At 43.8% G+C, this 288358-nt stretch overlaps 1 protein-coding gene across 1 annotated transcript; it reads right to left on the reverse strand.

Annotated features, from left to right (window-relative positions):
- Window positions 1–21729: 21729 nt before the first annotated feature.
- On the reverse strand, window positions 21730–208972 carry EBF2 (EBF transcription factor 2). The gene is made up of 16 exons (XM_080796779.1): window positions 208308–208972; window positions 205652–205808; window positions 204570–204633; window positions 204216–204271; window positions 203640–203713; window positions 197475–197543; window positions 76054–76135; window positions 61375–61492; window positions 59737–59867; window positions 58701–58827; window positions 39206–39294; window positions 37784–37849; window positions 37525–37702; window positions 35768–35953; window positions 27227–27394; window positions 21730–22313 (listed from the first exon to the last, which is right to left on the reverse strand). The coding sequence occupies exons 1-16, from the start codon at window positions 208436–208438 to the stop codon at window positions 22282–22284; spliced, it is 1728 nt and encodes a 575-aa protein (XP_080652905.1). The 5' UTR covers window positions 208439–208972; the 3' UTR covers window positions 21730–22281.
- Window positions 208973–288358: the final 79386 nt, after the last annotated feature.

Genomic DNA, 288358 nt, shown 5'->3' on the forward strand with positions numbered 1-288358 from the left:
GAGGAGGATCAGAAAGCATCTATTATGGGCTCGAGGTTCGCTCTCCCACAAAGCCTCGAATGATATTGAAAAATCTCTTCCTGGTCTTCCTGGTGGCTTAGCCACGTCGCTGGAATCCTCTGGGTGTTGGTGGGACTTGCCATGGGTGGGGAAGTCATTTTAGCCTGCAAAGTCATGTTGGACTTAGCCTTTTGATACAGGCAGAGTGAGAGGTATTGAGAGTGAGGCTTTTCAGACTGTGTGTTACATGGAGAGGTTGCCTCGAGGACGACGGGTCTACAATCTGCTCATTCAAAACTCTGGCCCTTGAACATTCTTTTCGAGGTCTGCAATGAAAGAGGCTTTGCCTCCTTTGGTCGTGTGTTCGAGTGTCTCACATCCACTTCAGGGGGAAAAGGCAAAATTATTTTTCGGACACCTCCTAGAACTTTCCCTCTTGTTCTGACACTATGAAGCATAAACCCTCCTCCATCGCCACTCCCCTCTGATTCCTTTATGCACAATTCTTGGAGGCTGTAATGAAGTCCCTCCCCTCAGCCTTTCCTTTTGCAGACCAGAATGATCAGGAGATCAACCAGGATACTCGCATTCCCAGTGGGGACCCTCAGTGGGAGAGGCGGAGGCCGGCCACTGAGCAAAGTTATAGGACACCGTTCCTGGCCTCTTTGGAACCGACCATTTAGTGAACAAATTCTTTAATTTTTCCCTGTCAGGCAGTGTTTTCTTGCCTCTCCCCCGAGCTCTTGTTCATTTTGGCCTTGTCCTTCCCAAGCCTTTCCAAGTTCTCCAGATTCCTTCTTCTTGTCAGACGTCCAGCTTGAAACTCGTACAGGAAAACAATAATCTTATTTTAAAACATTTCTAAATTCAAAAAACTATAACATCTTGCTTACATTATTTTAAAATTCAAATGGGAAATCAGGGGGATTTGAAGCCGGGTTGAGTTCTGGCTCTGCCACTGCCCGGCTGCTCAAGGTCAGGTGAGGCCCCTGACCTTTCTAAGCCTCAGTTAGGCCACCTCTGAACCTTGGCTAACCAGTCATTACAGGCTTGCCTGGAGTACTAGAGATGAAGTAGTGAAAGCTCACTGCACCGACTTTTTTCCTTTTAGTGAAAAATTTAAAATGCTAAAAATTACTACTGCCTTCTCGTGGATTAAAATAAAACAGGCTCAGGGTGCCTGGGTGGCTCAGGTCATGATCCTGGGGTCCTGGGATGGAGCCCAGCATGGGGATCCCTGCTCAGTGGGGTCTGCTTCTCCCTCTCCCTCTGCCTGCTGCTCTGGCTCCTTGTGATCTCTCTCTGTGTGTCAAATAAATAAATAAAATCTTTAAAAAAAATAAATAAAACAGGCGCATGTTTCGCAAAGGCAACAGCAGTGTCCCCAGTACCTCCTCTGGGATAACTTTCCTAGGGCTGGATTTGCACAGCCAGCCCCCACGGCCGTGGTTCAGGGGTGTCCTGTTCACAGGGTGTCCTGGAACTGTGTGTCTATAAACCAGCCCCTCCCTCGGGTAATGAAGCCCCCGGGGCAATGCGGCACATCTTCCCCCACCCCCGGGGGTCCCCAGCACTTCCACACTCATCCCCCAGCTTATAAAGCACTTCCTCGTGTACAAACATACGATCTCATTTAATCTTTCCAACACTCACATGAGCCTGTTCCTTGGGCCCCATGTTACAGAGAATAAAATGCGCTCGGAAAAAGCAAGTAATTTTTCCGTATCAGAAAGCTCATGAACAAGGTGACTTGAACATGCACCTGGGCCGTCGGATTGTAAAGGTTGTGTTTCTGTGACCTCTCTGTCCCACGGGCCCGGGGCTCTCTGCTCCTGCTTCCCAGGCTATCCCTTTCACACAGTCAACACCCTCCTCTGCGGCCTGGAGCTGAACCCCACCACCCCCCGACCCCCGCACCCAGATAGACTGAAGGCTCAAGCAGTCCCTGGTGTGTGAAATCCAGGAACATGGTTCAAGTCCCCGGGTCCCCACAATGCACCGAAGCCCACACACTTGCTTGGCAGCCCTGTTTCCTCTGAGCACCAGAATCCTGCCTGAAAGGGCTCTGTAGGATCCACAAAAGCATCATGAGTAGTTTTAAACTCCAGACAAGAAAGGGGTCCCTGGGACTATCAGGAGACACACTGTTGCGTTAGACTCAGAGTCATGGGCTATAAACAACTTCGGGTGGCTTCTGACATGAAGTCTGATTAAGCTTTACTGCCTCATCACCAAAATGCTTAGCAAGTACAGGGAAGGGGATCTCTGTGCTGAGCATGACCGGATTTCTTTTCCCTAGTTAGAGCATGCCACAGTTCCTTCCCATTATGGATCCCGGGACACCCCCAGGTGATTTTCCTCAACCTCTGCCAAGTTCCTTGCTCAAGGCTCTGTCTGAGCGGAAGTGTGGCCAGTCCCTATGTGCTCCACAAAATGCTTGTCGCTTCCTCCTCTTGGTGAGAGGGAAAAGGCTCTTATTGTTTCCTTAACCCCTAGTCTTACATCCCTACTGATTCTGGAAACTCTATGTTCTCTGCCTGGCTGCGCGTGTGTGGCAGGGAGGGAACAGGGGCTGTCTTCCACTCCTTTCGGACAGAACCTGGGTTCCGAGATAACAATGGATTCCTTGGTGGACAGAAGCTTTCGTCTTCATCGCCAGTCTATCTGATTATAGCAGCCTGCTCTGGAACACTTTTTCTACTCATTTCCACTTGTGGGTGGGTTGGCGCTGTGTGCAGGGACCAGACCTTTGCTAATATCTTCACCTGAATGAGAAGGGAACTGCCATGCCTCCAGCATCCTTGAGTGCGGGAGAGACGTGCTCCTTTTCATCCCCTGTGTTCTGCATACAGCCCAAGGACAGCAAAGTGGGGAGCAGGATAAAGGGGGAATGAAATAGGCAGCATAGCCCTGGCTGCTGTAAGGCTTAGCTACTTTTTCCCTTGGATTTATTGTTCTGTGTCTTTTTTTCTTTCTCACCTTTAAACCATCATATGAAGGTATGATTGACATATAATAAACTGTACATATATAAAGTGTGCTCTTTGATAAGTTTTCACGTATGCAAACCCTCATGTACGGGTCACCACAGGCAAGCTAGTGAATATCTCTATCACCCTGTCAAGCTTCCCCATGCCCATTTATAACCTTCTCCTCTACCCCAGCCACCACTGATCTGCCTCCTCTCACCATAGATTAGTTTACCATTTCTAGAATTTTATAAAAAATGGAATCCCAGGGTGCCTGGGTGGCTCAGTGGGTTAAAGCCTCTGCCTTCGGCTCAGGTCATGATCCTGGGGTCCTGGGATCAAGCCCCACATAGGCTCTCTGCTCACCAGGGAGCCTGCTTCCTCCTCTCTCTCTGCCTGCCTCTCTGCCTACTTGTGATCTTAAAAATAAATAAAATCTTAAAAAAAAAAAAGAAAATACTTTATTAAAAAAAAAAAAGGAATCCCAGGGGGTGCCTGGGTGGTTCAGTCGTTAAGCTCAGGTCATGATCCCGGGATCCTGTGATAGAGTCCTGCATGACTCAGCAGGAAGCCTGCTTCTCCCTCTTCCACTCCCCCTGCTTGTGTTCCCTTTCTCGCCGTGTCTCTCTCTGTCAAATAAATGAAATCTTAAAAAAAAAAAAAAAAAAAGGAATCCCATAGTGCATAATTAAAAATAAGCAGTTTATTGAGATGTAATTCATATACAACACAAGGTACTTGTTTTAAGTGTAACATCCATCAGGGTTCTCTGGAGAAACATAGCTAATATATATATGGGAAGAGAGAGAGAGCGAGAGAGTGATTTTAAGGAATTGACTCATACAATCGTGGGGGCTGGCAAGTCTGAATTTCTAGAGTAGGCCAGGAGGCTAGGAAGAAACAGAAGTTGATGTTACAATTGTGAGGCAGAATTTCTTTTCCTGAACACTTCAGTTTTTGCTCTTATTAAGGCCTTTTCACTGATTTCACAAGGCCCATCCACACTATCAAAAGGAAATCCCCTTTTTAAAAATTTTTTTTATTTTTTATTTATTTTAATAAACATATAATGTATTTTTATCCCCAGGGGTACAGGTCTGTGAATCGCCAGGTTTACACATTTCACAGAACTCATCATAGCACATACCCTCCCCAATGTCCATATCCCCACCACCCTCTCCCGTCCCCTCTCCCCCCAGCAACCCTCAGTCTGTTTTTTTGAGATTGAGTCTTTTATGGTTTGTCTCCCTCCCAATCCCATCTTTTCATTTTTTCTTTTCCTACCTCCCCCCAGCCCCCCCACATTGCATCTCCACGTCCTCATATCAAAGAGATCATATGATAGTTGTCTTTCTCCGATTGACTTATTTCGCTAAGCATAATACCCTCTAGTTCCATCCATGTCGTCGCAAATGGCAAGATTTCATTTCTTTTGATGGCTGCATAGTATTCCATTGTATATATATACCACCTCTTCTTTATCCATTCATCTGTTGATGGACATCTAGGCTCTTTCCACAGTTTGGCTATTGTGGACATTGCTGCTATAAACATTCGGGTGCACGTGCCCCTTCGGAGTACCACATATGTATCTTTAGGATATATACCCAGTAGTGCAATTGCTGGGTCATAGGGTAGCTCTATTTTCAGTTTTTTGAGGAACCTCCACACTGTTTTCCAGAGTGGTTGCACCAGCTTGCATTCCCACCAGCAGTGTAGGAGGGTTCCCCTCTCTCCGCATCCTCGCCAGCATCTGTCATTTCTTGACTTGTTAATTTTAGCCATTCTGACTGGTGTGAGGTGGTATCTCATTGTGGTTTTGATTTGTATTTCCCTGATGCCGAGTGATGTGGAGCACTTTTTCATGTGTCTGTTGGCCATCTGGATGTCTTCTTTGCAGAAATGTTTGTTCATGTCCTCTGCCCATTTCTTGATTGGATTATTTGTTCTTTGGGTGTTGAGTTTGCTAAGCTCTTTATAGATTTTGGATACTAGCCCTTTATCTGATATGCTGTTTGCAAATATCTTCTCCCATTCTGTCAGTTGTCTTTTGGTTTTGTTAACTGTTTCCTTTGCTGTGCAAAAGCTTTTGATCTTGATGAAATCCCAATAGTTCATTTTTTCCCTTGCTTCTGTTGCCTTTGGCGATGTTCCTAGGAAGAAGTTGCTTCGGTTGAGGTCAAAGAGGTTGCTGCCTGCATTGTCCTCAAGGATTTTGATAGATTCCTTTCTCACATTGAGGTCCTTCATCCATTTTGAGTCTATTTTCGTGTGTGGTGTAAGGAAGTGGTCCAATTTCATTTTTCTGCATGTGGTTGTCCAATTTTCCCAGCATCATTTGTTGAAGAGTCTGTCTTTTTTCCATTGGATATTCCTTCCTGCTTTGTCGAAGATTAGTTGACCATAGAGTTGAGGGTCTATTTCTGGGCTCTCTATTCTGTTCCATTGATCTATATGTCTGTTTTTGTGCCAGTACCATACTGTCTTGATGATGACAGCTTTGTAATGGAGCTTGAAGTCTGGAATTGTGATGCCACCGACTTTGGCTTTCTTTTTCAATATTCCTTTGGCTATTCGAGGTCTTTTCTGGTTCCATATAAATTTTAGGAATATTTGTTCTATTTCTTTAAAAAAAATGGATGGGATTTTGATAGGGGTTGCATTAAATGTGTAGATTGCTTTAGGTAGAAGAGACATTTTCACAATATTTGTTCTTCCAATCCATGAGCATGGAATATTTTTCCATTTCTTTGTGTCTTCCTCAATTTCTTTCATGAGTACTTTATAGTTTTCTGAGTATAGATTCTTTGCCTCTTTGGTTAGATTTATTCCTAGCTATCTTATGGTTTTGGGTGGATTGTAAATGGGACTGACTCCTCAATTTCTCTTTCTTCTGTCTTGTTGTTAGTGTAAAGAAATGCGACTGATTTCTGTGCATTGACTTTATATCCTGACACTTTACTGAATTCCTGTACAAGTTCTAGCAGTTTTGGAGTGGAGCCTTTTGGGTTTTCCACATATAATATCCTATCATCTGCAGAGAGTGATAGTTTGACTTCTTCTTTGCCAATTTGGATGCCTTTACTTTCTTTTTGTTGTCTGATTGCTGAGGCTAGGACTTCTAGTACTATGTTGAACAGCAGTGGTGATAACGGACATCCATGCCGTGTTCCTGACCTTAGCGGAAAAGCTTTCAGTTTTTCTCCATTGAAAATGATATCTGCAGTGGGTTTTTCATAGATGGCTTTCATAATATTGAGGTATGTGCCTTCTATCCCTATACTTTGAAGAGTTTTAATCAGGAAGGGATGCTGCACTTTGTCAAATGCTTTTTCAGCATCTATTGAGAGAATCATATGGTTCTTATTCTTTCTTTTATTAATGTATTGTATCACACTGATGGATTTGTGGATGTTGAACCAACCTTGCAGCCCTGGAATAAATCCCACTTGGTCGTGGTGAATAATCCTTTTAATGTACTGTTGGATCCTGTTGGCCAGTATTTTGGTGAGAATTTTCACATCTGTGTTCATCAAGGATATTGGTCTGTAATTCTCTTTTTTGGTGGGATCCTTGTCTGGTTTTGGGATCAAGGTGATGCTGGCCTCATAAAATGAGTTTGGAAGTTTTCCTTCCATTTCTATTTTTTGGAACAGTTTCAGGAGAATAGAAATTAATTCTTCTTTAAATGTTTGGTAGAATTCCCCTGGGAAGCCGTCTGGTCCTGGACTTTTGTTTGTTTGGAGATTTTTGATGACTGTTTCAATCTCCTTACTGGTTATGGGTCTGTTCAGGTTATCTATTTCTTCCTGGTTCAGTTGTGGTAGTTTATACGTCTCTAGAAATGTATCCATTTCTTCCAGGTTGTCAAATTTTTTGGCGTAGAGTTGCTCATAGTATGTTCTTATAATTGTTTGTATTTCTTTGGTGTTGGTTGTGATCTCTCCTCTTTCATTCATGATTTTATTTATTTGGGTCCTTTCTCTTTTCTTTTTGATAAATCTGGCTAGGGGTTTGTCAATCTTATTAATTCTTTCAGAGAACCAGCTCCTAGTTTTGTTGATTTGTTCTATTGTTTTTTTTAGTTTCCATTTCATTGATTTCTGCTCTGATCTTTATGATTTCTCTTCTCCTGCTGGGTTTAGGCTTTCTTTGTTGTTCTCTCTCCAGCTCCTTTAGGTGTAGGGTTAGGTTGTGTATTTGAGACCTTTCTTGTTTCTTGAGAAAGACTTGTACTGCTATATATTTTCCTCTCAGAACTGCCTTTGTTGTGTCCCACAGATTTTGAACCGTTGTGTTTTCATTATCATTTGTTTCCATGAATTTTTTCAATTCTTCTTTAATTTCCTGGTTGACCCATTCATTTTTTAGAGGGATGCTGTTTAGTCTCCATGTATTTGCGTTCTTTCCAAATTTCATCTTGTGATTGAGTTCTAGCTTCAGAGCATTGTGGTCTGTAAATATGCAGGGAAGGATCTCAATCTTTTGATACCAGTTGAGACCTGATTTATGACCTAGGATGCGGTCTATTCTGGAGAATATTCCATGTGCACTAGAGAAGAATGTATATTCTGTTGCCTTTGGGTTGGAATGTTCTGAATATATCTGTGATGTCCATCTGGTCCAGTGTATCATTTAAGGCCTTTATTTCCTTGTTGATCTTTTGCTTAGATGATCTGTCCATTTCAGTGAGGGGAGTGTTAAAGTCCCCTGCTATTATTGTATTACTGTTGATGTATTTCTTTGATTTTGTTATTAATTGGTTTATATAGTTGGCTGCTCCCATTTTGGGGTATAGATATTTAAGATTTGTAGGTCTTCTTGTTGGACAGACCCTTTGAGTATGATATAGTGTCCTTCCTCATCTCTTATTATAGTCTTTGGCTTAAAATCTAATTGATCTGATAGAAGGATTGCCACCCCAGCTTTCTTCTGATGTCCATTAGCATGGTACATTGTTTTCCACCCCCTCACTTTAAATCTGGAGGTGTCTTTGGGTCTAAAATGAGTTTCTTGTAGGCAGCATATTGATAGTTTTTTTTTTTTTTTTTATCCATTCTGATACCCTGTGTCTTTTGATTGGGGCATTTAGCCTGTTAACATTCAGGGTAACTATTGAGAGATATGAATTTAGTGCCATTGTATTGCCTGTAAGGTGACTGTTACTGTATATTGTCTCTGTTCCTTTCTGATCTACTACTTTTGGGGTCTCTCTTTGCTTAGAGGACCCCTTTCAATATTTCCTGTAGAGCTGGTTTGGTGTTTGCAAATTCTTTCAGGTTTGTTTGTCCTGGAAGCTCTTTATCTCTCCTTCTATTTTCAATGACAGCCTAGCCGGATATAGTATTCTTGGCTGCATGTTTTTCTCGTTTAGTGCTCTGAATATATCATGCCAGTTCTTTCTGGTCTGCCAGGTCTCTGTGGATAGGTCCGCTGCCAATCTAATGTTTTTACCCTTGTATGTTACAGACTTCTTTTCCTGGGCTGCTTTCAGGATTTTCTCTTTGTCGCTAAGACTTGTAAGTTTTACTATCAGGTGATGAGGTGTGGACCTATTTTTATTGATTTTGAGGGGCGTTCTTAGCATCTCCTGGATTTTGATGTTTGTTCCCTTTGCCATAGTAGGGAAATTCTCTCCAATAATTGTCTCCAATATACCTTCTGCTCCCCTCTCTCTTTCTTCTTCTTCTGGAATCCCAATTATTCTAATGTTGTGTTGTCTTATGGTGTCACTTATCTCTCGAATTCTCTCCTCGTGGTCCAGTATTTGTTTGTCTCTCTTTTGCTCAGCTTCTTTATTCTCTGTCATTTGGTCTTCTATGTCACTAATTCTTTCTTCTGCCTCATTTATCCTAGCAGTGAGAGCTTCCATTTTTGGTTGCACCTCATTAATAGCTTTTTTTATTTCAACTTGGTTAGATTTTAGTTCTTTTATTTCTCCAGAAAGGGCTTTTATCTCTCTGGAGAGGGTTTCTCTAATATCTTCTATGCCTTTTTCGAGCCCGGCTAGAACCTTGAGAATCGTCATTCTGAACTCTAGATCTGTCATATTACCAAAGTCCGTATTGATTAGGTCCCCAGCCTTTGGTACTGCCTCTTGTTCTTTTTTTTGTGGTGAGTTTTTCCACCTTGTCATTTTGTCCAGATAAGATTTGCTTTCTCGTCCTCTAGAATTCCGCTGTTCTTGGTGAGTGAAGTTGGTCTTGGCTGGGTTTCTTGTTGATCTTCTGGGGGAGGGGCCTGTTGTAGTGATTCTAAAGTGTCTTTGCCGCAGGTGGAATTGCACCGCCCTTGCCAGGGGCCAGGCTAAGTAATCTGCTCGGGTTCGCTTTCGGGATCTTTTGTTCCCTGAGCGCTTTCCGTAGAGTTCCAGAGGACGGGAATGAAGATGGCAGCTTCCCAATCTCTTGGCCCGGAGGAGCCGAGAGCCTGGGGTTCCACTCCTCAGTGCGCCCTCTGAGAAAAGTGCCCAACTGCCCCGCCTCCCTGGCCTGCGGTCGAGCCTGGAGGAAAGCAGTCAATTGCTGGCACTTGGAGAAAAGCGCCTGGTCGCTTCCATCTCCGTGGCTTCTGGCCACGCTCTGAGCCCACCCAGCCTGCAACCAGCACAAGGTAACACCGGGCTGAGAGCTCACTCCTCAGCTTTGTTGCTGTAGCTGGCTTCCCTGCTCTAATACCTGCGAGCTCTGTGGCACTCAGACACCCCCGGTCCTTCTGTGACCCTGCAGGACCTGGGGTTACGCTGACCCTGCGTGGGCTTCCCCCTGGTTTAGCCTCTGGAGCGATGTCCCTCCGTGCAGCAGACTTTTAAAAGTCCCGATTTTGTGCTCCATCGCTCCGCCGCTTGCCGGGAGCCGGCCTCTCCCCCTGAGGTCTGTCTTCCCGTCGCTTTGGATTCACTTCTCCGCAGGTCCTACCTTTCAGAAAGTGATCGATTTTCTGTTTCTGGAATTGTTGTTCTTCCTCTCTTCAATTTCCCGTTGGATTTTTAGGTGTTCAAAATGGTTAGATAAGCTATCTAGCTGATCTCCTGCTACCCCATGTCTTTTCAGCCTGCTACTTCTCCGCCATCTTGAGTCCTCCCCCAGGAAATCCCTTTTACTTAAAGTCAACTGATGGTAGATATTAACTGTATCCATAAAATACCTTCACCGCCATACCTAGAGAAGTGCTTAATGAAATGAATAGGTACTATAGCCCAGCCAAAGTGACATAAAACTAACCAACAGGTGCACAACTCTATAATTTTCATCTCTTCATTTACTAGAGTGTGTCACTATCATCTACAACCTAATTTTATTTTATTTAGATTTTATTTCTTTACTTGACAGACAGAGATCACCAGTAGGCAGAGAAGCAGGCAGAGAGAGAGAGGAAGGGAAGCAGGCTCCCTGCTGAGCAGAGAGCCTGACGTGGGGCTTGGTCCCAGGACCCTGAGATCATGACCTGAGCCGAAAGCAGAGGGTTTAACCCACTGAGCCACCCAGATGCCCCACCTACAACCTGATTTTAGAACAGTTTCATCACCCCAAGGTCTTGAACACGTTTTCATTAGAGTTTATCTATGTCTTTTTTTTTTTTTTTTTTGCCATCTAGGTTATGAGATAGAGAAGGACCAAAGCTACCTCTAGTCTAATTCTTTAGATCTTCTAATCGATCTTTAGCAAGGCTTTTCTGTAATTGCTTACTGAATGATCTATTACTTATCAATATACCAGAACTGAAAAAGTTAGTCTCTAACATGGGCCGTTTTCTTTTTTTGTTGTTAGTTTTTTGTTTTGGGGGATTATTTTGAGAGAGAGAGAGTGTGTGTGTGTGAGAAAGGGGTTGAGGGCAGAGGGAGAGAGAGAATCTTCAGCAGGCTCCCTGCTCAGCTTAGAGCCCTGCCCAGGCCTTGATCTCACCACCCTGAGATCATGGCCTGAACCAAAATCAACAGTTGAGTGCTTAATTGACTCAGACACCCAGGCGCCACAAGGGCCGATTTCTTTTTTTTTTTTTAATTTTTTTTTAGATTTTATTCATTTATTTGACAGACAGAGATCACAAGTAGGCAGAGAGACAGGTAGAGAGAGAGAAGGAAGTGGGCTCCCCGCGGAGCAGAGAGCCTGATGTGGGACTTGATCCCAGGACCCTGGGATCATGACCTGAGCCGAATGCAGAGGCTTTAACCCACTGAGCCACCCAGGCGCCTCAAGGGCCGATTTCTTGATTCACATTTAAGAGCACTGAAGTCTCCTGGTAGGTGTTGAGTTCTGCTCTCTGCCAGGTATGTTCACAGGAGTCATCCCATTTGATTCTTACTACAACCTCACAAAGAAAGGAGGAGTCAGCCCATTTTGCAGAACACAGGAGAGTCCCAGAGAGGCCAAGAACAGACACATTCAATTAACAGATAAACTGGGATTTGAAAAGAGCCCTTCTGATCGTAAGTCTTTCTGTTGCAGCCCAGACGCCGACTTTAGAAGTCACATGTTGTATGTACTTTCAAGAGCTTGACAGCGTGTCCTGCGCACGTGATTAAACCTTGCAGGGTTGAAGACAAGCCTTATGAAGGTCCTGAATGCAGGAAGCTTGACGGGGATTTGAGAATTCCCAGGCTTGAGAAAGGACGCCGCCAAAGGGCACTGGCATAATTATGTAGATTTCCTTGTTACAATTGTTGAAGTCCTTGGCTTTTAGAAAGCTAAGTTAGAGCATGTTGGGAAAAGCACCCTTCCCAGATTTATTCCCTCTTGTCTCTCTCTTACCAACACAGTGCTCTGTTAGGCAGAAAGAGCCCAGCGCCTTGTGAGGGACCTGGAGCATTTTGCCTAAGGCTTTGTGTCTCCTTTGCTCCTTCCCCACTTCCTGCACCTGCTGCCTTTGCCATGGGCTCCTTCTCCTCTGCCATTCTGATGAATGTCAAGGTGAGGCTCCACATTCTGCTGTCATTTCTGAGGAATGGATGCTATCAATCATGTCTCCTGTGCTCCCACGAAGGAACAGACCCCTCTTTACTCCCCGCATCAAAATGTGTCCTATAGGACAGAACCTTGGTATCACTTCTACGTGTGCCTAAGGCCTCCGAGAATTTACTTAACTGAACTTCTCTTCAGCACGAAACTCTGTTCCATGCCAGCATAACCTGCCATGCTAGAAAATTGCTTCTGTTCTTGTTTTAAGATCAAATACACATTGTATCACATATCTGAACGTTGCTAAGAGAGTAGATCTTAAAAGTTTTCATCACAAGAAAAAAATATTTTTTAAGATTTATTTATTTAGAGAAAGAGAAAGAGAGATTGCAAGTAGGCAGAGAGGCAGGCAGAGAGAGGGGGAAGCAGGCTCCCCACTGAGCAGAGAGCCCGATGCGGGGCTCAATCCCAGGACCCTGAGACCATGACCCGAGACGAAGGCAGAGGCTTTAACCCACTGAGCCACCCAGGCGCCCCCCCCCAAAAGTTTTTGTAACTATGTGTGGTGACAGATATTAACTAGACTTAACTACGGTGATCATTTTGTAATACATACAAATATCGAATCGTAATGTTGTACACCTGCCACTAATAAAACATTGAATGTCAACTGTAACTCAATTTAAAAACATCAAGTACATACCAGGCTTTCTTTTCGTTTTCCCTCTTCTTCCACTCTGACATTCCTACTTACCAAAAATTAAGGGAAGAGAGTAGTGGCTGGGATGAAACTATATGCTATGCAAATTAGCATATGTTTACAAACTTGAAAGGCTTTGGCCGGTACAATATGATTCAACATGGAAGAAAGGTTTACCCCGATGCACAAGCATTTCCCTGAGCTTCTGAACATACCACCTTCTCTACCATCAATATGCCAACCCTGCTAAGCCTGAAGAAAGGGCCGATTTTTAGAAGACTTATTATACAGGAAGAGATTTCTTTTTGGTTTCCTTGCAAAGTCAGGGTAAGTTTCCCAGAAGAGCTGGTTTGATTTCTGTTTTCACCTCTTGCCCATTCAGTGAACTTAGGGAAGTGATAGATTCTGGGGCCTCAGCCCACACATATGTAAGGATGGTGAAGACAAGAACTGGTTGTTTTAATAAGTTCTCAAAAATAAGAAAACGAAGGCACCAGTGCATCACTTAGTGGGTGATTTTGTGGCTTATGCCATGGAACTTCTGAATTTTCCAGGACAAATCCAGTGTCAGATACAGCTCTACTTGTCAAGTCCCAAGTTCTGATTCTTGGCTTACAAAATATGATCACCTTCGGGACGCCCGGGTGGCTCAGTTGGTCAAGCCGCTGCCTTCGGCTCAGGTCATGATCCCAGAGTCCTGGGATCGAGTCCCGCATCGGGCTCCTTGCTCGTCAGGGAACCTGCTTCTCTCGCTGCCTCGGCCTGCTGGTGTGTTCTCTCTCTCTCTCTCTCTCTCTCTGGCAAATAAATAAAATCTTTAAAAAAAAAAAAAATATGATCACCTTGGTTATAGGTGAGCCCGTGTTAGCTGAGGTCATTTTGGTAACTAATTTTTCTTGGATGGTGTCAAAGATGACTCTGAGCTTTACCAAACTGTACAAATGAGTCATATTATTGAGATGATACAGTGCAGTTACCAGGTGGTTCTGCTAATAATTAGAAACACATTTCCATATTTCATAGAACCAAGGCAAGGAAAACATGACCAGGAAAATGTTACATGTGGGGACAATTATTCAATAGGTCCTTGGCTGAGATTTGTGGATATGAACATAATTCAGAGGCAAAAATGAAATACTGGAATAATACATGGAGATTTCTTTTATTGATGCTGCATTACAGAACACAGGAATTAACATTCAGCCAAGTCTTGATTATTCAAGGACTGATGACCCAATCTGTAGATTACCAAACCTTTTCCTCCCTTTTCTCATTGCCATAGTCTAGGGCTTCTCAAATTTGAGTAATGTGTTCAGGGAAAAAAAAATCCCTAAAAGGCCAGAGTATTTCTTAAATTATTTATACTAAAACTGTAAAATTTGCATAGAATTACACTTTAAGATTGAATGCTTATGCTTTCATAAATAAAAATAATTCATAAAGTAAAAAAATCAAAATCACAAAATCAATCGAGCATTCACAACATTAATTTATACTGGCAGCTGATGTTGTTTTGCTGAAACAACATGGGACAGACATGGCAGTCTCTCCATGTGACCAGAGCAGAGGAGAAGGAAATATTAGAGACCACAGTGAGAGATCCACAAGGCCCAAATCCTCCCATAGGACAGAATGCCCCTCCCCAGGGATTTAGGAACCTTGGCTTGAGAAATACTGCTTTTATCCATTTAGAACTGATGACCTGTCTCTCTAGTTCAAGATATGCAAAGGCAAGGAGAAAATGTGAAACCCAAATGGGTCTCTGTCCTTCTTGTTGGTAAAGCTGTCACTAAAGGGAACTTAGGGTGATTTGCAGATTTCAATCAGATCAACTTTTGACCTCCTTTTATTGGTTTCTCATTGGCCTGGCTATTAGAGGATTATCTAAAATATCGCATCTCCAGAATTGCAGGCCTCCTGCTCAGAATGGTCTGTAGCACAGCATGTAGACACATAGCTTTCCCAGAAACTCTCACATTGATTTTTGAAAGACTGGAGCACATCTATCAGAACTCCCTTACATTGTAAGCAGATCCCCTTGAATGAGCAGCCAACTCATGTATTGTAATGTAAATGATGTTGTTCCACACCCAGCACTTTCATCTTCCAAGAGTTTCACAAACACTGACTAATTAATAAGCCTCTTCTCAGGGTTGGCAGGGAGGAGTTGTAAGGAAAGAGTGATGGGTGGTTTTCCAGAAAAACACATGTTCGTTTGTATCTAAGGCTAAGGAGAAAGAAACCAAAACGTATAGAGCCGAACACTTACTGTGTTTGCCACTTTCACATTCTTTATTTTATTGAAACCTTTCAACAGTCTTGGCAGGGAAAGATCTTGGCATAAAGGTCTTCCTGTCACCAGTTTTACAGCTGGGGAAATTACAGCTCCTAAAGATACTTTTCCGATAGTTATACAGTTATGAGTGGAGGCTGGAGGTGGAATTTGAACTCAGGTCTGCTAATTTCCAGGGCTCACACTCTGTTATTCCATCATACACAGGCTAGAAGCTTAGCATTTTCACTGTATTGGTCATTATCATTGTTATTGTTAGCAGCAAGTGTTATTAATATTCGATGACCATAATCTTTCAAAATTATTTAGTCATGATCTTTGAGGCACTTAGAGTTCTACACAGCTATTCTGCTCTTGCTCACTTCAGAAATGGCAAATATTTGGATTTGATATTAGAAGTCACTTTGGTCTCATTTCTGTCTTACAAGCAATTTTTCATGGGTTCAAACTCTTGGAACTCGCAAAAATCTGGAATCGAAAACAATGCTTGCTCTGTCCTCAGAAATTATGTTCAAGACACACCAGATGTTCTGGTCTGTGATTAAAAACAAAACAAAACAAAACACCCAACTCTTCTTCATTTCGAATGGAAGAAAACATAGACTGGTGTTAAGGACACATCTTTCACTCCTATTATCCTTTACAAAGAACTGGGACTGTGGCTTCTCCTGAGCGTGTCACTCCTGGGTATGCAGAGTGCTAGAGAACTTCCTGGCATGGGGCTGGTTCCTCCACCTTGAAATTTACCATTGGTTCAAAGCGCATCATGACCGAATAATGGTCCCAGTGCCGTTCACTCTTTCATCCACAAAAGAGACAGTGCTCTGACTCCTTCCCTTCTGAGCACCTGGCTGAGAGGCAGCTGAGACCCTGAGGGAGATATGAACTGATCTCAAGGCAGGAACAGGTGCTGTCGTTCTGCTCTTTCAAAGATGATAAACTAGAGTCTGTTGGGTTTCAGTGCTCACTCAGTCCTCACACTCGCCATTGGGAGACCTGGGTTGCAAACCCGAGTCTGGGGGACTCAGTAGAGCCTGCTGGAGTTGCTGTTGTTGAATTTAAGGGATTTTACACACTGTAAAGTAATGCTGGGATTTTACATATTAATTCAATTGTTATTTTTTGTTAAGTGCCTCCCCTGTGCCAAGTACTCTTCTAGGTGTTGGGAAGAAAGTGGTGAAGACCAAAAACAAAAATTCTGCACTCACGGAGCTTTTGTTCTTTAATGTACATAGGTGTTTTTATTCAATCATCATAATAATGATACACATATACATGTATGTGTATATGTCTGTATACATATATGTGTATATATGTACGTGCATTTTTAGTCATATGCTGGTACAGCTTATGAAAGGGTGAAGGAAAAAATAGAAGCATCTGGAAAACTAAGGCCACATTTGAGGGAATACAGAGGAGGACAAGCATGTGAATAGTCATCTACGGGCGCATTAAGAGTCCATGGTGGCTAAAGAGACCGTGATAGGCATGAATGATGGACACTGGAGATCCAGCATACGAACAACTGGAGTCTCCAGCAAGAAGGACCGGAATGAAGGAACAGAGAAAGTATTTTAAGTTACAATTAAAGTAAAGTTTCCAAAAATGAAAGAAGCCTTGAAGCTACACATGGAGAGGGAATGCTGCATCCCAATGGGAAAAGAAGTACACAGAACATCAACACTAAGACAAATCACAGGACTTCATCTACAAAGAAAGGTCGTTCATGCAGGCAGATAAAAATATCAAGGGTGAACAACGGCCAGTTTGCATGTTTTCCAGGCATCATTATTTACTGGGCCCCCTTGCATGCTCAGAAGTGTCATGACTTACATGACAAATGACAGATTTTCTCGCTTATATATGGGGAATAAAAGAGAGGAATGAGAAGGAGAGACATGACTTGGGACATCCTCATGGCAACATTCAATCTTGGGAGCTTGCTTTACAAAATACCTCTCCTATGAAGTTCTCAGAGAAAGAAAGCATAACCCCAGACATTTTATACCCAACCAAACAGACATTCAAAGAGAAAGAGAGCCATCATTTAAAAAAAATATATATATATGTATATATATATATCCATCCACTAAAGAGTATAACTCTCCGGAGTCCTTAAATAAACAGTAGAAAACAATCTTCAGTTAACCAAGAAAGAAAAAAAGGAACAGAGCAGTTATGCCCCAATTTATAATCATTATATCTCTCCATTCCCCACACTACGTTCCTCTTTATTCCCTACTTCAGTTAATGTTAGCACAGAATCCAATTGTCTAGCTAGCAGACTGGGACTTATATTAGTCCTGTCTTCTCCCTCATTCCCACATCTAATCAGTCAGTAAAGGCCTGTCAAACTGCAAGGCTTTCTTTCAAATCTTTCCACTACTTTCCATCTCTACTGGCAATCCTCAGGTCAGGTATGAGTCACTTTTATCGGGATTATTATAATGAACTGCAGGGTCATTTAAAAGCACTTACTGGCTGGCATGGCGCAGGTACTGACCAGTCAAAATAGGTGTCTGTTGTAGGCACTGGTACAGCACATTGGTGCATATCAGCTGCCTTTTGTCCCTCATCTGCTTGGTCTCCTTGCCTCTGATATCCACTTGCTTCAATCCAGAATCCATATTATAGCTACTGTGATTTTTCTACAGCATACAGTGTATCATCTCACTCCTTGACAGGTTCCTGGAAGTTTCCCGTTACCTGCTGCATGGTCCTGGAGATGCAGCCTAAACTCTCTGGCATAAAGATCCTTCAGGACCTTGCTTCCACCTCATCCGTAAAGTCTCACATTCACGCTCTCTTATTCACTGCCCTACAACCGCTGTGAACTTGCAGTTTGGTGAAGGCACTATAAGCTCTTTGCAATTCAAGTGTGTGGTCAACAAGTCAAGCGTCATATCTGGATCGGGAATGGAATGCACATTTTCCTAAAAGGCCCTGGTTCTGGTTCTGGAATTACATCTGAGCATCATGAAAGTCCATATGGGATAAGTTCCAGGGCCAAGGGGCAAAGCAACTGACCCAAAAGGCTACCAGCCAGAGGCTTCTGCTTCCTCACTTCCTCCTGTTTTGAGATTTCTATGTTTATTAAGCAACCAGCCACTTCACATTATAGACACATTCATCACTTTTTTTGATTAGTTGACTGACAAGATACTCCCTAAGGAGTGGACTCTCCAAGTGATGCTATTTCCTCTCATTTGTGACAGATTGGCTACCTCTCCCACATGACAAGGCAGAGCTGCCTCTTGGGCTCAGAATCTAATGTGCTCATTCACTAATTTAACAGGTATCTGTTAGGCACCTCCGGCACTGAACTTGGTGCTCCACAGGAAGTACTGAGAGTTATAAGGCCCTTGTACTCGTGAGCCTTCAGTCTAAAGTACACTATGAGTGAATACAAATTGTGATGAGGACACAAGCAGAGCTCAGTTAAAGAGAGTCACTGGGAAGCTTGCATGGTCAGAGGTCAGCCAAGACCTCTATGAGTACAAGATACTTGAACCAGGCCTGAAGGATGAGAGGATGCCGAGCTGCAAAGAGCACCTTTCCCCATGAGAAGATCAAGGGTGAGCTCTGTCCAGGCAGACAGCTTGTCTTCACAGAGAAAAGCAAAACTGCAGTGGGGGCTTTCTCAGAGTAGTGCTCAGAAAGAGCATCTCATCCACTCATGCAAGGGACACAATTTATGTTTTCAAGATAATTTGTGTTTTCAAGAACACTATACCCTTGTAGAGAGAAATGAGATAATCCAATCATGTGTATGCTTGTGAACAGTCTGCTAGAAAATGACATTTAGAATCACATTCACCTAAATGTGCTTTGTGAACTTCCCTTTACAGGTCTTGGTTTGCGATGGCCTTCCCATCTGCAGTGCTCCCTACCAACCTCTGCAAACAAAATTCCTACCATTCTTGGAAGGCTCATCCAGCCCTACCTCCCCCATGGAACCCTCTCTGACCGTTCCAACCCTCTATGATTGCTGTCTTCTCTGAGCTCCTGCAGCCTTTCTATCTTCCTGTATGAACCATTGCCTATGGATCATTCCCATCCAGGGGTATACACCTTGCTCTCTTCTAAGAAGAGATCTAAGATTAGCCTCAAGCCCTTGTGTCCAGCCTCTAGTTCTTCACTGTCTGATGAATCAGTTTTAACATTTATTCAACATGCAGTTTCAAACCTAAGTAGACCACCTACTTACCTACCTCAAGAATTCCATACAACCAAAGACCAACTTAGGCGGTAGGATCCTTTTGATTATTTATGAAGGAATTCGACCAAATGGATATATAGGTGAATACATAGCGAAAAATGACCTAAAGTCATACATATTCTCTCTTCCAAGTGAACAGCTCAGAAAACTTTCCATGTAAGCAAAAGCTGTAGTAAGATTTCCTCAACCAGAGCTCAGGGACTAGCAGTTACGAGAAAATCCCCAAACTGAAGAACAAATCCCAAACTAATTTTTTTCACTTCAGGAAAAAAAAAGGCAAAGTGCCAATCATTTTTACAGTACAAAAATTTTATTTTTCGTTAGGATAATTTAAAGTTTAAAACTGAAGTAGACATATTCATTTTACAAACAAGATATTCTTTAATAAGTAAGACCATTAAAAACAGTAAACAAAAAAGCTGTCTTTACAAAAAGCTCTGTGCATAGCAACTTTATACTGTATATAACTGACAAAGCAAAATGATAAAATGAAACTATACAGTTTGAAAATGAGACCTTACTATACAAAAGGTAGAGAAGATAATGGTTTTTAAACCATGCATATTGAAATGTGCAAAGAAAAACTGGAAAAAATATGACGCTATAACAAAAAATGAGATAATGAAGTAAATTGTCCCCTTAAATGGAAAATTTTACACAGCTCCTCTTACAAAGATAGGATAGAATTTGTAGTTACCTATAGAAATACTCGTATTCCAAGTGGCACAAAAATAACCTGGGACTGGAATGATTCAACAGCAAGACTGAAGAGGACAGAGTAGCTTTGTTTTTAATTTATTAGTACACTAAAAATAATCCTTACACACATTTGTACAATTAAATAGATCTGTTGCTGCCAAGGTTCTAGCTGAATGGTCAAGGATGCCTGGTATTTAGTTACACACATTTTTCGGTGTAAAGCTACCAACAAATTCTACAATCAATTTGAAGACAGTACTGCATCATCTTCATGCAAGAGCAAAATTCACAGATTCTAAAAGCAATGCTACTTAAAAAAACATTTCCTTATGTTGGATTGGCTCGAATCCAGGTTGAAACATGCTTAGTTTTGTTCCGCCTTCACTTTGGGACGGTCATGTTTGTATTCTGCACACCCTTCCCCTTTGATCAGATTTCTCATGGGAGAACTTTCTCTCGTGTGTTCCCTGTGTCTCGGTGCCATAAGCCCTGACCATGAAGGACCGTCAGCAGTAATTCTAAGCATGCCAGGTTTCCAAAACTTTGGATTCTCATGTGCATAGAAATAATATTTGGGTCATATTGAGTAATTCCAGAATAGTTGAAGACAAATGAGACTGGTGGGGGCTGAATAGCTGTGAACAGGTATCAATGGGACAAACAGAAGGGAGGTGGAATTTGTGAGGTCCTCTAAAACTGGCTCAGATGCACTAAAGATGTTCTTCCATGAGAGGTGCCACAACTTTCACTGTTAGAACCCCAAACCAAAATCTGTATATGGATTGTGTTATAGTACCAATGAGTCAGCAAGGAGAACCCTTACTGGACATCCAACTAGGAAAAAATGGCATCCTTATTGGAAATCCAAATAAGTCCAGATACATCTTCAGGATCAGACTTTCAAAACTCAGCCACTGTTAGCAGGTCCTGCAACATTTCTTGGCCTAAGAGCTAGTTCCAGAAATATGGAGAGCCCACTGCAGCCCTGGGTCTTTGTGCTGCTTGGAACACAGAAACCCCTAATCTCTAATCCTGCTAAGACTCTGGGTTTCCATCTTTTAGGACATTAGGAGAGGGGTTACGGCTTTTAACATTCCTCTTCCACACACCATCCCTTTCTTGCCTGGAAACTGTGTTAGGTAAGATACATATCTTTTTCAAGTGAGTTGAATGCCATGAGAGGGGAAATCTGCAGAGAGAAGAAAGGACGTGGACATTCTAAGATTCATGCTTAAGAGTCCAAGAAACAGGATCATCTTCCTTAAATCCTGCCTCTGAAGTTCTGTGGGGCTCACACCTCTGTGCTCAACCAGGTAACCAAAGAGGAGGGGATGTGTGGCTCTGTCGAGGGAGAATTCCAAAGGGGCCACTTGGTTGGGAAAGTCACATGGCTTTGGCTCTTTTAGGTGAGACACGTGTCTCTGCTCGGGAGACAAAGCCTGGGATGCACTACCACATGGGAATTCTCTGCACTGCTCAGAGGAGAAGGTTGAAAGCTAATATAAATTTTTTAAAAATTCACAAAGAGTGAATACTAAAAGGGACATGTAGACTATTTAGAAAGTGGATGGAGCTGGGAATGAACTGATGAGTTTGAGTATTTGTGTACACACATGGACTGAATCACTGTTTCTGCATCAGGCTGTTCTGTAGGAATCTATATAATGTACATGTTCTTGCCCATGGGTCAATCAAATGATGGAAAAAGAGGGGGATGCAGGATGGGGGATAAAAGTCTAGTAAGTAACTGCAGTAATAATCACACACCTTTTAAACTTGTTACTACTGGTTTGCATCATTTCATTTTACAACAGGAAGAGAAATTCCTCTCTCTTCCAAAAAGGTCTTAATTTCTACCTCTACTTACAATAAGTTACACGTTTATTTATTTAAATAATTGTAAAACATTTTAAAATTTTTCCCTTTTTTTGTTTTTTTTTTGTTTGTTTTTTAAAGAGATTAAACTATAAGCAAACACACATACAACAACATTTCATCATTCAATTCAGGTTTTGTTTAAGAAAGTCTTCCATGCTGGTACCCTGTTTTGTTCAATTTTTTTTTCTGCATAAACTAAATTGGTATCTGAAAGGCTTCATAGAAAATAGAAACTTTCAACTTTTTTTTTCCTACAAAGAAAAACAAATAGTATCCAAAATATTAAGCATGAATTGTTTGCCAATTTTTTTTCTTAAATATTTTACAAACATAGGAAGGTGGTTCTCATAATGTTCATAACAAAGAGTTGCATTTCTGCTCTTAGCACTGACTACGTCAATGACATCTTTTGTCCTTGTCCCCAGGAGGGTCAGTTTGTGTAGCCACCATGAGAGCTAGATGAGAAACATGAGACCAGGTAAGATGCAGGTCCTTGCATACCCAAATCTGTCCATCATGTTCATTCTGGGGCACAACTCTCCCCGAAGAGCTCCTAGTGCTTTCTTTATTATTGGTCCATCAGAGTAAGTAGTTTTGTGCTATCAGAAAGCAGTTCTTCCTCTTCTTTACATTGGGGGCACGACAAGCCCGGTCATGGCTGCAAGGAAAGAGAGGGATGGGAATGAGACTCAGAGATGCTTACGCTTGGGTTTCTAACCCAGAGAGATGGGCAGGGGTGGGGACTGACAGAGTCTGGTACAACGCAGGGAGATGGTGCACTCCACCGATGTGGGAATCCATTTTCTCCGGGTTTGGTCTAACACTCAGCATATCAGCAGCACGGAAGCCTTATTACCGAATCACTGCTATATAAACAGGCTCGTTGAAATTTTGCGGGGAGGCCAAGAGCTAGGTTTTGCCTTGTGTTATATTAATGGTTTGTATACTTGACATGATAGACACATACATACAAAAAACTATGTTTTAATGTATTTGCAATGTATTTATTTTTCATCATTAGACTATCATAATTTCTAGATTATATCTAGATTACATATTCTAGAACTATCTAGAAAACTCCAGGTGCCAAGCCTATCAAGTAACTTTCCAGGCCTCATTTATAACATCATATATAACATTTATAACAAACAGGGCTTTCTATGATCCTAGGTTTCTATTCACTCTGGCTGAAATGTGGTGAGCTCCCCCACACCCCCCAAGCTCATCTGCCTTTAGCGCTTGCTGCTGGTATGTGATGCTTGTTCACTGATGAATACTGATCCACCGGAATAGAAGACTTAATTTAGTTCCTAATTTGGGAGTCACCCAATCTCCACTCTTCACCCCTTCTATCCCCTAGTAGTGCCCAATGTTTTCTTCAGCTAGTGAAGACACAGATAGTACTTGTGCAGGGTACTGGGTCCAAGGTTTCCCCTTGATGTGGGAAACAAAGCAGCATCAGCACAATGGGGAAAAATCACACAGCAAAATGCACCTCTCTGACCTTGGCTTTCAGGTGATGAACCCATAGAATTTTCACATTCTTGGAAATCACCAGAGTAGTTGCCTTGTGTCAAAACTTCAAGCCATATCTAGTATTTGATCCTTTGAGTTTTATTGTCTCTGGCTCATCTAGAGCTTATTAGTGATCATAGAAGTATTTTGCTGAGTGATGCTTACTAAACTGATAAGCAATGGCCAAAATTCTTCCAGCTTGCCCCCAATACCACCCCTCTCCCCACCCTACCCTCTTCCTTCCCTCTGCCCCTTCTCTCCATGCCAGCTAGTCTTCTCAGGCAAAGCTGTCAGCTGTCTATTTCCCTGCCCATACAGCCTTTATTGAATGTTTGTGAGATCTGGATTAAGGTCTTACACAGCTAGCAAAGCCTTAATTATTTTTGCCTGTATTACTATATATTGAATCGATGTAACTTTTCAATAAAGGCAGTTCAATTCTGGACACTCCCTGATGATTTGGAGACATAGCAACCCTGGTAATTATCCCAGAGTGTAGGAGGGTTTTTTTTTTTTTTTTTTTCTTTTCTTGGAGGGAGCTGGAAAATGAATCAGGCACATAGTGCATAATATTATCTTGACAATCTATACTCATCACTGCAAATGCCTGATAAATGAGGTAGAAGGTGGGACAGTGAACACTGCACGTAAGCTCTCCGGCAGTAGGATTCTGGCTCACGCTTTCAACTTGAACTTGTCTATTACACTTAAAATTCATCAGCCACTTCTTTTTTCTGGGTCCTCAGAGAGTTACCAAAGGAGCTCATTAAAAGGGCAGAATGCTCAAAGAAGAAGATCCAGTGCCATCTCTGCTATGTGGTGACCCTGACTTTCTGCTTGTAGAAACCATAGCCAATAGACAGAAAGCAGAAGTTAATTGGAAAAAAAGTAAGCCTGCGTACTGCGGTGGGGGGTGGGAAGTATGCGGACTTGCACTTTGTACAATTTCTTTCCGGCCTTTGGCATTTCATGAGAAGGCAATAATCCCTCTTTGGTCCAGGTGGAAAGCAGGTATGGGTGAAGGGTGAGGAGAGGAACTGCACTATTCTTGTCCGTGGTGAGACAGTGGGCTGTCATAGCACAGGCCCTGGAGTCGAAATGTCTGAAGTCATTTTACTGTGTGGCCTTGGGAAAACTACTTCACTAAAGATGATGATGATGGTATGACCTCCCCCTTCCGGTCACATGTGAGGCTTGAGCAAGATAATTCGTGTAAAGCGCTTGGTTCAGGGTCTTGCTGAAAACCAGCCAGTCTCAGAGAGGGCTGGTTGTACGTGGCCTGTGCAGATGACTGAGACCATCTCACCTTACAAGTTGAGAGCAGAACCTTTCCATCAGCCTGTGATCACTCAAGCACCTCAGAACACACTTTGACTCTTCTACTGTCTGTCTCTAAAAAGGTGAAGCTTTGTGTTTATCATCCCTAGAATCCCAGGATTCCTTCACTCAGTGACCATGGCTAGAGCATTTCAAGTCAGCTCATTTTCTCCCTCTATGCATCCGTGGCACACTCTGTAGCATCGGACCAGGAGCTTCTAGCCACCTGATGCAAAATGAGGAAGCATGGGAGTCTGTATGCTGTTCTCCCCTTCCTCCTCACCCTCCTTCTCCGGTCTTCCTTCTTCTTCTTAAGGTTCAGATCACCAGAGAAATTGAGAGGGAATTGTAGGATCTAAAACAGGCTTGGGGGGGGGGGGGGCGGGGGCGCCTGGGTGGCTCAGTGGGTTAAGCCTCTGCCTTCAGCTCACGTCATGATTTCAGGGTTCTGGGATTGAGTCCTGCATCAGGCTCTCTGCTCCACAGGGAGCCTGCTTCCTCCTCTTTCTCTCTCTGCCTGTCTCTCTGCCTACTTGTGATCTCTCTCTGTCAAATGAATAAATAAAATCTTAATAAATAAATAAATAAATAAATAAATAAAGCAGGCTTGGGACTTCTCAGTGTTCTATAGAAATGAGACTAGATCCCAGAGCCTACGTGTAACTGATGACATTGTCACTCCCACAGACAAAGAACCGGTGGCTCAGCCACTTCCTCGGTCTAACTATTCTGACCTGTGCTGACCAGGAGCTCACATGTCTAAGGACCCTAGAGAGATCCTTATTTTGGCTATTTCAGCTACTTCTACCCCCAAAGAGAAACCTCACTATGACCACACAGATACTTCCAGCTCTTTGAGCCAACTCAGCCCTGAGCAGGTAATACCATAACAAGACTTGGGCATGCAGCAACAGGCAGGGTAGGGATTCCAGGCCATGGGAGCCAGTGAAAAATTGATCTTGGCCTACTTGGGGGGGCCAAAGCCAAGCAAGCCCTATACGTGAGTCTCTCTGGACAGTACAGATCCAGAAGATCTGGGACAACCAGCTCAACTTCCCCAATGTGCGAGAGAGGAGGTAAGGGAGGGGCGGTAAGTGGAAGTCAAATTATACTTTTTCTCCTCAAAGTGAAGTTGAAAATGTTGGCCAGGGCTATCTGGAACAAGGAAAGGGCTGCATCCCTCCTGACTTCCACCTACACCTCCACTCCCTCTTAGCCTTTTGTGGGGCTCCCACTCTGCATTTCCCCAATGAGACCTGTGGGGCCCCCACTTGGTTAAGGAATGGACTAAAACCACAGAACTTAGAAAGTGGAGACATTGTCACTGAAGTAGGCGTGCAGAAGGGAAAGATAAAGCAAAAATGTAACAATTACAAACAGTCTGGAGATGAAGCCATTCATAGAAAAAGTTCCGAGCATATCCCCAAAGGGTGAGATGGAAACCACTGGCCCTTGAGGAGAGGCAGGGCAGGTGGGCAACACAGCTACAGGCTGAACCTGTTTCCCTAGGGATCCGACATCTAGATGAAAATGAAATATATATATACTTATTTTTCCCTCTCAAATAGACAGATGCTTCCGGCTACTCACACACTGGGTGGCATGTTACCCAGCTGCTTTGTCTAGATGGAAGTAAAAGACTTTTCAGGGATTCTTCTGCGTGCTGGGTTTCAGTTCCTATTTCATAGTTTCTCTGTCAAGTCACTTGATTTTGTGGAGACACCCCGTCTCTTATGGTAGAATGAGACGGGAACCTACCATACCTCCCAGAGCTCTGCTCAGCCACAACTGGTGGATGAACCCTGCCATGTGACCCAGAGGATCAGGAATCTATGCACAATCGTAAAGCTACTAGACAGATGCCGTCCCAGGGATCACACAGCTCATGCAAGGCTCTGCTGTCCTCAGAGGCTTTGAGTGGCAAGGGGTTAACCAACTTCTGCCCTGCTTGGTTTTATCCAACACTTGCTTGTCATGAATGTTTTCAGGTCAAGACATGAAGAAGAGCCTAAAAATAATGTGGGTCGTCAGGATCCACAGTCTTCAACAGGTTCCAATTTGCTCTTTTGTCTTCAGCTGCCTCCCATTCACAGTGAGATGATTAGATTCTCATGTATTCATCACACTTCTGTTATGTTACGTCATACTATATTTTCAGACATTGCTCAAAAATTGGTTTGATGGGTGATATTAATTTTTGTTCTTAGACAGTGTATGTCTTTTTTTTTCTTTCTTTCCTGCTCCACCCCTGATCTGACACCTGCTATCAATCTGACTGGCATGTAACCAGAATTCTCACAATGTGCTGGTTGCTCCTGTCCATGATACCATGGGAATAGGTATGCACTGTAGATGGGCAAGCCTATTAGGTAAGTAGCAGTCACCATGTGGTCTGCTGTGATCTGATGTGACCAGGCACCCTCGAGGAAATCGTGACATGGGCCTACGGAAAGCAAAGGTCTGGGAATTCCAGACAGTCCTGGAAGATATATATGGCTCTATCATACTTAATTCTGGACCTTGAAGAGCTGTCCGACTTCTCAGTTTTCCCCCTTCTTGTTCTTGGGTGGTGTAGTGGCTCAGTTGTACAAGTCTTCTGTGTCCCACGATGGAAACACCAAAGCATCTCTTTGTAGGTAAATGGCTAGAGCTAGGGACTGATGCTGTGCTGTTTGCTCTTACTTTGTTGGCCCTGTGGCCCATTTATTATGGTGGTACCAAAGTGATATCTTTGCTTACCTCTGAATCCATTTCCATTGCCACTGGAGCAGGCAGGTGAAGGGGAGCCTTGTGGCCTGATGACAGGGGCAAAGGCACTCTTCTGTTTGACAGCAGGAAAAACTGAAGAGGAAAATGGGAGGATGGAGGACGTGCTAGAAGATCCAACAGTGGGACTTGATGACATGACTGGAAAGCAAAGGCACAATCCTCTTAGGAAAGGACACACCTAGGAGTTAAATTCTGTCTTCAGGACACATAACCTGTATACATTCATTGAGAAATTACTCATTCACTCCAGGCACTATCCCAGATTCTAGGGATTATAACAAGTTGAATGTGACAACATCCCTGCCCTGCCCTGTGGGGGGAACATACAAACAAAACAATGACTAGGGAACAACCCTACTGGAGGAATGTACACAATGCTGGGGAGACTCAGCAGGCAGACAGTTCTTCTGCCAGGGAATCAGGAAAGCAGCAGCAGGAGGTAATACTCTGATAGGTCTTTGTTCATGAATAGAAGCTTGACAGGAGAACATGTAGATCAACATCTGAAAAATCATCAAATCTACTCAAGAATGGAAACTTTTTTCACCCTAAAAAGAAGTTCTGTCTAGGAGCTCTGTGCTTCCCTGGCAATTCTCAGGGCTCCAGAGGTTTGATCTATGGGGTTAACATCTCTGAGAGTGCCATCTCTATGGGCCACTGCCTCATTAAATGTAAACGTTTATTAACATCTAGATTACCTCCCTCTCTCTCTACTTTCAGAGCTCCTGGGAAATGAAGCTGCAAGTCAGACCCTCTGATGTAATGCACAGAAAAAACACCAATATTAACAATAAAATTACTTAAAGGAAGCCAAAAGCTAAGTGTTGTAATTTCCAAGAAAAATAAAGGCGATTTCCACAATGAAATGCCCTACCTCTTAATGTCAGATACTCTACCAAGTTACATCATACAAGAAGATAATTTTATCTTCTGTGTTCAACTAGCTCAAGTAAGGGGTAAACTAGAGTTCACAAGGGTAAAATTGTCAGATACAGCATCTTGTGGAATAAGGTCAAGTTCCAGGGACTTATTTTAGCACAATCTCCAGATTTCTGAGCTGTCACATGAGTTGGTACAATAATTACTGGAACCTAATGGTCAAAGCCAGGAATGGAAACTTCTGGTTCATATCTCCAGTGACCCAGCTACTCCACAAAGTAAATTTTGAAAGTGAGGACATGAGGGTGACCTACGGTTCAAAGGCCAAGTACAAGGTGAATTGAAGGTCAGCTGTTCTGATGACCTGTGTAAGATTTGGTCCCCATTTCTCCCCTCTCACTACAAAGATATATTTTGTGCTAGGTCACAGAATTGCATATATAAAGCAATCATACAGCATACCTCCAATATGATGTCTTATACAGACAAACCAAAGACTTCAAAAAAAGAGCTTTATCTAAAAACTGTTCATCCTGGGCGCCTGGGTGGCTCAGTTGGTTAAGCAACTGCCTTCAGCTCAGGTCATGATCCCGGAGTCCCGGGATCGAGTCCCGCATGTGGCTCCCATCTCCACAGGGAGTCTGCTTCTCCCTCTGACCTTCTCGCCTTTCATGCTCTCTCTCACTGTCTCTCTCTCTCTCAAATAAATAAAATCTTTAAAAAAAAAATTAAACAACAACAATAACAACAACAAAAAACTGTTCATCCTTACATAGTCCTGATTTAAAGAGCTATGCAGAAGGAAGCATCCGAGCACATCTCTTTCTTTCCTCAAGTAACATGAATCAAAAGAATTGGAAAGGAGGATAAAGTCTTGGAAGAATCTCACATAATACTTGAAGATGACAAAGAAGAAAAAAATGGGCTAATTCACTATTATAGAATAGGATACAGGGTTAAACATTGAGAATGGATTATAGTCACACTCTCAAGCAAAATCTCCTCTTTTCACATTGGCTTCAGCATCAATGAAATGGGGTCAGGGACCTTTCCTCTTTGTGTAAGGCACAGAATTAGAGGCCAAAGAAAAGCTGAGACTCAGGAGGCCCTGATTCTGACCGCAGTCCAATCTCTGCTGCCATGCTCTGAACCATGAAAGCATCAAGATGGCGCCTTGGTTTCTATGTCTGCAATAACACCACCTGCCCCCCTACACTGTTACAGAGGAGGGTTTTTATAAGGTGAATTAAGCCTACATATACACACCTGATTCTGTTTATATTCAGTGCAGGACTCATTTTTACAAATATTTCTTTTCTAAATAACAGTCCTCAACCTAAAGTAGATTCATTAGGTCAAATGTGGCTGCCTCAGCGGAAGAGTCACCTCAAACTTTACCAAGTGACATAAGACAACTGTTGCAGGGTTGAATAAGCACAGAGCTATAAAATGCCCATTTAAAATAGGGGTGTATTTTTTTCAGGATTTTATTCATTTATTTTATTTATTTTTTTATTATTTTATTTTTTCAGTGTTCCAAGATTCATTGTTTATGCACTACACCCAGTGCTCCGTGCAATACGTGCCCTCCATAATACCCACCACCAGGCTCGCCAACCCCCCACCCTCTCCCCTCCACAACCCTCAGTTTGTTTCTCAGAGTCCACAGTCTCTCATGGTTCATCCCCCCTCGGTTTTCCCCCAATTCACTTATCCTTTCCTTCTCCTAATGTCCCCCGTGCTATTCCTTATGCTCCACAAGTAAGTAAACCCATATGATAATTGAAAGAGCCAAGATGACCTTCAACAGATGAATGGATAAAGAAGATACGGTCTGTATATACAATAGAATATTATGCCTCCTTCAGAAAGGATGAATACCATTTAAAATAGTTTTTATGAAATTTTTGTAAAATGCTAAATTAACATCCAAATTAATTTAAAATTTAATGCCACTATATTCAAAATCCCAAAAGGAATTTTAATTTGTGTATTTCAACAAACACATCTCTATGTTTGTCTGTTTAAAAAGTGACAACACTGTAAGACCCAGAAAGTTTTGTGAATACTTCATAAGTACTAAGGAGGCATTTATCTTAACAGATATTAAAACTTAACGAAAAATTTACATCAGTGAAGTCAGTGTTATACTAACACAGAAACAGGCAGACAAATCCTTGGAGAAAAAAGAGGCCAGAAACAGACCTGGATATATATGAGAACTGAAACTTAATAAAGGCGACATTTCAAATTAATGGGGACGTAAATGCATGGGAACAATATGCAAGTCCCCCGGAGACAGAAATTTAAAGCGATTCCTCATGTTAAACACTAAGGTAAATGTAAGTGGACTAATCAGTTATTTGCTAAAACAAAATTATGAAGGCACTAGTAGAAAAATTAGGAAGGTTAAATAATTTACATAATTCTTTCAACCTCAAAGCCTAAGGAGAACATCACAAGACTGGTCACGTGACAAAAAAAACTTCCATAACAGAGAAAAGGCAAATGACAAATTAGAAAAAAATCTTCCTGATAATTATTTAGCTATGTTCATATCCTTGATAACTGATAGGTTTCTTACAAATTAATTAGAAAAAAGAAAACATCCCAATTAGAAAAGTGGGCAAAGGAAAGGAAAAGGCAAAGTCACCAAAGGAGACAGGAAGGAAAATGACCAAAAGGTCTTTACAGACCTGAAAACCTTCAAACTGCTAAGTAATCAAATGCAAATTAAAACAGTAACAAGAGGATACTTACCACTTTACGAAATTGACAAAGATTAAGGAGAAATGAACAGGCCAGGGAAACAGATACTCTTCCTTTTCTAAGGGGAGTATTCATCTCTCTGGGGGGGACTTTGGCAATGTGTATTTAAAACCAAAGTGTTTTAAAATGTGCATATTTTTTAACCTAGTAATTTAATTTTGAGAAATTAATCCCAAGGAGATAATCATAAATTTGCAAAAAAAAAATAGATTCAAGGACATTTTTATAATTGTGAGAAATTGGAAAAAAAAAAACAGAAGTGACTAAGCAACAGGGTAAAGTATATTCACTCTATAAAATAGAATGCTATGCAAATTTTAAAGCTAATGTTGGAGAAGAATATTTGATGACTCAGAAAGATATGCCTCCTCAGATGAATAACGCAAATTATGTCATAACATGTACATCAAACCCAGGCTTATTTTTAAAGAAAATATACAAAGTAAAAGTTTAGAAGGATGCGATACAATCCAAACTTTTAACAATGTTCTCTCTGGTCAATGGATTATGAATGCTCTTGAATTTACTCCTTTCACTTGTCCCTATTTTCAAAGTTTTCTGCAATGAATATGCATTACTTTTGATGTAGCAGAAACCAAAGCTGTTAAAATAAATAAGTGGAAAATCTCCATTTGGGGGGGTGTAAAAAAAATAATATAACCCTTAACAATAGGCATAACAGATTTCCTGTGTGTTAATGTTCCTCTTCGATTTAAGGCTTTACTACCTGCAAACCAGGTTGCCTTTTAACCTTTCTGCTACAAAAAAAAAAAAAAAAAAAAAAAAGCAGAGACTAATAAATTCTCAAATTCCTGGGAAAAACTTCCTGATTGCCGTGAACTTCACAAAGCAAACATCACTTCTCATCTCTGTTCCTCAGTCTTAGGATACAAGTCTGTATCACTGACAGATTTTATGGAGCCTAGCTTCATATCTGTGACTTTGATAATTCTGCCACTTTTCTTCCACTCCCTCTTTCATTTATCTCATGGCAGAATCCCATTAGCTGTGCATCAGAGTAGACATTACAATTTCCAAAATGTATCCTTCTATGGCTGGAAGGCCATACTTTAAAAGTTAACAATGGTCATGCCTGCAAAGAAATAAAGTGTGTCATTTTTCTTTCCTTTTTTACGTATACATGCTTCTTAAATTGTGCATAATGAGAATGTTACTATCGTAACAGGATTCTTTTCTTTCCTGGAGAAAAAGACAATAGCAATATGTCAAGATGTTAACAAGGTTGTTTTTTATGGTGGGAGTAGGCTTTCTTTTTGAAACTATTTCCATATGTTCTAAATTTTCTATAATCATCATTTAATACTCTACAATAGAAAATGTCTTGATATTTATTTTTGAAAATATAAAAATATTGAGCCCCAGGGCATAGTCTAAGACGATGTCAATGAAGTAGGACTCCCTGAACGTAGGTTGGATTTCTGTATAGATTCTGTCCCAAACTTTGGAACTGCTTGGTGGCGATTCTGCTTTGGAAGAAGTGGGCCCATGGGTGTTGCAAGCTTGTCGAGTAGACCATCTGTGGGGACACCAGAGCGCACCATTTTAGGAAAGCTGATCACAACTGAGAATTTCTCTGGACATCTCTCTCTCTCTCTCTATGGACAGAGGCCAAAGAAAAGGCGAGGACGTCTGGCCCCCAAATCTCTGTGAACATGGGGAGTTAAGGAAAAACCACTTTTCTTCTTATAAGGATTGACTGGCTTGCCGAGTCCCAGCTGGAACTCACCGGCCACCATATCCTCCTTTGCACTGAGCCATTGCATTTGTTGGCGCTAAGGGGTCTGTCAGCATTTCATTATAACCCCCTATTGTCAGGGGTTTAGAATTCAGCCATAAAAACTTGCACTGAGCTGGAACTTGGCACACACTGCTACCGCCAGGAAGTGAAGTTTGTATGTGAAATTGAAAAAACATCTGTTTGGCCATTTTTGAAGTCGTGTGAGAGCAAGAGCAGTAAAGATGCAGGTTTCTGATACTCTGCATTGGCTGCATCGCGAATCAACTTGACCGAGAGGCTTGGCTTTATTTCTTCTGAACGACTCTGGCAAACGATTGACTGCTCCATGCCCTGGTCTGGCCGCATCAGACTCGTTTAAAAAAGACAACGAAAAATCGCAGACTGGTGTTTTTTAGACACAGGCAACAGAATTGACAAACTGGTTTCCCCTGGGCTGTTTTTTAGTATTTCCCAGAGAAGTTAAGACTTAGCTGGCTAGAAATACAGGTCAGATGTTATTGTAATGAACTCCATGGGGTATTCGGTATTTTTGCAGTAGGGGATTTTATCGTAATGCAGGCACTGTTTGGAATCCATTCCCAGTTTGCGACTTCTTCAGACCCTCCTTCAGAAAATAAAAGGTGCAGGAGATCAGAGGGACCCAGTAGGCACAAGGAGTGGGTTTGCTGTTGCGTTTCCCCCTCCCCTTGGGCAAGGGGGCCTCTTTCTATTCTGCATACACTGTCTTGTTTTAATGGGTGATTTAATGGGTGCTATCATTTTCCTTGTGGCAATGGGACTAGATGATCTAGAAAGGCTAGTGGAAGGAAGTTGTCACTTGCTGGAGTGGGAAGGTCCCTTTCCTACTAAAGGAATTACCTCGTAAGAAACATCAAGCAATTACCCAGTGGATGTATTCATTTATCTCTTCATCCTCCCTCTGTGTCTGTCTGTCTCTATCTCTCAACCCTACTCACCTAACCCCTCCCTGTCTTTCTTTTGCTCTCTCTCCCTCATCACCACACTATCCTAATATATATATATATATATATATATATATATATATATCACACTATATTATTATATTGGCCATTTTTGAGCTAGAAAAAATGATGATTTATGTGGTTCAGCCTCATACACAGATGCTTGTTCATAAATGTACATTGAACATGTAAAATTACCATTTGGAGAAACAAAACAAGTAATTCTATAGGGGTCAGCTTAATTGTATATTATAAATACATGAAATATTTCTTATATTATTGAATGATTTTAGAACATGGTCTTCTGAATCTGACCACCTATTTCTATTCCTATTTTTACTATTTATGAATCGTTAAGTCATGCTTATTCTTCATATCTTATAAGGGAAAATGATAGTAATAATTATGATTATAGCATGGCATAAGGTTGTTCTGAGGAGGCAATTGGACTCTATATGTGAACACGCTTTCTAGGCTGCGAAGTGGAATGCAGTTGTGGGTTACTCTTATTATTGTCACCATCATTTTATCATATCCTTTCATAGTGGCTCCCCTGCCCTTGTGTCACTTGTTGAAGATGTGGTCCCTTCTGCACATGGGGTACCCTCTCTACAGTGATTCATGGGACAAGTCTCTCCAAGGTCTCAGCAACAGAAAAATCATGTTTCTCCTGTGCTACCCTACCCCCCACCCCGGTAAAACTGTGTGGACATAAAATCTGATAACAAAGAGTGTTTCTCTCTTTGCTTTCCCATCTTATAAGCCTCCAAACCAAGTTAATGGCTCCCTTGAATAGACTGAATAACATCCCCACTAGACCTTGGATTCATCTGATTTTCCTATCCATATTTTTTTCTTTTATCTCAGTTTCTTATAGCTGTTATTTTATACTTTCATAACACTCATCTCACTATTAGTATCTCCCAAAACGTTTTGGAACAAGAGAAGGTAAAAATAAGTAAAGAAATAAATCGAGCCAGCACGAGTTTATTCATCGAGACCACTCGGATCTAATTGATCTAGGCCATCCAACATGACACAACATAGAACTCATGTCTTGGCAGCAACAAAATTTTAGTTTTAGTAGAAGAACCAGCCTCTATTACCTCTGCTGTTTGGTCACTATGTCCTTAACACACTGAGTAAACTCTCAAGGCTAATGAAGTGAATAGATAACCCAGAAGTAACCCATGGTTGTGTGTCCCCAGGGAACCAACAAAGTTGTGGAAGGCAGCCTCCAGACCCTTGGCATGTCACTCCCTGAGCTGCGGTGGAAATGGTTGTGTGGTGTCCTTGACTCGTGCTTGTTCCTGGCATAGAGGAACAACTACTCTGGGTGAAGACAGGGTCTGCTCTAGAGCCTTGCAACAGGAACCAGCATTTCAAGAACATTCCACTCACTCACACAGACCCTCCATGGTGGTTTCTCTCCTGGCCTGAAGTATTCCCTAGGTAGGTTTGAGGACACATATTCTCTCAGGCTTCTTAGTCCTCAAAGCACCCCAAATGAATTTTTACAAACCCCTAGGACATCTTGCTAGCCCAGATTAGGATTGAGAAGTCCATCTCAGATCACTCTTTCATGAGCAGCTAAATTCCATCTCTCAGAAGGTACACAAGGAAGGGAGGGCCATGTAACAAAGTGACCCAAGAGTGTGGTATGACACACAAAATGACCAAGCCATCAAATGATGGCTCTGCACTATCCTACTGGTGTGATCTTGGATGAGTAAACTGCTGTGCACCTCATCCCCCTCACCCACAACAATGAGAAAGTTCTCACGAGGATTAAAGAAAAACCTCTGAAAGTGCCTAATGAAGAGCATGCATAATAGTAACTGAAATGGAAACTTCATTCCTTGTTCCCATCCATACAAGCCACATACATCTACCCTCTCTTTGTGTAAAGCAAATAGCTTCACTCCTTTTCTTCCCTTCAGAAGGTTTGGAGCAACTAAGTGCACCAAAGTCTAGCTAAGGGAAAAGAACAAAAGGCACAAAAGACATTTCCTTGGAAAATTGGGCTACTCCTCAAGAAGTCAGTAAGATATCGGTAGAGGTGTAACTCTCCCTCAAAAGGCTAAAGAGTAAAACCCAGGGACAGAGACACAGGAGAGCCAGGAAGATGGAAAAGCCACTTACTTCCATAAGGGGAGCCTGTGGGGGAGCCGTTTAGAAATCCTGGTGACCCTGGGACGCCCAGATTGGCCATGGGGACGTTGCTGTAGCCATTCATACTGTTACTGGAGGTGCTGTAGTTAGACTGCTGGGGGGTAGAGCTGGAAGAGTAGCCCCGCGGAGAGATGCTGCTTGTGTTGCGGATGTACCCTGGACAGCAAGGAAAAAGCCCAGATAAATGAAATGGCAGAGACCAAATATGGTGGCATGGGCCCATGTGGTCCCCCTGACTATAGAGCGCTCCAAGCCACCCGTGGGCAGGGGCAGAAGGTCTGCAGTCTGTCTTCAGCATTTATATCCTCCTCTCCCTTCCCCATCCTACATAAGGTCATGTCTCTGATGGTCCCTCCTTCCTCTTTGTTCCCATTTGCCATCAACATCTCCAGCTCACACGAAGGAGTGATGACTAATCTTCCTAACACATGAGAGCCCTATGAGATCTTAATGACTATCACTGAGGCAAGCATTTTGTGATCAAGTAAAGCCTGGCAGATATTGTGTGCTATAGCCATTCCTTGAAGATTCGCTTACGTGGGTCCCAGAGAATAAATAAACCAGTTTAACTTTGCTAACCTAGTGTTTCCCAAATTTAGCACACCACAGTATCTTTTTGGGGAATGGTGAGCAAAAGGCATCCTAATAACATCTCAAGGGCCACTCATAATCTGCAGATCATACCTTTAGAAAAGTTAGTTCAAGGCTATTACCATGCCCGAGTGGAGGTGGGGAACATCTTTATTTAAAAATTGTTGCCAAGTTCATCTAAATGTGCTATTCTTTGACCAAAGACGTGGAAGCATCAGCAATTGAGTACAGGGAGATCTGGTCTGTGGGAGGAATGGGGAAGGAACAAGTCCTCCCCATACTCCCAAAACCCTGGCACGGAGAGACCACCTAACCTATCCTGAAATAACCTGCTTCAGGTAATAGTCCCTAAAGCTATTTTTAAAATGAGCTCAATTTGAAGGAAAAAAAAAAAAGGCAATCATATGTCGGCACCCACCCTGCTGTAAGAAAAACTCACCCTGGTCATGAGAATGAGGAATTCCCTTCCAGTGGATGAATGAAACTGGAAATACAACTATCCCAAGGTTAGGGACATCCTTAGAAAATTTATGATTTAATTTTAAAAAATGATAAAAAATGATTTGTGATCAACTTAGCCCCTTAGTAAAATCAACCTCAGTGACAAGAATCTTTATGCAATATACTTCACGTGTGAAAAGCACAGATAACTGTAAAGTGTGCTGCTCTGCATTTGCAAATGAGACGATACACAAACAGAAGTCACTAAAGGAAACCGAACCACTCTGCCTCTGCTGCTGGGAAGAGAGGGTCATGCATAACAAATGACAATGGCAATGACTCATCTTCCTTCCACTGTTGAAGATGATAATCACAACAGCAGAACTGCACATTTTAGTCAAACTACACCTGTAAGTCTAGTTTCAGGAAGTCAAAACCCTTTGAAGTTAATCACAGTTCATCTTAACCTTAAATATTTGCAATTAAAGGGTCCCAACTGGGCCCCAAATAGCCCCCCAATCTCACAAAACACCACCTATCATGTTGAGATAATCCAATATAGGATGGTACTGCTTATCTGGGGACATGCTTCTTTGATGGTATATGAATCAAGCTTTACCTCCCTCTGCTTAAGCAAAACCAACCTTGTAAATTGATAGGATGTTTGGAATTTTGACTCGGAGAAAGGGTAGTACCTTGATTATTTCCCTGTGTTGACTCTGAGATGCTGACCCCAAGCTGGCTGCCATATGAATTGATGCCCATCATGCCACTGTGAGCCGGGGAGCTGGAGAGAGCTGGGATCTGGCTGGGATTCCTGGGGACGCTGTACAGGGCTTCCGCAATGTCTGCGGCTCGCTTCAGAATGATGTCCTGAAAAATGGCAGGTGGAAGTGAACATTTTTATGCAGCGCGAAGAGTCATACTCAACAGTGTAAGATGGGAGCATCTAACCTGGTTATTGTGTGGGGTGCCATAGAGGGCCTCCACTAGATCTGCAGCTCTTTTCAATAGCATCTCCTAGAAAAAAAAGCAGAAGGGGTGAGGAAGAAGCAAAGGTGAAACTCGCAAATGGCCAACTCAAAGGAAAATTATGTATAAAAACAAAAAGTCCAGACATCCTCCCTAAAATATAAATAACTGGCTACGAGGTCCTATATTTGGTTTGACAGGCAGAATTTAACTGTACATATAAATCCCTCTCTAAATACATATGTACACAGAATCCATCTAGACAAAACGGTTCCTTCCGTGATTGCGCCACCAAAATAAAAAATGACCAGATGAAAGATGGAGTTGGTTGAAATTTCTAAGTCATGGAAGTGCCATTAAAAACTTTCAGACCATTCCATTAAAGAATCTGGTACTCTAATTAACCAAAAATTCTTAGAATGATTGACTGACCTGAGTTTAGCTGCTTGCCAAGGAGTTGTTCGTAATACTGAAATTATCTTGGCAGTGCCTTCTGCAAAATTTTATTCTAATAAAGATGAATTCTTTCAATAATATTTCCCCCTGTTCACTTTAACCAGAGAGAATTAGTAATCAGTAATCCCTTTCGTCTCATTTTGTCTTTTCCACCTCCTGTTTTTAACAGCCTTTTAAATTGCTATTAACCTACTTTCCAGATATCATCTAATTTAATGGTGGGGCTGGGGATTTTTCCAAGAGGAAAATGAAGGTGTGATGCAGAAGCGAATGTGGTACTTGAATTTTACTCACAGTACAGAAAAGAGAACATGGCATATGATAATGTGTGTGCTGAAAATGCAAATGTAGATGTTAAAATTTAATAACATCTCATTAATTGAATAGCTAATAAATTAATGTATTTTTCAATGACAAAAGCTAGAATAATGGGCCAGATTTATGATATGATTGTCATAAGCAAGTTCACTTAAAAGCAAAACATTTCATAGACACTTTCTATGGAGGCATTTTTTGCTTAATTTAATATCTATATACAGGGTAGTCCCTCGATGAATACATGACTGTAGATTAACGTGTCCCTGCAATTATGGATGAATAAAATTATATTCAAATACAAAGGAGTGGGAACTTACATTTTTAAGCCATTATGCAATTATTTATTTTCATAAAGTTGCCAATGTTTCATAAGCTGGATACTTGTAGTGTATCTATTTCATAGGACCCAATTTTCAGATTTCCTATTCCCTTGGATATTAATCACACTATACCTCGGAGTTAGAAGATATTTTATGTGTACCTAAAGCTTAGCCAAATTTCAGGACCTAATGTAATTTTAAAGGGACTTAACTTGCTGGATTTATCTAAGTTTGCTGAAATCCCACAATGTTTTTACCTGTCAATTTCCCAAAGGTTTTTTTGTTTGTTTGTTTGTTTTTGTTTTTTTACCTTAGCTAATCTCTCTGGGTCTCCAGGATGCCTTGGGATGACCTTCTGGAGTCTCTGAAAACCATAGTCTATGGTGGGTTCATTTAATGCTGAAAAAGAAAAGTCCTCCTTTTGAGTATGTTTCATGGCCATAAACAAAGCCTCTAATTAAGTCTCCCACTGGCAATAGAAAGGTGCTGGTATTATCTGAGAATTGACACATAAAGGATACAATTAGTTAGGGATAAAGGTGACATTAGTTAATTCACATTTATACGTCTGGAATGCATAGTAGTTTAATGTCTTTGCACTAGAATGATATTTCAAAACGTCAGGATGATTACACTTATTTTATTATTTCTTCCCAAAGTGCACACAACTTAAAATTTTCTGCTCACTCTCAAATAATCAGAAATATTACACAATCAACCATATCCCAGTTTTTTATGAAGATAATAAACTACCCTTACATATGTTTTCCTCATCCCCCTTCTCTTTCCCAAGTATACCTTTATCATCTATTCATTCTCCTAATTATCACTTTTTCTTATTCTCTCAAATATTTACATACATACATATACAAACCTTCTGCGAGTTTATTCTCATAAAGCCCTGTTCTTACGCATAGTACACTTTCAGAATTTGCAATTATCGTTTGCTACGTGTACATTCATTTGACGTCAGGCTCTACCTTAGGCTGAAAGTGTCACAGAATCGGGACGCATACTTGCCTTGTGTTGCAGAAGACAGTGCCCGGCACATAGGAGGTGCTTAGTGCTTAGCGTCAGCGATCGTAAAATGAGGGAGGGAAGGCACGAAGGAACGACTTAACTCAGTATATCTACCGTGCGGAAGAGTTTTTGGAGTTGAGCCCCTTCTCCTTTCACCTTCCTCTCTTCCTCGACTTCTTTTTTTTTTTTTTTTTAAGATTTTATTTATTTTTATTCGAGACAGAGATAGTGAGAGAGAGCGCACGAGCAGCCGGGAGAGGGAGAAGCAGGTTCCCCACTGAGCAGGGAGCCCGACTCGGGGCTGGATCCCAGGACTCTGGGATCTGAAGGCCGTCCCCCAACTGACTGAGCCACCCAGGTGCCCCTCTTCCTCGACTTCTTAAAAGTCTGTTGTTCAAATTTTATAGTTTCAAAGTTAATGCATAATCAAAGTAAGGAAAAAAGATGCAAAAGATAAAATAATAACCACCTGCGCTCCCATTAGGCAGCAGTAAACACAGGAGGGTGTACTTCCTTTTTAATCTTCCTTTTTGCACATATGTTTTGTGAATATTTGTTGCTGTTATTCTAAGTATCAAAGCAACACCTTTTGTTTTAAAAGAATTATAAAAAAATTTAAATGTGGAAGTAAAAATACAATCATCCATAACCTCACCATTTCAGAGATGATCTGGGTTAACATTTTTGCTTATATCTTTTCAGATTTAAACACATGCACATACTTAAAATTATTCAGAGACATCCTATTCACACCATTACATAACCTACTTTTTATCAATTTAACAATATATCAAATTTTCCCCAGGTTATTAATTATTCTTTTATAACGTTATTTAAAATTCCTGAATATTTTTCCATGACATGGTCTATAATTTATTTAAATGGCTTCTTAATGTTTGGCATTTAACGTGATCCTTAATTTCTCACTATTATAAAAATCAGAGCAATAATTATCCACCATGTATAGCCTTAATGATTTCAGTTGGAAAACTCCAAGAATCAGAATTACTGGACCAAAAACTGTATTTAAGGACTAACACACATCGTGTTGAACACTTCTCAGAAGAATGTACAAAGTCATACTCCCTCCAGCAATGCATGTGGTCACTTCTATTTGGTTATTAATCAGTGAGATTGAAGAGCTTCTTATACTAGCTGATCATTTTAATTTTTTCTTTTATGAACTGCTCGTTGATACTTTCTGCATTCTTCTACTGGGGATTAGTCATTTTCTTTTTTTTTTGTAAAAACACTTTATGTATTCGTATTTTTAATGCTCTGGCACCATGTTACAATTTTGTAAAAACACTTTACATATTCATATTTTTAATTCATATTTTAATGTTACAATATCATATCCTAACATGTCCTTAGGTATTATATGTAGAAAGACCATCCCAATTCCACAATAAGTATGCATGCTTGTGCGTGCGCACACACACACACAATATGTGTGTGTATTTGTATATACATATACCAACAGATATGAATTCCTCTCCTTTAGCTCTACCAGTAAAATGTGTACTGCTTATCGTCTAGGTAATAAGTTTTTTATTTTTCATTTTTGTTTTTTGTTATGTTTTTATCATCTTCATGTTTTATCATCTTTCTTGTAAATATGATTACTCCCTCCTCACATTTTCTAAAAGTTTTACTAGTGCCTTGAAACCCTTTTGGTTTTTATATGTCTGTTCAGGCAGCTTGTGAGGGGAGAGGGTGGCTGAATATGGCAGAGTCATTAAGAGAGTCAGTTTTAGAGTCAAATAGAGCTTGGGTTTGAATTCCAGCTCCACTATTAACTTCTCTAAGCTTATGTTTAAGATCCATTTCATGGGTCTGCTGTAAAAATTAAAAGGAACCACTTATAGAATGCCCCCAACATAGTTCTTGGCACAGAAAAGTTCTTAACCAATGGTAGCTATCTGTTATTTTGTAACCCCCTGACAGATGTCATTAATTATTTCTGTTCATTCTTAGGATCATACGTTCACAGCATCTATGTATTTCATCTGTATATTAATTCCAATTAGTTCTTCAATCCCACTCTTGCGTTGGCTAAAATGTCCCCCACTGTCTAAAAATGAGGATGATGGTGGATATCCTTGCTCGTTTTTCTCTGAATGGGAATGACGCTAACATTTCATCATCATTATCTCTTGGCTAAAAGTTTGAAAGAACCCTGTGAAATTTCTCTTGTCAAAGTCACCAAAAACATTTTAGTCAAACCAAGAGGAAATTTTCCATTCTTTTTTTTTTTTTTTAAAGATTTATTTATTTGAGGCAGGGGGAATAGCGAAGAGCAGAGGGAGAGGGAGAGAGACAATCCCAAGCAGACTCTCCACTGAGTGTGGAGCCTGACTTGGGGCTCAATCCCATGACCCTGAGCTGAAATCAAGAGTCAGTCGCTTATCCAATGGAATCACCCAGGTGCCCCAGAATTTTTCCATTCTTATCGTAAATGCGAGTTATGACACTGGAAATACTCTCCGGCTGGAAATTTATCCACCCATCACCTTTCCTAAATGTGCACTGCCCTGTTTCACGCCTACCTCCCCAGCGACGCATCTCAGCCCACACTGAGGGCCACTCTTCCTCCATCTTACAAACACTGCTGCTCCTCACACCTATTTGCCAAGACGCTCTTCTGTCTGGTTATATGTTCTCCCTCATCAACCTCATCAGTGCCCCTATGATTTCCATGTCAAACTACATGCTAACTGTCACAAATCTTTGTCTCTAGTCCAGATAGCTTGCCCGAGATTCTGCTTTATCTTTCCAAGTATTGGCTGGAAATTTCCCCTGGGATGGCCCATAGACTCCTCCCACCCAAGATACCCTGAACTCACCTGACTTTGAGTGAATAGCCATCATCCACCACATTGCCAATCAGAAACCTTAGGTTCATTCCTTATTTCTTAGTATCATTTGTACTTTTCTAGAAAACTCACGCACTTCATCAATATTTTAAATGTTCTAGCACAGATTCTACAGAGATATCGAAAATTTCTAATCTATTTGTGGTTTTCCCCCTCCAAACCCTGTTTTATTGCAACTTTCTAAGTAATCATATTTCTAATTTCATCTTCCTTTTGTTCCGAAAAGAATATCCTAAAAGTTTGAGATGCCTGGGTATTAGTTAGTTAGTTATTCTAGTTCATTGCATTGGATTCAAAAAGGTGTCCTTCAGAATATTTTTTTTTAAAGACTTTATTTATTTATTTGACAGAGAGAGAGATCACAAGTAGCTAGAGAGGCAGGCAGAGAGAGAGGAGGAAGCAGGCTCCCTGCCAAGCAGAGAGCCCGATGCGGGGCTCGATCCCAGGACCCTGAGATCATGACCTGAGCCGAAGGCAGAGGTTTAACCCACTGAGCCACCCAGGCGCCCCCAGAATATGTTTTTTGGAATTTATGTTTTTTATGTATTAGTACCAATGAATTTTTTCTGTGTTCCATGGGTAATGCTTTAAATGCATTATGTAATGTATCTCTTTGACCCTATTATTTAACATATTGTTATTGCTACTCTAAATTAACCCTTCCACATTCTCTTTGTATCTTTGTATCTTTCTGATAGTTTTTTACTGAATATATTTTTCTCTAGTAATGAGAAAGATACACATCCTATTTTAATTGAAAGTAGTACTTTCAGATTTTTCTTAAAATACTTCTAATTGTTTGAGCCTGATAAGCCCCTCCACATATAAGGAATTCTGCCCACCTTTCATTTCTGTACCTCACACTTTCCACTTTTACACTTTAGTCAGTCACTTTCTTCAGCTAATGTTACTATCTTTAGATCTTCTATGATCTGTATCTTTTAGACTGATTCTCACATTTACATTAAGCTTTGCCATTACGTTAACAATAATTGAGATATCTAATTTAACTACTTTTTCTCCTGGCCAGGAGTCCTGTGATACCATAACTTTCCCATTCTTGGGTTCTTCCCTGGTTCAGTCCTCCAGCAATCAGTTTCCATTGGTAAGAATAAGAGTTGAATCCCATCCATGCCCTTGAAATAAGAGAGTATCTTTGTCTTCCTCCCATGTAAATGACAGTGTCACTGCATGCAGCATTGTTAGGAATACTCTCTCTATTCAAAATCAAATTTCTGCCTGTGTTCTTGTTCTTACCCTGGGAGGTGGGGACAGAGGAGGCCTAGAGTGGAATAAGAGTCCAGCTTTCACACATGCTCTGACGCAACTCTGCCAGCACGACAGCACAGAATTTCTGGAATATTGATGACACCAGCCTAGCTTCAACCATGAATACTAGATTTCCCTTTTTTGTTGTTCTTTTGTTTTCTTGAAAATATCCTCTGATACATTCTGGGACTGGGGGCAGATTAAACACTTGGACTCAAATTACCATTTTACCCAGGAACACATGTAAAAATAGCTGTGTGTATAATTGGAATCATTCTGTAAACTTTTTTTTCCCCACTTAGCATTAGAACATCAGCAGGTCCTGAAGTTGTTTTTTTTTTTTTTTTAATAACAGTATTTTCCACGGCTATAATATTCACTAATGAAAATCGTTATTGCTGCTGTTAGAATTTACCAAAGACTTGCTATAGTACAGGCACTATGCTAAGCCTTTTACATATGTTAGCTCCTTTAACCCTCGTTAAAATCCCACAATTTGGGTTTTATCTCCATTTTCAATGCAGTTGCAGGCAGTAAAGGTGGAATTTGTACCCTGGTTTCTCTAACTTCAAGGCCTGTGCTTTAACTTTTTTCTGCTGAATTAGAGGTGTTGTTCCAAGCCCTATCCACATATGCCAACGGCTGCCTGGGCCAAAGGCTACCCCTCTGCTCTGAGCTGGTGAGGAGCAGAGAAGAGTGTTGAAAAGTGGCCATGCCATCTTCTCCTCCCACCCACCCCCCTGCAGCTGCCCTTCCACCCCTCCCCATGCTTCCTCTTCAGCTTCTAGCTAAGAGCTGCAGATCTGGAAAGTTCAGCCCTGCCGGGTTGCCTGACTTCTCAATCACTGAGTGTGGGAGAAGAGCCCCATTTGGCATCAATCAGCAAGCACAAACAGCTGCCCAGTGCTGCATGGCGAACAGACCTAGTGACAAAACTCTCTAAATCAATCATTGCCTCGTCTTTTTTCAAATAGGCACTATTTCGTTACCTAGGGTACCGATTTTCTTACATGGAGAAAATGGAAATGATAGATATGGGTGTGCTCACCATGTGTTGGCTATAAGGTAAGGGACTATCCCCTGAGGCAGACTATCTAACCCCTCCAAGGCCCCTGTGGTCTCCACTACTGTCCTTGTCCTTTTTTCCCATTTGCACAACTACTCCCCCAAGCAAGCTCTCACTCCCTTTCGCTAGAGCTCCAGGGGTCTCCCCATGACCACCACTAATCTCATTATCCCTTGTCCTTCCTGCTGCTTGCAGATGAATTCTCTAAAGCCAGGCTTTAATCAGCACAGGGAGGTGGGATGTAGATGGTGCTTTCTCTTTCACAGAATTGATCCCACATTTGTACCCACTGTTGTTCCCATTAAATAGAAAACTGTTGGGACACATGGGTAACGCCTGGTTTATCTTGCCTGCCCTCCGGTTCTCAGTCCCAACCCAAATCCGAAATAGCAGACTACCTTGACCACACTGGGTTAGCAACTCATGTTTTAAAATGAGTAAGTAGACTAGGCATACTCATCTATTTCTGATGTTGAGTGTTTTTTGGCAGGACCCCGCCAGACTTCATAGCACAAACGGTGGGATGGGCGGTGTACCCCAGATGAGAGGACAATGGTAAAAACACGCTGTCGTCTATACGGACAGGAAAAAAAAAATCTCATGCGTGTGCACACACCATTTCATTTAATCACGTGCACTCTTGAAGTACAAACCGTGAAGTCGAAACCATTTAGTCAGTACCAAACCGTAAGAAGGAAAGTCAGTCAATTCTTACAGTTTTCAGCCTTCAAAACATGGAGGTGAGGTTGGACAACTTTGAATTTGGTTCCAAACTGACTTCCCAATCAGCCAGTTGCTTTTTGCATCCTACATATTCAGCCTCATGTTGAATCCCAGTTTCATTCCATCCACCACCACCCCCCCCCAACCTCCCTGGGTGTTCTCTGATATTTCAGGCCTGGTGTGAGCCAAGCAAACCTCAATTAGTTAATGAGGTGCCCAAGACCAGCACCAAGACTGCCTCTAAGGGCCAACCAGATCATTAACCGCCATCATCAGTGTGAATTTACAACCTCTCCTACCACATGGGCGGGGGTGGGGGGTGCTGTGAAGTGCTGCCAAGCCCCTGGCTGACAGGGACACAGAGAAGTGCTAGCAAGGCAAAAACAGAGTAAATTAAAAATATGCTTCGATCTATAGGCTCTATTTATCTATGTCTTTCTTTAGTAACATAACATTAAGGTAAAAGGTCATATCCCCACTGAAATATAATTTATATTTACCTTTTATTAAATAATTATGGCATGGCATGAAGTTAAATATTACAGAAGCTAATCAAGGGGGAATTCAATAGAGAAAACTCAGACATGAGAATTTCGTCTTTGCTATACATAGAATGTCTTAATCCTCCACTGGGAGTCATTCGGGTTTGCTTAAGGAGTTTAATAATACACATTTCAACTGCCACAGAATCTAAATCCCATTTGGATCAGCCTTGGAAAAACTTTCATCAATACCTTGAGATTTCATAATATTTCTCCTGAGAGCCTGGATCTTATGTGTCATTTCTCATTTTGATTGCGGGTATAATATATGAGGTTACTTACATATCTTGGACCCAGCAAATAGATATAAAGTTTAAGTAATGTGTAAAGGTTTTATTTTATAAGTAAATAGTATTTAACTAAAAATATCTACTGGGAACTACTCATTAAAAAAAAAACTGGCTGGTGTTCAATATTAATTTTCCCAAGAAGCTGGTGAGATGTATAAATTCTATATGATTTTTTTTTTCCTTAAGAGGAGGCACAGAGACCAGATAATGCTTACTCTAGCTAACACCTCTACTTCTGTTTCCCAAAAATATAGGGGACACGGGCTAATAAGGAAAGGGGACTCTTTGTTAGAGTTCTGGTCAACCCGGAACAAAGACAGCATTGACATTGCAGGCAGGAGGTCATTTATGCCCTGACCAATAGGAGTACTCATCACAAAAATGGCAGCATCAAAGGCTGAACAAATTCCTTTGCAAAAATTTGAGATGAAACAAATAAGGTGATGGAGTGAGGGAACATCTGAGTGATCAGTTGGGTGGTTGCTCTGGGATTTTGGCCTGGGTTTCAGCTTTCCTCACGAGTAAGTCTCTAGTTGGGGCCTAAGATCATCATGGAGTATATGGACGGCCATCAAGAGGCCAAGAAAATTCCAGAAGTTGGAGCCTAGTTGTATGTTTGCACATATGGGCATTCATCTGCAGCAAAGGATCTTCACTCTCATCAGGTATGCACAAAGCCCATGGTCCCCTGAGGACCATGTGGGTCTAGCCCACAGAACCAGAGGCTCTCTCCAGTCCTAACTTGAAGTCTTATCCTTCTCCAATAATAAAGAAAACAATGGAAAACGATCCTGCCTAAGAAACCTAAAATCTATATAATGTGACTGCCAGACAAACACCAGATCAGAAGAAGGACTTTGATAAACAAGCAAAGGAGAAACCATGCATCAGGAATGCCTCTCTGTGTGGCTCTGGTCAAAGACAGTTACTCTGGTGGTGGGCCAGGAAGGTGTAGAGCAATCTAGCATTGGGAAGAATTCAGATATACAGACTCCAGCTCTTGCCTTCATGTTACTTCTGGGACTTCTCTATTCTGCTCTCCCCCCAGGATCCGTGTCTTCAAAGAGCCTTGAGTCTCCACATTGATTCCTGTGAGATCTGCCTTCTTTGTGCTTTGATTAAGTTCCTCTGTCTCTCCCATCACTTCCTCCCAATTTCATTGTCCGATTGTCTACCTTCTTCCCTACTGCTCATGGGTCCAACATGCAGAGCCTATGTTCAATTAGCATTTTAATGCTCTCAAGTTATATTTTTTCACAGCATCTGATAGTCAAAGGAGATAAAACTGGTCTGGCCTGGGATCTGCTTTACATCCCACCCCTGACTGACCATTCATCACCTTCAAGGCCCGGTGGACTTTGGTTTATCTCTCTGCAGAGACAAACAGTTGGGCTAAATGGCCTCTAAGATCCCTTGTGAGCTCTTGCATGATATGATTCTAAGACAATTACCTACTTGGCATAGTGAACTTCTTCGAGAAGTGGAGATGGGTGGGGTTGAAACCATAGGCTGTTGAATTATGTTGTTGTTAACCTTTGCTACATTGAAATCTTTCCCTACCTCCATTTATTTCAATGCAGCAAAAGTTCAGTGTCACCAATTAAAAAAAAAAGGACAAAGATAATATAGGAACACATTATTAAGAGGCGGCACCTGCCTTTGTGGATACAGGAACAAGAACACGAGGTGAGAACCAGCAGTGCACAAGTGAAAGATTAGACTGAAGCTTTTGATATTTAATTTAAAATGAAATATTAATTTAATATTTAATTACGCTTTGGTTTCAAGAAAAACTGCAGCAGGAAGACGGATTGTTTGAAGAAGGGAGTAATATACATGGTTAAGGAGACAACTGTAAAAATTAAAGATAAATTTCAAGGGTAAATCTAAATGCCACAATGGAGCAGTTATGAATATGCTCATGCTCTCTGTAATGTGTATTTAGAATATTATAGCCGAGAGCACCAGGCCATTAAGGGGCTGGGATGTCTCCGGTGAAACACCAGCCCCCTATACTGGGGCTTCCAACGGAGACATCATTCTTCAGACTCAGCCGGAGGATGGATCTGGATTTCACAAGAGGTGAGGGTAGAAGCGACCTCAGTAAAACTACAGGCTACCAGGAGGGCTGTTGAGTCAACCTGTTTCCAGTGTGAATGGGGAACAATTGTACTCAGGCCAGTTTTTGATGTTTGAATGGGGTATTTTTAACTCAAAATCAGATTCATTTCTTAAATGGGATTTTTTTTCAATCAGGGTAATGCTATAAGAAAAAAAGAAAGGAATGTGAAGTGGCTGAGCTATTAACATTTGCAGTCCTGCATGCACATCTGTGCACAGCAGCTTTATACAAAGAAGACCCCACACCCCACACCGAGCCTCGGGAATAAGACTGTTCAGGGTATGTTCCAGTGGTTTGTGGAAAAATCTAGGCCTCCCATTTCTCCTCCAAATAGCTGCCTGTTCCTGGTCATTTTCTTATGAACCCTTTCTCCCAAATAATAAACAGGGGTGTGTAATCAAATGCATTCGCTTGTGCTAGAGTAAAAGATAAGAAGTCCTCTGGGGGAGGAGTTAGTTGACATGGATTCCTTGGTTTCTCAGTGTCTCCACTAGTTCTCATTAGCCAGCTTCTAAGGTCCACCACACACCTTGACAAGCAGCTCTTCCGTGCGCACCTGGGCTCACCTGGCCAAGTCAGCATCTCTTGTTCCTGTCACCCTCCACTGAAAACCTGCTCTCCCTTCACTTCACCTACAGATCCATGTTCTCAGGCTGCCCTGGCATTCTTCATCACCGACAAAATCCTCATTTCTAACTAGATCCAGATATTAAGGGCACAGTGTGGTAGGTCTTTCGAGAAGCCTCTTACAGAAGGGGAGGCATGCAAAAACATCCACACTCCATCCAACAGTGATGAGGGCAAAGCCACCTAGAACTCATCCCAGGAACTGTATGCCTCTGCCAAACGCTGACAGTAGTGAACTAGACTTGTATTTTTTAATTTCTGTCCATAATGCACTTGCGTATCTATCATTTCATTTTCCCTGTAAGAGAAATACCTCCCTGTTTGTTTACTCAGAAAACCGACGTGCAGAATGGTTAAGTGACTTGCAGGAATGTTTGGGCTCAAACCAAGGCCTCTAGTCTTGGTCATGGTCTTCCACCCTGGGGCTGAGTTCTCTGTTACTAACAGAGTGGAGCTGGTACTCCTTTGCCTTCCGCAGGTTCCGTTACTCATGGACAGGAGAGTTTCTATGACTTCCAGGGAACTTGAGGCACTTCAGAAGTTCCCAGCCTATCACATAATAGAAACATCCCCCTTTGCAATGTGGAGCACCAGGCCAGGCATCCTCTGAACCCCCTCCAGGATCACTGGCCAGGCCTGTTTCCTGTGCATTTCCTCAGAAGAACAACCAGAGAGCCAAGGCCATTGGCATTTGCAGGTAAAACTACTGGGTGAAGTCAAACAGACAGGCCTTGTTTAATTTCTCCTATGAAGCTACACGGGATTGCTAAGTAGCACAGATCAGGGGTGGAGAGAGCAGCTTTGGAAGTAGACCACTAGGATTGCACCTAACTTGCTGACCTCAGGCCACAGAATTCCTATCTCTAAAGTTGAGATACTAAAAGAACCATCGCAGTGAGAAAAGGCAGTGATGACATGAGCTCATGAGACAGGGCCTGGCCCTAGCTCCTCAAACAATGACAGGTGGGACTACTGAATTACTATCATCATTTTTTTTTTCTTACTAGTTCCACCTGATGACAGAACTTACAGGAGAGTTCTTAACCAACAATCAAATGTTTAGACCAGATTCTGCAAAGAGCCATAGGAATAATACTGAAAAGCTGTGCTCATCTACCCCCGCACGCTCAGTGACCTGCCATGGCCACATACATCCTGGCTTTACTCTGGTCTCGGGGTCGGGGGGGTGCAGTGTGCAGATTTTATCATTATATACAATGGCCATTCCACCCCAAATGCATGCTCCAGACATTCTCTTCCTGCATCCTCAAAATAGCCAAGAAAGCCTGCACAGCCAAAACCATGAACCCACTGGGTGCCCCACCAGGATTATTTTTCTGCCCTGCCGGTTCTCTGTGGAGAAGTGTTCGAGGAAAGTAGAGGACCCTCTCTCCTTGGCGCCCAGGCTGGCATACCTACCACCTCTAGGTCTCTAAGCAGACCTTTCCCAAGGTGCTATATTCTCACGTGGATCTCTCAGTGCTGAAGCAGCAAGCTGCACTTTAGCAAACCATGGTTGGAGGAAAACAGACCTGCAAAGTCACATGTGTGAAGAAAATGTGTTGTTTTTCAGAGCCCTGATGTTGTTTATGCTGTACTTGGCAGCAACAGCCATGGGGACTGATTACTGCGTTTTGGCTAATTATACAGGTAAGTTACATTTAATAAGCTTGGGTTTATTGTGGTGGTGTATCCTTGGATACAGGAACAATCAATGGTTGGACCTTGGAGCCTCCTTTCCCACCTCTTGCTTTTTGAATCTCCTTCTAGAAAGTTCCACTTAAGAAGAAATACTGTGCTCACCATGTGATGACTCAGTCTCTTAGGAACTGCCCCACATGCAGAGTGCTTTACCAGCCAGAACATCTCCACAATGGCCCGATGAGCAGGACTCAGGTTTCTCAAACTCCTTTCTTTGTTTAAAATACAGATTCTTAGACCCTCCCAAAAGAATATGATTTGGTATGTCTGGAATGGAGCCAAGCATGATTCTCATACTCGGCCAAACTGGGGAAACACCTATGGGTAATAGTATAATTAGTACCAGAGCTTTACAGATGAAGAAAATGAGGCTCAGCAAGGTTAGGTGACTTGTCAAAAGGACAAACAAGTCACTGATGGCCCTGCTGTCATCTGAAAGCAGGTTTTCTGGCTGAGTCTGGTGAATCCTCCTCTCAGATGCCACCCTCCCGCTGGTGCTCACTCTGTGCTCACTAAAGCTTTCAAGACTTCTCAAGGTTTTCTTTTCCTCTGGAATCAAGATGATATTTTCCACCTGACCATACTCTGGAGCAGAGTATTTTGTCCAGGCCTATGGTGGTTACTGATACACTATCCTACAGTTGAGCACATTACGAGGCTCAGAATGTGTGGCTCAGGCAGGCTGGACCCCCATAAGCTCTCTGCCCATCACCCTCACCCCACCCCCCACAAAAGAGAAGGCCGAGATTCTCCAGGCTCACGAAAGGTAGGCCTCAGCTCTAAGAAAAGCCCCACCTCCAGTCACCTAGGGAAGCCACTGCCTTTCTAGCTATTGGACTAAGATTCCCAATGGGTTGTAAAGTGGCTTTCCATGCTGGTTGCTTCTCCTTGAGTGGGCCAGACTAGAGATCACCAATCCATTTCCTCTAGTGCCTGGGCCCCTCCCTGAGTAATATTAGCCAGGTGTCTCTACCAACTTGAGTTGTATTTGGCTCAGTAGCCTCAGGTGGAAGTTTCTAGAGGGAGTGACCAGCCTGCCAAGCCATTGTGGACAGTGTTTGTTTTTATTTTCTTCTCTGCTTGTGAAAGAATGTATAACTTATCCCCACCCTCCTCACCCTTAACTGCCTCCCATGATCCTTCCTTCTCCAAAGCAGTCTTCAGGAAGAAGCTTCACTGCTTCCTTGGCTGGAAATACTCTCTCTGTACCTAAAGAATCAAGTTTACCAATGTATGCTGTTTCAGTATTTCAGTATGTGGGACACTAATTTTTTACACCACATTTTCTTTCATTATTAATTAATTTTTTCAGGAAATAATACATATAAGTAAGCAAAATTTAAACCATTAATAATACTACCAACATCTAGAAGCCACCATTGGTAATGCCTTCATATGCAGGCTTCTATATCTTACTTGGGTTTTTTACACTATTCTTTTTTCATATATATACGAATTGGACAATACTGTGCATATAGTTTTTTAAAAACCTCTATCACAGACATCTTTCATGCAACTAAATATCCATTCACAGCACTACTTTTAATGTCCAAAAAGTGTTTCAGTATAAGGATTGTCCACTGTTTATTTAACGAGTCCCCTCATGGACACTAAGGATATTTTCAATTCTTCACTACCACAAACACTGCTCCAATGAACAGCCTTCAGGCAAACTCAGTTATTTCCTAAGTATACGTTCCAAAAAAGTAGAATTGTTGGGTCAAAGAGTATATACATTTTTCTGAATGGTAATTTTAATTTTATTACATTGATATAAACAAGAATCATTTTTAAAGCTAGTACCATTGAGATACTCTCCTAGAGCTTTCCACCCTCCTACAGGAATATGTTAGAAAGTCCCCACTTTCTACTATTTTGCCAATTTGGAGATTGTCATTTGTTAAAAAAGAAAATCTTTGCCAACTTAATGGGGGGAAAATGTCATCCTGTAGTTGTCTTAATTTGCATATATTTGTTTATTAATGTGATTGGGATTTTAAAAAATGTTTACTGTTAAATTCCTTACTGAATTAACTCCTGGTATTCCTTGCTAGCTTTTAATTTACATATCTTTTTTTCTTCTTAATTTGTGAGATATCTAACATTCACCTCTTTATCCACAATGCACAACTTAGTTGTTGACAAATATAGGCATAAAATAAGTTTTTGCTGAACAAATGAGTGAATCTCTTTATGCGTAAGACAATATGTCACACGTATTGAAGATGTTCCGTTTGTCCTTTCCCTTTTGATTTAATGACCATCACCTCAACATGCGAAATTTTTCTTTTTACATAATCGTAGATTTATGCTTGATGGTTTCCTTGGGGTCAAGATTAGCAAGGCTCCAGATTGTAATAACAATAGTTTGCAAATGTGTACATTTTTAATTAAAAGACTTAATTCAAATGTTTTAGTTTATAATATAAAATTGCTATCTAACTTTTTTTTTTTTGGATACTTAACTAGTTGATCTAATACCATTTGTTAAACATTCCATCTTTTCCACGTTGACTGGGATGGCTTCTCACCTATACACATGTTTAGGTATTTATACCATTAATGTGTATGAGACCTGTTTATTTTTAAATGTTCTCTTCCATTGCATAACATTTCTACATGTACCTCTAAAGCCCCATATTCTTCTAATTACTCAAAATAGTTTTAAGTCTGGTAGGGCATGGCCTTCTCATTTTTCAGAATGAGGGGTCCTATTTTAACACCTTTATTTTTCCAGGTGAACTCTTGTAAATTTTCCCCAAACATTTTGTTGGTACTTTGATTGGCATTGTGTTAAATTTATGCATTAATTGACATCTTTACAATATTAAATCTTCCCACCTCTCCACCAGCTGGAAGTATTTTGTCCTTCCTCTGAACTCCCTTAGCAATTTATACCTTTTTAAAAATCACTTTCTACACTATACCCACCCAATTTTTCAAACCTGAAACCTGAGAGGCATCTCCTCCCCTTCCTCCCCCAAACTTCACCCCATCCAATCAATCATCAAGTGCTGCCAATGCGACCTCCTAGATTCCATCCCCTTCTGCCTGTCCCCACTACCAGTATTCTAGTCCAAGATGCCATCATTTCTGGCTGAGGACACCGTACTGGCCTCTGACTGACCTCCTTGAATCCACCCTGGCTTCCAAGGCCATTCTCTACAATTAAACCAGAATGATCTTTTAAAAGGCAAATCTGATCATTGCACTCCCCAGCTTTAAAATATTCCAATAGCCCCCCATGGCTCTTAGGGTAGAGCCAAACAAGCAGGTCCCGACCCTCCCTTCCAGCTTGAGACCAACTGTTCTTTAACTAGTTTTTTCTGCCCTATTCATAATAGCCATCATATATATCCAAGGGCCTTTGCAGATTCTGTCTCTTTTGTTTGCACTATTCTTAGCCTTCCCCATTACCTTAGTTTAAGAAGGTTCGATTTCCCAAGTGTATATTCCCAGCATCTTGTACAACTGCATTTTAGTACTCATCACATTTGTAATTACTTGTTCAAGTTTCCATGGTAATAACCCTAATAGTAGAAGTTTCCATGCTGGTTATCCTGATAGTAATCACAAGAATATTATTAATAATAAATACTCTTGAATAGTAAGATACAGTCATTGTCTATCCCAAGTACTTACATGAAGAGGTGCTCTAGACCTGCCTTCTGCCAGCTTGTGACAGCAGGATGTTAATAGTTAAGAAATTTTGTGAGCCAGCTCATGTCCTACTGGTAGCTTGAAATCAGCCATAGTCAGAGTATTTGCACCATGGAAATCAGCAAATACCACCAATCCTCCCAATCCCTCCCCACCACTTTTCCCTGGAGAGCCAAACACCACTGTTGGTATGCACAATATTATTTAGTCTCACCACAGTTCTGTGAGATAGATGGCCCATTTTATAGATGGGGAAACTAAGAAGTTAAGTCACTTACACGAGATTTAAGAACTAGAGGCATCCAAGAAGCCCAAACCTAGAGCCGAAGTAGTTCATCTTCATATCACTATACCAAAATGAAGAAAGGATCCTGCTGGTCTGACTCATCTACAGTGTTTCCAGCACACAACACAGAGCTGAGCATGGTGAGTGGACTCAGCTGACATTTGCTTCATGAATAAGTCAATAAAATTTCAGCACATCAGGAAAACAGAGCTATTTGCTAACAACAGTTGCTAAATAAAAGATGCCAGGCAGGATGGCCAAAGACCTGAGTCCTTGTTCTAATTCCACCTTGACTTCACTGGACAATTGTGAACAAGTTGCTTCTGCCTGGGTCTTAGTTCTCCCATCTGCAAAAGAGGGAGTTTGATCAGGTGATCTCCAATGTCTCACCATCTCTATATTTCTTTGAATTTACAAGTAGCATAATATCTATTATTTTCATGGTTATGTGGGCTCCCCTTTTAGCAGACACTTTGTTTCTACAAACTGTGGATCATGGCCTCCTCTGTTCTGTCTGGCAAATTCACACTTTGCTTTAGAAATGTCACTCTTTTGTCACCTCCTCCAGAAAGCCTTCACTGAGTCCCTAAAGTCAGCCACTCCTTGCTCAGTCCTTCTTGCATTTATAACTCTTACAGGACTTAATCCAATTATCATAATCTCCAGGTGTGTATCTCCCCTTCTAGAACTGTAAGCTGCTAGAGGAATACTGAACTTACTGATTTTGTGCCTTGAGCATAATTTAGAACTGATGTTTGTTCAATGAATAGATCAAGTACACTGATATGTGGGTCCTGCCCTCAGAGATTCAGAGCTGCTTGGTCTGGGGCCCAGGTGTTGGTGATTTAAAATGCAGCCAAGGGTGAGGACCTCTGCTTCAGAGAGAGTTTTCACATGTATACACACATGTGCGTGCACGTGCACACACCACCAGGCTCCACACGTCCACAGCCTCACTGAGTATCTTTCATTACTTTAGAAGAGAGTTGAGGATTGGTTGCAACCTGGTTTGTCCTACCTGTCTCCTCACAGGCCAGATGGTCATCCATATACAGTGGGTAGATAAAACAGAGAAGCCAGAGCCCTAGAAGTGGAAGTTATCCCAAAGTGAGACCCATTCCTCACCTAACCTCAGGGACAGCCCACACTCCTGCTTTCCTCCTACCCCACCAGCCACTTCTTCTCAGTCACCTTCATTGGCTCCTCCTGTCACCCTGAGCCCTATATCCTGGTGCTCCTGAGGTGCCATCTTGAGACTTCTTTCCTGTAGTGCCACTCTCTTCTGAGGTCATCTCCTCCAGCCCTGTGGCTTCAAATCTTGTCTGGATGCGGATTGATCCCTTATTCAACATCCTCAGTGTCTTCCCATCCAAACCCCTTGCCCTACCTGCCTTTCCTACCTCATCTCCCACTGATCTCCTCCCCACCAGCACCACTCTGGCCAGAGGTATTCATGCTCTTTCCTGATGATGCTGGGCTTATTCCCACCTCTCAGGCTATAATCAGTTCTCTGCCTGGGACACTCAGCCCCAATTCACTGACAGTCAGTCTATTCTAGAGAACACTGGTGAACCAAAGAGAAACACAACCCTGGAGAGTTGCAGGCACAGAAGGAAGACAACGTGAATGCAGAGGAGAAAAGGTCAGAAAGATATGGAGGCAGGGGGACAGATTTCCACGCCTGTAATATGGGTCTCCATTCAGTGTCCCTTCCTCAGAGACCCTCCCTGACCACTGAACCCAAAGCCCTCCCTCATTCTCTATCCCTTACTTATTACTGTTGAAATTATATCATCTATTTTCTGTGTTGTCTGTCTTCCCCTCTAGAAAATAAGTTTTATCAAGACGAGGGATTTTATCTTGCCCATTTCTATACCTCAGAGCCTAAAGTTGTGCCAGCCCATGGTACTAGGAATGTCATAAATACTCATTTAAATGAGTGAATAAACTATTTCCCTTTGGGGGCTAGAGTAGTAAATATTTTACTGTGATTACAATGGCATCTTCCATAGAAACACACACACTATAACCCAACCAGGATGTATCTATCTCAAGAGAGAAAGTTCAAAGATGAAATTTTAAATAAATATACCTGAAAATTACCCTCCTCCATCTACCCTCAGTGATATCTAACCAGGCATTTACACATAAACAAGAAGGGGAGGCTGGAGCCAAACGAGAGAAGACACTATGAAATATTATTAGAATTTCATAATGTCCCTGATACATTTTCTAAGTTTATATATTTCTTTGTCCATAGCCCTCATTTTCTCCTTCAAATAACAATGTCCTAGTTGATCCTCCTGTCTTCACTCATTCTCCTGACTAACTCAATCTTTATATCAATAGCATTTGTATTTGTTACGAGAACCCTTTTGAGTTACTCTCCAATGCGTGGAATCTTACGAATCAAGTCTCATTCCCATACTAGGCTTTGTGGTGTTTTTATTTTTTTTCCATTTTTTAAAACTGTGGCAAAACACACATGACAATATTTACCATCCAAAGCCATTTCTAAGTGTATAGTTTAGTTAGTACCTTCACACTGTGCAACCAATCTCCAGAACTTCTCATCTCACAAAACTGAAACTGTTCCCATTAAAAATCACTCCCATTCTCCTCCCCCCCAACACCTGAGCACCACTATTTGATGTACCATCTCTGAATTTGACCATTTAGGTACCCTACAGGGCTTTTAGGCTGTTTTATGTTTTCCTTCCCTCCCATTCCTCGCTCATGTGGGCTGAGTTGTGGTCTAAGTTCTACCCAAGTACATTGCCACAGCTGTAAACCAGCCCTCTCTCCTTCAGACACATGCTCACCTTACCCACTGTGCTCTAGCACATGAGATTTCCCATAGTTGGGACATTCTTCCTTCTTCTCCAACTATTCGAATCCTCCCCACCCTTAGAAATAATTTTTGATTTCCATCTCCTCTTTGAAAACCCTTCTGTCTACCCTAGTCCACACTAAACTCTGTCTTTCTGTAACTCATATTTCATTCATTGGAAACACGAAACATTTTGAATATTCTAATTCCCCAGCTGTTCTGTGCAATATACCATTGCCTCCTCTAAAAATTTCTACATTTCCAAATAGGGACCGTGTCTCACAAGTCATTAAACCTTCCACCTAGAAAAAGTAGATATTCAACAAATTTTAAACAAATAATCAACAAATTTCAACAAAAATTGAAATCATAGATAATTCCTACTTTCATAAAATTTTAAAGCAATTTGAATCACTCTGCAGCACCACTAGGCAATTTTTACGGATCCTTTTCAAGAAAATTCAGTAATAGCTGGCAACTTGGTCTAATTTTTTTATCTGATCGCTTAGATAAAAGTCTGTTCTAGCATGGTTCTAGCCGAGCCAAATTTATAAAGATGCACTCATGAAATGAGCTCCCATGATCTTCTCCCAGACTATTCAGAAATTGATTGCATAAAATAAAATTTAAAACCGAGTCTACACTTCTCCCATTCAATGCCTATCATTCAGTCCATTCTTCCCACACTAGTAAAAAGACCTAGAAAGGTAAAATCATTATAAAGCAGAGACAGTGGGAAGTAGAGCAAAGGTGAACCAGGAGCCTGTCTCCCTTGGATCATTTTCTCACCCACCTGTGTAAATGAACCTCCCTGGAGCTCCTTTGCAGAACTGTTTGGATTTATAAGATAATGTCACTTCCACTACTCCAGGGATGTGCCGAGGAGGGGTCTGCACTCTGATGGCATGAGGAGTTATTAGCTGAGGAATGAACAGGCAGAGAAATAAAACACCTCTTATACAAGTTATCACCGAGGCTACAGAGGACAGGAGCATCTCTAACGACAATCCCCCCCCCTTCCCCCGGGGGACAAACTGGCTGTACTCATGACGCCAAAGGCCCTGTCCCTCTATCTCACATTACTCCCTCCCACCCTGGAATTTCCTCGCAACTTAACCTGTCTAGATCCTTGCCTTCCCAACAGCCCAGCTCAAGACTCCCCCCACCTCCAGGGCCCATCCCTATATTCACTCCCTCCCTGTTTCCTACACTGCTACTCTCTCATGTTAGTGACTTGGCAATTCCCACATTCAACCTAGCACTGTTACTTTTCTTTTTGTAATGTCTTGTTGGGTTTCTCATTATGAAACTAGAACATATGCACCTTACAAAATTAGGAAATTATAGGAAAATATGAAGAAAAATATTAGCCTTGTGTAACCCAGAGATGGCCATTGTTAATTATTGTGTGTTTCCAAGACTTTTCTGTGGATGGCTGTTATATAATTAGATTTTATATCTGTAGACACCATTGTCCTGATTTTTTTTTTCACTTAGCACGATAGCATAAATATATTCTCCTGCGCCATTAGAACTTTTTCAAAACCAAATTTTTAATGGTGGAATTGGACCATTCTCCTATTATTCAATATTTAGGCTGTTTCTAATTTTTCACAATTATAAACAATGGTGCAATAAATATTTATCTTTTTAAGGGATCCATGCCTACAATAAAGTGTAGTTTACGTGTCTTAATTCTTGGTACCTTGCTCATAGTAGGTACTCAGTAATGTGCATTCATGTCACTGATGCTCCAGGAATTACATTTCCCCAAATCAAAACCATCTTTGGGCCAAAGAAAATCAGGGAAGCAAGTAGCCTTTGCCTACCTCACTCCATACAAGCATGGTCCCAAACACCACTTGGAGGCCATCAAAGAAGTTGTCTCCAATGATGATGACCATGGCTCCTCCTGTGGTCCAGCCTTCACTTGGGCTAATGGCTTTGATGCAGGGGGTAGCTAAGAAGATAGAAAAGAAAAAGTCAAGGCTATCCTTTGATGGTTGAAATCTGAAGTTTTGGGGATTGGCTGCTCTTGAAAGCTGTTGGTTATTCCAGGTTCAAGTCGAGCTTTGCTGACTTGCCATCATTCCCTAATTGGTTGTTGGTTTTCACCAGGTCATTAAAGCCTAATGAGTTGACCACTATGTATGAAAACGTGGAACACTTAACTAATTGTGCAAGGAGTGTTTTTAAAACCGTGTTGTTTTCCCCCATATTTTTATAAGTTGATTACACTGGAAATGTGTAAATCCCTTTTCTCTCCCCACCTCCTCTGCCCCAAGATGTTAAGATTTACAAGGCCTGCTAATGTGCTAGAGAGAAGGAGAAAGTAAAATCTATCATAGTTGGGGTTTTTTTCAACTCTATCAAGAGACAATTTCTAATCACTTTCCTAACTTTGTAGGACGGATTTCACCCCCCTCCTTCTTCCATATGTTCAAGGCCTCTGGACTTTGCATCCCAACAGGAACCCAATATGGTTTTCAGGCCATAACTAAAGTCAATCCATCACTCCATTTCCAAAGTTGACAGGGTCAAAGGTGGAGGAGAACTTTGGCAGGACTCCAAAAACATGAGCCCCCTTTGAACAGCCAGTCAATCACATCCAATCAGTCAAAAGAAACTGGATGGGTTCCTAGTTCTGAACCCTGGGATTTTCTTCTCCCCTTTCAGTGCCCACTGTGGGAGAATTAACACCACTCCAAATTCTTTACTGATTCAATCATTTTCTTTCAGTTCATTAATTCCTATTTAAATTGATACAAGACACATTTTAAGGGCCAAGCCGAGCTGGGAGCTGGTGGGCAGTATACAGCAAAACATCACACTAAAATAGTAGCCTAGGTTAGCCATTCACCCTATATTATAAAGCCTTACTACGCCAGTGAGTTGGGGAGTGTAAAAGATGGAATTTACTCAGGTATTTGTCAGTTATCTTCCTTGATATGCTTTAATTTTTTGGACAACTTGAAGTTGAACAGTTACCAGTATTTCTGACGACTTTAATGCACATGGAAAAGTACCCAGAGCAGATCATGATTTCTTCTTGTCCAAGCAAACAAAAATCAATTAGTGTCAATTTCATTCTGCACATTGTTTTGTTCTGGCCACAATCTGTTTAAGGGCACATCTGACACTTATTCATACACGTCTGCACTGTAATGTTCCTGTTTAACTAAGATGTCATAGGCCTAGCTTTGCCTCAATGCCCGTCTAGCAAAAAGAAAAACATAGGACTGGATGGCAGAGGCAGGGATGCACGGAGGCCAGAGTGCCGGCTGGGAGGCATGCAGGGTTGCAACAGAACAGGCAGGAGTCAGTGTTTATAACTTCACTTAAAACCTACATGATCTTGTGTACTTTCTCCATGCCCGCCCAGAGAGAAATTTAAAATTCAAACCAAGACAATGGCAGAGACCTTGATTTGTTGGCCCATTCACAGCCCGGATGACAGGCAGCCTTACCTTCTGATGGGTCCAGCCTTCTTGCTCGCCGGCCATGCTTGGAGTTGTTATGAACAAACATGTTGTCGGAAACAGCCAGCACGTGTCCATCCACGTTCACCGTTGTTGACAACACCACCTGCATATTTAAAGTAAAAAATTGGCGGGGGGTGGGGGGGAGTTAGCTGTACATAAAGTAGGAAAAGTCATAGTCTACTGTCTTGCCAGACTTCTCTATAGCTAATAAGAGATGGAACAGAATCTTGGGCCAGGGCCATGCCCTCGGCATCTCAACAGGTCATCCCCCCCACCCCCGTGATTATGGCCGAACTTCCTGGAAAAAGAGGCCACCCTTCACCCGGACGCTATTACTTATTTGCGTTCAAAGCATGCCCCGGTGATGGAGTGGGGCAACTGGCCATCTGCCTGCTGGTTCTAAAAACCTCATTCTCTCTTACAGGACCTGGACAATCCATTCCCAGCTGACCCTGGAGCTGTGGTCCTGCCAAGGAGCCAACTGTGTGCACTCGGGAAGGGAAGACCTCAACACCAGCTGGGAGGACATGTCTCCCAGCTTGGGAATGGGTTCTCGCACTTCTAATGCCTGCTGAAGTAATGCTGGGCACAGAGATGGGTCTGAGAAGCCGTTTGTGGGTTGTCCCCACCCACTAGAGAGCAGTGGCAGAGAAGCTCCGATTTCTGGTGAGGAGATGAATTTGCTGGAATTCGGTGTTAAAAATGTAGGACATTTAGTGATCTAGGCAGAGGAAAGGGAAGAGATGGGTGTGGGGCAGTGGAAGAACATGGACTGGGAGTCAGAGAGAACTAAAAACACCACAACTGCTGTTTTGCCACCCGGTAACCTGAGACAAATTACCTCACCTTTTCTAATCTCCATTTTTTGCATCTGTAAAACGTAATCAACAATGACTATCTCCAGGGCTCAATAAATAAACTAAGGATAAAATAGGATATTACATGTAAAGCCCTAGGTGCAGGGCCTGGCGCATGTCACATGGAGATGAGTTCCCCCCTAATTGCCTCCCCTCTGTCTTGTTTGGCCTGTCACTAGGACAGGCGACATTACTCATTGAGCCCCTTCCATAGTGTAAGCTCTGAGGGAGGCTCTAGAAAGGCAGACACACAGGCTGGATACCAGAAGTTACAAGGCTGGGCCCCTATCCTCAGAGAGCTCACTTTTGGGCTGGAGAAACATGGCTGACACATGAAACGAGCACACAAAAGGAGATCAAGTTGAGTTCGATATGTGTGCTGTAGTTCCAAGAGGCAGAGGTCAGGGAAGGCCAGAGCAGTTGGGAAAGTGTAGAAGAGGTGGGTGGACTTGAGTGCACCCACTACCTACTTGACCCAGGAGGATGGGTTGTCTTAGGCACGAGTCTGTGTGTCTGTTATGCATGTAATTTTTTTGGAGAAAATAACTTGTTTCATACATTTTCATACACACACACACACACACACACCCCTCTGGAGGAAAGGCATTGAATAGGTACATAATGAGGAGCTGTATTTAAAAATGACTCTTCCTATCTACTCCCAAATTAAATTTGCTGATATTCTACTTACAATTTTTCTGCCACCCCTTCCTTCCTCATTAAATGAAGGTGGGGGGAATCTCTACTCTACCTTATCTCTAACGTGAAGTAAGATTCATTAGATGGCATTTAAAATTTTCTACTGTGAGTAATTTCAAGCAAACAAAGTGAATGGGGTAGTATAATAAATCCATCCTTTTTTTTTTTTTTTTAGGTGAAGTTTACATACATTGAAATGCACAAATCTTAGCTGCACAGTTTTGACAGATACATCCAGGTAAGACAGACATCAGGGTACAGAACATTTCCATCTTCCCAGAAAGTTATCCTGTGTCCCTTTTCAGTCAATCCTCCCCACTACCTAACCCCCACCCCAAGGAAACCCTTCTGAATTTTTTATTTTTTACCTTCAATGGAGTTTTAGATGGTAGCTTTTAATTTTTTAAAATATATATTTTAATATATTAGAGGTTCAGGGGAATCCTTAAAAGCATGAGTCCCCAAAATATTTCACCTAACCTTGGTCCCATGGGCATGACAGTAGCATACAGGAATTTTCCACAGACATAAGTGGGTTTCAATCATTCATCCCAAAAGCATTCACTGAACTCCCGCTACATGTTGGGTATTACATCAGGCCCTGGAGATTCAGAGATGACAGAACGTGTTCCCTGTCAGCTGTGTGTCTCTCCCATACTTCAGTTCCTCACCTGTGAACACACTACAGGTATGGTGTCCCCGCCTCTCTGTGACATCAAAAGGAACTTAACGGAATCTCTGTTGTTGTTCAGAAAATGATTGTCAATAGCTCATAATTCGGGGATGCACCCTATCTAGCTCTGGATCTGTTTTCAATTGTCCCATGTCAACATGTTCAGAGTCTGGGGAAAATGCTTTCAGAAATTTCCTATCGTAGGGTGGTCACCGTAAGATGTAGCCGTCCGTCGCTGTCCACGAGTGCTTGGAGGCACAAGTCCTTGTCAGGGCAAGCACAAGATGGCATCATAGTCAAAGGAAGAGAGGAGCCAAGGCTCCTGGCATGGGATTAAGGGGAATATGAGGGTTGAAAGCATTCACCTCTGCATATGCTTACCCTCTGAAAATAACAGGAGAAGGTGGAGAAGCCATAGGAATCAGGTAACTTTTATAAATTGTGTGTGTGAACGGATTGACCTCGCTGCCATCTCTGGCAAGCCTAGAAACAAGAGGGCGCTTCAGGCTTTAATTGCTAATGAGCTGTGCTAGGCACAGGGAGGGGAACCCCAGGCTGTCTGAAGATTATGGGGAGAGAGAGAGCATTCTCTCTGAGACCATTTTAATTCATTCCACAAGCTTCTTGTCATACTGTACTTTCGTGCTCCTCATGCATTCCTGCCACAAAATATGGGGCTTTCTCGAGCCAGCTGATTTCATCATTGTCCATTTGGGTGGAGTGAGATTCGGTTCCAAAGTGAACATTTCCCGAATGACATACCCTGATGGTTCAGATACACTTCATTATTTTCTATTAACAATGGAAATAAATTTTAATCTCTTGCTGGCTAGTGCTGGCCTCTCATGACAGCAAGGGAATTAACCTGAATTATTTCAGTGTCTGCAAAATTTATTACAAGGTTTTAAATTATGTCCAAATGTATGTGCGTGTGTGTGTATATATATAGATACGAGGAAAGTTCCCATTTTTAATATTTCAAATATCTTGGGCTGTGGGATATCTAGAAGAGTCTGTCAAATAAAGGGAATTGGGAAAGCGTACAGAATTTAATCCTCCAACTTCAGCATGCAAAACAGGATGTGTTTGCTCATTGTTTTTATACACACACACACACACACACACACACACACAAATACTGATTTTTACATACATCCACTCTCCTTCTGAAAGAAAGTGAACTACATTATGGAGGTGAAGATACATTTGGTCCATTCAAAGCTTTGAATTTAACTTCCTTCCCTGTTTTCTGATGAATGATGACAACACTGATATTATTCTATTCAGACAAGTTAAAGTTTCTGAATGTTTGGGGACTAAAGGAAGTGGAATGTGCATTCCAGCGTCGTCTCACTCCCAGGCCTTCCCTTTCCACAAGCCAACTTCTTTCCCCTAGTGAGTATTTCCTGGGTCATGAAGGCTGACCTTTTCCATCTGGAATCAATCAGTCAACCCCTGACAACTTCCTGAAACACCTCACTCCATTTCCTGTTCTCCCCCCTTCTCTCTTTTCCCCTGGTTTGCTTCACTCTTCAAAACTGCAGGCCACAGCAGCTTAATGTTAGAGGGTCAGACACAGTTAGACTCCAAAACACTACACAAGGACACCTTTGACCTTCAAAAATCTTTACATCTTAGCTAAACAAATCAAGGTCAACATTTCTTACCATTACCTTGTTAACTATTTGTATGCATCTCTGCCAACGATCTTCTGATCATATAACCATCAGTACCACTTGCTCGCCTGAGCTCATGAGCTGATCTGTTTTCAAGGTAGCAAATTTAGTCTTGACAAAGGGTGCCGTTTTGGAGGTAGCCGAAACTAGAAGTCATGGGCCTTATAACAAACATATGGAGAATATTGCCGACAAAGGAACTTCTATGTCTCATCAGTGTCTCCTATCACCTAAACCTGATACCTGGTCTTTTCTAAAGCTGTCAGCCTCTCTTGGCACTGCCATTCTGCTGGCATGGCCCAAAAGAATGCCAATTAGGAATACAGATGTCTATAATTTGTGCGGGACGGACCCCCGGTTTTTGCTGCTGACACTGTGACAGCTTTCATTTGTTTCTCATAGTTGGTGTATCTGTATTTTAGCTCAAAGCTCCAAAGGGAAAGCCTGCAGGTCAGAAACCCAAGCTACCATAGATTACAGCTCTCCTCAACTGAGACATTTCAACACAAAAGCAATAACCCATGATACTCATGCAAATATTTTTTATGACATGGCACTTTAAAAAGACAAAATTCCAAGAGAGAGAAGTAGGGATCCTTTGAAATTGCTTGCATTTTTTTAAGCAGAAGTAGTTTTTCCAATTTTTGCGATTCCTTATTTTGCTTCGTGTGATCTCGAATTTTTAGTGAGTTTTCACACAGAGCAACTGGAGAGTGGCAGTGTAGGTTCCGTTCTGAATCATCCAATTAAAGGGCAGTTTTAGCCACATGAAGAAAAAGTCAGTAGCTCCCCTTGAAAAATACAAGACAGTTTTGAGACCAAAATCTACAACTGTGTTAGCAATCTGCTGAAAGTACTCGAGAAAACGGATTGGCTTTCTCAGATTGTTTTTTTTTCTTCTCATTATCTAAAAGTACTCCCATGTCCCTCACTCTAATAATTTACACGAAGCAGGAGCTGAGTTGTAAAGCGCTCTTTCCTGCCCATACAAGGCCACGGTGGGAGTTACTCTTTAGGTGGGCGCATCCGTTAATCTGTACAATCAGGTTTCCAATGGAGGAACGGCTCCTTTGGTATTGGAATGATAGCAGGCAACATGGGAACCCTTACCAACCTGACTTACTTACATAAAAATGCCCACCCACGGGGCATTTTTATGTCTCACTCTAAAATGTCTTCGGCTTTGTTGGAACATCACACTTTCAATTTTTTTTTTTTAAACATCTCTCTTTCTCCAAGCTATAACTGTATGATTCGGTTGAGTTACACAAGTCAGAGGAATGACCAGCTTGGAGTCTACCCCCAGCCAGCCTTTCTCAGCTCATGCCCAGGTGTTCCTACAAAGGCCTTACGTCTCACATAGAAGGATAAAGGAAAAAGAGAAGTCGGAATGAAAAATGTGTGGAATGACTACATGATCTGCTCTTTGAAACAGATGAGAATCCTAGCGTCTGTACCCACAGGAGAATAATTACACTGGGTTAGAAACCTTCCCATACAGATCAGAGTCCTTGCTTTGAAAACACACCCGATTCTACCATTTGGCGGACACATTTCCCCTCCGTTTCAATGAGGGTCATGTACCTTCCAGCTGAACGTGGGATCTTTGGTAGTTTAATCTCAGTAAAGCCCGGATGTGTAGCATTTAGAGCACACCTGAGGTGCAAGGCTTTCTGATACCTACCCACAAACACGCATCCACCAAGCTAAATAAAATGGTCTCGAAAATTCCTGTTATTTTGCCAAGTATGGAAAAAAATTCTTTATGACATTTTACATCTGGAAATGGAATTAAATTCATGATGTGCTTTTCCCTTATAACTGTTCAGTTGCTATATATGTTATTTCAGCTTTCCCAAAGCGTAACTATTATGTGGGATTTTATTTTCCACCTGTGGTAGGAGGAAAGAGACATAGAGACCATTAAAGGGACAGAGAAAAGCAAGACAGACTTCTGGTTGTGCTGGGCAACCAAGTCTGGAGTCTACACCATGAGGAAAAAATACTCCATTGGTGTTTTTATACACTGGCTAATTTTCGCATTCGGCAAGGGGACTCTGATGAAACGATTTTGTCTAAGCCTCCATTAATCCAACCCAGGCTAACAACAAACAATTGGCTACTGCAAATTGTTTCTCCCCACCACTTTATTCTTGGCACACATCGTATTTTCAAACCAGATTTAAAGCCTAGATTCTTCTTTGTTACTGGACTCCAGGGTCTCCAAAATTACCTTTAAACACCTACCCCACAAGTATGGATTTTTTCATCTTTTATTTTTTTTAAAGGAATTCCCAGAATTCTTAGCAATCACTGTTGTTTCATATTCCCTAAGGCTAAATTTTCTGTTCGTTTAAGGATCAAGTGCCAAACGAGAGAACACAAAGTTGATTGCTGTCGAGACAGATGTGGGGTGTGGGGGGGCTGCTCACACCAAGGGAGGGGGGACCGTGGCATTAATGATATAGCTCCTGAGAAGACACTTTCTTTAGTAAGAAGATAGCCCTATGTTTCAATCAGTCAGAGGTGGTTTTTGACACTCCCGGTGATGTTCCCAGTGACACGGTACTGCTGCGTGCAATGGAGACTCACAGAAAACATTGTCACGACTTCAAGGAGCTTACCAGGGAGTTGATGAAACATAACACTACACATAATCAGAAGAGATGACTAGATAGCAGTGCATAACTGAGGACTAAATTGTGTGGCCACCGTATACTCCAGGAGCCCAGAGGTGAGAAAAATGAACCTATAATGAAGGCGATGACCACCATTTTCATCAAGGAAATGAGATTTGAGAGAGGCCTTGAAGAGTTGAAAAAGTTTTGTTACACAACTCGAGGTCACTGAAATCATTCTTTTGGCACTTAAAAAATAAAATCTAATTGGCATAAGCGCAGTAGTTTACTGAAGACCATTTCCACTGGCACAATTTGCAAATTTGGCTTAGGATAGCCATCTTTTAAGAGTTTGCTTTTTAAAAACCAGTTAGAATGTGTACAAAAATCAAGTGGCAATTTTTTTCAACCAGCCTCTCATGTCATCAGGAAGCCTGCTTTACTACTAAATTTCCCCCATCTCAAAGGTCATACATAGACACTGGCTACATCTACCCTACCTCATTTTATTCCATTGAACCCATTGCTTTCCCCATCTAAAACTTATGCCAAGTGGGATGGTTATGGTCAAGGGCAGTATTTTACTAGCAAACATTTTGAGAGGCACAGGGGAGCCTTAACATATTTGATGTAGTTCTTGACTCGCTGGGCCATTCTCTTCCACCAAACCCTGCCCCACAGGGACCTCATGAATCACCTCTTGTTCATCAAAAACCAGGAGCATGTAGTCCCCTTAAGCAGCTACAAACCGATGTACTCCTATTGCAAAACTAAGAAAGCTTTGCTTTCCAGGAAGTTCTGCATCTGATTGTTCTGGAATGTGTTTGGTGTTAGGTTTTAGCACCCAAATTTGAGTCTCCTAAAATGTTTCAGCCTTTAAGCTTTGTTTCCACCTGCCTGAAATCTGACAAGCCCTTTCCCAAGAGTTACAGGCAGGCAGCTACTTTCCATTGCTTCTCTACCTTTTCTCCCATGAATAACTCAAAACACATTCCCTATGTGGGTTGGTTAAAATTTTTATCACCCTGATTCTTGTCCCCATTTGAGATACAAAAAGGCATGGGGTAGGGATGGCAGAAGGGTATCCTATGATAAGACAAAAGCTTGAAGTAACCCACAGAAAGCCTTCCCCAAGCTTAAAGCACTGGACTAAGGGAAATATCCTCAGACCCTCAGAGGGTTTTTTTTTTTTTTTCTGACTCCAAGTAGATAATTATTATTTCTCAGACTATCTGGTTTGTTTTACCGCCAGATAATGGACTCACCTGTTGATTAGAGAGGCCATAAGTCAAGTGATTTTCATTATGAGCTTTAAAACTGCTGCTCGGTAGCACAGCAACCTTCAAATGGTGCATGAGATCACAGAGCAGCTGGAGTAGCTCTTGAATTGAAAGATCTGAACTGAAGAGACCTGCAGGCAGCTGGAGCTGTATTAAATTTTTACCATTTGGAGTTAATTTAAACTCTCGTTTCCCTCTTCAATGGGTGTGAGAGAAACATTCAACATTTTTTATTTAAGGAAAATAGATGGTGGTGCCATTAAAAAGTTTTATATAAGAACTGGGGGTTTAAGAAATCATAAGGGTTTGTTGGATGGCTCTTGGCCCTGTTCCAAGACATGAGTAGCCGTGCCCTTTGCTCCTGTGTCGTTCAGTCAAACAGACTAGTGGCTAACGCCCCGCTGTGTGGACTGGGTGTCTTTGTCATCCACATTAATTTCCCCATTGTTTCCGTGCAGTGGCTGCATCCAGGCCCAAGGCCTCTCACAGTATCCCGCTACCCCACTGATGCCAGTTGGTGCTCACATGGCCTCACTTCCTTTCTTCATCCTGATAGAGATCTTTGAGTCTTCCATTCCCCTCTCCCCACCACCATGCACTGCTCTCTCTTCCTCAGACGTCTGACAGACCTGTTAGCTGTGTCCCCCAGCGGCACAACTCTTTCCCTCACCCCCTCCAAGGACCCTCAAAATCCCCTTTTGGCAGGCCCATCCTGGAGGCATGTGCAGAGCCCCCATAAACAAAAATCAGCTCAGCCCTGGTGTCCTTCCCTAGTCTGGCTCCCAAGATAACTTTTCTTTCATTGCAAATGTATGCATGTGCTCCCCATCTATCTTGACCTTTTATGTCTTGAGGCAACAGATGGCAAGACCTGCCAGAATATATTTCTCAGTCTTCTCCCTAGAAAAAGTGTATAAAAAATGACAATTTTGGTAGACCTAAACTAAAAATGGAATAATTTAGGGGTGAAGCTGAGACACACACGAGTCACTCAGAAAAGTTCAGCAAATGATGGTAAGAATCTTATCCTAACTACATGAAAGCTATAAGTTTGTAAATAAAGGAGTTTATTTAAAATTATTCTAGGGTTAGAGACATACCCAGGTGCATGCTCCTAATTCCAGAATGACTAATGGGCAAGTTGTTGCTTAGCTGTGTGGTGGAAAATACCCCAGGCCTCTACTGTGATCATGCCTGTTCAAAACAGTCTTGTTGGGGTGCCTGGGTGGCTCAGTGGGTTAAAGCTTCTGCCTTTGGCTCAGGGCAGGAAAATAACTGGCACCCAGGTCTTGAATGTTCTCAATACCCACTAAGTTAGTGATCTGCTGATATTAGTGTTGTGTTATAGCTGATACCACAGAAAACTTAGAAAACCACTGGGAAGAGCATCCACACTTACTATTATTATAATGGCAGGCATCCCTTAGATTCTACCTCAGCTGCCCATGACCACAGCACTGAGTTTCAGCACTCAGCACCAAGCCAACTGGCATCATGCCAGGCCCCGTGCTTCCAGACAGGTCACTTGAAGACCACAGAGAAGCGTAGCTAAGCTATGTAATTCGCTCATTTGTCGTATTCTCCTTATCTCCCCACTGGGAGGTAAGTCCCTCAAGGGCGGCGAATTAGATCTGTTTTGCTTGTTGATGTATCTCTAGCACCTAGGATAGTTCCTGGCACACACAGTGTCCTCAGTGATATCGAGTGGGTGGCTGGATACATGAAAGAGTGCATCAGTGTTTTCACCATGACTGGGAGTAGACCCAGTCGGCCTATCTCTGAAAATGAGTTGGCAACAATTGCCCAAATGTTACCAACTTCTGTGTTTTAAAACCTGAATGTGGGAAGTGACAATATGTTTGACTTCTCCTTGTTGGTTTGATTTTCTTCGGGATTTTCCAACCGTCTGCCCTCTATCCACAATGCAGAGAAATAAAGAATGGGGTTCATTATGTCTTAACAGGACCGTCAGCTTCAACCAGACGTAAATTTCTTTCTTTTCCTTCACTGAGCTGTTAATCTGGGTGTTTCCCCCAATTGTTCCATTTCAAAAAGGGCAGAAATGATTTTCTGCATGTATGGCCCATGGATTTTGATACTTTGGGGACCACAGAAATCTTTTCTTTTTTCCCTTTCTTCCTTCCTTTTTCCCCCTTCTCTCTCTTAAAAAAATTCATTTAGAAACAATTTATTGAGCTCTTCACAGTGGCAGGTATTATGCTAGGCATTGGGGAGAAATACAAAAATTAAAAAAAAAATATGTTACCCTCAAGCAGCACAGTCTCTTAGATGAACAATAATTGCAAGACAATGTGATTGATGGTGTGGGAGCAACATGTAGAGAATGGAACAACAGCCCAGAAGAAGGAGCCAACGAATCTGTCAGGGAGAGTCAGAAAATGCCCTGAAAAGTAGAATGCCATTCACGTATAGTCTTGAAGCATGAGTAAAAGTCACAAATTAGAGGGGGCGAAGGGATCTCAGGCAGAGGGGCAAATGTGTGGAAAGGTTCAAGTAATAGTCCACGTAACAGAAATCAGTGAGGTGTGCCACGTAACAGAAATCAGTGAGGGGTGGGTATACGGAAACAACAGGGGATGTGCCGGGTATGAAGATACTAATCAGCCATGCCTTTCCAAATCTGAGCTTTAGGACTGGACAAGGAAGAAGTAGAAGCAGGGACCTCCTTGTGTTCAGGAGAAGAGATAGACTTAGCATATACTTAGGAGGAGGAAGTGACACTTCACCAATAAATGAGGAAGGCATGGATCCAGAAAGCAAGTATTGAATTCTGCTATGAACATGTGCTCATTAGTAACCCAAGGGAAGATGCCTAGGAAGAAGGTAGAGTGGGATTTCTGCAGCTCCAGAGAAGGCTGAGGTCTAAGGATATGGATCCAGGAGTCACCTGGAACAGATGGCATTTATAAGAAGGTGGGAAGATTATCAAGTGAACTCCCAAGGGGACAGGTCCCCTTTGTAAGAGTTAAGTTATATGGAGGATGCCCATTTGGTAGATGAATTTCATTTCCTTAGGTCAGGGGACCGTGGAACCCTAAGAGATGTGGGAACACCTGACATTTTAAGCAAAGCTTGGCTTAAATGCAGCTTTTTATGGCAACAGAATCTATAGCTTTTACCAAATTTTCAAAAAGATCTGAGCTGAAAAAGGATTAAAACCTATTGTGTTTTGATAAATAGGTATATATATATATTTATATCTGAGATACTTGGACTTGGACTGAATTAAAGAGAGGTTTGTTTCAGGCTTGAAAAAAAAATTAATGTAATGATTTTGTTCTCATTTGGTCATTATGGGGAAAAGAATACAAGTTCCACAACTGTTTTGGGACAGGGGAAAGAAGAGAGGTGGGAGAGAAGAGGGAGTTTGTTTGGATTCATGATTTGGTAAGAAAAATTTCCTATTTCTATTTTGTTCTTAACAAATCTCTACAAAAGAATGCTTCAGATTAAATATATTTGATCAGCCTATGCCGTAGCTTAGCTGGTCAAAGCTCCTATCTAGGAAATATATTTGATCAATCATATAACAAAATGGAGGAACAAAGTAACTGTCTATATGGTTTTAAAGTATTATCTTTGTCATTCTGAATAAGATATGTATTTATGAATTTCCTAAGTTACTATTCCTTCAGATCCTCTCCCCATGATTACCTACAATGTTGGGTTTGGTTTCGTATTTTGAACTTGATCCAAGTCTCTCACTTGACCATTACAACACATACTCAAGACTTTCTTCATAGTAGCCTTCTCCACATAAAGAGTGTCCATTGAAGGTTATACTCTTAATAGAATCTGAGCACAGTATAAAAATTATCAATTATTTTGTACATCAAAGGGCACTATCAAGAAGGTGAGAAGACAGTCATGGAATAGGAAAGAAAATACTTGCAAATCACTTATTTGATAAGGAAGGGCCTGGTATCCCAAATATATATAAAAAAACTCTTACTCCTCAACAATAAAAAGATACATAACCCAATTTAACAATGAATAAAGGATTTGAACAAACATTTCTCCAAAGAAGATATACAAATAAAGGGCCAATAAGCACACGAAAAAAATGCTCACATCTTTAGGGAAAGACAAATCAAAACCACAATGAGATACCACTTCATACTCATAGGATGGCTAGAAATTAAAACAAAAACAAAAACAAAAACAAAAAAACAACCCCTAGAAAATAACAAGTGTTGGCAAAGATATGGGGAAATTGGAACCTTCATACATTACTGGTGGGAATATAAAATGATGCAGCCACTGTGGAAAACAGTTTGGCAGTTCCTCAAAAAGCTAAAGATAGAGTTAACATATGACTCAGAAATTCTACTCTTAGATATATTCTCAAGAGAATTGAAAACATATGTTCACACACCAAAAAGCTTGTACACAAATGTTCATAGCAGCATTATTTATAAAAGCCTAAAAGTAGAAACAACCCAAGTGTCCATCAACTGATGTAGAGATAAACAAAATGTGCTAATTTTTACAATGGAATATTATTCAGCCATAAAAAGGAATGAACTACTCATACCTGCTACAAGGATGAACCTGAAAACATGATGCTAAGAGAAAGAAACCAGACACGAAAATTGTATGTATTGTTGTATGATTTGTTGTATTGTTGACATGTATTATTGAATGATTCCAATTATATGAAATGTCCCAAATAGAAAAATCCATAGACACAGAAAGTGGATTCATGGTTGTCAGTGGGTGGGGAGAAAGGGGAATTGGGAAGGATGGGGTTTCATCTGGAGATGTTAAAAATGTTCTGGAATTGTATGGTGGTGATGGTTGCACAACATTGTGAATATACTAAAGGCCACTGAATTGCACAATTTAAAATGGTTAAAATGATGAATATGTTATATGAATTTTATCTCAATAAAAAAAAACCCAAAAGTTGCCAATTAATTTTAGTTCTATCCCCAAAATAAGACAATTAGGATCTACAAACTTAAAAAAAAATTCTTTCCCTTTCTTTGTAGAAGTCAAATATTTTCACATCGGATGAGAATCTCCCATCATTTTGAGATCAGTAGTATTTGTTCTAACGCTCTTAAAAGCTTGGGCACACTGAAACCTGAAACCGTTACTTAGTAAATAATGGAAGAAGTGTAGAAAATACAAGCATGTATGTGCTTAGTTTGTACATTTCCCAAATTTGAGAAAAATAAAATGACAAGACATTCTGTTAAAAGCCTCTTGAAATTGATGGGAGCATTCTCAAATTTAAAAGTCTTTGGAAGTGATGGTAGAGAATAGGGGGATAGGAATCCAAACTGCCAACCCCTCTTCCTACTTCTGTTTCTTCAGGAAGTGAAAGCCAAGCTTTGGCCATCAAGGTGCTCTGGAATCTTTTTGAATCTTGTACTTTTTTTGGACTAATATTATTTACATTTGCATTTGGAACACAAAACACCATCAACCTCCTCCCCGCACAATGCTCCCGTGTGGTCCCCAAGAAAGCTCATTTTATTTCTGCCTGTCCTTACACCGAGCAAAAGGGGAAAATTTGTACGACGGAGAGGAGGGGTTTGACTTTTTTAAGAGAGGCTGGTAATCATGTTAAATAAGTAACCAAAAATGTCCCAGTGTCAGCAAGGCTGCTTGATGACCATGACATGGGTGGGGAGGAAAAAAAAAATGACATGACTTTTTTTTTTTTTTTGACTAAGTCGTTTTCTCACCTTGTGTGTGCCCATCTCCCCCATGAACTCCTGAAGGACTCTGTTCCTAAGCCCCAGAAGCTCTCCGGGTGGCAGGCAGGAGCAGCCCCATGACTCGCGCAATCCTGTGCCAAATGAGTGTGTGTGACCCCTGGCTCAGAAATTATGAAGAATTTCAAAAAGCCAACAACAAGGCATCCACTTAGCAGCTGCCAATGGTGCAAACTCGTGGTCTGGTGGAAGGGGTTTGACCAGATAGACCCTCCTGGTTCCTGGTTCCACTGCACCCTGTGATTCGAGGCGAGTTACTAAACCCTCAGAACCTCACTGTTCTCACCAAAAATGTGAGTCTAATATCCCCATCCCTCCTGTGGCTGCCAGACTTTTTTTTTTCTTTGAAGTCTCAAGCTTGGATGCTATTGTTTAATGTGTTTTCCATGTTTCTACGGGGAAGGGCGCTCTCTATATTTCGATGGGGTGTACAAATGGCAGGAAAGCCTTTTGGCGGATTAAATAAGGGTCCTTCAAAGATTAAGGAAGGGGGCCGAGGGGGACTGCACTTCCTCTCATCTCCAACCTGACACACTTTGCCTCTCTCTGTGTTTTTATTAGCGCGTATCCTCGGTACATCAGTGGCAAGGGTGATGAAACCGGTGGCAGATTTAACTGCCAGGCAGCTGGGTCACTGTCCCGTGGGTCTTGTTGTCATGCTGCGATCTTAAAGTGACCACGGCTGTTCGGGCTGCTGCTTTCCCGAAGACTCCGAGAGAGACCACTGAATAGTTAATCGGTGGGAGAGGAAGGGAAGAGGCTGTTGCTTGCAGAGAGCACAGAGAAGCTGCTTTGAAAAATCCCAAAGTGGCTGAATATCAAGAACACGGGTCCTGCTGTGGGCAGCTGTGTGCGCGAAGGGCAGCCCGAGGGCTGGAAATCAAATCTCCAGCCTGGGTTGGTGCCCTTCCCCTGGGGCCTGGGCAACAGAGGCAAAAGGCCTAAACACTACAAAATGCAGAAACCCTCAACACAATCAGAGTTATCTGTATTGTTAGCAGCCTCCGTGAATAATGTTTTCTAAGGGGGGAAAAAAAAAGAAAGAAAGGAAAGAAAGTACTAAAGAGAGAGAAAACAGGACGACTTCTTTAACAGGGAGGAACAGCAGGCCCCTTACCTGAAACCTTCTCATGTCCCTTGGGTTTCCTGCTGTTTTCAAACAATTCTGATTGCACTTGAGGAAAAATTTTAGAAAGAATCTGTGAAGAGAAAGCAATGTGTTACATGGTGGAGTAAACATTTTTTAAGAGAAAATAGATCTGCATTATATTAGATTTGATGTGAAAGGGATTGTATTTCATGTCTGGGGAGTTTCAGCCGGCCCTGCCCGGGAGGGAACACCGCTGACCTTCTGCAATTTGCAAATTTGGATGTTTGCGATCACACGCCGGCTCCGGCACCGCTGAGGACTGCGAAGCGGTTCACAAGCTGGGCTCTGGTTTATATACCTGCCCCCCGAGTTGCAAGGGCACTCCGTCTCCCACAAATAAGGCTTCCAAAGCAGCAGTGACTCCTGCCGTGCAAAAATGTCTTGCTCCGGGGGGAAAAATGGCATGACTTCCCCCAGAATCCCAGGGTTTCTCACGCATGTGGCTTTCCGCCGACCACACGCACCTCCGCACTCACATATCTCACACGTATACCCCCCCACACAAAGGGCTCCTGGTCTTTTTAACCAATGTACACAAAATCAGAAAACAGTAACGTGCCATCCAAAGGCGGGTCAGTCCGTGCAGGTACACACTGGGGTTTTTAGGACTCATAACAAGTGTGAATGTCCTCTCAGACCTTCTGCAGATTACCGGGAAAAATACAAAGTCACCGAATCACAGTCTGAGGTTATCACTCGTCGTGAGGCATATTGGTAAGCCAACCGTCTCTGAAATAAACTATTTGTGCAATTTCTAAATTGGGCATCTTTAATCAGACAACTACATCGAACCAGAAAAATGGTAGAGGTGACCTTTTCAGCCATTTACCTATTTAATGTTTGGGATTTTTTGTTTCAAAACACAATAAGTTTTTCATTTATCTCACTTGCAGAGTCCTTTTCCTTAAAAAAAAAAAAAAAGAAAGAAAGAAAGAAAAGAAAAGAAAAAAATCCAGCTTTTGCAGTGTTAAAGTCCCAGGTGAGCTAGGCCTATTTCCCTTTCTGTTACTATGACAACGAAATTTTACCGCAGTCCCAAAGTCCCTCCAGAACTCTCACATCCATGCCTTGAATTAGAACTTTAAAGGAAAAGATATACATTTTTTCCCCAGGATTTACTAACAAAAATAAGTAGAAATCAACAATGCTTCCAAAAATTCTATTTTAAAGCAACGGCTGGTGAGATGTTCTCTGGGTGACCTTCTGTTTATTTTTTATTTTTTAAAGAATCACACAAAAGAATTGGACAGTGCTCCAGTTAATTGTATCTAGCACTTAAAGAAAAAAATATCTGATGGAAAGATAAACAGTAAATGATCAAGGAGGAGAGAATGGGAACTGTGTTCTTCAAAATGGTTTCTGTATATGAGGATGTTTTACTCTAGATTTGCTAAAAATATTTGGCCAACTGCTCCTGACCCTTAGCTACAAATAAAGGTGGGGTAGGAATTTGGAAATAACAGCAAAGATTTTGTTCATGATATTATAACATCTGCTTTTCCCTTCTCTCTGTTCATCTTGGCTGGGCCGGGAGGTTAGGCATGACTTCCTGTGCCATGAAGGTATCCGGGTCTTCACCCGAGCTACCTCTGGAGTGACAGGGCAGAGGACTGCTCCACGCTGCTTTATTGTTTGTTTGTTTGTTTGTTTGTTTCCTCTTGCTCCGCACTGCTTTATGCAGTGTTCAAATTCACAACCTGCTTTCGCTTCCTAAAGTGCTGTGAAACGTCTTCCAGTAGCACTCAGAGGTTGATCACAATGCAAACATTTTATTTTTCTAAAGGGAAACGTCCTTGCACTTGTGCATTTACAGAAGAGGCGGCTAGAGTCACTCACAACCCACGGAGATGCTCTTACGATATGCTTAAAACTTGCTTTATTCTCACTCAGGTCTCCCTCCGAACAACAGCCCCCACTCCCACACCACATCTATCCTCCAACACCACCAAGTGTGATTTACACCTCTTCCCTTCCTAAAGCCAAATCGAGTGCCTTTTCTTACTGAGTCCTTGATTTGGGGAAAGTTTTGCTTCGACTGAGCTCATTATAATGCACTGCCCGTGTTTGATACATTCCCTTACCTACCCGACCCTTTCTCTAAAACATATCTGGCGAAAACATTACTGTTCGTGAAGACATTATTAGATGCATGGTGTGGAAGGTGGAAAAGTGCAAAAGAAATACATGTTTACATGAAATCAAATTGATTTAGGGAAAGAAGGGGCCTGCTGAAAGGCTCGATTCAGTTTCAATTAGGACCCTTATCAGTTCTTCGGGTGGAAAATTTTGACTCTTTTGCTGGCCTGGAGTCTAAGTCTGTAACCTGCCCAGCCCCTGCACACTAAGGATATAACCTTCTGTTCATAAAGGGGAAGAGAGCGGCAGAGGAAGGAGGGATATGTAGGGAGAGAGAGAGGGAGAGAAAATTCTCTTACACTGTATACTGCTTCCTAAAAGAAGACATAGCTGCTTCTAAATGGCTAGTCCAGAAATTATGACCTGGATATTTTATATGTGAGCCTAAAAATTAATTTAAAGGAGTCCTGGGGGTTTACTGCTCTCTCCAATTTTTTCTCTTCTTTTTACTGCTAGCTTCCACCTCCCTCCCTTCCACCCACCCCTCCGCCCACATGCTCAGGGGCTCGATACAGAACCCTTTACTAACTATACCATCCATTAACCACAGGGTGACTTGCAGGGAACAAATCCCCTGGGCCTGGATCCCTCCGAAGCCAGAGCTGCCTGGGAAATGTCAGCGCTTTGCGCTCAGAAACGGGAAACCCAAATGAACTGCAAGATTCAGACCAAATGTGCAGATTCTCATCAGGCTGGAAGTTGTTATTTCCACTTTCTCCAAACAATGTTGACTACATAAATATCATAACCACTTAGCACAGTACACTTTGCAAAGCTTCTGATCTCATTCCTTAGGAGTGGACACACCAACAACGACAGGTTTATCCTTGGTCTCTAGATACACAGGAGTAGAGAGGTGGGATCAAAATGTGAACTCAAGCAGCACATTGCAACCTGGTTCCTAGGTCAGCTGGGGTGATGCAATGAACCAAAGGGCATTTCTTCACTCCACAGATATGTATGACATGCCGCGCGGTAGTCTAGTCTTGACCTGAGACAACTGTGTAACCAAATTAGCTCACTTCTCTGGGCCTCAGCTTGTTCAACTGGGTCTAACTGGCTTATTGCTAGGGTTCTTCTAACATTAATATTCTGTGATGGCAAAGAAAAGTGTGTAGAGTTGAGAGCCTCCAGAAATGACTACACTGAGGGAAGAAATCACTGAAGACAAAAAGACCATGATTTGCTGCAGTCCAAGGGGGTGTGTGTGCAGGGTTTTCTGAAAGGTAGGTCAAACCCACTGATCTAAAGTGGTATGGAAAAAAGTAAGCAGGGACAGCTGATCGGTGGGCAGTGGGGCATTTTGAGTGACACCTTGGTCAGAGCAGGCAGTCCCTTGGGGCTTGACAGGCAAACTGTTGAGTGACCATCGTCTTAGGCTCCCTTCTACATGCTTCTGAGGCAGGAGAAGGTGGCTCAGGAACATCACCGATCAGAGCCATCTGTGTCCCTGCTCACCATCCTGTGTGGGTCCAGCAGCTGAAGGGTCCAGGGATCACAGAGGAGATCCTTCAAAAGTTTGTCAATCATCTACTCTGTGCCATACCCTGAGGCTAGGTGGAAGTACCTCATATACAATGCGCCATTTTTTTCTTACAACAACTTTATGACTGATGAATCATTTCACAGCTAGGAAAAACAAAGTCACCAAAAATTTAAGAAATTTGCCCAAGATCATACAGCTTGTCAGTAGCAGAAACACGGATTTGAACCTGGGTCTTTCTCACAGCAAGCTCCATCTGGCAGTCTGTTTCCTGAACCAATTAGATTGTGGTGACAGTTGCACAACTCTGTGAATACATTAAAAGCCATTGAACTGTACACTTTAAATAAGTGAACTTTATAGTGTGTAAATTATATCTCGATATAGCTGGTTTTAGAAATTCAGAAAACGGTCTAAAAGAAAGAAGAAAGGAAAAAGGAAGGAAGGAAGAAAAGAAGGAAGGAAGGAAAATCACGAAAAGGAGAGGGATGGAGGGTGAGAAGGAGAGAGGAAGGGAGAGAGGGAGAGAGGGAGGAAAGAAGAAGAACAACGTGAAGGATTCTGGCTTCTTGAAGAGTGAGAAGACTATAGCATCCCAAGAAGAAAACACTAGGTCAAATATAGTTGCATGGAAGTAAATGCCTACTACTGAAAATCCTTGCTGAATTAATTGATTTAACCATTTGAGCAATTATGAAGTGTATAGTATGTTCCATGAAGGTTCAGACACCATGGCATATAAGATGGACCCAATCTTTGCCGTCATGGAGCCCACTAAAAAGCTATTCAAAATATGCTTCTTCAGATTCTGAGAGGAATCTGGAGACCCCTGAATATGGGTCTAAGATTTCAGGGGACTGCCCAGCCACCCAGAAATTCTTTCTCTCGCAATCTCTGGAATATTAGAACACATAGCACTGTTCGAGAGTAGAATGAAAGTTCCTAGATGGGTCTAGACGTGTCCTGGGCCCTTCCCAAACAGACACTAAGATTCAATCTAGTTGCACAAATAAGGTGAAAAGTCAAGGTCCAGAGGTGGGGTAAGAGAAGGAGGTACTGTGTCTAAATCAAAGGAAGGGCAAATACTTAGTATTCATGCCAGATTCCAGAATTATAACCAATGATCTGATGGATACAAAACCTAGCCTGATTTTGCCCAGATTTGTGGTAGAGGTCATTCAATTCATCTCCCATTAGAAAGCCAAGATATAGCGCCTTCTAAAAAATTGCAATACAAAAAACGTTAAGGAAAGCACTGTGGGAAGGCATGAAAGCTTCTTTTGAGAAAAAGATTAGACAGCGATGTGTATCAAAAGAATGTGAACTTAGCACTAGTAACAGCTACCATTAAGCAGAACCTTACTCTATGCAAAATAATATGTAGAATACCTTTCACTTTGAAACTTATTCCCTTAAAGAAATCTAATTCTGCCTACCCTAGGGATAACTCCTACAATGCCATGGTCACATGTTACACACCATGAGGACAAGAGCACCCCCATACTCTCCAAAAGCCAAGACGAGGGAGTGCTATATCTGGTTTTCTCTCTCTCTCTCTGCTGTGATGGCCACATAGGCAGGCTGGCTCACTGAAGTCCGAACTGTACATAGACTTGAATCAGCCTCACAAACCAATTAGGTGTTTAAAAGCCTAAGGCCATTGATTTTTGAGGAAGACACATTTTATCTGGATTAACTGCTAACCCTCATTTTCTAGAGTCCAATAAATTAAAATTCAATTGGCTTCCACTGTTTGTGTGTGTAACTTCTTTCCTTTAAAACACTCATACCTTTCTAAGAACTGTCAAATAATCATTTCTAAAAACTACCTGGGATAGCCTGGATGATAAAATCATATTTGAAAGAAATGGGCAGCCCTCTCCCAGGGCCCTGTCAAGCTTACATCCTTAGGGGGACTAGGCAGAGTCAGGGGTCTCGTGCAGGATGGATATACCCCTGGGGCCATTTTCTCACTCGGGATGGCCAACATGGCAGCTCACTCTGCTTTATAAGGTAGGAAAACCCCTAAGTGTTAGGTTTCCACTAGAGACCAGTAAAAAACACAATGATAATGTTCCAGCTTTAATCTAGGTCTTAACTGTGATATCCTCTTTGAACCTTCCTACCACAGAAAGAATACATTTTCCTCTCCCAAAAGCCTCCAGCAGAATCCAAATCCAGGCAGTCAAAGTAAGGTGAAGGGCAGCAGTAGGCCCCATGCTTGGCTTGAAAATGACATGCCCTATTGATTGTTTAGGCGTCAGCCCAATTGAGAAAGGGCCCTGAAGCTTTAGGGCTTTGTGAAGACTCTCACTGAAGTCCACAAAAATTAAGACACTCTGGGAGGTCAAATTCCCCATTGGCTCTTGCTACACCTTAAAAACTTGACAGTGGGGCATCTGGGAATGCTTCGTACTTGGAATCTGCTTGGTAAGATGATGGCAGGCACAAAGTTCAAGAAGATCCGTGGAAAGGGGAGAAATTTTAAAATTTTGACTGACTGTCTTCCTTAGGCTTCAATCAAATACTCATTTTTATAAGCCTATTTTCTATCTATTCCATTTATTTAAACAATCCCTTAATATGTAAATATAAATACAGGAACAGAGTAGGCACAGAAACTTTAATCTCCACAGACATTCCTATGGAAGAGTTTAGTGACCATTAATTCACTCAGGCTATGTCAGTGAAAGGCCATCTCAGATTCGAAAAATGTAAGTCTACAAAAAACTCTGAAGCACTAAATTTTCTTTCTTACAGCTACACTTGATGTCTCTAACTCCCAAAGGCTAAAAGACTAATCATGATGATGATTATAATAACAACAAAGAAATGCCCCACCTTCATTGACCCCATATTATGTGCCATGTGTGATTTTGTTTAATCCACCCACCTCTGAGAGTAGGAGAATGAACGACTCCATTTTATGGAGGAAATAAGCAAGACTCAGACAGGTTAGCTTCCTCGTCCAAGGTCAAAGAGCTAATAAGTAGAAGAGCTAGGAGGGGAACTCTGCTTTGTCCGGCTCTTAGAAGAACATCGCTCTAGTGGGAGTCTGGCCACTCTCCTGGAGGAAAAGGTAGGACACACTGCAAGCAGCTCTTTGTTTTGGGAACTACGGCTACATTGATCCACATGGGGGATCATGTCACGTCCATCATCTTACTCTCTGGAAATGAGAGTGAAATCGTTCTTCATGTCACAAAACAAAACAAGCAAACAAACAAAAATGTCTATCGTCCCTATCAGGACCCACATTCTCTGAAAATTTGGTGGCTATTTTGGAGTGTGCGGAAGAAAACAAACAAGTCTATCAGACATCAGAAAACAGGCCATCTCAAGAACCCACCTGGTCTAAAGATGACCCTCTGCAAAAATCTCTCTATAGAAAGAAGGTCAGCGATTGCCCTGAGTGGATGAGGAAGACTCAAGGCCATTTGTCCATTAAGACTATGGAGAAAAAAAGGCTGGAAGTCAAATGTATAACCTAAGAAGTTGAATTAAGTCTTGGAAAACATTTTTTCAGAGTCAAGTCACCAAGCTAAATTTTGAAAGCATTACCCAAGGGACAGTGGAGACTCTCCTCCTTCGGACATTTTTTAATAGACCAGCAAGTTAATTTCTCTGGCAGCAGATAATTTCAGTCTTTTATGTGGCAGCTCACTGGGTCCTCCCTACCAAGTTATTTCCACGTGATGCCACAGCTTCTGTATTATTATATTATTATTATTGTTATTATTTGCTTGCTTAGTATTTAGTGTGAAAATTAGGACCTTCAGTTTCTTCCTCCTGTAACATGAGCCTCTAGGCCAGTAGTGAGGACTAGTTACCCAGGCAAAGTTAGCTCCCTCACGTTTCGCCAGGCATGTTTCTGCCACTCTCCCTTGAACTGCCCCTTCTTCCCCACCACCTTTTAAAATAGCCCATTTTCCAAACGAAATTATACCAGAGGGGGTATAATTCAGATCTGGTTCTCTCTGCATTGCTTATCTGTCCCATATTAAAGTTCTTCCCTTGACTTCTAGGGAGAGCTATTTTCCAAAGAAAAAAAGAGTATGCCATTAACTCTATTACAACAGATAGCCAGAAAAGAGGAACAGTGGAATATACTGGGTCAAGAGCCTCACCACTGTTTTCAGTAAGCTCGAGGCAGGCAAAATCATTTGGTTCCTACCTGACAGCAGGCCCCATCAAATCATATTCTCTTCGGCGTTTACTCCAATGACAAGCTCCTGGAAGTGGCATTTCAGTGTGGCAACAGATCCTTCGTTACCAAACACGCTGCCTCAGGAGTGAGTCTGCTGTATTCATTCAGGTGCCGGGAGGGAGCCACTTCCCCCACCGTGTAATTCTGACTCTGTACTGATAGACTTCGCTTTGTGATTTGCTCTGAAGTGAATGCCTCCCGCAGCTCCAATGGCAAACAATCGCCAAGGTATATAACCAAGGGGCCACTTTGATTCTCCACTCAGTAACCCACTCTAGTTTCCGAGGACCTGCGGCTGGATGTTGGGACTTTTTTTTTCTCTTCTGTACTCAGACATCTTCACTCTCCTGAATTCCATTACTTGGCAACATGAGGCTGGTAGGGAAAAAAAATCTCCAAGGAAAAGTCCTTGTTTTTGCACTCGGATGAAAATCTGACACCATTAATGAAAATAATAATTGAACTCTTTGGGCTTGAATTGGAATGAAACACAACACGAAGAGCGTGTTTGTAATTCTAATTGTTTTTGTAAAATGTCTTTGGAGGGCTCTTTGCAATGTGCGCGGTTTCGTCTCTTCCTTTTTTTGTTTGTTTGTTTGTTTGTTTGCTTGTTCTGTTTTGTTTTTAACCCAAATTCTCTCTTTGGCCCTATCCCTTCCTAGCCCTTCTGATCAAGAAAAGGAAAAAAGACAGAGGGAAACCGCGCATGTTACTGACTGACTTCGGGAAGCATCTTTCCGTGAGCCTTCAGAACTGGGATACAAATCTATTTCCCTTTCTAATGCCACGACTACTCGGGCGAAGGAGAGAAATGAAGTTATTAGCCAGCCATCAGCTTAATGGGTCCTTACCGTCCTATTTCCTTAGCGCCCCTTCTCCCCTTGGGCAGCCTTCCCCTCCCCCTCCCGGCGCTCTGCCCTCCCTGTGAAGCTCATCTATGCTAGGCTGAGCAGTGAACACCAATTACACCAAGAGCCCTTTGCTGCTGCCTGGTCCGCTGGTTTTACTGTTTTGCCAGATGGTTGAGGCCAATGTGTAAAACTCTCTACCCTACCATTAATTCATAACTTGGTAATAACTTTCCCACGGCTCCAGGAAATTGAAATGAAGTGCAAATGTGAATATTTGGAAAGGGAATCAAGGTTGGACAACTCTTTTATACCTGCCAGAGTAGATAACAGTCAGACAAATAGATGTCCCTTTTTACAAGGGCTGGAATGTGACTTTCCCGAAACTAAAGCGGACTGTCTCAATATCCACTCCTGGACAAAGTGGCAAACAAAGTTCAGGGTTTGGGTCCTTCCTATCGTCGCTTTCTCTCTGCAGCTTTTAGCTTTAGACTTACTGCACCTACGGGTCCACTCACTAATGACCTTGAGTTTGAGCATCAGTGTAATACTATATTCTTATGACAGAGTCGTAGATTAGCAGATATGAGTGCATTCTCTTGCTAAGACAGGACACCATCCAATGTTTGTTAGCATCATTAAACTAAAACTGACTTTTCACCTGCTCCCATACCATATGCAGCTGCAAATTTTTAAATTAAACTATGAAGCCATGCATAAATTTACATATATTACAGACTAGCCTCTCCATTTAACATGCAAATGTACTCCAATGTTTCAGAACACCTTCTGTCGCTAATTAATTTGCTGAATTATAATTAGACTAATCCTGCATAATTAATAAGCACAGATTTTTTTTTAATTTGTAAGCAGCTTGAGGAGATCATTCACTTCCTTCTATAAACTGCTAAGTAAGTGTTAAAAAAAAATCTGGAAAGAACATGTGTGAAAAGGTATGTTTGATGTCGCATACAAACTCAAACTAGCGTGGAAGATACATAAGTCAGTATTGATAAAGGTACATATTTGAAGCCAACATTCAAACAATCAAAAAAATCGCATTCAGAGGATGGGGACTAATTCTCCCTTTGTCTCCTTGTATATAATGTTTTATTCTTTGCCTTCTATCCGTCGGATCTTCCAAGATCACAGAGGCGGGAGAGGATTAAAGTAACCGTATGTTGTATTAGGAGAGATAATGATATTAACACTCCACTGTATATCAAAACACTCTGTGCATGCTGGGTGCTTATAAGCCCCTTTGATGGTATTTGGAATCATTTTCATTTTGGCTGCCAAAAACACCCGAGATCCATCTAGTGGAAACAATTAAGTTCCATTAGTACTGTATCCATTTGGTAATGATTACAATGAAGGGTCCCTCTTTAATGCTGAAGAGTACAGTCTCAAAGAAACGTATGCATCTGTGCTCTTGAAAATGGGAAACTGTAATAGTTTTGCAACCAAGCACGAAGCTCAATTTTGACCCCCCAAAATAAAGCAGCATCGGGAGAGTCAACGTATGGGTAGATACCTGGCTCGAAAATTTGAGGCACGGCAGGAATCCGAAAGGCCAAGGCAAGCCTAACAAATGGTGACACGAATTGAGAATGAACCTCGAGAAACAAAGTGGGAAATGCATGTTCTGGCGGAGGGAAGTGATCAAACTTTCAAAGAGACGTGGAAAGAGAGAGCTCCGTGGCCCTCCCACTCAGCTAAATCACTAATATTAGCAGCCAAAAGATTGGTAGGCCAAAAGAATAAGCCACTTAAAATGTGCCTGGCCGTCTATCCCTGGAGTTTAGGTTTTTACAATGACTCTACAAACAACAGCAACTTCTTCTGAAGAATGGGAAATGATTTCTCGAGGTTCATTACCATATACTTCCCCGTTACTAGTCAGCCAACTTTTTTTTTTTTTTTTTGGACAAAGTGAGGACATAAGCTAGCTTAGGAGTTGAGTTGAAAATTTAGAAGTAGTCTCAGAGGCCCGTGGCCACCGCCAGGAGCAGATGCCAGGGGGTCAAACCAAGGGGCAGCTTCTGTTTCTGCCCCAAGAGGCATGTACCTTAGACTCCAGCTATGTCATGGGGTTATTACAGTGACTAACCAGACTGAGGAGAATATTTTGAAAGCACCTGGAAAAAGCGCAACAATTTTTCTGAGCTAAGCAATGTTATTACTTGGATAGTTTGGAAACGTAAGACATTTGGACAGTTTTTCTGAGCCAGACCATAGCGTTGGCTTTTGGTTTCCACCTGAAGAGATTAACCAGTTTAAGGGTATTTTTAAAAGTCTAAAAGAAAGGGAGCTTTCTGTGTCTTTCAGAGTTAGGCAGAAGGAACATAATAACAACAGCTGGAATAATACAAACAAGAGGCTAAAACTATTTTCTATCAAAAAAATATGTGAATGGCCATGGATCCTTAATAATGTCTTTACCTTTCAAGAAAAATCATTTTAATGTACTGTGTTGGACCTAGCATGCTACATCCTATCTATAGCAGAGCTTAGAGCTAGAAGGAGACAGAAGGTCACCCAGTCAAGCCCCACGCATGGAGAGGCAAGTGACTTGGTTTCGGTTTGGGGTTTTTGGGATATTATCTTCAGCTTTACCCAGCCAATTTCAAAATATGTACCCATGGGAGAGAGCTTAGAGGAAGCCGTTGTGACCTATGTGGAGTTAGGTTTTGAGACATTCCTGACAAATTATTAGGGAGAAAGAGAAATGACTTTGCGGCATTTAAACACTAAGGTGTAGAGCAATTAGTTAACAAATCCACATCGCCCTTGGCTAATGGGTTTTTTCCCCCATATATACATTCCAGGAAATTTCTCTAATTTCACTTTTTAGTAGAAAGATTTTCCCCCACGAACATCACGTCTAGTTTATCCTCGTGATTCATTCTGTCTCCTTCCCTCTCTCTCCCCATTCCCAAATTCAAGATGGTATGTTGTGCCCCTTAAAGGCTACATAGAAGTTGTTGGGGTGGGGGGCAGGGGGTGAGTTGGTAAGAAGGGGTGACTGAAGAAAAGCGTGATAATGACATCAAAGGTCTACTTCATCTGAAAAGTATGACGGCTTGCCTCCACTCTGGCCATGAAGACTCATATTCACAGTTAATGTAACCTTCATGCCAAAAAAGAAAGAAAGTGTAACCTGACAGGTAGCAGGTGGTACATATGGAATTATCATTGGCTATTAACACCAGGTCGGGTATCATATTAGCCACTTTCAGACTGCATTTGCCAAACCCACATAAAAATATAAAACCAGGTATTTCAATATTCTGTCACTCCCTTAGCAAAACAGATTTTCTTATATTACTCATAGTAGAGTCAGCCGGCTTTCATTAGAATTTTTTTAACTTTTTTTTTTTCTTAAAGGAAGCACTAAACCTAAATGATATAAAAGAGAAACTGGGACAAAAATCAGGTCAAGAATTTGATACAAAAGGCATCCAGATAAAGCTAGTAATATTCCAGAGTGTTGTCAGTGTAGCAGGATATGATGACATTAGTCTAATCTCAACCCAACCCCTATATCTACATAAGGTTCCAAGAATTAGGCATTATTTCTGATTGTTTTTTTTTTTTTTTCATTCAAAAACTTTCCTAATTCTAAAGCCTCTATTTACTTTACCGGTATCACCAGCTTTTCAGAAATTTCCAAATCTCAGTACCATAAATGAAATCTTGCTTTTAAATGCCAGAAAGAGTTTTTTTTAATCTGTTCTACTTTTCTTTATTCTCTATAAAACCACTGCATTTTTTTTTACTAACTCTGGTTTTCTCACAAAGGCCACTAACTATGGGTTCTCACTTCACCCATGAGTAGATAACTAGAATTTCCTCTTTTCTCTTGTTTTCTTTAGTGGGGGAGGGGCAGAGAAGGGGAGAGAGAGAGAGAGAGAATCTTTAAGGGGCTCTGTGATGTAGGGCTCCATCTCAGAACCATGAGAATCTTGACCTGAGTCAAAATCAAGAGTTGGATGGTTAACTGACTAAGTGACCTGGGCACCAGCAGAATCTCCTCTCATTTTCTCTTTAAAAAACAGAGGCTCTGGTGAAAAAGTCTCCTGATGGAAGCAGATTCAAGCACTCTTCAGAGAACAGAAGCAGTCCCTGGAACTTCTCCTGGGCCAACCCACATTCCTAATCTTTCTCTTCCACACCATATCATATTGTTACTCAATATCCTGGACTCCCAGAACACGGTGATGTGGAGCCATTCTATTTCAGAAATGGAGGCTAGGCATAAAATCCTCCCCCTGATTTGAGTGACTGGGACTTCTTCCCCCAGGTCAAAGAAAGTCTAAAGGTGAATGGGGAAGATTCACAAGACATTCCTATGTCAGCCCCAGTTTGCTTAAAACAGACCCTAAGTCCATTTTAAGGTTTCAAAAGTCCTAAAGCTAGCATAGACAAACTCTAGCTTTTCAAATAACTTTTAAACTAATGAAAATTGTTTTTCTTTTTTTTCACCCAGTTTTATGATATACAGTGTTTTACAGGTCCAGACCCTTTCTAAAGATGAGAATTGCTTTTAGGTACTTACTCCTTCTCGTCATTAAATAAGACCTGTTCTTACAGACAAGTATAGCAGAATATGTGTCTATACAGTATGTTCGCTTGGGACCATATAATCACGATGCCTTGAATAAGGAAAACCTTTCTTGAGAAAAAGATCGTGAGGGTGTTTGCTATCTCTGGCCCCTCAAACATTAATAGTTCAACCACTCATTTCCTTTACCAGAACAGATATCACTGTTGCATCAAAACACACAACACACATACATGTGCACGTGTGAAATAGGATAACACAAAAGTTATATAAAAGTTGCTTCTAGTCCCCAAAACCCAGTTGAGGCTTTCAATGCCATTGGCTTTCTCAACTTCCAAATGGCCTTTGAAGTAAGTGCTGGCAAGCCAAATGGACCATTGCAAGTTCTTTTTGGAATATGGTAGAGAATTCAACAGATGGCTCAAATTTTAACATCTCGAGGGGAAGAAAAGTTTGGATAACTAACAATCTCCATATTCAATAATCTGCAAAATCCACAAACGTGGCTTTACCCCTATGAGCCTTCCCTACCCCAAAGTTTAGAGTTGAGTCTGTGGCTTCTCCTAATGCAGTGGATGATGGAACACAGCCATTAAAGAAAAAAATTACTTCCCCTGGGGAGTCAGCAGCTGACCCGGAAGTAAAACATCACAGCCCTTCACTCCGAGGCCACAGAGCCTGTTCTGCTTTCTCAGAGAGCTGCCAGGACTCCAGCGAGCAGTAGGACTGGGTCCAGGAGCATGGGAAAGCGACGGCCACAGCTCCCTAGGGAAGAAGCACGGAAGGTCGCGCAGCCACGCTGGGAGAAAGGCCGCTCTCTCCAGCCCAGCATTTTCTGCTGACTCAGTTGCCAGGGATCCAATGCCAGCCTCTCCCTGGCAAAGCCATCAGCAGGACTGCCACCCCCAGAAATGGCCCAGAAATGCCTCTAGCCCAACACTGTCCCAAGGAAGTCATCTTGGCTCATGCACGATTCAGAGTTTATTGGCTGCCATTAGTCCTGAGCTGAAGCTATAATTCTACCATTCCTCCTGGTAGAATCCTGCCTTGAAATACGACAGAACAGGAAAAAAGTATGCCCGTTTTTGTTACCATCCCTCAGCTTGTCCATGTAATTACCATTAAGCCACTCTGAGCTTATAGCTAGGCATCCAGTCCTTGTTTAAAGTTCTTCATTTTCTAAGAAAAAGGAGATTTCATCACTCCCAGGATCATGATGGCTTTAAGTTTTCTTTAGATACTGCAGGTTCTAAACTGATCAAAATGTGTTTCCATCTCCCTACTTTGTTATCCAGGGTCTTGAGTCAGGGTTGAGGGGGCACTTAAGTTCAACTTTAAGATCTAGTTCCAACCAGATGTAGTTCACCATCTTTCACAGTTCGTCCTCACCTTTAGGCTTATGAATCGTTACGAATATATTCGACCTTGAGGCTGGCCAAAGCCTTTTTTGGTGAGCTAGATAGATGGACCTTTATATTACAATTTTAAAAAGGGATAAAGCAAAAAAAAAAAAAAAAAAGTGATAAAGCAGTTCCACAAAATGAGTGGACTCGTTTTGGTTTTAAACTTGACTATTTTCACCTGAGCTGAATGTTTACCCTTCTCATAATGAGATGACTCATTGAAAAGTGAAGATAAATGTCACCTACTTTCCACGTGATCTATAAAATTAATCTCCCATGCTTATGTTAATACCGATAATGTAGTGTAGGAGGCAGTGTGACCCAGAGGATAAGACTTAAGAGTGAGGCTAGCGTGTTCAATTACTACCTATAATACTGACAATATTTTCACCTCCCTGTTTCACTGCCTACTCTCGGTCCTCATACACATTCCCTCACATATCTTCCCTGTAAAATTGGGTATTACCTCAGGGAGATGCTGGGAGAATTACTTAGGTGCTTTGGGAGGCAACTTAAAACACCTTTTAGAACTTTCTTGTGAAATAGCAGACATTGTTAATGTCCCCACCATGGTGTCAGCCTTCGGTAAATAACCATGACACATTTAGCAAATTGTCTTTCTACTTGGTGAAAAAACGATCCCACGCAGGTAACCCTCTACCCAAAGGGTTCCACTCATTTCCAGAGCATAGATGACACAGAAGGAGAGCTCTGTGGTTAGTAATTAAGTCACCAAGCTAAGAAGAGATCAATGCTTACACTTCAGGGGTTAAACCAAGAGCTGATTACAGCCAGAAGGAGTTCGTGTTCTGTATTCAGCTGTAAAATAAACTGGGAGTTCTGTGTTTGGTGTCTGAAACATCTTTTGGAACACTAAATCAATTGAATATCAATAATCACCAGATAGATGCTAGATGAAATGAACCAACACAGATAGCTTTGTTCACAGAGAAAACAGGGCCAAATGGCCTTCATTAGCATGACTAAGCCCAAAGTTCTGGGGTTCGATAATCAGCCGTCTAGGCCTGAATTGTGACTCTCAAAATATATAGTTTGGCATAAGACGTTGTAAATCCAGCTCTTCTGTGCCTTTAACATACATGCAGAATATCAGAACAGCAAGGTGACATTTATAGCGTCCCTATTAGCCACAACTGCGCCCACTGGTGCTTGGAAACACACCAGACGCCCAGAAAATGAGGAACTCGCTCTTCAGTGCAGGGCTGAGGCTTTTCCCAGACCTGTTTCTGGGGTGCTTTAGAAACACCTGCTTTGGTCTTGGGGGGACAATCTTAAAGGGAGTTTCAAAAACCAGGCCTTTTCCACAGCTCTCCAGCAGCCCCGGGATGTCGGTCCCTTTCCTATTGTGGCGATTATAGGACTGAATGGGCTTTGTAACTGAAGGCTTGGTAGATTTTTCACCTCAGACCCTGAGAATGCTTCCCTTTTTTTGAAAATTCGAACATCTCTTTTTTCCTCATCACTTGCCAGTTTTGAGAATTATAACAAATTTCATCCCTAAACACCCCTGTGGATTTCAAGTTTTCTCTCAGGCTCTCGTAACTAGAAAAGAATGGGCTTTTCAGAAAACCAGAGGCGTACAAAATGAGTCGAGGACTGGTGCAGGCGGAAACTGGAGAATTGTCAGGGCCTGGGTTCCACCACGGGCGTTTGGACGTGCAGGAAAGTGTTGGCAGAGCACCGGGAATCTTGTAGAAGGGGGCTGTGGACATTATCGTTTGCCGGCCCTGATTCGCTAATCCTCAAGTCTACCCCCTCACCCCTAACCTACCATGACATCACCTCAGCCAGTCCTTGTGAATACACTTCCCCAGCTGCCCTTTGAAGAGTGAGTGAGCCTGGGAGTGTGCGTGTGTGTGTGTGTGTGTGTCTGTGTGTGAATTGCCAGAAACACAGAATAGCTCTTCAGGGCCTAATCACTGGGCGGCCAAGCCTCTGGACAGTCTCCTTTGGAGGTCTGTGAGCCTCGGTCGGAGCAGCTGCCTCTGAGTCATGGTGGGCTGTGGGGCCCCAAATCCCTTCATAGCTGAACTGCGGCGAGGGAAAAAGTACTCAGCTTTTCATTTCCATGACAGAAAGGAAGATTCTTTTTTTTTTTTTTTGCAAAACCCTTACAGCCCATACAGGGAATGCATTTTGAAGTCAAGTATGACTCTCCCTATACTTTGGTTCTGAGCATCACAGAGCCTGATTGTAAATGATCCTAGAACACCACTGAGACCTGCAAGTACCAGCCAACTCCTTGCAGGCTTAACTCCACTTCGCTACGCACGTTACTCACCGTAACGTTTCTCTTACTTTCCTGATTTGCACAACTGCAAAGTATTCCTCAACTGCCCTACCTAACAGGTGCCCTAAGGAGTCTTGACTCAAACAGGCAGTTAACTCAGAGGGGCAAAGAGAGTCCTTCTCCTGTGAGGCAGGACCAATGGCTGCATGGCCCCAGGTACCAAGGCCACGGTGCAAAGTCGAAGGAGGACCTCTTTATTCTCTCCACATGGCTGCCTGGTTGAGAAGTCAAGGGTTTCTGTGAATTCCCTGGGACTGAGTCAGAGGCAGGCTGGCTCACCCATGGTGGATGCCATTGCAAAAGAAGGCATTTAGGAGACCTCATGCCTAGCCCAGGAAATCGCTCTACCCACCCCCCCTCCCCCAGCCTTGTCCTTCTATTGTTCTTCTCAAGGCTTGCTACGAACAATACTCTGGTGCTTGGACTGGATGGTGATCAAGTCTCTTGGGAAAGAGCGTGAAGAGGTCGGTAAGACTTGTGTCTCCATGAGTGGAACATCAGTGTTGATACCTCGACTTGGGCAAAGGAGACAGAGCTTTCTCTCTAGGCATTCCCCTTTTTGGATTCAGAGTTCACCATATGAAGGGTTCTCGTTTAGTCAAAGAGCGTCCCACTCAGTGGTCCCACTCTCCATGACTCTCATTGACGCCCCCGATGTGTTCCACCAACTCACAGAGGCACTTGTCCCTCCCAAGTTTCCAGGCTATTTCCTACAAGATTTGAACACCATCAACCCAGGCAATCGTTTATCGTTGCATATAAGACTTGAGAAGTACATTAGAAAGTTCTATTCATAACCTTTGGAGCCAATGAGGTTCACCAAACTACTGAGAGGGTATGAGAAGAGAATCTCCACCAGATCAGAAATCCTCTGAAATCAAGAAGGAAGTGACTTCCTATGATCCTATAGGGAGAGCAAGAAGATTTGGAAGTCCCCGGATGCAGGAAAAGGAAGAGAGTTTCAAGACTGGGATAGTTTTGAGGGTCAGCTCGGCTAAGCTCTAACACCCAGTTATTTAATCAAACATTAATCTAGGTGTTGCTGTGGAGCTATCTGTAGAACGTGGTTAACATCTGAGATTGGTGGGCTTTAAGGAAAGGAGCTCACCTTCCTGATGTGGGTGGGTCTCAGCCAGTTAGTTGAAGGCCTAAAGCAAAACCCAACATTTCCTAGAGAAAAGATTCTGCTTCAAGATTAAAGCACGAACCCCAGCCCAAATTTCCAGGCTGCAAGGCTTCCCTATGGGTTTTGGACTTGCTAACCCTCACCCCAACACTGCATGAGCCAATTCGTATACATACATAATCTCCTACTGATTTCTCCCTAGAAAGAATTTCCATCATTCTAGAAACTTAAAGATGCAAAGAAACTAACAGTAGCAGAGAGTAGGCATTTTCCTGCCTGGGTGGATAACTCCTGGGTGAGCCATCCTATTCTTGGTGTGCATTAAACCTCCTGGGGAAACTTCCTTCCTGAGTGGTAGAAGAGGGGGCGGGGGAGAGGAACAGGGAGTATTGCTGTGATCCATGCTAGGCCTCACAACAGGAATTTTTACATCCCAAACTGACAAGTACTCAATTGGAACTGAAATCCTAAACAGAGTGATATGTTTATAATAACATATACATATGTTATTATATAACATATAATAATATAACATGATATTATTATTATTAATATGGCACAACAAAAGTGTATCAAGTACTGTGGGCTCTCCTTCCGTCTCTGAGAAATCCTCTCTTTTTCCAGAAGAGTTTCAGAACTCTGATAAGAAAAACCTGGCCTGCATTGTCTCAGGAAAAGACCAGAATGTATCTATTCCATTCAACAGAAATGGAAATAGAAGGCGTCATGCCCATCGTATAAAGGAAGAAGGCCTGTCCCCTTCTCTCTGCAACTGCAGCCAAACTGTTAGAAACAGTCAGAAATGGGTTAGAATCTGGTAGGGGTGAATGTTTTTCTTTAGGATGAACTCAGTTGCGGGGGGGTTGGAAATTAGCATGGATTCCTGAAATCTTTACCCTGCTTTCTTGGGGTGGTTTCGCATCCAAGATGCACAGGTTGGAGCTCCACAGGCTGTAGGAAGAGAACAACCTTTCAGATACCTGGTCATCACGGGCTGAAGTCTTAGTGCTCGCTGTGCAAGAGAGAAAGAGAATCCCCAGATGCTTCATTTGCTCTTACTCAACATATTTCACCTTAGACATGGAGACTGAAAATGAACTAGAGGACAAGCCTCTTCCAACAGGAAGCAGACCAGACTTGGTGGGACCACAAGCACACCAGGAAACAGTCCCTACTTTCCAAGATGAACCTGCTACCTGGGAGGCCCTTATCTACAGAGTGCTTAGCACATCAACACTTGATACATGATAGTTGTTAGTATTATTATTTTTATTTATTTTTTATTTTTATTTTTATTTTTTTAAAAGATTTTATTTATTTATTTGACAGCCAGAAATCACAAGTAGGCAGAGAGGCAGGCAGAGAGAGAGAGGAAGGGAAGCAGACTCCCTGCTGAGCAGAGAGCCCGATGTGGGGCTCGATCCCAGGACCCTGGGATCATGACCTGAGCCGAAGGCAGAGGCTTTAACCCACTGAGCCACCCAGGCACCCCTAGTATTATTATTTTTAGTTCAAAAAGAACTGTACAGAGAGAGGTCAACTGAAATTAATATACCTGGTAAGGGAATGCCTGGGGCTGTGGGGGAGGGGCACCCGGGGGCTGGGCACCCTGGGCTCTGTGGTCTACAAGGGCAGAGTTCTCCTCAGCAGCATGGTGTGAGGAGGGCTTGGAGCCAGGTGGGAGGCTGGAAGCTCACATCCCATCTGTGGGGCCCAAGGTGGAGGGGCCCAGGCAGAGCCCACTTTAAAAAAAGAAAAAAAAGAGGGGTGCCTAGGTGGCTCAGTCAGTTAAGCAGCCGACTCTTGATTTCAGCTTGGATCATGATCTCAGTGTGGTGAGATTGTGGCCCATGTAGGGCTCAGTAGGGAGTCTCCTGGAGATTCTCTCCCTCTCGCTCCGCCCCTCCCCCTGCTCATTTGCTCTCTCTCTCAAAATAAATTGATCTTTCAGGGGCACCTGGGTGGCTCAGTTGGTAAGCACCTGCCTTTGGCTCAGGTCATGATCCCAGGGTCCTGGGATTGATCCTCGCATCAGGCTCCCTGCTCAGTGGGAAGCCTGCTTCTCCCTCTCCCACTCCCCCTGCCTGTGTTCCCTCTCTTGCTATGTCTTTCTCTGTCAAATAATAAGTAAAATCTTTTTTAAAAAAATCTTCTAAAAAAAGAGGAAGGAAATAATGCGGCTACCTAAATGCTAATTGGATGTTGGCCAATGATGTGCTTGTAGTTCATCTGAACACTCACAACAATCCTGTGAGACAGGTGGCTGTCATATCCTCATTGTACACAGATAGGGGAACTGAGGCATGAAGAGGTAAAGCCACCTGCACAGGGTCCCACAGCTCCTGGATGGTGGAGGAGGGATGTGCGGCCAGGTATCCTGGCTCCAGAACAGACTTGTTGAAACAGTGCCCTAGCTCCAACTTCTATTAGGGGAAGAAGTGATCATTGCAATTTTTATTTCTCTGAAGCATTTTATCAGCGTTTATCAGGTGACTTAAAGCACCTCATACACTGTTTATTGACAGCAGGCACTCAATACAGCTATTTATTGTGTGATTATTATATTTTTAAGGCAGAAAACTTCTCCATGTCTGTTTTTATCTACTTTGCCCCTTCATTCCTTCCGGGGAAGGGGACGGGGTCTACCCATCGTTGGGGGCACACACACACACATCATCTTCTTTATAAATCTCCATCCTTCAGTCCACGGTGTTGCTTCCCTCCTCGGCATACCTACAGACACTCATGAAGAAGATAATACTGATCCTGGGCATCCTTCACAGCTCCTCTCTCCACCCCAAGCTGCGCCTTATCCAGATCCAGATAATGGAGGGGGGAGGAGGGTGCCTGGGTGGCTTAGTTGGTTAAGCTCAGGTCATGGTCCTTGGGTCCTAGGATAGAGCCCCACACCGGGCTCCTGGCTCAGTAGGGAGTCTGCTTCTCCCTCACCCTCCGCCCCTCCCCCCACTTGTGCTCGTTCTCTCTCTCTCTCTCTCTCTCTCTCTCTCTCAAAGAGATAAAATCTTTTTTAAAAATAGTGAGGGGGGGCGCCTGGGTGGCTCAGTGGGTTAAAGCCTCTGCCTTCGGCTCAGGTCATGATCCCAGGGTCCTGGGATCGAGCCCCACATTGGGCTCTCTGCTCAGCAAGGAGCCTGCTTCCTCCTCTCTCTCTGCCTGCCTCTCTGCCTACTTGTGATCTCTGTCTGTCAAATAAATAAATAAAATCTTTAAAAAAAATAAAAATAAAAATAAAAATAGTGAGGGGAGGAGTAATGCTGGGGCTGCATCAGAAAGGGCTAAGGTTTACACCTCAGAAAGATAGAGAGAGAGGGGTAGAGGGAGGATGAGGGATGGGGAGAACTTAGAAGAATGGAGTATGAGCAGTGGGGACACAGACTTCATGGTAGCTGAGGATGGGAGAGGGATGGAGAATAAAAGGATGAGGCAAAATCTTATGAATGGAGCTCCCTTTAATTACTTTACTGTTCCTTGAAAGATGCCTGGAAGAAAATGAATTACTTCCAATTACTTTTAGCTACTGAAAGGTTCAGCTGTGACACCATGCTGAGACAGGCACGCACAGACTTTCAGTTTTAGCCAGACGACACTCCGAGGCTCCTCCAAGATCATGCGTACTTCTGGACGGTACTGCTCATTTGGTACTTAGTCTTATGCTGACCCTCACTGTGTCAGGTAGTGTTGAAAAAACAGTTCTGGAAGAACTGGGCTAGAGTCCGTGACTTCAAAAGCTGTGTGACTTTAGAGAAGTCACTGAACCACTCTGAGCCTCACCAATAATTTCTCCAATTTCTGTTCTTATCTCCCAGTGCCTAGCTGGGACTCATTAAACTCTTGCCGATGGATTGACTGATTGATTCACGCTGGCCCGCTTCCTTAAATGTGTCCTCGTTTAGCTGAGAAGCGGAATAGCCGTGTAAGTCGAGCGACATCCCAGACAATCCACACGGCTTCACAGCAGCCTACTCCAAGAGATTTTTAAGTTTATAAATCCACTTGCAAACAAAACCTCTGTTGTTTCACGAATTTCACTTTGGTTGGGATGATGAAATTTGTCAAAGAAACAAGAATATCATTTTGACTAACGGCATTTGAGGTTGGAAGAACCCAGATTCCAAACATCAAAGGGAAGAAGTCGGCAGTGCCAGCCCCCACCAGCCCTGGACACACAGTAGGGAGTTTGTAAACACACTGGGGATTGAGTTGAGTCCTAAATCCAGCCATCCGTCTATTGCACGGTACCCTGGACTGCCTGTAAGATTTTTGAGAAACACCTCAGAGCTTACAGGACCTCATGAAAACAAAAGAGACTTGAAGTTAAACACAGTTGAAGCAAATGAAACTTCAAACTAAATTTTTATTGAAATTCTCTTCATTGTCAGCCGACATTTTCAATTTTCATTTCCCTGCCTCAGCCCATTTTGCCATAGAAACTTGGATGTTTTCATTGAACGGCAGCCAGTGAACGCTGGACTGAAGGGGCACACTATAAATTTGGAAAAATAAATAAATGCTTCAGAACTTCCACTTGAAAACCACAGCTAAAAATGAAATCAAATCTGACCCACCCCTTTTCTTTTAAATTGTGGGAACAGACTCAGTCTGCCTCAATTTTTAAGCCCATATTAAATTTTATATAAGCACCTTGGAGATCAATGCATGGCCTGGTCCAGAGCACTTGTGGAATTGTGACTCACACAGCAAGGTTGGGACAACTTGAACGAGAAGATAGCATCCCTCCTACACCATCTTCCCTAATAAACATGTGTGCTTAAAAAATAAAAAGGGAGGAAAAATCAGTTTATGGGCATAGAGAGAATAATTCACTCCAAATTGCTCCTTTGATGAATGTGGACAAAAGAATAAAATTTGTCACCCAGCTAATATTACCATCAATATTTTGTCCAGCTACATTCCTTCCAATTTAAAAACAGTTCAATATCCCTTTTACCTTCAAGTAGCAGCACTTAATAAACAGTGATGGATGGTTTTTATTTTTGTTCGTATTTCAGTCTTCCCTGCTTCTGTTACAAGGGGACTATTTTGCTTGGGGGAAATGTAGATCTTCCGTCTTCCTTGCATTGACATGCATCCCTCAAGGAAAGACGGCCATATTTAATTCATAACCCCCATCGGCTACACAAACATACAACTTCCCATCAATTAGGCAACACAGAGATGTTGTTAAAAATCAATGAGCTTATTATTAAATATATTTTTTTCATGTAGCAATAATAGTTATTGCCGCACTATTGTTATTACTGCAATGTCAGCTGTTTAGGCAGCTTTCAGAGAGTTTGATTGGTTTTGATGTTGCTAGCAAGGCGTTCTATGAAACAAGGGATCCGGGGGAGGCTTTCCTGTTGTGTCTCCTGCCATACCCAGAAGCCATCAAGAGAAGAGGGGAAAGGAGCGCTGTGGTGCCAGGAGCCTCGGAATGGAGGTGGAAGACCCGGGTTCTAGTCTCGCCCGCTGCACAGAACCAGCTGTGGGAGCGTGGGTAAACCCCCTCTCTGTTCTGGGCCTTAGTTTCCTTTACTTCAAAAAATGGGAGGGCTAGCCTACGGGATCACCGAGGTCCCTTCCATTCCGAAATTCAGGATTTTTTAATAACTGTGGTTTCTACTGGCAAACAAAACAGGAAGAGAATAGTACGATTTGGCGACTCTCAACTGTTTCCTTTCTAAAGACTCCTGATTTTTTCTTTAAAGAGGGCGTTCAAGGGCTGTTGGGAGGTGGGGGCCGTGCAGGGGCACTTCTGAATCTGAAACAGACGTTAAATTGATCCGAAAACCAAATATGCCCATATCTGTGTTTTCATCCTTGTTGTGTGTTTATTAAAAATAATTTTGATATTTTGACACATGCCACTAACTGTGGGAGCCTCCTGCCTACAAACAGAGATGTTAAAACTGTGCCAGCACATGCAAAGGTTAAAAACAACATTGCACAGATTTTGGCAACTACATCATATGCTGTCTGGCCGCAGCTGATCTGAACTGAGTCCCCCGTAATTACAGGAGAAGGTGGAACAGGTTTGCTGCTAATTGGAAAATTCTGCAAATGGCAGCACTGAAGTAAATTGACAGTCGTTAGAATATTAGCAAAATGAGAGTACTGATTAGTAAAAAGCTCAGATGCAGACTTTTTTTTTTTTTTTTTTTTACTGCCGGATTCTACTGGCAAATTGATAATAAAAGCTGAACTTAATAATAACAGCTGTTATTTGACCTGGTAATATTTTTTTTTAATCTGTTGCTGTTCCCAGACCAATAACACACTTAAAAAAAAAAAAAAAAAAAAAGGTCTGTATCCACTGTTGCAAGATTATTTTGAATCCCAAAAGGTGGATTCAGGCTTCAGACTCCATGCGGGTTGAGCGGGCTTCAGGGAACAGCCCGTCAGCAGGGGCGTTCTAATGGAGGAGGCACGTTCCCCTGAGACCCTGCTGGGAGGGTGGGAGGGGTCTCCTGTGAGGCACCTCCCAGCGGGTGGTGGACACACCTGGGCGTTATTGTGTCTCTTTCAGAGCTGGGCCTGAATTCTACTTTCCAGTATACTTCAAACCTGTGTCTGGTACGAATGTCAAAGTTCACTAATTTTTCACCTTAAAGTGGACAGGAAGGGAAATTGGATGTTGCCAGACTACGAGGTTTCTATCAGCACTTAGCTGTTTGTACTTATTATTTTTCAAGCGCTGCAGGCAGAGAAATACAGATGGGAAGGGATTTGGGAATGTACATATTAATTAGAATTGCTGCCATGAATCTATAGACTGATCAAGAAGGCAACTCCGCCACCCAGAGTTCTGTGTTACGCGGACACACATGGATATGCCCAGAAGACTTCCGCGTTGGGGGACTCTGATGCCAATGGTGCTGAGAGCCTAAACTGGTACAATCTTCCTGGTCGTCCGGCAATGTGGGTCAAGAATCTTAAAAGTACATAGGGCCTTCGACCCAGCAATTCTATTTTAAGGGTTTGTCCCAAAGAAGGAGACTTGGATATGCTTAACGCTTTACCTCAAAAGATATTTCTTCCAACATCACTTGTAATAAATATCATAGTGGGAACCACATTTGCCCTGAAATGAATAATTGACTCTGACATACAGGAGAATACCACGTCATTACTTAAGATATGTTGTAGAATATTTAATGATACTGAAAGATAGTCTAGTAAGTTTAAAAAAAAAAAAACACACAGACTACAGGAGAGCCAACATAGGATAATCCCTCCTTTAGAAGTATAGAGAAAGAAGAGTGGAAGAGGGCTAGCCAAGGGGACGGGTGGTTGTCCTGACTGGTGACCTCATGGGTCGTTTCCATTTTATTCTCTTTTGCCTGTCCATATTCTGTAAATCTTCCAAACCGATCACGCACTGGTTCATTTGGAAGAAAATATATAAATTGTTTTTAGGAAGAAAAAAAAATCTGGAGGCTTCCTGCGGTTGTGTTAAGCAAAAATTGGAACTGTGACAGTGGGAACGACAGCACTCCTAACCCCAGGTGGGCTCGTTTGCCTTTAAGCTCTGTGGCCTTACACAACATGAGTCCACGGAAGTCAAAGAAAGGGAAAGGGTCAACTGGAAGCAAATCTTAGAACTCTCTGCGAGAAACTGGCCTGCTGCTTATGGTTAATCTACACACACGCACTCACTCACTCACTCCAACCTTCTTTTTGATAGCTAACTGTTCTCCGAAAATGCAGGTAGGTCAGCCACACCTTGGGCCCTGATACGACAAATTTCCCATCACAACTCTGAACTTCATGCCCTGGTAATTCTACTCTTCGCTTTTGCCCTTGTTATGACAACACGGAACATCCCTTATTTCGAATCAGTGCAGGGGGGAGTCATGGCAAGTTTTCAAATTTTATCTATCCACTGGTTGATTCGATGGAAGTTGGGGGTTGGACCCACACAACTCCAAGCCCAGCCCACGGCCTCAGAGAACGCACTCTGCCCCTGCATCCTGACAAGAAAAGTTCGCTCCTCCGCTAGACGCGGTCACGCCGCGTAGGGCCCTGTTGATGGATCTCTATTCCACCCTCAGCCACAAAATATTAGTGCCTTGCGCTCTCACGACACTCCCGGTACTTGAGCATCAGCCAAGACGCGGAGTGAGGCTGCAGCCTCTCCGAGTTGGTCTTCCAGCACACGTACATGTGCCGGGCCAAAGAGAGAGACGCTGCAGTTCTTAACAGGTCTGCTTTTTTAAAAAATCCGTCTTAACATCCTACGGCACACCGTTGCCAAAAACATAAAATTCCCGAGGCCAATCGCCTAAGTTCTAGTCCGGCCAGAAGTGGTCCGGCTAGGCTGTGCCCGGGGACCATAAGCTGCCCCAGTGGCTTCTAGTGAGGTGCACAAAGCCCACGCCATCAGTTTCAGCCACAGGACCAAGCCACTTCCAAGCTGTTTCTCGCCAGGAGTGTGGGTGGGCAGCAGGCAGGATCCCAGCGCGACAACTAGACTCAATTGACTGTAACCCGGAATTTTTTTTTTTAAGTGGCTGTTTTGGACGGTGGTACCCGGGCATCACCACCCGCCGCCCCCCCCCACCCTCCCATCCTTCCTTCTTTCTAACAGTTATGCATGGGGAAAACAAAGCGGTGAGGAGGGGGAGGCGGGGTGCCGCTGCAGCCGGTGTGTTGCCAAATACAGTTAAGGGTGGAGAGGGAGGCAAGATTGGAAAGGGGGGTAAAAATCAAGTCACTTTCAATCAAGTGTCACACCTTTAAATAGTGGTTAAATCTCTGCATTATGCAGCTCATCCCTTTACAACATGGGGTTCCCTTAGAGAATTCCCTGTTTACACTGGGAATTCCTCCAGGGCCGCATCAATAAAGCTGAACAGATGTCAGGGTGGAATGCCAGCGGCAGTGGCTGTTGTCAGGGGTACGGGGGAGGCAGGCACAGAACAATGACAGAGGCATCTGCTACACAAAGCCCTCACGCGTGGGTCAGGTTCTGCCAGTGTGTAGAGATTCCGCCCTACCCTTTGTCTGGGCACATTGCCTTTCTTGTTTCTCGATGACAAGGGTTGACACATGTCACCCGGCCCTATCAGGAGTGTTATTTGTTCGCCACTTGCATATGCACCAGTGTTTCTGACCTCCCCCGCATCCCCGCCGAATGCATTGAGCAGGGCTGAAACTCTCCAGCGCTGCCCCAATCTACAATTTCATTATGCACTTTGAGTGGAAAGTGGGATGTAGATGTCCTTCTTTTTAATTAAAAACATGATTGATGAGACTTAACTGACAGTAGGAAATGCAATTTAAATATTCCTTAAAGAGGCACTAACCCTGTTTGCGCGGTGAGGGTTGCCGTCCCCAAAGTTGCAACCAGCGGGAGAAAGGAAATTAAAATAAAAGCCCGTTCAAGTCCGCTCGACTGTGCAAGGGTGGTAACGTAAGCCAGCATCTGCAGCCGCGTAACCAGAAACTTCTGCACATTAGGAGCTAATGTGAGGTGTTACTCGGTAATGGTAATGTTCAGTGTGATGAAAGGCAGCAGATGAGTGGAGAAGAATACGATATGAAATCGTGTCAAAACAAAACACGACCGCTTGACCGTGTTTTTAAGGGACGATCGGCTTCTAAAAGACCTTCTACCAAAACTCATTTGCCCGCTCTGCAGAAGTGGTTTTTCCCTCCACCGCTGTGTTGCTGGATTCCCCCGTCCCCCACTGCTCTCCTTTGCGGCTTTCCTTACGCTGTCCTTTAATACACGCATTTTAAGGGAAGTCCTTGGTGCCCACCTGGATGGTTCATCCACAGCCTGCAGTTAAGCTGCAAAATACCAACAACAATAGCAGCTTGAAATTTATTTTCTAAATAAATCTCCCTTCTCTTTCTTGGTATTATTGACAAAAGGAACTTTTTTGTTGTTGTTTCAGGATGTTTGTTTTGCTTTGCTTTGTCTTCCATGGAAATAGCTATTTTCTGAGAAACAGCAACTTTGAATTAAAAAAAGAGACTTTTTCCTAAATATACACGGAAGGATGCCTGAGTCTACCCGATGGAGGCCTACTAAGAGCGTAATCTTTGTACATTGTTGGTGCCTGAAGATTTTATTCTAGGTTTTCAAAATCCCCTAAAGAGCTTTGGATACCACACCATATAGATCTTTTACCACTTAATTCCTAATTAAAGACTGATTAAAAAAAGGAAAGCTTTTACTGAAATGCTTGGATTAGAGGAAAACAATTGGAGTTGATTTTTGGTGAGTATTTAACTAGCAAAGGTTAATTAGAATTGTAGCAATGAAATGTAAAAGAACAGATTCTGATCAATTGATTAATGAGATGTCAGAAGGTACAAGAATTCACCTTTGGGAGAAACATATTAAAAATGAAATACATTTGTAAAGCCATAATGTCTTCCCTCCTATTTAGTTTATTAACACTAGAGCAGCTGTAGATGTTTTTCCACCTATGACAATGTACAGAAAATTATGACCCCCAAATCTACCAAAAAGCAGCACCAAAATATTCTCCAATTTCCCCTAACACCCATATAAATTAACAAGGGCTTGAGGAAGAGGCCCAAATCTTCAGCCATCCCCGTTTCCGCTCCTCCCTCTCTGTCCTCCCCCCACCCCTGCTTCTTCCCTCTGCGTTATATATTCAGATTAATTTAAAAGATAAGTGGTTTTGAAATTCTGGATTTGAAATTATTAAAATAGGGCATGTTATGCCCATTCCGGATTTATCGATTCATTAGCCTCATATCAATTTCACCGCTGACAAGGGTGAGGGGGTAGGGGAAAGGATCTCCCAGACGTTTTTCCTTCCTCAATCGACGGTCCTGGCGAACAAACCCATCTCCCTGTTTGTGGCATAGATGTTCTTTGTCACAATAAACCACAGTATATTCTGTTTATATATGTCCTTCAGGCATGTCACAACAGTTTGGCATTGCGAGCAGCTCTACCACTGTGTACATTAAATAGTCATGTAGTTACATTAAACAGTGGGGAGTTCACACTTCACAACCACTCAGGGTTTTAAAACAGATGTGGGCTGTCTGTTGTCAGACTCTAGTGGAAAAGCTCAGAAGGAGCTTGGTGGGAATCTCCAAACGATAGAGGGCTCCCCAAATTTTCCACCCAAGTTCCCTCAGCACCCCTATACAACACGGTGTGGGTGGGAGAGATTTGGGGAAACCGAAGAGAAAAAAAAAAAGGATGGGGGGGGAGCAACAACTTTCAAGTCTTATAGTACAGAGATCTGAAAAAAAGAATTCAGAATTCGGAATAGTTTGTGGCATGGAATATTTTGAGCGGGGTGGGCTTGCCAGGGTATCGTGGGATTTACTGACAGGAGAATTTTTGACAGTTGATGGACAGATGAATTCCGTCATGGAAGCGTTAGTCGAAAGCGGCAAGGCCAGATGGAAACTCACAGCTTGTCTTTAATATTAATTTTCTTTTTTTTCAGGAGATCAGAATTCCCTAATTCCCTAAAATGTTTCAATGCATCTTGAGGTATTATTTTTCAGATGCCTTTCTCCACCTACTCTTAGTAAGAGTGTTCCTTTGTGTTAATGTTATTTTTCCCCCCTTACTTTGGGGGGGGGGGAGAAAAAGCCTGGTTTGTTCTTTCTCTCTTTCTGTCTGTCTGTCGTTCTTGTTGGCTGTTCTACAGCTGTTGAAATTCTTCCATCATTTCCAGTAAATACAGAAGACAAATATCTTAACCTTATAAGATGCTAAATCGAAATGCTTCCAAAGTGACTGTGATTTTGCACCATAATAACTAAAGGAGCTGACAGTAAGATTTTCTTTGTGGCTGGATGGAAGATGTAAGTCTTCACGCTTTCAGAGAGTGGAAGGGCAACTGTTTCTCGGGCGTCCATCTTCTGGACGGTGAGAATTAAGTCATCTACTCTGTTCAGTGATGCTGTCCGAGAGCGCAGGGCTCACACTCAGAGGCCAAAGCTGTTGGCTTGGCTCCGTCTTGCTTATTGACTAGATGGTGCCACTCAAGTCACTCCACTGCCTGTGCCTTGCTTTCCCTACTTGTACAATATGGTTGGTATTGTGAGGAGGCAGGGAGTCCCAAGTGACCTCCATGTCTCCCTTTAGGAGGTTCAAAATCTTCTAAGGCAAAGCTGACTACTCGTATCCAGCAGTCACAGATTATTTGCTTTCCTCCACTCACCACCAAGCTTCTCAGAGACCGAGGCAACACTTCCATAGAAGCTCAGCAAATGGGACAGTGCCCTCCCCTCTACTCTCACCCTTTTCCTTCTGCACCACGCAAAATGCAACTGCCGTGAATTTTTCTGCTGTATCAACCTCCCTCTTAAGAGAAACATCTAAACATTTAAAAGTGTGTGACCCATGGTAATATTCTACATTGTAACAAAACGAAGCTCAAAGACTGCTAACTTTTCTGTTCCCTGATCTTTTCCCCTTAGTTCCTTTATTTTTTTACATCACTGGATTCATTCAGGTTGAGAGCATGCCTTTAAAACTCAGAGACAGGGGCGCCTGGGTGGCTTAGTGGATTAAGCCTCTGCCTTCGGCTTGGGTCATGATGACAGGGTCCTGGGATCAAGCCCTGCATGGGGCTCTCTGCTCAGCGGGGAGCCTGCTTCCTCCTCTCTCTCTGCCTGCCTCTCTGCCTACTTGTGATCTCTCTCTCTGTCAAATAAATAAAATCTTAAAAAAAAAAAAACCTCAGATATTTCTTCTATGTCCGTGTGTTAGCTGTTTTCCTTATACTGTTTCAAGTCTAATAGAAAAACATGAACGTGGGACGGCTTCCCCCAGAGTTTCGCTCATCACTTTGGTTATAAGTTGGTTCCCAGTGTGCGTGGGTCCGAACACACACATAGGTTAATGAGTCCATCTTGGTCAACCGGGAAAATCTTTTACAATTAATGTAATGAAAACATTTAGCTAAACAAAGGATTTCAAAACAAAGCAATGGATTGTGGTTTGTCTGCAAAATGGCACAGGGACTTCCCTACAGAGGTTCAAAGACCGTTTCTATGGGTCTCGGGAGGGGGAAGCCATAGTGGTAAAAGCAGCTTCCTCGGCATATGTCCCACAACGTCATCAGGGATGAGCCGCTTAACCTTGTTCTTTCTACGTATCTGTGAAGCAGAGCGAAGACAATTAACGTGGAGAAGAGAGGAGTTTGAGATAGAACAAAGGCAAATAACTTTAGGTTTTTAGGGATCCAGATGACAGAAAGTAGGATTCACCGAAGAGTAGATCTGGCTCAATAGGGAAAAAATGTGCTGAAGGGTAGCACTGCTTAAAATTAAAAAAATCAGCTCCCTTGTTAGGCCTGGTTTCCCCACCGTGATAACTAACCCATTGCTCAGGAGTCCATAAAGAAAATGCATGCTGGACTCAATGACTCCAAAGGTCCTTCTAATTAAAAACATCTATATTTGATGATGCTAGGATACAGAGCTAGACAAGAGGGTGTTTCACAAAAATAACCTGGAAATACCACTACAGAATAGACTATTAAAACTGAAAGAGACCTGGGGGGAGGGAGGGCTCTGGACAGTGCCCACGTCCCCCTGAAGCTGGTGGCAGAGCCACAGTTACAATGACCTGTGTGTGAAGAGTGTCTTACACTACAGTTTTGCATATACCTCTTTTGAGCCTCACACCAACCTGCTAAGGTGGGACTCACTGGCTGCATATTTTACCGTCACTGAAACCAAGGACAGGAAGGGTACGGCACTTGCCTAAGTCTGGGCAGCTAGCAAGTTGAAGAGCAGAGGCTGGAACTCTGAGCAGCCTCCATCCCGAGCTAGACCTTGGTTCCCTGACATTCTCCTCTGGAGGATCTCTGAACATATCTCTCTCCGTCTCGGTGTTCCCGGCCACATCCGAGACCTATGCATTAAGAATTGTTAGCTGTAGAGAATCACTACCTACCAGACATGGAAGGGAACCTCCATTCTTTCATTATATAAAAGGAAACTGAGGCTTGGAGAAGTCATCATTCAGTGAGCCACCTGAAATATAAACCCTGATTTCTGCATGGCTCCTCAAAGACCTTAAAGCAGGCACCCGCCCCCTTGACCAGGCAAGTCATGATTTAAACCAGGTGAGTGCAAGAATGATTTCATTCATCGCATTTTCCATGTGCCTCTTGAGGGAAGGCATGTGGAATACGTATATGGAGAGAGACCCCCAACCTCCATGGCCTCCCCCTTCTTCCACACATGGTAGACTAGTAAATGTTTGCTAGCTATTTGTAAGGCTGACAGCAGGGATAATTTTTCCCATGTGCCAAACAACTTCATCCTAAAGGAAATATTTTACTCTGGCAAGATTTAATAACAATTATAATGATACTTTATATTTATACAGCACTCTATCTCTGAAATATTTTTTCAAGCATTATTTCATTGGTTAGTTGATAGGGTGTGACAGCAAACCTCATGGGTATGAAGAGTGGAGTGACACTAATGGCAGGGATACAGGCCACTCCTCTCCAGGCCCTGGGACTTTCCCAGCCCTGTGCTTCCTCTGCTACTGAGCTGGATGATGACTGGTATCCCCCAAGTCATTACTGCACCCCTCCTTTCTGCTCACCTTTGCCATCCAGATTTTTTGGGGGGGTTGGAACAACAGCTCTACAGAAGAAGGAAAGGAGTCTGGGAAAGGAAGGGAGCAAAAGAGTCTGGGAAAGGAAGGGGCAATAGAAACCATAACTCCATTATCTGACCCCATAGTCTGTGTCTTATGCACAGAGAAGCATTAAAGACACCCAGGTTGACCAGAAGGATCCAACAAGAGTCCCAGGCCACCGGCTGCTGCCAGCGGGGCCAGACTCACATCCACACTACCCACTGCTCCTGTCCTCTCCCCTTCTTTACAAAACTCCCCACTCTCACCAAACCATGATTTAGAACATTCCAAAAAAATTATTAAAATATCATGGGGGTGTCCAAAGTAAGCCATTTCCGTTCCTAAGATGGCCTGCAGTTTTAGTCTCTTGTGGCTAAGTTAGGGATCACTTGTTGATTCGACAGATATTTATTGAGTATCTATTATTTGCTACACCCTGTGCTAGCAGCTGGAAACAGAAAGGAACTCATGGTCCAGTGGATGAGACAAACACCAGAGACAAAACTCTAAGATGTTATGTGGAGACCTGAGACGAAGGGGAGCCCAAGATGTGGGGGAAACACATGAGAAGAACAACGAACCCCACCAGGGAACATGGAATGGTTCTCAGGCATACCTGCCAACTTGAAAACTAGACTTTAAGAGCCAGCTGCAGCAACCTGCATCCTAATTCTATATCCCTGGTTGGATTTGGTGTGTGTCTTAAAGGCAGGAGGTCTAGTTAGATAGTAAGCTAAATCAGACACCACTTTTTTGGAAGAATGTACAATTCAGTTGCCTTGGTATAATGTTGGTTCCTTGTCAGTCCTCAGTCTGTAGAGTGAATGAAACCCACCAGAAAAGGAGGTGTTTCCAGAGAAGTGGAAACAGAAGAACTGGGCATAAACCCTATCATGTTGTTAAGCTTTCAATTTCTCTGTCCTTTTTAAGATATGGTGTATTTATATTTGATTCACTTATAGGATATTTTTTTGGAGACGTTCCTAATTTGCAGTGTGGAAAACCGATAACAAAACATACTTTCATTTTAAGTAACGGCTAACTAAAAAGGCTTACACATGGGCCCACGTGCTGACCACCAGGTCCCGGAACAGGATGGGTTTATGGACTCACTACTTGACAGTAACTCTGGGCACTCACTCAGGTTTATGTACACTATGCAGTGGTGATACTGGGAATGGCTTGCATTTCATGCCTATTAATGGGCACATGTTTCAATGTTGAAAAATGTCAAAGGATTCTTCTGAGGGATTTACTTGACATGAGAAATTTATAAATAAATAATTTATATTTATAAATATATATATTTAATAACATATGTAATATATAATGTAATATATTATATTATATATTACATATGTTATTAAATATATGTAATTTTATATAAATTAATTTTATATAAATTTTTTATAATATATTATAATATATTATATAATAAATATATTAATTTTATATAAATTTTATATAAATTTTATATAAATTAATTTTATATAAATTATAAATTTAATAACATATGTAATATATTATATAATATATTATATAATATATTACATATATTATTAAATATATATATTTATAAAATAGAACATATATCACATATAAGAATATATGTAAGATACAGAACATAATAAACTCCATAAATATTTGTTGGATTCATACACTTACCAAGACACTCAATAACCCCAGCTGTTCCCTTGCCAACACCCTTGCATTTTGGCAGCAGTTCTGACGTAGTAAGACAATTTTAAAACTCTCTCCTCCCTTTGCTTTCCTTCTTCAATCCCGATGTTCTCCGAAACCCCTACCCTGAATTCTCCTCCCCCTGCCAGGGCCGAGCTCTTTGTTACCTGGAAGTTCCGGGGTCCTTAGATAGTCTGAAAATCGGCTCACCCAAGTCCTGGTGAGGAGTGAGAGAAGCTGCACCCGCCGGCATCCCGGCAAGAGCAAGTCTTCAGGCTATAGCGTCCTGGAAATACAGTGTTTTCCTTTTCCCCTTACTGGGAGAGGCATTCCTCCAACACTTGAGGGTTTTCAAAGCCTTTTCCAGTCAGTAGTAGCCTGACCCAACATCCCTGCAGAGCTTCTCCCTCTTTTAGAGAGGCTCTGTGGAGACAGAGTGTTGTGGAAGGTCAGCCGCCTCCTCAGGTCACTTCAGAGACACATACATGGCAAGACTGGTCTGCAAGTAGAAACTGAAAGCCTTTCCTAACTTGACCTAAGCCTCACTTGGAGATTCTGCACATATCTCCTTTCTTTGATAATTAAGTGAGGAAGTTGGGGCCGTGAGGGCCAGAGCAACCGTGGAAAGAGGAGCCCTGCTCGACCCCACTCACCCCTCACTTGCCAGCACGGGGGCTGCACCCCTTTGGTGCCGCAGAACCAATGACTACCCTCTAGGCTCTTCTACTGGTCACGGGTTGCCGGGCAGACTTTCATGTGGAAGGGGTGGGAGGATGTTTTGCAGATGTGAACGCAGGTGAGTTTTACCTCAGTGCCTGTGTTTTGCCTGAGTGAAGGGGTGACTTCCTTGGGTACATGCTTTTTCCCATGAAGCTTGCCTGAAAACCAGAGTTCACATCTAGCAGGAACTTCACAGGAGTCTTGTCTCTTGCAGCCTGAGCACCTCCTCTACCCAGCTGTGGAGGGCCTGAATTGGACTAAGAGTCAAATATTTGTTTCTTCTATGGAAGAAAACTGGTTAAGGTAGCGTAGAACTTCAGAGGACATCTGGTAGAAACACCTCATTTAAAACCGAGGGTTCCTGCCTCCTGGTTTGCTGTCTTTTTCTCTCTACTGCCTTGCTAACAAAGAATCTCATATATGGTTGGCCTTCCAGAAAGCAGACTAGTGCATGGGTTAGGTGACAATATTCTACCTCTTACAAAAACCTCTGGGTTTATCTGGGAAGCTGGACATCCCCAGAAAAACACAGTTCTTCCCAAAACACTATGAAGAGGTCTATTTTGATCTGGAACATTCTTGTCCTCCTTCCCATGCCTTGTTGGAAATAGAGCAGAATAAGATACCAGAGAATCCCATGACTGTCCTGATATCTTAAGGGATCACAAATGTCCTTATCAGCTTTCAAGCAGAAGAACAAGACCTAGGGGAGAACATAGCCATAGTGTGCCCCAGACCCACGGCCCCCAGGCCACACCCCAAAGGGGCCCCTGTTCTCCTTTGAAAAATGACTGTGTGAATGGATAAGCTTAAAAAAGAGGACATCTGCATTAAACAAAATTCATCTTCCGAAAATTTTTAATTTGGGTTCCTGGGTGGCCTCAGTTAAGCATCTGTCTGGGCTCTTGGGCTCGAGCCCTGCACTGGACTCCCTGCTCAGCAGGGAGCCTGCTTCTCCCTGTCCCTCTGCCCACTCTTGTTCTTTCTCTCTCAAATAAACAAATAAAATCTTTAAAAAAAATTTTTTTTAATCTAAGTTAAGCTAAGCATACGTTATTTGCTTGGCTCATACTGGATATTCTACAGGGATAAAAGAAAAGCATAAGGCAGTGTTCCAACCCTCCAAGAAGCCACAAGCTAATGAGAGAAAAAGACACAAGTGACAGAGAGCTAGAAAGAAACTTATCACCTAACATGTATAAACACCTGTAATGAATGTAACCATTCAGCTGAAGAAATCCTTCTCATCTCTAAACTCCCAAGAACATCCACCCTCCTGTTTCTTTTCAGACCTCCAGTGTATTGCTTGCTGTAGACCGTCCAATCCTCCTGAGTGTCAGTCTTCTCTCCCCCCCCCCCCCGATAAGACGAAGTTTTTGTAGGCAGAGGTCAAGGTATGCTGCTTGAATTGCCCTTAGCATCCAGCATAGGACTTTGTACGTGCTTGACCTTCAAAAATGTGAATGTTGGTTCTGTTCTTAGGTGCGGTGGTAGATGCCACGAAGAGTCGGGGCCTAAATGGTGTTCTGACCCAAGACTCCTGTTTCATAGGATAGGATGTAGGTATATGGGGCTGCTCTTAAGTAAAGAGCTTACGTCTTTGGGCGTGCGATATCTCAAATGTGAAACAGAACAATGGATTAGATTTTAAGGCTGGAGGGTTAGAGACCTGGCCTTATTCCATGTAATAATCCTTCGAGCATCTGAAGATCGTCGTGCTGCCTCCTCTCCTTCCACCCGGGCCTCCTTGCTGGAAGCCTTCCCAGGCCATGTGACCAGCACTGTGTGTCCTATCACCAGCTTCCAGAGCCCGCATGATTCTAATTCTCTCTTTGTCATAGACCCAGTTTGTCAATAATCTTCTGCTGTGGCCCCAGGGTTGAACTCAAGACTTTTGTCTTTTTCCATGTGAATTTCTTTTAGGCAATATCTCCCTTGTTCTATGTCACATTCTGACCTGAACATTTCTAACGTAATTCCATGGGTTGCTAACTTCAGGGGCAGCTGGGCAAAGGAAAGCCAGGCAATGATGCCACCCTCTTCTGTATTTTTCCTGCATTTTATTCTCATTTTATCCAAACTCTTGGCCTGAATAAAGCTTCTTGCATCACCTGGTTAGAGAGGCAGAAACAAGTCATTCCAGGTTCACCCAATACTCAGGGTTTTTTATACCAAAATCAGGATGTGAGAGACATCATTTTTACAGAATCAACTATTTCTTTCTCCTATTTTATCTCTCTTTCAGCTTAATCTGTGTTTGGCTTCCAGGGTACAGCAAAAGCCTATGAAGTTTGTTGCGGCTAATGCAATGCTTTGAGGGCCCCTGAATAATGGGTCTATACTGGGGATTACCGGGAAAAGACAGAGAGGGGGAGGAGGGAAGGTGGTTCTGATTCCAGCTCTGTTAAATGTTTAATGCTGTCAGACGGAAACTAAATTGATTGGGGGAAAGGGAATTTATGTTCCTGGTACTGCAAAGGATTCAGGACTCCTAAACCTTTAGAGTGGTCTCTCTTTCACTCCAAAGATGAAAGAGCCTCTTACTATTAATCAAGAATGCTTAGTGTCCAAATAAGCAAGGGGTTGGAACTGGGAGGATGGTCCAAAGTGACGGAGAGTAGACTGCCATCTTTGTGGTCTGCCTGCTGAAACACCAGGAAGTCCTCATAGGCCAAAAAGCATTTTTCCTACTGTCTGACATGCTGGGGAAATGCCACCATTAGAACGAATTCTTCCTGATAAAGAATTCTTCCAGAATCTCCTATTAAAGTGCATCTACTTATAAGGGCCAAGTCTCTTAAGACTTTATCAGCAAACACTGTATTTGGAATGAGGCAGGAGCTAACTAAGAACAAATTCCCTTGGGCGTGGAGCCCCGCGAGCGTAAGCGCAGGATGACGCAGGCCAAGGACAGTGTCTAGGAAACAGAGCCTGCTAACAGGACCTGTCCCTTATCCATAACTATTTCTCCAAGGCCTGGCATGGTATCTGAAAATGTATGTATTTGTTATGCTTGCTGAGAGGGAAGTGACTGAAAAGAAAATGGAAAAGAACGAGACTTCCTAATTTTCCCATTCGTTATCTGCAATGGTGGTGAGGGGCAACTACCATGAACAGGAAAGATGGACACTTCTGGACTCAACACAGATGAAATGGTTTAACCCCTTCCCTGCCCTCTACCCACCCCATCTCCATTACCTAAACCAGCAACTACTCCCAGACTGTCCTCAGGAATGATGCCACCCTCCATATTCAATGTGCCAACAAAGGCAGAAACTTGGGCAGTAGCCCAGGCTTCTCCCTCCACCCCACCTTCATATCCAATCAAGTCATGCTGATTCTACCTCAAAAGAGCCTCAAGCTTGAGGTACATCAAGTAGTACTCCCTAAACCCACTGCTAAGCCTTCATTCAAGCCTCCCTCGCTTCTTGCATGAATTAGGCCAACAGTCCCCTAACTGGTGTCCTGCCACAGGTTCTCCCCTCTTACAGAACCCTCACTCCGTACCCTACCTCCAGTAAAAGGCAAATTCAATCAGGATGCACTCCCTCTTAAAAACTTTTGATTCTTGCCCAACCATCCCCAACACTGCCACTGTGTTCAGACTGGAGTCCATGCTCCTTGGCTTGGCCTTAGAGTCCCTTAATAACTTGCCTCTATTGGGATGAGCCCTACTGGAAGTTTGCAATGTGGCACATCCTTCCTTCTCTTTTGTACATTCTGTTGTTCCTTCTACCTGGATTCTGTACCCTTCTTCCTTCCCTGCCTTGATAGCACCTGTCTGGGACAGTCTTCACCCAGTCTGGGACATCACACACTCTGGGAAATGATCCCTGATTCTTTATTCCCAGGCTGAAGTAGGTAGGGGCCCTTCCTATAAATTTGATACAGACCTCTGACAAATAAATTCTCTTTGGTCATTCTGGTTTCCTCACCTGTATTGCTAGCTGAACTGGGACCCTCTGGAGGGCAGTGAATATGACACTCAACTATCTCCATAGAGCAGAAAGTCTGTTACACGGAAGATGTGTAATAAATGTTTCTTAAGGGCATGAATGATGCCAAAAAGTTCTTTTAAAGAGTTTGGTTGGCCAAGCATGTATTTGTTCATTCATTCGTTCATTCATTCATTCATTCATTCATTCATTCATAGAGCCATTCTATAAGCCTCCTGTACTTTGGTGCTAGAATCTGATTAGAAGTTAATCCTAAGGGAGCTGCTTTTCTAAGTGATTTGATTTCTCCTTGGACTGGCTTGAAGAAACCAGAAATGACAATGTGCAGTGCCTCACCTGCCACATACATTCACCCCAGCTCATGGGTTCTGCGGATGAATGAAAACTCTAACGTGTTATTTCTCAGGAGAGCAGGCATCGTTACTCGGGGGATACAAACCAATTCTCTCACTTTGAGCAAGTATCCACAAACAACAGCTTAAAGGATGATTTGCAAGAAGGCCCTCCTTTTCCAGATACCTCTCTGATCCAGAGGAAGCAAACTAGCTCCTTGTTTCACCTTCCCCAGTTACAATGTCTTGTGAGGGATGGGCCCAGAGTCCCACTCTAATTATACCCTGTTTGACTAGGAAACAGAGCTCTGGATCCATTCTTAAATCTCAAACTGATGTGACATTTATAACTACATTACAAAGGAAATGCTCTTTGCTGTGTGCCTTCATTAGAGATAATTGTACAGTGATAACACTGTTGAGGGGCCTCAGGCCCTTCCCAAAATGACAGAACAGAACCATGACTCATAAAGCAAAGGGAAATAGTAGTTCCCTCCTTGAGCCCTGAACACAAGGGAAATAATCGGAGCCTCAACTGAAAGATGAACATATCTCAGAGAACTCCTGGGTTTTGGAACTCTGGGAGATCCAAAGTCTAATCCTGCCTTGGCGCTGACTCCCTCTATCTCTCCGACTCTCTGCTGGAAGGGACCAACTACGATATGCCTTTAATCCGAACTCCAACTGTGACTACAGACCCCCGGGCAGCTGGGAGGTGGCCACAAGCAATCTAGGAATTCAAACACATATCAAAAATCATGGCTGAATAAATAATAGGTCTTGCACAAATACACCCCTCTACTTCTCAGATGTTCTCAGTCATCATCGTCATCTTCGTCATCATCATCACTACCATTTATTGAGGGCTTACCTCATGCCGAACACTTTCCCAATACTATCAGCACATTGACTGATTTAATCCTCACAACCACCCAGTGAAGCACAAGACCATTGTTGTTCCTATTTTACAGATGAGAAAACTGAGGTCCAGAGAGGTCTGAGGTCTTGACCCTGTCTCACAGCAAGGAAGAAGTAGAGCTGTGATTCAAGCCAGGCCATGTGGTTGCGGTATGCCTTATCACTATGACAACACGTTGCCTCCTCCATTGCTAACAATTATTAAAAGTACCCCCATAATCATATTGGGAGTGTGGGTTTTTTTTAATATTTGTTTTCTTTAACAAGGGTCTTCATGTAGTTTGGAACTCCTAATTGGCCAAATAAGAAGGTTGCAAGAACTACTCCCTGACAGAACATTTCTACCAATGCCTCAAAGCTGGCCATCGGAGATCGCATCCATGGGTGTGAAGGGGGCCCTTATCGCGTCCTTTTAAAATGCAAGTACCCTAAGAAGGGTAATATGAAAAGTCACAGTACCTTAGTACCAGTGAGGTTTCTGGATCATTCCTTCATTAGCATCAAAGAAAAAATCAAGGGCATGAGAAGGATAATATTGGAAGTGGAGAAAGGGGACTTGAGAGTCAGGGGAAGAGGGAAAATGAAGGAAAAATGACTGCATTCAGAGGCGGTCCAGGAAGTCGAAAATAAACTTGGCCTACTTCACAGTTTTGCCTAGAGCCGGCCTGTGGGCATTCATCAGTACCACACAGGGTGACATTTTTGGTGAGATGTTTTAAAATCTGTTAAGGGCTAAATCCTTATTTCTAGAAATATTAACCTCATCGCCTTTGAAATAAAAACTGGACCAATAAGTAAGAGGCCAAATAGCTCTGGGATTTTACAGAAGGCAACAAGGACATAGCACATCAGTCTGGAAATGTATTAATGAACATTGTCTGAAGACCAACTTTGATAAAGGACAACCTCCTTAATCAGAGCATCTGAAATGAGCTGCCCCTGAAATGAGCGGGCTGTTTCCCCCTTTTATCACTGACTGCTAGATACCATTACTTTTGCAAAGACCTCTTCCTTTAAATGCATACAATGGCCTCTCAAATTCTGCAGTTTGCTAAAACAAGAAGGCTGCCTCCACCGATGCCCACCTGAATCAGATTTTCACACTTTTATTTAAAAAATTAATAGAAATGTACAATAAAATTGGCCTCAGTTTTCAATTACAATCAATGCTGGAAAACATATGCAAAGTCTCTACATAAAAGATGCTTCTGCAACACATGGGTTCTCCGAATTTAAACGCTCTTGTGTTCCTGAAGGTTCCTGGCTGCCAAGGCAGGTAGCCAAGCCACCTTTGGACACTGCCCCAGACATCCCAACTCTATGGTTCAGAGGGAAAGAGAAGTATCCATCAATGACACTTTATGCATTGCTGCATCTGAGTGTTGATGTGCAGGAATAAGATCTGCTAGAGCCAAATGAATAATGAAAAGACTGGGTGTCCTTCCAGGAGGAATGGGTTAAAATCTGTTAAACCATTGACCCAGGGTCAAAGAAGTCACCATAATTGTTCATCACCTGCCTCAGACTTGAACCACAAACTTGGGTTTGGGCAACCTTCAGGCAATCTTTTAATGCCTTGGTACTCTAAATTGTACCAGAAATGCATAATTCACAGACCAGTTAACAAACAAGGCCAATTCTCCACAATTTTAACACAAACTGACAAGAGGAAACTAGAATAAAAATAAGTGTAACTCAGAAACATAATGAAAATAAAAGGGTTTTTTCTCCACCTACCCCCATACTGAGTTCCTATCCCAGCCTAGGACAAAGTAGTTTTTAATAGGTCTTCGAAGAAAATAAAAGTCTCTGACCATGGGGCGGCTGGGCGGCTCAGTGGGTTAAGCCTCTGCCTTCAGCTCAGGTCAAGATCTCAGGGTCCTGGGATTGAGTCCTGCATCAGGCTCTCTGCCCAGCAGGGAGCCTGCTTCCCCCTCTCTCTCTGCCAGCCTCTCTGCCTACTTGTGATCTCTCTCTGTCAAATAAATAAATAAATTTTTTGGAAAAAAAAAAAAGTCTCTGAGCATGGTGTACGTCTTTCTACCCAAATGACAACCCCCAAAATAGATGCTGCTCCTGTAATCTATCTGATTTGGAAATTATTTGGCATTTTTAGAAATTAATTTTTCCAGGCAATTAAATTAGTCAGTCATTTGATATCACCATCTTATGTCATTATATAGAACACATGCTGAAATGACACACAATCTCATTTTCATTTATTATTTTTGCAAATTCAGCACTCATAAAAAGGCACTGGATTGACTATGCCAGCAACTAGAATCTTCCCTCTTAGCTGGAAGAGATCTGAGGAGTGATTATGTGAGCTGGAGCCCAGACCCATCCAGGCTGGGATTACCAGCTGTGAGAGCAAGAGCAAGTTCCACATCGGACAGTCCTTTATTCCCTGCTCCAGAATCCTAGTTGGCCCATCCAAGTGAACGTGATAAATGGCGCCACCACTGGATAGCATCCACCCCCTCACTTCCCAATGGCCACCTGGTATTTCTATGATGCCTCCGTCCAAAGAAATTTTAAACACTTTCCAAGTCATTCAACTCAGTTCTCCAACCCTTTCAGACAAAGACAGATCTTTGGAAACCTGGAAATTCACTTGGGAGGAGAGAGAACACACACACTTTGCTAAAGCAGAGATGAAGGAGTTTTTTACTTCTAAGGGTGAATTGTTATGTTCTACCAAGAGCAGAATGAGGCTGAAGGTTTCTTTGGGTTCCCCAGGTTCCTAGGAAGCAATTAAAGCCCCAAGCCCTTCATGGGTAAGCAAAGGCACAGAAAGGAGTAGCAATGGCTTCAAGCATACACTCTAAGACAAAAAGGCAAGGTCAAGACCAACATTCAGGATTTATCAGAAATGATACTTGTTTAATCATTCTTGATATGAACATTTTGAAGACTGTTTGAAAGGGGCTCTGTTAATAATTACATCGGGAAAGCAGGCACATAAACCAGACCTGTCCAAGGCTACCTGAGACATGTGCTCACCCTGTGTATGTGGAATTTACAATCTGGCTGGGCAATCGTTAGGTTAAGAACTATTACAAATCATTTCAGCCTTTTGGCTCTTCCCCAATCTGCCATGTTCACTTCTTCTTCAGGCTTTGTTAATCTTTCCCCAACTCCCTGCCTACTCCCTAACCTGCCCTTCATCTAAGGAAATCTTACACTTTAAATAAAACCCAAATGAATGTCCATCTCTCCCACACAGTGATTTCTGCCTACTCTAACTCATTCTACTCTCTCCCCTTTTTGAATTTTAAAAAAATATTTATTGTACGTATCAGGTACCATAGCACTGGCCTACAAAAAAACTGGATTTTTTTCCTCCTTGTTCTGTGGGCATGAAGTTCTTTTCCCAACTAGTTTTAGAGTCCTTGGAAGGTTGGGATCTTTCTTGGGCTTCTCCTGCATCCTCCACCGGACAGCCTCACACCTGATTCAGGAAGTTAGGATAGGAGAACAAAGAAACAAGCTTCTAAGAGACTACCTAGTCAAGTTATAGCATGAGAACCTGAAGCCTCCCAGCCCTAACACAGCCTAGGATAGAGTCCTCTGCTCTGGGCTTCCATGGGACCTTGTGTAATTCACTTCATGGCACACACACTGTGGTATTTCTTTACTGTAATAATTGGATGGCAATGACCTGTTTACTTAGCTGTCCATCACCATACTGGAAAGCTCTAGAGGGCAGGAAACCTGTTGCATTGATTATCTTATCTTCAATAAGTATACATAATATAGAAGAGACACTGAGTAAATGTTGGTTGAATGAACGACTGAAGGAATGAATGAACAAATGGTTTTCCTTAACATAATAAAATAAGCACTTATTGGACTTAATCAAATTACTAAATTTAGTTAGGAGAAAAGGGACAGAAACTTCTCTTTTCTAGAAGAGAAGAGACAAGTCATAGGTAGCAGATTGGGGTGGCTGATTCCCAGCTTCTGCTTGCCTCCCAGACTGGCTAGCAGAGCCCATTTCCATTGGCTTTCTTGCCCCATACTGTGTAGGGAAAAAAAACACTGCATTCAGAGCCAGAGGCCATGGTTTGGGGACCATCTTTCACTGAGTCTGCCCCACCACCAGCAAGACACGGTGCTTTAGACTTCAGACTCTCCATCAGAAATAAGGTAAGTTTGGCCCCAAAGATGATAGGGGCCCTTTTTCGGTCCCAGTCCTGATTGGCCCAGTCACTAAGCATTCCTCTAGGTGAATGCTGATTCCCAGGTAGGGCAACATACCAGCAGGGCTGAATGCACCAGGGCTCCTGCTCTCCACAGTCAGGGACTGACAGCTTAACAGACAGAACCTCTGATTCTCCCTTCAGCTGCTTCCCAGTGGGAAAGTAAGCCTCACAGTAGCACCATTAGGTTGCATATTAAACAGATGGGATGCAGATTTGAGACCTCTTAAAGGTTGGGGCTTTTCCTTTTTTTTTTTTTTTTATATAAGCTGCTGTCAAGGTGTGTTAGTATCTCTTTATTTAAACAACCTCTCTTGTCTTTGTACACAGAGCTGGGACTCAAGAAAAAAAAGAAATGAGTAGAATAAATAATCTATCATGCTAGCAACATAATTATAAGAACATATGTTAGCTCGAACTAGCTATATTCTAGTCATAGTAAGGGTATGTGTGGGAGAGAGAAAGATGGCAGGAGTGTCTCAAAATAGTTCAGGCGGAGGAAGAGTGAAATCAGGCTGCATGGGAACCCAAACTGCTCTCCCAAAGCCTCCACTTTGGCACTCATAACATCCAGGAAGGCGGCTGGTGGTGGATGCCTGCTATTCAAAGTAGCCACCCGGGTCCGGAGCTCCAGAAGCATCTTGCTGTTCAGTGGCCCCACCTAGGAGCACAGGTGTTCCTGCTTCACCAGGTTTCTCTCCATCAGGGGCAGAGAGAGCACAAGTCCAGGGAGAAAGAGCCCTAAGAGGTGAGGCCGATCAATAGGTCTTGATTCTCACAAATGCCTCACACTTTGAAGTGCCGAAGAAAAAAATCCATCATTTTCACGGCCTTCCTCAAGGGAGTCAATGGGGAAATATGTATATATGTGTGTGTGTGTGTGTGTGTGTGTGTGTATATATATATATATATATATATATATATCTCATATACTGTTTTTACTGCGTCTTCCTCTCTGCTCATCTAGATTTTTCCTGCCATTCAAGGCCCCACTCAAATCTCCCTTCTCACCTCCACCCACCTCCAGCCCCGCACAGTCCCTCTCCTATGGAACTCCTGCTCTCGCCCTGCAGCCCTGCAGGAAATCTTTCCTGCTTTCTGTCCCGGTAGGGGTCCCCTGGCTATTTGCTGCTGTAGGAACCTACATTTCTGGAGGATACGAATGCCCATTGCACTTTTAATTATAATACGGCAGTCTCCTCCGAATGGATTGTTGCCTCCGCGAAGGTAGGAGCTGTGCCTCATTTGTTAAGCGCAGTGCTGGCTGTGCAGGCTCTGGGAGCTGGGGTCTCCGTTCTGAGGACACAGACCCAGCATGCCAGCCCGGGAGACAGCTGTAAACAAGGTGCTCTGAGAACTATGGTACGCTGGGAGGACCTGAGAAGGCTTGCCCAAGACAGCCCAGCACACATCCCTGAGAAGAGCTCCAGGCGGCAGCAAAGTGGAGAGACTGGACAGATCACTGCCAGCAGAGAGAGCCACGGTTCCATCTTAGCCTGGCCGAGGCGGGGACCAGGCCCCGGGGGTGGGCCTCCCTCGAAGGCACTAGGAGCCGGGGCCAGGTCCAGACACAGAGAGCAGGTGCCCTCAAGTCTGTGCTCTAGAAACTTAATTTCTGAGGCAGAAGAAGGGCTTGGACACAGGAAGCCAGTTGCAGGCCATTATATTTGCCATGGTGGGAGATAAGCACCCAAATTAACAGAGGCCTTGGGAATGGAGAAGGGGACGAAATTCTCCTAACTTTTGTGAGACTCCAGGCCTTTGGGGGGGCTTCAAAAGTTCACTGTATAATAGAAACTTAGTAAATGTTTGGCAACCTGTAAAATATATACACTCATGTGTCCAGGAACATATAAGAGTGAAGATGGATTTTTATAAAAATCTTTTAAAACATTGTTATTTTAACACATTTTCTATATTTTTAGATAGTCTACTGATGAAAAAAAGGACAAGAAATAAAGGCTAAGAAGGAAGGAAAAAGGACAGCACTCAGGAGAGTCAGCCGCTTATAGTCTCAACATTTGCCACCACAAGCGACATTCAAGGGCACTTTCTCCTAAACTACTCTCATTCAGTGTGGAGCCCTTCAAAAGTTATTTTGGTACAGGTAAGTACTACCTTTGTGTTTGGTGAGGACAAATACAAAATTAAGGTACCAATACACTTTTCCTTCCCCTCAAAAAGGTGACACCGAGGGGTTCAATGTGCAGACAGGTCTGCAGAGGATGGGGAATGGACAGCCTTGACTTCAGACCCAGGAACATCAGAGAAAGGGGAAAGGCAGAGGTGGAGCCCTCCATGGGGACAGGTGGCACTGGTATGACAGGGAGGCTTTCATGGTCACCCGCCCTCCAACTCTCACCTAAGTTTCATTTTAAATGCTAACATTTTACCAGTATGCCTTCCCAAGATGGCACACAATTGGAATGGATGGGATCCAGACTATTATGTCAACGGTGCTGATAAAGAACACATGACATCTGGGCTTATCCCCAAGGAAGCTCATCAAATGGAGGAAAACAGGAAGTCCAGATTGGTATATTACCCACCGCTGTGCATTTGCCAATATTCATATTGATAAATTAGAAGTTTTGCTGAGGACCACATTTATTTCTCTGTCTTCCATGGCTCTTAAAACACACAACAGAGGGGTCAGGGCATGTGTCAAAAAGTACTCCCTTTCACTCTTGCAGAGAAAGATAGCAGCAGGACTTTTGTGTCCAGACGGCCCTCCTGCCTAGCAACACCTTACCAACATATTACCAAACATCTTTGTTGAAAGTGCCATTTCACTCCCAAGAGCCAGCCTCCCCGCACCACCACCACCCCGCCCCCCCTGGATAACGAAGACCATGGCACTTTGCACAAGATAATATAAGATATTCTGCAAGACACTTTCACGCATAATTCTTCACAGGTGTCTCATCAAACAAATGAGGATCTCTAAAATTCACTGCATGGTTATTGTTAGTCCTCTTTGGAAAATGACAAGCCAACATCTAAGGCTGGCAAAATGACCTTGTCCAGGGTCATCATCGTCTTTCAAAGTCAGAGACCGTTCTACTCCCCCATGGGCCACTCCTTTGCTACTCCCACTCCCTCCCATCCCCGCTGCCTCTGGAACACTAGCATTTGGCTGGGGCTTCTGCATTACTGAATTATGCCCAAGGCTGGATGAGGAATGGAAGGGACCAGAGTACAACCATGGATGATAACTTCAGCCTTCCTATTAGTTAAGCCAAATAAGACAGCGTTTAAACTCAAAGACTGTCTTACCAGTCACCCTAGAAAGAGTTCAACCCATCACTGCCAGAGGGGGGGCGGGGGTAGGAGTGGGGTTTGGTGAATGGGACAGAACCCAAGTGGCCAGGCTTCCCTCCACAGCCAACGGAGAGCATGTTTGGTAGAGAGGCTCAGAGCTTCTCGCTGCTTGTCTTCCCAAGAGCTCCCCAGACAGACAGTTCAGGCTCTCTATTCAGGCTCTCCAGAGATGGGCCAGTCATTTCTAACTGAAGAGGATGTCATTCCTGAGCCGTGCACACCCCAACAGGCCACTCACACCTGGATTCAGCCTGCCTAACACCACCGAGAGCCCCCCGACAGAAACAGCCCAGTCGGCCGAGAGCAGGAAAAGGTAAAAGTAAATAAGCGCTGCCTTAATCTCTCCCGTAGATTGGAACAATCTGAACCAACCTGTAATTTCATCCAGACACGCGGGGAGAATAATTTTTAAAGCTTTGCTGAATAAATGCACCTCCACTCATTATGACTTCCCCAGCGTGTTTTTTTTTTTCTTCCTGCCCCCTTCTCCATCTGCACTTTATTCAATGAACACATCTGCATTCCTTCTCTCTCTTTTTTTGGCCCGAAACTCTATACAACCTTATCACTGACACCTCTCTGCAGTTTCAAATTCCAACTTTGTGCCAAATCCCCATTTCCTGCTGCTTAATTTCCATTCATTTACTCTTGTTTTTGCTTCTTCTGCCATTCCCAGCATGGACCAGCTCCAGCCCAGCTTCTTCTAATTTTTTAAGGAAGGCTCCCCATTGAGTGCTATTGGAATCTGAGCCTGTGCTCCATGCCAGTGACTGGCCATTGTTTATACTACCTAACGACAGTTGCCAATAGGACTGCTTCTTTCCCTTTCTTTGTTTCACTCCCTGAGTGTGTATCCTAAGGCCCAAGAGAACTTTTCCCCACATATGGTGACCCAGTAGGTCTGGTTTTATTATTACTTCAGTAGACTCTGAAGTAGCCCCTTTCCATCTCTTTCTCGAGAGAAAAAATGAAAGAAAATCGAGTCTGGAAAATTTGTTGACACTGCCGTTAGTGGCATGATCCGTCCTAGCCCGTACTAACCTGCTGGAAGGTCTGGGTCCTTGGGAGCCTCAGCAGGTTAGGCTCAGGAAAAGGACCAGGGGAAGGCGCTGGGGGCCAAGGGCAGGGATAAGCTGAGGCCGAACTTTTTAGAGATCTGGAGGAATCACCACTCAGTATTTCTTGGGCTCAAGGATATCTTGTTAAGATTGTTCCGAAAAGCCCCTGGCTTTTCGGTGGGTTTTCTGGCTTCTGGGGATAGAGCTCCTATTTAAAATAAGCTCTTAGGGACCCTTGGGTGGCTCAGAAGGTTAAGCCTCTGCCTTCAGCTCAGTTCATGATCTCAGGGTCCTGGGATTGAGCCCCACATCAGGCTCTCTGCTCAGCAGAGAGCCTGCTTCCCCCTCTCCCTCTGCCTTCTGCTCTCTCTCTCTCTGTCAAATAAATAAATAAAATCTTTTTTTAAAAAATAAAATAAGCTCTTATAAACAAATGAATTGTGGTATGAAAAGGTAATCAACATTTTTTCCTCCCACATTGGGACTGATCCTGGTCTGTTGTTTGCAGTTTTGTTTTTCATTTTATTCTTCCAAAATCTATAGCTCAGGGGCCAGCTCTGTCCATCACACCAGAGCCATTTCACCATCACCGCAAACATCTCTACCCCCAGATTCTGTCCCGCTTCCTTTCCCTCTGGGTTTCATTACCTACAACTGCATCTCTGTAGCTCTATCTAAAACATGACATCCAAAATGGAAGGATGAGAAGTCAAGAATGACGATACCTCAGTAGCAAATATCACCGAGGAGCAAGGAAAGAAAACCGTCAGTTATCACAAATGCTTAAGGGACATCAGCCACTCCTGACTGTCTCTTCTCCCATCTTTCTCTGCTACTGACCCTAAGTTGTGGACAGCATCCTTGAAATCTGGCCACATCCTGCCTTTGGCCTCCAGATACCAAGGTTCTCCTTACATCATTCCTTCTCTGAAGCTGCAGTTAGAACATTTTGTATCAAGAGGAAACCTCCATCCAACAGTCTGCAATGTTCTCAGACACAATCTCACTTTCTGCAGCCTGCATGGCAACAACATTAATTCTTAGGAGAGCAAAAGGAAGGTGCCGTTTTATGAGACCAATGTGCATTTAAAGTATTGCTTTGTGTTGATTTACTTTATTCCCATTTAAAAGCAAAGTCATTTTTCCAGTAGAGCGGAGTTGGGTCATCGTCTTGACCCAACTCAAGCCAATAGTCTCTCAAGTGGTATAATTCTCACCTGTACACTGCAAAAGACTTGAAGGCATTTCTCAGATTTTTAAAAAGCGTGTGAGTGTGTGTGTGTGATAGGGGAGGGGGTTTCTGTCCTTCTCAAGAATAGGAATAATAATTAGGCAAGAATGCTCCAGCCTCCAGATAAGAAATCAATAGTTCAGGGTTGCAACCAAGGCAGAATAAACACAAGTGATCCAAATCCCAGGCAACTTGTCTTTCCTGGTGCAATGATCTTCAACGTCTAAGGTGGGAGGTGCTGGGAGAGCTTCACTGGTGACTCGCAGACCATGGCCATCCACGCTGGGGTCTCCACGCCAGGACTGGCAGATTTAGCCTTTGCTCAGTCAACAGGAGTATTCAACGTCAGGGCCTCATTTGAGATCCTGAGTGAAGGAAAGTCTATCATCACACGGGCAGTCTATTTTTAAAGAAGTGGGATTCTAACCAGAAGAAGCAATTCCACACCTCAGGGCCAGCTGTGGCTCTCTTCACAGAGCTCAGCTTCAGGCCCCAAAAGCTAGCTTGGAAAATATACCGTTCTGCTTGTTGTCCCAACAATGGGCCGCAAAGCGAAAACATGGCTTCTGACAACAAACTTCATGTCCAAATAAACGAGTAGAGATGACCAGAATAAATATTCATCAAATCTCTCCTGTCTCATAAATGAACAAGGAATTAAAATGGTGGGGGTATCATTTGTCACATCAACAGTCAAGATAAACCTCACTGGAAAGTTTCGGTTTACTGCAAATTTTCTGCTTTGCTGGGGGATACCTTCACATGCTTATCACAGTGGATAAATCAGTAAAAGAAGAATTGGTCCCCTGAAAATATTTTGCATGGTGACGAGCTTTCACTCTTTGACACTATTCTTTCCCTACACATCATCCTAAAGTCTCTTGAGAGCTGGATATGTTGGATTGGTCAGAATTCTTTCTACCAGTGAAGACTCACTGGTAGATTCTTCAGAAAGCCAGAGTATAACACACAATTAAACTCACTAAAAGGTATCTTTCCTACCTCTTTCAATTATCCAATTTTAGAGTCTTAAAATTACAGGTGAGGATGGTGCTACTGGTTGGGATGCATGCAAATCCATAATATATGTATATATCCACATCGTTTTTAAAATATTATGCATGGGGGCACCTGGGTGGCTCAGTGGGTTAAAGCCTCTGCCTTCGGCTCGGGTCATGATCCCAGGACCTGGGATGGAGCCCCGCATCAGGCTCTCTGCTCAGCGGGGAGCCTGCTTCCTCCTCTCTCTCTGCCAGCTTGTGATCTCTGTCAAATACATAAATAAAATCTTTAAAAAAAATAAAATATTATGCATGGTTCATAATTACCTATATCAATGAATGTAAAAAACACAACCAAAGTCTCTTTTCGTGATATACATTGCACCTGGTGGGAAGGAGGCAGATATATGGATACTATGTTGCACTGTACATATGAAAAAAAATTGCAGAAAATTAGAATTAAAATTCAAAAAGAAAGTTGGAGTAGACATGAAACATGCTTGGGTGACCTACAACACAAATTCTTCATTATGTTATTCTCCTTACTTTTCCTTGCATTTGAAATGTTCCATAAGAAAAAGTTTAAAATTTAAACTTACAAGATAAAAATTCAACTTCCCTGGAGTAAATAAAATTGATTTTTAAAGATTTATTTATTTATTATTGTAGGGGTGGTAGGGGAGGGGCGGGGGGGGAGAGAGAATCTCAAGTAGACTCCCCAGCTGCATGTGGAGCCTGGACACAGGTCTCAATCTCAACCCTGAGCTGAGATCAAGAGTTGGATGCTTAACTGACAGAGTCACCCAGGTGCCCCATAGAATGGATTGTATAATTTGTTAATTATGGGACATTTCAAGTAATCAACAACATGGAGACTCTTCCTCATTATATACTGGTTTTCTTAAACTGCTCTAAACTTTTGGAACAGCAAAGAGTAATAATGAGTCTTTTTGGAAAGGGTCGAAGCACCAGGGGAGCATACAGTTGAAAATGGGTGGGAGGTGAACCAAATGGTATTCTGTGATCGCCCTCAAGATGGAAAATGCATTTGCCATTATTCTTATGAAGTTAAAAGCTCATTTTTTATTATCTTTCTGTAGATTACAGCTTCTCCAAACTGTTCTTAGAAAATTTATAAGCCAGAGCATATTTTCCATCATCCTAAAATGTCCTTCTACCCATTACCTAGCTGACCTGGGCATAAGGAATACAAATTCTCTGGAGTAGCTAGATTTAAACACAGACAATAAAGGGGAGAGGGATGTGCACTCTGAATGCCAAATCCTATTTGTTTTCTGCTCCATTCAAGTACATATTGTGAGTTCAGTCTACACGTGATGAGTCAAACAAAGACAAAAGAAGGTGGTCCAAATTTTGATTCCAAATCCTATCCAGGACCCACTTTCTTGAGGATTATAAGCAACATGAGCACAGGGTGTTGGTGGTGTTAGTTCACTGATGCACCTGGTTTCCCCTGGACCCCAGTTGCAGGAGGGCTATTTTGAAAAACAAGTTAGTCCCAGGATAACCAGCCCCTCCAGAAGCAAGAAGTATTGGCCTCGATGTAAATTCCCAGGGTCCCAAGGGACGGCAACCCCTTTGGATCAGCTTCTAACTATTATCCAGACATAACTGAATCTAGCCTCTGAACCTAAAGCCATTCATCTATCACGGGTAACACCACACACTTTCTTGGATCCACATAGCCTGACTCCCCCCAGCCACCACAAAAAAAAAAAAAAAAAAAAAAATCCAGCAAGTGTGTGACATCAACATGTTTTCCTCAGTTAACAAGCTTCTCTATTCACCAGCAGCCAAAAATTTTAAGTGGCTCTTAAACAAAGACAGCCCAACAAAGAATAATGATGTCAAATCCCACCAAGCCATAGTTCCGTGGTGTGAACACAAAATCTACAGGACTCAAGTTAAAAATGATTTACACACAGTTTGATCAGAGTCAGATGTAAAACGGTATCTTACTGGAGACAGGCCAGGGGCTATCAATCCGTATCCCCTACAACAAGTGATGTCATTAGTCAGAATCAATACATTATGGAGACAATTTTCTCTTTTTGTCTCTTGGCCCAGGGAATTTTCTGAGTTGAGTTTCATCACTAGACTGCAAGGCACTCATATTACAAAGTGGCTGACAGGAATTGCAACCAGGATTCACTCACGTGGCTCTTCTGGAGGAACAGGGGAAAAGTTAAAAGAATAAATCCAATGAGACATGGGAGACTGAGAATAACATGTCCAAAGTCTTTGTTGGCAGGTCTCTTTTGAACTCATCTAGCCCGTTCCTGTTGTTTTAGCCCCTTTAAGGTCATGACTTTGGACTCTCAGGTGTAAGAACAAACTGGGGGAAACGTTTAGTTCCATCCCCAACACCACCCCCCCTTCTCGCCCCCCAGGAAGGAACCACATCATCACCTTGGCTTAGCCACGACTTAGAGATAATGACTCGCTGATGAAGTCCAAGACTTCCAGTCTTTGGCTTTGGCCTCTGTGCCCCCAGTTTTGTCATCTGTAACACCAGATAGCCCTCATTTACCCAAAAGACCTTTATGTCCTTGCTGTCTTCTTTAAATCCTAAAGAATGGCCAGAATGCGGCTATCCAATATGAGGATAGTTCTGTAAGATCCTTCCCAGGTGTCAACAAGCAGACAGTACTTTTTCCGTCATTAACATTACCAAGGACATCTAGCCTCATAGCATTGGTGCCATCTTGTAGGACCTTCCAAAGCTCTCTTACAGGCATGATAGAGTAAGAGTGAAAACACAGGAAAATTAAAGAAAATTAGACTCTCGTTTCCTTATTGCCTTCAAGCTCTTCCTAGAGAAAATTTCTCTGTTCAGTCCCATGTGCGACTCCAACACAGGATATTTTTCCAGCTCACTGGTATTTCATAAACACCATTTGTTGTCATGTGGTTAAATTAAAACTGAGGATATCAAACATCAAACAGTATGTTAATGTCAAGTATGCTTGAATAAATAGTAAGAGTTCAACTGAATGGAATATGCGGATTGCTAGCTAATTAAGCAAGAAGCAGGTGTGAAAAAAATCTAATTTAGGCAATTTTTTATAATTAATAATGTTTACTTGTAGTACCCTTCTAATGGGGCTCTAGTTTAGCCTCTTGTGAATTGCTAGGAGTTTACTCCAGTATTTTAAAATTATAATTGAATGGATAATTTTATGAGATATCAGGTTTCCTTGCTGATGAGGAAGCACAATGTACATAGAAGGTTCCTAACGGGTACTTTGTATCAATAGGATCAATTAGCAAATCACCCCCAGCAATTAAAACTTAAAACACACACAGGGATACATCCAGACCTAAAAGTTCTCCTACAAGCGCCAGCACCAGTGAAGGTAGAAGGGAGCTTGGATGAGCCAATTTGAATGAGAATACAGTGCCGGATTCAAACCAATTGTTGGACACAGGCAAAGAGGGCTTGAGTGAATGTCAGCAAAGAGCAGCAACAGCACATTCTGTTACAATTAGGAACGAAATATTAAGATCATATCTAAACTGTCCTGGCAAATTGCATACCACCAATCAATTAATCCAAGTATACATTTAAGGATAGTTTTCTTTCCAAAAAGCCAAATGGAAGTAGAGGAGGAAAAAATGTCCACAGATGTGAAAACAGACCTGGAATATTTCATGGACGTGACATATCTACTGCATTTAATTAAAAGAAGAATGTATGAGAACAATGTATCCTTCTCAATCCGGGTCGAGGGAACAAAACAGGACTGGATTAGATAGGACAACTGTAATCTCTAGAGACAGTCCCATGTTTAATGGGAGCGCCACATGTTTGATATGTAGGGAAGTAAGTGGGTGTCCTGGACACAATCCACTATTCATCATAATACCACAGCCCTGTTCCTTCCCAGAGAGGAGACTTAAAACCATGAAACCATATGTAGAATATTAAAAATCATTTAACGTTAAAATGCACATTATGAAAGCCTGTACTTCGGGCAAGGCTACAGTCCAAGAGAGCTCTGAGAAATCTCTAGTTCAGGAGATAATGGTTGTTAAGGTAAACGCACACACTTACACACACACATGCATGCACAAACACACACAGAATTTCACAGAAACCTGGTCCCCCTCTCTGCAGTGCTGCCTTTTATCACTGTTTTCCTTACTGACTTCTGTAGTGAGGTCAGTATTAATAATTGACAGAGCAATGATACCTAGAGCATCAGTACATTAATTTATAATTAAAGATAAGAAACACCAGTTCCTCTCCCACCTCCCATCATTTGGTATTAAATCATATAGATTTAGATACACACACACACACACACACACACACACATATATGGCAGACACTAAATTGTTTCTCAGACAGAGTCAATAACCTTACTATATTTTCATGGTCTTTTCACTGCCACCGAATTAATCACAGCCCTGCCCCTAACCACATGGAATTTTATTTCCCATAAGAGCGATGTTTACTTTGGTTTACTTTGTAGGAACTCAGAGTACTTATTCAGTCTATAAAGATTCAGTGTAACCGATTTTGTTAAGCAACATTCAAAGTGCTCCCTGACAGATCTTGTCTTATATTGCTTTGCTTACATGCAGATTCTGTGCACTTTTGATTTCACCCAGTTCTCCAACAAGGCCAATGCTGAGACGAGCTCTGGTTGCATGGAAATGCTAGCAACGCCTTTTGAGATTGAGAGTTCTATTATTTTTCTCAGTCGCCAAAAATAATATATGAAGTGAAAAGTGAATGCCCCGAACCTGAGCATGCACCCAGGGAGAAATCCTATTTGTCAGCTTTTAGCGGGAGATGACAGACACAAGATGGTACCAACTCAAGCTTCCTGTCAGTTCTTCCATTTTAACTATTCCCACTCAAAACATAAGGAGAGATAGCCATTATGAGGGTCACCCGAGGAATTAGAGCCTCCTGGTCAAGGGGACCCACCTCCTTCCCCATCCCATCCACAAATGCTTCATTGGACCCTAGAGGCACCCCTTCTGCTCATTGCCTCAGCCCCCCACCAGGTGGAGGATGGGAGGATATTTACTAGAATGGCCAACCTCAGATCAAGTGAAGCACAGAGAAAAGCAGAGTTCTGTACCTCACCAAGAGCAGCATAGCCGTGACTTTCTCTGATGGGACATGAGCAAAATGCTTTCTGCCTTCAGTTGTACTGACTGTGGTTGGCCAGTGTACTCTGTGGCCATGACACAACTCATTCGAGAATCACTAAGTGTGGGGGAGGGGCATCACCTCCCTGTGTGACTATTTGGGGAGTAGGTTGAAACAGTGCAAGGCGGGGGATGCCAAAGGGAAATAAGGACGGGGAACCCTCTAGCAACCCAGACATGGGTACCTATTCCACCCCACTCTGGACTGGGCCGGCCCCTCCTCAAAGGGAAAGGGGGCTTTTGCTCAAGCCCAAGGCCTCAGGGACAGTCCATCTTTCCCATCAGGGAGGGAGCTACCTCGGTTCTGGACATTTAGATTAGCAGCCTGGCAATATAAGAACGGGTTTATTTGCAACTCAACACCAAAAAACCCCCAAACAATCTGATTTCAAAATGGACAGAGAACCTGAATGGACATTTCTCTGAAGAAGACATCCAGATGGCCAAGAGATATATGAAAAGTTGCTCAACATCACTCATTACCAGGGAATGCAAATCAAAACCACAACGAGTTATCACCTCACAGAGTCAGAATGGCTAAATGTCAGAACAGCTAAAATAAAAAAGACAGGAAAAAACAAGTGTTGGTGAGGGTCTGGAGAAAAAGGAGCTCTCGTACACTGTTGGTGGGAATGTAAATTGGTGCAGCCACAGTGGAAAACAATTTGGAGGTCCCTCACAAAGTTAAAAATAGAAATACCATATAATCCAATAATTCCATGACTGTTTATTTACCTAAAGTAAATGAAAAAGCTAATTCAAAAACATGTATTCTCGCCTATGTTTATTATAGCATTATTTACAATAGTCAAGATATGGAAGCAATTTAAGTGTCCGTCAATTGAGGAATGGGTAAAAAAGATGTGGTACACACACATGTGTGCTCACGTGCAAGCACACACCGGAATATTACCCAGCCATAAAAAAGGGCTGAGATGTTTCCATTTGTGACAACATGGGTGGACCTACAGGGCATTATGCTCAGTGAAATAAGTCAGACTGAGAAAGAAAAATACTATATAATCTCACTCATATGTGGAATCTAGAAAAACAAACAAATGAATAAACAAACAAACCAAAAGCAGAATCAGACCTATAAATACAGAGAACAAACTGATGGTTGTCTGAGGGAAGAGGGTGGGGGGTGGACAAAATGGGTGAAGAGGGGGTGAGAGGTACAGGCTTTCAGTCATGAGAAGAGCAAGCCATGGGAAGAAAACGTACAGCATAGGGAATGTGGTCAATGGTATTGTCATAGTATTTTGGGGTGACAGGTGGCAGCTATACTTGTGATGAGCATTGGCATAATATACAGATTTGGTGAATCGTTATGTTGTATACCTGAAACTAATGTAACATTGCATGTCAACTCTACTCAAATTAAAAAAAACTTTTTTTAAGAATAGGTATTTTTTTTTCTTTTTTTTTTTTAAAGATTTAATTTATTTATTTGACAGATAGAGATCGCAAGTAGGCAGGGAGGCAGGCAGAGAGAGAGGAGGAAGCAGGCTCCCTGCTGAGCAGAGAGCCTGATGTGGGGCTCGATCCCAGAACTCTGGGATCATGACCTGAGCCGAAGGCAGAGGCTTTAACCCACTGAGCCACCCAGGTGCCCCAAGAACAGGTATATTTGACATAAGTCATTCAACCTGCCGCCGGGACAGAAGCAGAGGGAGAAAGGAAGTTGCAAAGTGGTATAAGGCTCTGCTTTCCCTCCACACACTTCCCACCCAAGCCCCAGCCTGTTCCTAGGAGACCCAAAGGAAATCACTTCCTGGACGGTGCCCTCACTCACACATTTACCAAACGACAACAACAAAAATCAATCTAGGCAGAGAGAAAAGAAGCAGGAGTTGCAAGGGTATAACTGCCATCGGAGAGTTTTGTTGTAAACCCCCGGGGTGGGGGACAGGGATGCTGTGTTCCTTTATATATATAAAGTATGAGATGGAGGCCTTGGAACTGTCTCACAAACCTGAGTTCTTTTCCAACCACCTGATGAGAGGGGTCCATCTCCTCTCTGAGTTCTTAAGAAAAGGTAGCCTGTTCCGCTGCTCCTTCCTGGTGTTTCAACTGTCTTGTCATTTGGGTGGTGAAAGAATTCATAAAGCAAGCCTACCCACTTCCATTACCCACTTCCAAGTGCAGGTAGCCTGTCCCCACCCTCTGTACCAGACGACAAGGAGGAATTCTCAAGACCAAGACAGCGAAGCTATGGCAAGCCTCAGGGCCCTTCCAGGCACAAGGTCGGCCAGAGATCATTTTCTGTGGACTGTCCGTGGATGGCCTACCCAGACACAATCCCTGAATATATATAATTTCTTGAGTCAGTATCAACAATGAATGGGAGAAGTCATAACGGATAAGCTGCAGTGAATACACCTACTGTAGATGAAGGGAAGGCTGATCAATAAATTCATCATCAGTGATGCTGCAGGAAAATGAAGATGAGTCTACGTATCCAGGAAATCAAATCTCTAATCTAATTAATGGTGCACATAGCACGGTGCTGGACGGGAGCTGACACTGGGTAGGCTCCTTATCCACTCCCCATGGGGAGCAGCGTGGAGTGTAACTACAGCTCTGGAGCCAGACTGCCCAGGTTCATGTCCTGCTCCCTCATTTACTAACTCCAGCAAATTTCTTAATATCTTTAAGACTTAATATGCCCAGCTGTACAACGTGGGTGATCATAGAACCTGCCACATAGGAAGTGTTAGTGTGAAAATTAAATGAAGTAACCAGGGGGCTGGTTGCCCCCTGGGTGGCTCAGTTGGTTAAGCTGTCTGCCTTCGGCTCAGGTCATGATCTCAGTGTCCTGGGATCAAGCCCTGCATTGCACTGGCCTCTCTGCTCCGTGGGGAGCCTGCTTCTCCCTCTGCCTCTGCCCTTCTCTCCCTCTGCCCTCCTCTCCCTCTACCCTCCCCTGCCAGCTCACGCTCACGCTCTCTCTCAAATAAATAAATAAAACCTTTAAAAAAATAAAAAAATGAAGTAGCCAGGTGAGATCCTTACCACAGTGCCTGGCACACACACTGTGAACTCACAGTTACACACACCAATGGTAGGAACCTAGAGGTTAATGGAGACAATCAGGGCCAAAGCTTTTTTTTTTTTTTTTTCCCCTAAAAAAATCTCTGGGCTGCAGGGGGTAATTTTTCTCTTCACTGGTGGACTATGTAGTGAACGATGGGGCCATGGAGAGCTGCTTAAGAATCTCCCAATCAAAAAGTCCGCTTCAAATGCAGATTACGGCCCCTGGTCTCTGGATCCTCCCCGCATCAAAGACTCCTTCTCTGAAGAGATCCCAAAGTCAAACCCTGGAGAATAAGGAACTGTCTAAGAAGATTTAGGTTTAAGTCTGATGAACAACAAAATCCATCAGTGAAAGTTGGCAAATTCCTCTGTCCCCCATGGGAACTGCTACCCTGAGGCCCGGGACCGGCTCCATTTCCAGTGGGCAGCTGAGGCACGAGGGATGAAAGAATTCGTGGAGCCGCCCGAGCCGGAAAGGGAGGTTCTGAAATCGATCACCTGCTTTGGAAGATGGAAACAGTGGAGACTCTTCCTTCGGACGCAGGGCGATAGGCGTATGGACCCCTTCGAGTTCTACGGGGCCTGGCAGGATACGCAACACCCACAGGTGGGGGCGCCCACCCTGGGAAGACACTTTCTGTACTGAAACTGTAAGAGGGCAGAGGAAACGTTAAATGAGATCGTGTTTGCTTCACCCAAGCATCTCTCAGGGCACCATAACTGTATTACGTGGAGGTTCTTTCTCACCCATGAGTCTCATTGGAGACGGGGTAGTTAACCACGCAGACTTGGGATTCAGAAGAATCGGGGTTGCTGAGTAACCACGGGCAAGGAATTTCATCTTTCCTGGTACCTGTTTCCTCATGTGTAACACGTGGACGGCAACATCACCTGTTATTTAGGACTGCCGTAAAAACCCCGGGGTGTGATGTGTAAAAAAGGCTTAGTGCAGTGCCTAACACCTTACAAATGTTTGGTGAATATTCGCCATCATTATTTACTATTCTTACAACAGAACTTTCTGATCGATTTTAGTATCCTGCCATTCTCAGGAAGGAAGGGACCACACAGAGGTGAGTGACTTGGATAATGTCACCCTGTCTACATTGCTCCCTCTTCTGGTTCTGTTCTTTCTGGTCCACTTTCAGAAGAGAAGAGCCCTTTGGATCCGCCTACAGGCCAGGCCGAAGGCTCTGGTTTCCAGGTAAACCGGGAAACTGCCCCCAGGTTGGCTGCTGGCGTTCCCGTCCTCGTCCTCGGGTGGTATGGAAGTGTAAGTGAAACACTGCGCCCCTGCTCCGCCATTTGCCTCGACAGGAGCCCTCATCTGCTCTGCCTTCTGGGAGAGTGCATTGGTCTCGGAGCCCAGCGCTGAAGCAGGTGCGGGCATATTTTAAGCTCCAGCAAATAACTTTAATTGAGCTCTCCTTAGACATATGAACCCACAGAGAGATTTTTTTCTCTCTTCTAATAAAAAAAGACCCACAACAAACCAGATGGGTCTCAGTCCCTCCCCAACACCCCCTCCCCACTCTTCAGGCTCCCCTAATAAATCTCTTAACTCTAAAGAAATTACCTTTCTTGAAGTGGGTGTTTTATCTGGTCTCGTATGTGGACTCAAGCTGCCTCTGTGGGCAAGAACGTGGGTCAGAAGGGTGCAGGCCAAAGGATGAGGCCGGAGGCTGAGCCTGCCGGTTCAGGCCAGGTTAGTACCCGTAGTGCGACTCATCCAGAACTTTCACCAGTTGCCTGGCTCACTGACCACCACTGTCCCTTCCCTCCACCTCCCGCCGCCCCCCCCCACCCCAGGCGCCCGCCACCTCCCTTCAGATTCAGAATCTTCACGTTTTGCCATCCTTACCTAAACTAAAATCTCCACCATGGTGCGAACCTTCCAAAGGGGCTAGCTAATGAGGAAGGATCCAGACAGAATCCCTCCACCAGGAGCCGGCCTAACTCCTTGACGAAGTGTTCAGAAAGAGTGATGAAGAAGGAGCCCCATACCTCCTGTCACCCGAACAAGGCGGTGTGGGGCACGGAGTTCTGTCCCATTCTGGAGACGTGTGTTCTTTTTTAATGTCCCATATGAAGATGGCAGCAGAAGGAAGAGGGAAATACAATAGGAATGGATTCCAGACTTCCCTCAAAAGACTTCAAGAATCACCCAGGGCAAGAGAGAGAGAAGCAACACGCTCTGAGTTCTGATTTATGGGCACTGAATTATTGGTAGGAGGGCCCAGAAGGAGTCGTTTACAACAGAAATTATTGCAGGCAAATGTTGGTTGGTATTTTAAATCACTCACTAATATTGATAGGTTAATGCCTGTCACACTTGCTTAAGGGTCATGGGGGGAAGAAAACCCACACAACTTTATCTTAGACTTGTATAAGTATAATGACAAATACACCTTTTGGGTTTGGTTTTGGGTTTTCTTTTTTTTTTCCTCAAGCAAAGCCTGCTGTATTATTTATGGTTTTCTGAGTCACTAGCTGTAGCCCGTCTCTGGATTTTAAAAGGTTGATTTGCAAAAAAACAAAAACAGGGCACCCGCAGCCTCCGAGGCTGGTGGGAAGGCAAAGCGGCCCCTGTGAGGACCTGCACGAGCGGCGGCCTGGGCGCCTCGGGCGGCGGGGGCCAGATGGCTGGGGCATATTGTTCCCTTTCTGGTGATAGTCCTGCTGTGGCAAATAAAGTTAAATCAAAAGGTTAGTGCTCTGCAAGAGGGTGGCGGAGCGGGCAGCAGCTGACAAGGGGCGAGGATGCGAGCCGGAGGACACGCCTGCTCCCTCAGAGTGCAAAGGAGAGGCCTCGTCACACAGCTAGAGAGGAAAAGCACGGATCTCCTTCATCCGGCCTGAACGGAGCCCGAGAGCCCAAAACCACAACCTGGGTCTACCTAAGGTCAGGGAATGAGGGAGGTACAGTCGCCCTCCAGTTAAGGTCAGAAGAGCTAGCTAGACTTCCCCTCAGACAACAGCGCATCCCCCTGGGGGTGATCTGGGGTTATTCTGAGGGGGTCATGTGCCCACGACAGTCACGAGTGGAACAAAGTGAGACAGAACTTTGGAATCTGGGTAAGCAGCACGGGATCCTCCGGGTGGGTGCAGAAGGCTTTTCACCCTGACACAGAATTCACGAATTAGTCTATAGAACACCAGAGCTAGAAAGGATTTAAGAAACTGTGGACAATTTCCAACCCCACCCCACCCCGGTATACACACCCCCTTTTTACAGTTGGAGAAAATGGAGGCCAGAGAGGGGAAGTGATTTGCTCAAGGCTCAAGGTCGCAGGACAAGGGGCAGAGCCTGCACCCAGCGCCTGCTTTGGTCCCACACCCCCAGGGCAATGGCACCGCAGGGACCCACAGCAGGGAGGGGAGGAGGGGTTGAAGGAGACTCAACGCGTGCCAGCTGGAAACAGTAACTGAGAGATGCTGTTTTCCATAAATGTAAACAGATACAGTATACAGTAGAAAGCAATACTGGTGTTGTCTTTTAAGTGACCTTTTTTATAAATCATATCTGAACTTGCGTTCTATTTCAGAATCTGCTCCCCCCTCCCCGATTCCAAAGGTGGGATCCTCTGCTTTCCTCCCCTCCACTGGGCTCCGCCCTGTGCTCCAACTCCACTCCGAGATACACATCCTTGTGCTCCTTTTTTCACGGAGTTGCCAAAGCACACCGTTTACCCAGGAGGCCTGCAGTTTCCAGGGTTTGGAACACAATTAGGCGGTCTGCAGAAGCATTTGTTATTTACCTGTGAGACTCAGGCCATCCTTCGGTGCCAACTGGGTCTCGCAGGTAAATATGAACTTGGGCAGACTTTAAAAAAAAAAAAAAGGCAAACATTAAAACATGTATTGAGGGATTTTTAAATGCTGATTTCATTCTTTTTGGTAAAGTACCTTTCTTTCCACATCAGTCCCCCAAACAGAATATTATTTATGCAATTTCTGTGCCTTTGATGCTGTTCTAATCTAGACCATATTTATGGGCAGAACTTTGTTTCCTGCCACATTTGACTGGCTTGAGTGCACAGGGGTCCCTGTTTCTGCTAAGCAATATTTTGATTTCCCCTTTGAAAATTTACTTTAGGAGAAGGTGGGACTTCCAAAGGTATGTAAAGTCACTGATGCAACAAGTTTAACTTTTTAAAAAAATGGAAAAGCTCTATTTCCGTTTGAGCAGAATTTGCAAACATCACAACTCTCCTCACTCCAGCTGCATCCTCAAGCCCTTCTGCTGGGCTAGACTGTTTCAGCCCTTGCCACTAGTCCAAGTGCGTCACTTCCATCAGGAAATGTACAGGGCTCTCTGCTCCTCTGCACAGAACGTGAGGTCGGAGGCCACATCCCTACTGAGAGTTCCAAACAGAAACTATTTGAGAGATTTTAGCCTCTTGTTAAAGATCAGAACTTCAGCCCGGGAAGAGGCAGGTGAGATTGTGTTGTCAAACTCTGATTTTACAGATGAGCTCAAGAGACACCCAGGTGAACCGACACAGGTCCCAGCTGGAGAGGGCAGGTGGGAGGCCAGAGGCTGGTACCCAAGTCCCCAGATTCCTCACTCAAGTGCTCTTGCCGGAACCTTCCATGGCTTCCTAGCACCGCAGTCATCATTTGAGCAACCAGCAACTTTATTCTACAGGTCTGACCATCATCAGAAAATAAGGGATTTAATCAAAGTCTAGTGCATCCCCCTTGTACTCACTATAAACTGAGAACACTCACAGATATCGTAGTCATCAAAGTGAAAACCTCCACCCTCATACCTGTTCGGGTAAACCTCTAGTTTGGATATTAGTTAGTTGCTACAGCCAAAAACTAAGCCATCTGAGATGGAGCTTTTAATGTCATGTGACCTAAACAAGGCCCTGAGAGTTTTACTATCCAACCAAGTATTTCAAAATAGGTGTTTTCAATTCACCTTTTTAAAATATTTTTTTCGGACAATACACAATCATATAAACAGTGAAGTAAGTAGGACTTGAACTGCGGAACATGAGCAGCCCTGCTCCCCTTCTCTGCACCCCCTCCCCTCTCCATTCCCACCCCAGCCAAAAACTACAGTTTTCCAAGAGCTGCATTTTTCTGACATCTTGTACATTCTGTCGTCCGGGGAGACTTCCCATTTTCTACACTCAGCACTTTGAGGGCCATCAGGGGTCAAGGCACCAGTATTCCCAAAAGATCCCTGATAGCTCATCCAGAACAATCATGCTACTGGCTGCCCCGCCCCTCTTGTTACTTGCCTGAGGCCAATTTCTCAAGTAAGTGTTACCTTTTTGTTGTTATTGTTGTTTATCAGAAATACCGAAAAAGTGAATCAGAGACACAATAAAGACAGGATAAAGTTGTAGCAGTTCCAGACCCAGGTCTAAACCTTATTCTCTAAGCACCAGTGCCCAAGTTTTTAAAAAAAAATGAAACTACATCCTGATCTCAGAGCTTCTGTTAACACAGGAACTACTGTGCTAAACTGAAAATCACATCTTCTGCTCAACTCTGAGCAGGGATTACAGGGGAAAAGAGAAGAAATGGTACATGTTTCAAATTTTGCAGGAGTTTACATCATGCAAAATGGAAAGGGCCTTAGTGGTTTCATCCAGAATCAATGAGGTCTCAGGAAAACATGCCAGGCACACAGGTTACATAACAAACATTGAGCGCAGTATCAGACACCTTTCCCACCTCAGTTTATGATAAAATCTGGATGCAAATTTTTATTGGTTGAATAACGGGACAGAGTTAAGTCGGCATCCGAGCGTTCATAAGTGAAGTAGTATGCTTTGTGGGTCATTAATACGATCATATGCATTGGCTTTATTAAAGGAAATATTTGAAATATGCAACCTGCTTTTTCATTTCTTAAAACTGTATGTTTTAAGACCATAAGTATGTTTTTATAAAAACAAGATATGTATTTTTTGTGTGCTATACGTATTTCTATGAGCAAGATTCTAAGATTCTTTCATCTTTTTCTTGCCAACCCCAAAACTGCAGTATTATGCTAAGAAAGTAGTTTCTATATTTCCAAGCAACGTGTTTTAAAGAAGGTTTTTTTCTTTTCATTTCTACAGTAACTCAAACTTATCCTAAGTTGTAAAAATTGGCATTGTGCGCAGAATTACTGAGGAGGATTAACGGGCAGAAAATCATCACAGGATCTGAAAGTTCTGTCTAAGCAGAGCTGGTGACTGGTGATTTCAGATCTAAATTTGCACAGCTGCCAAAGGAAAGTTAAAAATGACATCTAAAGGATGAACAGCTGTGGTCAAAATTATGCTGCAGTGTTAATCTTTATGAGCTTCTTCGATAGGATTCAAACCAGTGCCAGAAATTTCCAAATAGATTCCTTACACAGAATGAGTCGGAAAGACCATGTTCTGAGGTTTCCGTCTTCTTTAAAATAATAATAAATTCAATTACATTAAGACTCTCCTCAGATGAAAATTTAAAACTCAGCTCTGTTGCATCATGCTTTTTTATGAAGATGAATTAAAATGTCTTCATTGCTTTTAAAGGATGTGGTTTAAATTATTAAATTATTACTGAATCTCGTTCTCAAAAACCACTTGCAGATTTTTTCCATGTTCTTCCACATGTTATAACGGAGATCCCTAAAATTTTGCCAATTTGGCAACAGGTCCAATAAATGATTATTAAGCCATGCTCGACTGTTAAGCTTTCTAACTTCTATAATATTTTGTAGTCCTCTATAGAACTCAAAGGACCATTCGCCATCTTTAGAATCACTCATAATGTTCTGGGCAAAACCTTAGGAAAATGACACAGAGCTAGAGCTAGCTGCCAAGACACAATATATTTCAACTGAAGACTAATAATATTTGGAAACGATTTCCTGTATTCCTTCTCTACTTATTTGTTAATCTGATATAGTTTCCAGGGTTTGGAATGTTCATGCCTTTTGTGTTCTAAAAAGAGATTAGGGGCTCCCTGAAAAAAAAAAAAAAACCAACTCAATTTCTCTAGCTTGAGCCTGCTTGCTGAAGGTCTTTCGAACCTTCTAAGTAAACAGCAATGTGCATACATTAGTGGTGCTTGCTTTGAGAAGGGGAAAAAAAAAAAAAAGGTTGGCCTTTTCCCTGTAAATATGGACTCTTAAGCCTCTAAATGATTTGCCAAACCGAATCGGATAATAAAGGGTTTAAACTTTGCCACTTTGGGGTTAATGTGAAAGGCTTGTCAACATCAGATTGTTTAGACATTAAAAGGAACGCGCTGTGTGCCTCCTTTTCCACCCCAGTGTTGCAGCTCCCAGTGAATTTACCCAGCTGTAAGTGATTCCAGATGCGCCGCAGTGACAAGCTTCAGTCTCAGGGTACTTATTCATTTCACATTAAAATCTCATGTTCCCAGGTCTGAGCCGTTATCTCACTGAGATCTGATTAGGGAATACAGCAGAGAGGCATTTCCAAGCCCAGAGCCTGCCCTTGCTGCCTGGCACAGGTCTCCGACCAACAGGCACCTCGGACCACAGGAGAGGCGCGTGGAGACACGCAGAAGGGGGCTGGTGGGGGTTCAGGGCTACCTGGTTCCTACTCTATCACTTAGGCCAATTACTTCTACGAGGTGATCTCCTCCCTCCCAGACAGAGCCACGCAGGCATCTCAGCTCGGCTAATTTCTCAACCCGACACAAACTTTCTCCCCCAGTGGAAAGGGGTAGGGCCCGTGACTTTGTACGTTGTCTAGTGCAACACCCACATGCAGAAGGGCTCACAATCGATGTATTATGAGTGATGATTGATTTGCCAGACCAGCAAGCCTTTGAGTCTCTCTCCTGCCCCCAGCTAGTCCGGACCACGACCACTTTCCTTGTGCTGTACAAGGAAAGTAGAAGTTGTGAGAGGAGGAGAAAGAAACATAACGGAGTTTGGGAGCATGGAGAAAGCATCTCATTCAACCAGATAGCTGTGCTTTTGTTCCCAGGCAAAGGCGGTGATGGACCACCCCGCCCCCAAAACCTCTGGCAAGCACACGGTACTTCGCTCTGAGTCAGTTTTTACTCCTTTACCCAAAGTGGTGAAGTACAGATACTACTGGTGACAGTCTTCGGTAGCACACGTGAGAGACACATGGCTAGAAAAAAAGGTGAGCTGAGGCCTGCGGACAGAGACAAAAGATAAGGGGGTACAGGTGGGGAGAAAGCTACGTCTGTGATGCCCACGAAAGGAAACGAAATAAAGGATCATTACTATTTTATTTTCCCTTCCAGCCAGGCTTTTGGTTTGCCCTGGGCTTAACTGTTTGTGTGTGTGTGTGTGTGTGTGTTTCTTTTTGCCCTACTCCGTTGTCACTTTGAAGAGGTAGAGAGAGAGCACCATGAACCCCCAGCTGATCAACCATGGTCACAGGCTGCTGGGCAGCCCCAGAGCCCGTCAGAAGCTCCTGTCACTGGACTCCCGTCACACTGGAAGCCCCAGAAAACATGCACTGAATACTGTAACCCCCACACCATGTGCTCAGTCTCCCCCAAGAGGAATAAAAAAGAATCACTCAAACCCCAGATTCAGAATGGAGGGGCTTCAAAAAGTCAGGGAGTCCCCAGACCAGCCTTGAAGATGGAGGGGGGAGCTCAAAATGGGGGGGGGGGATAAGATGGCCACATGGAAGGAGAGCAGCGGCATTTGGCTTGGTGGTGGGCAGATTTTCTTTTATGACTGCTAAACGCCTGCCTTTCTCCCCAAGCAATTACAGGGCTGCTTCCCATCAAGATGGCTGTTAGCAGCAGATCTCCAAGTTGCTGCAAATAAATCAAGAAGGCTATTGGCAGCTGTCGTGGAGAGTGGCTCGGATGGTCCTCCTGGTCATTCCATCGTAGAGATGAGGGGCGTCGCAGCCAGGGTCCGAGCGGAGCTGTGGTCTACGGCTAAAGGAGAGAGGGTAGCAGCCCTCCTGCAGCCTGAGCAGGTAAAAGAGGAAAGGGGCACTTTGCCCTCGCCTTGCAGGTTCAGAACAAGAGCACGTAGCAACTTGAACTCCCTGCTGTGGCAATGCTTGGCCCCAGGAAAAATCACCAAGGCACCGTCCTCCAGCACACAGAGTGGTATCAAATGCTGTCATTACCGTTAATTAGAAGCAACACAAAAGGGTGATTCGGTGCACAGTGGACACAATTCATCTAGTAATGAAAGCTTTTACAAGACAGCGCCAAAGATGCATGTTGGACACTGAAGGCAAATCATGGGTCTGACATGGGGGCGTTTCTCTCCGGCACGTGCAGTGGCTTCGGGCTGGAAAACAGGCTGCCCAAACCTCCCAGCACTTTTGATCCCCTCGCCACGAAGGGGGCTCAGGACATCGCTACCTGTCTCGGTGTGGGCAAACATGCTCCTGCCTAAAGGACCCACATGGAGAGTCACGGGGAGGTCCCCGTTTGGTGGTACAAATCTCTGCTCACTGTCATCGTTGTATCCCCGTCTCACAAAGCCATTAGCAGCCACTTGCTGTATGCCCCACAGATGCAAAAAGCATTTCCTCCATGACAGTGTTTGGGGGTGAAATGAGAGTAAATGATTTGGGAAAACTGCCAGGGGTGTTTGGAGGCCAGGTGGGCCCTGTCCTCTGAGGGAAAGGCGTGCTGGGCTAAGCAGCGGTCCCCGCACCGGACAGGCTCCGTGTGCCAGCTGCAGACCCAAGGCCTGCCCCCGGCCCTCGAGTCACATTGTGTCATGCCACACAGCATTTGGATCAGGAGACGGCTGTGGCGTGCTGCGTAATATTTTTTAAAAGCCCATTTCCCTGTTCAGGGGGAAGCAGGTGGAAAGCAGAACCCCTGAAGGGCAGATACTTTGAAAGGCCCCACAGGCAATTCTCCAATAAAAGAGCGAGCAAAGCTGGCATATATCCCAAACTTTCAAATTGACCTTCTCTCTTGATCTGGGACTTAATGCCTCCAAACCAAACTAATTCCAAAAGTCACCTTCTCAACTTCTCTGCACAATTTTTTTTTTTAAACAAATGAAAGCTCAGGTACAGGCTCCCCTCGCAGCCCTTCTGACGTCCTTAGCTGCTCAAATTAAATCTGAATGGTTCGTCTCTTTTTATTATACGATGGGCCATATGTCACCAAAATAAAAACCCAGCTGAAATCCCAGTACAGATAAAGGGCATGAAAGGCTGTTCCGGCCACAAAATAGAGACCCTGTTTAAATCTTATTAAACAATAACACCCACCCAACCATCCCCTCCCCCTCTGGAAAAAAATTCAGGAAGGAAATTGTGGTTAAATCATCTCATAGTTTGGCAAAAACTTCTACCTCTGAAAAATGAAAAGAGAAAAAAAAAACTTCGTTTTGTGCTGGACTCACACAGGCTAATAAAAAGCAGGACTGTATTGCTTTGCACTGTAGCTGTCAAATTCTCAGCAATGAAATACAGATCCTGACTCTCCTGGTCCCTCGAGTCCTACCCCCTCAGACCACCGAAAAAGGAACAGCCGGGGGGCGGGGAGGGGGGGCATCATTTATCCTCTCCCACTCCAGAGTGAAATTTGTTTGTTGCTTTGTTTTATTTTTAATTTTTGCTTTTTTGGCCTGCACGTCTCTTTTCCTGAATAAAGTTTCCACTGTTACAAATACAGTGAGATAGATGTGTAAGGGGATGTTTGGGCCACTTCTTTAAAGAGCTGTGATGCAGCTTTCTTGCAAAGACGCTACACACTTAGATTCAGAGAAGTCCAGGCATTGCCACAATGGCATGTGTATCTTTAAATTAAGAAAGGGGAAGAAAGAAAGAAAGAAAGAAAGATCAAAAAGAAAAAACATTTCCATTTCACAAGGTCCCCCAGTGGCCTCAAATGCTCCTCCTCCACCATCAAAAATTCATAAAGGGGATCAGCATTCTTTACCGAATGGATCCCAGTGGCACCATAGACCTTGTTGGAGAGAGAGGCAATAAATATCGAATTATACACCTCATGGGAAGAAAGGACTGAAGACTCGGCTTCAAGCCCTCCACATGGTCCCTGGGGGAGCTGGGTCCAGACTCAAGGTCCAGCACAGAAAGGAAATGGGTCAAGTGTGTCAATTTCTAGACTGATGACCTTTGACTTGCTTAATGACACTAGGAGGCCACCACAAAAAAAAAAAAAAAAAAAAGCCAAATGCCTTGGAGGAAAGACACGGTGGGGGGGGGGGTGCATTGGGGCCACAAGGAAACTGCAGCCTCTGCACTGCAGTGGGGGATGGTCCCCAGACCCCCTGCTAACTGTGATTTGTCCTTGGGAAACTCTGACCAGGTGAGTGGTAGAAAGTCCACGAATGGAGAACTGGAATTCCCACCAATGTTTGATTCCCAGCCCCAGGAACACTTAATCTTCTGCCTAAAACTCCGAGAACATGGTTTGCCCATTCCACCTCCAGAATTTGCCTAGGTGGAGCCATGCCCTCTCCCTACTGTGCCCCCAAAGCCCTCTTCCTCACCCCCATTGACTACCCCGCTTGCAGCTGCCACTGCCTGCACCCAGCCGCACGTGTGGCCCCAACGCTTTGCCATTTTGCACCACCCCCTTTCACATGTGCCTTTTTTGCCATCTCCCCGCTTCTGATTCCTGACCAGAAGGGGCTTCCTGCCCCCACCCCACCCTCCCGCAGCACACACTGTGTCAGGGACGCTGAGTCAGTGCTCTGTCATCCATGTCGATCGATCACTGCAAAGTGAAAGGGAAGAGTCAGGCTTCCAAAATGAAAATTACAGGGCAAAGAAAGTGGGAAAGAACGCATAAACAGACGCATTCAGATAGCATGTATCTGCAATTCGTCTGTTTCAGAATGCACGTGCTTATGCATTCAACGCACAGTACACGGGATCGGTAACCAGGACTCCCTTCCTTAAAATGAAGGATCTACATATAAATTTTCAAAGTACTCTCACCACTTTAATGCAAATTAGGAGCCTCCAGCTGGTTAATCAAACAGAATAAAATTTTTTTACGGACCAGAACACTTTCAGGTAGTCATATAGCTCATGGGCTAATCTTTTTTTTTTTTAAAGTACTTGGCTGCACTTGTCCCAGAGGAGGTCTCAGTAGCTTCAGCCCCTCATATTATATATAAAGTTGACCCAATTAGAGTTTGGATTTGGATGGGCATTTTTAGCTCTTGCTCTCAGACACCTGGGCTGAAGTTCCCATTTATGCTTCAAAAACAGTTGACGTTCTTCATACTCTGGCTTTCTGGACTCTACTGCCAATTCTGTGAGCTAGTCCTTCAGACATGTGCTAAACGGTAAGCGGCAAGACAGCTGCCCAGGACACCCACACTGAGCTGCTCCCTTTCTCCCTGTTCCCAGAGCTCAGGCTCAGCGGGACAGAGCCCAAGTGCTCCGGCAGCTCTGCTCTGAAGCAAAAGTTTCCCACCCAGTCAGCTGGTGGCCCCGCTTCTTCATCCTTCACTCTCCTCCTCCTCCTTGCTTCTTGCCCCTTCCTCCGTGCATTTCACCCTCCCCAAACAGTGGGCATAGGAAGTAAAAGGCAAAATTCAGATCAGTCCCAAGGGAAGGGTTTTAATGCCAGGCTCCACCAGGAAGGAGCCTGAGACTACCATCTAAAAAGAGGCTGGGGGTTGTGTGTGGATTTCATTGATCTGTGTTTACACCGCCCTCCAAGACCATTAAGAGGCTGTTCAGTGGCCCCTAACCTTTTAAGAGTGGTAACACACTAGCGCTGTCAGAATTTACCAGAACATTTCCTTCTCTCCCCTTCACCTTTACAAGGGGGGAAAAGTATTCTATTCTATTTTTTTAAGTTAAGGTTGATTTAGATTATTTTGGTTTTCAGAATATGGAACCAGTCATTAAATAGAACAGAAACACACGGGGGGTGACATATGGGCCAACCTTTCTGTGTTTATAGTATATCATGTTATTATAATATATAACAGTATATATAAATGTGTAATTATGTATCACTATATTATATTGACATATGATTAATATGTTGTATGTATATATTCATATTTATAAGTAAGATAGACATGATAACTCAATTCCATGATGAAGAAATGAGACTCAGAGTACTTCAAATGCTCTCAACAAATCACCCAGATAATATGCGGCAGAAAAAGGGCTCCCTAAATAAATAAATAAATAAATAAATAAATAAAATTAAAAGAAAGGAAAAAGGACTCATAAATTAATTAATTAATTTAATTAAAAGAAAAGAAAAAGGACTCACACCTTTATCTTCCTAAGTGAATATGTTCATTGTAACATTTTTAAAAATAAAACAATGAGAACTTCAACAGATCAGAAATAATAGTGAAATGGTTATGTGAACTATGTCACATTCATCTGCTCAATGGACTAGTATTTATTCATCAAAAAAATAAAAGGATGAAGACTATATAAGAGTATGCCAAATGCTCATCACTCAATGAGGAAGCTAAAACAACAGAACACACAATCACATGTCCTCTACCATGCATCATTATACACCTATAAAAAAGACTGCAGGGAACACACAAAAGTGAAAATTATTATGCTAAAGTGCTGAGCGTTGCAGTGATTTTTATCCTGCTCTTTTCCAGGCTTATGTTTTGTTTTGCTAGCTTGTTTTGCAACAGACAAGAAAACTTGAAATTAAGTCTCCTGATCCGAGCTCAGTGCTGCCTCCAGTGGGAAGATCTTTTACAAGCCTGTCTTCTCAGCAGACTATCTACTCGCACCCAACTTGGGAACTGGGCTTCAGGTTCCCAACACGACCCAACAAGTTGGAGTGCAAGGAAGAGCCAGGGCTCTGAGCTCCAGTCTCCAGCATCCCCCCAGCCCCAGCTTCCCGGGCACTCTGCTCACTCTAGCTGTGTGTAGCCCCTGCTCGTCAGGGGCCTCTCAGCTTATGAATTATGAAAGCTCTCTGGGTGTGCCCACTGGTGCATATGGATCAGCTGAGCCCCCAGTGCTGGAGACATAACAAAGGATTTCCCTCCTTGGGATCAGTGTCAATTTAAAAATCAAAAACTTTACTTTGTGAACTATAGCCTTCCATGTCAGTGGGGTGTTATTTAAAAGAGACCCCAAGATAACTGTTCAATGATGCCTTCAAAAAAAATAATAAAATCTAAGCATCTTTTTACTGGTGGATAGATTCCCTCAACATTTGTCACGGTGCCATATGCTGGGCTCTCTCCTCCAATAGAGCATGGTACCAGGGGTCAAAGAGAGGGAAAAATAAACCAAAAGGTGTACAACTTTGTAGGTTGATGTGCGTACTTGGGTGCAAACTGAATCCAAAAAGGTTATTTCTGGAACATGAAATTGAGGAGGAGCTGGCTCTCCACATTTATGAAGACTATAAGAACCTGAGCATTTCAGGGAGCAGTGAAAAAAAAAAAAAAAAGGCTGTTTCATGGGAACAATCTTGGCTAACTCAACTGCAGTGTCAGAGTCACACACGGCTGCATTAACCATTTCATTAAAAGCGTATGTAAACAGACCCCCCAGACCTAGGTTGACCAACATTTACCAGCAAACAAGGCACAGAGCCTGGGAAAACTCAGCGAGGTCCATCAAACTTGTTTTTACCTCTAAAACCCCTTTTCCAGGCGATGAAACTTGCCCAGCATTCCTTGATGTCTACATTTTGGGAACAGCCCAGCGTTCTTTCTTTGAGTAAAGGCTGTTTGATTTTTACAGAATGAGATGTGCAAAGCTCAGATCTGCAGCTACTCATCCTGGGTGTTCTCAAAGATCTTTATCCGCCTACTCTCTGAAACTGAGAAACTTAAAAAAAAAAACAAAAACTCATCTTCTGCCAAAAACAAAAAGAGAGAGAGAGGGAGGGAGGGAGGGAGGGAGAGAGGGAAGAAGGAAGGAAGGAAAGAAGGAAGGGAGGAAGGAAGGAAGGAAGGAAAAAAAATGAACATGCTTCTACAATACGCAAAGGGAAAGGTATCTTTCTTCTGCCTCCAGATCTCAGGGACAGTAAACTCTGCTCTTAAGGGAGAGAATTGTTTTATATTTGAAAAGTGATAAAAACAGAACTGAGCAGGGTATGGGCTGTGATGGGGAGGAGTATCACCAAGGTGGGAATTACCCAGTATAATTCAAGCCTCCAGTGAAGTCTCAACATTCTCCAGGGCTACATAAGGTTAGCCCCCTTTCTCTGCCAATGCCATATAAGACAAGCCCTTTAAAATTGGCTGGGAATTTAGCTCCTGTCTTCTTTGAAATAGCCAGTGGCTACATATAAAATATATGGTGCCACAGCAGATTTCTTCGCACATGATATACACATAAAATTTCACCATACTCCATCAGTAAACCCAGGTGGTAGGCCTCCAGAGAGCAAGGATGGATAAATGATCCAGGGGACTGGAGAGGTTTCCTGAGTCGACTTGGCCCTGACGAGAAAGCCAGGCACTTACTTGAGAAGCCAGACTTCTGAACAAAGAAAATATTATAGAGCGGACACCAACTAACTGTGTGACCTTGGGTAAGTCACTTAACCTCTCTGGTTTTCCATTTCCTCCTCTGTTAAGGTATACACTAATAGTGATTCTCAAGTCCCGGATGTTCCCAGAAACACATTTCTTGATCCAGCCAAAAGAGAAGTCAAGAAGGACAAGAAGCAATGGGAATCTTGCTATTGAAAAACGTGGTGAGGTGTTGGAAAAGTTTTGTGAGCTTAATGGTGATATTACATAGCCCTGAGACGCGCATCCATTTATATAACACATATTTGTTGCGGAACTATTATGTGCTAGGCACATACCCAAGAGGGCAAAAATCTATGGTTCTTGCCTTCATGAAACTTATGGTTCAGCATGGCGGTTGTCTCTGAGCCTATCAAGCGCCCTCTCGGATGCTTATATGTACCAGGTGGGTCTACCTCATTTTTCTTTGTTCCTGCTGCAGCTCCCACTTGCAGTGCCCTCCACCTATTTCAATTCTGCACTCCTTCGTGAAGGCTTCCTTTAGTATTACTGCAGTCTACTCTGACCTCTTCCTCCTCTGGGCTGTAGAGGAGCAAGTTTCTAGGAGCATTGTTGAGTGTGAAACCATATTGCTTGTCAACTGCTGGTAAGTGCCCCCAAATGTAATATATTACCCTACCAGACAATGGTCTCCCCAGGGACAGGGACATGCCTTATTTTGGTCATATCTCCCATGGCACCACACTTAGCGATTTCTGAGCATCTACACCTCTACTGATGCTGGACTCTTTGAAAATTCTCAATTAAGGAGGCTGTTTTCTGCCTATCTGAGAGTTAATCTTTATTTCAACCTTTATTTTTAAATCCTTTCAAGCCAGATTACTATAACACTTTCTTAATGTGGCACATCCACCAAAACAATTTTTTAAAAGCTACTTTTTTTTTTTTTTTTTTTTGGACAGCACATTCCTCTGTGGTTTGTCAGTATCACCAACATGTCTCTGTGAATTGTCCTAGACGTGGAAGGAGAAGGTCCTGAGATGGGGGATGAATCTGCATTGACTCCGAGCCAGTGGGTCTCAAATTTATTAAAGCAGCTGGACTCTTGTTAAAAAAAAAAAAAAAATTCATACAGAGAAGCCCAATGTGGATAAAGGCTCTACCATAGCCAAAATGGGGAGCCCTGGCCCTTGCCTGGTTGTCCTGCCCCCACAATCCATCAGCATTCCCTTGAACCCACTATGTGAGGCCCCAAAACTACCACTTTAGACTTTAGCCTGGAATTTTTAAAAATCCATGATTTTCATCGTTTTCATTAAAGAAGAAGAGGAGGATGCAGCTAAAGAGAGAAGGAAGTAGGAATCTGATTTACTCAAGGTTCATGTTCATTAGATAATAATCCAAATTATATATGATATGCATAATGTATGTATACATACATTATATATGTGTTTTGTATTAAATAAAACATTGATTGGGCCCTCATCCATGTGTTCAAACACCATGATTCTCCACCATTTTGCAGATAAAGAAACTGAGCCACAGAGTGGTTCAGAAGCCTGCCCGAGGTCACACAGCTAGCAATAGCAGAGCTGGGAGTAGATCCCAGGTAGTCTCGAGTCCTTCTTTTAATCTCTACAGGCCATTCAACTCTTCAAAAACAGTCATACCACCTTTCGTTGGCTCTGTACTTCAGAGACTTCTAAGAATTTCTGTGCACGGTATCCCATCTGAGCCACTCAACTATCATGTCTGAGGACCACGGCCTCGGCTCTTCAGCTGGGCAAACTGAGGCACACAAAGTTAAATTCTATTCTGAGTAACAAAGCCAAACCAAAACCTAGGTCTCCCGACCTCTAAGTTCAGGGCTTCTCTATCACATGGCTCGTCTCTAAACCAAATTTTGCAGGGACCCCACACCTATCTAAGGTCCCTTCGGAAAGCTCCTGCCTTGTTCCCTAGAAGTGCCTCCTCCCAGGGGGTTCCAGGCATTAACTCAGGCTCCAGAGAGTAGCTGGGGGTCTACAAACATATCATCAGCCACTCAAGTGTGTGTTACAGTAATATACAAAAAATAGTACTTTAAAAAAAGACCTCTTGAGGTCATTTACAGATTTGGTAGGTTTTATTTTTCATTTTACAGGGAATCTTACAATTCACTTTTCTTTCTTTCTTTCTTTCTTTCTTTTTTAAGATTATATTTATTTATTTGACAGACAGTTTCCCTGCTGAGCAGAGAACCCGATGTGGGGCTCGATCCCAGGACCCTGGGATCATGACTTGAGCCGAAGGCAGAGGCTTCAACCCACTGAGCCACCCAGGCGCCCCTCACTTTTCTTTCTTGAAACAGGTATATTCCAAGGACAGTCTAGTGTTGACCAAGTGTTTTACAAGAGACCTACTGTTTTAGGATTACCTGCCTCTCCTAGCCTGGCACTTCTTGTCTATAGATCCATTTGGCCAGCCACTGGATAGAAGGTTGAGGAGTATGAAGAGGTAGGAAAATAAGGAGTTGAGTATATTTCCTATCCTGGGGCCCTTACCACAGCTCTGAGGGCCCTGGAGACTTCAGAGAGCTGTCCACGGAGCTGTAACAGCCATAGATCAGTAGACCAGCTTTGAACTTGCAAAGTCTCTGTGCATCAGCCATTAGTAACCCCTCACTAACAGTGAACACCTCACATATGTGCAGAAATATTCTATGTGGTCATACATGCACATATTTAAATAAATTGCATAAGCCCATGTACACACAGAGGAACATCGATACAAATATATATATTAAGAAACATTTTTCAGTCTGTCAGAAATTTTCTCTGGGATGTCACCATTTAAATGGATACATATTAGGCACCAGGGAAAAGAAACAGCAGAATGGGAAGGCATGATCTCAGCTTTCAATCAACCAGTAGGTCATTCTGCTTATACTTATCAGGTAAATTCTATGTAGCTAGCACTATGCAAGTTATAGAAATTTCTTACTTATGCAAGTAAGAAATATACTTACTATGTAAGAAGTGGGACATAGTCCAACAAGAAATGGACATTCTAGTTGGAGAGAAAATTATAATAACCTTCCACACTTTGCACAATAGTTTATGTTTTACAGAATGCTTTCTAAAACACCATCCCTCATGCTTTACAAGACATCTATTACAAATCAAAATGGATTTGCTCCAAATCACACCACTAACAGGGACGAGAGTGAGAATTTCAACTCAGTGCTTCAAACTCCAAATCCATGGTTCTTTCACAGAAACTATGCACGTTGTGCAAAGCAAGACGAACAGAGGAAAACTAAATGACTAGCATCTCACTGTCCAATTACATTAAATGACCTGTGTATGACCTAACCATGAGGGACAGCTGAACTGTAGAGGAACCAACATCAGAAAACCCGGACTCCGTAACCTGCTGGTAAAAATGTATGACTTTCCATAAACCACTTAGCTTCTTTGAGCCTCAGTTTTCCGCAAAGTGGGAATGATGGCAGCTACCCACCAGAGGGGGTTTAAGGCAATTAGGTATGTGAAGATGTTTTACAGACAAAAAAGGAACAACTGAACATGACTCACTAGGTGGGGGCAGTAGCACAGGAGGAAGGGGGCTCCCTCTGCGGGGCATGTTGATGGATGTAACACTCATCATGTGGGCCAAGGCCACGTTAGAGCAGGTTCACTGCCTCCCGTGTGAGGTGTAGGACAAGGTTTTGGCTTGCTGCACATTCTGAGCTATAAAGACGTATGGTGTAGCTAACTTGTGAGCAAGACCTCATCGGATCCACCCTAGAAGATGTAAAAATATACAGTTCGCGAAGCACATTAGTTGCCATGTGAAGCTCTGGTTCTTTAAACAAATATTCACCTAACGGGGGGCGGGGGGCGGGAATTGGAGAGTACAGGCATGCTACCATTCAGTCTCAGATACGTGAGGCCCTTGGGAATAAAAATGAAGCTGAGAGATGACAATCCAGATGTTTGCAGAGAACTCTCCTACATTTACAAGTAGTTTAAATTTTTATTCCAGTCTCTTTTTGGCACTCCCGCAACAAAAAGGTGCCATGTATTCCATATAATAACAGGAAGAAGGGCACGAGAGGCTCCCTTTCCACAAGCTCAGTTGACTCGGCTTTCTGGATAAAAGGGCCAGTGGGTTGCCCTGTTCCTGTACTTACCAATAAATAAATGTGATAAGCAGCAGCGGGAGCAGACTTGCCAGGAAGCCTTCCACTGAGGGTTAATGGTTTTCTTCTCTGCCAGTTCACTTGGCCTAAGGGTCAACTTCTAGAGCCTAAAGCTGCATTAGGATTAGCATGGGAATTCAGCTCCTGGTGGCTCCTCTTCCCAGCCCCAAAAGTTGCAGATAGAAAAGGAAGCCCAAGATCAAGAACAAGAGTTACAGTAATCTACACATAGTAGGTGTACAATAACATCTTACTGAAACCACTTTTACACAACCTGTCTATATATAACCTATGTAGTTATGTCCTTACACACATGCATGCATAAAATACACTGCTTTGGGTATCCACACACACACACACACACACACTCCACAAAATCAATAGACCAATTTCTACAATAGCTCATCTTTCCTCTGAGCTCAAAATATTCTCCACATATGTGCGTTGTTATATGAAGTAATAATAAAAAATCTATAAGTAGAGACTTTATAAGATCATATAATATTATTTTAAACAGAAAACTTAAAATGAGTAATGCTGGAATAATCTGAAAACTCTCCCTGATATCAATCTATGATGAAAAATGAAAAGCTAGGGGCAGTCATCTGGGGGCCAAGCACTCATATCCAGGGCCTTGAAGACTGTGCTGAAAAAGCAAGCAAGAAAGAAACAAAAAAGAAAGGAAGGAAGGGAGGAAGGAAGGATGAATAGCATGTCCTTATCCCAACAAAATCTACCATCTCCAGAACTGAATTCAAATCCTCTGCATTTTAAGGCTGAGGAAAGGGAAATGGGCTGTCCTTACCACAACAACAGAATAGCCTGGAAATATTAAATTGACTCAACCCATGTTTTATTAGACACAGCTTAACAACTCTGAGTTTACAAAACTCAGCCAAACAGCATCAGGCTTCAGCATAAACTTTTGCTAACTAGCCCACATAGTTCCCATATGCTATGAGATGCTGTTTGAGCCAACTCAGTACCTTATAATTATAAACACACGTCTTTCAGCTCTTCTGTGTATTCTTCCCAGGCAGAACGGAAATATGTCACTTAAATTAGCACTTGGAGTACAGAGTGGGTGCCAAATTTGGGTTAGCACAAACAGGGTAAATAAAGCAGCACCAAATTAAAATGGTAAAATAAACTTCTTTATGCTCCAGTGGAAACTGCTAAGTCCTAGCTGAATGGCAGCTAATGGGTCTGGGAAAAGGATATCCCTCAAACTGTAGCTCTTGGCTTTTGAATAAGATTTTCTCATCCAAGAATCTCGAAGCAATTTCTTGCAAAACCCGAGCAGTGTGAAAAAAAAAAAAAAAAAAAGAAAGAAAGAGAGAGAGAGAGAGATGCTATTTCTTCTGCAAACTCTTTTGCCATCACTTTTCTTCATCATTCTCTTCCAATAATTCTGGGAAAGTTTATATTTTTATCTTTATGTAACTCATGAGGAAAAAGAAAGATCTTAGAGGAATAAATGAAGGCAGATAGATGTGATATAACCTGGCAAAAGCCACGGAACTAGAAAATAACACAGAAATCCAACCATAAAAAGTCTTCCAAACAGAAGCATTTGTGCCTTCCCTGTATAATCACAACTACCATTTATTGAGTGCCTACTGTGTACCAGGGACTGACTTGGAAGCCTTTCATACATTACCTCAATTTCTTCACACCACAACCCTATGAGATAGGAATTATTCTCACCATTTTACTCAGACATCCCAAGTGCACTCTGGGACCAAAACAGGGGGAGGCATGGGGGGAGAAAATGAAGGACAGTGGAAACAAAAGGGAGAATTCACAGCAGCTTCACTTCTTTTTTTTTTTTTTTTTTTTAAGATTTATTTACTTATTTTAGAGAGAGAGAGAGAGAGCATGCTCACGCGCCAGGGTGAGTGGGGGGAGGGGCAGAGGGAGTGAATCATCTTCATTCCTAATAGTAAACACTGACCATCACTAGGAGAATAGCAGTGAAGTACTACTTAGCAATCAGAGAGGAAAAGCTATTGGTAGTCAGACAAATCTTAAAAACATTTTGCTGAGTGAAAGAAACCTTCCAGAAAGGAGTACATTCTGTTTGGTTCCATTTTTATGAACTTCTAGAATAGGCAAAACAAATCCAAAATGGTAAATGATAAGAACAGTGGTGGTCTCTCAAGGGGGAAGTGGGGATAGGGATGGGCTGAGAAGGGGCATGAGGGGAAACTCTGAGGTGACTGGAAGTTTCTCTGTCTTGTTGGGGGTGGGGGTTACCAAGGTGTATTCACCTGTCACAATTCATCCAATGGTACACTTAAGATTTGTGCAGTTTGTGGTCTGTAAATTGTAGCTTAAAAGTGGGAACTGTAAACCAATATTGAATTCTAGTCAATGATTCACATGCAAAAGTACTTACAGGGAGCATGCTGATGACTCATGCCTAAAATTTACTTTGGGATTAAAAACAATTCCAGATTTCTGGATGGATAAAGAGATAAGTAGGTATGTAATAGAGCATATTTTGTAAAACCTCAATAATGGAATCTAAGGGGTAAGTACACTGGTATCACTGTAAGATTTTTTTCAATAAGATATATTTAAACAGCTTCATATTAAAGTGTTGGAAAAGAGCAGGAGGATTGGGAGAGAAGAAAGACTAGGAGGGAAAGGACAGGAAAAGAGAAGGCGAGAGAAGGAAGACATTGAAGAGAAGTCTAGGAAAGGAGAAGTAGAAGGAAGCCAAGTTGGAGGATGCTGGAAAATACAAACAGAGATCAGGAAGGAAGTATTAAGATAAGAAAGAAAAAATAAGAGGGAAGAGAAGGCAATATATGCAATAAAAAATGAGCAAACTAAGGGCAGATGAGGTGAACAGATCAGGACAAGAAAGGAGAAAGGCCCCGTACAGGCTGACAAGACATGCAGCTCTGGTGTTTTCCAAACCACTCCGCTCAGCGTAGCTGGACTATGACTTGCGTGGCCTGTTCTGTGGCTGCCCTGCCACTTGCGTTTGGTGGTGCACTTGGTTAGAATCTGGATTAAGAGGGTGGAGAGGATTCAAGTGTATTTTGTATTAAAGCCACTTGACTCAGCAAGCCCAAAGACTAGAGACAACGTGGTATCCTGAAATGTTTTTCAAAATTTATTATTTAGTCATAGAATTGCTTTAAATAAAAATTTTCTCTTTATATATTATAAGATTATAACAAAGGGGAGAATGCTCTGGTCAACATAGAGGTCACGGGAGCTCGGTCCTTTGTGCAGAGTAGATCTGCCACCTCCCCCGGCCCTTCGTCCCACCCCCAGTGACCATTCCTATTTCTACACATCCCCAAGGTTCCAAATACACTAAGTAGGAAGTCCACTGCACTAAAAAACAGAACATGAGGTCATAGATTTGGCCACTAACTACGAGTGACTTCAAGCAAATCATTGAACCACCCAGCATCTTAGTTTCATTATCTCTATCTGTACTGTCAACCACTCTGGGTAAGAAGCCCAATTAAGGCTATACTGTATAAGTGTTAAAGCACTTTGCAAATGCCCCATGATTAGGATTCCTCTTCCCTATAAACTTGCCACAGAAATCTGTGAGCCAACTTCTGGTTCAAAATGGCCTCCAGCTAACAGCTCCCTATCCTGTCACTGCTACCTTCTTAATATTAATGTCCAGAAAGACAGAAGAAGAAGGAAAAGAAGGAGGAGAAGAAAGAGTGCTCACAGCAACATGGAAAACTACTTATAAAATGTATCTCAAATTCATTTTGAGATACACTCTCCTCTGTAAGAACTACCTTAACAGCTCTCCTAGCTGTCTCCATCCCAAACTACCTTCTGGTCCACTTTCCACACAGTAGCCAAGGAGAAAATTGAAACCGGTATGTGGACCATGAACTTGAGATATTCCCTGGAAAACACAGGGAAATGGCAAAATAAGGCAACAGATGAAAGACAAGAAAATAATAGAGAAATATTTTTCTAACTTGAAGAAATGTATACAGATTTAAAGAGCTCATTATGTTCTGGGAATAATCAATGAAAATCAAAGTATTACCAGATTTTCACATTTCAACATTAAATACTGGAATACAATGGGCTATGTTTAAGTAGTTTTAAATAGAAAAGTGTACGAGCCAAGAGTTTGATAGCCAATATTTTCTAAGTGAAGACCTCAGAAAAAACTCTTAGATAATACAAGTGTCAGAAAACATAGCACCTATGCACGCTTCCTGCCAAGAATATCAAAGACGTAATCCAACTCCTAAAAAACAAAACAAAATTAGGAGTTCAAAAATGTGGGTATTATAGTATGAAGGAAGTAGAGGAGACGCTGAAACCAATTAAAATAGAAGCAAGCTTAACAAGTAACACAAATATCACTATAAACTTAAATATAAATGCCAAAAAATAGTTATTCAAAGGGAGGATATATAATGAAAAAATTTGATATAATCACATTAATCTGGTTATAAAAGCCAAGTTTATTATTTTGAAAGACTATGACACAGCATAAGAACAGCGAGAGGAAAAGTGATGATATAAAGGCAAATTGTGCTCAATTATTTGCATCAAATAGAAAGAGAGAGATGCATTTCACTCCTGGCTGGCAAGAATAGACATACACCCTAGGAAATATTCTGGAAAAAATTCTAACCAATAGTAAAATTAAAAGAAGATCTATACATTCAAGAATATGTGAGATTAAAAGTAAAGAAAACAAGATCAATATATAGAAAAAGAACAAAGGAAATGACAAGGAAATGAAGTGGAACAAAATGACAGATGTTTGATCAAAAAACACCAGCTATAACAATAAATGTATATAAAGTAAACTCTCCTATTAAAGGGGGATTGAATGAAATATTCACACTGAATCAAAAAATATCTCCAACTGGGGCGCCTGGGTGGCTCAGTCAGTTAAGCGTCTTCCTTTGGCTCAGGTCATGATCCCAGGGGTCCCGGGATTGAGCCCCACATCGGGCTCCCTTCTCGGCAGGAAGCCTACTTCTCCCTCTCCCACTCCCCCTGCTTGTGTTCCCTCTCTCACTGTGTGTCTCTCTGTCAAATAAATAAATAAATATAAAATTAAAAAAAAAATACATCCAACTGTATGTTATTTAAAAGAACACTCAGATGTCCCATAACTCAGTATCAAAAATTACACACGGAAAATGGGAGGATTTTATTTATGTCAACTCTACCTCAATAAAACTGTTTTAAATAAAAGAACACCCAAGTCAGAAATCAGAAATAAAAGGCTATGCAAGTGATTAGGACGCAAAGATAAAAATAAAGCAGAGGTTATGAAACTAATGGTAGACAAAGCAAACTTAAAGGCAAACAACAAGAAACTAGATAAAAGGGGCGCCTGGGTGGCTCAGTGGGTTAAAGCCTCTGCCTTCAGCTCGGGTCGTGATCCCAGGGTCTTGGGATCGAGCCCCGCATTGGGCTCTCTGCTTGGCGGGGAGCCTGCTTACTCCTCTCTCTCTGCCTGCCCTTCTGCCTACTTGTGATCTCTCTCTGTCAAATAAATAAATAAAATCTTTAAAAAAAAAAAAAAAAACTAGATAAAAAAGAAAAGTTTATAATAAAAAAGAGAGCTAAAATTTTTATTGAAAATAATGCATAATAATCATGAATGCAAATACATGTATCAAAATATATGAATCTTAAAAGTATTAGAATTCTAAGGATATATTTGCAGAATGATAATTATAGCTAGAGATTCACACAGCCCTCTTGCTCTTTGGCAGATAAAACAGACTAAAATCAAGGTTGGAGAAGATGTGAATAACATTAATAAAGTTGTGGTTTTTTTAGAATGCCCCAAAATACAATATTTCAAGGTAATCTCCTTAATTTTAACAAAAAATATTTCAATCACTTAGAAATCAAAACTGCAATTTGAGTACTTACAAATAAATGATAATCAGAAAGAAAAACATAGGGGCACTTGGGTGGCTCAGTTGGTTAAATGTCTGACTCTTGATTTCAGTTCAGGTCGTTATCTTAGGGTGGTGAGATCAAGACCCACATCAGGCTCCACACTCGGTGGGGAGATTGCCTGAAGATTCTCTTCTCTGCCCCTCCCCACCTCAAATCAATAAAAAAATCTTTAAAAAATTTAAAGAAAAACATATTAAAATTCATGGAAACTCAAGGCCAAATCTGTACACAGAGGAAAATGCGTGTCCTCAAATGTTTTCTTTGATTAAAAAAAGAAAAGACAGGAAAAAAAAACACTAAAAAAAAACAAACAAACTATAATTTCAGTCAGTGAAACTTAACAGTGAAACAAACCTACGAAAAGGAAGAAGATGGAATTGGCAGAGATGAAAGCAGACCATAAGTAAGTAGAATTGACAAATAATTTTAAATAAATAACTTAAATATAAATTAGAAAAACTGCCAAGGATAAGAGGAAGAGAGGGTAAGAGAGTGAGAGAGAACACAAATGTATCTACCTCCTCAAGAATGAGGGACTTGGGAAATTTACCACAGTTCAAGTGGGGATCTTTAAAATTGTAGGGGATCATTATATATAACTACAAGTTAATAAGTATGAAAATGTTGACTTATATCTGCTACTTTCAGAATAATACTGAATTTTAGAATAAAACTTCCCCAAGGAGAAAATGTAAACTGACCAAAAATTATTATAAAGCTGGGAAGATTTTTAGAGGGATCCTTTTTTAAATTTTTTTTATTTTTGAAGGATAGTTGACACACAACATTATATTAGTCTCAGGTGTAAAACAGAGTGATTTGACAATTCTATACAGTATGCAACATCCACCATGAGTGTAGTTACCACCTGTCACCATACAAGGTTATTACAATATTAGTGACTATATTCCCTATGCTGTACATTACATTCCCCAAGATTTATTTGTTTTATAACTGGAAATTTGTACCTCTTAATCCCCTCACCTATTTCGTTTGCTCCTAAATCTATCTCCCTCCAGCAACCAGCAGTTTATTCTCTACATTTATAAATCTGTTTCTTTTTTTCTTTTTTTTTTTCGCTTGTCTGTAGCTGACATATATATATGGTAGAATATTACTCAGCCATAAAGAAGAATGAGATCTTGCCATTTGCAACAACATAGGTGGACCTAGAGGGTATTATACTAAGTAAAATAGGTAAAAAGGCATCTTGGAGCCAAGACTTTGTATTCCAAATGGTCAGGAACACCTGGGAGGTGGAGGGGAGGAGTCAGCATGAAATCCTAGAGATCGCACAGCTGGAGGGGACCTTACAGTTTGCATTGTGTAACCCATCCACCCCCAGCCCATTCTATGCTAAAATACATTCGATTTCAAGCTATGATTACACTATAGTGAGATCAGTAGGTCCCAAGCTACATTCCTCAGATTATCACCACTGTTTATGCAATCTCAATTTTTTTTTTTTATCTAACAGACCAATTCCAACCATCTCCATGTGACACAGGGTATAGCAGAAAGAGCATTTAAACTGAGGCCCAGAAACCTGAATTCTAGTCCTGTTCTACCACCAACTACAGCTTGAATACTATCAGGGAGAAGGCAGTTTCTCTCTCTGGCCCACACCTGCCACATAAGGTTGTTTGCATATGCTATGATCTAGAGCTAGTTTTCACACAAACCTGAGAGAAAGAACTGCAACATTGGTTTCAAAAGCAGTTTTCTCCGCACACATATTTCTACCTTCTCCCCCTCCCCCTCCTTGCCCTCCATCACGTCACTGGGAAGACTGGACAGAACCTAGAAACTTTCACTTGGAAGCTTCCACTGGACACCAACTCTGCAAAATAAAGGGAGACACAACCCTACTTGTGGGAGGCTCACCATGTCATGAAAGAGAGACAACTGATGACATCAAGCAGTGATGGAAAAGAGAAGAGAATTAAGTAATGAAAGGGGCGGTGTAGCAATCGTTGTGCAAGCAGATAGACGAGGACCTTAGTGCAAAGGAGAGTGAGTGAGGGGGACTCCGGGGCCGAAGCCGAACTTGAACTTCCATGCAATATTTCAGACAGCACACAAGGAAGAAATGTTCGGTCTTGAAGGAGTCCCAGGCAACCCGAAGAAAGGTTAGGAGAGCACATTTTAAGTGGTTATGTTAGCGCCAAACTGCCGTAATTTGAATAGTCTCTGCATTGTAACTAAGAGAAATCATCCCACATAAACTCCTCTTGGTAACGTTCTGCTTTCTTCCCATTTATTTGTAGTACTTTCTGGGTTGTGTTTCCGAGTGTCATTTAATGTCATTTTATGACTCCCTGGTTGTAAGTGTCTGAGTATTACCAGGGCTTAGAGATTTACAGCCTATTTTAAACTCAGATAATGATGTTTAATTTGTTATTGGCTGTGTAAAGGTTAACAAAGAAATAACTCAAATTATCATCTCAGGGATAACACATTACAAGAGGGCAATTAAGCGCAGTACCTGGCATTACACAAAAGATTGATATCTCGTTACAAGAGTGCAGATGAGTTCCGATTTCACAATACAGGAAACGCACTCGTCACCGCCCCCTCTCTTTGAATAAACAAATAGCGGGTTCCACTTATCAGCACTGCAGAGGAACTGCCCCAGAGGAACCCCGGGTGGGGAAGAAAACAGTTTTCCAGAAAACGAAAGACGGACATCCAGCCAATTTCTTAGAGAAGAGCTGGAGAAGAAAGAAAGAAGCCTGGTCTCCTAAGGAAACTGAGGTTGATACTTCTCAAGTAAAAGATCGGGTTCCCTCTCAGCTGTAAACAAACGATGCTAACAGGCAAGCAAAACAGACAGGGGTCCAGTAGGCCCCTGAGAAGAGGAAGCAAAATAAATAAAAGCATCAAAGCCAAACTGTCATTAAATTGTCTCTGAAATGGAAAATGAAAAACAATCTATTGCAACAATCATTTTTGTCTCTTTTCTTCTCCCCCCCAACACCTTTCTGTGGTGATTTGGTCTGCATTCTGAGGGTTTGGGTGCCAACGAAAATATAAATAAATAATATTTTTAAAAACTCATCAGGTTGAAAATATTTTTGTATTTCTCAGCTCCCTCTTTCTTGGGTCACCCAACAAATGTAGTCTCATCTGACTAATGCTCTATTTATCTCCCTCAAAGCGCACTTACTTTTTTTTTTTTTTTTTTTTTGTCTATATTCATTTTCCATCTCTTGCCTTTTCTTCCCTCTGCAGTCTGGGTCTCTCTCCATCTGGGTTCTTAATTTCCTCTTTCATTTCCCTACATATGGTCTCACTCTAGTTCCCGTCTTTCCTTTTTTTCCCCTTTGCCTCTCACTTCCCAAACCATCCCCTACGTGCTCACATTTCCTCTTCCTCTTCTCTCACATGTCCACATCTCCGAGAACGCTCCTTCCATGAGCGTCCTTGTCCTTCCCCCCTTCCTGTTTGTTACCTTCATTCTCCCCCCAACCCCCAGTTCTTCTTTGTCTGTTTTGTCCACTATCCCATTCTGCAGCAAGTCTCTGTTCTCTCCCCTTTTTCTTCACTTCCCACCTTCCACCAAACTTCCCCAGCCCCAGCTGTGTGGCTCAAACTCTGCTCCCTTTGGACCAAGATATCTAATCAAGGTCTTGGAAATGGGCATTCCCCTAGTTGACTTTGACCTCAGAACCGACAGCACCAGTAACTCAAAAACAACAGGTCTGTCCACCATGGTTGAAAACTCCCCAGTAGCCAGATGCTCCAAAATGGGCCAGGAAAATTATAGAAATCACACTGTTACTGTCCAGTATGTGTTTGGAGTCCTAGAACCTCCTAAATTACAGTCCAGTGAGAACCTGGCATTTCAAATCCTTCCTCCCAAATCACGCGACCCCTGGGGATCTGAAGTAGGCCCAGCCTTGTGTTTGGCTTTATGTTGAAAGAAGCCAGGGGTGGAGCAGAGGGCTTGCCACCAGACATCACATCGTTTGGCTCGCCCAATTAACAAAGCAACGCGAATACTAGCAAACACGATGTAAAGGATATCATCGAGCAGCGTTTATGAAGCACAGACATAGATCGCCTCCAGTGCCAAGCATTGTGGAGGATGGACAGGATGGAGGATTGGACGTGGTCCCTGTTGTCTCATCACATGCAGTCTGGGAACAGGCGCCACCAGCAAAGCTCACCAGTGCTGAGGCCATACCGTATGAGAAAAACCAGACAGTCAAATTCAGTAAGTAGCCTCTGTTGACACATAAATGAATGCACTATTCATTTGTTCCTTTAATCAACTGTCTGTACCTTAGTTCTGTTAGCCCCCTAATAAATGGAATGGTTAGTATTTCATAAGGATGTGTACATTCTAACAATCTTGAATGTCCCACCAGGGAGCCAAGCCCAGACAACACTGTCATATGGAAACACCTGGGATCAAGGGATAACGCATTAGTTAAGCAAACTAACCTTGAGCTTTTGGAACTGAAATATCAACAAAAGGATAAAATAAATGTGCAAATTGTTCTTCCCCATGGACATTACCCACGCCTTTGTTCTTTAGCCAACAACAAGCAACAGGCACGACACAACCGACACAACCGTAAAAATGCCAGCCAAGGAGCTAATCCAATAAATAAAGAAAAATCCTCGTATTATGGATAGGCCACCAATGGTCAAGCTGTGGAGGGCAAGCAGTGAATTCCAGTAAGAGAGGGGAGGAGAGAGTCAAAGTCAGACCTACCTCAGGGAGGGGCTCTGACTGGTCACATAAATTCCAGATTTAACGCTTTCTTTAGTGTATGATTTCTAGCATGCAAAGCAACCAGATGGCATGTGGGGTACCTAGAAAAATTGCAGTAAAGCGTAACTCAGGGAGAACTGAGTGCACGCGAAGTGCCAGGCACCGTGCCTGGCAATGGTTTGCTCCCACTCAGAAGGCCAAATCCCGCTAAGCCATTCATTTACACCAGCAAGGGGAAGGAAAGGCAAACATGAGTCAGCGTTTTCTAAAACTAGCTTCCACATTTCAAACACCTTACACATACTGTGTTCCACATTTCAAACACCTTACACATACACACCTTACACAAACAACTTGGGTTTGAACTGTGCAAGTCTGCTTACAGATTTTTTCCTATAAGATACGGTACTAGGAATATATTTTCTTAACATTTTCTCTTCTCCAGCTTATTTTTTTTTTAAGAATATAGTATATAATACTTGTAACCAACGAAATATGTGTTCGTCAACTGTTTATGGTATTGGTAAGACTTCCAGTCAACAGTGGGCCATTGGTAGTTAAGTTTTGGGGAAGTCAATGTTATACCTGGATTTGGGGCTGGGAGGGGATGGTCAGCCCCCTTAAACTCAACCTTCACATTGTTGAAGGGTCAACTGTATTGATAGGAAAAAAGGAAGGACGGAAGAGAGGGAAGGAGGAAAGAGGTTGATAGAAAGAGATCTAACTAGGTTAACTAGATATCTGGAAGGATATTAACCACATTTGGTTATTAGTGGTTAGTCCAAGCTTGTGAGCTGGGTTGGTTGGTGTGGTTTTTTTACAATGTCTATGATTTCAAATCATCTTTCTCCATTAAGCATGGCAGATGCAGAAATATATTTAATATATATATTTAAAACAGCTCTACCTGTTTGCCCTCCCCCGCCCGCTCCCCAAGCAGCCTCCAGATCCTGATGACGCTGTTCACATGGGGGCACCAGAAATAGGAAGGATGAAGGACAAAAGTGACCTGAAATAAAGCGAATTCAGAAAAATGATTATGAAAAATAAGAGAGCTTCCCTTTATGAGGCAAGAGAGCCAGAAGAATCTTGGTACTCCCTGACTTGAGCAGGGACAAGGTGAGTGACGTATTCAGAAAAAGGGGGGAAGAAGGGATCTGGGGCCTCTTGCCTCAAGCCATGTTTAAGGTCCCAGCCGAGGCCAGGAGCCCACTCTGGAGCCGATGGCCTCCTTGTCCAAGACTACACTCAGAAGTCTGCCACGGTGGGGCGAAGTGGGGGAGACAGTGCTGAGGGATGGGCTTGATAGGAGATGGATTTCATTTGTTGTTCAGTTCTTGGATAAGGGTGTTAGGAAAAAATTATTGATGAACTACTTTGTCATCGTTAAGAGTATTGCTGACACGCTCACAGCAGGCCCACTGCGAGGCAGACAGCGCCAGTCTACCCAACGCCTTTTGTAGCCGAGACATGTGCTGTGCATTAGGCAAGGTGTGTAAATTATGACAGCCCAAGTTCTTCGGCGAGGGCCCGGTCTGAGCACTCTTCTGCCTCCTTCTCCCTTCTGTGTTCTATTTCCCCATGGCCCTGGCCTCAAAGCAAGTGGCGTTCCTCAGAGAGAACGTTAACAGGCAGAGGCTCTGGCTTGGAGTAAATATTGCAGGATTGAAATGCAGAGGGAATTATACTCCTTTCCCTCGCAGACTTTGGAGTGCTGGGTGAGAAATAAATAATGAGGGTAATAATGGGCCCGATTCTTCCCGGCTGTGCCTCTCCCCCTGGGTGTGGAGCATCTCCTAAAGTCAGTGTGGCTGCTTGTGTAACTGATTCAATCTTGCAGCCGACGGATAGCCAGTCTTAGGCAGGAGAACAGGTGCCTAGAAGAAGCCATGCTCAGGACAGTTCCAGAGGCTTTGATCTGGGGACGGTGTCCTCCCTGTTCCTGGCCTCATTTTGCAGACAAGGAGCCTGGAGAACAAAGAAAACCCCCCGATCTTTTGGGGGAAGGAATATAATCCTAGTTTGCCTTCCAAGAGACTATTTTGAGTGGCTCCTTCTCAAGCCAGAGTAGGAGTGCCTTGGAACTTTGAACAAAAATGGTTCTGGGAGGGTTTGAGTATCATGTGTGATGGATATATAAGGGGGATAACTCATCCATGGGCACTGAGCCTGTGGGAAAACCTGCTAGAAAGTGGCTGGAAACTTCAGGCCCTTTGAGAAAAGCCCTGAGTGGCCTACTGCTTCTTCTTCCACACCCTTATACAATCCCTGCCGCTAAATTATTTTCCGTGAGTGAGAATTGTCAGGATTTCTCTGCTAGCTCTGTCTTTTCCCACTACTCCCAATCCTTTCTTCAAAAGAGGGCAAATGAACGTCCCTGACAATTCCTTATATGCAGTTAAAGCAGCAGGTAGATCACTGTCCTGCACTTGCACTTCTGGAACCAGATCCCACCTCAGGAGGACAGAGTCTGCAGCCTCAGGAGGCCGGAGCTGTTTCTATGGTGAGCGCAGGGGGTGCAGGGGGTGGCGGGGGTGGAGAGCCGGGAGGTAGCACATCTCCTCGGTCACAGGCAATCTCAGGTTGATATCTGAAGCTCTGCAAGTTGTAGCTCCAGGAATTGTTTGGGGCAACTCTCATGGCAGGTGAGATAACGAAGCAGGTCTTAGAACACTGGGCTGTCTGCACAGGTGGGCGAGGGACTGCCCTGCTTCTGCTCAGAAGTGACCCGTAGGAGCCAGTAGTGGTCAGACTTGCTTCCAGCCATGCCCTGAGATAGCAAATGTTACCGACCCTCCCCACTCCGTAATTCTCAGTTTCTTTCATCTGAACTCACATTTTCTCCTGAAAAATCACCTCTCTGGCAAAGCACCAAGAGAACAGTTAGGGATTAACCAAAGTGCTCTCTCTTGCCAGCAAGACTTCGGACTCTCCAGGGATGTTGGGGGTGGGGGCAGTTTGTACCAAAGCTCTTTGTCTCTAGAACTCCCTCATCTTTGTTTACCACCTCATTAGGAAAGGCGTTTTCCTCCTACTCTTGCAAAAGATTTTTGCTTCTAGGTGTCATTTAATTGTTGAATTAGTATTTTCCCCACGCCCAAAGTATTTCCTCAGGACAACAGTGACATGTTGAAAAAAAAGGGATTAAAACCACTCAAAATAAAGCCAACATGTAATTTGTTGTTACTATCGGTTTCAATATTTATAAACCCTTTCCACACTGGCTTTTCCTGGAACACAATTTTAAACTGTGTCTCTAAACCAGCACACATTCGGTAAAATTATTGTAAGAAAAATTAACAAGATAGTATTATTTCATGACTTTTACTAATACTCGACCTCCAAATTGTACTCCAAAGCCAAATTACTTCAGCTATTGAGACAGGACCAAAATCAAAGCAGTCCCTTATATAATGTTACCTATTAAAACTACCTCACCAAAATTAAAACCATGCTTTTTTTAAGTACAACAGTCCCCTAAAAGACACCTAAGCCGGGACGCCTGGTTAAGCACCTGCCTTCGGCTCAGGTCATGATCCCTGAATCCTGGGATCAAGGCCCACATCGGGCTCCCTGCTCAGCAGGGAGTCAGCTTCTCCCTCTCCCTCTGCCTGCCTCCTGCTTATGTGCTCTCTTTCTCTCTCTGTCAAATAAATAAGTAGAATCTTAAAAAAAAAAAAAAAAAAAAAAAAAAAAAGACACCTAAACCCCTCAACATTCCAAATGGTAGCTTTATAACCAGGGCTAAGAGATGGGTTTCCTAGCTCAAACTGAGCCCCACCTCACCCCACAATATAGATAACAGAATTATCTTTAATTTCTTCATTCATCCAGAACAATGGGATTATACACAACAGTCCCATGGGGCTGCCGGTATTCCTTTGAGGTAGACAAGGGACATGAAGAAGATAATTGAGGCACATAGAGGAAGAACCACCTGTCCAGAAACACAAATTTAACAGCAAAAATCAAATTAAAGTGCAGGATTTTCATTTCTTTTTTTACCAGGTCATTAAAAAAAAAAAGCTTAGGGAACATTGCTAAGGAGTTACTTGGATACTGGAGAACAGCTGGGCTATTTTTTTCTAAGAGATGTTTTCTACACTGATGTGCACAGCAATGACTCTATTATGAGATGGAGTACCCTGTGTGTTATTTTAATGGGAAGAGTTTAAAATGATACTAGAAACTGGACCATTCCATACGTGATGACGTCAAAGCAGGAGTCTTTCCAAAAATAACCACAATTTAATTTCCATTTTAAAAGTGGCCAGGGCCTCCATGTAGCACGTCTTCATCAGCAACCTGGTTCCTCCTTAGCACAAGATAAAAAAAAAAAAATCCCTTCCTGCAGGATAAAGACTCATTTTTGCAAATGGCTAAACATCTTGGAACACAGACGAACCCAGAGTGGGAATAGGAAGTTAAAACTACTCTGAGTCAAGTCATCAAAAAGCTGGTCTGCGTGATCCTTCTTGGGAACATTGTTGTAATTACATTAGGGAAGGAGAATAAAAGAAAATAAAAAACAGATCCAGAGCCATAACTGCACCACCTTAACCACTGATGACTTTACTTTCTCTGCTTCCTGTGGGCATGCTTTACAGAACAGCAATCTGTGTATTGACAACGATTCTGTTTTTCACGACACATTTTCCCACATTGCTAGCCAGCCCCCATAGTTCTCTTCAATGGCTCTTCTCCTGCTGCATCAGACTGCTATGCTATCTCTGCTTACTCATTCTCTCTCCTCACCACAACATGCTTTAGGTTGTTCAGGTCTTTGCTTTTCTGGATAATACACAAGGTAATGAACATCTTCATGGAGGGAGGGATTTTTTCTGTTACATTATCCCCTAGGAACCTACTTTTAAGTAAGCAACCTCCTATGTACTTCCTAGTGAAAAAACTCCATTGTCCAGTGAATTACCTTCTCCCGACACCATTTCCTTGCCAGTGCCCAGCAGGGGTGCTTTCAAAGCAAAACTTAGAAGCCCACTAGCAAGGCTGATGTTGGCTTCAGCGAGACATGGCATACTGCCAAGGCCTCGTCCCTCTGTTTCTGAGAGACTGGAAATAGCATTTTCACTGCTGAGTTGTGTCCCTTCAGAACCAGAGTAATTTCTTTTCCCCTTAGAGGTCGTGGGACTCAGCAATACGAACACAGCAGAACCCACTCAGCACATAGTTTTCAGTCCACAGTCCCTTGCAATTACCATCAAGGAAATGCTCCTTGGCCATCTTTACATTGTCACCTCGGTATGGCGCAAGATGACAGTGCAGTCTTCCTCCCCAGAAGGGACAAATAAGTCTATCTGTTACCGAAGAAGGGGCCTTTCCAGGAAGCCACGGTAGCAAAGACACTGAGTTAATAGAAGCCTGAAGACATACCCTCACTGAGAACTGAAGTATAACCTAACCAGAACTTCGGTCCATCCTTGCTCCTTTGGGCCAAGCTTCTTCAGCGAAGGTTGTTCCTGTGGCCTGATCATTTCACATCACCAAGTTTTAAACGACTGGGCCAACAGGGGGAGAGGCGGGCCTTTGGGTGAGTGATCAGGACGCCAGGCTTTCTGTCCTGCCTTCCACACTGACTCACTCCACGGCCTTAACCAAGTCCCCGAGCACTCCCTGCGGCCTCTGACATTCTCTACTCACAAAATATGAATCATTTTGGTATCAGTTCTTTTGGGAAACCAGAGATGCAATTTGCTTCATCATGTTTTCCTGCCCACATTGTCATTTACTATTTGTTCTCCTCGAGTTTACTTGAGTTGTGCTTTAAAAAATCATCAAATCTAGGCTCAATTTGTTTAAAAAAAAAAAGCTATGGAAAGCAATGGATACTAAAATAGCCTCATTTAGAAAACAAAAGCACCCATAGGGGCTGCTAGGAAGGGTCAGACTAAGAGGATGGAGAAGTGTAAAAGACACGGAAAACTTCCACATCCTTCCATAGAGATCCCAGACTCACGCTGGGCCTCCAAACCAAAGAGTAGCAGCTGGGCTACAAGATTGGGGTCGTCCCAGATTCCTGGATCGGACTCAGACCTTGACCTCCTCACCCCCACCCCAAAGGACCATCACTTTCTCAGCTGTTCGCAAATTTTTGCACACCACACACGCGCAAAATGCACACACCAAAAAGAAAGCAGCTCCCGAGGTCACAATGCAGCCCAGCCTGGTATAACTGGAAAAGTGTGGCCCTCAGGTTCCCCTCAAAAAATAATTTTACCAGATATCTCAGCATTTCTCCCTGAAAAAAAAAAAAAAAAAAAAAGAAGATATCACTGCATAGTTTCCAAGTGAAATCGTTTTAAATGTCCTACATTTGGGCTGTTCACAGAGGCTAATATTTGAATTCACTTGGGAGACTGTGTCCCCAATTCCAATGCAATCATCATGACCAGCAGGGCCTGGGATATCTTCGAGGTCAATATGAGTTTTCACAAATTGCGTACAAGACCGACCTCGGCGATACACGGGCGTGGGCTTGTTTTTACAAAGCAGGGAAGCCTTCTAACGCCCAGTCCCCAGGAAGTACGCCGAAAATCCCAACACTTGGCTCAAGGCTCGGCTTGCATTGATACTTTTTTCTCCGTCTTTTACTCCAGTTCCCTTCACACCCTTCCAAGGCTGTGTTCAACCAATAAACCTGCAAAACATGTTCTGCTTTATCACTGTGAGAAGCCTCGGTTGACAAGGACCTGGTGAGGTCATGATCCATGGCCACTAAATTGATGTTTAAGCTACCATTCAAGAGCAAAACGTCGGTCTGCCAGGGGCCACAGAGACAGACTGGGTGCTGCCGGAGCCAGTTGGCACAATGACCTACTCAGTTAACCACCAAAATATTCACTAAGATAACTGTAATTAACCGGGGTGGGGTGGGGGGGAGCCCTCTTTTGAAAAGGGCAGTAAGTAGAGTTAGGACAAGAATTATGGTTTTACATCTTACTTTCCCCCTTCGCCTGAAATTCTAACACCAACATTAAATTAGCAGCATGTTATCAGCCTCGCTTTTCATACCCTAGGTGTTTGTTCCCCTAGAAACTAAACATTAGAGAAAAAAATGGACTCTACATAGAAACACCCAGTTAACTAACCTTCCCCAGCATAAACAAACTACTCCTAGACTTATTTATCCACCACTCACAAATAAAACACTTAAACTAAAATAAAAACTACACACCACGTGTGTATAAAATTGTAGGCAAAGCTAGCTAAGCCAGAGAGCTTGTGATATTTTATACAGCATGCTCACAAACTGAAAACAAATTTTTGATTGCTTATATATTCTGAAGTGTTTCCTGCCTACGTACCCTCAGAAGTCCCAGGAGCTTTCCTGGACACATGGAAAATTTCAAGTTGAGCCATTTTTAAGTTATCCATGAGTGAAAGGGAAAAAAGGAGAGGGGGAAAAAAAAAGCACATGGAGTGGGAGTTTGAATTTGTCATAAAAGAAGAAAAAAGTTATTTTGTTCTTTGCCTCTCTTTGAGTTACTTGACAATGGCTGAACATACTTTACCTAAGTTTTTAAATTTTTTTCAGAGAGAGAAGAATCACCTTTGTGCTAAAGCCAAGTATGAACGTATTCAGCATGTTCTCTCTATACAAGTGTGCACCAGGGAATTCTTGAGGCAGATCTATGTGTAACCGTAAAACTAGCATTACCAGACACAAATCAGATCGCACATCATAATGATAAATAACTTCGAGAATAGGAAAGCAAGCATGTACTTAGCATCCTGCATCCAAAAAAAAAAAAATTCGATGTTTAAAATTATTTTAAAACGTTGAACACGGAAATAATCCTCTCTAAGATAGAGATCCTTTACGGAAAGGCAAACACAGCCAAAGCCAGGCCACGGGGTGCTGATGAGGTCTCACGTCCTCCGGCCGTGACTCTGAGGAACGCTGTCCCCAAATTAAAGGTTTCCGAGATTCTTTGCAAACTGCCTCCACGTAGGATCTGGTATAGCCTGGCGAGCGTGTGCCAGTAACGGGCGGGGCAGAGAGGTATAGACATTCTGGAACGTTGCAAGTAAAAGAGACGAACAAGTTAAGTGGAGGGTAGAGGCCAGCCCCGTGTTTGCAGGGAAACACCCCACTCAGAAATTCCGTCCCTGACCTCACTTCACGAATCTCGCATAAATATCTGAGGAGATTGCCGACATCCTAGAGCCAAGAGGAAAAACATGCATTGCAGGAACGAGCAAGGGAAGCCAGAACACGGAATAATCATCTCGCTGGCCGCCCTCCACCTCAGATACCGTGGGCTGAGGCTCCCGGTAGGCAGGAACAGAGAAAATGGATGAGAGACCCTGCCCAGCCAGGAAGGGAAGAAACTTTGCTTTTATAAATAAACTTGTCACGGAGATAGGCCACACATCAAAAAGGGAAGTAGGGGGGGCAACCTGGACGGACGGGGGGGGGCCGAGGTAAACGGAGCCCTCCTGTCTCCCATCTCGGCTGGTGCACGAGGGGAAACCGAATATTCGCATTGTCTGGCCCCCGGGCGGTTTTTTTCCTTCTCATAATATAACTTTGTGAATATGTTTAAGCGAGTGTCTGCTGTTATTGGTCTAATGAGCGAACTCTGAAATCTGAGCTAAAGACAGCTCCCTAGTGGCTGCTCACTGTTCCACAGAGCGAAAGGAAACTCCTTTCAGGGGCCCATCAGGGCGAACCACTGCTGACAGCTTGGAACGGCACAGCACACAGATTTATTTCACAGACAGCCACAGACAGGAATTTAGCACCCTGGGCTGGCCTCCTGCTTAGTGGAGAAGGTGTTAAAATGCAACCATGCAGAGCTCTCCCTTGAACAAAACCCAGTAGCGACTAATCAAGCGGTCACCCGTCCCCCGGCAGAAAATTCCGGGTGCCGAGCAGCTGAGCGCCGAGCGCGGGAGCCCCATCCTGACAGCTGCTGCTCGGGCGCCCGCCGCAGCTTTGCGCGCTGCCTCGGCAATCGCTAAATATTTTGCGTGACCTTTCAACTTACAAATTAATTGATTTATAAACAACGGCAAATGTTATTTATTTATTTCTGACATCTTGGAATGCCTTCCCTCGGATTTAAGGGCACAAAGCTGGCGAGAATATTCCCTGAGGCCTGCCGGCGCGTCAGACCCAGAGGGTGGCGGCTCTTGCTGTCCCCCGTGCTGTCCCTCATCAACGGGCCTTTGCCAAGGGACGGATGGCTGGAAGGTGGGGACTGAAGTGGGCACGGGTGTGGAGACGTTCACCTGCCCCCACTAAGCAGGTCTGCATCATGGTTGCCCCCCCCCATGGAAAAGAAGGACACGAGCTTGGTTCTACCCGTATCCATACGTGCATGGGGGCGTATAGGCCTATTTACGCTTGCGTGTAATATGTGTGCATATATATGTGTGTGTATATACATGAAATATATATACCCGTACAGATATGTCTCTGAGGCAGCCTTCACCTTTAGATTTGCAGCAAAAGTTCCTAACTCTCCCCACTGTGGCCGGTTCTAAACAAGTACTCAACAGCTGATCAGCTGAGCTATTTAGGGACAAAGGCAAACTACATTTATCGAAGCAGTTGAAATTGCATCCTGGTCACTGGGGGTTGTTCCCAAGGAAATTGCATACAGCCAGTGATATTGTTTATATTGATTATTTTGCTAATCTCGCTCTCCCTCACATGGGCTCTGCTTTCTTAGACTTAGTCGGTGTGTTTATGAGTCTACCAACTTGTTCTGGCAAAAGGACGAAAGAGGAAGAAAAGAGGAGGAGGAGGAGGAGGAACAGAAGAAACATTGCACTTTCGGATTTTCTGTGCTGGGAATAAGCCTCTCCCCCCCCCAACCCCCTTCTCTCATTTTTAATTCCATTTTTAATGGCTCTGAATGTTGTCCTCACCTATTATATTCCCACTAAATGTATCCCCCCAGCTCACTTCTCTCTCTCTCCCCACTTCAACTTTTAAAGTTTGGCAATCAATAAATAATAATGACCAGATGTTCTCTCTGTCCAGTGCTATAACCGTGCATAGTGCCATGGGAAGAACACATCGGATCAGACAACGATCTGCGTCCCAGAGGTCTTTCCCCAAGTGCTGCAGGAGTGAGATGCGTTGGCACCATCGACTAAAAGGATCCTGCCCAAGACCCGGAAATGCGTCTTCCCAGAATCGAGTCCACGTTTGTTGCGACGGCCCTGTGCACCTCTCAAGTGCTATTCGCCATCCTGCCAGCATTCTTAGGGGAAAATAACATTTATTTGGACATTTTTTTTAAACCAACGTGTTATCAAATTTCAGGGGCACTTGCCCAGCCAACAAAAGGGCATAGTATGAATAAGAAGCTGATGCCTGGGCAAGTGCCCCTCCCAGAGTTCCTCCCCCAGAGCGGTAAACGCTTCCCCACCTCACTGTGCTAACTTTACAAAGGGAGCCTTGAAAGAGCCGGAGCTTCAGAAAACCAAAGTGGGGAAAGAAACCTCATCACCTTAGGAAGCCAAATCTGTCCACTTCCATTCCAAGACAGAAAAGAAAAAAAATTATGCCCTGTTTATTTTTCTACTTCTCTCACTTCTTTGTAAGCATATCACTTTCCTAAAGTTCTTGTGTTATAGATTTTGGTTAAAGGAATGAGACTGTATTTCTGTCTCTAAAGTCAAAAGTGGTGGGTGTATGGAGGGGGGTTGGGCAAAGGAGAGGAAGTCGCAGGCAATATGTGTTGGAGGGACCTTCTCTGGAGGGGTCCCTTTATACACACACACACACACACACATATGCATATATACACGCACATATATATATAAAGTTAACATCATACTTAACTAGTATAGGAAACATTAAGAAAAGTGTATTTTCATTTATATGAAAATAGTAGTTTATAATTCTATGCAAAGAAAAATGCAATAAAAAATAACTAGCTTAAAATAGAAAAACTGGCCTTAACCTCGAGCTGAAAATCACTGAAGTGAGTCCTGACGCTTACTAAGCTTGTCCCTCTCACACATACTCTTTTGTCTCTTCCTGGTGTCGGCATGTAGTACATGAAACGGGTCCATTCATTCTACAAGTAAGTGTGTTTGCATTCCAGATGAAATCTATTAAGGCAAGGACGAAGTATGAGCCAAGATGGGCAGATAGGGTTCTTAACTCTTCCACTAATGGACAGGGTCACAGTTTTTATTCTGGACTTACATAATATGTTCTGCCTTTGAGACATTTTCCCGTTTGTGCTGTTTGCTAGATTTCAAACAGGTGCTACCAGTGAGACACCCAGGTAAAGGCAAATTTCCCTGTCTCCTTGGTCAGTGTGCAGTGTGTCTGCTCAAAGCATTCCTGGTTCCACAGAAACATTAAACAAAGGCTTCCATAATGTAGGTCTTCTTTTAGTCACTCATTAAATAAACATTCATTGATAGACATTATTCTAGATGTTGGGGATAAACCACTGAACAGAAAGACGAAAAACTCTCTGCCCCCCTATAGTGGGAGTCAGGGAGGGCAATATCCACAAACAACAAATGAGTAAAATAGACAGCACATTAATTGGTGAAAAGTGTGATGTGAAAAATCAAGTAGGGAAGGGGGTTAGAAGTGCAGGACCCGGAAGGAGGCACTTCATCGAGGTGACGGCTAAGACTCAAGGACATCTGAGCAAAAACTTGATATTGAAACACAGAGTCACAATTTAAAAATAGCTATGAATTAACTAAGACTTTAATTACTGATTACAGCCAATAGTAAAACAGCTGAATTTCTCCCCGTTTTCCTTCCAGACACGAGGTTGCGCTTTCCCGCACCCTTTGCGGCTTCTTTCCCACTGAACTTGCACCATTTGGTTCCTGCTGTCTTAACAGCAGGTTCTGTCATTCCTTTAAGTCATATTTGCTGAGTGTCTACTCTATGTCAACATTTTGAGGAGGAAATATCAAAATGGTATTGAAGGAATATCTATGATGTCACATGACTCTTTTCCCTACTGTCTCTTCCCTCCCCCATTCTGCTTGCTCTGCTTCCTTTTTTTCCTTTAAGATTTTATTTATTTATGTATTTATTTGAGAGAGAGAGAATGAGAGAGATTCAGAGAGAGCACGAGAAGAGGGTAGGGTCAGAGGGAGAAGCAGACTCCCCACTGAGCAGGGAGCCCTATGTAGGACTCGATCCTGGGACTCCAGAATCACGACCTGAGCTGAAGGCAATTGCTTAACCAACTGAGCCACCCTGGCTCCCCTGTTCTGCTTCCTTCTTAAGGCAGAAACATTCAGAGATCCCGATTCAGTACTTGGGATTTTTAATTTCAGGCACGCCCCAACAACATTGTAAATAGATGCGCTCCAGTTACGAGGATTCAGATTCCCTGGTTTTCTGATACACGCGTCCCAAAATCACATTTCTACTCACTATTAAAAAATCAAGGCAAGCCACAACAAAATGACTCCATGCAATTTTGTATCACAGGTAAAAGAAAACCTTGTCGATATGAAATCAGACAGTGTAAAATTCTCTCCCAGAGGAATCTGGCATTATTACATCCCCCATCAATCATGGTATTGTTTCTCCAACAACTGTATCAAATGCAGCAGCCGGATATTGCTATGTCATCCTTCCAATTCAGCGGGGAAGTCAGATACCATTACCAACAATTCCAGGACCACCAAAATCTGAACTCTGCCTAGAGATTTCAAAGTCCTCATTTGTTTCCGACAATGATCTCCAAATCCCAGGACTTTGCCATTGACTGTAATGGAATTTGACCTAAATATTTGTGTGTGACCTGTACATGTACATTTATGAGGAAACTATGAATTTGACTGGGCATATACAAAGAAACACCATACACACATTATCATTGATTAATATATGATAATATATTATTGGATGGCATACAGTTCAAATCTTAACTCATTAAAGATTAGTTCCTTAACTTATCAAGGATTAGCTCTGGACATTCCTCGGATTCCCTCCAGCCCATATCATGGATCACCTATAGATCGTATCTGGGCAGTGCTCCAAGTATCCAGGATATAATAGATAGACACACTAATGGACCCAGCAAAGCATCTGCCCTCTGAATTTAGGTGTTTTTTTTTTTTTTTTTTTTTTTTTTTAGTAAATAGAGAATTTGGGGGTTTTGTCTCATCAGATACTCCCAATGTGGGTAAAAATCACAAAACCAAGCTTAAGCTGAAATACGGATATCAGCTGAATTTTCAAATTATATTTTCTTTATCCTCTTATGCCATTAGGATAAAAACAGTTCTCCCTCTGCCCCCCTTCCTTACCCCCTACACAGACACACAAAGTTGACTTAGAAGGTTTCCATTTCGCGTAACCCTTCCCTTTGTCCCTGCCACTGATAACCCAAAGCCAGTGAAGTGAGGATCTTGCCTTTGCCCCCGCACAGAAAACACCCACAGTACATCCACCTTATGTGCCTTATTTATAATCCTCTGTAAATTCACCCAAAAGTCATGAACTACATAATACTAATTCTTATAGGTTGACATATTTCCCTGATCTTTCATGAGCCACATGGGGAAACAGTTTTCTCCTGATCTGAATGAAGAAGAAAAACAGTGATCCTAATCAACCATTTGCCCTTAGTGGCTTCCCTAAACAAATCTGGGAAAGCGCTTAAAGGCTTGGGAATAACCATGACCCTGCTTGATGCACTGTAATAACCCTACCTAATTATACTGATATAAAAACTAATTGGAAAGATAGCAAATGTCAGGGTAAGATGCAAATCGTAGGGTGTTAATTGCTGAACAGGTGCTGGAATAGAATTAAATGAGCATTCTGATTAAAAGAGTGGAGGAAACAAATGTGGACCCCCGATACAAACTTGGCCATGTGACTTCTTCAGCGGCCCATTCCACCAGGAAAAGGTCATGGTGCTCTGACCCCTGTTTTGTGATGGGTGGACCAAGAAAATAATAGTGGCCACAGAAGAAAAAACAACCTAGCAACAATATCAACATGACTTCCAGAAGTGACTGCTTGGTTTCAGCCCCAGAGACTTGCAATGTGTTTTAAGAGTTCTTGGATACAGAAATAAGCCTCGAGCATGCATACACGCTCATCTTTCCCCTTCCACCTCGAACCAGAAGTCTTCCTGTCCCCGTTCTCCTTGCCTATAGCACTACCACAGTGCTTAAAGGCTCATCTGGGTGGCAACTGAGAGCTTGGTTAATTAACTGAATCTATAGCATTTGTCTTCAATAAGGTGAAACGACATGAGAATGGCAGTAGTGTGGGATGACGGGACAGAGAATACATCAGAGATTCCAACTGCTATAAACTGGTCATTCTTATTGCAAGAAGCATTTACGAAGGCTCTAGCAATCCAAACTGTAAACTGTATCCATAAAGGCAATTTTCTCCTTAGCCCGGTGTGTACTAATGAAGAAGTCTTCTTCACAAACTCCTGGTCCCTTGGTCAAGCTTGAGGCCAATCATCATTAATCTCCTGATGTTTGTCAAACCCAGAACCAATAGCACCTGTGTGCTGAGCCCATCTAAAGAGGACACCCTGATGGCAGCTGCTGCAGGTGCATGCTGGGTGACAGTAGAGATAGCCCCCAAGCTCCAACTCGATATGACCACTTCCCAACACCATGGCGCCGTCCATGCTTCCACCTCCCAAAAAAGCCCTTTGCTTTGGCCCCACAAGGCCCTCAACCCAAAAGAAATGCTCTATGCCAAGGCCCTAATATTTTCCCCATCATATAGCCCCAAAGAACCTAGAAGGAAATTATTCCATTTCCAGGAAGGATGCTGTAGCTGAAATGCTCTTTTCTCCCCATAGTTGACAGGGACTTGAGATTTATGATGCCAGAAACCTAAACCAGTTCTTCAGGGCAGGGAGGCTGAAGCAGCTCAGTCCTGCCCTATTCTACTGATATTTCTCACTCCACCCGGCCCCAGGGTAGAACAGCAATTCATTTACTGTGTTCATTCCACTGGGGGGCCTCTTCGCCTGGTGTCTGTCAACTGTACACCGTTCCGCCTACATATATTTGGTTTTGGAGATATAGCCTAGGGACAGCGGGTACACAAAGCAGCAAAGTTAATCCTTTGCACTCAGACCTGTGTCTACTAAAGTTAGAGCAGAAAGCTGATCAACCCAGTTTGCTTCCTTTTATTTTTTTTTTCTTTGTATTTCATCAATTTGGCCTCCGCTTACACTGGGCAAAAGAAAATAATACGATGGTTACATTAGACAACGCCTTAACTCAGCAACCCAATTTCAAAGTGCAAACAGAGGAGCTCCCAAATGCTTTAAGAGGGCAATGTGGCTACAGGAGGGATGGGTGAGATTTCGCCTTATTTATTTGTGCTTTTATAAGGACACTGAGAATAATAATAAAACAGAATGGGAAAGAGAAAATTTTGCTCCGGCATAGAGATGAGTTGGTATAACCGCCTTGCTCTTTCCTTTTCTTTGATCTTAAGAAAAGCTCACTCTTTCTTGTTCACTCTCTCCTTAAGGAAAAAAAATAAACTGTCTCCTGAGTAATAAAGTCAAGACACTTGCCAGTAAAAATTGGTTAAGGTCATCACTTCCGAAGGTCAAACAAGTTTTAGACAAGATGCCATGTGGGATCAACATTCAGCACATTTAGTTAAATGGTTAAAAATAATAAAAATAATGACAGTAGTGAAGTTATTTAAAAAAAAAAAAAAAGCACAGAAGTCAGAGAGAAAATGAGAGAACCAGATGTCTTGAAGGAATGCTGGGAAATGCTTAAGAGAAAGATTTCTCCCACCCCAAACAAAAGCTTCCCCAAGGATCTTTTGAGATGCGCTGTGAGTATCTGATGTCGCTACAACATCATATATCTTTTTTGTGTTTTGCTGTGGGGTTTTCTTATTTATTTATTTTATTTTAACAAAGAAGACGCAATAGGGAAAACTTTTTTAAAAGGATGGCAATTCAAGTTGACCCCAAAGCAAGCATTTCCCCAGATCCCTTGTGCATCTATCCGCCTTGTCAAAAGATCCAAAAGACAGCAGAAGCCGCGTTGCTCCAATAGTAGATGGGAATAGAAAGAGGCCAACCTCACACTCAGCGTTTCTGAAAATGATACCATCGATTTTCAGTGAGGAGAGGATACCACAGTGTCTGCAGGTTCCAAAGGAAGAATTCGCCTTTTTATTAAAAAAAAAAAAAAAAAAAGAGCACGAACAGGTGGAGGCCAAGAGACTGTTACGAGATGCAAATGAGCTCTCACGGGAGACCTCTCCGGCTCCAAAAACAAACTCGGAATCCACACTGACAGCACAGTCCAGGTTCCAAGTTATGTCACATCCCTCCGCAGGGCAGCAGTGGGCAGTCAGGCCTGGCGCTTTCTATGATCCGTTTGCTTTGTCAGGCCGCAGCTCACCCACAGAACCAAAAAGTCTCCTGTGCCAAGTGATGCTTTAAAACTCCGGCGAGGCCACCACAAGACTCAAGTTCCAAGTACTGCTCGTTGCCAGTGACAATTAGAACAATCTGAAAATGTTCCTCCTGGAAAAATACACTCTTTTTTGTTGTAACAGGGGTGTAAACGCCAGCCAATCTCTTTTGGCACCCAGTGCTGTAAGAAGTGCTTTCACTCTGCCACCTCTGGACAAAAACGCCCTCAGCGAGCATCCTCCAAGGACCAGCTCTGAAAAGGGGTTTCGCGTATCAGGTTAATGCATGCACTTGGCACGGCCCAACTTTTGCACCAAGGCTCTGGGGTATGGGGTGATAAGAGCCAGGTTCTGTTTGTTAACGATAAGGCAATTATTTCTTTGGTACTTCATAGGAAAAAAAAAATCTTACAGCAAAGATTCAAACAAGGATCCCTAGGGAGACAACGGAACTCGTAGGTTGGAAAAGTTTCTTTTTTTTTTTTTTTTCCTTCGCAGGAGCAAACAAATGGGCCATTGAGAGCAACAGAACGGCTGAGACCAAGTTCCCGACAAACACGCTGGCAGTCGGCTCCCGAACAAGTCCACGATAACTTAGGGAGGGGAAGGCGGGAGGCAAGGGGAAGGAGAGAGAGGAAAAAAGACACAGAGTGGGAGGAAATGAAAAGAGAAAAGGAGGCGAGAACAAGAGTAGAATAGGAGTAAAGAGGCAAGAAAGAGAACAAAGGGGTGGTGACGGGATAAGAGAAAAGAAATGGCACAATGCATCCTTGGTGGAAGTTTCAGTGTGTTCGGAGATTGAAGAGGTCCGTGAACTTGGAAGGGTAAACATTAGATCTTTATTTTCACTGACCTCTAACTGAAATTTAGCATCTCCTTCTATTTGAAATGTAGACAACAAGCCCCAATGGGATTATAGATTCATGGGCTTCCCTGGCCCATCAACAGCATCCGTGGTTTTAAAAAAAAAAAAGTTGGGGTGGGGGAACGGGGAAAGGAAGGATGCGAACACTGACACCTTGGGAAGGTATTAGACGTCCTCTCCCTCTGCAGGCATAATATTTCATAGGATAGATATGTGTGACTTGGGTTTGGAAAAAAGATACTTTCATTTAATCCCTGGCTCTGGTTTCCTGCCTTTAGTCCATGGCTTCCTTAACCTTCCCTGTAATCCGCTTATGTGCAACAAGTCTAGGCTTCCCATGCCAGAGAGCTTTCAGGAAGTTTTTCTCAAGGTCATCACATCAGATTAACAGCTGAGAGTCAGTTCCATAGCTCTGCAGGTCAGGTCAAGCATGACAATTTTTCGGACACAATTTTGCCCAGCTGGTTCCTGCTAAATGCTGTAAAACTCAAAAAATGGTAAGACTGTGACTTCCCAAAGAAGCATGTCACTGACGCCTCATTTTTAGTTTCCTACAAAGTGGGAAAAATGCTGAAGAGACCAAGACAATCTACAGATGGAACAGGTCTCAAAACAACCAGCCTTCTGTTCAACCTTCCTTGTACTCGGAATTACGTCACAGAATCGGAGCTTCAAACCCTGCTGTCAGGGTAGACTAGCATCCAGCAGTCAGTGGACAACTGACCCCATGACCTGTGGAGTAATCTACCAGTTATGGCCCTTTATGGATGTGAGTGGGGGAACAGCTGAGCCCATGTCCTTAGAAAATCCCTACCTCCTATTCCAGTATCACAGGTCAGGATGGCCCAACTGACAGAAATCATGCCAACTCACCAAACTGATCTTTCTGTCCTGGTCTGCAGATACTCAGGCTTGGGCTCTGTTCCAGAGGTTTCTAAACCACAGCATTCTCCCACCCCCTTCATGAAGCAAGGAGACATAACACTTTGACTTCTTGATGCTGGGACGAGTTTGCAAATGTTTAGAATAGATATCTATTTAGAATAGATATCTATTTAGATAAATAGATATCTATTTAGAATAGATATCTCACTCAAATCCAGCTGTCTCATCCGAGGTTACAAAGTGGGGTGGCAGCCTTTTTCAGGGTTTGAAAAACTTGACACGCTTGTCTCATCTAAAGAAGGGATGGTCTGAAAGGACAGGGGAGGGATTCTCAAAGAAGAGCCCACAGCTCCACATCCTCTTTGGAGAAAGAGCATTTCTACCTGACAAGAAGAGTTCACGGGACTCTAGATCCTAAGTTACACCCATGAGCAGGCAGGTGCCAGCCATCAGAGTAGCAGAGGTCAGGCATAAGATGGAGAAAGATGCTAAACCACATAGACCCTGACCAAAACCACATCCAAGCTTACCTCACTGTCTGGTTAATTTGCTTCCAGTCTCAGTGATGGGAATTAGACAATTGCTTTAAAAACTCAGAAGCCACCATAAAAATAGAAAATTATTGCTTCCTGTCATGACCAAATATTAAACACAGTGCACACCTAATGACTCTATCCCTCCCCAGGGAAGAAGCTTTATGAACAATAAAATCCCAGCAGACTTCTACTGTTTAGGTTTGGAGGTCTCATTACGGGCTCACTGATCCAATACAATTTACAAGCTCAATGGACTCCACTCGAAGTGAAAACCGCCAAGCCGGAGTTATAAACGGAACACCTACAGTGAAGCCAGCATTTCATTCTTCATCAGGGAATGAAAAGAAGAAAGAGGGGATTGAGGAGAAAGGCATTAGGGTACAAGTTGCTCACGGAAATGTTTCTGACAGCCTGTGTCGGAATCAAGGTTAGACACCTCACTGAAAATGTGAGGCAAGGTGGAGGGCGGGAGGCGGGGATGCAAGGGAGACCCAAAAACCAGAGACAGGAAGTAAAAAGAAAGGTCAACAAAGGAAAAAAAGAGGGAGATGGGGCGTGGGTGGGGTGCAAGGGAAGTGAGGGAAGCAAGAGGACCGTTCTGGAATCTGCCATCCGTTTTTTAACATAGGTTGACTCAAAAATGACACCAAATTTTCAAAGTTGGATTTTTTTTTTCAGTTCACTAAATTACCCAGATATATGTATAAATGGTGGTTATCCTTCATCTTGTGACTCCACATCTGGATGATAAAATGCATTAGCCACTCTACATTTACTTGGGCAAGCATCAAGTGAACTGTTAGCATTAAATCGAAGTAAAGTCTGGCTCTTGTTCAAACGTCAGCCAGGACCAAGTGGGGAAAGAGGAGCTTCCCCTTTACCTTTAACTCTGGGCAATTTATCACTCGAGCCTAAACAATCCCACATGTTGGAAGCGCTGAGGGAGACTTAGGGAACGCTGAACAAAGGCTTTCAGGGAAGTCAGAATGAAAGTGAACAGGAGATGGACAGTGGACACTAAGCAAAAGCAATGCAAGGGAGGCGACAAGTCCATAAAACAGGGTCTAGACAGAGCATGAGAGCAAGGCACTGAGAGGTGACAAAAAGAGACAAGAGACAGAACTCTGAGGAGGGGGTCTGGGTGGAGAAACTGGCAAAGACTGAGGGCGGTGGGGTGGGGGGGGGGTGAGGCAGTCAGGGAATGCTGATGGTTCCCAATCTTGCTTTCTGCTCACCTATCAGCCTCTTAAATGAATCTCCTAAGTGTGAGTCAACTTCCATATAGACAAGAAGGTAATGATGACCCCTGTCTGAAGGTAGGAATAAAAACAAAAAAAACCCACAAAACATGGAAAGGAAGGAACCAAGCATGTGTTGATCAGCCCTAGGGCCAATCATGGCGCAGGGTTCTCATACACATCGTCTCTCCCCATCCCGGTGCTGTGAGGCAGCCCTAAGTCTCCTATTTTTCAGATAAGAAACTGGGATTCAGGTAGGGTCGCCAAATAAAATACAGGAAGTTCAGTTCATTTTGAATTTCAGGTAACGACGTAGGATTTTTTTTTTTTCAGTCTAAGTATATCCGAAATATTGCCTGGGAAAGGTTTATCCTGAAAATATATTTGCTGTTTATTTGAAATACAAATTTAATTAGGATGTATTTACACCAAAAAAAAAATCACTCAAGTTTATGTGATATTTAAATTTAACTGGGCATCCCGTATTTCTATTTGCTAAATCTGGCAAGTCCAAACTCAGTGAGAGGCAGGAAATGAATGAGTCGGTAAATGGATGAATGGCATAGAGGAGTGGTCAAACCTAGATCTGAAGCCAGATTTTGCTACACTTATTATCACATTGCAGGAATAATAGCCACTTCAAGCGTACGATCCACATGTCATAAATCTGTGTTGGACGTACAGCCTTTTACACAGAACAAACTGGCTACATACAAAATTACTGATTAGAGCAAAGGAAAATGTCATCAGCCTGACCCACGGCATGATGCTTGAAAGGTGATGAATCCTCCAACGCTCCAGTCCAACTAGAAGCTTTGAGACTCAGCAACACTGTATTTGGCATGAATGCCATTGTTTTTCCTGTCCTCTCCTTGCATAGACCGCCACAGTTTTGTCCTAGGATCTAGAGATCTTGCCTCTAATCCCAGTTGAATCTTTGACCTGCTTGCTGCACTGTCATTGAACAAGTTGCTCTTCAACTGAGTTTTCTCATCTGAAATGTGGGGTGACATTCCCAGTATGTAGCTAAGATGAGTCACGTGCATAGCTTTAAATCAATCAGGAAGGTGTCCTGCACAACTGTGCAAATCTGGACCCAAAACAGACAAACAAAAGGCTTGCCCTTTGTCTCCATAGAGACCCACCTCAGGGCTTCTTTGGAGGGCCTCTGTGTGAATAACAGCATATGAAGGTACAACGACCCAGAATGCGTGACCATTTTGTGAGTTCTCTTTCTAAAAAGTCCTGGCACCCTCTGTGCCTCAAAAAATGCAGGTGTTAACCCCAAAGTGCTGGCCTGACTCCATCTGGATCCATCCCTGCAAATTCTTCCATTCCTGCCATCCTATCAGTGGGATTAGGAATTTCTCCCTATTTCCTTTTCAAAAGCTCCTGTTATATGTGAGCAGCTGCAGCATTTCTCACCAGTTCTGGCTCCTTGGTGGTCTTAAGGGGGCTGCGAGAGTTTCAGAACAAAACCTTCCTGGAAGACAATGATTTAATTAATTACCCAGTCCAGGCTGATGAAATGCTCACTCTTTATAGACTTGGGTCTAGGCTGCCCATATGCTTTGAGCCTCTTGTCACCCAACCACTTTCCTTTCAAGCAAATGCCCCCTCCAATTGCAAGCCTAGGTCAATATGAAGAACAGAGCAACAGAGAACAATTCTTCTAAGATTTTTATCAACAAACCATCTAATCAAGTCCTAATGGGTAGAACCCTTAAGTCTGAAAATCATTTGTGGGTAACTTCCTTCTTATCTCCTTGGGATATCTCATATTACCCAACCATTTGGCTTGTTAGCCTCTTGGCTGGTAAAAGATAGAGCCAGAAGAACTTATCTAGCCCCATTTGCTCACACAGAAAAATAAAGAAAGAATTGGAAGTTCTAGAAGGTTCTCTCTAAATGAACGTGTGGTCTTATCAATCTTTCCCCAGGTACAAGTCCTTTGTTCCCCTGAGAGCCAGCTAGACAACTCTGAAAAGAAATACCTTTCCTAGAAATAAGCATCTATTTCTTATTATTAGCACAGAACAACTTTGGAATACTGTTCTTCTACTCTTGACTCATCCTCTTCCTGGTAATTCTGCTATCATACAATTTTATGAGGAAGAAGCTGGACATTGAAGCATATCATTATTTGTTCTGCATAACTGCATACAACTACTTGGTCCTTTGATTTTCACTGGGAATTGGTCCAGGGGACCTGTGCAAGCACTTTGAATGAAAGAATGCTAGTAAAGATGAGCTGGTTTGGGTTTTTTCACCTCTTTTCTAAAGAATTACTTGTAAATGGTTTGGATTCTGGCCTCTGAGTTCCGGCTTTCTCACAAACATCCAGGCTACTAAAAAATTCACAGATTGCCAGATGGTACAACAGCAGTTCTTTGCAAAGGATCTGAGCTTTCCAGTGAACAAAGGACGTGTACTCATGGGGACAAGTGGCAACATCAGCAAAAGCTTTGGAGTGGTGGGTGTATTGGGGGAGGGGAAGTGAAATGTGGAGAGGTGAGAAAATGGGTCTTTTACCTCCAGTGACTGGTATCTGGCAGGGGAAACCCAAGTCCCAACCACTACTGGTGGTAGAAGGGAGTACATCCAGAAGAAGATGAAAGAAATAAATCAGAAACTGGGATATTTTTATAGGAAGCCACAAAATTTGAAGCTGCCCATCTTCCCAACTCCTGATGCTACGAGGTAATGGAAATATGCCTAAGCTCTGGCAGATAAACTGATAAATCCCCCCACACACACAAAAGGCACAAAAAGAAAAGCATTTGTGAACTCTCGGTAACACCTTCCTAATAGGTTCCCTTACTTCCATTCCCCATTTTCCAATTCATCTTCAGAGTTATCTCTCCAAAATATTGACCTGACCATGAAATTGCATTACTCAAAATCTTCTGATGTCTTTCCACCGATCAACAAAATATGTCAAAATACTTTTGTACAGCCATATAAAATCTTACAAAATCTGGACCCAAATAATCTTTCTAACTTCTCCTACTGCCCCCACTACACACATATCCCTGCACTTGTAAAACTATGAGCAGCCTGAAGAAAGCCTTTCCTTTCATATATCTTCTCCTACATACTTTCCTCCTAGAATGACCTTTGGCCTCAACCAGGAATGTCTAAGTTACAGTCATCACCCTTTACACCTCTACCTAAATGAAAATCATCTCCCTGCTATAGGACTTCAGAGCTTAAATCTCTGCCTCTCTTATGGCAGTTTTTGCATTTTCCATTGCATCACATTTTTTTTCTGCACATCCTTTGTTTTTCCATCTGAACTGTAAGCTCAGATGATGGGACAGCTTCATGTCTATTCAATTTTATTATCCCTAAGAGCACCTTTCAAAGTCTATAATATAAGAGGCCCTTGATAAACATTTACCAAGTGATTCATTCTACCTCACAACCCTAGATATCTGTTCCTGGCATTGTTTTGTACCTGTCTGCCATTGGGGGTAAGACTGCTAAGCAATAGTCAAATACAACTAGTTACAGGAAGGTCCTATATGAATTGGCAAAGGACTCTGTCATCCAAACTCCTCAAGGCTTGGCAGTCACAGATTAATCTGCCAATATTTACTGAGCGACTACAGTATCCAAGCCACTTGATAGACACTGTGGAAGATACAAGGTAATAATTGCCATGACTATTTTACAGCATCTCTTCTGTTATGTACTGTGGTGGTCACCTTACACACACTAATGTTTTTAATACCACAACTCATTGAGAAAGGCAGTATTAACAGCACCATCATAAAACTAAAAAAAAAAAAAAAAAGATAGACTTAAGTGACACATGGCATCTGGCATCCAAGAATTACAATATGCTTGCAAATGTCAGGCAAACCCAAATAGATTTGAGAAATGATAATATCTATACATCCTAACAAGAGCAAGCACAGGTGTCAAAGGTCAAGTGAGAAGACTCTGGCTATAAGAACTGATATCTTTTTTTTTTGTAAGATTTTATTTATTTATTTGACAGACAGAGATCACAAGTAGGCAAAGAGGCAGGCAGTGAGAGAAGCAGAGAGAGAGAGGAGGAAGCAGGCTTCCCGCCGAGCAGAGAGCCCGACGTGGGGCTTGATCCCAGGACCCTGGGATCATGACCTGAGCCGGAGGCAGACACTTTAACCCACTGAGCCACCCAGGCGCCCCAAGAACTGAAATCTTTGAGGAGGCAGAATCTGAAGCAGGTCTTGAAAAAAGGATTTATAACGATGGAGTTTGGGGTGGGTACTCCAGGTAGAGTCGGTATGTGCAAAGGGAGGGAGGACATATTCAAGGTCTGCTTGATGAAACAGATTTTGATTCCATTTTGATTCATGAGGAAAGAAATGATGGGACTAGAAAGTTAGAACCTACCTGCCAGCCATTCACCTAGTCTTCCCTGTACTTCTCACAGTTGGTAAATAAATATCTTACTGTGGGACTATTTAAGCTGTCAGCTCCATGAGAACAGGAACCATGGCAGTTATATTCTCTGATGGTCTCTTAGTGCTAGGAGTTCACAAATAATTTGCTAACTAGTTGAAAAATAGAAACATATCCTAAATGAATGAATGATGGAGTGACCTGATGTACAGATGATTGAGCTAATCTGTGCCAAATCTTAAAGTTCTGCAAGTCTAAGAAGGCTGGTTGTCAAATAGAATAAGCATAATTCTTAAACACTAACCCAAGAACAGAAGTAAACTTCATAACTCTTCTGCACCATCTCTTTAATCAGCAGGAAGAGAGGGATTTTCTCAAAGGAAATTTCATTTCTTATTTACCACTTGGTCTAGGCTGTCATCCCATGATGTGTTTCAACCAAAAGGCATGTTTTGTTCTACACCACCAAGTGGAAGAGTCCCTTCTATCTGTGTCTCCCTAAAATGGCCAAGACACTAGCAAAGGTTTTACTAGACAACAAAGGACAAAGAACAAGAAAGAATGATGCATTCATTTTAGGAAGATAATCTGTGTTTTTTAGTAAGAAAATCTACACCCTCTCTGAGAAAACGGAATTTTCGCTTAAAAAAAAAACAAAACAAAACAGCCCGGGGCCAGGTTTTTGTAGACTTTTCACAGCACTGGGCTTTCCCACACCAGAGATGGGGAGTCTGGGCATGGAAGGCACACACTAATAGCTCCCGTAAATTACTGATGAGCAAGGCTGATGAATTAGCATTCAGGCCCCAAACCTGGGCCCTCAGCTAGAATCAGAGAATTCAGAGCTGGAAGGTAATGTAAAGGTCATCCATTAATCCGATGTACTTCTTTTTAGAGATGGAGAAACTGAGACCCAAAGAGACAGCTCATGACTTCTGTTATATTAGATAGCCAGTTAGTGAATGATCTAGGGCCAGAAGCAGGCATCCTGTTCCTAGTCCAAGGCCATATCTGCTACACAATGTTGCCTTTCTGTCATGGGGACTGAGGACTGATACTCCATCAAACCTGTCACACATGAATGTGACTTGTACAACCTCAGAGTTAAATGGCACTTCAGAAGCCAACAGTGCCTACCACTTCCCAGAAAACAGATCCCTTCTCTAACGATCCCATCAAGAGTGCCTCCAGACCATAGTACCCAGGTTTTTCCACTCTTACACAGCTCTGAATTCTGGAAGTTTTTCCTTCCTTTAGACAAAAGTCTTTTTCTCTGAACTTCTACCTATTAACTACACTCTAATTTCACCACTGAAACTGGCTTGTGACCTTGGCTAAGTTCTCCAACTCCTTAAGACTCATTTTTTTTCTCCATATAATTGAAAATTTTCTCAACCATTGAAGATTATTAAGAAGATTATTTAATGAGCACAAACTGCTTAGCACAAGGCTCAACACCCAGTAAGTGCCAATTAAATGTTGAGCACTGGTCTTACCCAACCTTCTCGGAGACAGAAGTCTTTGTTCAGGAGGTACGTCTACTGATGTATCAGGCTTGTCCATTTCCAGGGAAAGGGAGGGAGGGGTCACAGATTGAAAACCAGCCTGAGTGGCCTAAGACGGCAGGAATCCACTTGGCTTTGTGGACATAAATCTCAGCAAGAGCTCAACTCCAACTACCATCCAAATACTGCTTCTATGCTAGAGGGAATAGTGGGGTTCAAAGCTGAATCTTCACCATAAATCAATAAGAGATTAATGTGGAATTTGTTTGATAAGTTAACAAAAATTCTAGTGTTCCAGTTGAATGCAATACCCTCTAGCACGCTTGGAAGGTCAGTAAGGGCTTTACCCCCTACTGTTGCTCTCTGGACATTCCCATCCCACAAATGATACTTTGCTGGAGTTAAGCGATACACTGAGGAGAGGAATAACAAGTATGGGCCAAAGGAAGGAGGATCCAAGCATGCACTCCAACGGAACAAGGCAGTCGATGAGGTAGAGAGTGGCAAGAAAAGGATTTGCCAAGTGGCAGAGAAAGAGCAAACAGGAAGCCTGAACCAGAGGGGAGAGCAGCAGGTGAAGATGCCTACCAAGATGACAATAGGAGAAAAACTTGGGATTATAACTATTTAAAATAAAAAAAAAAAAAGAGTGGCACCTGGGTGGCTGGGTCGGTTCAGCATCCAACTCTTGGATTCAGGTCAGGTCATGATCTCAGGGCTGTGGGATCAAGCCCTGTGTCAGGCTCTGGGCTCAGCGGGGGGTCTGCTTAAGGTTCTTTCCCTTCTTCTCCCTCCCCCTCTGCTCTTCCCCCTGTGCCCACACACGCGCCCTTGCTCTCGCTCTCTCTCACTCTCAAATACATAAATACACAAATAAACACATAAATAAATAAATAAATAAATAAATAAAATCTTGAAAGAGAGAGAGAAAGAAAGAAAATATCCCGTTATGTGGGGGTGTGAAGAAATTGGGCCCTTTGTGCATGGTTGGTGGGAACATAAAATGAGGTAGCTGCTATGGAAATGGCTTGGTTGTTCCTCACATTATCATATGGCTCGGCAACTCCACTTCTGGATATATATCCAAAAGAAGGGAAAACAAAGAATCTAAGAGATACTTGTGCACCAATGTTCATGGCAGCATTGTTCACAAATAGCTCAAAGACTGAAGGAACCCAAGTGTCCATCGACCGATGAGTAGATAAACAAACATGATATATTCAGAATGGAGTATTATTCAGCTTTAGAAAGGAAGCAAATTTTGACACATGCTACAACATGAGCAAAGCTTCAGGACATTAGGCTAAGTGAAATAAGCCAGTCACAAAAGGACAAACACAGTATGACTTTGCTTATGTGATGTCCCCAGAATAGTTAAACTCACAGAGACAGAAAGTGGAATGGGGGCTGTCAGGGGCTGGAGGTGGGGGAGAGTGGACAGTTAGTGCTCAATGGGGACAGAGGTTTAGTTTTGTAAGATACAAGAGTTCTGTAGAGGCATGGTGGCACTCACTGCACAACCATGTGCGTGAACCTAAACCACTTAGCTGCATGCTTAAAAATGGTTAAGAGGGTCAATTTTATGTTGAGTGTATTTTTCCACAACTAAAAGCTTATTTAAAAAAAGGGGGGGGGCGGCGCCTGGGTGGCTCAGTGGGTTAAAACCTCTGCCTTCTGCTCAGGTCATGATCCTGGGGTCCTGGGATCGAGCCCCACAATGGGCTCTCTCCTCAGCAGGGAGACTGCTTCCTCCTCTCTCTCTCTGCCTGCCTCTCTGCCTACTTGTGATCTCTCTCTGTCAAATAAATAAATAAAATCTTTTTAAAAATTTTTAAAAAAATAAAAAACAATTTAAAAAAAAGGAAGATAACATCAGGAAAACCCCCTTGTGCGTACCTATAATGCCAGATCTTTTCAAGTCAATCTTTCGAATGAGGTTCATTTTGTGGTTTGTCTGGCTTCTTGAAAAAGAAAATAAACAAAAATACAACAACCCAGAAAATGGCGCTCCTGGAAACGGAGTTTGGAAATGTGGAGACCAATGTCCCAAGGCCGAAAGCTGGGATATTTAGGAAACATAGGTTGATGTGCCCTTTGGAGAGAAAATATCACACCGCTATACACGTGGGCAGCGACAGCCTACAAAGACTCAAAAAGAACTCTTGCCCTCGCCATCCATCTGACTTCTGATGGGGCTGCAAGAACTGGAAGAGTAACGACCCTTTTTCACTCACCTACATTCGTGAGCCTGTCCCTAAAATACTCTTCCCATGGAGCACCGGATTAGCTTAAGAACCCCAGAGTTTCAGTAGATATTCAGAACAGGCTTCCAGACAGAGAAGAGAGTCTGAGAAGAATACAGCCCAGAATAAACAAGGTTGGATTAGCTCTGAGACCACAAAATACAAATCAGGCTTGAGCCTTTTAATTTTTATTTACCACACACAGATCTTTATAAACAAGATTTAGGCTGAAGACCCAAGTAAGGATTATGGTTTCATTGTTGGTTTTGTTTTGTTCTGCTCTGCTGGTATTTTTTTTTTTTCCTTTCCAATAGGAACTTTGGATTTTTACACTAAAAACTGATAAACCCCACTGCCACTCTACATATGCACACATTTGTACACAGAAGGAAGGCTCTGCTGGGGGTCCATGATTCAGCAGCAAGTCCTGCTGGGCCGTGTGTTGGCCTGGCTTTTTGGAGAGGGGTGTGGCTGCCCAGGAATTCACAAAAGCATGCTGAAAAGACAGCTGACACTGAAAATTAAATAAGCTTCTAGAGAAATCAAGGCAGGGAATAATTTAGTAGGAAAAACAAAAACAAACAAACAAACGAAAAAACAAAAAACACTGGTCTGGGGCTAAGTTTTAGGAAATGAAGAACCAAATCTTTAATGGGTGATGCCCTATTATAAATGCAATGGTTCTCAGTGAAGGAGCCACAGAGTAGTAAAAGCTATTTTTCACACTTCAAGCAGCCTATTGGAGACTGAGTATCTGCCCAGGATGTGGTCACATGGGCTAAATGAAAAGTCAAGTTGTTTTGTGTTTGAGCTGGAAGTCTATGGACTCAGTGTGCTAACAGTGGTGCCTCGTCCCAGTCAAAACTTCTGATAGGCCATTGATGAGATCACGGACATTTCTGGAATGAGGTTTTCCCTTTCCGTTCTGTTGTGTGTCTTTGATTAATAAAAATGGAATTACAACTGAATGATTACTTGTTAATTGCAGTTTAGCAGACAAAATCTTACAAAACGCTGGGTTAGCCAAGGGAAACAATAGAAGGGGTCCTTTGTGGTGAAAACTTTGGGAACCACCCTTGAGCTCCCCATTCCTTCCCCTGAACATGCACAATTCCAAGGGAATAAATAGGCTTCCCTGGAGCCAGAGTGGAGCGTGCCTGTTGTGTGAGAAAACTCAAAGAGAGACAGTGCAAATTAACTGCATCTGGTTAGACTGAGTGAGCAGGGGGAGGAGATAATTAGTTGGCATTATAGGAACAAGGGCAAAGAAGAGAGTTCTATATTTACTCAGAGGAAATCCGAAATAGACCACTTTGCACCCGTTTGGTGCTCATGGGGGAATCTCAACATCTCCAAGTTGGCAGACGTTGAACACAGGGAGTGAACGCACAACTCGACCAAACCCCTGAATGACACAAACCACCCATCCCACTTCCAACAAATGGAAACCTGACTTTAGCTCCTGTTACTTCCACAATGAAGGGAAGAAGGCGAAGGTAAGCCACAAAGATATCCGGGAGCAACAATAGGACCAGAAGGAACAATGTCATCGAACAAAAGCCTGACAGTGAGTAGACAGAACAAATGCATCTGTTTATCATAAAATGGGTTCTCAAAACACCTGATGATGGCCAATTTACCTATACCCTTGGGTATTTATGTCTCCATGTGTAGAGGAGCAACATTTCAAAAGTAATACATATTTCAAGTGATGCAGAGACATCACTGGGCTCTTTTATTCTGCAAATGATAATAAAAAATAAATGCCATTGCCACATAAAGCTCTATCACATGCAGCCAAAATACAATGTCCACCTTCTGAGAAGAATGCAAGGCGTTCTAGCACAAACAATGGAAGCACCTAATTTGAAACTCTTCTCTCTGTGGAGACTATACACAGAGATGTAGATAAAAGACCACTTTCTCTTATACACGTAATGTGTGTTCACATAGGATGAAAATGTAAATATGTTTGGCTTTATCCTCAGATGCAGGCTCCTTGGGTTTCTTAATACAAGAATGACTCCATGCAGAGTCTTCAGGATGTGTGCTGATGAGATGTAAGGTGCAGCTCAGCATTTGTATGTTTGCAACCATTTCTAAAGCTCGTTTGTGGGTTATTCACAAGAGAAGAGGTACTTGTCATGAGGTTGGAGGAGCATCTTGAAAGGGAGCAAAAATGTGTGGAGGAGAGATGATTGGTGAGGTCAGTGTGCACACCAGGAGGGACTGGGTCTGCATCTAGCTTGTTCTCATAGGCTTCAGATTTCCCCCAAGGGATCCTTAAGGGATCCTGGGATGTTGGGAAATGGGGCCATGTGCAATCAACACATCCAAGTCACATAAGTCAAGACAGACAGTGCCAGGAGAAGGAGGCTGTGGCAGCAAAGGGAACATGAGCCAAGAAGGACGGATGGCTGTGTTCTAGGGCCAGCTCTATTCCACCCAGCTGTGCAATCATGGGCAAGTCGTATCAGCATTCCTAGACCAGTTTCCATCTGTCAAATGAGGAAGATGGCTGACCCCAAAGAGTTCTCACAACTCTTTCATTGGGAGCTCCCATGCACTTTCAGAAAAAAGAAGAAACCAAAACCAAAAAGGAAATTCCAATCAGCTCCCTAAAATGAGTCTCACCTGAAAATCCTATGATGGCAAAAGTACCCCCTACATCCAACAAACATTTGACATTTGGTTATTATCCTCTTCTAAACATCTCAGAGAAGACTGCAAAACTGCCACGGGTAGATACTTCTGGAGCCTCTTGAAACCTAGAGTGGCAGGCAGTACCCTTCAGTCATACCACTGAAGAGCAGAGATGCTGAGTGCTTTGTCCAAGGTCAGGAGTGAGGACAGGATCAGGATTCCAGCCTCCTCATTCCTAGGGCTATGCTATACTTTCCACAAAGAAACCAAGCTGGCTTTCTGGGAAGAATGCCAGAGGTTCCATTCTCCCAGCTGAGAATTCATTGGAATATTGGAATAACAACTTTGGAGACTGTGGTCTCTCCAATCCATTTCAGGACCTGGCTAGAAACATGAAAACCCAAAGAAAGAAGCAATAGGGAATTATTCCGTTTTTTAACGAAAGAGAAAAAATTAGGGGTGGGAATAGGGGATTTCTTAAAAATTACATGATTGCTGGAAGTTAATTTGGTATTTCTTCGTTGGTTTGTAAGTTCTGTTTCCAATCACAAAAACAGACAGCTGAGGATGCCTAAATCACATTTCAATGAATTAGCATCTTGTCCCAGAGAATCTTTCCCACTCTGAATATAACATAAGACCCAGAATGCAATGCTCTGTGGTAGAACAGAATCTCCCTCAGTGCAGGAGAGAGCTTGTCACAATCCCCTAAACTGTAATCTAAACTGATAGTCTTCAAACCCAACAGCAATCGCTGAGAATGATAAAGGAGTTGCCGCTTAACTTGGGGTACACTGCCTCTTCCAAGAAACTTACTGAGACCCAGCTCTGCCAGATAGGAGAGCAGGAATCCTTTACCATCCACATACTCCTTATTAGGTTGACATCAGTGCACCTGGAAAAGAATCCCATCATAGATTTAGAGACACAGGTTCAGAAAAGAAGGTTCTGACTTCTTCCAAGAAAGGTCAACCAGAACAAGAAAACACATGTTGGACTAGCTTTGCCTTGAAGACAGCATGAAACCAACCTTATGGCAAATCCCAAGCAATTGGTACTCAGTGTTGAGATTCATAAAGGAAAGAAACCAGGAATAATCGCTTCAATCACTTTCTCCCCCTACCTGTCGATGATGACGGGGTCTGAAGGAGTCTCATTTCTGTTCCCACAACTTTTCTTCTCACAACATCGACTGTAGATTGGGAAGGAACCAAGAGAATAAAAGAAATTTGTTAAAGTATCAAGAAAATACAATGAGCATACAATGTAGAAATATTCACAAAAGTGATCATGTCCTAGGTAGCCTCTTAGCATTCAGTTGCTTGAGCTCAGGATTTATGGCTGGGTTTAAAAACAACACTGAACCCTAAGTCCAAAGATACTCTCTCAAATTCTCACTCATGGCTTATAACTGGGTAATTCTCAGCAAATCACAATTTTCCCAGGAGCCATATTTGTATTCTGAACCATAGGTGTTGGATTTTTTAATCTATAAGGTCACTTCCAGTTCCATGTTGAATGATTTTATGATTGTGTCTTTTAGATCTTTGTGTCTTAATAAATATTTGAAGAAATAAGGGAAAGGAGAAGACATAAAATAGACCCCGAGTAGCTGCCTGGCTTTATCAACCTCATGTACATAATAATAATATCTTTCCAGAGAACTCAGTATACTTTATAAACATTTAGTTATTTATCCATTTCTCTCATTTTCTAAAGATGAAGGAGGAAGACCAGAACCATGATGTACATTGCAAAATTGGGAGAAAATGAGGCAGAAAGACACAAAATGAGGCAGAGAGACCTAAAATGATCTCTCCCATGATTTCCACCAATGTCAAGAACAGAATTGGGACTTCCTGTGTAAGTCCCATCCTGAAGCTGCTACCTCCCAAGACTTCCACCTAGCAAAGTGCTGGGTACCTGGCAGATGCTGGAGAAAGGCTTGTGGAATTATCTGGGAGAGAGAAAGAAAAGAAGAAGCCCTACAGCAACTACAGCAGACAGGAAGGACTCTGTCGGACCTGAGCAGTGAGCAAAATGCTCCAATCCAAAGGTGTCTCTAAGAAGGACCTAGACAGATGTGACAAAAGCAAAGGAAACTGGGTGGTGGGGAAGCACTGGAAAATCACCTCCCCTTGCTGCTACCCGCCGCCACCCGACCTCAGACTTCCAAATACCTCATGGCTCATTCAAGCACCTGGTCTACCATCAACAGTAGTTGCTTAAGAACGTAGCCTTGACATTGCATAGGGAAAAAAAAAAAAAAAAAAGACCATCCACATTGGTCGGAGACTATGCCTCATAACCACCAGGAAATAAGCAAACTAGATGTCAGTACTGCCCTTCCCACAATCTGTTTAAGTTTGAGAGCAAAGCAACACAATGGAAAGATGGCTGAAGTGAGAATCGGGGCTCTGGCGTCCCATACGACACTGTCACCAAGCAGCTGAGAGAAGGTAGTCAAATCTGCTTAATCCCTCTGGGCTTTGCCAACCTTATATATAAAATTAAAATACTGGACTAGATTATCTCCAGAGGCCCTTCTTTGTTTCTGAAGCAGTGAGGCAGTGAGATCCCCAATCTCTCTTTGGAAGTGATGACAAAACAAGGCAAAGAGCGAGACCACAAGGCACCAGGGACTCTGGGGCCTACCACCAGTCCAGACACAGTTTGCTCTGTGGCTCCCTCCAGTCCACTTGCCCTCTCTGGTCCTCCACAGAATTAAAAAACAAACAAACGAATAAAGAAGTCTTTGTAAAACTTTGCAAGTTCATGTCTGCTCCTACATGGGTGTGTGGGATTACCTGGCGACTCACTCTACCTTTCTCCAAGAGCAAGACAGACTGAAGAGGTGCTAAACAAGTTTCACCAAATGAGCGCTAGGAGGTTTTAAGAAATTTAATCAAATTAGTAGGAAGTAAAAGAAAAACTGTCTCAATGTTCTTAAATACCAGAGCTTGCCACTGGGGACTTTCTGAAATAATATTTTGCCTTTGAAATTATATTGGGTCTTAACTTTTAAAATTTCAATCCATCCCAAGATTAACACCAATAAAAATGCTGGCCAGCTGCTTTCCCACCTTCCAAAGCCCTTGTCTCTCTTCCCAACTCCCTACCACCACCCACTCCCCTCACCCACCTCTCCCTACTTCTGTTGCTGATGTCAGCAGAATACCTCTGCTGCTCAGGCAAAGCTTTTTTTTCTTAGCAACACAATTTCAAAAGCCCAGGCATGCTTGTTACCTAAAGACCTTCTAGCTAGACTCCCCTTTGACATCAGTAGTATGTCAGTCTAACCCAAATATGTGTGCGACACCAGTACAATTTAATTACAAGAGCACGGACTGTCAGGTTGTGCCAATCTGTTTAGTTTGAGAAGGAATGATTCTGAAGAGGCCGAGTAAGTTTGCAGAATTGCTGAGCTGAATTCAGCTGCTTTCCATGGGGATTTTCTCCGAAGGAATAGAAAAACAGATAAAAATGTAAGCCTGGTGCCTCTCATAGAGGAAGGAAATGATATTCAGGGAAAAATGCAGAGAAACTTTAGGACTCAATCTTCCATGTTCTAATGGTAACATATTTAAGTACAATCTCCAATGTTAATAGCACAGAAGAGATATAGAAGACACTCACTTGGTCCGGGCTATAACAGTAAAGGAATAAAAATAATACGAATGGACTGCATGTGCTCCATCTGAGCCCCTCCCAAAATTTCTCGGAGTGAGGCAAAACTACTTCTTTTCCTTTCTTAAAAAAAAAGTTCTCATCAAGATGTCTTAGTTACTTTTTTTTAAAAATCTGGTTTCTTAAATGACATTCCATCCTCATGCCAGTAATATTAACATAAGCAAAGGGAAGTGGAAAGTGGAGGACATTCATGAACCCCCGTCTGCAAACAATCGCGCTGGGATCAGATATATGCTTGGTGGATGAGAAGGACTGGGGCCCTGAATTACTCAGATAACAAACTCCATTCTCCTCTCCCTTTGCTGTAGAGACAAAGCCTGTGCAACCAACTTCAGGTTCGGCTACTTTAGTGAAAAGGCTTTATAGGGTTATCTTCTAACAAGCAAGTCTCTAGGTCTGATGTTCCTGGTGTTTCTTTAAAACAGAAGATTTTAAGACTGTAAAATAGGAAAGGAAGGGGGAAAATAAACAAAGAGAAGAGGAAACTGAACTTGGCACTAGGTTGATTGTGTTCCTAACTACCACAGAGAGGCTCAGAAAGGCTTTTTCTCCCTAATGAATGAGAACGCAGGTTGGTCCTCCACTCTGCAGTTTGGCTGTGTTTGATTTATTTTATTCTAATTCTTCCTCAGAGAACCTTTTCCCTGAAACACTCTCAACCTTTTCCCTCAAACACTACAGGACTCTCTGGTCCTCCCCATCTCCCAGAGTCTCTAGAGAGGGAAAGAGAAAAAATAAACCAAGCTGGTGATGAGGCTGGGGGAATATGGAAAATCGCATCCCAATCCTGAATCTTACCTGCATTTTTCCAAAAGGAAGAAGAAAGGGGCCCAAAGGATGGCTGGAGAAGAAAAAAATCCCCAGCCTGGGACACAGGGTGTCCAGTCCGTCAAACTCCTGTTCAAGACAAGCGAATGTGCCCTTTCCCCTCCAAAATCGTTTTTAAAATTCAACCCTCAACTTTCAAAAATCTGTCTCTAATTTCAAACTCAAATAAGCGCACAGCATGGTGGCTTTTGTTTTGTTTTCTTCTCCCCAACTCCTCCCTGCGATTGCATAACAAAAGTGTCTAAATTCACACCATCTGGCCGGTAAAGACACTGGCCCCACTGCCCGGCTGGCCCATCTGATTAGGACCCTGTCTAGCCTGCGCCTTGTGGCGAAAAGTCACAGCTGTGGGGTTTGCTCGCGCTCAATACAGCTCTGTTATTAGCCAGCTGTAGGCCTTGAGACGACTTCTGTTCAAATTATAATATCTTTTAACCCTCTGAGCATTGAGGGCACAGGGCTGGCTGGCAGCAACATAACAACTAGATTTCTCCTTGCTAATAATTGGCAAAATGAACTAAAGCAGGGAAGAAAGGAGCAGAGACAACTGCGAAAGGGAGAAAAAGTTATTCCTAAAGAGATTTATTTTGTTCCCTCTGAAAGCTCAATGCTGATTTATGAGCTTTTTTTTTTTTTTCCTAAGGATTACAGAACATAAAACCATTCAAGGAAATTTTCAGGTATGCCCAAGACCAAAGGGAACGAAGAGTAGGAAATAACCCCTCAGAACAGCTCATCTGATTCATCCTTCAATCACTGACTGCTCTCCCTGGCCCCTAAAATGTGGGAGAAGGAACTTTTTTCCCTTACTGGACAATCAACCAGCTCTGACTGACAAATTGAGATCTTCGCCTCTGGTTACATCCAATATTTGCCATCACCCCAACTATCTCCCAAACACACACACACGCACACACACACACCATACACAGTACTCATCCAATGGATCATTTATTTATCCATAATTAATATTTGTTTTAAATTCTAGTTTGGGGAAGAAAATCACAGAACGTCTTCCCAGGTCTCAGATGCAGAGAAGTTACAGTACATTAAATTTTTATATTGTGTTACTAATGCAGACTAAACTAGAGGCTTTAAAAATTGATGCTGTTACTTAAACAGCATAAAATGAGGAGGATTTGATTGGGCTTAAAAATAAAAATGTCAGCCTTAACTACAGCTGGATGGGGCGTGCGAGTATTATTTAAAGTGATAGGTATAATTTGTCAGACAATGGGCCAGTTTGGGGGTTTGTTTTCCTTTCTTTTAAGAAGATAATCTCTCCAAACAAAGACATTTAAAAGTATAAAGAGGGATAAAAAAAAAAAAAGTCCTTCAATTTCCCAACCAAATCAAAGTGTTCTATTTAATCTCAGGTATTACATGCAAGCTCTTCTTGGAATTGCATTTCCTTTTTGAAGGAATCTATCAGGAACCCTGGGATAATGGAGTGGCTATCTGCTCACTCCATTACCCATGGCTTCTCCCAGCTACTCAGGCAGGGAAGCGCCATTCCCCTCTGCTGAGGCCACGGGCAGAATTGAACTTTGCATTTGGCAAAGTTTGTTTTTCTAATACTTGGTCAAAACCAAAACAAACATGGCTGATTGTTATGGTTTCTTTCTGACTGGGTTGGGAGGGAGTCCAGGCAGCTGGGAGCTGCCCATAAAACAGTCCAAACTAAATCAGATGGCCTGCAATTATCCAAAACTAGCAAGTCTGGAGCTGGTGGACGTTCACTGGGACATCAGCAGAGTAAGGAAGAACAGGCTTTCTCTCCAATCCGAGATTTGGGAGGAAGAAAAACATGTATGATCTTGACATTTAAATGTTTATAGTCAAATAGCCACCTCTTTTCAGAGTTTCCGTTTCTCCTTTGCTGTGGTGGGTCCCCAATACTCGAACGTTTGTTCAAAGGATGGATAATTAAGTGTGTGGATGAATTTCTTCTAATTTTTAATTCTCTTCTAGTTGAGCAGAAGAAGGGACTCAAATGGAACGATTGGTCTCCGGAAAGAAGATGGGGGAAAATGCAGGGATCTGAGGAGACTGCGCCTCTCACAACTTGATGCTCAGAATCCAACTGTTGCTCTGGACCCCTGTAATGAGGTCGTCTCCCCACCTCTCCCACTAGTGGTCAACGGGACTGCTCTTTCTCTCCAGTAGTTTCTCCTGACCTCAGAAACTCCCCTAACAAGGGAAATCATCGGAGAAGCGACATCCCCCGAGGAAGGAAACCCTTCGGCATCACAGAAAGGTGCCTCTGTGGTTGGGGGTGGGGGGATTCACCCTCGGGTAGTTCCTTTCCCAGACTGCAAGTCTTTTCCAGTGCCTTGACTCCATACTCCACAAGTAGCCCCTCCTGGAAATCTACTGGGAGCCGGCAGAACAGGCTGGAACCTAGCAGTGCGGACCTCGGGTAGAGTCCCAAAGTCTGCAACCCCAAACTTGGCCGGGAGCTGCCCGCCCCCCGCCCCTGCGCTGCCACTGACCGCCAGACAACAGAGACGTTCCTCTTAACGGAAGAAACTCCTGAGATGCCAGGGTTTGAAATCCTGAGTGGTTCTGAGTTTCCTTTTGGAGTCCTAAGGGATATGCTCTAAGAATCTGCCTTTAAGGGGGAGTTCTGGCAGATCAGCCCCCGGGGTAAGGCCTCCCTCCCTTGGAGCCACGACTCCTGAAAGTCAATGGCTGGGAGGCACGCAAGCTGGCCAGCACGGCTCACCTGTCCCGCTTTCCAGCAAAGCCCGCAGGAAAAAGAGACACTTACCTGCACATCACTTCGTGGGTCAGGAGAACGCGGCACATTTCTGGATTCTTATTTTGTCCCTCGTAAGCTATGGGCTGCAAAGGAGTGTGGGGAGTTTGTGGGGAAGCAGGAAGGGAACACAGGAGGGCAATGGAAAGACAAAGGAAAGGGGACTTCAGAACAAGCACAGAATTGGTTTTTCCCCCTCTGCCCACTTCTTCATTAGGAGTTAGCCCAGAACCTGAGCTGTGGCCTGATTAATTCGAGCGAAAGAATAATAAAGAAGTTTGCCCTAGTGAGGACATATTTCCTGCAAAAGGGAATGTTTGGGGAGATAGGATCTCCCACCAATTGCTTCCTCTCTTCACCCCTTTGCTCTCCTACCCCCAACCCCAGCCAGAAAGAAAGAGGGCACGGTGGGGAGAGAGGGAAAAAATTGCTCTCCAGGTTGGACAAGGTGCTAGTTGATGTAGAGAGGCATGTGAAGTCCAACCCAGGAAATCGTGGGGGGTGGGCAGAGGTCGGGGGGGGGCGGGAGGGGGGTGGTGCTGGGGGGTCAGGGGTGCCCGAGGGTAAAGGAGACTGGTGCCGGCTCACCTGCTTGGTGACTGAGTCGATGAGCCTGACGTATAGGTCCTGCTCCGTGCGGACGCCTGTGGGGGGAGGGGTGGGGGCAAGAGGTAAGGGCCGCGGAGCCGATGGCGGCACCCAGACCAGTCCCTGCTCTGGGGGATGGAAGTCCAGGCAGCAGCCCCCCAGCTCCCGACTTCCGGCAAGCACTTGGGCTGTGCGGTCCTGGGGGCAAAGACCACGCACTCGCCTCTGGTCCTGCCCCAGCCTCCTGCAGCCCTGCGTTCCCCTGTCTGGAGGCTGACTGCAAGAGATTGCGACGTGGTCAGCCGCCCTCCTAGCAAGAGAAACGAGCGGGCACCGCCGACGCTACGCGCTTACCATTGCTGTAGAGGAGCTGTAACTTATAGTGGGTGCCGTTGTTGGTCTTCTCGTTGCCTTGTTCCTGAAAAGACAGGCAGTGTTCGAGTCCCTTGCCTTCCAGCGCCCCCCACCCAGTGAAGGAAAATCTAGAGCGCACACCCGCACGGCCTCCCACCGCCTTTCCTGCCGCTCACTCCTCAGCTTTGAACAACCCCCTGCCCAGCCCCAGGTCAAAGGGCACTAGCGTCTGCCCTGGGCCAACCTCTGAAACTTGCTATGGCTCTGGCCACTTGACCCAGGGCCACCCCTCTGTCCCTCCCCCTCAAAAATGTCCTTAGAAGTGTGACCCCCCCCAGGAGCTAACAATAGGACACCCCACCAAGGATGCCTTTAAACCGGCCCCTCCCAACCCAACGGGGCTCTCTCCCTCCTTAAGAAGTCCCAGGGCCTCCCTTGGAAGAAAGATGCAGGGACCTGTCATTTGCAAGGGCAGCATCTGGCTCTATCTCATCAAGACTGGAGCCTCTGGGGCCACAAGCTCAGGCACCAGGGCCCAGATTCGAGGGGACCTCAGGAAGCTTCTGCCCTAAAGCTCTGCAGGCCCAGAGAGGGCGAAAGACTTTCCTTTTGTCACATGTCCATTTTATCTGAGATCAAATCCAGCCCCCAAACTTGAGCCTGGGTCAATGTGGACACTGCACTGGGGAGTGAGAGTGGAAACGTGGGCTCAAAACGGGGAAGGCGGGCCAAGACTGGGCTCTAGGTCTCCACTCCACGGGCGCTGGCAGGTGCAAAATAACAATAAAATAAAATAGAATAACCCAGAAAAGGACATGCTCTGGTCTGAAGGGGGTTTGCTCCACGGTCAGTCCATGCGCAGGCTCTGCTAATGACCCAGGGGCTGGGTTCATACAGCCGCCAGCGCCCCCGCAGCGAGGAGGTACCCGAAATTGACTGACTCAGAGGCTAGGGCCAGAAGCCTCGATTTATCATTTCTGATGATATGAATGGAAAGGTGTCTCGAATGACAGATGGAATCTTTAGTGCTTTGCAAGAAGGTAGTTATCAGGCCGTGAGGAGAAGAGGGGGACCTCGCTTACTTTGTCGTTCTCCACAAAATCAACGAAGGCTGTGCGCTCAATCTCCACCGGCTGCCCCTGCCTGTCATAGAGCGCCAGAACGAAGTGAAAGAAGTTGGATTTCCTCAAGTTGGAGGGAGGCTGCTTCTCAAAGTGGGCCCGGGACAGGGCGACTCCGCTGAGCAGGAAGAGACACGGGGGACACCAGACAGAGGGAAGGAGAGAAAGACACCACATTACCAACGTGCCCACACAAATACCACGGGGGGGTGGGGTTGTCAAGGGTTCTGGTCCCGGGTCCAGAGTTCTGGGCCCCTCAGACCTTTCTGCAATTCAATGTAAGAAAAGGGGACACTTTCGAGTAGTTGCAGTGGGCACAGGGGTCGGCTTAACGGGACCACCGCCCTGTACACCGCCACCATGGGCTGTTCCAACCTCCGGGGCATCCCAGCGCTTTGCAGCTCACAGTCTGGTCTTTACTAGAGACCAAAAGATCCCCAATGCAGACCAATGCCCCAAACAACCCCAAAGGAGGCAGCCCCAGTCTTATCCCCATAGGGCCGTCCCTATAGTCACCCTCAGGTAGAGCCCCTAGCTGGATCAGGATTTGGAACTAGGCCCCCGGGATTAGAGCAATAAATGCCTCCTGACTTTTGAAGAAGCGACCTTTTCCTTCAACTTCATTGAAGCTAACTGACCTATTGCTACTGGTCACTATGCCTTCCTTGCTCTCTCCCAAAAATTGGTGGGTGGGGAACCCCCTGGGGCCGGGCAGAAAACCCAGAGCCCAAGCCTCAACCTACATGGAGAGGCCTCTCCTCCGGCTTCCCTCGCTCTTCCGAAAAGTTGCTCCCCGACAGTGACAGAGTGGAATCCACAGGACCAAGGATCACGGGCCACTGCGGACGACATGATACTAGGGACCCCGCCCCCAGAACTGCTGCTCTTGGAGAAGGCAAAATGTTATTAAGAGGCGGAGAGCGTCCTCGCCTGGGACCAGGGGGATCCCTGCTTAAGCTGCATCTCCTGGCGGCGCCAGCCAAACCCGCTGACCGCGAAACCCATGTTGGAGGACCCGGGAGGCGCCCTCGAGCGTTTTGAGTGTGTGCACACACCTCCCCGCAGACCTGTCGCGGCCGGGGACAAACTAGCCGCCAGATCACATTTAACAGAAGTCTCAGGGCCCAGGCGAACGCGCAGATGGCCCGGGCTGCCCCGCGGCTCTGGGATCTCTGGGCCTCATACCCCAGGGCGCGAGCACTTTCACTCTTCTGAATGGCGTAAAATTCTGGCTAGAGTCCGTCACTTGGGTTGCGTATTCCAAGTTTAACAATTATTTGATCCGGGTAAAGGAGGGAAGTAGGGGAGGTGTCTTTAAGATGCTTGGCTAAGGAAATGCGCTTCGGAGCCCGGTCTGCGAAGCTGCCTGATTTCCCTCGGCGGAAGCTCTAAGAGTCCCCAGACTGCGGCGGAAAGCCGCCTCTGCCTTGTGCTGTCTGCCTGGGGGCGGGGGGTGGGGGTGGTGTGGGGGTATAGCAGCGCCCCGGGCTCCTGTAGAAGGGAGGGAGCCGCGGCCGCCCCGGTCTCCTCTCCTCCAAGGGTGGCGGCTGGTTCGCTCTACCCGGGACACCTGGAGATGTGGCCTGTCTGGGAAAGGAGGCATTTCTCTGAGTGATGTCAGGACTTAGAGGGAGATGGCTAGGGGAGAAGATAGGAAGGCTGGAGTCGTGGGAACAAGTTCGTAGGCTCTTTGGGGTTTGTGGGAGGGAGGCTGTCTTTCGAAGGCAAGGACGCGGAAACCATAAATCCCAGCTTAGTAGTGGTGATGAGGGAAAGGGACCAGAATGTCTTTGTGGGGTGGCACCCTTGACAAGGCGTTTACTATATCAGCACGCGGACGCTTAGAAACAAAGTCAACTTCAGTAACTAGCAAAACTAAAGGCTGCTGATGCCTGCGTTTGCCGCCCGTCTCCTCTCCTCGCCTTTCTTCCTTTTCTGCAGCTCTTTCTACTGTTACTCCTTCGTCTTTCCTTTTTAATCTCTTGTCTCCCCCTCACCCCCTCTTCCTTAGGTCTGGTCCACTGTTTTATCTCCGAGCCTGGATCTCCAGCCTGCCCTCCGCCCCGGAGCTCCCGGCCGCTTTGCCTTCCCAGCAGCGGCTCCGGCCTCTCCCACTCCTCGCGTCGCCGACGCCATCTGGCCGCGGGGCTTCCGGCCTTCAGGAATCACCCGGCAAGATGCGGGAGGAGAGGCGCTTGCGAGCGGCGTGGCGAAAGCCGGGAGGCGCCGGCAAGCCCGGCTCTCCGGCGGCCGCCGCTGCCAGCCCGCGTCCTTGCGCTCCGCTCCCGGCTGGGCCCGCATCGCAGGACTAAGGGCTGAGCGGCAAGGCGTTGGATGCCACTCTTGTTATTTTTCTTCCCAAAGAGTGGTCTGTGGGGAAGGAGTTGGGGAGAAACACAAACGACCCAGGCAGTTCGGAAACTCGAGTGTTGGCTGCGGGGTAAGTGTCCCCCTAATTGCAGTGACCTGCTTGCCCCAGGTCCAGCTCCAGCGCGCGGGGCCAGGACGACAGATGGGGGGAGACAGAGGGGGCACACAGACAGACAGACGGTGAGAGCGAGAAAGGGAACGAAGAAAAGACTTTAAGAACATAATAATGGTGAGGCCGTATCATTACCTCTGCGCCGCGACATTGGCGTCCACCACGCCGACATTCCGGACCCAGGACCTGACCGAATCCATCTCGGCACCCAGCGATTTCTCTTTCAGAGCTGGTCCTCTTCCTAAAGTATCTTGAATCCCAAACATTTAAAAAGTCTGGTCTACTGTCGCTTTAAAAATACGAGTTACAACACTGTCCCTACTGTTCCCAATGCTGTCACCAAACACCAAAACGTCTCCTCCAAAGCAATCCAAGAAAGGGGATCAAGAGCCGAAGTTTGAGTCTCTCTTGGGGGGGAGGGGGTGGTAAAAAGAGATAACCCGTCCTTTGCTCCGCGCGTGAGGTGCGGGCTGATGTAGTTAAAGTTTGCTATTTATCCTGCGCAAGTTCAGATCTGCCGCCTCAGGGCCTCCGTCCTAGGTCGCTCGCATCCTTCCAGCTGCAGCGCTGCCTCCAGAAAGTGATCACAATTTAGAAGCATCACCTGTTCTGGGAGAAACAGGAGGAGATTGATGGCTGCCTAATCGCTCCCCTTCCTCCTGGTCCCCCCTCCCTGCTCCTCCCCACCGCTCGAATTTAGAAAAAAAAAAAAAATCCCCAACAGGATCAGTTGTAAAAGGAAGGGAAAGACCCGGAGCGGAGAGGAGGCGGTGGCTGCGAGCACCGCGGAACCGGGCTGCAGCCTTGCGCGGGCCCCATGAATGGGTTACCACGGCCGCAGCCGCGGGAGGCGGAGCCGCGGCCCGATAAGGAGCCTCATTTGCATGGACGCTCGGGATTGGCCGGCGCTGGGCAGGCCGGGCCGACGTCCTCCGGCGGCGCGCGCCACGCTCGGCGTTGCTGGGAGTCCGGGAGGTGAAAGGGGACAGAAAGCTGTGGACGCTGCGTCCTTCCCCGAACCCCGTGTGCGTGCGTGGGCTGGGGCCCCCAAATCTTGAGCTCAAGCCGAATAGTCAGGCCCTGCAGGTTGGGATGTACCCGCTCAGTCTGGCCGCGGGAGCGGGAAGCCTCGGTGGATCTCTCCACTAGATGCAAATTTTTGAAGCCTGCGGGGAGGCATATTCATTCTTATTCTCGGGACTTGAATCTGTGTGCATGTTTGTGAAGAAGCGGAGAGAGTGACCACATGTACTTATGTTTTGTGCAAACGTTCCCCAAAGCAACCCAGTGCCCTGAGTGGCTCTCCCCAAGTCTCCTGGAGTTTCGTGGAGACACTCAGATTTTGTGTGCGGTTTACAAGTTGTTGAGAGAGGAGGATATATGAATGAAAGCCGCAGGGTGGGGGACAAGCAAGGCTCAAGTGCTATTCAAATAAATAGAGTGTCACGGAAAACGGCCAAGGAGCTAAGGAAAATACCCCAGGGCAGACACGAGCCGGAGTCGCACCCGTGCAGATGAGAGCTTGCTGACAGCTCGTGGTTCGCTGAGCGCGAGAGCTTCCCGGCGTTGTCCCGGGAGCTCCCCATTCCACCCCACTCCAGTTCCCGAAGCCCAGGGAAGCCAGCAGAGGAGCCGCAGGGAGGCAGCGGGGAAGTCGCGGAAACTTTGCCCACCGCGCGCGGTCGCCGCGTTGCTGCCCGAGGGCTGGTGGCCGGGAGGCGGCGGCGGCTCAGCCAAACAGCTGAAACCCTAGACGGCTTTTTAACTATGCCGGGCAGCTCGCGGTGCCTATTAAAAATCCTCCTGGCTGGGTGTTATTTTCTTGCTTCTCCTTTTGTATTCTGATCTGCGCATAGATCTGCTGCTGAAATCTAGAACACCAGCGCGAAAACAGATTTGAAGACAATGAATGCAAATCTGTGCTCAAAGACCATCTGCCATGGAGGAGACAAATCAGCTGTTCCACAGTTCGGGCGACTGCGCCCGAGCCTCCCGGCTTCATTACTGAGAGGGCCTTGGCTAAAGCCTGGATTACATTCAGGAGACTTTCCCCCCATTTAGGACTCAAATTTGAGCGTGAATTGACTCTTGACCAGATCCCTTAGGTGTAGGTGAGCGCTCAGAAATGAACTGCGAGAGTTTGCCGCTAGAGGACACAGCGCCTTGCAACTCGTTTGCCAGAGTGGACTGGAAGCTCGCACTTTCAGAAAATGCTGCTCTCTTGAGAGCGGAACCGGTCTGCGCCTCTCCTCTACCCCGGGGGCAAACCGCGACCCTAGACTGCGCCCGCGGGATCGCGCTCAGGATGCGCAGGTCTCTACTGCAGATACTCACTTGAAAACCAATGAGGAGGGGATGGGGGAGGGTGAGCGAACCCTTTCTGTACAAATCCAGGGTCCAGGGATTGGGGTAGTTAATTTAGGGGGCGGAGAAGGTGAAACCCCCGCCTCTGGGTTGTGCTGATTGTGGCACTGCGACCCCAGGGCTCCGGCTTGGTCCTGTTGGACAAAAGGGAGCAATGAAGAAAGGCTGGGGGCCAGAATATGGCACGGGACTGTTGCAAAAACAAAGATAGGAGTTGTCCATAGAAAGAAGGAGGGTGGGAGAGAAATTTGTAGGATTGAAACTTCTACTCTGTTTCAATCTGGCAATTCTCTTTTATATGCAGGCTTTATGGATATTTCGGTCCGTGCAAACACTAAGCTCTCAGAGTCTTCTACCCTGGCCCGCTCTCGTTTAAATCTCTCTGAACCTAAACCACCCACCCCCATTCTCATCTGCGGTCTGTGCCAAGCGGAGCCGATGCCTCCGGTGGCGGCGGAGAGTGTGGAACAGCCCTTGAGTCCTTCAAGATGTGTTCATGAGCCGGGAGATTTTTTTTTCAAGGGGCCTCTGATCGGCTGCACCTCCACGCTGCCCAAGAGAGGTACCGAGCGCAGTCCGAGGGACGGCGAGGCAACCATGGGCCTGAGCCTGGCGGGACAGCCTGGCCCTCAGGTCCGGAGTAGCTGGGGTTAAAGGGCAGAGCCAGGGTCGAGGACGCTGGCTCTTCTCTCCCGCAACAGCTGCCACCCAAATTATGCCCCTCAGGAAGCGAATGAATTGGTCCTTTCTACCGGCTCACTGCCGCCCGCCCCAAACCAGACGGCCGCGCGGCGCGGGCGCCCCCACCCCACCTCCCAGAGACAAGTTCTGCGGCCGCGGTGCCCAGCGGGGAGGTAGCCTGGGAGAGCGGAGACCCCGGAACTTTGACCTGGGAGGAGTGGGAGCTGCACTTCACCACCCCCACCCCTGAGACGGTTGCGCTAGGGGCGCCCTCCCCGAGCTGCTTTGGGAGCTCCGGGCAAACAGCCCTGGACTGCCGGGGGCCCACCGGCTGCGAGCCGCGGGCGTCCAAGTTCCCTCTGGGCGGAGATGAAGTTCCTGGGCTAGCACGGGAAGGAGGGCTGAGGGGACAAGGAGTAGGGGGAAGAAGCCTTGGGCCCAACAGGGCGGCGCCTTGACCTTTGGGGAGCAGGAGCGTCTCTGCCAAATGAGTTGGATTTAATTAGTTCTGTGTATGTCTGGGGGAGGATGGACTCAGAGTTGGCCACCCGCGCAGAAGGAGCGTTGGTTGATAGTGAAGTGAGCCGTTGCTCCTGGAGGGTCACTCTCGTCTCCGTAGCCGCCGGCTACCCCCAACAAACCTCCTTTTAGAGCACGCCACAGAAATCCCTCCCTGAGCTGCGCGGGGGCCCGGCTGGCGCAGCTGCGGCCCCGGGAAGGCCGACCTTGCGGGGGTGCGGAGCCCGCGCGCGCATCCCCGACTCCCGCCCGCGAGCTTCGTTCTGCCCCTTGCCAGGGTCGAGAAAAATCTAAAATGACCACTATTAAAATTCTTCACGACACTCTATTTACAAAAAATTGTGGTGGGGGTGGCGGTGTTCCGTGTTCTACCCCGTCCGCTTCTTTGTTCACTCTTCCCAAGGAACTCCCCAGTTTTCTATCCGTTCACGTTTCACATCCGCACCTTAGTGCGGTATGTTCAATTTCCTCCGGATCGGTTTTAAAGCCCATTTCCCCTAATATCGTTCGGTCCAGTCTCCTGGGCGCCGCATCTCTCCTCCGGGTCAGAGGTTCGGAAATTTTTCTTAGAAAATTGTTCACCAAGCCTCGTTCTCATCAGGCAGTACCCTGGGGTGAAATCAGAAGTGTGAAAACACCTCTCCCTTGCAACCTGACCTTCACCCAAACCCCTCAGACTCTCACTGAGGCGCCTGGGTCTATGCAGCCCAAAGAACAGAGCCTGGCTGGTACCCAGGGAATTCGATCCATAGGGATAGTCAGTCTGGGTTTTGTAAATGGAAAAAGTAAGCCTCTCAGTGATTTTTCCAAATTGTTTGTTTGTTTTAGTTGGAACATTTTCTTTTTATTTGCTGGAATAGAAATCAATGGATTTGCTCTCCATCTCAGAATCCTGCCGAATATTTAGCTCACAATTCTTCGTGGGTATTTTAAAAAATTATCCAACTCTACTAACTCCCATTCCAAATTTCAACACGGATATTTGTCTTGCAGAAACTGGACTTGTGTGCTTCATAAATAAAAATTCCCTAGAGAGGGAGGGGGGAAAGATACTACTGTATTCACAAATGCACCACAAAAATTTCAGGAGGACTCCACCATCCATGCAGAACAATTCTCTTTCAGGACAATTTGGTAAAAAGTTATATTCGCTTCTTGATTTATTTTTGCATAGTGAAGGGGACTGCAGAAATGCTGAGGCACGGAAGAACATTTTATAGACACACGATACTGCTTGCACCCAAGCCACCCCGGTCACTGCAGTGGGTTTACCCAAAACGGACTGAAAGTGCCAGAGTTGGCTCTGCCCTAGCACTTGGCAACTCCAGAAACCTCTTCCTCCCCTCTCCACTTTTTCTTCCCCCTCTCTGGCTTGCTCCCTTTCCCCTTAGTATCATCTGTCTGAAACACCCTTTCTTCCCATTTTCTTATCCAGGCACAGAAAGCATCGGAGCCCGAGCTGAGGCAAAGAAGCGGAAAGGTCAAGAGAACAAATTTGCGAAGGAGCAGCCGAGTTTCGACGTTTGGAGAGCTGTGGTTGGAACTGGGCCGGCTGCCGCCCGGGAATGGCACACACCCCGGAGGTGTGTGTGTAGGGAGGCAGGTGATCTGTAGAGAAAGAGTCGCTTCGTGCAGCCTCCAAGACAGCCAGGGGGCCTGGCTTCCTGGGTGGGTGGGGTGGCCTGAGCGTCAAGCCCCGGATTGGCGCTGCGATGGGGTGAACCGCTGGGTTGCAGCCTCTTCCAGGTACCTATGCGCGGAGATGTTGGCATCTCGGTCACCACAGCAGTTAAGGCACAGCGATCGAGGGGCTAATTGACCAGCATTAAGAGACCCAGTCCAGTAGGTCTTCACTCAAGATAAGGCGGAGAGTAAGATGCAGAAGAACCGAGGCTGGACGTTCGCCCAGCACTTCTGGGAGCTAGGTACTGCCACACAGTGTCCTTAAACTCAACAGCAATATTTGCAGTGGGATTATTTGCTCCCAATTTACAAATGTGCAAAATTGGATGGGAGATGGCCTCTCGACCAATAAATTGGAAAACTGGGGACAAAGACCCACGCTAGTCTTCCACTTTCAATACACCACAGTTGGCATACAATATAAGGCCTTTAAACAGAGAAAGTATAAATATGACTTTTTCCCACTCTCCCTTTTCTCGGTTTCTCAGCTCAGTTGAGGGGAAAGATAACTGAAGAGCCACTCTGAAATGCCCCCCCCTCTTTTCCTGGTGGTCCCCGCCTCCCGCCAGCCGGCTGGGGAAAGCCCTCGGGACCTCCCAGCTCCCTCCCAGCTCGCGGCGGAGGTGTGAGCGATGTGTTGATTATTCATATTTTTGCCGAGCATACAACTCCGCCGCGGCGGGCGCCGCCACATTTCACACGTACACTCACGTACACACATGTACACGCGCCCACTCCGGCCCCGTGCTCACTCCGCACTCTGTGCGCAGGGGATCCCAGCCCCCAGCAGGCACCGCCCTCCTCAGATAGCGGAGGAGTGACAAAAGGCTCCCACTCACCCTCCTGGTCCCCTCTTCCTCCTGGCCCCCAGAAACACACCCTTGGCTTCCAGATCCAACTTTCTTCTCCATAATACACTTGTCTTCCCAACTCCCCCTCCTGAGTTGGGAGTGGAGGAGTGTGGTAACAACTACAAATATGGCACCAGCTAGAATTTCCATTTGGCACTAGGAGATCTCTTCCTCCAACACACAAACATCACTGTCACCTCCGCCCATATCACACCCTTCAGGTGGCAAGAGAGAAAAATCGAGAAAAAAAGAGCATTTGGGCAAAATGCATGCTTTCAAGTTGTCTTCAAAAGTGTAAACAGGACTTCTAACTGTGGAATCTCCTCCAATGCGACCCAAGGCCTAGGAACTCCGTCTCTGTCCGATGGGGTCCCCCCCAACCCCTCACCTCCAGGAGCCAGACACTCATTTTGGGGCTGGTGGGTCCAGGGCGTGAGGGACGTGGAGCTGGAGGTGAAACCTCAGAACCCGCTGGGAACACAGAGCTAGTTCGCCGGGCTGAGCAGCTCCGTCCCACCCTTCAAGGGGCGGCTTACTTCATTTATTCCGGTTTCCCGAAGGAGAGCCGAAGGGGGTCACAGGCTGGGCGGTCTCCCGCGTGGGAGCGGTCCCACGGGCAGGCTGCAATTCGAGCGGTGTTTCGAGCAATGCCGGGGGCTCCGTGTAGGGGGCGCTGGACTAAAGGCCACGAAGCCCTGGTAACTCCGCACTTTGGCTCTGACCCAGGACAAGCTGGGGCGCTCCAGGGGTCCCTATAGGGCCGGCTGCGCGGCGAAGGAGAAACTCTTCCAGCTTTGGTGTCGGCAGACCCGGGTTAGAGCCGTGCATTTACCGGTGAGGTCTTGGGGATTTGATCTGCCTCTCTGAGCCTCAGTTTCCAAACCAGTGAAATGGGAGTGTTATTCCTCTGAATCTCAGTTTCCTTATGGATAAAATGGGGATATTTATGCCTCCAGAGCTACACTTGCCTTAGGGGTAAGAAGGTGGTTTAGATGAGAGTATCTGGCCCGTAGCAAGTGTTCAAGAAACTCTCGTTTGCCTTCAACGTCTGCATCTGTAAAATGAGCGTGATAGTGTTTCTTGCACCTCCCTGGGTCTCGTGAGTCTCCTGTGGGGGTGGTTTTTCTCTCTGCCGGGCCTGCGGGCTCCTTGAGACCAGAATTTGGACTTACTTGTCTTTACAGCTCTTTGGCCTGGCACGGGGCTGGCTCCCGCCCTGGGCGCCGCCTCATTTCGGTTTAGCGTGGAATTAGATCTAGGAAAGTGCTTTGGAGTCTGGTGCTCGCAGGTGTCAGAGGGCACGGAAGGCAGTCAACTGGGGGGCCTTCCCGCGGAGGGAATGCGACTCCCTAGGAGTTCGCTTTTGGGGGCTCTGCGCTGCCTTTTCCCGCCGCAGTTGACAGGTCGCAAGCCTGTCACAAGGAGCAGAGTGTGGTTAGCTGTGGGGACCGCAGCAGACGGGCAGGCGTGCTGGGATCGCGGGAATCGCCAGGGAGCTGAAGAAAATCACAAAGAGCTCTGGAAAGGTCTTTCGGCTAGTGTGACAGACACCAGTTGATTGGTGTTCAGGGAGATCCAGGAGCCCCTCTCCCGGCTCAGCGCCCTCCGCGGGAGCCGCGGCACCCCTGGAGCGCGGGGTCCTGGTCTCTGCGGAGCTGAGCTCCCGAGCAGCGCTTCCCGGAGACGTCGGTGAAGGAAGCTGCGGGACAGGGAAGCAAGGAAGCGGAAGAAGCCGGAGGGAGCAAGCCTGGAGTTAGCAGAAAAGGGGGAAAGAGGACAGAAGGAAGAGTGGCTCCCAAGATTTTGTTTTCAACAGGACTAGAGCCTCCTAGAATCCCCTTTTTAATTGCACCTTTTATGCAAAGGCGGTGCATGTGTATTGCAGGGAAAAAAAATATAAAAACAAGAACAACCACAACAGAATAAATTCATAACCATCCCTAACCGCATCAACATCAGCTCTTGCTAATATTTCAGTGGGTTTCCTCCCAGTCTTTCTCCTTTATCTTTATATTTATATCTTTATATCTCCTTTATCTTTATATTCTGATTTGTAATCTTTGACTCACTTATAGCATATATTTCCATATCATTAAATATTTTCTTACAGTAACATTTAATATTGGCATAGTATTTCATTATCTGGAGAAGTCATACCATAAATTGTTTAATTGGTTTGCTGTTGTTGAAGTTAAATTGTTTCTAATCCTTCACCATTGTAAGCAATGCTGTGATGAACATCTCTGTGGCTATAGCTTTTCACATAACTGTAATTCTTTCCTTAAGATAAAGTCCTTAACATAAAATTGCAAATTCAAGACTATGCCTGTTTTGAAGCCTATATACAGATCAGCAGATTGTCCTCTTGAGAGATTAAATTTATACTCTCTTATGTCCCCACCCCATCCTTCCTTAATCCTTAAGTTATTTTCTTATTTAAAACTTGCCGATATGATATGTCTTTTGGTATTTTTATTTGCATTTTATGTCTCTTTCATGAATTTCTACTAAGGGGAAACTATTTTTTATCCATTTTTGGTCACCATACATCTTTGGGGAGATGCAAATTCTTATGCTAATAAAGATATTGCATTTTAATGTATCATATATATTGCAAATATTTCCCCAGTCTTTGTTTGCCTTTAATTTTATTTATGGAATTTTTTGGTGGTGGCTATAGTTGTATATTTCACTTAGATTGTTTTCATCTGCAAATAACAAATTCAGTGGCCAACAGTGACTTGAGCAATAAAGATACTTAATTATCTGATATAACAAAAAGTCTGGGGACAGATGGCCTCAGTTAGGTGTAATGCTCACTAGTGCCATAAACTACCCTGTTTCCTTAGCTCTTCACCCCATCATCCTCTGCATAATGTTTTTAATCTCATGTTCACTATCATGGTGTTAAGATAGTTGATACAGAAGCAGACATCATAGCACATATTCAAGGCAGGAAGCAAGAACAGAGATACCAGAAAATTCTGTACCTTTGTGTAGTAAAGTAAAAGCTTTTCCAGATACAGTCCTATGTCTCTTGGCTTTAACTAAGTCACATATTGTACCCATAGTCAGATCGGTAGCTGAGAAAGCAAGCACCCACTTTTCCATAGTCTGTGTGATAGGCCTCAGAGATGGGAGTTAGGAATGGCCCTTGGATTGGACAAACAAACCCACCACAAAAAAAAAAAAAAAAAGTGTCTTCAATTGTATGTGATTAAATCCATTCATCTTTCCCTTTATAATATCCTCCTTTTGAGTTATTCTCAGCTAATCTTTCCCCATTCTAAAATAATTTAAATATTGACCTCTATTTTTTATGGTCTCTTTTTTTAATTAAAAAATTTTCCCTTAATAACCAAATTTGTTTCTGTGGTCTTGGTTCCACTTTCATCAGTAAGCACAAATATTTTGAAAGACCAATTTAAATAGATTAGTTATAATACATCTAAACATTTAATTTATTCTATCTTTCATTCAAAACATATTTGATGTTTCTATATCAACTCTATGCCACGTGTAATTTATTGTGGTTTATGTTATGAAATAGAAATCAAACTTCTGTCACCAAATTGTTATTTGTACTAATAGCACTTATTAAATAATCCACAATTTCCCCCCAAATGTGAAATGTCACTATATATATAAAATAAATATTGAGATTTTTAAATTAGAATTGGAAATTTGGAATATATTTAGAAACTAGAAAAACCATGTACTATCCAGTTTATTCATTTTCTTTTATGCCCTACAGTAAAACTTTATAGTATTCTTCATGCAGTTCTAGCAAATTTTTATTTAAATTATTGCTAGGTAGTTTGTGAATATATTTTTTTCAATTATAGTTACTAACTGGTTATTGCTGAAAAAAGGGAAGTTGTTTGTTTATGATGCAGTCATCTTACTTACCTCTTATTAGTTGTTGTAGTTTAACTGATTCAGTTAGACTTCCCACATAAACAATTATATTACCTACTTACTGATATTTGGTTTCTTTCTTTCCAACAAATGCACATGATTTATTTTACTTGTTTTATCACATTGGCTAGGACCTCCAATATAAAGGCAAATAGTAGAAGTGTTGGAGATAAACTTTGTCTTTATCTGAGTATTACAGATACTTTTGTAATATGCCATTACTAACTTGACTATTGTGTCCAATATTATTAATTAAGTATGTTTCTTAGGTTTTTAAGAATTCGGGTCAAAAATATATGTTGAATTGTATCAGGTACACTCTTAGCACTTATTAGAATGAGTATAGAACTTTTCTCCTCTTTCTATTATTAAGATTAATTATTAACACATTTACTAATGTTAGCCTGTCCTTGCATTTCTATAATAAACCCAACAGGAACAATCATTTATTCATTCATTACATCAAACCTCACTTGTCGGAGATGCCATGCCAAACAATGCCCCATCTGTGCCCTTGTGGAATTTATATTACTGTGGGAAAGATGAAAATTGATCTACAGTTTTCTCTTGTTAAATCTATCTTTGCAAGTCTGTGATGTACTTAATCTCTTGACACTCAGAATTCATTCCCATCCCCTATGACTTCTGGTGTTCTGGTCGTGGAGGTTAACTTCTTCTTCTTCTTTTTTTTAAAGATTTTATTAATTTATTTGACAGACAAGTAGGCGGAGAGGCAGGCAGAGAGAGAGAGAGGAGGAGGCAGACTCCCCACTGAGCAGAGAGCCCAATGCAGGGCTCAATCCCAGGACCCTGGGATCATGACCCAAGCCAAAGGCAGAGGCTTTAACCCACTGAGCCACCCAGGCACCCCTGGAGGTTAACTTCTTTAATGCTCTGTGAGTCATTCCTAAATACCTACTTAGAGTCTGCCTCTCCAATTATTCCAATACTTTTGCAAGCTCCAAATTTCCCTTAATAAATTTCTTCCTGCTTATATATTTAGAACAGTTAATATTTTTTGTGCCAAACTCTAACTAGCACATCAGGTTTTAGTATCAAGGTTATAATACTGTAAAAAATCATCTTGGGGTGCCTGGGTGGCTCAGTCAGTTAAGCATCTGCCTTTGGTGCAGTCATGATCCCAGGATCCTGGGATTGAGCCCTGCGTTGAGGTCCCTGCTCAGCAGAGAGCCTGCTTCTCTCTCTCCCTCTACTGCTTCCCCTGCTTGTATGCTCTCTCTCTCTTTCTCTAATAATAAAGTCTTTTTTAAAAAAGATTTTATTTATTTATTTGATAGAGAGCGATCAGAAGTAGGCAGAGCAGCAGGCAGAAGGGGGGAGGGAGAAGCAGGCTCCCCACTGAGCAGAGAGCCTGATGTGGGGGTTGATCCTAGGACCCTGAGATCATGACCTGAGCTGAAGGCAGAGGCTTAAACCCACTGAGCCACCCAGGCACCCCTAAATAAAGTCTTTTAAAAAATAATAACCTCTATCCTTTCTTATGTTCAGGATTAGTTTAAATAGCATATAACCTATGTTTCTTATAAATTAACAGTATTTTCCCATATGACACCTTATCTAATTTATCTAATTTATTTGAAAAGTTATCTAATTTATTTGATGACTATTGATTTATTCAAGTTTTCTCTCTTGGTGAGTATATTTGGATAATTTTTATTCTTATGGAGATAATTATTTATAACATTGGTATTTTAAAGTGTACAGCCATAGAGATATACCTCGTTTTCTGCTGTAATTTTAATTTTCTGTATCCGAAATAATTCTCATTTCCATTGTTGCATCTTTGAATTTTGTGTTCTATTTTGTTTTAATTCTTCAAGACTATTCCAGTTTACATTCCCATCAACAGTGTGCCAAAAAACTTATTATTGTCTGACTTTCTAATTTTGGCCATGCTGATATATATAAAGTTATACCTCGGTGTTGCTTTAAATGTGCATTTTTTAATTGCTCATGGGGTTGAGCATCTCGTCAGATACTTCTGAGCCATTGGGGTACCCCTCCAGTTAACCACTTCCTCCTAGCATTCCTCGTTCTCCCATTGGATTTTCAGTCTTGGAGATTGTTGCTGCTAATGCTTTTTGCTACTGCTGTTGTTGGTGTTGATGATTTGCAGGAGTACCTTATATGCTGAGATATTAATCAGTGGAGAGTTTTAGATGTTACAACTATTATCTCTTGTCATTTATCCATAACTTGGTCAGTATCATCTTTTTTTCTTTTTACCAGAAATGCTTCATTTTTATATTATCGATTCCATTTATTTTTGTGCTCTCTGGTCTTACTTAAAATGTCTCCCTGCCTTCAAGGTCACAAAGAAATACCCTGACACTTTTATTATAGTTTTAGCTTTCATGTGCTTATTCATGTGCTTAATCTCTCTTGAGTTTAACTTGTAACATGGTCTAAGATAATGATCTAAATGTTGTTTTCTCTACTGAACAAGACACAAAAATGTGATTGCTAAATTGTAGCATGGTAAGAAAGGAAATTTTCCCAAATCTGGTTTAGGACAGAACTTCCTTATGTATGTGATATAACTTATACATCTTTCTAGGAAATGTTTAGCATTCTTAAGCAATTTTTGGTAGACTTTACTGAAACTAAAAGCACCTTCTGAGTTGTGAGTTTTGAGAGGAATCTGATATTAACTGGCACCCTTTTTTGTATCAAATTTCTTCTGAAAGTTTATTTTCCAAGAGAACGGTCTTTTTTTTTTTTTAAGATTTTATTTATTTATTTGACACACAGAGAGAGATCACAAGTAGGCAGAGCAGCAGGTGGAGAAAGAGGGATGAGCAGGTTCCTGGCTGAGCAGAGAGCCTGATGCAGGGCTCGATCCCAGGACCCTGAGACCACGACCTGAGCCAAAGGCAAAGGCCTAACCCACTGAGCCACCCAGGCACCCCGAGAGAACAGTCTTTGAAATGACCAGCTCAGAACACTCTTTCTTTGTGGCAACTTTGAAATAAAGCTTTGACAGGAACCTGGAATCATTTTTCCAGAAAAGTTGTTTTCACAATCCTGTGTATAGTCTTCAGCTCTTCATTTAGACACACTTCTCAGTTCACCAAAGTACCTCTTGGAGTAATTTTGGGGAAATGATGTATGGATATTATCATTTTTTACAGCAACATCACTGCCTCCATTACAGTTCCATTTGGTAATAATCTCCAAGAATTGCTTAGAATCCTCTCATAGAATGTTGACAATAAGGGTCAGTGAATTCTTTACTCTCATTGTGATGACAATTATTTATGAGTTACATTGCAAAACTCTTATTTTTCCAGTGATTCTACACAGCTGCAGCAGACTGATCTTTCACTTTTTAAAAAAAATATTTTATTTATTTGACAGACAGAGATCACAAGTAGGCAGAGAGGCAGGCACAGAGAGAGGAGGAAGCAGGCTCCCTGTTGAGCAGAGAGCCCGATGCGGGACTCGATCCCAGGACCCTGGGATCATGACCTGAGCCGAAAGCAGAGGCTTTAACCCACTGAGCCACCCAGGTTCCCTGATCTTTCACTTTTAAATACAAACTCTCCTTAAAAATAAATAAATAATCTCTTTAAGTGTCAAAAAACTATGACTATCCAGTGATTTTGCTTCTTCTGGGGGCAAGTCTGCTTGAGTATCCTGGGCAAGGACACCTTCTGTACTTCCGTTTCATCTACAAAATGGGATAATGATGCATTTTAGCTATTCTTCTGTTTTCAGGTAATGGGAATTGAGATAGAGTCTTGTATGGATTTTGTTGAGCTCCTCCAGGACTCAAAGAAGAAAGAAGAGAAATACTTAGAATTACTATACATTTTACTTTTCTAAATTTAGGATTTTCATTCTATGGAGAATGACAAGGTAGCTATAGCAAGATGCAGCTATACTAAAAAGAGCATCATCTTGGGGTGCCTGCGTGGCTCATTGGGTTAAGTGTCTGCCTTTAGCTCAGGTCATGATCCCAGGGTCCTGGGATCAAGCTTGCATTGGGCTCCTTGTTCTGCGGGGAAACCTGCTCCCCCTGCTTGTGCTCTTTCTCTCTCTCTAGCAAATAAATAAAATCTTCATTTAAAAAAAAGAAAGAGTGTCATTCTTATGTCTGAGAGTTTTATTTTCATGTGTATTGTGTTAATCTGGGGGCATTGTTTTATTAGACCTTTTGTTTGGGGGGCTCCTCTGCCCTTACTGTGGCCAGTCTCTGCAGGGAACAGGCTGTATTTAGGATACATTCCCAAATAGATATCTATTCAGAGTGCTAGAATAGTTCCCTCACCCTGACACCCTCATTATGCCCAGTGCATGGCTCTGTGGCACAGATAGAATGAAATTCTCCCAAATCATCTGCAGTCCCAGCTGCTTTGACTTAGGGTATGTTGGTGGGTTGACTGCCACTGGGCCCTAGTAGTTTTTCAGCTGAAGAAAATACATGAAATGAACACAAAAGAGACACCTGTCTAGGCAGACCCTTCCCTCAATCCAGTCTCAGCTGCAATATATTTTGGAGAAATTCCGTTAAGTTTATAGTATGAGAATGGCTAATTTCTCTAGTTTCCAGCAATAATATGTCTTTTTATTATAATATTCTTTTGGCAATTTCAATAGGAATTTGAAGCATGGGCTCAGAGGATTGGAATCTCTTACTCAGTTCTCTATTCCCAGCACCTAGTAAAATGTAATACGGGTGAGGAATGTGTGTGTGAGGAAGAAGAGATGAATTCAGTGAATTATGATCACTTAATTTAAAGTCTAAGTCAAGATCCTTTTAAGAATTAAAGGAGATACTGGCTAGGTGAATCATCCAATTTGCAGTAGTAAAATAGTACTGTCCCCAGCAAACCAGGATATATGGTCACCCTATGCATAAGGGAAACAGGGAAGAAAGAGGAGAAAGAAAGAGGAAAAATAGTGGGGTGAAAGGATGAGAGAGAAGATAATGTGCTTGGATCCCTGGGAAAGTAACTCTGAGATGAAGTCTGGGCCGCAGGAAGTTGATTGAGGAATGTCCTTGTCAACAGTCGCTGAGGGAGTGTGAGCAGAGGAAGACTGGGCAGAGGGAGAAGTTCACTTCCATGGGCCTCCAGGAAGTCTGAAACTAAAATGGCCCTTCAGAGATGACCCAAGTCAAGGCACAGAGCCTGTGCCTTTGTCAGCTGGTCATTAGATGGTAGCCTCCTTCCATGGAGGTCAATTCCCTTCCATGGCCTCTCACCAGCCAACACACCCAGCACTAGGGCATGCCAAGGGCCGAAAGAAGGATGAGGGTCCTCTCCCATCTGCCCCTTGTGCTGCTCAGTCACCTCCTCCGCAGACAATGTTCATCTTCATCTGGGAAAGTTCCTAAAATATTCAATGGCACAAAATATAGTACCTGCAGCTGTAGCTGGACTCGAGGCCACAATGGATACTCATCATCTTTCTCCGCAACTTATTCTAGATTCCCCCCACTCTCAAATAGCATTTAACTGTTAAGGGTGTCTTAGAGCATCATCCTTGGGAAGTTTGAGTCTTCGGTGACCATACCTCTCTCTGGCTACGGCTGCTGGATTTTTCCCTTTGTTTCAGAATTGGACAGGGGAGCACCAAGAGATTTCCCCACTGAATCACTTGGCAAACAAACATATCCCTCCCTGTTCCCCCTTGTATAACAGTGGCACCCCCTTCTCCTGGGAAGGGGGTGCCACTGTTATACAGCGGCAAGGTCAATTACCCAATCCAGGATGGTGACCCCTTTCTTTGGTTGCTGGTTTCTTAGCACAAGAAGCCCCACATAGCCAAGCAGTAGCCATAGCTTCAAGTTTAAAGTTCGTTCCAGGTCCCTTATTGAAAGGATTTCCTCCTGGAAACCAAGCCCTCTAGGTCCACCTAGAGTTTCAGGGGAAGGAAGCCTAAGTTCCCTAAGTGGGTCACTGGCAATGAAGAAATGGGGCTGTTCCTACCTCCACACTATGTTTCTCAGCCTTATGTATTCTATGTATCGGGAGTGCAGTGCCACACAATGGCAGAGATTAAGGGAGGATACTCACAGGGCATCCTCTCCAAGCTTTCACCTCAATAATTCTATTAGGCCAGCAGTTTCTGGGTGATGGAATATAACAGGGCCAATGTAACAGGGTCCCCTGCTTGTGTGCCCACTGGAAAATGGGTCCCCTGGTCTAATGTGACATTTTGTGGGACCCCATATTGGGGGATCGATACCATACAAACAATGAGGGTTGCATTGGTTTCTTCAGGCAAGAAAGGAAAATCCATACCCCAATTCATGCATTCATTCTAGTCAAGGTGAATAACGGCACTTTCCACCAAGCGGCAGGTTGATCTGCTCTAGGAATGCTGTCTGGAGGACCGGCATTGGTCTCTTACTGGCAGGTTGGACATTTGGCAGCCACAGTGGTCAGTCTCTGTGCATGGCCACTCGTGCTGTTGGCCCACGTGTCTCTGCTACCTTAGGTATGTTGTTGGTGCTCTCCTGTGTCAACACTGTTGTGGTCGGGTACAGAGACTGGTTGAGTCATTCTGTCTGCTGGGTTGCTAAGAGCCTCTTTCCTAGTAGTTGCTCTCTGCTGCGTGTTACCACCCACGTTAATATGAGACATAGAGATCTTCACACTTCATACCCACTCCAGTACATCCAACCACATGCCTCTTCCCCAGTCCTCTTTCTTTCCCCCAAATCTTTCTCTTCTAAAGCTCTGACAAACCAGTGATTTGCTACTGCCTACCCATCCATATGTCTTCTGATTTTAGAAACTCATCTCCCATACAGAATGGATGACCAGGCATACTGTCCAAAGCACTTCCCATGGAGAGGATTTCCCTGCCCTCATTGTTCAGGGCCACTGTGGGTGTGGGGTTGTAAGTTAGCTACGGTCCATTCTTGACTTGCTCCACATACCATGTGGACCCATCTGTGAGCCACACCTGGACTTTTTCGACCTCCACCACCCCGTCGTAAGGAACCACCCAACTCCATGCAACCAGAGGTTACTGGCTGAGGGACAGGCACTACGATGAAAACTGTGGTAGGTTCAGTGGGAGTTTGGAGTTTTGGCCTTCTGAGCCATGTAGCTTTCTAATCATCTCTGGCCTTGCCCAGGCCTAACCCCAGATGGACCCCTTCCATCTCATAACACATTGTTACTGGGACCTCCAGACTTAGGACTTGGTGGGACTGACAGAAGCCAGCTCATAACAGGCAGTTCTGGTTGCAATGGTCACTTGAAGTCTCATGGTCAGTTGCTCCATCTCTTCCAGGGTCTAGAAGCCTTCCAGGAATTGCTTTTCAGATGTGTTATTCTCTGCTGAGATGGCCTGGCTTGCTTCAGAACTCCAAGGGCCCATATTGTGATTCTTCTATTGGGGCACTCCATAAACTCTACCTGGTGCCTTTTGACACCACAGATATCTCTAATTCCATAGAGTCTGTTGGGTCAGAAGGCCTGAGTATCACGTTGCTTGAACCTCAGCCTGGACCTGAGCTCTTTTCCGCTCTAGGTACTGCCAGAGTTGGCAGGTGTGAAATATGTGATTTCCAGAACCTGAGGCCCACTGGGCATTGTGCTTCCTTCTTAGTGGTAAGAGGTGCAAGATGTAGTCATTTGTCCTTTACTCTGAAGTAGATGTCCCATGATGTTCCAGACCAGCACACCCTTAAAAATTTTACTCTTGTGGCAGACATCTGAATCCTCATTGGGTTTATCTCCTGTCCTCTGAAAAACATGTGTCTTGCAAGGTTTTCAACATACTTGCCAATGCTTGTTCATCTGGTCTGATTAACAGATGTCAATATAATGGACCAATGTGGTATTTGGAGCGATGTCCAGATTGTTCTAGTCCCTTCAGTCCATTTTATGACTAAGGATGAGATACATATTCCTAAAGCAATACCATAATATATATATGTGTGCCTGACTTATATGAATGTGAATTGTTTCTAATCCTCTTTTCTTACAGGCAATGAGGGAAAAAAAGCATTTACTAGATTAATGACAGCATACCATGGCTGAGACCATCTAAAATAACTCTAGCAAAGAACTAAAAGAACTAACAAAGATACTGAAACCAGCAAATCAGCCGGAATTGAAGTTACCACTTGTTTTCATTTGTGACTGTCTGTTGTCATCTTGAAAGATCTGTCTGGTTTTTGTAGGAGCTGGGATATGATTAAATGGAGCTATAATGAGGACAACCTTCCCTTTATCCTTTAGTCTTTAGGAATGGCATTAATCTCCCCTATTGCCATCAGGACCCAATATTGTTTTTATTTTTAAGATTTCATTTATTTATTTGAGAGAGAGCGCAGGGGAAGGAGAGAGATCACGAACAGGGGGAGGGGTAGAGGGAGACAGAGATTCCCTGCTGAGCAAGGAGCCAGATGCAGGACTAGATCCCAGGACCCTGGAATCATGACCTGAGCTGAAGGCAGATGCTTAACCCACTGAACCCCCCAGATGCCCTAATATTGTTCTTGATTTGCTTTCTTGGTTCGAGAAAAGGATACAGTTTCAAAGGTGCTGCTTGATCTTATGCACTACAACACTTCTCACCCACGGGGGAACCAAAGTGGCAGTTCTTACAACTACAGAGTGTGTCCATTCTGACTGCACATTCAGAAACAAAGGAAATGACATGAGATACATGATGGTCACAACAGTCCCACTGTGAGCCAGGCCCAGAACAGAACTGCATGTATTACCAGGCTCTCTGACCGAAGGGCCACAATGACACTTTGGGTGCCCAGGTAACAATGTCAACTTGGAAGCCATATCCAACGGTCGTCCAAATGTCTGAATTGACACCTTTCCCCCAGGGAACAATAACTCAAATAAACAGCCACAGATCCCTTTGGAGAAGGACTTTGGAGAAGGACTTTGGAGAAGGACTTTGGCAATGATTTAGACATGCCACGGTGTTTTGGAGCCTATTCTAAGGACCCCCTTCCTCTACTTCTGAAAGGTCCCAGGTCTGAAAACTGCTCAGCTCTGGAAACCAGACAAAGGTTCATGGTTGTTATCTGGATGGCTGCCCTCAGTGGTTTCTGTTTATCCTATAGATGGAGCAATGCCCTTGCTGATGGTTCACCTGTTTTGTTTCTTGGGTTGTCTTTGGTTGAGTTGAGGAATTTCAGGGCTGGTCAAAGACAAAGGGGGCCACAAGGGGGCAGTAACACACAATGAGCTTCTTTGGGCAGTGCTTTGATAGGCTTGTGTGCAAAGGGAAATCCCTGAGGACCTGAGACTTTCCAGAGACCAGGGGCCACCATCTGCAGAGAAAGAATGTGAGAAAACTCCCTAGAGAGAAGGGAGTGAGAGGGTAGAAGGTGTCTGGGAGATGTCACTCAGCAGCACAGAGAGCAGTCTCTGGTTTGGGAGAGCTCCAAAGGGCAGCCATGGCCTACAAGGTCTAGTGGCCCCCCGGGTTTGCCTTGTCTATGGCCAGCAGATGTTGGATACAGATGTTCTGCAGGGCATGCCAAGTAAGCAGGGTCTCCATGGCTCAAAATCTACTTGTGCTATATTTAAGGCAAGTGGATGCCTTAAATTTAAAATTTGGATTTTGACCACAGCAGGCTTCTGTGCTCATGATCTCAGTCTGCTCTGAAGAAGTAAACAACCTAGAGGCAACATGCAGGGGCCAGCTTTGGCTCATTTATACAACAATGCCATGTTCTCCTAACCATCTCTGTCCTTCTTTCTGTGTCAGGCCCTCTGGCTGCCACTCTGACTTTGCTAGCTATGATCATTGCCTCTAGCTTGGTCTCAAGGCCATGTGCCTCTACTTGGCCTCTGTTATTTAGAGATCTTCTCACCCCCCCTGCTATGGAAGCCCAATCACCTAAGAGCTCTCCTGCCACCTGCCCTGGCCGCCAGAGGTCAGCCTCCTCCCCTCCCCTAACACCACAAATTTCTCCACAATGCCGATGGCCCCTCTGGCATTCCTTATGCTTTGGTGAACAGAATGCCCTCCAGGTTCTCCAGGGAACATGGTTGGCTGGTGAGTTTTGCAGCCTTACATACCATGCCCTCTTCAGTGAAGCTTTTGACTCCTTCTTCTATTGTCTTTGACAAGCTTCTTCAAGCCATTCTAAGTATGCTAGCAATGTCTCCCAAGATCCCAAAGTCTCAGGGACCCTGGTCCTTGACAGCATACTCAATACTACAGTGTGCCCCATATCCACAAATCCTCTTTTCCCCAACTCTGTGCTCTACCCACCTTGACCCAGTGCCCTTAGGATTCATCCTCACACAGAGTCTCCTGACTCTTGTTAGTACACAGGGTGTGAGCCCTGTAGCTGATTGGGGGCATAGTCTTCTGTCAGCGGGCTCAACGCTTTCCTGGCCCCATTATGGTGGGACCTTGGTCCAATGCACAGGACTGGAGGGGGGGCTAGGTCCTGAGAGGGCTATGTGCCACCTTGTAGGGTGGAGGCCTGTGCATTTGCATGCAAATAGAGCAGTGGCCACTTCTTCAGGCCCAGGATCTTCACGGAACTCTGGGAATTCAAGATGTCCAAGTGTAGAAGTCACTCTGCAATCCCTCTGGGCCCCATTCTTCTCGATCAGAACTCTTGACATCTGAGACTCCAGTTGGTGATCAATCTCCTTCAGTCCTTCACGGGCTTTTCTAAGGCATCAACTGCTCTCAGCAACAGGGATCCACTTCCACAGAGCTTGTAATGACTACTACCCTGGATGTTGTTAGACTGAATGTCTGTGCACTGCCCCCAACAATTCATATGTTGAAGCCCTAACTCCAGGTGTGATGGTATTTGGAGACGGGGCTGTTGGAGGCGATGAGGTTTAGATGAGGTCATGAGGGTGGGGCCCTCGTGATGGGATTAGTGGCTTTGTCAGAGACTGGAGAGCTTTCCCTGGACTATGAGGACAAGCGAGAAGGCAGCCATCTGCAAACCACTGAGCAGGCCCCCACTAAGAATCGAATCTGCTCGCACCTTGACCTTGGGCTTTGCATTCTCCAGAGCTGTGAAAAATAAGTGTGTGTTGTTGAAGCTGCCCAGTCTCTGGTATTCCGTTACAGCAGCCTGAGCAGACAGAGACACAGGCTCATCTCAGAGGCCTGAGTTGTCTCAGTCACCAGGACCATCTTCTTGCACAACAGCCTTGTGTGAGGGCCTCTCCAGACTCACCTGCCACCAGTGTTCCAGCCCACACACCAGCCTGCCAGCTGGTAAGTGACCCCATTTTTAGGGCCTGCTTCCTAGGACCACTCCCAATACCCACTGTTATGGGTTGAGATCCCAAGGAAACAGATTCTGAGACTCAGATTTGAGAGCAGAAGTCGTATTGGGAAGTACTCTCAGAATCCCAACTTGTGAAGGAGCAAGGGAATTAGAACTGGGCAGAGAGGGAAGCTGACCACTTCAAGGAGCACTGAAGCTGGGATGGCCCTTCAGAGACATCCTGAATCAAAGGAAAGGACTTAGGTCTTTGTACTTATGCATCAAGGCATCACAGGATGCAGGGGAGGATGAGGTGGGGGAGGGCAGGTAGGGGGCCTGAACTTGATTGAGGTAGCTTCCTTTGGCCAAGAATGATTTGTAGAGAAGGATCCAACTATGAGCTATCAGCAGCTGCCCCTCCAAGTAGCTGGGGACTGAGCATCTCTGTGCTAAAGGACAGCACACTACAGTGCCCACTCCAGCCTGAATCACGAGCTTTCTTAAGGACAAAAGTGGAAATGCTGGGGGCATCTGGGGGGCTTAGTCAGTTTAGAGGCTGCCTTCAGCTCAGGTCATGATCTCCGTGTCCTGGGATCAAGCCCCATGTCCCCTGCTCAGGGGAGAGTCTACTTCTCCCTCTCTCTCTGCAACTCTCCCTGCTCGTGATCTCTCTTTCTCTCAAATAAATAATAAAATCTTTTTAAAAATGCAAATTTTGTCTCTCTGCCATTCTGTTGGGAGTTGTCAAAGGGGAACAGTAACATATCCTCTAGCAAATAGGATACCTGAGCCCTGTCTAGGCCTGTTTACCATCTTTCCCAAAACTTTCTTTTTAGATGTCACACATATCTCTCTTACACTCCTTGACTTTATTCCTCATCTTTTCCCTTTTTTTAGCCCTTCACACCCTCTTTCCTGGCACACAACACTTGCTCGATGGTAAGTTTGAATTGTGTCCCCCCCATATGTTGTAGTCTTAGACCCCCAGTATCCCAGAACATGGCCTTCTTTGGAAATAGAGGGTCTTTGCAGATATAATTAGTTAAGATGAGGTCAGGAGGGTAGCCCCTAATCCAATATGACTGATGTCTTTATGAAAAGGGGAAAGAGGGGTGCCCAGGTGGCTCAGTCAGTTAAGCATTTGACTCTTGATTTAGGCTCAGGTCATGATCTCAGGGTCATGAGATCAAGTCCCATGTAGGGCTCCATGCTGAATGTGGAGCCTGCTTAAGACTCTCTCTCCCTCTGCCCCTCCCCACTCTAAAAAAAAAGAGGGGTGAAAGAAATATTTACACAGACACGCTGAGAGACTGCCATGTGAAGATGAGGGCACAGATTGGAGTAATGTTTCCATAAGTCAGGGAAAACCAAAGATCGCCAACAGACTCCCAGAAGCTAGAGCAGAGGATTGAAACAGACTTCTCCTCATGGCCCTCAGAAGGAACCAACCCTGCCTCTAGCTTGGTCTCAAGGCCATGTGCCCCTACTTGGGGCACAGTCTGGATCTCAGACTTCCAGCCTCCAGGACTATGAGATGGTATATTTCTGTTGTCTCAGCCCCTCATTTACAGTACTTCGTTATAGCAGCCCCAGCAAATGAACACAGCAAGTTTGCTGCGAGTAAACAAAGTCCATTTAGAGAGTGAGGAGTTTAGCAGATTTGATGTCCCCCCAGCAAGGGGTCTGTCACAATTGGAGACTTCCTCAATTTCATTTTTCAAGTCCAAATTGCAGAGCAAACTTCTCTTTACTGTGCCCAGCGTGTGTTTGCTAAAGTGGGCCAGCCCTGGTGGGCCTGAAGGATCACTCCTGGACACTCAAGGGCTCCTTCTGAACACTGCGTGAGAAACAGGACTCCGCTCCCAGGGAGGCAAGGATTTATGTCGAAAAGAGAGAGAGAAAGATGGAAGGAAGGGAAGGAAGGGACGGAAAGGAAAGGGACCGGAAGGGAAGGGAAATGTGGTGGTCGTTGGAAGTTCACAGAGTGTACGAATCTATTTTGAGCCTTTTCCAAAGGTGATGGAGAAAGTCAACGTTTCCTCGAACTGCCTCAGCTGATTTGACTAAATAATAACCAACAGCCAAAGGAAACACTAATTTGATCCAGAATGGATCAGAGAGAAGATTCCCCTTATGGCAATCATGCAAATAAATCCTCCCCCCTGTTTTATGTCCTGGGGAAGTTGGGAGGTGGCACGGGGACAGTTTAACCACGATTCAAACACTACACAGGACTAGTCCTAGACTTCACCAGGGTGTCCTCATAGACTCCAGCCAGACTCCTGAAGTTCACCAGCCCCATTGCATTCAGAACTTTCAGCAAAATCGTTTTCCTTTATGGTTTGGGTAACAGATGCCCAATTATGGGTGTGGTAAGGGGATGGCTATGGGAATAGTTTCAGACTCCCTCCACTCAGGATTTATTTAACGAGCATGAGAAACACAGAAGGTCCACAAGAGTGATTTAAATAAAAAGTTTGATGATTACACTGAGTGATGATAAAGATCAAGACGCCGTCAGGAGACACCCGACTGGTTCACCCAGAAGAGCATGCGACTCTTGATCTTGGGGCTGTGAGTTTGAGCCCTATGTTAGGTGTAGAGATTACTTAAAAATAAAATCGTAAGAAAAAAAAAAAAAGATGGCAGTCAGGATGGTAAGAACATCATGCTTATGAAGCCACAGTCCTGTTTTCTTTTCCTTCATTACTACTTATAACACCTCACCCCATCTGAAATGCCCAGTGTCTGGGCAAGAAGCTACAGGGAAGCCAAAGGAAACCCATCCAAGTCCATATCCCACCAGCAGTGGCATCTTCCCATACCAAGGACAGCAGAACTCAGGATTTTTAAATATTTATACCTATTATGGATTAAGACTCTGTGAAGAATTTGGGGTACGTGGGTGACTCAGTTGGTTAAGTGTCTGCCTCTGGCTCAGGTCATGATCTCAGGGTTCTTGAATGGAGCCCTGCCTAGGGCTCCCTTCTCTGAGGCAAGGAGCCTGCTTCTCCCTCTCCTTCTGCCCCTGCTTCACCTCCCCCCCCCCGCCCCCGCCCTGTGCATGTTCTCTCTCAAATAAATAAATAAAATCTTAAGGGGAAAAAAAGGTTCTGTAAAACCTTAAATCTTCCCTATCTCATCCACAAGTGGGACAGGAAGCGGAAAGAAAGTGAACATTTTGTATGAAGGGGTAACCAGTAATCAAGCTGTGCTGTCCAAGATGGTAGCCAACAGCCACAGTGGCTCCGAGCACTGGAAGTGTGGAACTGAGAAACCAGATTTTCAATTATATTTCCTCTTAATGAATGTGAATTTCAGTAGACACATGTGGTGGGACAGCACTGAGTTAAAGGAAGAGAAAGAACAGAACAAGCAAAATAGTTCCTTTTTCTCAGTGACTTTGAGGTTGAGTTCCTCATTTGAGTCTCCTAACATTGAACGTTGGACAGGATGAGTAGGTAATGTTATCTGCATTTTAAGCAGACATGAAAAAGACAAACACACTCATTTAGAGTCATTAGGTAATTTGTAATGGAAACATGCCTCCAACTCACAATTTCTGACAACTAGCTCAGAGCTGTCCTTGATATCTGTATAATAATGATGACAATAGTGTGTTAATGACAAAACTAATACTATGAATCTCTTGCTATGTGCAAAGAAGTTCTTGACATGTGTTGCTTGGTGGTTGTCAACAGTTGCACATTGTGATACCCAGAGAAAATGATACTGCAGATAGAGTACATGGCTCGGGGGAGGGGTTGGGGTAAACTGGGAGAAAATACACCCTCCGGTGTGCCATCTGAAATAATCCATTATGCTCAATTTACAGTTCATAATTGAGATGAAAATAAAAGGCAAAGTAAAAGGGTAGATATTAGATGTTGGTTTTATATAAAAGTTCCAAATGTTTCATGAGAAGTTTAAGCTTCCTGCTCTGACCAGATCTTTTAAGTATCAAATTCTAGGTTTGAAATGTCTATGCACAATTCCTGACCAAATCTTTTTAAAGATGTTCTCTTGAATTCTTGATGTTCACCACTGAAGAGAAATTTTGTTCACACAGAGAGGTCAAAAAATTTTAAACCATTTATACAACCATTCAGAAACATACATTTGAAATTATAGTTGAAGAAACTGTAAGTTCTTTTATTGACAAATATAACATCATTTCTTGTGATAATGTCAGTGTTTTGAAACCCCAACGAACCTTAGTAATGGCGAATATTTTGAAATCATGATGACATTTTAATGTGTGGGATGTACACATATTGTGAGAGGGGGTCACTACAGTTAGCTCAGGTGACACTGAGAAAGGACACATCATCCTCAGGAAAACAGAAGCATCCGATTTGAGTAAACACAAAACGTTTGACTCTCCCCTGAAGCAAGACACACCAGGAACACCTGAGTCCCCTGCCAGTCCCCCTCCCCACCAGCACACTGGACACTTGGAACATGAACGCTGCTGTATGCCCATTGGCCCCTTGCCAGTGGTGGGCATAGGCACATTCGAGGGCTCACTACTGTTGTTGATTTCAGTTTTGAGGGTTCAGACCCCATGACCCCCTCAACACATTGAAATGGAGCAAGAGCTGATGTCACTCATCACGCCTGACACCTGCAGGCAGATTCAGCTTTGTGGACGTATAGCCTGGGCAATCACACAGGGCCACACCATCAGAAGGACCCCACCCTTGATTTCATGTTCTATGTTACCATCTTGAGGTTCTTCACGAATTTTTAACAGGAGACTCTGCATTATCTTTTTACTCACCATTATGTTGCCAACGCCCTAGACACAGCTCATGGCCGAAGGCTGGCTGCCAGACCTGAGGGGAGACCCTCTGCTCTGTGGGAGGGGTTCATTATCTCACAGCGGGTTGTACACAGGCACGCAGGCTGGGAAGCTTGTTAGTATCTCATATCCTTCCAGCAATCCTATCAGGCTGTTACTATTAGTGCCCTCACGTTAGAGATGAGAAAATTAGACTCAGAACGGCCAAGTAACATCCCAAGGACCAAACAGCTCTAGAGAGTCTCTAACTTCACACATGACTAAACAGATGGACTCAGAGACCAACTTCCTAAGATTGTTTGTTTCCAGGCCTGGGCTTCATCCACTGAATCTCCATTACTAATCCAAGAAAAAGTAGCGAGGAAAACAATGTAAAAAAAAGATTCTGAGGGCTACTCTGAAGAATATATTTTAAAGAACCACCTTGAAAGCTAAACTCAAAGGATTTTCCTAATTGTCAAAAATACAAAATACAAACTAAACTTTGTTGTAACACATTCATGGCATCTCTAAGATTACAAGCATAAACCACTGCCTGACTTGGACCATTCTGGGCTTATGAAATGTGAAAGGCTGGCTCAGGGACCTTTCAGGGGAATGATGCAGGGCTCTGCCTCCCTGGGGCTGCCCCTCTTCACATCCTTCCCAGCGCTCACACACTATCCCTGCCGCCAGCCCTCAGCATTAGCGACATTGGCTGGGCACAAGTGTGCTGGCCTCTTTGACTTGAACGCAACTCTGAGAGAGGCATGGAGATAAGCCCGTGCTCTCCAGCCACCCCCACGTACACGTGTGTAAATGTACATATTCATGATCACATACATGTATGCATGTACTTACATGTATAGAGATGCACATGCGTGTGCACCATATAAACCCACATTTGTGCATGCACAGATATGCACACTTATACACATGCATGCATCTATGTACATATACATGTGTGCACATACACATATGTGGGCACATATATGCACATATATACATGAACATGCCTTCAGATACACATGTGTACACATGCATACTTACATATAAACTTACATACCTGCATGCACACTCCCAGGTAAGCACACAGACGTGTCTATGTGTGCATGTGTGGGCCTGTGTGTGTACATGTGTGTGCACATGTGCACGTACATCTACACATATAGATGTAATACACCCCCCCACACACACATGCCCACATACACACACGGACAGACAGACATGTACAGAGCACCTCCACACACATCTACATACACACACATGTGCAAACACAGACACACACAGTTGCTGCTGATGTCCTGAGTGGTTTGACGGCAAGGAATGGACATCAGAGGCCAACAGAGCCTTGCCCCTTCACACAGGGCACAGCCTGTCAATGTTGGAGGACTCACTCCTCCGACGTGCCCACTTCCAGAGCCTGTGGCCTCTTGCCAGCAGCTCTTGCCTTCCCCGGGCCGTGTTCACAGCTTCCAAACCCTCTCTTTTCAGGGCCCCGGAGCCTTTTATGACAAGTTTTATTAGTGATGCCTCCTGGGCTAACTCTCTGGGATAGGTCAATGCTATTAACCCCATTTTACAGAAAGGGAAACAGACCCAGGGAGGTCAGATGCTTCACTCGAGGTCACATAGCAGGCAGCGGGCGGAGGTAGGACAATTAGCCCCAGACTGTCTGTTGGGTCAAGCCACCGGATTTGTAACGCAGGGCTCTAGCGAGGCCACTCGGAAGGTCCTGGACCTCCGGCTTCAGGAGACCAGAGAAGGGCAAGGGGGCTATGTGACACCCCCACGCACGCACCGCTCTCCCTCTCCTCCCCCCACCAGCCCTCATCCTCCTGTTTTTCCACCAGCAGGTGAAGTCCTCCAATTGCCCAAATGCCGCTAGCTTGTGGCTTATAAAGAACTTCAGTAGCTATAGGACCTTTTGGGATCATGAGCTCGAGTCCAAAGGCAGAGAAGAAAGAAACTGGACTATACCGTCTGGATTTTTCCTCTGATGCTGAAACACACGCGTCTCCCCAGTTGAATCCCCGGCCCCTCGTGGCGAGGGGTGGGGCGCTCCGTCCGCTCCATGTTCCTCCCTCAGTCCCCCAGCACTTAACATGTGGCTGGAGAGAAACAAGAGACGCTCGCCCACTCATAAAAAGGAAACGAAAGAAGAAGGCGAGGCGCAGATGACAGACGTGCAAACTGGGAAAACACAAGACCAAAGGCCACAAACCTCAGCTCAGAAAGCAGGTCCCCTCAGCCAAGGCATGTGTTTATGCCTGGCTCTCCCAGGGAGCTTTACAACTGGCAAGGCGGTCTGTGTGTGCCGGTAACCGGTGCGTCCTGGGAAGGAGCCCAGACCCTCGGTGCGCGCCACGGAGCTTGTGAATTTCGGCTGCCAGGGGCACGTGCATTTGCCAAATCCAACTTGGCCTTGCCAGTTTTGGAGGTTCCCAAGAATACACAGACCCAGGACTCCCAGGCTTCTCCACGCGGGGTGACGGAGCACGTAGGAAGTCCGTCTCAGGGGGAGCCTTTGACGTCTTCCTGCTCAAAACGCTGCCCTTTCTAATCCTCCTGGTCTTTCTTCCTGAAGTTCCCCCTTTTAGCAAATCTTCACCCGTTCTTGTGAGTGACATGGAACGGCCTCTGGCAAGTTGGGGTGGGGAGAGCACAGGCACATTTGTCATCTGTTTTGGCTCTTCAACACTCTGCCCCCTTATTCTTCCCCCTTCCCCTGCTCAGCACTCCCTTCTGTTTTCTGCTTAGGCCACCACAACAAAATACCGCAGCCTGGTGGGCTTACGGAACAGACATCCATTGTCTCCCAGCTCTGGAGACTGGAAATCTGAGGTCAAGGTGAAGGCAGGGCTGGTTTCTCCTGAGGCCTCTGTCCTCGGCCTGCAGGCCGCCACCCTCTGGCTGTGTCCTCACGTGGTCTTTCTTCTGTGTACGCAAACACCTCGTTTCCTTACGAGAAGAGAAACACACAGTCTCTCTTCTTGTAAGGACACTAGTCAGATTGGATCAGAGCACCTCTAACACCCCCCCTTTAACTAGATGACCTCTTCGGAGGTCCTATCTCCAAACACAGTCACATTCTGGGGTGCTGTGGCTTCAGGCTTAAACACAGAAATTTGGAGAGGACACAATTCAATCCCTGATACCCTCAGGGGAGTCTGAACAGGAGACAGGGTCTGATGTCCATGGTGGAAGCTGAGGATGCCCTACACCCCCCGCCATCCTCCTTGGTGCTGGGCTGGGCGAGGGACTCCCACTCTGCCATGGAGGCTCATGCCCTGGACGTGGGGTCTGGAGCACGTGAGGCAGGCACCAGGCAGAGGCGGCAGCCTGGCAGGAACAGCCAGACCCTCCTCCGGCACAGAGGAGGGGCTGTGGCTGGCAGGGGAGGCCACTTCCGCCAGTCTGCGCTCCTGGCACAGAGCAGAGCATCGAGTACGGAGCTGTCTCTGGTGCTCAGTTTAGCCATAGAGGTTTCCAGTTTCCACAGCATGGTTTTGGGCATGGTTCCCGGCTGCTTAGCCTCAAAATCTGGTTCTCTAGCCCTCCCTATGATTCTGGGAGCTGCCTGATATGCTTTCTAGTAACTTCCTTGTCTGCTTTAAAGGAGCTAAAGCCAGATTCTGTTGCTTGCAATTGAGAATTGTACCTATGACACAAGGGAAACTTTTCCCTTTATAGTCAGATACCTATCTGACTTTAAATAAAGAAGTGAATAAAGTCCATTTTTATTGCAATTCAGGAACAACAAAAAAAAGGCTCTCAACATAACAATTAATTGAATTGCATAAAAAATAAATGAAAGTTTCACCTCCAGACCAATCTTCATAAAACACTCTTCCTCAAGACCTTATAATGGCTCCCTACTGCCCAGGATTTCAAGTTTAAGTTCCTTTGGCTTTTAAGAACCTCTAATATCTTTATAACCTGTCTGGCCCATCTCATGCCCTACTGCTGAGGTCTTCTGCACAAGAAAGGCCTCCTGCTCAGTGGTGAGCACAGGCTTTCACATCAGACTGCATGAACTTGGATACTTGAAATTTGTCAGCCTCAGTTTCCTTGTGAATAAGGTGGGGATGATGACAGTCCATAGAGGGCATTAATATTGACCTCTCCACATCTGTGCCATCCCCATCCATGCATCTAAACCAGCAGGTCTCAAGTGTAGTGGCTGGACCAACAGCAAGTTCTGGGAACTTTCGGAAGTGTCGAATCTCACGCCATCCCAGACCAGTGGCATTAGACCGTCTGGGGGTGGAGCCCAGCAGTTTGTCCCAACAAGCAGTCCAGGGCTCTTCTGATGCAACCTGTTTGAGGACTGACACTCAAGGCAACTGCAGGTGCCATCCCCACCGAGGACCAGCACCCTAGACTGCTGCAGGCTCCACCGCCACTGGGGACCAGCACCCCAGGCAACTGCAGACTCCATCCCCATGAAGGACCAGCACTCCAGACTACTGCAGGCTCCATCACCACTGAGGACCAGCACTCCAGACTAGTGAAGGCTCCATCCCCACTGGGGACCAGCCCTCTAGACTACTCCAGGCTCCATCCCCACTGTGAGTGGCTGGTTTCAGGATAGACAGGATGAAGTTCTCTAAAACAAAAGCTTCTTGGCTCTTCAGTGAAAGCCACCAACCGCCAAGCCCCCTCTTCCTGGTGAGCCTGGAGGAAATACATTGCAGTCTCCCTGAGGGGAGAGGCCGCTGCTGCGTGGGGCAGGTGGGAGGAAGATGCACTGAGAAACAGAGCCAGAGCGGCGGGAGAAACCCTCCCACATATCCAGGTAGCGAGCCAGGAAAATGCCTTATTTTGCAGCTGACTGGAGTCAGGCTTCTGTGACCTGTAGCCAGAGACACCTAAGGATTTACCTCCTAGGACTGCTATGAGGGATGATTGCCCAGCACAGTAGCCTATGCCCCAAAACACTTGGGAGATGCCTCTCCTCACCATGGCTGGTATCACCTGCCTCTTCCGCCCTGAATGCACACCATACCCTGCTTTTCTAAATCTCCCTCCCCAATTCAAGGCCTGCCTCACAGGGGACCTCTTCTGGAGCCCATGAGAATCACCCAGGCCTCTTCCAGCTCTCTCCCCTGAGTCCTTCTCATAACCTCAGTCTTACCAGGTTTGGCAGGTGACTGAGATATCATTGTTTCAAGCGGGGAAGGCTGTGCAGCCTCCTCTGCCATACAGTCAGTGTTTTCTCTTCCCAACTAGAATGCAAGCTCTCTGTGAGCAGAGCCCACACGTTCTTTGTTTCTCTGCAAGACATAGTGTGATGCTGAGGGCTTGGACGAAAGGACAGATATTTATAGAGTACCTTTCAGACATTCTGGGAATGCCCTCCCTATATTATTTAAAGCACATGGTTTTATGAGATAGTTAGGATTTTCTGTATTCCTTGGGCCACACCAGCGTGGCAGTAAATATAGTCACAATAGGAATCTTAAAAGACTATATTCTCTGGCTTCAAACTTGCTGGGAATGCCAGACCCTCTCAGAGATCCCCAGAATCATTCTGAGATTCCTCCCGAAGTGTGGCTCACTTGCGGACCATCCTTTTGGCCAACCCCTGGGATCCGCCTTCTTCCTCTGTCATCCTCCAGAACCTACCCCAGATGTCCATACTGTCCCTGGAACCGCCCCAGACCCACATGTCAGGCCCACTGGTGTCCAGTGCCGCTGTGTCGTGTGTAGGACCGAGATGGAGAACGCTGTGGGTTCTGTAAGCCCCAGCCACACGGATGACACACCGTAGACATGCGCCTTTCCCACTCTCTGACCTTGAGGCATGCGCTATCTTCCTTCTTGTCACTTCTCATCCCATCACGTGTCACAAATTCACTCACATCTTCCTTCTTTGCGAACATGCAAGCCAGAGAAGCCTGTGCTGATCTATTTCGCCTCCTCCTTTCTGGTTCCTGGGTGCTGAGCACAGGGAAGCACAAACCTCAGCTGCCTGCGTTCATTCCCAGTGACATTTGGGAATTCTTTTATTCATTTCCTGCTGACCATTAAACTCTCTTCCAGGTCTCCCGTCCTCCTCTAGAGACGTCCCGCCCATCTCAGCTTCCAACTCTTAGAAATAACTTCATCTCCCATTTCATTGAGGTCACACAGACTTGTTTTCTTGCCTTGACCTTCCAACATCTCTGAACCCTCACCTCCCTCCTTCACCTCCACATTGCAGCCTCGGCAAAAGATGGTGTGTGGTGGCTGCCTGTGTTGCCAAACCAGCCTCTGCCCCAACATCCCCCACTCCTCTGGAAACATAGCTGTCAACTCTCTGCTTCCCCTCTTTGGCTTCTCCTCTCCAGATTCCACTCCTTTCACATGTCTACACGGGACTGTGTTTGTTCTCACTGAAATGAAACCCCAGCCCTAGTCCCTGCACCCCTCTTTCCACAAGCTTCTGCTCTCCTCCCTGCTGTTCACCACTCACTTTCCAGAAACCACATCACCTCTGCCATCTCCCCCTTCCTTACTTGTCCCACGTTCTCCTCAATTTGGCCTCTCACCCACTCTTCTCCCAAAACTGCTTCCTCCAGGGTGAGCAGTGACCCTCTTGGCACCATCCACCCACCTGTTCATGATGGACCTGAGCCTGCAGAATAACGTCTCTTTTGTGAGAAGCTTTTCCTACTGCTCTCATGACCCTGGGCTATCCTCTGCCTATCGCACCTCTCTGACTTCCCAGGAGCACCTCCCATCTCTATGCCCTGCTTTCTTCCCTTCTCCTGCTCTGCTGTCTCCCAAATGATCACCCTCCACCCACAGTTCCAACCACCTCTTCTGTCTAACAAGATGGGACTCCATCCACATCTCTTGCCTGACCTCCTTCCCAAGCTACAAACCCGCAGACCAGCTCCTTTTGGAATTGATCCTACTAGTTTTCTCTTCCTAAAGCTGAGTTTAGTCATGTCACTCCCTTGGTCAGGGATCTTCAACTCCACTTATCCCCAGAATCATGAAATCATGGAATTTCATTGGAAGGAGACTTTAGGATTATTGTCTACTTCAAACTCTGATCCAGTGTAGAATACTTGGCACTGTGTTTTTGAACAGATGATCATCTGGTCTTTGTTTAACTCTTGCTCTGTTTTAAATTAGTTACTAAGTAGTTGTTGAGTTCATCTAGCCATTGATCCCATAGAGTCCCTTGTCATAATACGCTCTTCTTTCCCTCTTCTCTCTCACATCTGTCCTAGATTTTAGCCAAATCGGGTTACTCACTGTGGCCCTTACTCATCCGTCCCTCCCTCCTGCTCCACACTCTTGCTAATGCTTATTCTCATCAGCAGTGCCCAGCACCTCAGCTCAGAATTTCCATCCTGCAAGACAGTGACAGATGCTGGCTCCTCCAGGAATCCCACCTGACCTCACCAACTAAATGCCTTTTGTCCTCTCCTGAAACTGTAAAAACAAATTTACTTATGCTTTTTATCCACTCGTCTTTCATTCTACTCATTCATGTATTCATTCTGAACTTGAACTCACACCCTTGCCTAGACTCTGGGCTAGGTCCTGGAGACAGAGCAAGGAACAAGGTACAGAGTCCTTCCCTGGGAGAAACATGTCTTCCCCCACCACCCATAAAAGCAGGCCTTAAATATTGGTCACCATAAAAATGTGATGTCTGGGATCACAGACATCAAGACATCACAGACGTCAAGGAGACTTCGGGATGGTCTGAGAGGGCATGGCAGGAGGATCTAACTGGATCCAGGTTGGGAGTACATCTTGAAGAGGCTTGGCTACAATGAGCCCCTGAGGCCACGTGTGTGGGAGTTGGCCAGGACACAGCAAGGGTGTTTTGGCTACGGCCCCCCGGGCGGGCGTTGGGGGAGAGTGGGGGGAGGGTAGGGAACGGTGGGGCAGGACCACGGGAGCAAAGCCTGGAGATAAGACAACACCATCATGCAAGAATCTGAAGGAAGGTCTCCATGGGTGGTATGCAGAAGAGGAGAGGAGAAATAAGGAAGTAAGGGATTTTAGAGGACTTTGGAAAGCAGGTTAAGAACACTGCTTTCATCTTGAAGGTAGCTGGAGGCCCCTAAAAGACTCTACAGAAAAAAAAAACATGTTCAGTTTATCGGTTTTGCAGCATCTCTTTTGTGTTTTGTCTTTCTTATGGTCATGTTTACGGGTCTTCCCTCTTCCCCCATTCAGTTATAACTTTCTGACATTCAGGTCTGTGCCTTTTTCACCCCCAGAATGCATGGCCAAATGTGAAGGGCACAGCAGGTGTGGTCATTAATAAATGCTTATAGAACCTAACGTAGGAAAGGAAACACCTGTGGTCACTATCTTCTGCAAGACGGAAGCAAGAATTGCATGACTATAGGTCACAAAACCAAAAAGGGCAGTGATAAGTTAAATGAATGTATTTGTTCATTGAAATATACTAGGAGGTACACCCTAAAACCTAAAGGGTATCTGGGGCCCATTAGTTAACCCTTTGTGGTAGATGTCTCGGGAGCAGCTTCCACCTGAACAAGAGATTTCAAGGATATTCATGTCTGGCCCTCCTTTGGGCAAACAGAACCTGACTCTAGGCTGGGCTGGGGGCTCCTGGGGTGCAGGGACAGAAAATGGGCAGGCCTATCCCCTAGATGACTTAGGTCAGTGGGGGAAATGCGGTCCATATCCCTCACATTCATTTTGACAAATGTGCCATGACCGTGACATGATAACAACGGGGGAGGCTGGCCCAGGGCGAGGAGTTACAGGAACTCGACCGTCTTTGCAACTTTGCTGTCAATTTAAAATTAATTGCTCCCCAAATTTATTTAGAAGAAGCAGGAAGGAGATCCAATCAGGCATCCCAAATCAGGGAAGGGCAGCCCTGAAAACAGCTCATGGATGGTCTAGGCCAGCATCGGCAGGGAAGGGAAGATGAGAACCCGGCCCTCACGAGGCAGGAGCAGAGCTTAGAGCAGAACGAAGATGGCACCACCTGGAGAAGCACTCCCGTTCACAGTTAGTTTTTAACAACCTAGCGTATCAGCGTCTGTTTACATGTGGGCAGAACTGTGCCAATGTAGAAAATCATTATTTTTTGCATGAGTCTCTACTGACAAGGACAAGTGAGTGAATAAATCAATAAATAGGGAGGAAGGACACAGGTTGCTTGCAGAGGAGTCCTAGTTACCTATAGCAACTGCTCCGCTCTAGGAGAGAGCTGGGGTGGGCTGGAATTAGTGACTTGCTTCCAAAGAACAGACAGGGAATGGGAAAAATAATAACTTTACAGAGAAGAAGTCTGGCAAACGTGACTTTGTCATGTTTGATAAAGAAAAGAAAAGAAAAGCCTGACTCACCTGACAAGTGGTCAGGTGAACCTGACCCATGATGTCATGTGGCCATCATACACCCCAGATATGCTGTGATGAGAATGGTCTTCATCTCAGTGATATGCCTGTGACCCCATCTGATCATGAGGAAAATGTCAGACAAACCCAGACTGGGACACATTCCAAAAAACACCTGAGCATTCTCAAGACTGTCTCGGTCAGGGGTGCCTGGGTGGCTCAGTCTGTTAAGCATCTGACTTTGGGGCTCAGGTCATGATCCCAGGGTCCTGGAACCGAGTCCTCATCGGGTTCCCTGCTCAGCGGGGAGCATGCTTCTCCCTCTCCCTCTGCCATTCCCCCACTTGTGCTCTCTCTCTGACAATAAATAAAATATTTTAAAAATATATCTTGCGGGGCACCTGGGTGGCTCAGTCACTTAAGCATCTGTCTTCAGCTCGGGTCACGGTCCCAGGGTCCTGGGATCAAGCCCCATGTCAGGCTTTCTGCTCAGCAGATCCTGATTCTCCCTTTGCCTCTGCCTGCTTCCCTGCCTACTTGTTCTGTGTGTGTGTGTGTGTGTGTGTGTGTGTGTGTCTTTCTGTCAAATAAAGAAAGAAAAGCTTTCAAAAAAATATCTTGTTCATGAAAAGTACAAAAAGACGGCGATGCTGTCACAGCCTACACACGAGGTAGACAGGACAAGGAAATGCAGTGTGGTGTCCTGGATGGGATCCCGGAGCAGAAAGGGGATACAAATGGAAAAACTGTGGAAGCCAAACAAAGTCTGGAATTTGGTTTGAAAAATGTACCATAACAACGAAAGATCCGTCACCTTAGGGGAAGCTGAGAGAAGGGTGTCTCTCTATTATCTTGGCAACTTTTATACAAATCTTTAAAATTAATCCAAAATTAAGTTTATTCTAAAAACAAGTTCTAGGGGTGCCTGGATGGTTCAATTGGTTAAGCATCCGACTCTTGGTTTGAGCTCAGGTCATGATCTCATGGGTCACGGGATCAAGCCTGAGTCAGACTCGCCGGAGTCTGCTTGAGGATTCTTTCTCTCCCTCTGCGTCTTACCCCTCAACTAAAATAAATAAATAAATCTTTAAAAATAAATACAAAATAAAAACAAGGTGTAAAAGAAGACATAAATAAATAACATGCAACGATAAGTGCTATTTTCACTTGCGACAATGGCAATTGTTTGTGATTAACCGTCTTGGTGTTTAGAGGACGCTCTCTGAAATCCAGGAGAACTGTCTCCTCTAACATCTGGGCAGTTGAATGTGAACGGGACTGTCTTGTTCCCCAGTCTGTGTGGTAATTCTTCTGACGACACAAATCCTTGGTGAAATTGTACAGTAGGTCAGAACAAATAGGATGAGGGGTTCACTCATGGCTACAGTGTGTTCTGCAACCGAACACCTCCCCCCAGGTGAAGAACATTCTGGTTCCTAAAGCACGGCTGAACGTTCTACAAGGCTCAGGGTGAGGAGTGGCTGATGACGAAGGATGGCCAGCAAGGTTTTGTCAGTGATGCTCCCCCTCCTCCACCACCTGTGCCCTTCAAGTTCAAATTCCCTATTTCACATTCGTAAAATTCACAGTTCAAGGGGGGTACATCTAATTGACCTAGGGACTTTGAGCTTCAAACCAAACAAGCATAGGGCGATCGCTCTGATGCATCTGAAGCTCATTCGTGTATACACTGAGCATATGTTCCTCGGGGCCGTGCTGCGTGCCAGGCACCAACCCACCCTGTGTACATTCTGGGTGGGAAGCCAGATTAGAAACAGAAGCAAACCAGAAAGATCATTTCTGACCATGTTCGTCCACTAGAACTGCCATAACAGAACACCGCAGGCTGAGTGGGTCAAGCAACAGAAGTGTATGTTCTCACAGTTCCGGAGGCTGGATGTCCAAGATCAAAGTGTCAGCTGGGTTGGTTTCTCCTGAGACCTCTCTCTGTGGTTTGCAGCCGGCCACCCTCCTGCTGTGTCCTCAACGTGGCATTCCCTCCCTGCACACAACCCTGGTGTCTCTTCCTTTTTGGTCCTGCTGACTTAGGGCCCCACCTTCATGGTCCCATTGAACCTTAATTACCTCCTCGGAGGCTCTATCTTCAAATACAGTCATGTTGGGGATTAGGGCTTCAACATATAAATGGGATGGGGGGCACATTCAGTCTATAATGTCAGTAGTGATAAATACAATGAAGAAGGTAACCCTAAGATTGCCTATGAGGTCTGAGGGCATGAGTTTAGACTGGAATGGCCAAGGAAGCTCTATCCTAGGAGACTGAGGTCTGACCGAGTAGACACCTGTTCCCAGACGAGCACCACTTATAACAGAGGCTGGTGTTAGACATTCATAAAAATCAGACTGTGAAAAGAATTTACCAATAATCTGGTCCAAATCCCTCATCTCATAGATGATTGAGGCCCAGGAAAGATGAACAGTAATTTACAATCATTTAGCACTTAGAACATTTGGTTCCATATTTACACCAGCCTCGTCATGGCTGAATGTGTTCTAACCTTTCATTTTGGAACATTTTAAGCAGGTACAAAGGTAGGCATGCTAGCACACAGACCCCCACTCATTTTCAAAGCCTTGCTCGTCTTTCTGTCATCGAGTGCCCTTTTATTCCCCTAGAATACTTTAAAATAAATTCCACATCTGGATTCACCAGTAAATATTTCGGTCTGCATCACCAATGAATAAAAGAGAGTTCTTTGTTGTCATTTTTTTTTTAAATAGTCTGGTGAGTTTTACGTTGCCCTCAGTGAAGAAACTGAGACCCTGAGACCTGGCTAATGTCACACCTCGGGAAGAACCTTGTCCCTAAGCTGTCTTTATCCGACTTCAATCAAGGATGCCTTCTACCACACAGATAAAGTGGTAGGAATCATTGCCAATAATTTACTTCTTTATTTTTATTTTTTAAAAGATTTTATTTATTTACTTTGACAGAGAGAGACACAGTGAGAGAGGGAACACAAGCAGGGGAATGAGAGAGGGAGAAGCAGGCTTCGGCTGAGCAGAGAGCCCCAAGCGGGGCTCGATCCCAGGATCCTGGCATCATGACCTGAGCTGAAGGCAGGCGCTTAACAACTGAGCCACCTAGGCACCTCCATTGCCAATAATTTAAAAATCATTTCCTGAAGTGTGTAATGTAATTAATTAGTCTACATACATCTTTTTAGGAACATGGTTAAATAAACAACAGAACATCAGTCTTTCCTTTTTGCTGCCTGTTTAAAAAAAAATGAGTATGGAGTGAGAGAGAGAAGGGAATTCTTCTAGTAGAAACTGAAATATCTAGGTGAAGAATCAATAGGCCTTGTGTTAATTTGCCTCCAGGACTTTGGCATTAATACCAAAATTTGTCTCCCTGCCAAGACTGGGGACTATTTGCCTGGACTGGGGCGCCATCTAGTGGACATTTCCACACGACGTCCGGAGCGGCCGAGTGGAGCCGAGCCCCACACCGAACGCAAGGTGGCCTGCTCAGTCTCTCAAATTCACTCTAGGCAGGGTCTTTGGTTAAAAAAATAAATAAATAAAAATTAAAAAAGATTTTACTAGGACAAGCATATCTTGGTATTTCTTTTCCTTGGAAGAAGCATCTGCATATCACAGACCATCTCGGCATTGCTTTCCTCAAAACTTTATGAGTTCTCATTCCTGGGTTGTGTGTTGGTTTGTTTTTAGAATTAGTCTACAGTGTGATACTCATGTCAGATGTACGATATAGTCATTCAACGCTTCCGTGCATCACCCAGTGCTCATCACGGTTTTTTGTTTGTTTGTTTTGTGTAAGTCTCCATCGTTCCTGGTACCACGGTCTCCAGACAGGTGTGTGTGTGTGTGTGTGTGTGTGCATACGTGCATTAGTGACCAAAGTCTTCCTGGGAGGTTACCACACCCAGAGCAGCTTGTACAAACGGGACCACCCTGAGACAGCCCACCCAGGATGGCAGCCATCACACACAGAGCATGTGGGCTGCAGGGATGGTAAGGTAGTGAGGGGCTCTGTTCTCTCCAACCAGGCCTGCCGTGTAGCTAGGCTGATGATGTTTTCCAGAGGCTGGGTCACCGCTGGGACTGTTCTCATGGAGGGCTGGAGGGGTGTGCCCTCAGAGGGAAGTTTCCTGGACATTCCCAGCCTACAAGGGCAGTGAAGACAGCCTACTGTTAAGTCACTCAGAACGCAGTAGAACAGGTGACGTTTCCATTTGATTGATCCATCTGGTGAATTTTTTTTTTAAAGATTTTATTTATTTGACAGAGAGAAGTCACAAGTAGGCAGAGAGGCAGGCAGGGAGAGAGGGGGAAGCAGGCTCCCTGCCTAGCAGAGAGTCCGATGCAGAACTCGATCCCAGGACCCTGAGATCATGACCTGAGCTGAAGGCAGAGGTTTAACCCACTGAGCCACCCAGGCACCCCCATCTGGTGAATTTTATTAGCACTTACCCTCCATCTGGGGTTCTTTCTGTGCCAATAACCTCTGAGGCACTTGGGAAGGAGAGAGCACATTTTCAAGCTCCTTGAAGGAACCAAGTGCTATTTCTGTTTAAAAATACACCCTCTGTCTTCCTGAAATCTAGGTCTTACAGAATGGTTACGTGAATCAGATGAGGTTTTCTTTGCAAAATCTTCTTCACGGGAGTATATTTTAGTAAGGACAATGTTTCTTCATTGGGAGGGAGTGGCAGTATAGAATCTTCTCAGAGTTAAAAAAAATATGAATCCTCTCTAGAAAAATATGCTCAAATATAGGACATTTGGATTCCCTGCCTCCCGGAGGGGCTTAAAAACTCTATCACCAGAGAAAGGGAATAAGCAGTGCTGTGGCTCATAGCCTTTTCAGCAGCCAGAAGTTCTTTTCAAGTCAACTTTCTTCAACAAATCACGGGAGCATTTGCCAGGTCCTGGGCACCAGGCGAGGGACTGAGTGAGTATACGAAAATAAACAGACGTGGTCCCTGACTTCAAGAGATGCCGCAACATGTCCTCAGTCTGTAACTTCCCCTCTGTAGACCTCAGTTTTGAGAAGTTTTATTCATGAAACTTCAATTATTGATTATTCTCTATTTGTCAATGTTACTGCCATGAGAAATCCAGAGCCATGCATGGAAACCTGGTACCTACAGGTGCTTAGGACATGTTTGCTCAACTATATTGAACTGAGTTGAAAAAATTCTAATAAAAAGTAAAAAAAAAAAAAAAGAAAAGAAAGGAAAAGGAAAAAGAAGTTTTGTCATGGATAAAACTTTTTTTCTAAAGGATAAACTGATTTCTTTTTTTCTCTTCTTCTTTTAAAGATTTTATTTATTTATTTGACAGAGAGAGAGAGATCACAAGTAGGCAGAGAGGCAGATAGAGAGAGAGGGAGGGGGAATGCGGGGCTCGATCACAGGACCCTGGAATCATGACCTAAGCCGAAGGCAGATGCTTAACCGCCTGAGCCACCCAGGCATCCCTGAGTGAAAGGTTTGACCCCAAACCTTCAGCTCAAACTCCCAGTTGCCCCAAACTGATTTCTGATAGACCTTTGAAATATTGAAGCTAATCTCTGAACACTGTTCAGTCAAAGAACTAAGTTGCCAAGAGCCGCAGACTAGAAAATCAGAATCTGCTCTTTGAAAAAATGCTTTACTTTTTAAGAATTTCAATTATTCAATAAAAGTCGCTGAGATGTTTGGTTACAAAAGGAAAAAATGGATATGAATTCTTCTCTCACATCCAAACCCAAAACCAATTCTAAGAAGTTAAAGAATTAAATGTTTCAAAGTGAAAGAAAGAAAGAGGAGGAGAAAGAAAGAGGCAAGGAAGGTAAGAAAGGAAAAAAGAGAGAGGGGGGAATAAGGAAGTATATAAATGAGTATATGATTTCTGGGTAGGGTCGGGACTTTCTAAGCATAAAAACAAGTTGAGGGATGTCTGGGTGGCTCAGGTGGTTAAGAGTCTGACTCTTGGTTTTGGCCCAGGTCATGATCTCAGGGTTGTTAGATCGAGCTCCAGAGCGGGCTCTGCATTCAGTGGGGAGTCAGCTTGAGAATTCTCTCTCTATCCCTCTGCCCCTCTTCCCACGCGTTCCCATTCTCTCTCTCTAAAATTAACTAAGTAAAAAATGTTTTTAAAAAATTCAACATTTAGGGGCGCCTGGGTGGCTCAGTGGGTTAAGCCTCTGCCTTCAGCTCAGGTCATGATCTCAGGGTCCTGGGATCGAGTCCCACATCGGGCTCCTTGCTCAGCAGGGAGCCTGCTTCCCCCTCCCTCTCTCTCTACCTGCCTCTCTGCCTAATTGTGATCTTTCTCTCTGTGTCAAATAAATAAATAAAATCTCAAAAAAAAAAAAACCCTCAACATTTAACTTTTCAAAAACCCTAAAAGCCAAGTAGCAAACTGGGAAATAAACTTACAACAAATATGGCAAAGACTGAGTGATACTAATGGAAAGAGCAAAGCATATTGTGAAGAGAATAGACAACTGGGCAGAGGGGAGGTCCAGGCACGGCCACCAGTTCCTGAGCCCCTGAGCGCCCTCCTGCATCCCTAGACCAGGACGCTGAAAACTGCATTGCTCCGACTCCCTGCTGGAAGGTGTTCATCTCAGCAAAAATATGTGAATATATATATATGAAAAATTCTGCAAGCAAACTATATGCTCACAGTTAATGGGAACATTCAGTAAACTCCAGTGAATCTATAGAGGTTATTACATAGTCATTTCAAATGATGTCTAAGAAAGGTTTTTAATAACCTGCGATTAGGAAGATTCCCCAGGAAAATTACCTCTGTGGCCTCGACCTCCCCCCAACCTTAATTCCAAAACATGAGCATTTGTCCTTCTCTTGAGAATCAAACAAAACTGACATTAACAAGACTGCGAATATTGTCTTTTGTTCTCTGAATCTCTCTTTATTGTGTCTCCTTCTTCGCTTAAAGGAGTACTCATTTTCAAGAAACTTACTCACCTTGTAATCAGTAATGGGGGAAATGTGTTTATTGCCACTGATGTGAAGTGGGAAAGAGTAAGAAAACCAGATCCAGCCCTCTAGGGTTTGTTTTAATGGAGAGGTGGTTGATTTTTGTGGTTTTTTTTTCTTTTTGCAATTTTATACCTTTATTTGACGATCAGCAGATAGTTCTCACCCACATTAATTGTCTGTTGATTTTTGAAAATGGTGAAAGGCACATAGGAAACCAACGTCTAGAGCTTATTTAGTGAATTTTCATCCTTGCTATGTTTTCTGGACAACTGCCCAGGGATATGGTATGGAACATTCTTTATTCCTTTGGACCAGACAGCTGTGTTGAGCCTGGGTCAAGGCGCACATCTCCTGGGTCAAGGCGCCCATCTCCAAATTCCTGGATCTCTGAGTGTGCTGGTGAATGTTTATGGTGTGTTCTCCGATCCCTGCCTTGTTGAGGGCAGGATGCCCTTCTTCTTCTCCTCACCACCTCTTCTTGGCAGGGGCCATTCTCCCGGGCCCTGGTTGGAAAAGCTCTCTAGGGTTTTAGGACTGAGACTTTGAGACTCAAACCCTGGAGGGGAAGGTAAGGAAGCCGGCCAATCAACAATCTAAATTATAATTCCTTGTTCTTAAACCAGACAAGACAAGACCCACCCAGGGCCCTTTCAGGATAGAAAGATGGGTCAGTGAAAAGACAGATGGTGGATAGATATGAAGATAGGTAGATAAATAATCAAATGTTACAGGATATATACATATAGTTACGCATATACAAAATTAGAAAATGTTTTGTTATCAGTGCTTCAAATAAGATGAAAAAAATCAAACTGAGATTAATTGATAAGCTTGTAACTTGTGCTGTAAGTGAAATAGTAAGATATTTCCAGATGTTTCCTCATCTCAGAATAGTTACCCTGTCATATTTGCAGAGGTTTGAGCTGAAGGTTTGGGGTCAAACCTTTCACTCAGGGATGCCTGGGTGGCTCAGGCAGTTAAGTGTCTGCCTTCGGCTCAGGTCATGATCTCAGGGTCCTGGGATCAGGCCCCATGTCAGGTTCCTTGCTCAGCGGGGACCCTTCTTCTTTTCCCTCTGCCTGCTGCTCCACCTGCTTGTGCTCTCTCTCTCTCTCTGACAAATAACTAAATCAATAAATCTTAAAAAAAAAAAAAAAAACACTTTCACTCTGTCCTAGTTCCATACCAGTTCTGGGGCTCAGACATTATTTGAATGAAGGTAGACTACCACTCATGGGCAAAGAACCAGAGTATAGGTCATATCTGGCCTGGAAAATAATCTTAACAAAAGTCAAGTCTCCTGTGTCCAATAGCTTCTGTTTTATTAAAATCAAAATGCTTTTTTAAACAGTCTTGTTTAGAGAGGAAGAGCCTCTAATTTAGACCCCAAGACACCTAATGAAAATCCCATTCTATACAGTATCTACTCAAATATAAAAACCAGGCTACCAAATTCATATGCATATTAGGAGCTCAACTGAAAAAAAAAAAAAAACTAAGGCTGCACCCCTAACGAGCCAGTGAATATAGATATCCAAGACAGCAGTTGGTCATATCACAGAAGGAGAGAACACCAGCTAGTGTGGGACTCCCGACGGACTAACACAGCACTACCGTGAAGTAGCCTTCCGGAGATACTAAAACTGAATTTCACCAAGTGCCTACACTCACCTACCAACTTACAGGGACTTGGGAGCTACCTTATGTGACAGAATGGAGGTGAGAAGAGCAAAATCCAGAATTCAAATCAAGAAATCAGACATGTAATACAGTCATATGTAAATTACAGGGCGGTGGGGATAAAAGAGTGGAGGGCGGCCTCCAGGGGACAACGGTCCTGAGTGACAAAAGCCTAAGAGACGGAGAGTTAGTGGAGGTGACTTTCTCAAAGTAAACAACCATAAAGCCATCCACAGTCCAATAATTTCGGAGAATTGACAGCTAAAATAATATTTCAAAGTAGACGCTGTCTACAATAAATGCCAAATAAATGTTCTGCATGTTTCAGGAAGTTGATTCCAGAGCATGGGTTTATAGGAATAATATTGAAAATGGTAAGTGAGGGATGGACTGTAAAATGGTCTTCTTCTTCCCCTTCTCTTAATTGCTTTAAAGGGCAACTGACTATTTAAAGCAAAACTCACAGCGTAGTATTGCGGGCTTTATAGAAATGAGATACTTGACAGCAGTAACAGAAAGCACAGGTGTGGCAGACTGGGGGGTGGGGGGATGTCCACAACAGGTTATTGTCACATGTTCTTCCAGACAGTCGATGCTGCTTTCAAAAGTTGGAGTCCAATGACCTTCTTCTTGAACGTGAGCTAGACTCTATGACGTCCTCAAAAATTTGAATGTGACAAAAAATATTATGTTCATCGTGTTTTTTATTTTATGATGTTTTGACATCTTGGGAGGCCTTGCTGACGGGGGAGAGACTGCCTCCCCTAGGGCCAGCGAATTCCCAAGGTCATGCAAAACCACTCAGAAACTGCTCCTGAGACGTATCTCCAAACAGCTTTCCCTAACTCTCTTACCTGGCCCTGGATCACCTCAGGGCCTGGGACTGGGCCACTGGAGATCACCCTGGAGCAGACTATCAGTCCTAGACTGTTGCCCCTGGCCTTCTTTGTCTTTCCTACCAAAAACACAATAAAAGCCCTGGGCATGCTTTCCCCTAGCTCTTGCTTCTGCCTCCTGACAAACGAGGTGCTTTCCCCAGTTGCCCTACCTGGCATTGCATGCTTCCTTCTCTAGGAAACTATAGGGAACAAATTCCATTTTTGATGGCACTGATTTCTCTGTGTCATCACTCAAGTCACCTCTATAAATTAAAATTCTGTGGATACGATCATTGATAGGGATAACACTCCCAGAGCTAAGTCATAAAGGGCGATATGCCACTCACCTGGGTTTTTTCTCTTGGAACCCTTGTAACCATGTTGTAAAGAAGCCCAGGCCACCTGGGGAGCCCACATGTAAATGTTTCAGCTAATAGCCCCGGCTAATGTCCCAGCCAAGAACCAACATCAACTGCGAGGCATACGAATGAATGATCTTTTAGACGTTTCCAGGCCCCAGCTTTCAAGTCCTCTGGCTGAGTTCCCAACACAGAGAAGCAAAGACCAACCATCCCCACTGTGTCCTGTCCAAGTTCCCGACCCACAGAATTCATGAGTCTAATAGGCATTGCTTTTGCTCATGCAACCAAATTAACTAGAAGAGAGAGTGCAGTACTTTGTAATGTACAAAATAAACAAACAAATTAAACCAAAGCACGTGGGAGTGGCTCTGGGACCAGGCAGCGGGTAGAAGCTGGAAGGACTTCGAGGAGAGTGTTAATGAAAGTGTGAAAGGCCTCAGGAACACTGTTAACAGAAGTCTGATGACTCTTGAGAAAATCGTCAGTAAGCTAAAAGAAACATGAAGGAAATATTATTGGAAATTGAAGGAAAGGGACTTTATTATATATTGGTAGAAAATTTTGCAACAGTGCTGCCTAGGGTAATGTGTAAAATATAAATTATACCTAATAACCTGGATACTCTCTTCAAGGAGAATCCCAGGGAGGGTGTCAGAGGCTCTTCCCGGATTCTTCTAGCTCCCTATCATAAAATGAGGGAGGCGAGACATGAGCTGAACAGTGAATCATCCCCTTTTTAAGTGAAATATTATAGATAATATAAAGGATCCAGAACTTCCTAGGTTAAAAAAATCTAGGGGCACCTGGGTGGCTCAGTCAGTTAAGCATCTGACTCTTGATTTCAGAGTGGGTCATGATCTCAGGGTCGTGAGATCAAGCCCCACATAGGTCTCCGTACTCAGTACTCCGTACTTACTCAGGGAGTAAGCTTGAGATTCTCTCTCTCTCTCCCTCTGTCCTTCCCCCTGCTTGTGCAATCTCTCTCTCAAATAAGTAAGTAAGTAAGTAAATAAATAAATAAATAAGTAAAATCTTTCTTAAAAAGATCAGTGTATCATTTCCAACATTTTCAAAATTCTCAAATGTAGAAAGAGCATTAGAACAACGATCAAATCCTGTGTGCGATTACGTGGTCATCTGTTAAGACCTCAGTGAGATCTCAATAGTTGCCTCCAAGAAATATTCAGTGAGATTAAAAGCTCTCTGAGGATCCCAGGAGCATGCTACAAATATTTTCCTGTGATAGTACAGTTTCTTTTTCTTTCTTTCTTTCTTTTTTTTTTTTTTTTTTTTGGCAGTATAGTTTCTAAGAATGTTAAGGATATTGACCCTCTGCAGCTTTACAGGAATCCCAAAATAGAATTTATCTACATGAAATGTCTGGGTATGGCTTTTGTCTAATGTGATCTCACATAAATTCATAGAAAGATCACAAAGCTTTAAAGAGAATTGCAGTAATGAAAACACTCTCAGCTTGAACTAAAAAGAGAGATAGATGATGCAAAATGAAAAGAAGCCCTTGGACCTCCAAACTACTACCAACAGGAAGCATCTAAAAACACTGCACCTTCAAACACTGGGCATTTCGCACAAAAAAGAAAAGATGACATAAAGGGTAGAAGAGCTGAGGGTAGAGACAAGGACCATGGAGAACCATTCCCAGAAAGAAGGATCAGGACCCAAACAAGGAACTGGGAATATGTCTCTGGCTGGATTTCACAATGACCATGGACCAGTTCCTCTCAGGCACCTCCTGTGTCCTCTCATCTTCTGAATGTCAGTGTCTGTACTCCTTGTCATATGGCTGTCCCACCGCCATTGATTTGGATGGGGAAGCAGATAACTTGTCTCTTTAGTTTACAGGCCTTCAGATGGAGATATGATTTGCAGACAAGAAGGTGTACCCTCAAGGTGCCTCATCCACATGTGGGTATGATGTACAGGATGACATCCTAGACATTGAGACTGAGCCTTATCCTATCCAAGTACGGGACTTCAGGAAGTCACAGGGAAGGAGGGAACCTATTTTACATGTGAGAGGGGATGAATTGTGGCCAGAGGGCAGACTGTGGTCAAGTGTATTTTTTCAAAAAAAGGCCAAGAAATCCTTCTGGTCCCATAGCTGCTTCTTGACACTCCTTCTATAATAGGATGAAGTCTAATTTCCTTCCCCTTGAATATGGCCTGGGCTTTGCAACAGCTGCCTTGACAAGTAGAATGTGGCAAAAGATACAGAGTGACTTCCAAAGCTAGGTCATAAAGGCTAGTTAGGCTTCCCCCCAAGTCTGTCTTTCTCTCAGATGCTCATTCTGTAATGCAGCCCTCATATTGCCACAAAGCCCCATAGAGAGGCTGTGTGTGGTTCCAGCTGACAGACCCAGACAACCAGAGTCAAATGCCAGATAAACAAATAAATGAGCCTTTGGATAATTTCAGTCCCCAGGGTTCAAGTCTTCTAGCTGAGTTTCTGGATATGAATGGAGAGAGAGAATTCATCCCCAGCTGTATCCTGTCCAAATTCCTGACCCACAGAATCCATAAGCATAATAAATGGTTGCTTATTTCACTAAATTTTGGGGTCACTTGTCAGGCAGACAGAATAACTAGAACAATCACAGCAAATGGAATTATGCTGTTGTAAGATATTTATATTTCATGTGAAATAATACAATATTAACTCTAAGTAGTCTATGATAAATGAGTGATGCATATTGTAGCCACTAAAAAATTTAAATATACTAAAAAGTGTACATAAAAAGCCTAAGAAATCAAAAGAAATCAAAATGCAATACTAAACAAAATTTTATTTACTCAAAAAGCAGGCAGGAAAGGAGAGACAGAGGAATAAATAAAGAATAGATCAAACAAATAATGACTTGGTAGACTTCAATCCATAGCATGTCGATAATATCATTAAATGTAAATGGATTAAATATTTCATTAAAAAACAGATGTTGTTGGACTGAGTTTTAGAAATCAAATCAAGTACAAACTGTCTGTAAGTACATGCATTTATATATAAACACAGACATAGGTAGTATACTAATGAGGCCGATGCTATTTTTGATGTCTGACTGCTGATAGATTGCAAGCCTGACATTCTTCCTTTCATCCCACATACAGGCAGTTCTATAAGAAAGCCTACAGTTTCCCCCCCTTGACACTGCTGGAAGCCAAACCAAAAAGCCCCCTGTGCTGACCTGCCCTCTAGCCACAAAAAAACCCAAATCCATGCCACTCACCCTCCTCCTTCACTCAAGACAGTCAGGACCTTGGGTGCCTGGGTGGCTCAGTCATAGGGCATCTGCCTTTGGCTCAGGTCACGATCCCAGAGTCCCAGGATCAAGCCCCACATCTGGCTCCCTGCTCAGCGAGGTGTCTGCTTCTCCCTCAGCCCCTCCCCCTGCTTGTGCTCTGTTTCTCTTTCTTTCAAATAAATAAATGAAATCTTAAAAAAAAAAAAAAAAGGCAGTTAGGGCCAGCCTGGGCCTACCCTGCTTGCCCCAGAAAGTCCCATCATGTGAGTCATAAATCTTTTCAAACCGTCTTGGTGTGTACAGCATCTTCACTCTTGACATACAGACCTATTTTGGGTGGGAGATTAATGCTACACTCCCTAGGGCAGCCACACAACAGTTTTGGTGGAGGTGCAAAATGGAAAAATCTCCCTGAAAACAGTAAGAGAGCTTCCTGTAAACTTAAACATACACCTCCCCTGTAACAGAACTACTCCATTATTAGATATTTATCCAAGGAAAATGAAAATATATGTCCATAAAAACCACCTGTACGAAATATTTTATATCAGTTTTAACCATGTGTAAATACTATGTGCATATGTATACATAAATTTTATGAGTATGTGTAACTTTTTTTTTTAAAGATTTTATTTATTTATTTGACAGACAGAGATCACAAGTAGGCAGAGAGGCAGGCAGAGAGAGAGGGGAAAGCAGGCTCCCCACTGAGCAGAGAGCCTGATGCAGGACTTGATCCCAGAACTCTGGGATCATGACCTGAGCCGAAGGCAGAGGCTTAACCCACTGAGCCACCCAGGTGCCCCGGTTTGTGTAACTTTTATCTCAATTTTTTATTTTATTTTATTTTATTTTATTTTATTTTATTTTTAATATTTTATTTATTTGACAGAGAGAAATCACAACCAGGCAGAGAGGCAGGCAGAGAGAGGAGGAAGCAGGCTCCCTGTGGAGCAGAGAGTCCGATGTGGGGCTCGATCCCAGGACCCTAAGATCAGGACCTCAGCTGAAGGCAGAGGCTTTAACCCACTGAGCCACCCAGGCGCCCCTTATCTCAATTTTTTTAAAAAAGACATATCAGGGGTGCCTGGGTAGCTCAGTTGCGTAAGCATCTGCCTTTGGCTCAGGTCGTGATCTCAGGGTCCTGGCTTCAAGCCCCACTTCAGGCTCCCTGCATCTCCCTCTCCCTTTGTGCTCTCTCTTGCTCAAATACATAAACCTTTAAAAAAATTAAAATTAAAAAAGACACATCAGTCTCATATCCTGTCTAAACTTAATATGGATCCAGATTATCATTCAATATGTTATTTTTAAGTAATTGGAAATGTGAATACTAACTGGATATATGATAACACTCTGGAATTACTGTTATTTACAGATGATATAATGATAATGTATTTATATTTCTTAAAGAGTACTTATCTTTTAGAGATACATCCTGAAATACTTTTGGATGAAATAAAAAAATGAAGTCTATCAGAAAAACTGTAAAGAGGAATGCCTAGGTGGCTCAGTTTGTTAACTGTCTGCCTTTGGCTCACAATAGAATTTTCTGTAAGGAACCAGATAGTAGGGGTGCCTGGGTGGCTCAGCTGATGAAGCACCTGCCTTCCCCTCAGGTCATGATCTCCGGGTCCCGGGATCGAGCCCTGTGTTGGGCTCCCTCCTCAAGGGGGTGCCCACTTCTCCCTCTCCTTCTCCTCTCCCTCTGCTTGAGCTTGCTCTCTCTCTCTCTGTCAAATAAATAAATCTTTAAAAATTTAAAAAAAAAAAGAACCAGACAGTAAATATTTTAGGCTTTGTCTGTCACAATACTCAGCTCCTTTGTACAAAAGCAGCATTGACAATATATAAATGAATGAGCAGAGCTATGTTCTAATGAATCTTATTTTTTTTTTGAATTTTATTTTTTTAAGGCAAAACTGGAGATGGGACATTTACATGGATTGAGCTTAAAAATAATGAATTAATTTAATTTAATAGAAATAGCAGGAAAAAATTCCTAAAAGTTGTCAGGAAAACAAACAAACAAAAAACCTGGGAAGTTCAAGTGTGGATAAATAAAGCATTAATATTAGGAGGATGGGACATGGCCACAAGAGTTTTGGGGGAATAATGGAGATGCAGGCAGAGCAGAGTGGTTGTTCTGGGAAATTATCTGAGAAGCACCAGATGACCGACTAGTGACTAGGGCTCTTCGTCCTCCTACTGCAGAGGAAAGAGCTAGTAAGAGCTAGACAGGAAACCAGAACCATTGCCAAGTACTTTTGCTTCATAGGAAAACTCAGCTTCTTCAGGGAGCTTGAAGCACTAGGTAGAGAAATTGGAAAAACTATGGAAAAAAAACCCAAGACAGGATCCCAATAGTGTGGATTTAGGTCAATACTGAGAGAATGAAGTTCCGTGTAGTGGGGCTTGGGCTGGCCCTGTGGGCCTGCTCCTCATAAAGTGGGTTAGATGCTGGGGGTAAAGATATGGTTACAATTCTTGAGTTAGAGGCACCTGGGTGACTCGGTCAGCTGAGCGTCTGCCTTCAGCTAGGGTCATGATCCCAGGGTCCCCGGTTTGAGCCCCACATCAGGCTCCCTGCTCAGCAGAGAGCCTGTTTCTCTCTCTCTCTCCCTCTGCTGCTCCCCCTGCTTATGTGAGCTCACTCTTCCCCTCTCTGCCCACGCCCCGTCAAATAAATAAATAAATAAATAAAATATTTTTAGAAAACAAAAACAATTATTGAGTTAGGCCTGTATCTAAGAATGGAAAGCAGCCATTGACACAGTAGCTAGGAGCTACGGAAGATAAAGTCCAGGGAAATGAGGTAGAGAATGACACCATTTATCATTTGGGTAAACGTGCATATGATGAGCTTAAGACAGCCACAGGGCACCTGGGTGGCTCAGTCGGTTAAATGTCTGACTTTGGTCCAGGTCATGATTTTGGGGTGCTGGGATCAAGCCCTCCATCCAGCTCCTCACTCAGCGGGGAATCTGCTTCTCCTTCCCCCTCTGCCCCTCCTCCCTCTTGTGCTTGCTCTTTCTCAAATAAATGAATAAAATCTTAGAAAAAAAAAAAAGACTAAGCCTCAAGAGGAAATAAATAACATTCTGGAAGGAGACCCAGCACAACAGGGAACTGGAAATGTCCATGAGAAGAAAACTTCCCCTGTGAGTATCCAGAGTCCTGGAAGAGTAAGTGATGAAGGAAGTCACAAGGGACCCAAAAGGGGAATGTGGCGGGAGAATGATCCCAGTAATTGTAGCTAGAAGGCAGGAGAGAGAGAGAGAGAGAGAAATGGAGGACAGACATCAAAAGAGACCAAAGAGCTCTCTTCGACACTAAAAATCTCCCTCTTCTGAAGCCATAATCAGTTTGGGCACAATTCAATATGGTGTTTGGAAATACTGTGAGGTCTTGATTTGTTGACGTTCCTCCCTTTTTAAAGCAATCCCTTTTGAAAGCATGTATTACTACTATTTGCAAGGAGTATATCCAGCCATTGAGTGCAATGCATTTCCCAGGTGTCTAATTAGGACTTCTGGTCAAACTAAGTGTGACAGTAGATGTGGTGGCCTGCCAGGGTCTTGAAACATGATGTCTGCTAGGTCCATTTGCCTGGGCTTTTGACCTAAATTCTCAGTTCCCATGTCTTTCACCTCATTTACCCCCAAGGCCCATGTCCTGCACTGAACCTAGCCTGCTTGGCTGTGTTCCCAGCACCTCTGTCAACTCTCATCATTCCTCTGAGTGTCAAAGCTCCCCACGTATTTCCTGCTTCCCTGGCCTTTGGAGGCCAATGTCATGAGTGTACATGTATTCCTCTAGCTGAACCCACGTGGATGCCTGGCATCTCTAGTTGTCACATACCATTCCCTGGATTGGACATCCAAGTTGGGATTCTTAGGATGAAGCCTAACCTTGCCCTGTGTCTGGACCTTGAAGACACCGTATGTCCAGAATTGGTGCAATGGCGTCTATCACTGGGCCAGCGCTCCTGCCCAAGTGATAACCTCTCCCCGAGGAGACGCAGTGTCATCCCTACCAGCTCACCCCCACCTCTGCGGTCCTGCCCACCTCCTTCCAGCGTGCTCTATTCTGGATTTCATTCAAATCAGAACACAAGATTTCACTTAAATAAAAGGTGTTCTTTAAACAATTGAGAAGTCCTGATTGTTTCTAATTTTGTAGTCACTTTTGAAGATAAAAAAATATTCTCTGAATAGTGAACAAAGGCTAGCTATAGAGCTGTGAGTTTTTTTCCCCCCACGGGGAGGGGGAGGGGGGAGGGCACTCAATGTCAATTCAGCCCCTCGCATTGGCGAAAGAGCGCCACTTAGTGGGAAGTAAGTTGTGTAGCGTGCAGGCGCAGGAAAGAAAGGGAGAGGACAGAATGACACCTATTACTGATACTAGAGATGTTTGGGATCCAATGAGGACAAAGTACCCTGCTGAAAACAGGAAATAGGTATATCTCTTGAAGATACAAAATCATTCGCGTAAAACTATTTTGGCACCTTTTCAGAAAGAATATATGAATACATTTTCAGATAGACAGTCAAGTACTCTGTTAGGGTATTATATCACTGAACTTTACTCCCCCTGTTCTTAGGCAGATGTGCAAATAACAAGTTAGAAACTAATAATAGCCAGCCACTGAAGAAAAATTATATCCAATATGTGTCAGAGAAGCAAAACAATTTCAACTCTATCTTCTACTTTCTATGGCTCCTACACAGTGAATTGAATGCTCAGAGCGATGAACTAAAGAAGTTATTCTCCAGTAGTGCACGGAAGAGCCACTTTTTATTTACTTTTTAAAATTAATTAATTAACTAATTAATTTTTAAAGCAGTTTCTTTTTTTTTAGGATTTTGTTTACTTATTTGAGAGAGAGAGAAACATGAGCAGGGTGAGGTACAGAGGGAGAGGAGAAACAGGCTCCCCACTGAGCAAGGAGCCTGATGCAGGACTCCATCCCCAGGACCTTGGGATCTTGACCTGAGCCTAAGACAGACGTTTTACTGACTGAGCCACCCAACCACCCTGAGAGCCACCTTCATAAACACAGAGTGTAGGGGTGTCAAGTAAATAAATAAAGTCTTTTTAAAAAAAATAATAAACACAGAGTTGTTTTTTTTTTTTAATTCCTGGTCTCTAATTCTGGCAGCTCAGATTTCACGGGTCTGGATTGGGGCCCAGAAATTTGCATTTTTTTTACCAGCACACTAAGTGATGCTAACGCACATGCTCTCTTAACAGGCTTGAAGAGATGATTGAAGACACTCTAAGATGCCATAGTTCTTCTGAATCATTAGAGAACAATGAAGTGATGTGTATTCAAATGTGCTTTAATTGTTGGAAAGCAACTAACTTCATGTGAGTCACAGGGCTTAGCTCTCTGAAATCAGCATACTTGATGATACAAAACAATTCAATACCTGAGCAGGTTGAATAAGAGGAAACTCACCCCCGAGGGTGAAACACCCTCGCAACCACTAATCTGCTTTCAGCCTCTGGATTTACCTATTGGGGATATTCCATATAAAGAGACTCATACAGGATATGTGACCTTTGGTGTCTGCTGTCTTTCATGTAGCATCATCTTCTCGTGGTTTAGCCATGTTGTAGCACGTGTCAGCACCTCATTCTTTTTATAGATGAATAATACCCCGGTGCATGGATAAGCCATGTTTTGTTTGTCCAGTATCGTCCAGTGGATGGACATGGGAGTTGTTTCTGCTTTTTCCTTATTGCAAAGAATGTCATATTGCATTCTATTGTAAAGAATGCTGCTGTGAACATTCAAGTACAAATTCCTTTTTTGAATATCTGATTTCAATTTTTTTGGTTGCATACGTACGTAGAAGTAGAATTGCTGGATCATGTGGCAAATTTAATTTTGGGAAGATCTGCCAAGCAGTTTTCTATAGTGGCTGTATCATATCATAATCCTTCCCAAAATGTTCCAGTTCCTCCACATCCTTCTTTTTTTTTTTTTTTTAAGAGTTTATTTGTCAGAGAGAGAGAGAGAGACCACAAGCAGACTCCCCGCTGAGCAAGGAGCCCACTGTGGGACTCGATCCCAGGACTCTGGGATCACGAACAAGCTGAAGGCTGACGCCCAGCCGACTGAACCACCCAGGCATCCCAGGTTCTCCAACGTGCTTACCAAGGGTTGTATTGCAATCCCTCTTTTTTTTTTTTTTAAATAGCATTTTAGTGGGAATAAATTGGTTTTCCTTGTGCTTTTGATATGCATTTCCCTTATGAGTAATGTTGTTGAACATCTTTTCATGTTCTTGTTGTCCATTTGTGTATCTTTTTTTGAGAAATATCCATCTAAGTCCCATTTTTAAATTAGTTGGCTTGTCTTTTTATTGTTGTTGAGCTGTAGGAGGTCTGCATGTATTCTGGATATCAAATCCTTACCAGACACATGATTTGCAAATATTTTCTCCCATTCTGTAGAGGGTCTTTTCATTTTCTTGATAGTGTCCTTTGGCACACAGTTTTTTGTGTTTTGTTTTGTTTTTTTAAATTTTGATGAAATCTGATTCATCTATTGTCATCTTTCATTGATTTTGTTTTTGGTGTCATTCCATTGTGAAATCTGAGGTCATGACAATTTGCCCCTATAATTTCTCCTTGGAGTTTTACCATTTTGTTTTTACATTTAGGTCTTTGATTCACTTTGAATAAATTCTTGCATAAGCCAGTGGGTGGGCATTGGAATTTTTAAAAGCTATCATGATCATTCTAATGGCAGGCAAGTTGAGAATGGCTGGTCTAAGTAGGTGAGGAAGAAGGTTCAGAGGACACCTGCATATGTTTATTTAAAGAAAGTGTGATGGAATTGGGCTGAAAGACAGGAGCCAGTACTTTCCAAATTGGCCAGTTCTCTAACGCTCCATTCATTCCACAATATTTTTAAGTGCTTACTATGTGCCAGACACTGTTCTAGGCCCTTGAGGAAAATGGTGAACAAGACAAGCTTCCAGTTTGCATGCTACTTGGGGGGAAAGACAGAGAAACACATTAATTTCAAATGATGACAACTTTGAAGTCAAAGAGGATAAAGAATATACCATGTGATAGCATCAGAGCATGGGATGGGCAGTGGGGCCCAGCAATCCCATACAATGGTGAGGGGTAACATTTGAGCTGAGGCCTGGGCATTAAAAAGCTGGGGAAGTGAACATCTGGGAGAAGAGCATTTCACTCTGGGGCAAATGATGGAGAGCCACATATACTCTGCCTCTCTCCCCATTGACAGATGGGATCTAGGAATCTAGCTGGATCCTCTGAATCTGTCTAGGCTCCAGGACAGCCTTGACCAATAGAATATAGCAGGAGAGATGCTGGGTCAGTTTCCAGACCATCAGAGGTAGGCAGCTTCCACTTCTTATCTCTTGGGACACTTATATTCTGGGACCCCTGACCCACCAAGTGAGAAGTCAGACTCCTGAGAAGGGCCTGACCTTCCAGAACCTTCCAGAGCCTTCCAGCTGTCCCTGCCCAGAGACTGACATATGAGTAAGGTCATCTTAGACCTGCCAGACCAGACCAGCCCCCAGCGGAGTACCAGCAGGTGACTCACATCAACATCATAAGGAAGAACTGCCCAGTTGAGCTCTGCCCAAATTTCTGACCCACAAAATCATGAAAAATAATACAATGGTGGTGGTAGTCAACTGCTAAATTGCAGGGTAATCTGTCAGTCCAAGAGGATGACAGATGCAGAAGTTCTGAGGCAAGAACAACCTTTGGAGTGTCCAAGAGACCCAAATAAGGGCAGTAGGGCTGAAGCTCATACAAGGGTAGAGAAGAATAGCAGAGGAGTTGTAAGTGTTGACAAGAGACAGGTGGTGTGGTGCCTGGCAAGCCAGGCAGTGGGCAGACACTGAAAGGACTGAGGAGATGAGTGTTACGCTCTGAATTACAAAAGTCCTTTCTGGCTGCCGTGTGACAAACAGACCATAGCGGAGCCATAGTGGACAGAGAACAGCCAGTTAGAAAGCTGTTGCAATGGGTCACTTTTCCTGGCTGGGAATTTGACCCAATATGTAGAAACTTACCCTGCAACATTTTCGCTGACTTCCTGATCTTTGTTCCAGTTCAAGCAACTGGACCTTTGCCTTACTTCTGTAACTTGTCCTTCACTTTGCCTTGCAGTCCTAACAATGGTGTCTCTCTCTTGCTCCCCAGTGTCCCACGTTAACAGAAGCAGGAATACGGGGGAACCTGCATCCTCCTGCTGGGTCCTTATGTGTAGACGCCCCACTGGTACACCCTTGGGGAGGAGGGTAACTTATTGGGGAAACATGTTGAGCATACAAAGCTCAACTCCCCGCTGCCTACAGATAGCATGAGTCCTCTGTACTTTCGTCCTTGTGATGAAATAGTCCTGTCCCCTATTGAAGAGGCCCAAGGTGGCCAGGTGTTGCTGTGACTAAGGAGTAAGTCTGCCTTATTCTGGGATTCAGTATTAGGACACTCCCTCTCCTATTGATATAAGCCATTTTTCAATATCAGCTTTATCAGTAAGATGAAGGCCTCTGTTGTCTGATTCCTATCTTTTAATTGGATTAAAACTCAAATAGTGAAAAAGGGGCCTATTTATTGGGATCCTAAGTACACCTAAGATCCTGTATCAATAATCTGCCAAGTAGTAAAGAACCTTGCTCTGCTCACTAGTGTGCCCAGGAATTACCTGTCCCAGACTCTTCTGTCTATGACCACCTGGTTGTCTAGCTGGATTTCCACATATTTCCAGTTCCTAGACTTTTCCATTGCCACATGACAATCACCTGTCACCAAGACTGCCCGTCACCTCTGGTTGGATTTCCCAAACTGAGTGGCCCACTTCCCAGTCTATCACAGGTCACCCAACTCTGGAGCCGGGCACAGACTTTCTTCCATTACCATCAGCTGGACCTACTCTGTTAAGTCTGTCCTTATGTGGACCACAGTAGGTGTGTTTTATTCACACGTCTAAGCCCCCTACCCCATGTGGACCGAACCTACAGCCTACTGACCTAAGAGTTCCCACCCTTACAACTTGAATAAGAGAGGACAATAGTGTTGAATGTTCTAAAGTTCTTTTTTTTTTTTGAGATTTTATTTATTTATTCATGAGAGAGAGAGGCAGAGGGAGAAGCAGGCTCCCTGCAGAGCAAGAAGCCCGATGTGGGACTCGATCCCAGGACCCTGGGATCATGACAGAAGCCAAAGGCAGACACTTAACCAGCTGAGCCACCCAGGTGCCTGAGTATTCTAGACTTCTACCAGATGTTATCTGTATGTCATTTGGCTAATTTCTTAATTTCTCTGTCCCTCAGTTTCCTCATCTGTGAAATGGGGATAGTGATTATAGCATCTACTTATTTCGGTGAGATCTGAGATAACACCTGCAGATAACTGTAATATTAACTTCCCTAGCACATAATAAGAACTTGGTAAATATTACCTGATACTGGGCAAACCGTCTCCTCATGCACTTTCAGAGTTGGTTTTGAATACAAGTGACAGGAGAGCACAGAGGTCAAGAGCCACAGAGAAGAACACAAATGTCCCACTAGGACCAGGGGTGAGTTCATTGAGACCATGGGTTGTGGCTTCTCAGTTTTTGCATCTCCGACACATAGCTTGGTGCCAAGCATACAGTAGGCACTCAATAAATGGTCATTGAATAATTTCAACGGGCATCCCCCAAATGATCAGGCATGACAGGGGAAGTCACTTCACAAAAACTCCAAGGGACATTTGACCAGATGTGTGTACTTCAACTAGTCTCTCTCCTTTTCCCTTGTAAGATCAGTGAGGGCAGACCCAAGAGCTTTCCCTCGCCCTCCAGGTCCCTACATTTGCAGACTGGGGCTGGGCCCAGCCTGTGAGGCCCGTGATCTCCCCAGGATGTCAGCCCCATGCTGGCAACCTCCTCTGAGCAACATAGCACGGCAGGCAATGCTCTGTTCCTGCAAGGCTGGGCAGACACTGTAATGAAATAATGAAGGTATGCCAGGCCTTCTAATCTGGGGAGTTGCTGCCATTTCCATTAAGCAGCCATGGCCGTGAGAGATAAGGACTGGAATTTGAATCGCTATTGTGCTCCCCTCTGCAAGCATACTAGAGGTTTTTCTGCTGAGTCCTTTGTAATACCAGATGGCAATACTTATGGTGAACTCAGAATGGGCGAATAATGAAGCTCTTCCTTTCTCACTGGTTCCTGTTGGACTGGAGCTTTCCTTCCACCAACAATGCCCGTGATTTGATATCAACAGAGACACAAATGTATGAATAGAGAACATGGTGGTGAGAGTCTCGGGCTCTGACTTCTCAACTCTACAGCCAGCTGCCTGCCAGGGACGCTGAACAGACCATCTCCTCCCCGGCCCCACTGTGGGGGCTCTGCCTCAGTTTCCGTCTTTAGAACCCAGAGTTTGTAATACACCTGCCCTTCCCTCTGTGTGGGTGACAGGACATTGTGAGCATCTCAGAGGCAGGCAGGAGCAGGAAGCAGGGTGCCCTGGGGATGCAGTGTGCCCTGGGGATGATAGCTCCTATTTTGGGTTACATGCCTTGTCTCCTCATCTAGATTATTTCTCCCTGAGTGCTGTACTATCCTGCTTCTACCTCCTTACAGCGTGAAGTCCTGGAAGAGAGCCCACGTCAAGATGATCTCCCTCAACTGAGAAGCTTGTCCCCTCAATCTGGCACCAGCTTTGCGGTCCCCAAGGCATTCACTCATGCCTTCTCCAGCCCTTGATCTGAGCATGCTCCTTTTCCCCAGCTTCTTGGAGGCATAATTGTATACAAAAACAAACTGCCTATAATTAGTGGACACAATTAGGCGAATTTGACCATAAGCATACACTCATGTCACCATCACCACAATCAAGATAAAAAACATTCACGTCACCTCCAAAAGTTTCCTTGTGCCCCTTTGTTGTTGCTGCAGGTTTTGCTTCGTTTCGCTCTGTTTTTGTGGTAAGAACACTGAACGTGAAATTCACGCTTAGCAAATTTGTCAGCGCACAATGCGTCATTGTTAACTGCCAGCGCTATGTTGTACAGCAGGTTTCTGGAACTTGCTCCTCTTGGGTACCCATTAAACATCTACTCCCTATCCCTCCTCCCCCGCCCCTCAGTAACCACCATCTACTGTTTACTTTTACACGTGTGGCTATTTTAGATGCTTTCTATAAGTGGAAACATGAAGTACTTGTCCTTCTGTGACTGGCTCATGTCACTTGGCTTAATGTCTTCCAGGTCCATCCATGTTGCAGTCTGTGACAGGACTTCTTTCCTTTATAAGGCTGAATAATATCCCATTGTATGTGTATGTCACATATATTTGTCAATGGCCATTTGGGGTTCTCGCTTACTCTCAAATCAACCTTGCCTCCGGCTGCCTCTCGCTGTCACCTCTGGAGGTTACCCCAGTCCGGATCACCTGGTGGGGACTGAGGCGGGAACAGTGCACCTGCCCAGAAAAGGAGCAGGGCAGGCACTTTCCTTTCGAAAAGCTGTCAGACATCGCTGGGCATGGAGCCTGTTTGAGATTCTCTCTCTCTCCCTCTCCCTTTGTGCCTCTCTGCACCCCCCACTCCCACCCCGCCGCACATGCGTGTACCTGCACGTGCACCCTCTCTCTCTCTCTTAAAAAGAAAAAAAAAAAAAGATGCTGCCACAAAGCAGAGGGGCTGGAAGTCACCCTTTGCAGATCGCTTTTGGAAGTTGGGGCTTGGTGTCAGAGGCATGGGCCAAGCACGTAATCTTGGGTTCTGCTTCCCCTGGGAAGTTGTCGGCTGTAATTAAGAGGGTCTACTCCTTTACTGTTGGTCAAGGTCACAAACCAAAGCCATCTGTGGAAACTCCATAGCTTCCATTAGGACCCAAGTTTGAGTTGGAAACTTATCTTCCTGGGGGCCCCGCAGATGACTTGACAGACTTTCCTCAGGCTGAATCTGGGTAAGTCCACTCAGGTTACACTAGAACTCCTCATACAGCTTCATAAAGACTGTTTCTTCAATGGATACATAAGCTCCTTCATTAAATTTTATATTAATTTTCATTTCACTATAAACATTGAAAAGATACAAAAAAGTCAGAAAGGAAAAAAAGTATCCATAATCTCACCACCAGGAAATAATTTCCCATTAAGCTCTTGTTTTTCCCCTTCTTTTTGCTGGGTACATTGTTTTACTCAATAAAGATTCTACATTACTTCTTACATTTTAAACACCAGGGCGCCTGGGTGGCTCAGTTTGTTAAGCCTCTGTCTTCAGCTCAGGTCATGATCCCAGGGTCCTGGGATCAAGCCCCACATCAGGCTCCCTGCTCAGCCAAGAGCCTGCTTCTCTCTCTCCCTCTTCTTCTGGGTGTGCTCTCTTTCTAGCCCTCACTCACTCTCAAATAAATAAATTAAATCTTTAAAAAAATTTTCTTAAAACACCATTATTTTAACTATAGAAATAATATGGATTTGCTGTAAAAAGTTTGGAAAGCTTTTAAAGATTTTTAAAAATTATTTATTTATTTGACAGACAGAGATCACAAGCAGGCAGAGAGGCAGGCAGAGAGAGAGGTGGGGGAAGAAGGCTCCCTGCTGAGCAGAGAGCCCGATGCGGGGCTCGATCCCAGGACCCTGAGACCATGACCTGAGCCAAAGGCAGTGGTTTAACCCACCACCCAAGCACCCCCGAAAAGCTTTTAAAATGCGAAAGGGAAAATAGCAGTCATTTGAGTACTGTCACACAGAACTTATCACCATAAACATTTTCGTTTTTTCTCTTAAAATCTATTTTTTTGTGACTGTTCCAGTCAAATATTACTCCTTCAGATTTCCTGAATATATGTATATATGACCACCAATGTGTTTCACGTCTTTTTTTTTTACCTTTTGGTTTCTTTCACTCATTTCTTCCACCCCTACCCTTAAAATCTATTTTATTGATACCACATAGATACTTGCTTTTAAGTGATTAATACAGAAAAATTCACAAGTCCTAAGAAAGACAATAATAGAAATAGGGGCTTAATCATGTAGGGAAATGTGTATTTAAGTTCCTAAACTAAGATGTAAACAGTGGCTGTCTCCTGATGGTAGGATTATGAAGACATTCTTATTTCTTTCTTTTCATTTGTCAAGTTTCCAAATCTTCCACAACAAACACTAATTTAGGGATAAGAGAAATAAAACAAAATTATTTAAGTCACAGATACCCCAATTCACAGATGTGTTTTTAAGCCTTGCTTCTCTTGGTTTTCCCCATCCCTGAACCCCCTCTTTCTTTGTCTTCTTACTCTTTTCTTTGTTTTTTAAAAGATTTTATTTATTTGACAGAGAGAGACAGCGAGAAAGGGAACACAAGCAGAGGGAGCGGGAGAGGGAGAAGCAGGCTTTCCGCTGAGCAGGGAGCCCGATGCGGGGCTCGATCCCACGACGCTGGGATCAGGACCTGAACTTAATGACTTAGCGGCTGAGCCACAGCCGCTAAGTAAGAAGGTGCCCCCTTCTTACTCTTTTCTGGAAGTGGGTCTTTGACCAAAGACCCTGGCAGCCTCAACATGTCTAAGGTGTGCAGGGAAAGGCAATGAGACTGCCAGGAAAGTGTTCCTTGTCTCAGGGATGGGTCACCCTAAAGAACTGGAAGGTCTTGATGTCCTCCAGGGACACACTGGACATTAGGGTCTGCTGTTGCCTCCACACCCACCTCCAGGAGAGCGCTTGGATGCTGGAAGGACAGTAGAGGGGTTAACAAGGCCATGGCATGAGAGAACAGAGGGCACAGAGGGAGGACCCAGGGGAAGAGTGAACATTCAGATGCCTAGGAGGAATGGACTCCACAGGGGCTAGCGGGTGACAACACGAGATCAGCAAATCAGTGTTTTATACTTCTGGGCTCCAGCAGTCTGCAGTGCAGTAACAGTATGGTCACCCCTTAGGTTAGCTATACGAAGAAAAGGTGAAACATGATGACCACCAGGTGGCACATTGGTTTGTCAAAAGTAAAACAAATTAAAAAAAAATTGTATTGGCAAAAGAATAGACAAACAGATCAATCAAACAGAAGAGAAATCCCAGAAATAGACCCACATAAATATCATCAACTGATCTTTGACAAAGGAGCAAAGATAAGGCAGTCGAGCGAAGATAGACTTTTCCACAAATGGTGTCCGGATGCCTGGATATCTACATGCAAAAAAAAAAAAAAAAAAGAAGAAGGCATACACAGATCTTTCACCCTTCACAAAAGTTAATTCAAAATGGATCACAGACATAAATGTAAAACACAAAACCATAAAGCTCCTAGGAGATGACACAGGAGAAAATCTCAATGGCCCTGCATTTGGCAATGATTTTTTAAATACGACACCAAAAGCATGATCACAAAAGAAAAAAAATGATGAGCTAGGCTTCATTAAAATTAAAATGCTCTGCTCTGTGAAAGACAATGTCAAAAGAAAGAAAATACATGCCACAGACTGGGAGAAAATATTGCAAAAGACACATCTGATTAAAGGACTGCTGTCCAAAATATACAAAGAACACTGAAAACTCAACAATAAGAAAACAAACAATCTGATTTTAAAAATGGCCCAAAAGCCTTAACAGACACCTCACTGTAGAAGATACACAGAGGGCAAATACATATACAAACAGATGCTCCACATCCTATGTCCTCAGGGAAAGGCAAATTAACACAATGAGATGCCACTACACATCTAGCAGAAGGGCCAGAATCCAGAACACCGACACCACCAAGTGCTGGTGAGGACGTGGAGTCACAGGAACGCTCATTCATCACTGGTGGGAATGGAAAATGGTACAGCCACTTTGGAAGACAGTTGGGCAGTTTCTTACAAAACTAAACATTCTCTTACCATACCATCAGCAAGTGTGCTCCTTCATATTTACCCAAAAAAGTTGAAAACTTGCACGTGAATGTTTATAACAGCTTTATTCATAATTGACTAAACTTGGAAGCAAGCAAGATGTCCTTTAGGAGGTGAATAGCTAAATCAGGGTACACCTGGCAAAGCAATATTAGTCACCACTAAAAAGAAATGAGCTATTAAGCTATGCAGAAACAGGGAGGAAACTTAAATGCATATTATAAAGGCAAAGAAGCCCACCTGAAAAGGCTACAAACTGTATGATCCCAACTTTATAACATTCTGGAAAAGGCAAAGCTAGAGACAGTAAAAAGATCTGCAGTTTCCAGGGGTTGAGGGAGAGAAGGATGAATAGGCAGAGCAAAAAGGATTTTAGGGCAGTGAAAGTACTCTGTAGGATACTGTGATGCCCCTAATGGTGGACGCAAGACATTATATGACTGTCCAGACCCATAGAAGGTACAACACCAAGCATAAACCCTCAGGTGGATTGTGGATTCTGAGTGACTATGATGGGTTACTGTAGGTTGAAAATTATAACCAATGTCCCACTCTGGTAGGGGATGTTGATAATGCAGGAAGCTGTGCATGCGTAGGGACGGGGTCAATGAGAATTCTATCTTCCTCTCAATTTTGCTGTGATGGTAAAATTCTTTTTAAAAATCGGCCCTTAAATTCCAAGTCTTCAAAAATAAAAAAATATAAATATAAATAAAATTTTAAAATTAACTAATCAAATTAACTAAAATACAAACTAACCACTTCTGTAATACGAGTTTTTTAGATGCAAAAAATTATTCTCTTGGTCTGTGCAGCTCTGCCAAGAGGATATTCCCCCCCAATTATCTTAGCCTGCAGTTCCAAACATGCAAAATAAAGCCATTTTTCAGTAGAGCATACCAGTTTAGGTGATTACTTTTAGTGTTCATAACAAAGCTATACATGCTAACCCATAGGTAGAAGGATAGGAAGCAAGAAGTGCATTTCCTGGCCCAGAGAAGTTGAAGCAGAGGGATGACTGGGGAAAGAACTCGGCATGTTGAGTTTCATCCCCAGCCTGTAAAACTCACCTGGAATGCAGTCCACGTGAATGCCTGAGTTTGACCCTAAACCAAGAAAATTCTTCTTCTGAAGGTTTTGTGTGTGTTTTTTTTTTTAATTGGATAACTTACCCATGCTTGAGTCCTTAATTTTGATTTATCTTTAAGTTGGCGATATCAAGCAATATTTCTCAAGAAGAATACCTGGTTAGTATATTTTGTGAGCTCTACATACCAAAGAATATCTTTATGTTCTTCTCATGTGAAGCAAGTGTTACAACATACAAAATTCTCAGAACACTATTGTTGCTGATACTTTTTTTCTGACATTTCCATTTTGTAAAAGAGAAGTCTGTCACCAGTCTGGTTTTGTTCCCTTGTAGGATATCAGTTTTTGGGTCAAAGTAATACATAAGATCTTTTTCTTTATCCTTGTCATTCAAAACTTTTTCCTGGGAAGTGAGATGCTTTTTTTCAAAGACTCACTTTGAAACAGAATGATTCTTTTTTATTTAAGCATTTAAGCATTTAATGCTTTTTTTCCAAAAAGCTTTCTTCAATTTTATCTTTGATTATGGCTTTAGTTTGAGTTGTTCTGTTTCTTAAGGAATTGCCATAAACCTTGGGTTGAATCTCCAAAGCTCTATATTCCATTTCTATTACTTTAATCATCCCTCCCAATGGTCTTTCTCTTTGTTGCTCAAGAGCTTTTTGGGCTTGTTTCCCACTTCATTGTTTTAGCTTACCCAGTATGTCAGTGCCATCCTTTGGGCTTCACACGGTTTTAATGGTGCTCCAGTTACCTTCCCGATCTTTAGCAGTTATTAAGGACAATTAACCAAAAATTCCGACTCAGTTCAACTTACACAGTAATAAAATCTATTATTTCACATAACCAGGACTTCTCAGGCCATCACTTGGATATTAGGATGATATTTCATAGCTATGAATCCAATTTTCATTATCATCTACTCTGTCTTTGCTGAACTCAAATGGAATACTCTCCCACTTCCACTGCCTATTTCTTGGATTTAATTATCAACTGAAATACATAAAAAGATAGAATCCTGGAGACCTGCCCCCGGGACTTCCTGACTTTACCTACAGTATTTCCTTGAGTGTTCTTTCCAGGATGAACCAGGAAGCAATGTAATTCTCCCCAGCATCAACTCATTCCTCTCTCTCTCTCTCTCTCTCTCTCTCTCTCTCTCACACACACACACACACTTCCTATCCATCTCTGAGAGCTGCACTCATTGTATAGAGGTGTTCTGAACTATAGTAATATGAGGCAAGGATTGAGAATGGAATGGTGTTGGTGACAGCTCCGAGCTATCTTAGAGTGATGGCTTCATCATTCTTTGGTTTGGTTCAAGCCTTGAGGGTTATTTAGTTTGTGTTTTTTTTTTTTTAATCTTAATTCCAGCAAGTTAACAAACAGTGTTATATTAGTTTTGTGTGTACAACATAGTGATTCAACAATTCCATACAACACCCAGTGCTCATCACAAGTGCCCTCCTTAATCTCCATCACCTAGTTCACTCAACCCCCCACCCCAAGCCTTGAGTTTTGGGTTCAGAATAAGGACTAAGAGGTAAACACCATTATTTCAAGTTGGCAGCAGGTTGAGCATGAGTGAGTGAGAGAACAGGGGGAGAGGGAGAAGCAGACTCCCTGCTGAGCAGAGAGCCCGATATGGGGCTTGATCCCAGGACCCTGAGATCATTACCTGAGCCAAAGGGAGATGCTTAACTGACTGAGCCACCCAGGCACCCCTTATTTAGAACTTCTTAATGGGGTTTTGTATAGGTTGTTGAAGAATATCTTAGTGAGGTGTTTTTTGTTTGTTTGTTTGTTTTTAAATTTTCAGCGAAAAGATAATTGAGGTTTTCGGTAACAAGGGAAGCACTATTATTTTTCCCTCTTAAAAAAAATATGCCTCCAGGGACGCCTGGGTGGCTCAGTTGGTTAAGCGGCTGCCTTCGGCTCAGGTCATTATCCCAGGGTCCTGGGATCGAGTCCCACATCGGGCTCCTTGCTCGGCAGGGAGCCTGCTTCGCCCTCTGCCTCTGCCTGCCTCTCTGTCTGCCTGTGCTCACTCTCTCTGACCAAAAAAAAAAAAAAAAAAAAAAAAGCCTCCAATCCTCTAAAAAATTGTTATTCAGCACATTCTCAAGAGTTAGATTTAGCTATGGCAGTGGTGGGGGAGGGACACTGTATTTCAATAGGAATTTGGGAATTCTGTCAAGCGCTCCTGGCCAATGGCATTTTCCTTCCCTGCTTAACCTACTCTTTCTTCTCCCTTCTTCCTTCCAGATCATAGCAGATGGATGTGGCCCAGTTTTTATCTCTGCAATATCTTGGAACTCTGGGGCTGCATTACTGTCAACCTTTGTTTCTAATGATTGACCACAGCAGCCAGCCAATTTTACTTCTGGTGCAGGAATGTACAGGCCAAGCATGAGTAATAAATAATGGTGGACTGCAGATTGCACAATGACGAACTGAAGCAAAGAAAGATTGGCTTGATGCCTGTGGAAAAGGAAAGATGCCTCTTGTAGTCCCCCACACCTTCCTTCTCTCTCCCTCTTTCTCACACACACATACACACACATATGCACGCATGGACACATGAATGCACACGTGTACACACACGTGCATGTGCTTTTCATGCTATGAACAGCACAAAGAATTAAATAACATAAGGAAACTAATCCATCCTCCCTTTCTTCAAATCCTCCAAGGCCTGGCAACTGGTAAAGGTTGCTCTCACAGGCATCATGTGTCAGTGATAACCGAATGATCTCATTATTTCCTCATCAAAATAGCATTTTCTCACATCACCATTGGTAGAAACTGGCTTTAAAAAAAAAATAAAGAAAGAAAATTGCACTAATCCAACAATGTCTGATTTATGTTTTCAGGCAAATATCTAAGGTTAAACCAAAGACATTATTTTTGCCTCCTCTTTGCCCTGCTCCCCAAAAATCCTGCCTTTTTTTTTTGAAAAATTAGAGCTACAGAAAAGTGCTTTGTCTGTATATAAAACATTTGTTGTCATTTGTTAGCCCAGGAAATGGCAAATTACAGCCTTCAGGCCAAATCTAATCCACTGACCATTTTTGTAAAGACTGCGAGCTAAAAATAGTTTTTACATTTTTTAATTGTTGGGGAGAATCAAAAGAACACTTTGAGACGTTTGCAAATTACACAAAATTCAAATTTGGGTGTCCACAGTATTAACTGGGGCTCAGTCACGCCCGTACACTTACATGGTCTATGGCTGCTTTTGTTCTCCAACAGTAAAACTGAATAGTTGTAACAGGATCAAGTGGTCCATAAAGCATAAAATATCTATCATCTTGTCCTTAGAAAAACATTTTCCACTTCCTATATCAGTCCATTAAAATAAACAAAGAAAAAAATAAAAATGTTGGATGATATTATTAGGATATATTACATTATTAGTGATCAAAGTAACCTACCACAGAGCTTAAACAATCTTAAAGAATCCAAGGAATAATCACTCTCTCTCTGGATGTTATTTACCTACAAAGAAGCTCAGAGATGGCTAGCAAAAGTTGGTGAATCAAAACCTTAGAAAAATCAGAAGAACTCACACATGAGGTTGAAAACTCCGTCCCGTGCATTTAGAGATGCCAGAAAAGTCTACACCTTTGTTTTATATAACCATCACTACACTCTTCCTTGGAGTAGAAAAGGTGGGAAGTTGGTGAGTCTCATTTGGGTTTCTTTGATCTCTTCCCGGTAAAACCATTTTTCAAGATTTCTGGTCCTCCCACTGCCACCTGGCCTTCAGTTGTAGGAAAAAGCTTGCATGAGCTTAGCCTCAGGAGGAGAATCTCAGATCAAAGTGTGGGTCCTTAAATAAGAATCAAAGTTTCTCATCCCACCTGGTCATGGGTGCCCTCTCGCACCTTTCCTCCCAACTCTGCCATCCTGGTTCTTTCTGGCTCTCACTGGTGTTGCAAACACTCTGAATCTTCACAGTGTCCTCCTTCATTCTGTGGCCTGGCTCTCTACCCACTACCTTTTCTGTAGGGTCCCCACTGCCCTGTGTGACCCCAGAGCAAGTCCCTTGGCTCACAACTCCGTTACCTTTTGTATTTTCCACCCGGAGGGCACAGGACCATCCAGGCCCTTTCTGTGCCACCCAGGAACCTAGAAACACTTGCAGGGTGGGGCTATCCCTGTCTTATCTCTGTCTAGGCCCTTTGTTCAGCCCTTTCTAGCTCACCATGAGACCATGTTGGACGTAGCTAGTCTCTGGGACTTGACATTTCCCCAGTCTACACCTGGAAAAGCGAGGGAAGCAGCCACTGCTACGAGAGTCCCCCAAATGACCTCGAAGTTTCTAACATGGCCTTCTTTCAGGGGACGGAGCCAGAACACGAGTGTCTGATGATTTTACCTCCCATCTGAACCCTTCTTGTTTGGTCAGAGCCTCCCTAATGAAATCACCTGAGTTCTCTCTACCTAAGGCGTATACACCTACACACGGGTTTTAACTTTCCATATATAAAGAGAGCTTTTAAAGTTCAGAAAATAAACATTTTCTCTCTCCATAAAGCCCGGCTTTTAAAACTAGAATTTCAATATGGAATCAACAAAGTCAGCTTTTGAAAATCAAAGCTCATCAATGGTCTTTTTATTCCAGGCACCACCCACCCTCACCTTCCCTGCTGCTTATGGCTTAGCATTCATGGTGGAAGGCTGTGGGCTTACATGATTTACAGGAGTAGGAAAAACATGTCAGTTTAATATTTCAAAATATTATTCCTGTTACCTTTGCTCAATGAAACTTCTCTCTAAACATTATCATCCTTAAAAAAAATTACATACCTCAGCAGCATTATACCTTGTACATTACATTATACCTTATATTACATTATGTCTTATACCTTATAGTCCATTATATCGTATATTATACCTTAGCTCTGGGCGAAGCTGTTGTAGAAGTTTTCTCCGGCCGCCGTCACAGAATACCACAGCCTGGGTGGTTCAAACAACAGACATTTATTTTCTCACAGCTCTGGAGGCTGGAAGTCTAAGATGCCAGCAGGGCTGGTTTTTCCTGAGGCCTCCCTCCTTGGCTTACAGACGGCCATTTTCTCTCTGTGTCCTCACATGGTCTTTCCTCTGTGTGAGTCGATGTCTGTGTTCTAATCACCTCGTCTCACAAGGACACGAGTCCTATTGGATTAGGGCCCACACTGGTGACTTCATTTTGACTTAATCACCTCTTTAAAGGCCCTTTCTAAACACAGTCACATTGGGAGTTCAGGGCCTCAATGTGAATTTGCGGGGACACAATTCCATCCATAACGGTCATGAAAGCCAGCATCGAATGAAGATTTTATATGTTTGCAGCTGGCACATTTTCTGCAAAGGATTACAGGAATACAGACTTTGGTGGACACGCGCGGGTCGATCTCATGAATTCTCACTCACACGACAGGTTCTTCATATTGTCTGAGCCCAGGGTTCTCCAGAGTGAGCTACAGCGACGCAATTCATTTTCGAGCAGTGGTGCTCAGCTGCTCAGCCCTGACTACACACCAGAATCACCTCCAGAGCCTTAAGAGGAATGACTTGTAGCGCGTTGGGAAAAAAAAAAAAAAGAAAGAAAGAAAAGAAAAAGAAAGAGCCATGATTTCGACAGTTACCACCGGAGTTCCTCTTGGAGGAGGGACCTTTCTGTTCAGGAAAGGATGTTGCAATACAGAAGGTGAGCAGGGGACAGCCTCCGAGGGCCGTGGCTGGAAGACTGTGAGCGAGGAAGTAGCTAACTGTCCTGCATGAGAAATAAGATGGAATTAGGGGACAAGAGAACGGGGGGAGAGGGGAGAGGAGGAAGGAGAAGGAGAAGAGATGCCAGGGGAGGAGGGGGAGCCTCAGGATGAAGGCACCTGAAGGGGAACAATCCTACCGGTAAGTAGATACATTTGTTGGCTGGGGCTGCCCTGACACAGTGCCACACACAAGGCGGCCTTAAAAGAAACATATTTCTCACAGTTCTGGAGGCTAGAAATCTAAAATCAAAAGGTCCGCAGGGTTGGTCCCTTCCAAGAGCCATGAGGGAGAATCTGTTGCAGGCCCCTCTCCTTGGCTTATAGATGGCCGTCTTCACACTCCCATGATGTTCTTCCTATGTATGCTTAGGTCCAGGTTTCCTCTTCCTATAAGGACATAGGTCATCTTAGATTTGGTTCCACCCTAATGACCTATTTTAACAGGTTACTTCACATTCTAAAAGGGCTAGGGTTCCAACATATCTTTTTTGGAGGAACACGATGCAACCCATATCAGTAGGCCAAAGAACACACTGAGGTGTCTAACATTCAAAGCAGAGTTGTTTGTGTTCTAGGAGTAAGCCTCTATTTCCTTGGAGCAAAAACACTACGGATATAGAGGTCTGGCAGCCAGGAGCGTCCTGCCCACGTCCACCTCCCACTGCCAGCTAGGGGGGGAGGGATGGTGATCAGAAGCAAAGCTGAGCTTCCCACAGTTTAGCTGAGAGATGCCCAGAAAACACATAGAGTGAGACCCCAAACTCTTTCCTTAAATGGATTATCTTGAAAAGACGGAAATGGCCATCAGACCCAACTAGAGACAAATAGGGTCCCCCCAGCCCTACAGAATCAGAATATGAAGAACACAAAAGTTTCTAATCACCCCACAAGGTGATCCTGATGCCATGTTTTAGAACCATTGCAGTCACCTACAGGAGAAAGGGTCACCTCCAGCATTGTTTAACCGTAATCTTGACTAAATTCTACACCGTCATTACCTCCCAAGTTACAGAAATCTCCCAGGACTGACTAACAATACAGTTGACCCCATTTTCAAAATGGTCGCCGTCTGTCTCTCTAGAATTATGGCTGAATTATTTGGGGAGGGGGTGTCATGTTTTTCAAAACCCACACCAGCCTTTCTCCTGATTGAATAGTTTCTCATAAAGTCTTACCAGGGAATTCAAGCAGGTTTGAGATATTGCTGATCATTTTTGCAACAGTTCCTATGACTGACAAGGGACCAAGACCTGCCTGACACTTCATGCTACATTCACTGATTTTTGTTTAAAAAGATGGTGCTTGCAAAGAGGCAGACAAGCTGAGTAATCTCTCTATCCTGTCAGGATAAACAAAGCCAGACTGAAGAGGTAGGGACAGATTTTCATTAGCAATACACGATTGCAGTAGGGGGGAAAGTGCAGCGTGAACTGAGCTGAAGTGAATTTTTATTGGTACAAAGGTGACTGGGTGTTTTACTTATTTATTTATTTATTTATTTATTTTTAAAGATTTTATTTATTTATTTGACAGAGAGAGCCAGATGCAGAGAGAGCAAAAGCAGAGAGAGCAGCAGAAGGAGAGGGAGAAGCAGGTTCTCTGCTGAGCAGGGAGCCTGATGCAGGGCTGGATTCCAGACCCTGATATCATGATCTGAGCCAAAGGCAGACACTTAACGACTGAGCCACCCAGGTGCCCCTGACTAGGTATTTTAAAGGGAGAATGAGGGAATAGGAAGGCAGGTAGGGAGGGGCTCAGTAGACTAGGGCAAATGAAAAGTTACAAAAACCAGGAAGCAAAGTATCTGGGTTTGTACTCCCACCGCTCCACCCCCACCACCGCCAACAGAGGCTGGGAAACGGGGCCCTCTCTTCAGGTATTGGCTGGAACCAACAGTAAAGTGTTTTTGGCAGTCTGTGTTTTCTCAGGTTTTAATTTTTTCTCAGAGTTTAAGCAGGATAGGGTCATCCTAAGGATGTGGCCTTGAGCTGTTAAAATAATGTTAGTGTTTGTTCAAGACTTTATAGACCAAGGTTGAGGGCTGGTCGAGAAAAGAGTTCAGAGGAGCCTGCCTAAGGTTTGGTCAAGGAGAGAGTCTCTGTTAGTTTCCAGCCCCTGAGAACTTGTTCAAAGCCCCATGCCTATGAACATCAGAGGAGACAAAACTCTTTTTTAAAAGACTGAATTGACAAAGAAGTATTAAAGGGTGACAGGACTCTGTCTTAATCTCTCTGGTGTTTTGTTTTGTTTTGTTTTGTTGAGGGGGGAGGGGCAGAGGGAGAGAGACAGAGAGAGAGAGAATCTCAAGCAGGCTTCACACCTAGCACAGAACCCGTTGTGGGGCCCGATCTCAGAACCCTGAGATATGACCTGAGCTGAAATCAAGAGTTAGATGTTTCACCGACTGAGCCATGCAGGTGTCCTAACCTCTCTGGTGTTTCTAGGTTCACATCTAAAGAGCAAGACATGGCCAGGTAGATGAGTTGTGTGTATGGCTGCCACTGTAACAAATGGAACCCAAGCCCCAGGCTCCTGTTCTACTGGTGTGATGGGTACATTACTATGAATCAAAAGCAGCCTTAAAAACAACAGACCTTCCTTCCCAAGCCAGAACATCAGCTTGGTCACTAGAATTACAACAGCGTGGGAGAAAAATCTGTGTATGCTACTGTATATAACCTTCTCAAAATGATAAAATAGTAGAGATGGTAGAGATCACTGGTTGTGAAAGGTTAGGGATGGTGGGGAGGGTATGACTGCAGAAGAACAGCAAGAAAGACCCTATGCTATCCCTTTATGGTGGTGGGGGAATGTTCTAGATCTTGTTTCTGGGAGTGTTTACAGGAATCTCCACATGTGATACAATGGGCCCCAACGATATACAAACATTGTCCCAAAGTTAATTTCCTGGTTTTCATATCATTCTATACCCATATAAGATACAGAGTCAGGGTCACAAAAATACAAATACTGTATGATTTCACTCATGGGGGTACCTGAGTTGGACAAATTCATAGAGTTGGAAAGTAGAATAGTGGTTGCCAGAGGGCAGGGGGCAGGGGGGAGAAGGGAAATAAGGAGCTGGTTTTTAATGGACACAGAGTTTCAGTTTTGCAAGATGAAAAGAGCTCTGGAGATTGGTTGCACAACTATGGGAATGTACTTAACGCTACTGAACTATACATTTAAAAATGGCCAAAATTTGGGGCGCCTGGGTGGCTCAGTGGGTTAAAGCCTCTGCCTTCGGCTCAGGTCATGATCCCAGGGTCCTGGGATCGAGCCTCACATTGGGCTCTCTGCTCAGCAGGGAGCCTGCTTCCTTCTGTCTCTGCCTGCCTCTTGGCCTACTTGTGAGCTCTGTCTGTCAAATAAATAAATAAAATCTTTTAAAAATAAGGCCAAAATTTATGTTAGATGTACTTGACCCCAAAGAAAAAAAAATTTTTTTTAAGATTTTATTTATTTATTTGACAGACAGATCACAAGTAGGCAGAGAGACAGGCAGAGAGAGAGGAGGAAGCAGGCTCCCTGCTGAGCAGAGAGCCCGATGCGGGGCTCGATCCCAGGACCCTGGGATCATGACCTGAGCCGAAGGCAGCGGCTTAACCCACTGAGCCACCCATGCGCCCCTCAAAGGAAAATTAAAAAAATAATTAACTTCAGGGGTGCCCGGCTGCCTCAGGAAGAGGAGCACACACCTCTTGACCTCAGGATCATGAGTTTGAGCCCCACATGGGGTGTAGAGATTACTTGAATAAATAAGATGTTAAAAAAAATAAAAATAATTAACTTTTTGGAAAAAATGAAACTACTGGAGGAACCTGGTTAAAGACACCTCTCCATACTATCTTTGCAACTTGCTGTGAATCTATAATTATTTTTTAAATAAAAAAGTAAAACAAAAAATCAACGTATCCCTATGTATCCCACATTTACCAGTGTTTATTAATTACATCATATACATTCTCACTATTGACTAGCTGAGGGTAGAGCTCGTTTCGTCTGGGTACAGCACAACTTAGTTCCCCCTGAGGCAGATACTCTGCTAGCATTTTCACCAGGCTGTTTTATGGTTTGAGAGCTATTTTACTTACTTTTAAAATATTTTATCATGGAAAATGTGATATAGGGGCGCCTGGGTGGCTCCGTCATTAAATGTCTGCCTTCGGCTCAGGTCAAGATTCCAGGGTCCTGGGATCCAGCCCCGCATCAGGCTCCCTGCTTGGTGGGAGGATTGCTTCTCCCTCTCCCACTACCCCTCCTGCTTGTGTTCCCTCTCTCGTTGTGTCTCTCTCTGTCAAATAAATAAATAAAATCTTTTTTAAAAAAAGGAAAAGAAAATGTGATATAAATGTGTTCGTGTTTGTTGGTTTTATTCCACAGCTTAAAGGCAGCAAGTTAACCTGTGGTTTACCCTTAGCCATAAATACATCCTCCAGGGGCTGTCAGTTTCCGAATCAAGAACCAGCAACCCATGCACTGGCAACCACTACAACTTACTATTTTTTTTTATTTCCTTCTGCACTAGAGGGCTTATTAACTAGTACAGTGATGTTAAAAATTAATTTGGGGGCGCCTAGATGGCTCAGTAGGTTAAGCATCAAACTCTTCATTTCAACTCAGTTCGTGAGTTTGAGCCCCACATTGGGCTCTGCACTGGGCATGGAAGCTGTTTAAGATTTTGTCTCTGCCTGCCCCCCAACCTGTGTGCACATGCTCTCTCTCTCAAAAAAAAATTTTTTTTTTAAATTGACGAGGTATGTGGTGTGCAAGACAAATAGATTGGTTATGTATACTGAATAGACACCTTCACCTTTACATGAACAGGAGGTAATAATGTGGCCACCCCAAAAGACTTTACACCCTTTGGACTGGCACTGAGGGCTTCTAACTTTGTCAGATCTGGGATGGGCCATTAGCCAGGGGTTATGTCTCCTCATCCAACTAGAACATTGGCCGAAATGTACCTCAAATAGCATTCCACTCTGTAAACTTCATTAAAGGACTTGTTGCAATGTAGGAAGGGACAGAGAGCAGAAACTTGCTCAAATTCACGAGTTAAATAGATTATAGGACTCTTTCTGGGCTCCTGGCTAATACACACAGGTAATGGATTGCAGAATTCAGTCCGATATATGAGTTGCAGGGAGCACATCCCACTTGAAAGCAAGGTTGAAAGGAGGACACCCGTAGCCCTCACCTCGCTACAATTTTTGAAGCTACTGATCTCTACCACGAAGACCTTGTAATTGCAAACCGCCAAACTGGCTTAGATCTATTCACAGTAGGAGCGCCCCCCTTGACATTTCTCGGCCTCAAGCTGTGTTTTTCATGTTTCGTGACACAAAGCTCTCACAGGGGTTTTGATTGAGTATTTGTTAAAGCACTCAGTAGATTGACAGGTGTGTGTGTGTGTGTGTGTGTGTGTGTGTATGTGTAAAGCACCCTAGGCTCCCTACTCTGAGTAGCCTGCCCAGATGTCCTTTTCTGAGTCAGGGAGACTGCTCCCTCCCTCTTCTGAGCAAACATCCATCACACTGCATTGCCACGTTTTGTGTGTCAGTCTTTTGTGTAAGCCTTCAAACTCCCTGAGGCCAAGGATCTTATTCATTTGTGTGGCATCAGCTCCAAGTGAAGAGCTAGAAAGCCCTTGAGTGAAGGAATCCCAGAACGGGGAGGAAATGGAACATCATTCAGGTGTCCCTTCTCACAGTACCACAGGGCACAAACTCCAAGGCTCCACTTTGCAGAGATACATGTATATCTCATTATTTATATAATTACAACTTCTAGAATTGAATTCATTTCTTTTTAAGATTTTGTTTATTTATTTGAGAGGGATCAAAGCAGGGTAAGGAGCAGAGGGAGAAGCCAATTCAAGCCAGGTGAGGAGCCCAGAAAGAGGGAGAAGCAGACTCTCCGCTGTGCAGGGAGCCCAGTGCCGGGCTTGATCCTGGGACTCTGGGATCATGACCTGAGCTAAAGGCACTTAACCGACTGAGCCACCCAGGCGCCTCTAGAATTGATTTTAGCAACACATTTTAGCCCATTTCAACTTTTGTGGTATTACACACTCTCAAAAAAGACTTTGGGGCTGATCTAAAGAAGTGTGAATATTAAAGGAGCAGTTGGCTAGGAAACGGTATCTATACTTTTTTGGGTCTTTTTATTCAGAAGAAATCTGATATCTGGATGCTCCCAATTAGATGGAGATCAGTCTGAAACAAGGATATGAATACAGCGTGGCCCCAAATTCCCACTCATGAGGCCCAGGACTTACACTGAAATCAATCATTTTGTTGAATGCTGAAAATCCAGCTTTACTTTTAAGTGTCTGCCTAGCTACAGTCTGATTGAAATTTGTTTCGGCTGCCTGTGCCCATCCTTAACTCCAGAATGGTAGTAATTGCAATGGCTAGTGTTGAGGACAGAAGCGAAATTCCCTGCCTGGCTGCACTGGCCAGACCACAGCAGTCTGTAGCAGTGACCCAGGAGACACCGGGCTTGGTAATTTGAGGATTTCCAGTTTGAGGGGTGGGCTGGCTTACGTGAGGTTATAAGCACAGGCAGTACTCAGGGCTGGTCAACAGCACACTTCACTTCCAGAGATCTGTTCTCTCATACCCGGTCTCTGTGAGGGACTGCAGGAGAGAAATCCCTGATTCTCAGCCCCACTGGGCCCAATGTGCTTTTTTGTAAGAAATATTTTATAATGTACCCTTTGCTAACCTAAGATGAAATTAAGAGTTTATTTACACTACCAACACATAATTAAAAAAAAAAAAGAAAGAAAGAAAGGCCTAGGCGTGCCTGTGTGGCTCAGTTCGTTAAGCATCTGCCTTCAGCTCAGGTCATGATGTCAGAGTCCTGGGATCCAGCCTCAGGTCCGGCTCTGTGCTCGGATGAGAGCCTGCTTCTCCTTCTCCCTCTGCTGCTCCCCCTGCTTGTGCTCTCTCTCTCTGTCAAATAGATAAATAAAACCTTGAAATAAATAAATAAATAAATAAATAAATAGAAATAAGGCCTTAATTTGGGAATAAAAAGGAATGAAAAGTGTAATAAAATAATATGTATTTCAAGATGTGATGGGATGCCTGGGTGGCTCAGTTGGTTAAGCGTCTTCCTTTGGCTCAGGTCATGATCCCAGAGTCCTGGGATAGAGCCCTGCATTGGGCTTCCTACTCAGTGGAGCCTGCTTCTCCTTCTCCCTTTGCCAGTCCCTCCCCCTGTTTGTGCTCTCTCTCTCATATGTGTAAATAAAATCTTTAAATAAAAACATAAATAAATAAATATTTTAAAAATAATGCCTTAACTTGGGAATAAAAAGGAGAGATAAGTGTAATAAAATAATATGTATTCCAAGATGTGAATTTGGGGACATAATGACGTCAGGAAACATTGAAATGTCAGGTGCTTGCAGCCATGCTGAATGCAGCAAACTGACACGTGTAAATTGTATTGATGATTCAAACACCACCCATGGCTTTGTCACTGGTGATGGCAGTTTCCCAGTAAGAGGAGCAACTCTTGGTAAAGTTTTTAATGAAGCAGAGAGCAGACATTATATGATTCCATTTATCTGGGGTCCCTAGAATAGACAAGTTCACTGAGACAGAAAGTGGATTTGAGGTTACAAAGTGCTGAGGGAAGGGGAAATGTGGAGCTATTGCTTAAGGGGTACAGTCTCTGTTTGGGGTAATGAAAAAGTCTTGGAAATAGGAGTGACTATTGTACAACACTGTGAATGTACCTAATGTCACAGAACTGAGCCCTTAAAAATAGTTAAAAGGGGAAATTTTATGTTGTGTATTCGTACCCCAATAATAAAATACCTAAAAAAAAAAAAAAGTCTTACAGAAAAAAAGCTTTGTTTTCCATAAAACAGAGTTAGAGTGTAGCTCAGGTAATTAGTAATAAATGTCCTTTTGCTTACATGAATGTCCTACAAGACGTTTGAAAGTCATGCGAGACAGTTCTTTGTTGTGCAAGACTGGCCCACACTTTCCAGGGTGTCTAGCATCACTGGCCAACCCCATTAAATGCCAATAGGGCTCCCCTTTGGGTGATAAAAATGCCCCCACCAAGTTCCAATTGCCCCAGAAGGGGTGTTTTTCTCTTCTTGGGAATCCCTGAGACGCAGGAGGGGACAGCCAGGTAGGTTGTCTAGTTTGGGGGCCAGCGAGTGCCTGCAGTCCTCGTGGAGACAGGGAAATCTGCAGAAATCCAGCCCTTGGATGGATCCAAGAGGAGCATAGGGTGCGGAGGCAGGGGGGTGGCGGGAAGCGGGAAGAACTTCGCAGGAACTGTGACCTGAAAGCCCACTCCAGCTCCCATCCCTGGCTCGCAGGCTCCGGGTTCCCCGAGGCAGCGAGGCTATGGCAGTCCCCTCCCAGACGGTGGCGCTAAAGAGCCTCGGACAGGCGGAGGCCCTGCGGTTGGCGCAGCGTGAAGCAAGGGCTGACTCAGCCTTCACAGATGATACAGCAGTGCGGCTGACGATGAGGGGGACAACAACAGCTACTATTTATTGAATAATTAGCAAGTTCTTTACTATCTTTTTCATGGAATTTTAACAACCTATTTATTACAGGTGAGCAAACAAGTTCAGGCGGTCGCGAGGAGCTCAGGAAATCGAGTCGTTGAAACGAGGCCAGGGCACTGTCCCCGAGATTCCACAGCTGCTCCTTCTCATCTCCCGCGGCAGACTCCGGGGGGTGCTGTTGCCAGCCCCCACTCCCCTCCCTGCGGTTTGCCGGGACTTCAGCGGGCCAGGGGCCGTCCCGCCGGCGCCCTCTGGCCCCGCGTCCCCCTCCCACGGGGCCCGGCAGGTGCAGGGGCGCCCAGTGCAGCCCCGCGAGGCGCCAGGCGGTGCGCGCTGCCCCCGCGTCCAGGGTGGAGAGCCGGGAAGCGGTGACTTCTCCCAGGAATCTTCTCCCAGGAGATCCTAGTGCTAGACGGGTTGTGGTTGGTTAGCAGGGGCTTGTGGAGCCGGCTTCTTGGACTTATGCCTGCGTGTTTGCCGCAGAGGCTCTTCTCGGAGACCCAGCTTGGGATCTCAGGCCCAGAAGCAGGACCCGAGGTCTCTACTTGGTGGGTGGGGGGTGGGGTGGGAGAGGGCAGCACCTGATTCAGTTCCTCCAGAGGGGACTCTGGTGTAAACCCTTAACTTGAACCCCTTGCCTGCACAGCCAGCAAGGTCGTTTTCTTTCTGTGCCTGAGATCTTTGTGGGCAAGGCCAAGTCTTCTATGTCCTTTTAACCCTCGCTCCACTGTAATTAATACAATAATCGGGTACATAGCACTAATAATTAAGGTAACTGCTTTTTTGGGGGGGGTAACACTTTCACAGCACCTCATTTGGTCCTCGGAACAGCCTTGTTAGTCAGATGTTACTGTTATTCCCATTCTATAGATGAGGAAACGTGAGGCCTAAGTCACACACCTGGAATGAGGCAGAACCAGGTCTTAAATCCAGCTCCCCTCATTCCAATCCCCTGCCCTCAGCAAGAGATTCATGTCCTGCTGTGGAGTCCTCTGAGGGAGTCCCTGCAGAAATGGTTCTACTTGAAAGCACAGTGTCCAAAGCACTTTAGCAGTTCCTTTAAAAAGTAGCAAGATAGGGGGGCGCCTGGATGGCTCAGTGGGTTAGGGCCTCTGCCTTCGGCTCAGGTCATGGTCTCAGGGTCCTGGGATCGAGCCCCGCATCAGGCTCTCTGCTCGGCGGGGAGCCTGCTTCCTCCTCTCTCTCTGCCTACTTGTGATCTCTGTCTGTCAAGTAAATAAATAAAATCTTAAAAAAAAAAAAAAGTAGCAAGATAGGGGTGCCTGGGTGGCTCAGGGGATTAAAGCCTCTGCCTTCGGCTCAGGTCATGATCCCAGGGTCCTGGGATCGAGCCCCACATGGGGCTCTCTGCTCAGCAGGGAGCCTGCTTCCTCCTCTCTCTCTCTGCCTGCCTCTCTGCCTACT

Source organism: Martes martes (assembly GCF_963455335.1).
Source record: "Martes martes genome assembly, chromosome: 2".
NCBI classification, from domain to species: domain Eukaryota; kingdom Metazoa; phylum Chordata; class Mammalia; order Carnivora; family Mustelidae; genus Martes; species Martes martes.

Excerpts from the sequence above, each read along its gene's own strand:
- EBF2 (XM_080796779.1), bottom strand. The coding sequence starts at position 208,438 with ATGTTTGGGATTCAAGATACTTTAGGAAGAGGACCAGCTCTGAAAGAG. Across the intron at positions 59,868-61,374 it reads AAGGCTGGACCCATCAGAAG|CTACCCCCTGCATCAAAGCC; the intron begins GTAAGGCTGCCT and ends CTATCTTCTTAG. Across the intron at positions 58,828-59,736 it reads CCATGCTTGTATGGAGTGAG|CTAATAACTCCTCATGCCAT; the intron begins GTAGGCAAAGGC and ends TTCATTCCTCAG.